The 288,358-nt window shown below is 37.8% G+C and overlaps 3 protein-coding genes, 1 long non-coding RNA gene and 3 pseudogenes across 8 annotated transcripts; 2 read left to right on the top strand and 5 right to left on the bottom strand.

Annotated features, from left to right (window-relative positions):
• Positions 1–59,745: 59,745 nt before the first annotated feature.
• LOC123607268 lies at positions 59,746–65,849 on the top strand (annotated as a pseudogene).
• A 16,940-nt stretch (positions 65,850–82,789) lies between these two features.
• STK31 (serine/threonine kinase 31) lies at positions 82,790–171,998 on the bottom strand. Of its 3 annotated transcripts, none has more exons than XM_045495092.1 (24): positions 171,888–171,998; positions 170,175–170,221; positions 170,034–170,086; positions 164,985–165,083; positions 159,403–159,477; positions 156,832–156,990; positions 151,878–152,236; positions 150,558–150,732; positions 144,562–144,677; positions 142,028–142,187; positions 138,880–139,002; positions 134,997–135,176; positions 132,833–132,949; positions 131,170–131,289; positions 128,471–128,602; positions 127,126–127,227; positions 119,585–119,665; positions 117,563–117,688; positions 116,821–116,946; positions 116,348–116,434; positions 115,543–115,692; positions 110,971–111,093; positions 93,956–94,024; positions 82,790–83,166 (listed from the first exon to the last, which is right to left on the bottom strand). In XM_045495092.1, the coding sequence occupies exons 1-24, from the start codon at positions 171,944–171,946 to the stop codon at positions 82,939–82,941; spliced, it is 3,066 nt and encodes a 1,021-aa protein (XP_045351048.1). In that variant the 5' UTR covers positions 171,947–171,998; the 3' UTR covers positions 82,790–82,938. The 3 variants fall into 3 exon arrangements, with proteins under 3 accessions (XP_045351048.1, XP_045351049.1, XP_045351050.1); XM_045495093.1 differs by lacking the exon at positions 171,888–171,998 and adding an exon at positions 171,760–171,862; XM_045495094.1 differs by lacking the exon at positions 171,888–171,998 and adding an exon at positions 171,760–171,840 and having other exon boundaries at positions 170,175–170,213.
• Positions 171,999–179,986: 7,988 nt separating this feature from the next.
• Positions 179,987–202,162, bottom strand: FAM221A (family with sequence similarity 221 member A). Of its 2 annotated transcripts, XM_045495090.1 has the most exons (8): positions 202,013–202,101; positions 201,377–201,566; positions 199,538–199,711; positions 196,073–196,263; positions 194,279–194,485; positions 187,562–187,669; positions 184,472–184,554; positions 180,642–180,741 (listed from the first exon to the last, which is right to left on the bottom strand). In XM_045495090.1, the coding sequence occupies exons 2-8, from the start codon at positions 201,442–201,444 to the stop codon at positions 180,673–180,675; spliced, it is 900 nt and encodes a 299-aa protein (XP_045351046.1). In that variant the 5' UTR covers positions 201,445–201,566; positions 202,013–202,101; the 3' UTR covers positions 180,642–180,672. The 2 variants fall into 2 exon arrangements, with proteins under 2 accessions (XP_045351047.1, XP_045351046.1); XM_045495091.1 differs by lacking the exon at positions 201,377–201,566 and having other exon boundaries at positions 179,987–180,741; positions 202,013–202,162.
• A 1,646-nt stretch (positions 202,163–203,808) lies between these two features.
• Positions 203,809–204,678, top strand: LOC123607655 (annotated as a pseudogene).
• Positions 204,679–223,583: 18,905 nt separating this feature from the next.
• Positions 223,584–225,023, bottom strand: LOC123607267 (annotated as a pseudogene).
• Positions 225,024–233,792: 8,769 nt separating this feature from the next.
• Positions 233,793–236,166, bottom strand: LOC123607654. Its single transcript, XR_006716837.1, has 2 exons — positions 236,090–236,166; positions 233,793–233,910 (listed from the first exon to the last, which is right to left on the bottom strand). It is a non-coding gene; the product is annotated as an uncharacterized LOC123607654 (long non-coding RNA).
• Positions 236,167–239,153: 2,987 nt separating this feature from the next.
• CCDC126 (coiled-coil domain containing 126) lies at positions 239,154–280,365 on the bottom strand. 2 transcript variants are annotated; one of them, XM_045495087.1, is made up of 4 exons: positions 280,251–280,364; positions 279,746–279,825; positions 262,973–263,360; positions 239,154–240,931 (listed from the first exon to the last, which is right to left on the bottom strand). In XM_045495087.1, the coding sequence occupies exons 3-4, from the start codon at positions 263,208–263,210 to the stop codon at positions 240,747–240,749; spliced, it is 423 nt and encodes a 140-aa protein (XP_045351043.1). In that variant the 5' UTR covers positions 263,211–263,360; positions 279,746–279,825; positions 280,251–280,364; the 3' UTR covers positions 239,154–240,746. The 2 variants fall into 2 exon arrangements, with proteins under 2 accessions (XP_045351043.1, XP_045351044.1); XM_045495088.1 differs by lacking the exon at positions 279,746–279,825 and having other exon boundaries at positions 280,251–280,365.
• Between the last annotated feature and the right edge of the window lie 7,993 nt (positions 280,366–288,358).

Genomic DNA, 288,358 nt, shown 5'->3' with positions numbered 1-288,358 from the left:
TGCTGAATTTATATATCAGTTCTAGCAGTTTTTTGGTGGAGTATTTCAGGTTTTCCATGTAGAGTATCATGTCATCTGCAAAAAGCGAAAGTTTGACTTGTTCTTTACCAATCTGAAGGTCTTTTATTTCATTTTGTTGTCTGATTGCTGAGGCTACTTCCAACACTATGTTAAACAACAGAGATGAAAGTGGATATCCCTGTCATGTTTCTGAGCTCAGGGGGAAAGCTCTCAGTTCTGCCCCATTGAGAATTATATTAGCTGTGGGCATTTCATATATGGCTTTTATGATGTTAAGGTATGTCTCTTCTATTCTGACTTTCTTGAGTGGGATGCTGCAAAGACTACAAAGGACCAGAGACATCACCACAAGCATGAAACCAACAGATAACACAATGACACCAAATCCATATCTTTCAATAATCACTCTGAATGTAAATGGACTAAATGGCCCAATCAAAAGACATAGGGTATCAGAATGGATAAAAAAAAAAAAAAAAAAAAAAAAAACAAGATCCATCTATATGCTGTCTACAAGAGACTGAGGACATCTTCAGATTGAAAGTGAGGGGATGGAGAACCATCTATCATGCTACTGGAAGTCAGAAGAAAGCTGGAGTAGCCATACTTATATCAGACAAACTAGATTTTAAACTAAAGACTGTAACAAGAAATGAAGAAGGACATTATATCATAATTAAGGGGTCTATCCATCAAGAAGGGCTAACAATTTAAATGTTTATGCCCCCAACTTGAAAGAACCCAAATATATAAATCAATTGATCATAAACATAAGCAATCTTATTGATAAGAATATGGAAATTGCAGGGGACTTTAATATCCACTTATAGCAATGGAAAGATCATATAGGTAGAAAATCAATAAAGAAACAATGGCTTTCAAAGTATGGAAAGAGTCTAAATGTCTATCGATGGATGAATAAAGAAAATTTGGTATATACATACAATGGAGTATTACTCAGCAATCAAAACGAATGAAATCTTGCCATTTGCAACTAGGTGGATGGAACTGGAGGGTATTATGCTAAGTGAAATGAGTCAGTCAGAGAAAGACAAAAGTCATATGACTTCACTCATATGAGGATTTTAAGAGACAAAACAGATGAACATAAGGGAAGGGAAACAAAACTAATATAAAAACAGGGAGGGGGACAAAACAGAAGAGACTCATAAATATGGAGAACAAACTGAGGGTGGCTGGAGGGGTTGTGGGAGGGGGGATGGGCTAAATGGGTAAGGGCCATTAAGGAATCTACTCCTGAAACCATTGTTTCACTATATGCTAACTAATTTGGATGTAAATTTTTAAAAATTAAAAATAAAATTAAAAAAAAAAAGATGAACAACAACAAAAAAAAAAAAGAAAAAAGAAAGAAAAAAACAATGGCTTTGTATGATACACTGGACCAGATGAACTTGACAGATATATTCAGAACTTTTCATCCAAAAGCAACAGAACACAAATTCTTGAGTGCACATGGAACATTCTCCAAAATAGATCACATACTAGGTCACAAAACAGCCTTCAACAAATATAAAAGAAATGAGATCATGCCATGCATATTTTCAGATCATAACACTATGAAACTTGAAATTAACCACAAGAAAAAATTTGGAAAGCCTCCAAATGCATGGAGATTAAAGAACATTCTACTAAAGAATGAATGGTTTAACCAAGCAATTAAAGTAGAAATTAAAAAACATATAGAAGCAAATGAAAATGAAAATATGACAGTCCAAACCCTTTGGGATGCAGCAAAAGCAGCCCTAAGAGGAAAATACATTGCAATCCAGACCTATCTCAGGAAACAAGAAAACTTCCAAATACAAAACCTAACTTCACCTAAAGTAACTAGAAGCAAAGCAAAAAGGAACTCCAAAGCCAGCTTAAGAAGAGAAATAATAAAGATTAGAGCAGAAATAAACAATATAGAATTCAAAAAAACAGTATAATACATCAATGAATCTAAGAGATGGTTTTTTAAAAGAATAAACAAAATTGATAAAACCCTAACCAGACTTCTCAAAAAGAAGAGAGAACCCAAATAGATAAAATTACAAATAAAAGAGGAGAGATCACAACCAACACCACAGAAATACAAACAATTATTAGAGAATACTACAAAAAATTACATGCCAATTAACTGAACAACAAGAAAGAAGAAATGGAAGAAGAAATGGACAAATTCCTAGACACTTACATACCTCCAAAACTTAAATAGGAAGAAATAGAAAATTTGAACAGACCCATAACCAACAAAGAAATTGAATCGGTTATCGAAAAATTTCCAAACAAATAAGAGTCCTGGGACAGATAGCTTCCCAAGGGAATTCTATCAGACCTTTAAAGCAGAGTTAGTAACTATTCTTCTCAAGCTGCTCCAAAAAACAGAAATGGAAAGAAAGCTTCTGGACTCATTCTATGAAGCCAGCATTAACTTGATTCCCAAACCAGACAGAGACTCCACTAAAAAGAATAATTACAGGCCAATATCCCTGATGAACATGCATGAAAAATTCTCTTTTTTTTTTTTTAATTTTTTTTTCAACGTTTATTTATTTTGGGGGCAGAGAGAGACAGAGCATGAATGGGGGAGGGTCAGAGAGAGAGGGAGACACAGAATCGGAAACAGGCTCCAGGCTCTGAGCCATGAGTCCAGAGCCTGACGCGGGGCTCGAACTCACGGACCGCGAGATCATGACCTGGCTGAAGTCCGACGCTTAACCGACTGCGCCACCCAGGCGCCCCCCCTTTTTTTTTTTTTTTTTAATTTCTGGATGCAAAAATTCTCAACAAGATACTAGCAAATCAAATCAACAGTATATTAAAAGAATTATTCACCATTATCAAGTGGGATTCATTTATGGACTGCAGAGCTGGTTCAATATTCACAGATCAGTCAATGTCATACATCACATTAATAGAAGAAAGGATAAGAACCATATGATCCTGTCAACAGATGCAGGAAAAGAATTTGACAAAATATAGCATCTTTCTTAATAAAAACCCTATGGACATTTACTTTAAACAGAAGTAAACTTCAGCTTACTTTAGCTTAAAACAGAAGTTTAGTATCTGGTTGTATTAAACCTTTCTACTCCAGAATAGGTTCTTGCCTTTATCTTATCTAACCAGAAGTCCCACTGAAGTGTTGCTTCTGTTGTTAATAGAACAATCTGCCCCCAAAGTCAAGTAAAACTTTAATCTCTAAGAGAACAGAAAAAATGCTGGAAATTTTTTAATAGCTATTGCCCACCTCCATCCCAGCCACTGATTCTAGCCCTCGAGGCTTAAAAAAATATATCAGGGGTTCCATCTAGTTCCATCACAAAAGTTCTATTCCTATCTCAAAGTAGAGAACAGACACAGATGTTTTCCTGTTTCCTTCTGACCTTAACAGAATCTTCATATTTTTAGAACTCTGTACACATTTTTTTCTGCCCCAATACACCCAAGGAAAATAATAAACTCTGTCAGTAACAGCACCTCACAGACCATGGCAAGGATTCTCATTGGAGGGGGGGGGGGGTGGAGTATACAAACTTTATAGAGACATAGCAACAATTTTGAGAAGAAAGTTGTTTGGTGTGAAAAGGTAATTACATTACCCCTCCACTCTCAATCCTCATTTTCCCCTCAAATAAAAATAAATTCTTTAAATGCCCTAACTCACCTATGTTTTTTTGTCCCCTCAACCATTATATAATTCAGTTGTAAGTGTTTATTGCAAACCTCACTATTCCCTCAAAAGTCAAATCCTGGGGTTACATTAATGTCTGCCTTCATTTTTCCTTCTCTGCCCAACAAGATGTTAATACCTACAAGGGACTCTACAGACATGCCTAATGTTCATGTCATTAGAACCAAATTTTACATTTGTGAAGAGGCAAAAACAACGCCTCAAACACCATGATCAGATTCATTCTACATTCTCCTCAGCTCTTCATATGTCCTAAAAGATGGCGTGCTTTGTTAAGAGCTTGGAAGAGTGCTGCCTTCCTGTAGGTTTTTACCTTTGGTTTTCAGAATGATACAGGTTTACCAAGAGTACTCCTCCTTTATGGGCACCTGGATAGGTCAGTTGGTTAAGTGTCTGACTCTTGATCTCGGCTCAGGTCTTGATCTCACAGTTTGTGAGATTGAGCCCCATGTCAGGCTTTGTGCTGACTGTGTGGAGCCTTCTTGGGATTCTCTTTCCCTTTCTCTCTGCCCCTACCCTGCTTACTCTCTCTCTTTTTCTGTTAAAATAAATAAATCAACTTAAAAAAAAAAAAAAAAAACAGTACTCCTCCCATAAGCAAGACCATTATATAAAAAGTATATTACCTAAAAGAAAAATGAATGTTATATTCACCTTGTAAAATCATTTACCCATTGAGTTTCCCTGGTACCTTTGAAAATGATTAAATTTATTTGAAGTTCTGATTTATACACACATGGGGGGGAGTAGTCTTATAATGTAAAGTAAGTGTACTGATACCCATAAAGAATTCTTCCCCACGAATTCACCAATCTTTCTCTATACATTCTGCATCTTTATTTATATATTCATTATCAAAGTCATGAATGTCCCAATAGATACAGAATACGAATAACTACATAAACATATAAATTAATAACTATTATTTGGGTATTTGCTGCAAGGAAGCCTGCTTTTCCATCACATCACAAAAAAATGAGCTGAAATGTCAGTTTCAGAATAAACACTTCTAAGTGGCTGATTAAGTGAGTAAGGAGTTAGGTATCTCAGGTGCCAAAAGGCTCTGACCTAACATTTACTCAGTCCTAGAGAAAACAGCTATGCTGAATCATAGGCAGAAAGATAAGAAAAACACTTTAAGTCTTCAAATTAAGTTAGTCGCTCATTTTGTAACTGTGTTCACTTCTGACAGCCCTTGATAGACAAATATTTCAGGGGAAACTGTATGTAAAGAAAATAAATTGCCATTTGGAACTTTTCATGCCTGGCACCCTTGAGGAAGAAAGAACCCCATCCTTATTCTGCACGTAGCACTTCCGGCTGTTTTGTTCTTTATTTAGTTCTCTTTAAAGTTCAGCAGCATTTTAATTATTTCTCAAATTCTCCAAAATTCTAAACCACTCTATACATGACAGAATTTTGAATAAATCCTCAAGTTCTCAAAATGTAAAGTGCTGAACCACAACTGAAAACAGCAGCCGGTGACTTTGTCAGGTATCTTTTCTCTTCTGGCCCAGCTTGGTGCCCTCAGCTAGCACCATCTCTCCCTCTTTACTGACCATAGCAGCCTGCTCCTTACACTCACTTGGAGTCTTCTGGCCCCATCACTTAGGTCTCTATTGCTTGTCTCATCACTGTATTCATAATAGCCTCATCACCCTCTCCTTCCCCACAGAATCCTGACTTTTTTTTTTCAAGGATCCACTCCTTCACACAAGCATGTGCTTCAAGGAAACTGGTCCCCTGCTTCAAGTGGTGGATCTGGTGGCCATCAGGAGATAGCAGATAAGGAGATAGCACTCTTCTGGTGACCATGATGACTTGAGTTGATCTAATCAGACTGAAGAGACAGACTTGTAGCTCATGGTTGGAAAAGAAGTTCTCTTACTCTCTCTTCTGTCTGCTGGACAGGGATAGGGAAGCATGAGGCCCCAGTTGTCAGTGGCAGCCTCCTTGTGGCCATAAGGAGAACCATCTTTGGCATGAAATTGTGAAAATATCTGGAATGGATTCTTGATATCATTATTGAGCCGCTACTACCTCTTCTGGAGACTACCTGTCTTCTGAGTTTTCTTGAAAGATTTCTAAGTGGCTTCAATATTCTAAAATACAGTATAAATTCTTTGAAGAGGAAAGTGTAATATACTGTCCTTTCCAAACATATTGGAACAAATAGCCCTACTACTGTCAAAGACTAGCATTCCATGGAACCCAGCTTAGGAAACATGCACTATGGTCATTTTAGGGTTCTCCGACACCAAAAATTTCTCCTGAGAAGAGCAATCAGCCACTAAAAAATTAGAGGTAAAGAACACACAACATTATCTGTTAAGCCCAAGATTCTCTGCTTGAGTTGCATACTATGTTTTGACAATTTGAACATAATCACGTACTAACTTCTTTTTCCAAATCAAGTCAATATGCATTTGTTAAATCATATATTTACTTCATCCACAAACATTTTATATGGGTTCATTCCTCTGCTCAAGAAATTAAAATGCCAACCATAGCAAGGCTTACTTCATCTGCTTGACTTTCAAAGCCATCCTGATCTGACACTTCCCTAGTTATCCATTTCTTACAACCCCCTAACCAGTCTACACTTTAGACTCATTACCCACTCCTATCCCTTGGGATTCATCTGAAATTCCAACCACAGCAGCCTCATCCTTCCCCTGCTCCTTTTCAGGTCTGGAATTTCAAATTCATTTTAATTATTCACTTAATTATATAACAATACCTTAATATATTCTCCTTACAAAAACTTAAGTAATTGACTAACATTTGTTTTGATAGGCTCAATTCTGGTTCTTCTCTTGCCTCTCCAGGGGTATCAACTTGATGTATAACCTTCCAGACCTTTTCCTAAGCATTTGTATACATATATATGAACCCACAAATATACGGGGCCATATTATCTTCTACTCCCACTCTCTGTCCTCACTGTGATTACTGACAGCTTCAAGATCCTGGAAGCCAGAGACCTATTAGTTTTAGGAAACTGAGAACAGGGCAAAGAAAAGTACAACTTAGCCTGTCAGGAAAAATTGGTGGTACACAGCACCCACAATTCCACAGAAAATGCCACATTCTCTAAAGAGCAAATACCAGACAACAGAGCCTTCTTACAAGCAGACATGGAAGAGAAGAGGAGATATGGGGTGTTAGAACAAGGCTGTAAGACTTCCTGAAGAAGACTTCCTACTTCCACCAGGTGTCAGCAGCAATGATTTGAGGTAAGCAACACTCCAACACTACGCAGTCCAAGTCCTCACTGGGATCCTCTTCTCAAAGTTGGGAGGCCTAAGCCACACTCTGCTCCACTAATTCCTTTCCTTTTCCTGATTCTTCTGTCTGGGAAACTGGAAGGAATGCCATTTTGGGTTTAGACAGCTACTTACCAAAAGTTCAAGCCAAGGGAGAGTAGGGCAAGAAAATGAAAGTGTGTTTAAATTGGATTTGCCCATTCTTAGCCAACCTTTCACCAGGATGGCCAAGACTGTTCTCTTCTGAGTTTGACAGAAACACACATAGGGCAAGCATATTAGTGGTGCATGTTTTTCTCCAGAATCTAAGAGAGAACATAATGGGCACCTGAGATGGCCAGAACCCCACAGACATACATCTACAGTCTCACTAGTTCCCATCACCTGCCTCCCTGCCCTCTCTACCTTATCCCTCATTTCCTAAACTGGACCTTTGGTTATGAAACCTCTTTTGTTAATGCCCACTATGTTCACTTGATAAAATAATAAAATAACCAACTATAATGATTCCTAATGATTCCACTGAAGATGACCTCCCTGGATTCATGATTCATCCAGAGCAGCAAACTCCTGTGCAAAGCCAGCAGAGGGGGGTGAGAGAGAGCATCACCTTGGTTCAGGCAATGTTTTCAGCTGATTTAAATCTTTACTCCTGGCTCATGCCCCAGAATAGAGGCAAGGCTCTCTCTTACGGGCATCTACAATCTCTGCTTTTTCTTTTTCTTTTTTTTCCTGCTTTTTCATATATAAAATCCCAGAGCAAAAACAATACATTATATATTTGGAATTATGCCCAACATAAACTCTGCATTCCTCCCTGACTTCATGTCATACTTCTCTCTCCTTACTCATTCTGCTCCTTCTCTGTTCCACTCACAGGCCATACTCCATCCCAGCTTAGGTGTTTGCACATGCTGTTCCTTCTGCTTAAAATGCTCTTGCCCCAAGATCTCTGCATGGTTGTCTCTCTCTTGTCATTCACCTTAAGTGTCTTGTTTTAGGGCTCCTGGGTAGCTCAGTCAGTTAAGTGTTTGACTCTTGGTTTCAGCTCAGGTCATGATCTCATGGTTTATGAGTTTGAGCCCTGCATGGGGCTCTTCCCTGACAGTGTAGAGCCTGCTTGAGATTCTCTCTCTCTCTCTCTCTCTCTCTCTCTCTGTCTCTCTGTCCTTCCCCCACTCTATCTTGCTCTCTCATTCTCCCCTGCCCCATCAAAATAAATAAACTTTAAAAAGAAAAATAAAGTGTCTTGTCCTAAATTCCATCTCCTAAGAGAGGTCTTCTTTAGACATTCTGTTACAAAAGATCTATCATAACCACTAACTGAGTAACCAAATGAGCAAGCCCTGGAGTGCTGCACTGGTCAACAGCTCTGCCCAGGTAATCCTAAGGGGGATGGACAAATCCAAAGCATAGCTCCTGGCTAGGTTTGCCAACACTGTTGCCAAAAAAACTCAGATAATCTTGTTACAAGAGAAGCCAGTAACACAAGAAATGAGGATTTGGAAAAGACAAAAGGAGAAATTTATTTTGGGTGTCAGCAGCCAGGGGAGGTTGCAGGCTCAGGCCTTAACAACCGACCTCTCTGCCTGCAAGATGGACACCTAGAGCATTATAAGGAGAGGGTGTGGGGATATATGCAAAAGAGCAGACAAGGAACACCTGACCATGGGTATAGGTCGGTATGTGTTCAGCCTATGATCAAAGGCAGGGAAAGGGATGTGTAGGTTGTGGTCTTCCAGATATTCCATTGTTATCAGGGCTTTTCTGGTCTGCTGGTTGGAATATTCCAGTCATTGCAAAACACCTTCATTAATGCCTCAAGAAAGTGCAATAAGAAATAAGCACAATAGGTTTTAGTGAGAACATGAGCTAAGTGGTCTTGCCTGTTTCTGATTTTAACTGTTGAGGTCTGTAGTTGAGCAAGAGAACTCACTAACAATCTGATCCAATGTAGTCCCTTCTTTCACATCTCCCTGTCTTAGTTTTCTGCGTAGCACTTACCATATTTGATGTTTTTCTTTTCTTTTTTTTTCCTATTGTTTTTAAATTATCTTCTAGACTAAAATGGGAATGGGGCACCATCTTGCTTACCCCAGCATCCCAGATACCTAAAAACAATGCCTAGCATATAGAAGGTACTTAATAAGTGAATAAATGAATCCTTGAAGCTGCAACTTCACAAGTAATACCCTGCATCTCTCCCATTCTCTCTCTCTCTCTCTCTCTCTCTCTCTCTCTCTCCCCCTCTCTCTCCTTCTCTCTCTCATTTCTCATCCTTCCTCCAACTCATGCTTTGCTTCAACCAGATTCATCTACTTCATTTTTTTTTGAAGTCTCTACTCATGCACACTGTTTCATCTCTCATTCTTTTGCACATATTATTCCCTCCCCTGTTGTTTCCACCCCTAGCCCCAAGTCCTACTTTCCCCACCTAGCAGAATCCTCCCTGACTTTCAACTGTTAAGTCAAGCACTACTTGTTTCAGGAAGAGTCCTCACCTACCTCTTTCCACCCTCATCAAGCCACAAGTTCCTCCTCTGTGCTGGGAATTCTGTGCTTGCATCTATCAAAAAATGTATCTCACTGTTCTAGTTCTGTGTCTTCTTACCCTCATTTACTCCCCTGGATGCTGAAGTCATGAACTGAGGCCATGTTAGTTACTATACATCTGCATCCCACTCACAGGTGGATATTCAATAACTAGTTGCTGAATAAATGAATAGGAAACATCCAAATATATTTGAAAGGAAGGAAAGAAAAACAATAGGAAGAAAGGAAGGAGAGAACTAGCTTAAATGATGGAGGACAGACTGCATTTATATCTTTAAGATTTAATGAGATTTAGAAGAAAACTCTGAATGAGACCTGAGAAAAACACTGTATCAAAGTTAAGGGGGTCAAAGTCTGCACTGACCCTCTTTCATCCATTCCACTGGCTTTGATGCAGTAATGTGGAAACATACTAGTTGTAGCCTTTTCAAATTATTTATTTTTATTATAAAGTTATTGAATGCAACAGAAGACATGAAACTACCTAATTTATCTGAACTAAGCCCTCCTATTAACACACATACCACACTTCTTTGAAATAGGAATAAAAGGCCACAGTAACAGTCTTTATGTGGGATCTATAATAATGCACTATCACCCTGTAGGTATGGATGTGCTCCCCAACATCCACAATTGCCTAAGCCCATCCTAGGGACTGGATCCAATAGCAGTACTTTCACTGGAGCAATGTCAAGAACCATTCTCCAAAGGCTCAACCTCCAGGATCAGAGAAGGGGAAGGAGAGCATGCACCCCCATAGCAGTATCATAGGGCTATGAAAATCTGAGACTCTTATAATTAGTGGAAATCAATATGTCACCCTACACTGTATGTGCTGTTTCTGTTACTCCAATCATATGGCTATAAATCTTATGTATGTATAAATTAAGCAACCCTAAGGTGTTGGTTTTAGCTTTAGTTTTTATGTATATACAAAATAGGCTATTCTGTATGTCAGTTATAAATGTGGTTAAGTATACTTCTGGAGGTAGACTCTTCTGATACTCCCATCTATCTAGCTGGAGTTTTACATATACATAAATTAGACAACCCTAACATGTTGCTCCTAATAAGATGTGGTGGTGTTTTCTTTCACTAGACACAGGCAGTTTTTATAGGTTAGTATGGTAAGATACTGAAATCAGAGCTGGGGCTGAGAATTATAATTTACACACACACACACACACACAAACACACACACACACACCACATTGGAAGCTATAACCTACATTGTGTAATTTCTTTCTCTTTTTTTCTAACTTTCATATTTTTTAAGTTTATTTATTTATTTTGAGAGAGAAAGGTCATGCAGAAGGGGCAGAGAGAGAGAAGGAGAGAGAGAATCCCAAAGAGGATCTGCACTGTTAGCATGGAGCCTGATGAGGGGCTTGAACCCATGAACTGTGAAATCATGATCTCAGCAAAATCAAAAGTCAAACACTGGATGGATATTAGCCATCCAGGTGCCCAGATAATTTCTTACTCTTAAAGAGAGAAGTATACATATGATTCATTTAATTCTGCTCATAAAACTAAAAAGGAAGCAAAAAGGATTCAAATCTCCTTCCCATGTCTGTGACACTTGACATAGTTTCTAACCAAAGCTGTTTCCTTTCCACCCTCTTTTTTTCCAGTGATAGCAAGGGTATGCAGTATGATAGAAAAAAAGCGTCCTGACTCTGTGACACACAGGCTCCCTGAATTTGACCCCCCAAAACTTATAGTTAGCCCAATTTTTCTTCTTGGTATCCTAAAAGAAAAAAGGAAATTCTAAAAAATTATAGGCCGGGGCACCTGGGTGGCAGAGTTGGTTAAGCATCTGACTTTGGCTCAGCTCGGGATCTCAGTTCATGAGTTCGAGCCCTGCATCGGGCTCTGTGCTTACAGCTCAGAGTCTGGAGCCTGCTTCAGATTCTGTGTCTCCTTTTCTCTCTGACTCTTCCCTGCTCCTGCTCTGTCTCTCTCTGTCTCTCAAAAAAAAAAAAAAATTTAAAAAAAGAAAGAAAGAAAAAATTATAGGTCAACAGGTTGATGGTTCCATAACAAACATTTCAAAGACCATTGAATGAATAATGATACAACACATAGCCACACAATAAGAACATAAAGTAAGGAGACAGATTTCTCAAGACTCATGTGGGCTTATTAGTTTCATTTCTGTAGTTGTACCTCATGTGTCAAGACTCCAGGACAGAGAACTGGTCACCTAGAGGCGTTATATCCTCACTCCTCAGATAATCAAAAACGTGCCTCAAAAAACTACAGCAGAGGGCGCCTGGGTGGCGCAGTCGGTTAAGCGTCCACTTCAGCCAGGTCACGATCTCGCGGTCCGTGAGTTCGAGCCCCGCGTCGGGCTCTGGGCTGATGGCTCAGAGCCTGGAGCCTGTTTCTGATTCTGTGTCTGCCTCTCTCTCTGCCCCTCCCCCGTTCATGCTCTGTCTCTCTCTGTCCCAAAAATAAATAAACGTTGAAAAAAAAAAAATTAAAAAAAAAAAAAAAAAAACTACAGCAGAAAAGTACACCGTTTACTGGACCATCCTTCTCCCCTAAGACTACCTGGTAGTAGGACACAGGGAGGCTGAGAAAAGTACCAAGTCAAGGCATAAATATGCCCCATCTTCCTAAAGTTCAATTTTACTGAGAAATTGAAAGGAGAAGTGATGTGAAAGAGGAGTGTTCCAAAGAAACAACAGGTCCAAAATGGAGTCACTTATGTTAAGCCCCACCAAGACTTAATACCTAACCTAACTGCAGCTTCAACCTCTCCCAAGAGTGGAATTTTAAACCAATCAGCCTAGAATTTCCTGATCAGTACTAATGAGGTCATCTGAATAAGACCCTCTGCAACTCCCCCTAAGAGAAGGTGAACTTGCCTGAAACAATCCTTTCTTTTCTTTTGCTAACCTCTTTGTCCTGCCCCAATTTCTGCCTATAAAAGCCTTCCCTTTTGTACAGCTCCTCAGAGCACCCTTCTATTTGTTAGACGGAATGCTGCCCAGTTCATGAATCAATGAGTAAAGCCAATTTGATCTTTAAATTAATTAGATTGAATTTTTGTTCTTTAACAGATGTGGTGATAGCGGTGGACTAAAGAATTTCTTCAGCTTCAGAGAGGATGAGAAACACAAGCATGATGCCCTTGAGGCTTTTGAGTTCTCTTTCTCATCATTCCTGAGGCTCTTTGCATTGAGCTCCCAACTTAATTTGCTTTCTAAAGTTTCCTATTTGTTTAGAAACCCCAGCCCTTGGTTCTACCCCTAGATTCCACATTGGGAACTACTGGTGGCTGGTATATTTCCCCATTTGTTTGGAATCAGTCCATAGTCCCCATTCTTTGGGATCCTCTGGTTCAATCCTTTCCCTAATCCCCAGATTTCATGTAGAAAACTACTGATAGTTAACAGCCAGAATTGGAATGGGTCCAACTTAAAAACCAGGATGAGCCCAGGACAGGAATGGGCCTAATTTGAGCTGGACTGGTTCCAATGAAAGACCTCAGGTGAATATTAAATAAGATCAAGTTGCTAATGGGAATCTTGAAAGACAAAAAGACCACAAACATTGATGAACATGGGTCAGGCATTTAGTGGTTGTTAGAGCATTTGCCACCTCAAGACAACTCCCACGATAGGCCCTCTTTGATATTAGTTTGGCTCCAGCAAACCGAAAGGCTTAGCTAAAAGAAATGGGATACTCTCTATACAAAGAGTTGAGCATGCCACCTTCTGGGACACTTAGTTATGTTATGTTTAAGAACTATAGTGCCAGAAGTTGCAGATATCTAGCAAAATGGAAAAGTTTTACTAAAAATAACCTAGAATTATAATAGCCATTATGGGGAACATTCCAATTAGACAAGATCAGTCACTTAAGAAATGCACTTGAGAGGAAGGGATCCCAAGTTAAACAGAATAGGATGTCTACTTTAATTGGTATGCAGAGCTTCCAAAATGCTTCAAGATTCTAAAATAGCTTCATTAAAGGGCTCCTCACAAAAGGCTAATAATAAATTAAAGACACAAGAAATACCTAAAACAAAAAGACTGCTGTGACTCCTACGGTTCCCCCTTATCCTTTTTTACCTGAGTACTCACATTTTACTAATCTCTGTCTGAACTGCCTTTCCACTCTGAGACTATTAGGTGGGTTTATTTTATTCTAATTTATTTTTATTTATTTTTAATTCCAGTATAGTTAACATACAGTATAATATTATTTTCAGGTGTACAATATAGTGACTCAACAATTCCTTACATCACCCAGTGGTCATCACAACAAGTGCACTCTTTAATTACATGTAGGCAGTTATGTTTTAAAATAAAACTACCCAAGGTTTCAGGCAAAATTCCTTAGGATCCTTCACCGTTTGGCCAAAAACTAAACTAAGGGCCATAGAGAAAGATTTCCTAAACCTACGGAGGAACCTCAAAAGTTTTTTTTTTTTTTTTTTTTCTGAAGAATTCAAAGTTATTATCAGGGCCTATGACCCCAGCTGCCAGATCTTTATCAGCCTGTACACATGGTGGTAGCACCTGCTGAGCTCAAAACAGGAGGCAAGAAGGAAGATGGCAAAAACCCAAGGATGATATTTGAGATCCTCTGTCTTCAACATCTTAGGGACTAGGAGAAGCTCACAAAATAGCAACTGAACAGACACTGAAAGAGAGATTGTCCTCAAAGGTCTTGTGCAAATTCCTCTCAAACACCCTCATACTTACCTCCAAAGGAAAGTCCCTATATGAGCCCCTCCTACAGTTGACAGGACACCGGGGAGTTCACTGATAAACTACTACCAGTAATTTCATAAACAGCCAAAAGGAAACTGAAAATAAAATTAATGGGAAACCTTGCCAAAGTTTACTTGATGCCAGAGCTACACTTTCTACTTTAAACTCTACCTTCATAGGACAACAAATCCTTCAGAGTAAGAAGGTTTCAACACTAGGGGTATCTAATAAAGTCTTTATCTCAACCAGTACACATGACTCTAGGACCCTCTACTGAAAAACATTCCTTTTTGCTATATGACAAAGCCCCAACCAATCTATCAGGCAATTAAAAGAGCTAATACATTGTGCCTCCAATGGAAATTTCACCTTAGCATTTCCCAAACAACTGAATCTGATTGTTTATGCTCCTTACAGTCTGTCCTTGACATAAAAGAAGAAGAATTCCAGCAAAAGTCCCAGAATTTAATTGAGGTGCCTCAAAACTGGGGGCTGCATCTAATACTGACATTAGAAGAATAAAAAGCATGGAACCTATAAAGATTCAGTTACATATAACTAAACCTCTCCCTAAATTACCTCAGTATCCATTAAAGCCTGAGGACACACAAGGACTCACACCATAGAAGAAGGTCTAATTGCCCAGGGGCTAAGTATTCTCTGCAACGCACTGATCTTGCTGGTCCAGACACCTAATATATAGGGATAGTGATTTGTCCAGGATTGGAGGGATGTTAAGAAAATAATTATTCACCATTTCCCAATTGCTCCAAACCAGAACACCCTCTGTCACAAGTGACACCAGACTCAAAGTAGTTCACTGTCACAGACCTTTGTTCAGCCCTTTTCAGCATCCCTGTAGACCCTAGCAGCCAATTTTTATTTGCCTTTACATGGAATAACTGACAATATACATGGACAGTTATGCCTCAAGAGTTCACTGAGGCCCCTTCTTATTACTCTCAAGTACTTCACCAAGATTTAAGCACCTTTCATCTCGTTCCCCTGGGAGATAGGCACTTTTTTATAATATTTAGATGATCTTTGTCATGCTCAGTTACCAAAGAGGCATCCATAACAGATTTCATTTATTTGCTGCCATGGCTAAAAAGGGACACAAAGTCTCTAGGAAAAAATTACAATTATCTCTAGATACTGTCCCTTACCTAGGTAAGGATTACCTAGGTAATCTAAGTGCTGAAGGAAAGGAATTCAGATGTCTCCAAAAAGAATTAAGCTAATCCAGGAACTTCCTAGACCTACAGCTAAGTGACAGCTTCATGGACTTTGAGGTTTATCTGGTTATTACAGACTAGGGGTTCCTAATTTTTCCCTATGAGCTTCCCCACTATATGAACTTACTAAAATATTAGTCCCTGAACCCTTTCCTTAGGAAGACAAACATAGGCAGGATTTTATGAGACTAAAACAAGCACTACAAGAACCACCTGCATTAAGGCCACCGAACTATTCAAAACCTTTTACGTTATTTGTACATGAAAGGGATAATCAAGCTCTGGGAACCCTCACACAAGTAATGGTAATAAACATAGGCCTATTGCCTTTTATAGCACAAGACTTGATTCAGTTGCTAGTGCCTATCCCTGCTGTCTTAAGGCTATAGCCGCAGCTGCAAAGTTAATGAAGCCTCAGTAGATCAGACCCTAGGAAATGACATTTACTCATAAATTCTACTTGCTGTCCCAAGTCTTAACTCTGAACTGACTCAACATTTCTCTGCAAGTAGACTAACTTCCTATGCGATCCTTCTGTTTTCACCACGTAATCTACAACTTAAACACTGTAATGTCTTTAAGCCTGCTATGTTACTACCTCTACCTGATGCAGGCAAGCCCCATTACTGTGTGGTAATAACGTCCCATTATGAAATACCCCTTTAACTAGTCCCAACCTAATCCTGTTTGTTGGTGAATCATACTGTAGAATAGGAGAATTTTCAAGCTGATTATGATATTTCTACTCAATGTGACCTACTCAAAAGGGAAAACTTCCCACAAGCTAAATCAACCCAATAAGTAGCACTCCATGCCTTTACTTGTGCACGCCAGTTATCAGAAGAACAAATGGTTAATATTTAATATATTACCCTGATAGTTGGTATGCCTTTGAGGTCATCCATGAGTTGGGGATGTTATGGAAACAAAGGGGTTTTCTTCCATCCCATGAGCAACAGGTAAATGATCTTAATGCTATTCTCTTACCTTCTGAAATTGCTGTCATTGAAACTGAGGCTCACACTGAAAGGACTAAACCTGAGTATCAGGGAAATGCCCTAGCTGACTTTATGCAAAGGCAACAGCACCAGAATCTATAAAGATTGTAGCACATGTGAATGAAGTCCATTCTGCTTCTTCAAAAAGTGGCCATATTTTTGCCATCCTGACAGTCTGCTCCTGAATCAGAGAAATTAGGATGGGTAAACAATGGCTGTAAATTAAACAAACAATTGGGGCTATGGGAAACCCAAAACAGCTGCTTGTTTCCTCCCAGTTCCCTGGAAAACCCCATTTTTTGGTTTTTGCATCCCTTTACGTATCATCCCTTTACATATGCACCCTTTACATAGTGCATAAGATGACTCAAACTATGAATCAACATTGGTAGGAAGACTTCTATAAAGTTGCAAAATCGGTCTACTAGCAATGTTTGATCTGCTAGGTCCACAATCCTGAAAAACCTATTTTTTGTCCACAAGGCATCAGGCCTCCTTCCTTTGAACACCTGCAGCTGGACTTCATTCAACCATCACTTAGTATGGACTATCCCTATATTTTTGTTATTGTATGTATGTTTTTTGTATCGGTTGAAGTTTCCTCTGCCACAAACCTGATGCCCTCACACTTGCAAAGAAACTGTTAGAATATATGTTTCCCATTTGAGGTACACCTTCCACAGTCTCTGGGGGTGAAGGCACCCACTTCACTGGGCAAATCATATGAGCCTTAATGAAAACCTTGCAAACTTTTTGGAACTATCACTGTCCCTAACACCCTGAATCATTGGACAGGGTTGAGAGAACTAATGGGATCCTCCAACTTAAAATTTCTAAACTGACTAAAATCAACCATGGATTCCCCTGACCAAAGGTCTTGCCTTTGGTCTTGCTGACTGTTAACAGTACCCACTTTGGGAAACATGAACTCACTCTACATGAGATAGTTATTGGCAGACCAATGTCTACTGGTATGCAACTTTCTGCTAATCCTTTGTCATCTCATATCAGTATGACCAGCTAGTATAAATCTTCAATGTCTCATGTTTGAGTGTATCATCAACAGATTACAGAAGTTTTCCCAGATCCTAATTCAAAGGATCCTGTTGGTCACAATCCATAGCCAGGTGATTAGGTATTCTGGAAGTGTCATGAGAGAAAGACAGCCCTTGAGTTCCATTGGAAGGGACCTAGGTAAGGTCCTGGTAAGTATTCATGACCACTGACACTGCTGTAAAACTAAAAGATACTGAGCCTTGGACACACATCTCACAGCTAAAGAAGGCTCCACCTAACATCTGGTCCTATAGAGACACTGGAGACCTACAAATCAAATTGATGAGGAAGAGAAGTAGCTGACATCAAAGTAGATGGCCTCCACCCAAAGTGCTGAAACCCTTTCTCCTTTTTAATTTTTTTTTCAATTTACTCTGGCACTAACCTGGAAAGATAATGCCTTTGTCCACATATCCCAGGCCATTGTTAAGGAGAGTAACCTTTCAGATGCTGAACTGATCATTATGTAAGACATCACCTTGTCCTCCTTGTGACCAACTTCTCTTCTATTGCCAGTGTCACTGCAAACTACAATTGACCCCCTTAGAAGTATGTGCCAAACTAGACACATTTACCTACATGAATCTTAGTACATTTGCACCCCTACATTCCCATGATTCTCTAGATCAGATTTCACCAGAAACACCCATCTTTGTAAATCATTTAAGATGACTTTTCATTTCAGGTGAGGATATTCTTTTCCCATATGTGCTAAAAACCTGACTGACCCCTGGTTTAGGAGTAAATACAAATGAGAATATGATCAGGAAGTTCTCCTTAACTCTTGGAGACACTGCAGATTTCCATTACTTAGGACACTAGGTACCCAGCAAAGATCCCTAGATTCTGATCAAAGCTGTTCTCACTAACAATATTATCTTTTAGCTGAGCAAGGAGGTATCTGTGTTATGACCAACACCACCTGTTGTACCTGGATTACTATTTCTGGGGAAGCTGAAACAAACTTACATAAGATCATTGAGCAAGCCAACTGGCATAAAGGGTGACTCCATCCATCGGAACTTTCTTTGATCGGTTTGGCGACCATGGCTCTGAAATACACTTCAAACATCAGGAATTATCTTGCTTATAGTTATCATAATAATCTCCTTCGTGCACTGTATTGCTCACAAACTTTAAATACATGTTGACAGCAGATAACCACCAAACAAATTATCTCCCTAAAGAAATGGAACATCAAAAAAGTAACAAAGAATATGACCAACTAAAAAATTATGAGCCTAAAGTTGTGATCTCTGAATAACACAGTGATTGAGAAAAAAAATAGGATCAATGTATTGAAAAGAAAACCATAGGCCCAAAATGGAGCCACTTATGCTAGGCCATGTCACCAAACTGAGACATAATACCTCACTTAATTGCAGTTTCAACCTCCCCCAGAAATGTTGTCTTAACCAGTCAGTCAAGAGTTTTCTAGTCAGCACCAGTTAAGGTAATCTGTTACATGGGCTCTCTCCATCCCACAAAGAAAGGTAAGTCAATTCACCTAACAAGACCCTTTTTTTCCCAAAGGAAGATGACCTTACGTGAAATAATCCTTTTTTTCTGTTTAAGACTTCCTTGGCCTACCTTTAAACATCTTTCCCTTTCTATAGCCCTTTAGAGATCTCTTCTACTTGCTAGATGGAATACTGCCCAATTTATGAATTGTTTAATAAAGCTAATTAGATCTTTAAAATGTACTCAGTTGAAGTTTTGTTATTTAACAAAAGGTTCAAGAACTACAGAGCAGTAACTGAGAGTATCACTAATGCCTTTAATTTTAACCACATCTCTGTTAGGTTGAAAGTTTAATTGAAAGGGAGGAACTGTTGAAAAGAAACAATGGGCCCAAAATGGAGTCACTATGTTAAGTACCACCAAGACTTAATACCTAACATAACTGCAGTTTTAGCCTCTCCCACAAGTAGAATTTTAAACCAGTCTGTAAAGAATTTATCAAACTCACCACCCAAAAAACAAACAACCCAGTTAAGAAATGGGCAGAAGACATGAATAGACATTTCTCCAAAGAAGACATCCACATGGCTAATAGACACATGAAAAGATGCTCTACATCACTCATCATCAGAGAAATACAAATCAAAATTATGATGAAATACCACCTCACACTTGTCAGAATGGCTAAAATTAACAACACAAGAAACACAGGTGTTGGCAAGGTTGCAGAGAAAGGGGAACCCTCTTGTGCTGTTGATGGGAATGCACACTGCAACAGTCACTCTGGAGAAGAGTATGGAGGTCCCTCAAAGAACTAAAAATAGAACTACCCTATGATCTGACAATTACACTACTAAGTATTTACCCAAAGGACACATAAATACAGATTTGAAGGGGTACATGCACTCTGTTGTTTATAGCAGCATTATCAATAATAGCCAAACTATGGGGGCGCCTGGGTGGCTCAGTCGGTTAAGCAGCCGACTTCGGCTCAGGTCATGATCTCGCGGTCCGTGGGTTTGAGCCCCGCATCGTGCTCTGTGCTGACAGCTCAGAGCCTGGAGCCTGTTTCAGATTCTGTGTCTCCCTCTCTCTGACCCTCCCCCGTTCATGCTCTGTCTCTCTCTGTCTCAAAAATAAATAAACGTTAAAAAAAAATTTTTTTAAATAATAGCCAAACTATGGAAAGAACCCCAAAGCCCATTGATTGATAAATGGGTAAAGAAGAATGTGATATAGATATAGACACACATAGACATAGACATAGACATAGACATAGATATGTAATTACTCAGCCATCAAAAAGAATGAAATCTTGCCACTTGAAATGACATGGACAGAGCTAGAATGTATTATGCTAAGCAAAATAAGTCAATCAGAGAAAGATAAATACCACATGATTTCACTCATGTGCAATTTAAGAAACTAAACAGATGAACATATGGGAAGGGATGGAGGGATGGGGGAAGAAGAGACGCAAACACACAAGAGACTCTTAAGGATAGAGAACAAGCTGAGGGCTGATGGAGGGAGGTGGGTGGGAGATGAGCTAGCTGGGTGATGGGTATTAAGGAGAGCACCTGTGATGGGCACTGGACATTGTATGTAAGAGATGAATCACTGAATTCTACTCCTGCAACCAGTATTGCACTGTATGTTAACTAAAATTTAAAAAATAAAAATAAAAAAGATAAACTAATCAGTCTGGAATTTCCTCATCAGCACTAGTGAGGTCATCTATAGGACAAGATTCCTTGCCCTTTGCCCCAAGAGAAGGTGGCTTTGCCTAAAACAATCCTTTCTTTTCCTTTGCTAATAACTTCTTTGTCCTGCCATGTTTCTGCCTATAAGTCTTTCTATTTTGTACAGCTCCTTGGAACACTACTATTTGTTAGACGGAATGCTGTCTGATTCATGAATCACTGAATAAATAAAGCCAATTAAATCTTCTCATTTACTTAGTTGAATTTTGCTCTTTTACAATGGGAAGTAGCTCAAAACATATTTTGGTATAAAAACAAGTTAGACATACTATAATACCTAATGCAAAATGTCCATTAACTTCAAATATTAAATGAAAAATGAGGGGCGCCTGGGTGGCGCAGTCGGTTAGGCGTCCGACTTCAGCCAGGTCACGATCTCGCGGTCCGTGAGTTCGAGCCCCGCGTCAGGCTCTGGGCTGATGGCTCAGAGCCTGGAGCCTGTTTCCGATTCTGTGTCTCCCTCTCTCTCTGCCCCTCCCCCGTTCATGCTCTGTCTCTCTCTGTCCCAAAAAATAAATAAACGTTGAAAAAAAAATTTTTTTTAAATAAAAAAAATAAATAAATGAAAAATGAAAAGACTGTGAGTTTGCTGCAAGCACTTTCAGGTTCTAACTCCAGTCCCCATTTTCTCCAACCCCAACTAGTCTAATAATCAATCCCCCTTGCCTTGGGGTATTTTGCAATGGAAAAGTTTAAGAAGCATTGAATCCCTGTAGATTTTCAGAAATATAGGATGAAAGTTGACACCAAAAAGGATATTTGTGTGTACTTTAAATATACAGAAAATTAATCAGGACATAGCATCTCTCCATTCTGAGTCTATCCATTTTTCTTTTGCACCACAGTATACCCCCCAACCCAATCCCTGCAAAAAAGAAACTCATGCACATATTCCCACTGTCCTCAAGAATTCTGAGTCAACAAAACTTTATTTGCACCAATGATAATGTGCATTCCACATGGATATGTCCATCCATCCCCCCACCTAACAATCACTAAGTTGGGCACCTAAGGATACAAAGATGAGTGTAGTGTTGTTCCTACCCTGGAGAAATTCACAGGCATGTGAGGAATCGAGTTATCAATTTTTAAATGACTTTATAATGTGATAAATCCATTAATAAAGCTACAAAGTGCTGCAGAGAGGGAGAAAGGATTCCTTCTTCCTCACGGGAAGAACTGTCAGGGAAGATTTCCCAGATGAAGCAGCTTTCAGGGCTTTGCAGCAGCAAAGTAAGCCTCCATCTGGATGGAATCCCAATGTACTCTGAAGACTCCTCTACCCAGCTGGCTGCTTCCTCACATCTCTCCCTCACTCCAGCCCTAAGTGCCTCCATTGCCTTCACTTCACTCAACAACCTCAAAACACTTCCCTACTTTTTAAATTATGTCAACATTGCACCATTTGTTGAACATTTGTCCTATGAAAGGCTGCCTTTGCAGTTTTTAGTGTAACATTTAATACTCCCAACAACCATATTTTATCATCCTTGCTCTAGTCTTGAGGAGATTGAGGCTCAAAGAGGTTAAGTTTCAAGCATAGATCAGTCTACATTATCCATTGTCCTCACTATCTCCCTTGGTTATAAAGCTGTGCTTGCCTGAAGGTATTTGACATGCTTATTTTTATGAATGAAATACCAATATCTAGACTAGCTAGTTAAAAGATTCAGAACTGACAGGATCATTATTTGATGATGGAATTATGCATTTTTTAAAAATTTTCTTTATACTTTTACATATTTCAAAAAAACTTTTTGTCTTAGTCTGAGTACATATTATTTATAAAATGGAAATTATGCTTGCTTGCTTACTCTATTTCTACTGAAATAAGCAGGGCCATGATGAAGAAGATAACAGAGAAACTCAAATTAGAAGTTGGGTAGGGAGGAGGAGACACATAACAAAAGAAAGAGTAATGAGCAGCCAGAGACATGGAGTGAGGTAGCTTAGAGAAAAAGGTCACACAGCCCAATCTCAATGTCCTTTGAAACTTTAAAGGCCCAGAAACAGTATCCAGAAAGTACTGATCTAAAACCAGGAGGCATCAGACTACAAACTGAGCCTGGGGAATGTCACAAAAGCAAGTCTCTCAGGCCTGTAGTACAAAAGGCTCAGCCAAGTACCCCCTGGTGAACAGAGCTCCAGCATTCACGATGCACAGTCATGCTCAAGAGGAAGGCCAGCAGGGTTTCCTTCTCCATAACCACATGTGGACAAAGAGCTTTCACCTGTGTCCATGCTGTCAGCTCCTCTAGCTTGGACGCAAAGCTGCAGCTGTCAATGTGATGTTCCCCCACCTCTGCCAGGTCCGGGGTGTGGTCAGGACAGCTTGCAGATCTAGGATCTGTGCCCAAGCCAAGGTGGGGTGCCAGAGTCAACAAGCCAAAAGATAAACATAAAAACACCCTCACCTTGTCAAATCTCTGCCTTCTATTGTGTGCCTTGAGAGTGATAAGGGGCAGCACTTCCACTGCCACTTTGTCAAGAAACATTTCCAGAGTGGGTTTTTCAAGAGGCTGAGACAGAGTTTTCTGACAGAATCCTCCTTCTACTGACCCAGGTGGCCTCAAGAAAGCATCTCAAGCTGGACACTCATCAACAAGGAAGCTAAATTTCAACCCCTCTTTGATTTCCACTCTGCTTCTGTAAGGTCCTTTTCAAAATCCATATGGTTTCACCAAATACTCACTTAGGCCTATTAGAAGTTGAAGAAGGAAAAATGAGTAACCCAAAACAGACCTCATCTATTCCTTTTTATGTGGTTGCCACATCAAAGGGCTGGTGGATTCAGTCATAGTTGCTTGCCATTTTCCAGGAGCTGGTTACCACAAAGGAAAAGGATTTTATTTAAGGTGGGGAAAAAAAAAAAAAAAAGGCCAGCAAGTAGACCAATTTAAGTTTCTTGGAAGCAGGGAATGCCAGGGGCTGGATGCAGATAAGATTATCTGAACTAAAAGTGTAACAGGGATAGCCTATCTCCAAGTCCATTTCTAATATTCTATCTACTGATAAAGAACTGTCAATTAAAGAAAACCTCAACCTTGTGTCAAAAGGGAGAGTCAGTAGTCAGACTGAAACATTCAGATAAGAGATATCAGCAACAAACTGGGAAGCAAATTGAGAGAAAAAGAGTTATACACATGCACATGCATGCCCGCACACACAAAAATGGCATATACACAAGGCATCAGCAGGGTAGTACTGCTGGTAAAAACAGGTGCAGAGCTCTGAGGTATAATTAATCACTGCTCCTGTAACCTCAGCAAAGCAAAACTGCTCTTCACCCAAACTCTGAACAGCCTGTCAAAATGAGTTAGGAAAAAAACTCCATTTTCTTTCTTGCTCAGGTGTTACAATGTGGATAAAGAAGAAAGACATGTCACACAGATTCAGAGTTCTCCTGACACTGAAAGGAGGTCCTCTACAGGTTGCAGCTTCTGATCTCCCCTCTAGTGGCAGTTACAGAGGAATGTTTTCATATTTCTAGGAATGCTTCTTGTTTGGAAGGTGAAATTTATCCTTCTCAATAGTCAAGGCCCTGGAAAAATGAGTCTGTGCTGTCAGATCCACCTGTGAACTACAGTGAATAGGAATTCTCTACAAGCTGTGGCTCTGCTCAAGGGTCCTGCATGAGGCCTGCATTTCTGCAGGTGGTGACAGTTTAAAGAAACCTTACTGCAACCCAGCATTTCCCCCAAGGAACAGTTATCTTAGAACACAACATAGGACCATCTTTGCCCATAACACGGTGGTAGTTGTGTGTGTGATATGATTTTAAGGCTGTAGCTGTGTTAACTCAAACTAGCCTATCGTGAAACTTAAACTCTACCATAATGAATAATTTCTATCATATTGCATAGTCAAATGTACCCTTATAAAATTCCATGAATAGAGAACACCTAAACATTATTAGTGTGCAGAAATTGAGTTTCTCAGCTCTGCTGGATAACTATGTGGGAATCTGGCAGAGGGAAGAGTAAGAAAACTCTTAGAATTTATACTGCAACCCAGTAAATCCCTCGTCCAGCCCAGGCCCTCACGACTGGTCTCTCATGGTATTCAGAGCTCCATGAGATAAAGCTGAAAGTATCTTCATACGCAAAACTAACTTTTTAAAAATTTTATCTTTAAATGTAATACTAAACTCTCTTCAGCTCTGCAATGCCAATTATTGTCCATTAATGGCCTTTAGCTCCTAGCCATTTCCTATCTAAAACCAACAGTGCCCCTCCTAGGAAGCTTCATTCTCCTTACAGCCACTCCCTTATAAATATTTGCTCTCTTCCCCTTTCTCTTCCTTTCTTCTTCCTACCACCCATTCCCTAAACTTCCTCTCCTTTATTTGACAAAATTCAGGTGAGTCACAATGACAAACATACCATGTGAAGCTTCATCCAAATGGATTTCCAGTGAATTAAGAGAAACTTGAAGTTAACATTGCTTGTGTTTACACTGAGCTGATTAAAGGCCAGATTTTTATGAGTTTGGAAACATGGCAGATAGTAAGATTGTAGGAATTTACTGACTACATAAGGATTGCATTGAACCCCACTGGTAAGGAGATATACAGTGGAAGGCATGAGCTTTGGAGGCTACTGGACTTGGGGGTCAGAAACATCTAGATTCAAGTCCTGGCTCTACCACTTAATAGCTATACAACTTTGGACAAATTGTTCAATCATTCTGAGTCTCATTTTTCTCATCTCTAAAATGGAAATAATAAAACCTGTTTTTCAGAGTTGTAGTAAATGAGGCAATAAATGTAAAGGAATGAAATAAATGTAAATGGAAAGGTTTTTTTTTTTTAAATTAATTCTCTTCTCTTCTTTCTGATCAAAGTATCAATGGTTTCTTTTGATTCTGTAAGCAGAGAGCTCAGCTTTCAATTCCATTTCTTGGTTCCTGGACTTCAGTATCTTACTATATGGCCATTGGGTATTGCATGTTGTAATCAGATAAAATCAATGTCAAATAAACAACATGAAATCAGATGAAAATTCCTGCTCAGATTCTGTATCTTTACTTTCAGGCAGGTCTACTTGAGTGATTAAAGCCAGTTAAAAATCACCTCTTCTCTGAAGCCATTTAGAAATAGTAATTGAATGCCCTCTTGTCCTTACTAGACAATGTGGATAAAATGGTGAGCAAAACAGCTTTGAGCCCTGCCCTGTAAGAGTAATTATATACTTATAGATATGCCTCTTCCATTAGACTCCAGAGTCATAGCCAAATATTCTTCATTTCAAGCTTGGCATATAGATGTTCAAAAAACAAAACAAAATAAAAAACTGTTGAATGAAATGAATGATTGGTTGAATTCAACACTTTATAAAACTTATGCTTTTTTTAAAAAAGAAGAAGTCAGGATAGTTTAACTAAGTTTTTTTAGTTTTAAAAATTATTGTGTTTACTCCTAATACGTATCTAGTTCATTGGCTACTGCCTTAGTCTGTTCAGGCTGCCACAGCAAAATACCATAGACCGAGAGGCTTAAACAACAGGAATTTATTTCTCACATTTCTGGAGGACCTTAGTCCAAGATTAAGGTGCCACTAAATTCAGTTCCCCAGTGAGGGATCTCTTCTTGGTTTGCAAACAGCTATCTCTAGCTCTGTCTTCACAAGGGAGGAGAGAGAGAAAAAGAATTCTTTCTTTTTCTTCTTATAAGGACACTAATCCCATCATGGAGGGCCCATTTTCATGACCTTACCTCAACCTCATTATCTCTCAAAGGCCCCACCTCCAAATATTATCACATTGGGGGTTAGGTTTTCAGCATATGAATTGGGGTTTGGAGGGCACAAATATTCCATCCAGAATAGCAACAATCCTTCATAATTTACCCAATAGAGGGCAAACAAAAAGTTTTCAGGAGATATTTTTCATTTTTTATTTTTCTTATAATTTTTTAAAATATTTATTTATATATTTTGAGAGAGCAAGGGAGGACAGAGAGAGAGGAAGAGACAGAGAATCCCAAGCAGGTTCCATGCTGTCAGTGTAAAAGCTGATGTGGGGATAGATCTCACAAACTGTGATATCACAACCTGAGCCAAAATCAAGAGTTGGATGCTCAACCAACTAAGCCACCCAGGTGCTACAGGAGATATTTTTTAAATGATTAGTCTGTTTTAAATAAGAAGAAGGGAAGAGAAGGAAAGGGGAGGGGAGGGGAGAAGAAGGGAGGAAGGGAGGAAGAGCGAGGTGGGTATGGGAGGGAAAGGAAGGGGGAAGGGAAGGAGGAAGAGAAGGAGGAAGAGAAGAGAGAAGGCAAGGGAAGGGACAGAAAGGGAAGAGAAGGGAAGGGAAGGATTGATTCCCAGGGGCAAAACTCACATTTCATGGAAAAATCCATCAGGAATAGTAGATCTTAATACCAGCTCTATAACAAACTATGATGGACTTTGATCAAGTCACTTCACCTCCTTTCTCCTAACAGGGAAGGAGCTGGACTGAGTGTTCCTCAGGTCCCTCTCCAGTTCTGCTATGCTGGGATTCTCATAGAAGTAGCCACCTTAAACATTATTTTTTAATTTGCAAGTCCCTATTGCCACCTTTCCTTACCAATCTCTGATACAGACTGAACAGAAACCCACAAATGAAAATGATACTTGTTTTCATTCAAGACTTCACCATCCACCAAGGAAGCAATTGCTCTCCACATCCCCTCCCCCACATATGTCGCCAGGTCTTTGATTAAAGCACCAAGAGTCCTACTAGAGGCAATTTGCACTCACCTTATTCAGTGAAAAGACAAAAACAGAAAGGAAATTGAAACTCTTTCAGAGGATACTTTGAACTTGAAAAAAATACCTAGTTCCACTTAAATAAAAAATTCTTCTTAAGATATGCTTAGGATTTGGTCCTTAGCAAATGCTTACATTTAAGCCTAGTATATTTAAAAACAAACAAACAAACCACCAAAACCATAAAACTTCTCAATTTTTAAAAAGACTACAGTTGGTATGCTACTGTTATTGATATGCACTGTATTTTCTATTTTGAATTCTACAAATGTATGATTGCAGTCAAAAAAGGATGTATCTGCAGATTCCTCAAAGAACAGAAAGCCCCAGGTGAAGACCTACTATACAGAATGTTCATATTGTTAGCTCAGGTTTCCTCTCTGTGTTTCTCCCAGATAACTTTAATCTCAATTGGGAACTTTAATAGAGGTACATTGGTAACAAAAATTAAAAGGACTTCTCTCTTTCCCCCTGCTGTTTTCTATTAGCAGTGCATTGCACTGTGTTATATTCCAATGTTTACTTAAACATCTCATAAATATTAGATAGAGAACTAGGCTAGCAAGAATGGTGACCACAAAAAAATGAAAAGTTGAAAATTAAACATTTGAACAGTAAAGGTTTACATAAGCCACACTCACGTGCATATAGGTAGTCCAGCCCCCCTTCAATGCAGTGTATTCTGTAAAATCACATGAAAAAGAAAAGCAAATTTATTCTTTTTGGCACTGAATCCTACAGTCATTCCCTTTTTCCTGGCAGATAGTGACCCTGTGGTCATAAGTGGAAACCATGAAATCAATGACAGAAAAAGAAATGACAAATCAGCAGATAAAGTATATACCACTATGCAAAAATATCCATTCCTGAGCACCCATTTGACCAAGGGCCAGAAGTCTCTACATACACTGTCTTAAATAATTCTCACAACATTGTGAAAATACAGTATTATCTTCATTTTACAGGTAAGAGAATTTAGAGAGATTAAGTAAATCAGTAACTTAAAGTCACTCAGTTGGTAAATGATAAACACCCAGTTATGGCTGATTCCTAAACTCATGTTTGTTCTTCTACATTGTGAACATGAAGAACAGGTGCCATCCTAGGCACTGAGGAATAAAAAGACACTCTATGCTGTGGACTGAATTGTGTTCCTCTAAAATTCCTGTGTTGAAATCTCAATCCTCATGTAACTATACTTGCAAATAGGACCTATATGGAGGTAAGAATAAATGAGGCCATGATGGTGGAGCTCTGATCCAAAAGAATTACTGTTCTTGTAAGTAGAGATACCAAGAGAGCTCCCCCCATTAAAGGTACACAAAAAAGAGGTCATGTGGGCACACAGTGACAAGGAGGCCATCTGCAAGCCAAGAAGTAGACACTAGCCAGAAACCCCATTGGCAAGAATTTTGATCATGGCCTACTACCAAAACTGTGAAAAAGTAAATTTCTGTCTGAGCCACCCAGTCTATGGCATTTTATTATGGCAACCTAAGCAGACTAAGACACCCTAAATATCCTGTGAATCCCCTCACCCTTCTCTAATCCTCCCATAATTTCTTCTCTCATCTGTCGCCACCTTTAGTCCACCGTCTACCCCACCGCCAACATCTTTCCAAAAGGCAATCCTGATCCTCACTCTACCTGAAACACCTCCATTGGCTTCTGAACTGTCAATAAGAAATACACTCTCCTAGAGTTTTCAACATCATGAAGGGAAATCATAACAGACATAAAACAGGAGCATAAACTCCAAACTCCTGAGCTTATAAATCTCATCACAAAACCCCAATCTGCTTTTCCATTCTTACCTCTCTGACCACTCATACCACTCCCCAACACACCCCCTAACCAAATATATCCTAAAATATATTTTTATACCATATTCTCTCCCCCAATAAATGTAGTTTCTCCTTATTTCATACTCTCCTTATCCTTCTGGATAATTCTTATTCATCCCCCAAGATCCACCTTACTTCCTCCTTGAAACTTCGGATTATTTGATCTTTTTGCTATTGAGTTGTAGGAGTTCTTCATAGATTTTGGATATTAACCCCTTATCAGATAATGATTTACAAATATTTTCTCCTGTTCTGTAGGTTGCCTTTGCATTTCACTCACTATTTCTTTTGCTGTGCAGAAGCTTTTTAGAGTGATATAGTCCTACTTGCTTATTTTTGTTTTTGTTGCTTATGTTTTAGGTGTCATACCCAAAAAACCATTACCAATTCCTAAGTCAAGGAGCTTTTCCCATGTTTTTTTCTATGACTTTTATAGTTTCAGGTTTGCATTTAAGTCTTTAATCCATTTTGAGTTAATTTTTGTGAGTAGTATAAGGGTCTAGTGTCATTCTTTTACAGGTGAATATCTAAGTTTCCCAGTACCATTTATTAGAGAGATTGTCTTTTTTCAGTTGAATATTCCTGGCTTCTTTGTGAAATATTAGTTGGCCATATATGCATGGGTTTACATCTGAGCTTTCAATTTTGTTCCATTCGTTTGTGTGTGTGTTTTTGTGCCAGTTCCATACTGTTTTGATTACTATAATTTTATGATATAGTTTGAAATCATGAAGTTTAATGCCTCCTGCTTAGTTTTTTCTTTCTCAGGATTGCTTGCCTATATGGGGTCTTCTGCAGTTCCATATAGATTTTAAGATTTTTTTTTCTAATTTCGTAAAAAATGCCATTTGGAATCTTGACAAGGATTGCACTGAATCTATAGGTGGCTTTAGGTAGTATGGACATTTTGACAATATTAATTCTTTCAATTCATGAACAAAGAATACCTTTCCATTTATTTGTGTCTTCTTCAATTTCCTTCATCCCTATATTATAGTTTTCAGTGTAGAGTTCTTTCATCTCCTTGGCTAAATTTATTCCTAAGTATTTTATTGTTTTTGATGCTGTTTTAAATGGGATCATTTTATTTCTTTTTCAGATAATTCATTGTTAGTATATAGAAACACAACTGATTTCTGTATGTTAATTGTGTATGCTGCAACTTTACTGAATTTATTGATTAGAACTAACAGTTTTTGGTAAAGCCTCTGGGATTTTCTATACATAATATCATGTCATCTGAAAATAAAAACAACATATTCTTCCTTTCCAATTGTGATGTCTTGTATTTCTTCTTCTGGCCTGATTGCTCTGATTAGGAGTTCCTGTACTATGTTGAATAGAAGTGGTGAGAGTGGACACCCTTGTCTTGTTTCTGATCTTAGAGTGAGTTTTCAAACTTTCACCATTGAGTATGATGTTAGCTGTGGGCTTGTCATATATGTCCTTTATTATGCTGAGGTATGTTCCTTCTATACCTAATTTTATCATGAACAAATGTTGAATTTTGTCAAATGCTTGTTCTTTTTTTTCTATTTTATTTATTTTTATTTTTTAATTTACATCCAAGTTAGTTAGCATATAGTGCAATAATGATTTCAGGATTAGAATCCAGTGATTCATCCCCTACATGCAACACCCACTGCTCATCCCAACAAGCTTCCTCCTTAATGCCCCTTGCCCACTTAGCCCATCTCCCTACCCAAAACCCCTCCAGCAACCCTCAGTTTGTTCTCTGTATTTAAGAGTCTCTTGTGTTTTGTCCCCCTCCCTGTTTTTACATTATTTTTGCTTCCCTTCCTTGTGTTCATCTGTTTTGTACCTTACATTCCACATATGTGTGAAGTCACATGATATTTGTCTTTCTCTGACTGCTCTTTCTGTGTCTTCTGAGATGATCACATCGCTTTTTTTCTTTCACTCTATTACTATGATGTATCACATTTATCAATTTACATACGTTTAACCTTCTTTGCATTCCAGGGATAAATCACACTTGATCATGGTTAATGATCCTTTTAATGTGCTGCTGAACTCAATTTGTTAGTTGTGTTTGTTTGTTTGTTTGTTTGTTTGTTTAAGAATCTCTGCATCAGGATATTGGCCTATGGTTTTCTTTTCTTGTAGTTGTCCTTGTCTGGCTTTGATATCAGGGTAATTCTATCCTCATAAAAGGAGATTGGGAGTATTCCCTCCTCTTTGATTTTTTGGAAAGATTTTGGGAGGACTGGTCTTGATTCTTTTTTAAATGTTTTGTAAAATTCATCTGTTGAGCCATCTTGTCCCAGGCTTTTCTTTGTTGTGATATTTTTTATTACTGAATCAAGCTCCTTATCAGCAACTGATCCATTCGGATTTTCTATTCTTTCTGATTCAGTCTTGGTAGGTTGTATATTTCTAATAACATTTCCATTTTTTCTGGGTTATTCTGCTTGCTGGCATATAGTTGTTCATAGTAGACTCTTATAAACCTTTGTATTTTTGCGATGTCAGATGTAATATTATAGATGTTCTTACAGAGATATTCTACACATTTAAAATAGTATATGTAAGTATATATTTTTTATTCTTTCCCTTACAGAAATGATAGTATACTATAAATGCTTTTCTGCTCTTTTAACTTAAACTGAAGCCATTCAATATCAATATGCAAACAATATGTATCCTCATTTGTTCAGATGTTCATAGTTTTCCATTGCAGGAATATATAATAATTATTTACCAACTCCCCTTTTGTTGTACAATTAGGTTGTTTGCAGGCTTTTTCTATTACAAACAAAGCTGCAGTGAATAGCCTCATACTAAGTCATTTTATACATGCAACACCTATCTTTTTTTTTTATTTAGTTTATTTATTTTGAGAGAGACAGAGAGCATAGGGAGGGGCAGAGAGAGAGAGGGAGAGAATCCCAAGCAGGCTCTATACTGTCAGCATGCAGCCAGACACAGGGCTCAATCCTACAAACCGTGAGATCATGACCTGAGCCGAAATCAAGAGTAACTGGTGCCCTCAGGAACAGTTTACTTATATAGGGCTATTTCTCCTACATTGAATGGTCTTAGAGTGTTATTTTACGTTTTTATCATTTAGATGCCTCACCTTCACTGTAAAGCATGACTTCTGGCTATTATTCTAGCTTTCTTATGTACTACTCTTAATCTTCTGGGGAGAGAACCCAGAGGACTTAATTCGTTAGAATTGCCTGTAAGCCAAATGTAGATAGGCTCTGAGGATTTAGAGGCCCTGTCATGAAGAATGCATGTTTTTTGTTATTGCTGTAGAAACTCCTTTACCCATAGTTTTACCCAAAGTTATGGATCAGGAACAAAGCTACATTCCAGAGCCAAAACATATCATCTCTGCCCTCCTTCAACAAAGATATGATAGCAACAATGGTTGTATGTAATCACAATATGACTTATCAGTTTTCTACATGTTTACTGTGTTTGCATCTAGTTTTGAGATTGTAAATGGACATTATTAACCTCACGTTTCTTAAGTGCAAAACAGAATTTTGACAGTGCTAGTTAAAATGCATGCGATTAGGATGGAAATGAAAGCAAAGAATAAAAATAATAGAATGTCGAGAAAATGGGCATGTGGGGAGAATTGTTTAACAGGATTAATTCTGAAGACCCAAGAGCAATTCTGCAAATGTTACACCTGTGCAATGGACAAAAATAGGTAAGTGTCGGAGTGCCTGGGTGGCTTAGTCAGTGGGTGTATGACTGGTGCCCTCAGGAACACAAATAGCTGATAAACCAGAGTCACTAAAATACTAAATTATGGTTACTCTGTGCTTTTTAAGAAAGCAGAAAAGGGGTGCCTGGGTGGCTCAGTCAGTTGAGCATCCAACTTTGGCTCAGATCATGATCTCACGCCTCGTGAGTTCAAGCCCCGCGTCAGGCTCTGTGCTGACAGCTCAGAGCCTGGAGCCTGCTTCCAATTCTGTGTCTCCCTCTCTCTCTACCCCTAACGCACTTGCATTCTGTCTCTGTCTCTCTCAAAAATAAATAAACATTAAAAAAAAAAAAAAGCAGAAAAAAAAAGGGAAGGGGATGGGCTTATTTACATATAAAAAGGTGAAGAATGTCTTGAGAAAGATTTTTGTATTACATTATTTCATTTAATTACCAATCACTTTGGGTAGATATGATCATTCTCATGTTACAAATGAGATTCAAAACACTTAAGTATGGCACAAAAACAGACACATAGACCAATGGAATAGAATAGAAACCCCAGAACTAGACCCACAAACGTATGGCCAACTCATCTTTGACAAAGCAGGAAAGAATATCCAATGGAAAAAAGACAGCCTCTTTAACAAATGGTGCTGGGAGAACTGGACAGCAACATGCAGAAGGTTGAAACTAGACCACTTTCTCACACCATTCACAAAAATAAACCCAAAATGGATAAAGGACCTGAATGTGAGACAGGAAACCATCAAAACCTTAGAGGAGAAAGCAGGAAAAGACCTCTCTGACCTCAGCCGTAGCAATCTCTTACTCGACACATCCCCAAAGGCAAGGGAATTAAAAGCAAAAATGAACTACTGGGACCTTATGAAGATAAAAAGCTTCTGCACAGCAAAGGAAACAACCAACAAAACTAAAAGGCAACCAACAGAATGGGAAAAGATATTTGCAAATGACATATCAGACAAAGGGCTAGTATCCAAAATCTATAAAGAGCTCACCAAACTCCACACCCGAAAAACAAATAACCCAGTGAAGAAATGGGCAGAAAACATGAAAAGACACTTCTCTAAAGAAGACATCCGGATGGCCAATAGGCACATGAAAAGATGTTCAATGTCTCTCCTTATCAGGGAAATACAAATCAAAACCACACTCAGATATCACCTCACGCCAGTCAGAGTGGCCAAAATGAACAAATCAGGAGACTCTAGATGCTGGAGAGGATGTGGAGAAACGGGAACCCTCTTGCACTGTTGGTGGGAATGCAAATTGGTGCAGCCGCTCTGGAAAGCAGTGTGGAGGTTCCTCAGAAAATTAAAAATAGACCTACCCTATGACCCAGCAGTAGCACTGCTAGGAATTTACCCAAGGGATACAGGAGTACTGATGCATAGGGGCACTTGTACCCCAATGTTTATAGCAGCACTCTCAACAATAGCCAAATTATGGAAAGAGCCTAAATGTCCATCAACTGATGAATGGATAAAGAAATTGTGGTTTATATACACAATGGAGTACTACGTGGCAATGAGAAAGAATGAAATATGGCCTTTTGTAGCAACGTGGATGGAACTGGAGAGTGTGATGCTAAGTGAAATAAGCCATACAGAGAAAGACAGATACCATATGTTTTCACTCTTATTTGGATCCTGAGAAACTTAACAGAAACCCATGGGGGAGGGGAAGGAAAAAAAAAATGAGGTTAGAGTGGGAGAGAGCCAAAGCATAAGAGACTGTTAAAAACTGAGAACAAACTGAGGGCTGATGGGGGGTGGGAGGGAGGGGAGGGTGGGTGATGGGTATTGAGGAGGGCACCTTTTGGGATGAGCACTGGGTGTTGTATGGAAACCAATTTGACAATAAATTTCATATATTAAAATAAATAAATAAAATAAAATAAAATGAACAAATATAAAAATAAAAAAAAACACTTAAGTAATTTACCCAGAGTTACCCAGTTACTCATATTCAGGTCTAACAGATTCCAAAGTTCTTGTTTTTAACACTATATCACACACTGCCTTTCTTGCCATGCTCACTGCTACATTGAGGATTAAAGTGCTGTGAGCCAACGCAGGAAAATAATCCCTGTTCATAACATCATTTCTATGGAAGGAAAGGGTGACCTGTGTCAAGCAACCTACACATGAATTTTAAAAACCCAATATAGTCTATCCTTGGGTTCTTCCTGCAGTATATTTGTTACCCCTTTTGTCCTACCTAGCACAATGCAGGAAAACACTCCACAACTTTCTGTTGGATTTTTAACCAGTTTTAACCAGTTGGATTTTTAACCAGTCTTTTTTTTTTTTTTTTTTAGCTTTGTTTTTTTTTAACACTTACTCATTTTTGAAAGACAGAGAAAACAGAGCACAAGCAGAGGAGGGGCAAAGAGAGAGGGAGACAGAGAATCCAAATTATGCTCCAGGTTCTGAGTTGTCAGCACAGAGCCTGACACAGGGTTTGAACCCTCTAAACACAAGATCATGACCTGAGCCAAAGTCAGATGCTTGACCGACTGAGCCACCCAGGCACCCCAACCAGTTTCCCATGTCTTAATATTGTGCATTTAGACTCCTATTTCAGGAGTCCTGCAATTTTTTAATATTTGGTAAAAATATTTTTTACAAAAATAAGACATCTTTGTCAATTATATACAGTATATATGCATTATATACAGTGGATGAAAGCATTTCTGTCCACAGCTTTATTGGCAGAAAGTTCTCTCCTAAAGTAGTGTCAGACACACAGTAGGTACTTAAGAAATTGCCAGTAAATCAATGCATAAGTTAATGAATATGGGGTGAGGCTTACAAAAGGTAGCTCAACTTTGGCAAACTCGTTTGCCTAAGGGATCAGAATCTGGAAGTAGACCAATTCAATGAAAATCAATTTTTTGAAGGAGCAATTTGCCAATGTTACAGCAAAACTGAAACAAATTGGTGAATTGATTATTTGAAAAATTAATCATTTGGTAAGTTGATGTTGGCAAACTACTTTATAGGTAAATTAGTCACTTGAAAAATTGGTCATTGTTTTTAAAGCACTTCTTGAGCAATGACTGAGCCTTGCATTTTAAAAGCAGGAATCTAGCCTGGACTGTCTCTGTGGCAGTATCCATGTGATCAAGTCATATGTCAAAGTCCATCTATTTAAGTTCTCCTGTCCTTCACCTAGGTGACCCTGACTTCCCTTTTATGTGTCCTTCTACTCCTGTAGCTACTGCCTCTTGTCACAATAAATTTCCCTTTCTCTTATCTCTGGTATATGCCTCCATCATTCCTGTCAGGTCTACTGCTCTGAGCACAAACTGTTGAATGTTTTTGTCCTTCCAACTCTTATTCCTTCTCACCCTAGTTCTACCCTAACCCTCCATCCACACTATGCCCTATTGGAAGTAAACATTTAGTGAGGAAAAAAAAAAAAATGTGCTTCAATAGACAACTATGCATTGTCTTGAGGATATTCCTCCAGGTCGTATGACTCTAGACTTTCATTTTTGAACACTTTTTTTTTTTTTTAAGTAGGCTTCATGGCAACATGGAATCCAACACAGAACTCGGACTCCTGACCCTGAGTTCAAGACCTGAACTGAGATAACAAGTTGGACACTTAACTAATTGAACCTCCCAGGGACCCCTCATTTTTTTAACACTTTCTACATACAGCACAATCTTCCAGGTTTTCTGATTCTGGGCCTGTTTATTGTCTTTGTTTTACAACTCTGTAAAAATATGTCTGTTTTTTAATTCTCTTTTGAAATGGTTATAACATCTGTCTAGTTCTCTCTCAATGAATGAATTAAATAAAATCTTTAACACATATTCATTTTTAAACTGCACAAGAACCATGATTTTACCTTTTTAAAAATATTATCTTTTAACACACTCCTTTTTCCTTTAGCTTACTTGCATTTGTACAGTATTAAGAGTATTGTCACTGAAATGGGACTGTGTGCTTATGTCTATGGTCTTCAATAGCCATTATAAGCCAGAGTACCTTGGTTCACTGGTAACCTTTGACCAATCAATCCTAATGCCTTTACTTCTTTGCCTTTACTTTTTATCATAATGAAAATATTTGCAAATAGGTGAACCATGAGTTACTTTTAACATCTTTATGTGACACCTGGGTGGCTCAGTTGGTTGAGTGTCTGACTTCAGCTCAGGTCATGATCTCACAGTTCATGAGTTCGAGCCTCATATCAGGCTCTGTGCTGAGAGCTCAGAGCCTGGAACCTGCCTCAAATTCTGTGTTTCCCTCTCTCTCCGCTCCTCCTCACTCATGCTCTGTCTCTCTCTCTTTCAAAAAATAGATAACTGTTTTAAAAAAATCTTTATTGACACACAATTTATATACCATAAAGCTCACCCATTTAAAGTATATAATTCATTTTTAGCATATTCACAGAGATGTGCAACCATCACCACGTTCAATTTTAAAACATTCCCGTCCAAAAAGTAATTCCATATGGATTATGCACATTGTCCCACAATTCCCCTTGCCCTTGGCAACCACTAATCTACTTTCTGTCTCTATGAATTTGTCTATTCCAGACATTTAATATTAGTGGAATCATGTAATATGTCTTTTGTAACTGGCTTCTTTCACTTAGCATGTTTTCAAGTTTAGTCCACATTGTGACATGTATCAGTACTTCATTTCTTTTTATAGACAAATTACCAAATTATATTTCATTTTATGGATATACCACAGTTTTTAAAGTGCTTATTTTTAAAATTTTTTTTAATGTTTTATTTTATTTTTTGAGAGACAGAAAGAGTGTGAGCAGGGGAGGGGCAGAGAGAAAGAGACACAGATTACAAAGCAGCCTCCAGGATCCAAGATGTTAGCAGAGATCCCAAAACAGGGATCGAACCCAGGAATGTGAGATCATGACCTGAGCCAAAGCCGGCCGCTCAACCAACTGAGCCACCCAGGTACCCCTTATTTATTTATTTTTTTAGAGAGAGAGAAAGAGAGATACAATCATGTGTGAGTGGGAGAGGAGCAGAGAGGGAGAAAGAGAGAATCCTAAGCAGACTCCATACTATCAGCACAGAACTCAAGGCCTGAACTCACAAACCATGAGATCATGATCTGAGCTGAAATCAAGAGTCAGATGCTTAACCAACTAAGCCACCCAGGCACCCCTGGATATACCACATTTTATTTATCCATTCATCACACATTTGGGGTGTTCTACTTTCTAGCTATCATGGATAATGCTGGTATAAATATTATGTACAAGTTTTTATGTGGACATAGGTTTTTATCTCTCTTGGGTATATACCTAGAGTGGGTCATATGGTAACTCTGTTGAGCCTTTTTAGAAACTACCAAATTATTTTCCAAGGTGGCTGCATCGTTTTACATTCCTACCAGCAATGTGTGAAGGTCCCAGTTTCTCTGCCAACCATCTCTGCCAATACTTGTGATTGTCTCTTTGATTATAACCATTCTGGTAGGTGTGCCATGACTTATATTTTATCATTTACATATTTGATTTCACTTTCTCATGACCATTCTTTTCATTGTGACCACAAAGTTTTAAATTCCCTTGGGAAAGTTGATTGGGGGAAGGGTAGAACATATGTCCTATGGTACTCATTCATTCCTACTCACCTGACAATCTTTTCTAGTCCTTTCCTGGCTATCCATGAAGATACTATCATTTCTCACTACCATTATCTATAGAGGTACCATGTTATCTAAGTTAATGAAAAAGGGTGAGAGAAGAGAGCTGGTCTCATGCTCATTCTTAACACCATTTTGGAACCATGTAACTGACACATATATCTGATCTCTTTGCATAGAAGCCATTCTTATATATTGTCCTCATAAAATCACTGCTGCTATTGCTTACCATGACATGGGAAATACTGTCAGTTGTCCTTCTGTAATCATTCTTTCCTACATCCTTTATTAACAGAGTACTCAGCTTTAGCTGGACACATAATCACTAGGAAAAGAACATAATCTTGGTTTCCATTGTAGCAAGGCATGGCCCTGTGACTAGTGGTTAAGTGTACAACTTTTAAAACATCCTCTTAAAAGGAAAAGATTTACCCTTCCCTTTTCTTTTTTTTCTTCTTCCTCAGATGTGGAAATGGGGGTAGCGAGCCATCTTTGAATGTATTGATGAACAAACTTGGCCCAGGGATAGCTAAGCAGCAAGAGAGGAGTTTGAGTCCCTAATGCCATGTAACTGCCATGCCACATCTCAGCTATTTATACTCAGACTGCTATGTAACAGAGAACAAACTTTGTCCTGTTTAAGTCATTGTGATTTTGGTCTATATTATGGCAATCAGAACTAGACCCCAAGTAATATATGCCATCCCCATAATTTCCCTGACCTACTATCTGGCCCACTTCCAAACTTCCGAGGAAATGGTTTGCTTACCATCTCATCCTTTATAGACATCTCTAGCAATCACACATCCTCCTCTGTTGCTAAGACCCTTTAATATTAAGACTTCTCAGAAGCCTCTCTTATTCAACAGACCCAGCACTTCCACTTCATAGCAGTACAGTACCAGTGCATGCCAAACTTAATCAGACTCTCACAACTTCTTACAGTGTTTTTATCTCTCTCTTCCTTAGCATATTCCTGAAAATAGCATTTTGTGATAGGTCTGTTTTTCCTTTTGTGATAGGTCTGTTTTTCTCTTTCCTTTCACTATGAAACTTCTCAAAAGAGCAAGCTACAAATGATATCCTCATTTCTCCTATGATGTATTAGCCATGGTTTTTCAGAGAAATAGAAGCAGAATAGATATTTACATATATCCACAAATATGTGTGTGTGCATGATATACATACAGAAAGAGAGAGAGCTCACATGATTATGGAGGTTGACATATCCAAAATCTGCAGGGTAGGCTGCCAGGTTGGAGACCCAGGGAAGAGTTGATGCTGAAGTTTGAGTCTGAAGGCAGTTGGCTAACAGAATTGTCTCTTCTGAGGATGGTTAGGGTTTTTCTTTTCTTTAATTAAAGCCTTCTACTAGTTAGATAAGGCCCACCAACACTGCAGAAAGTAATCTGCATTATGTAAAGTCTGTGGATTTATATGTTAATATTATCTAAATATACCTTCACAGAAACTTCTTGAATAATGTTTGACCAGAGATATAGGTACCATGGCCTAATGAAGTTGACATAAAATTAATCAGCACACTCTACCCCCTTATTTCCATGAAATCTCATTTCCGTTCCTTCAGCTCTACATAAATAGTGGCCCTAATCCTAGATTTAAGTGGGAGACTATGAAACCCTAACTGCATCTGAAGTTTTAAGTGTTTGGCATGGTGAGAGTTTATCAAATTTTCAAAAGATGAAAATCACCATCCTAATCACTAAATACAGTGGTCTTTCCCATCATCCTTGCCCTTGATCTATGTGACTTCTTGCCCTCCCCATAGTTGTTTAAGAACCAATAAAACTTCACTTTTTGCAGATGACACGATATTATACATGGAAAATCCAATAGACTCCACCAAAAGTCTGCTAGAACTGATACATGAATTCAGCAAAGTTGCAGGATACAAAATCAATGTACAGAAATCAGTTGCATTCTTATACACTAATAATGAAGCAACAGAAAGACAAATAAAGAAACTGATCCCATTCACAATTGCACCAAGAAGCATAAAATACCTAGGAATAAATGTAGCCAAAGATGTAAAAGATCTGTATGCTGAAAACTATAGAAAGCTTACGAAGGAAATTGAAGAAGATATAAAGAAATGGAAAAACATTCTGTGCTCATGGATTGGAAGAATAAATATTGTCAAAATGTCAATACTACCCAAAGCTATCTACACATTCAATGCAATCCCAATCAAAATTGCACCAGCATTCTTCTCAAAACTAGAACAAGCAATCCTAAAATTCATATGGAACCACAAAAGGCCCCGAATAGCCAAAGTAATTTTGAAGAAGAACACCAAAGCAGGAGGCATCACAATCCCGGACTTTAGCCTCTACTACAAAGCTGTCATCATCAAGACAGCATGGTATTGGCACAAAAACAGACACATAGACCAATGGAATAGAATAGAAACCCCAGAACTAGACCCACAAACGTATGGATAACTAACCTTTGACAAAGCAGGGAAGAACATCCAATGGAAAAAAGACAGTCTCTTTAACAAATGGTGCTGGGAAAACTGGACAGCAACATGCAGAAGGTTGAAACTAGACCACTTTCTCACATCATTCACAAAAATAAACTCAAAATGGATAAAGGACCTGAATGTGAGACAGAAACCATCAAAACCCTAGAAGAGAAAGCAGGAAAAGACCTCTCTGACCTCAGCCATAGCAATATCTTACTTGACACATCCCCAAAGGCAAGGGAATTAAAAGCAAAAATGAACTATTGGGACCTCATGAAGATAAAAAGGTTCTGCACAGCAAAGGAAACAGCCAACAAAACTAAAAGGCAACCAACAGAATGGGAAAAGATATTTGCAAATGACATATCAGACAAAGGGCTAGTATCCAAAATCTATAAAGAGCTCACCAAACTCCACACCCGAAAAACAAATAACCCAGTGAAGAAATGCGCAGAAAACATGAATAGACACTTCTCTAAAGAAGACATCCGGATGGCCAACAGGCACATGAAAAGATGCTCAATGTCCCTCCTCATCAGGGAAATACAAATCAAAACCACACTCAGGTATCACCTCATGCCAGTCAGAGTGGCCAAAATGAACAAATCAGGAGACTCTAGATGCTGGAGAGGATGTGGAGAAACGGGAACCCTCTTGCACTGTTGGTGGGAATGCAAATTGGTGCAGCCGCTCTGGAAAGCAGTGTGGAGGTTCCTCAGAAAATTAAAAATAGACCTACTCTATGACCCAGCAATAGCACTGCTAGGAATTTACCCAAGGGATACAGGAGTCCTGATGCATAGGGGCACTTGTACCCCAATGTTTATAGCAGCACTCTCAACAATAGCCAAATTATGGAAAGAGCCTAAATGTCCATCAACTGATGAATGGATAAAGAAATTGTGGTTTATATACACAATGGAGTACTACGTGGCAATGAGAAAGAATGAAATATGGCCTTTTGTAGCAACGTGGATGGAACTGGAGAGTGTGATGCTAAGTGAAATAAGCCATACAGAGAAAGACAGATACCATATGTTTTCACTCTTATTTGGATCCTGAGAAACTTAACAGAAACCCATGGGGGAGGGGAAGGAAAAAAAAAATGAGGTTAGAGTGGGAGAGAGCCAAAGCATAAGAGACTGTTAAAAACTGAGAACAAACTGAGGGCTGATGGGGGGTGGGAGGGAGGGGAGGGTGGGTGATGGGTATTGAGGAGGGCACCTTTTGGGATGAGCACTGGGTGTTGTATAGAAACCAATATGACAATAAATTTCATATATTGAAAAAAAAAAGAAACCATTAAAATATGCATATTCATGTATTCAGCGAAATAATTTATATTCCATGCTCGGAGAAAAAAAGTCATGGAAACTACTTTATATTCACTGAGATCTTGCTAATCTCCAAAATACTTAACCTCTACAGCATAAAAATTGAAATCTTTTTATTCTACTTATCAATGGCTCTTTCTCAATTAAACATTATAATTTAAGATGGAAACATAAATATAAGCATAAATATCCAAAAAAAAGAACCAATAAAACTTACTTAATTGTTCAAACTACTTCAATTTAGTTTCTGTAGCTTTCAACCAAAAGAGTCCTTGTTAACCCTCTATGAGTTAGTTTTAATCCACTGATCTTCTTGCTATACACTTTCTTTGAGAGATTTTATCTACTGTCATAGCTTTAATTCTATCTCTGATATACTATTTTAGAAATATGTTAGATATGGAAACTTTTGGACTTCAGTTTAAGCCCCAACTCTGATAATTAGCACCTGAGCAAATTTATTTGACCTGATACTGTAGTCTCCTCATCTATATAATGGGGCAATAAAATATACTTTACTAAGCAAGTCAATGATTTGAGCCTAGAACATGGTAAGCATGTAATAAATAATGTTTCTTGGGGTGCGTGGGTGGCTCAGTCAGTTAAGCATCCAACTTTAGCTCAGGTCATGATCTCGCCCTTCGTTGAGTTCAAGCCCCGCATCATGCTCTGTACTGACAGCTCAGAGCCTGGAGTATGCTTTGGATTCTCTGTCTCCCTCTCTCTCTGCCCCTCCCCTGCTCACTCTCTGTGTGTCTGCCTCTCTCTCTCTCTCTCAAAAATAAATAAACATTAAAAAAATTTTTTTGAAATAATAATATTTCTCTATCCGCCTTCCTTTTCTAAGTAGATGACCCCAGGACAAGCCCTTAAGCTCTCATTTCTCTATCTACACTCAAATTTAGCCTTTTTCTCTGCCTGCCAGTCATTTCCATTCAGGTGTTATGACCTGAATTACATTTATATATTTAACCTGCCTAAAAAACCTAAACATAAGACCATAGCCCTCTCAAAATCACTTTCTCATCATCTTACTGTTTCTCTCCATGGGATCACTCTTTTCCAAAGTGAACCTTCTTTGATTCCTCCTTCCCATCCACCAGGCACCATGATCTCTCATTCTGTCCTTTGGAATCTGTCCCTTCCATTTCATTTCCATGATATCGATATAATTTACATCTTAATTACCTCAAGTCTCAACTGTTCCCTCTGGAGTCTTTTCCTTACTCTAGAATATCTCCACTCTAATCAATCCAAGGCCAAGTTAAAGATCAGAAAATACTTTTTTTGACCATGTTGCTACTCTTTTTAAGTGGGACCTCAAAGACTGCAGGATAAAGAACAGACTTCCTGGCCTGGTATTCAAGGTCATGTATGATCTGATTCCAACTAGTAGCCTTCCTTCATAAGCCTCTTACTTTAATCAAAGTATATTTTTTTAAGTTGATTTATTTTTAAGAGAGAAAGAGCACAAGCGGGGGGAGGGGCATAGAGACAGAACGAGACAGAGAATCTGAAGCAGATTCCAGGCTCTGAGCTGTCAGTACAGAGCCCAACACAGGGCTTGAACTCACAAACGGTGAGATCATGACCTGAGCCAAAGTTGGATGCCCAACCAACTGAGCCACCCAGGTGCCCCTAATCAAAGTGGTTTTTAAACTACGCCCAAACATATTTGGTACTCTCCAACCCTTCATATTGTAACACTATTCCTGTCATTCCATCCTTCTGAACACTCTCCACTCCTATCTACCCTACTCCTTTCCGTGGAGACCCAACTAAAATACAAAATGGCGTGCCTGCGTGGCTCAGTCAGTTAAGCGTCTGACTTCAGCTCAGGTCATGATCTCCCAGTTTGTAAGTTCAAGCCCCACATTGGGCTCTGTGCTGACAGCTCAGAGCCTGGAGCCTGCTTCAGATTCTGTTTCTCCATCTCTCTCTCTGCCCCTCCCCCGCTCACACGCACACGCTCTCTCTCACACACATACACAAAAATAAATAAACATTAAAAAAATTAAAATACAATCTACTGGGGCGTCTGGGTGGCTCAGTCAGTTAAGCATCAGACTCTTGATTTTGGCTCAGGTCATGGTCTCGTGATTCATGAGTTCAAGCCTCATATCAGGCTCGGCACTCAGAGTGCGGAGTCTGCGTGGGATTCTCTCTCTCCCTCTTCTCCCTGCCAATTTGTTCTCCCCCTCCCTCAGAAAAAATAAGCTTTTAAAAATAATAATAATAAAATACAATACAATCTACTTGTGGAATCATCCTGGATGACCCAAACCAAAGTAAACTCTTAATCTAACTCTAAAGTCTCTTTGTTAAGGTCCCAGCAGGAAACAGATGAAACACTGGAATTAGGATAAATTGAGGAGAGTTTAATTAAAGAACTAGTTAGGAAGTCAAATCAACAGTCAAGAGTCAAGGCCTGCAGCCTGAAGAATATAGCCAGTTACCAGAAACCATACTGGGAGGGAGACTGGGAGATGAAATAATCCAACCTTACACTCCTTCCTTCCTCTGATTTCTACCAGCATTTTCCATAATCTGAACCCAACCAGAAACCTGAGGTTAGGGAAGCCCACAGATGTAGTCAACTTTCATGGCACAGAGTAAAGAGTAGATGGGTGGGGAGTTGATCTGAATTAATGAAGAGAAGATATTTAACACTGTAGACTAAAAATTCTCTATTCACTCCCATGAAATCATAGCAAAAGCATATTTAAGCAATTGCTTTGAAATGTATAAAAAAAATAAGATAGATTAAAAGGATGGATAGATAAAGCAAGTACGGTAACATGACAATTCCAAATTTATAGTTGTGTATATTGGTGTTTTCTGCAAAATGCAACTTGATTCCATGATTGAAACTTTTAATAATTAAATATTAAAGGTAAAAAGGGAAAAGGCATTTAAAAGAAGCAGTAAGACTTAACTACTATATGACAAACTCTTTTTCCTCCATACTCTTTATATTTTAAGTGTAGCTTCGTATTTCAGTTTGTCATAACCAGGCTACTGAAATCTCAGGAGTGAAATAATTTTCTAAGGGTCAGGAAACAAAATGTTCCACATGTTGTTGCTGTTTTCATTATTATTGCTTTTTAACACCATCTTTTAAATGTATAAATGCTTCTTCCACAACAAATACTCTGTTCCAATTGTATCATCTTTTCTCTAGCTTTCAGTAGAAACAGAGATAGATACAGAGAAAGAGAGGGGAGAGAGAAAAAAGAGAAGGGTAGGAAGGACAAGACAAGACAGACAGAAGGAAGAAAAAAAGACATTTAAAAAGAAGTGGTTTGAAGGTGAACCAGAATTCAGAATAGGCCTAAAATGGAACTTGGCATTATGATCAAAATTGAGCATAAATTGATCAAAAATCAATTATGAAATACTTTTATGCCCCCTAAAAATCCAGAGTCTAGAAAATACTGATAGTCTATCAAAGTCCAATGGCTATTTCCTACTGCACAGATGTTCATTTTACAATTCCAAGTAGTATTACAGCACAGATTGAAGGAGTGGAGGGGGAATGTGATGAATTAGGTGTGGAAAAAGATAATTTCCTGCCTTCCTCTCTCATCTCAGTGCAAATTAGGTATTACTTTTGCATAATACTGTGGTCACAATACGCTTACATACCTAATGAGTAAATAATCTTACCTGTTGCTACATCTATCCTCTCCAATGCACAGAGGAACTACATATAGTCTGTTCTATTCTGTGTCTCCAGTATCTGGTCTACTGCTATGCACATGATAGGGAGATGCCTTATAAATCTTTGGGTTATATTTTAAATACATAAAATGACAAAGACAAGGACAGGCAGCATGGTGCAATGGAGAATGGAGAAATTAAAGAAAAAAGTTCACAAGGCATGCATAGGGAATAGTGTGTCCCCCAAAAGGCCAACTGTTTCCAAGCCAGCAAACCAGGCAGGATTCTCTCCATACTTGCAGATTAAGCCCCTTTCCATGTCACACATCTGTTGTTGAGAGAGATTAAAGCAGTCTATCAAATTATAGTCAACCATTCCAGACCTAGGAGCAATCCTAGGGGTGTGTGTGTGTGTGTGTGCGCACGCGCATGTGTGTGTGTATCGCAATACATTTTTAACTGAAACTTTAATCTCAGAGGGCAATATTTTCCCTTATTACTAAGTTTTTGTGTTGAAATTAGTTTATCAATTATGTGGCCATGGGAGATACTCTTCTGAGTTTTATTTCTTCATTTGCAAAAGAGGATTATTATATTATGTCACTGGATCATTGTGTCAGCTTAATAGAGATAATGTATTTTTTTTTTAATTTTAGAGAGAAAGTGTGTGAGCAGGAGAGAGGGACAGAGGGAAAGAGAGAGAGAATCTCAAGCAGGCTCCATGCTCAGCATGGAGACTGACATAGGGCTCAATCCCACAACCCTGGGATAATGATCTGAGCCAAAATCAAGAGCCAGAGGCTCAGTCGACTGAGCCACCCAAGCACCCCTAGAGATAATATATTTAAAAGGTGCTCTATATATATCAGGAATTATTATCTATACTGACCTTCAGTTTTTTCACCCACTTCTGCTCCAAGGCCACTTCTTTAAATCCTGCAGGAAATATGAAGATATGTCTCTCCTTTTTGATGGTAGTGGCCATCTGCCCTGGAGGGCCTTAGTTCTCTGACACCCACTCATATTCATCTTTGCGATATCTATAATACAGACACATGTGCTACCATTAAGTCCAAATATCAGGAAATCCCATTAGTAATGGCCATAAGTGGATATCCCTAATTTCCCATGCAAAAGGAAGAATTTGTAACTATGAAAAACATGATAGGACTGTCAAAATTATAGTAACTCAACTACATTAATCGTGAGATATAACAAATTCTATCCATTCTAAGACTATGTAAAAATCAAAGGTTTTCCATCAATATAAGAGAAAAACAAAGACTGCAAATGCTGAAATTGCTCTATCTTTCAAAGACTTTCCAGGCTATTTCTAAGGAATATCCCCATTAGTTATTCAGCCTTGATAGTAGGGTAGGGAGCAGAGCACTGTAGATCACAAGAGATACCCAGGTCCTGGGATATGCAAGTAACTTTGACAGCACAAAACAGCCTTTTTGTTGGACTTACTAAATAAGCATTACCAACTCCTATAATAAACAAAGATAAATTTCTCTAAAATACAAAGACCTACTAAAAATCTCAGTGGGGGCACAGAATTAAAAACAATTTAAAGAGCAACTAGACTATAAGTGAAGGAAACCCATTTACTAATCCTAGAGCATTCACCAAATGGTAAGGGAACTGCTGGAACTCTCTCCAGAGTCATAGCTGCTGGCAACACCATGGTTTACATTACCCCTCCATCTTGATAGTACAAATAAGAACACAGTCAGGGTGCTCCAGTTGGCCTGCCATCTCAGTGAGCACCAGGTGCCTTGCCAAACCAGGTCCATAGTCCTCCCAAGGTGTCTCTCACCTACCAGCATCCACCCCAGCTCCTGCTATCCCACCAAGGCTGTCCCAGCACAGTGCACACCAGAAAACTTCCACCCTGCACCCACTACAGTAAATTCCATATCATCAAGGCAGCCCAGGTGCAAAGCACCCCACAACACCCCCAGCTGACCCACTTCAACTCCACCCATCCCACTAGGACACCACTTGCACAGAACACCTCAGCCCACACCCACCCTAGCTCCACCCAGCCAGCCAAAGTCACCGGCACACACAGTTTATACAGGAGGAGTTCCTACACAAGACCACTCCTTCAAGAATGGGAAAGGCAGATGTTTCACTTAACTCATAGAAACAAGCATAGAAAGTCAAATAAAAGGAGGGGACAGAGGAGTATACTCAAAATGAAAGAACAAGAAAAAACTTGAGACAAAAAACCAAACAAAAGGGGGATAAGCAATCTACCTGATAAAGAGCTCAAAGTAATGGTCATAAATCTGCTCACCAGACTTCAGAGAAGAGTGGATAATTTCAGTGAGAACTTCAACAAGGAAAATATTAAAAGAACCAATCAGAGGGGTACCTGGGTGACTCAGCCAGTTAAGCATCTGATTTCAGCTCAGGTCATGACCTCATGGTTCATGGGTTTGAGCCCCATATTAGACTCTGTGCTGACAGCTCAGAACCTGGAGCCTGCTTCAGATCTGTGTCTCCCTCTCTCTCTGCCCCTCTCAGCTTGTGCTCTCTCTCAAAAATAAATAAATAAACTTAAAAGATAAAGAGAGAGAGAAATTCAAAAGCAGCCAGAGAGAAGCAAATAGTTACATACAAGGGAAGTCCCATAAGGCTACAACCTGATTTTTCAGCAGAAACTTTGCAGGTCATGAGGGAATGGCATTATGTATTCAAAGAACTGAAAGGAGAAAAAACCTACAACCAAAAATATTCTACCCAGCAAGGATATTCAGATTTGAAAGAGAGAGAGAGAGAGTTTCCCAAATAAACAAGTTAAAGGAGTTCATCATCAATAAACTAACCTTAGAAAAAATTTTAAAAGGACTTCTCCAAGTAGAAAAGAAAGGCCATAATTAGCAGTAAGAAAATTATAAATAAAAGATGTAAGATATGACAACACACACATAAAAGGTGGAGGGGGAAGTAAAAGAAAAATCATTTTAAAATGTGTTCAAATTTAAGTGTTCATCAACTTAATATAGAGTGCTATATACTTAGGATGCTATAAATGAACTTCTTGGTAACCCAAACCAAAAACCTATAAAAGATACAAAAGAAATAAAGAGAAAGAAAACCATGCATAACCTCCCCCTCCCCACCACCAAAAAAGAGTCATAAATCTCCAAGAAAGAGTACAAAAGAAAGAACGGAAAAGACCTACAAAAACAATCATAAATCAAGCAACAAAAGTACATAACCAACAATAATTACTTTAAGTTGTAAGTGGTCTAAATGCTCGAATCAAAAGACACAGTGTGTGTACTAGTGGGGGTACCAGAAAGATGGTGGAGTAGGAGGACCCTAAACTCATCCCAACTCATGTTTAGATATCACTCCCATCCAACTCAACAAACTGGAGAGTGATTGGAAGACTAGTAGAACAAATCACAACTAAATGTAGAGAAGGAGCCACACCATACAAGTTGGGAAGGGCAGAATCTATGGTTGAGAGCTGCCCACAGGAGGGAGGGAGCTGCTCCTGCAGAGAGGGAAAAGCTCCAGGGAGCCCACACAGAGAAAACAAATCCCACATAACGTCTGGGCTTGAAAACAAGAGAGGCTGAATTCTGTGAGTTTGTACAACCAGTGAGACTTGGAACCTGGAGCTTTAAAAGTCTGCTGACTCAGGGTGCCTGGGTGGCTCAGTTGGTTTAGTGTTCAACTCTTGATTTTGGCTCAGGTCATGATCTGTGAGTATGAGCCCCAGAATGGGCTCTGTACTGACAGCATGGAGCCTGCTTGGAAATCTCTCTCTCCCTCTGTCTCTCTGTCTCTCTGTCTGTCTCTCTCTCTCTCTCTGACTTTCTCTCTCTCTCTCTCTTTCAAAATAAATAAACTTTTTTTTCTAAGTCTGCTGATTCAGCACTAGGCAAGCAAGGAGGGCAAGTGATAGCTGGGTTCCAGCCCTTAAGAGATAACAGCCCAGGGAGAGGCGGTTTGCACAGAGTTTAAAATCAACAGTTTGCACAAAGCCTGGGCAACACAGAAGAGAAATCTGTTTATAAGGATTTTAGAGGGTACTGGGGGACTTCTCTGGGAACAAAGAAGCTGGAAAAAAACATTTTCCACTCCTCCCCCTCAGCATAAACAATGAACCCACCCATGGGAGGTGGTGCTGCCCAAACACTTGCTACCTTCCCTGCTAGCAGTGTGTCCTGTCCATTAGTTCTCCTGAGGACTTGCCCACTCTAAGCCTGTGGGCCAGGACCCTAAGCTCAGTGCAAAATCAGTGAAACAGCTCCTGACTGTGTCTCCACCCTTCCTGCCTACTTTGATGTGGCCTCTTCTCTGCATTTAGCTGTGGAAAGTCTGTTCTGCCAATCTTTGGGCCATTTTTCTGGGTAATTTATATTGGTGTGGGTGTTGCCTGGTTGTATCTGTGGGACAACGTGAGCAAAGAATCTTCCTTCTCTACCAACTTCCTTGGAAGTCCTTTTTTTTTTTTTTTTTAAGTCTCTTTCATTTATTTCTGCTCTGATCTTATTATTTCCTTCCCTCTACTAACTTTAGGTTTTTGTCTGTGCTTCTTTTTCTAGTTCCTTTGGAAGCAAGTTTAGATTGTTTTGCTGTTGTTTGAGATTTTTCTTGTTTCTTGTGGTAAGTCTGTATTGCTATAAACTTCCCTCGTAGAACTGCTTTTGCTGTGTCTTAAAGATTTTGGACTGTTTTGTTTTCATTTTGTTTCTGGATAGAATATTCTGTATATATCTGTTAAGTTCATCTGGTCTAATGTTTTTTCAAAGACACTGTTTCCTTATTGATTTTCTCTGGATGATCTATCCATCAACTTAAGTGGGGTGTTAAATTCCCCTACTATTACTATATTACTGTCTATCTCTCCTTTTGTGTTTGCTAATATTTGCTTTATGTATTTATGAATGAATCAGCAATGGAATTGAATCAGTAATCAAAAAATTCTCAACAAACAAAAATCCAGGACCAGATGGCTTCACAGGTGAATTCTACCAAACATTTAAAGAATATTTAATACATGTTCTCAAACTATTCTAAAATACAGAAAAGGAAGGAAAATATTCAAATTCATTCTTTGAGGCTTGCATTACCTTGATACCAAAACCAGATAAAGAGACTATCAAAAAAGAGAACTATGGGCCAACATCTTTGATGAACATAGCAAAAATCTCAAGAAAATATTAGCATATTGAATTCAACAATAAAAATCATTCACCATGACCAGTTGGGATCATGGTGGTATTCCTGGGATGCAAGGGTGGTTTAATATTTGCAAATCAATCAACATGATACATCACATCAATAAGAGAAAGGATAAAAACCATCTGATCATTTTAATAGATGCAAAAAAAGCATTTGAGAAAGTATCAGATACATTCATGATGAAAACCCTCAACAAAATAGGTTTAGAAGGAACATACCTCAACATAATAAAGGCTATATATGAAAAACCCACAGCTAACATCATCTTTAATGGGGGCAAACTGAGAGCTTTTACCCTAAGGTCAGGAATAACACAAGGATATCCATTCTCACATAGTCAACATAGTACTGGAAGTCCTAGCCACAGCAGACAACAAAAAGAAATAAAAGGCATCCAAACTGGTAAGGAAGAAGTAAAACTGTCACTATTTGCAGATGACATGATAGTATATATAGAAAACTACAAATCCATTGCATTTCCATACACTAATAATGAAGAAGCAGAAAGAGAAATTAAGGAAACAATCCCACTTAACATTGCACCAAAGAGAATAAAATACCTAGGCATAAACCAAGGAGAAAAAAGAAGGGCTCAAACCTTGAGGTATGAACCTTTGATGCAGGGCTTGAACCCACAAACCATGAGATCATGAGCTGAGCCAAAAATCAAGAGTCAAATGCTTAACCAATTGAGCCACCAGGCACCCCCCCCCCATAGCATTTTTCACAAAACTGGGACAAATAATCCTAAAATGTGTATGAAACGCAAAAGGTCTCAAATAGCCAAAGCAATCTTGAGAAAGAACAACAAAGTATCACAATTTCAGATTTCAAGCTATACTACAAACCCACAGTAATTAGAACAATATGATACTGACATAAAAATAGACACTTAGATCAATGGAACAGAATAGAGAGCCCAGAAGTAAACCCACACATATGGTCAATTAATCTTCGACAAAGGAGGCAAGAATACACAATGGGGGAAAGATGGTCTTTTTAATAAATGGCTTGGGGGAAACTGGAAGCTACAATGCAAAAAAACTCTAAGACCACTTTCTTATACCATATACAAAAATGCACTCAAAATGGATAAATGACCTAAACATGAGAGCTGAAACCATAAAACTCTTTAAAGAAAACACAAGCATTAATCTCTTGGACATAAGCCTTAGCAACATATTTATGAATATGTCTCCTCAGGCAAGGAAAACAAAAGCAAAATTAAACTACTGGGACTACATCAAAATAAAAAACTTTTGCATAGTGAAGGAAAACATCAACAACAAAAAAAAGACAACCTAGCGAACGGGAGAAGACATTTGCTAATGATATATCTGATAAGGTTAAATCCAGAACATCTAAAGAACTTATACAAATCAACACCAAAAAAATCCCAAATAATCTAATTTTAAAATGTGCAGAGGACATGAACAGACATTTCTCCAAAGAAGACAGAGAAATAGTAGACACAAACATAAGAGACTCTTGAGTATAGAAAAAAACTGAGGGCTGCTAGAGGTAAGGCAAGGGAAGAATGGGCTTAATGGGTGATGGGTATTAAGGAGGGCACTTGTTGTGATGAGGAGTGGGTGTTACATGTAAGTTATAAATCACTAAATTCTACTCCTGAAGCCAATACTACACTATACGTTAACTAATTTGAATTTATATAAAATCTGGGGGAAAAAAATAAAATAAAATAAAATAAAATAAAATGAAGAAGCCAGAAAAGAAAACAGAAAAAAAAAGATGTTTAATGTCACAAATCATCAGGGAAATGCAAATCAAAACCATAATGAGCTATCACTCATGGCTAATACCAAAAAGATAAGAAATAACAAATGTGGCAGGGATGTGGAGAAAAAGGAGACTTCACACACTATTGGTAGAAATGTAAATTGGTTAGCCACTGTGGAAGACAGCATGGAAGTTCCTTGAAACATTAAATACAGAAATACCAGGGGCACCTGGATGGCTCAGTCAGTTAAGCATCCAACTTAAGCTCAGGTCATGATCTCACAGCTTGTGGGCTAGAGCCTCGTGTCAGGCTCTGTGCTGACAGCTCAGAGCCTGCAGCCTACTTTGGATTCTGTGTCTCGGGCTTTCTCTGCCCCTCCCCCACTTGGGTGCCCTCTCTCTCTCTCTCTCTCTCTCTCTCTCTCTCTCTCTCTCAAAAACAAACATTAAAAATTTTTTAAAAAAGAAATATCATATAATCCAGTAATTCCATTACTGGGTATTTATCTAAAGAAAATGAAAACACTAATCTGAAAAGACATACACACACTCCAAAGTTTCCTGCAGCGTCATGTACAATGGCCAAGATATGGAAGAAACCCAAGTGTCCATTGATAGAGCAATGGATAAAGATGTGGTGTGTGTGTACATGTTTGGATGTACCCCAAAATGGATGAATCTAGAAGATATTATGCTAAGTTAAGCAAATCAGACAGAAAGACAAATACCACATGATTTCACTTATACATGGAATCTAAAAAACAATAAAAACAAACAAAAATAAAGGAGAAACAGACCCATAATACAGAAAACAAACTCATGGAGCAGGTGGGGATGGGTAAAAGGGAGTGGAAGACACAGGCTTCCAGTTATGGAATGAATAAGTCATGGAGATGAAAGATATAGCATAGGGAATATAGTCAATTGTATTTAATAATAGCATTGTGTGATGACAGGTGGTAGCTACACTTGTGAATTAGCATAACATTATAGACTTGTCAAATCACTATGTTGTACACATGAAACTAACACATGCAACACTATGTCAACTATTTAATTTTTAAAAAGATTTTTAAATTTTACTCCATTGTCTCCTTGCATTCAGTAATGCTGTTAAGAAACCTAAAGTCAAAAAAAATAATAACCTAAAATTAATTTGATTTTTGTTAATTTTTAGGCAAGTTACTTCCTTTTCTCTAAAGGCTTTAAAATTTTTCTTTAATCTTGAATTTCTTAAATATTCTGGATGTCTAGATGTGAGCTTTTCTTTCTCCTGATTGGTGCTCCTTGTGCCTTTTTGATCTGAGGTAATTTTTTTTTTAATTCCAAGAAATATATTCCCACTGTGTTCCTCAATTGTTTCCTCCTCTCCATTTTCATTTCTGTTTCTGAAATTCTATTATTAATACTACCATTTTCATCTTCCATATCTCAAGTTTTCCTTCTAGAAACGTGCTTACAAATGTGTAAGGAGTGTTCCTTACAACTTACCAATTCACTCTTTAGCTATATCTTCATTATTTGCCTCATCTACTGTGTTATTCCAACTATTTAGATTTTTTTATACTTCCAGATACTTCTTTTAGGAAGAGGCAGCATTTAGAAAAAAAGCTGTTTTCCTTGATTATAACATTTAACTTTCATTTTGTATTTTTAAATATTTCTCAAAACTTGAAAGAACTTGCTTTTGTTTTATATCATTCTAAAATTTCCACAATAGCTTACATTTGTGAGGCATATTAGGAAGCACTTTCAAAGATATTATCATAATCTCTTCAATAGGCCCAAGAGGTAGATATTATTTTATCTCAATTTTACAGAAAAGAAAGTAGAAAACCAGATATAAAAGTGACTTGCAGGGTGTAACATTGTCACTTATAATAAGAATTATATACATTTGGTCTTTGTCCCTGTTGCTGTCCCAGAGCTCCTAAAGCCCTTATAATTCCGAAATGGTAAGTACCATGATGGGGCTTTGATATCACAACAAATCTTCTTTTAAACACACCAGGGTTTATGTTAATGTAGTGACTTTTTAAAAAGCCAGGTGAACCATGAAATTGGATGGTTGGAACTTTCAATCCCACCCACCCTGATCCCTCAGAAGGGAAGAGGAAATGGAGGTTGAATTGATAGTCAATGGCCAATGATTTAATCAATCATACCTAGGGATTGAGTTTGGAGAGCTTCCAGCTGGTGAACTTGTGGAGATTTGATGAGAGTCATACACCTAGAGAGAGCATGGAAGCTCTGTAGCCACATACTTTCCCACATACCTCATCCTATGCATCTCTTCCATCTGACCATTCCTGAGTTATATCCTTTTACAGCAAACTGGTATTCTATTAAGTAAACTAGATTCCTGAGTTCTTGAGGCACTCTAGCAAATTAATTAAACCTAAGGAAGGGGCCTTGGGAACCTCTAATTTACAGTCAGTTGGTCAGAAGCATAGATACCAATCTGAACTTATGACTGACATCTGAAGTAGGGGCAGTCTTGTGGAACTGAACCATTAACTTGTTGAATCTGACACTATCTCTAGGTAGACAGTATCAGAAATGAGTTGAATTGTAGGATACTGAGCTGGTGTCCAAGAACTGCTTGATGGTGTGGGGAAAAAATACACATCAGAATTGGAATAAAAAGCATATATAGTACTGGAGCAATTTGGCCTAAAACCCAATTCCTTTAACCCCCAAGTCCAGGGCTAATTCACACACAGGCATCTGAAACATGTATTATGTGCCATGAAATTTTTGGTTAAAATTCATTATTATAATTGATAGTCCTTAAATTATTTGAATACTTTTTAAATTATTTTAATTATAATAGTAAATATAATCATAACACAGAAAATTTAGAAACTTGAGAGAAAGAAAAAATTACTATTATTATTATTCTAACATATAACCTTATTATTTTCCCTTTAACACTATATCACAATGCAGAGACTTCTTGAAAACATTTAGAGAAACTGCATTTAGCAAATGAGTGTAAGACATTCGGTAGGAAAATTATCTTTACCCCCAGTTCAAATATCTATGTTCTGATTACTGATGTTACCTATGATTTTCTGCTCCTGTTTCCTGGATCTTTGTATATTCTCTTTGACAAATTAGACCTGGTTGTTGTAATCTCTAACTTCATATCCTTGGTTTTCACCTAAAAACTGATTATCTTAAATCTCTAGGCTATGATGGCAAAAGTACCTGGGTTCACGGGAAAGAATGCCATGATCTACTAAAGAATCAGAAAACATGAATAGACACTTCTCTAAAGAAGACATCCGGATGGCCAACAGGCACATGAAAAGATGTTCAACGTTGCTCCTTATCAGGGAAATACAAATCAAAACCACACTCAGATATCACCTCACGCCAGTCAGAGTGGCCAAAATGAACAAATCAGGAGACTCTAGATGCTGGAGAGGATGTGAAGAAACGGGAACCCTCTTGCACTGTTGGTGGGAATGCAAATTGGTGCAGCCGCTCTGGAAAGCAGTGTGGAGGTTCCTCAGAAAATTAAAAATAGACCTACCCTATGACCCAGCAGTAGCACTGCTAGGAATTTACCCAAGGGATACAGGAGTCCTGATGCATAGGGGCACTTGTACCCCAATGTTTATAGCAGCACTCTCAACAATAGCCAAATTATGGAAAGAGCCTAAATGTCCATCAACTGATGAATGGATAAAGAAATTGTGGTTTATATACACAATGGAATACTACGTGGCAATGAGAAAGAATGAAATATGGCCTTTTGTAGCAACGTGGATGGAAATGGAGAGTGTGATGCTAAGTGAAATAAGCCATACAGAGAAAGACAGATACCATATGGTTTCACTCTTATGTGGATCCTGAGAAACTTAACAGAAACCCATGGGGGAGGGGAAGGAAAAAAAAAAAAGAGGTTAGAGTGGGAGAGAGCCAAAGCATAAGAGACTGTTAAAAACTGAGAACAAACTGAGGGTTGATGGGGGGTGGGAGGGAGGGGAGAGTGGGTGATGGGTATTGAGGAGGGCACCTTTTGGGATGAGCACTGGGTGTTGTATAGAAACCAATTTGACAATAAATTTCATATATTGAAAAAAGAAAAAAAAAAAAAAAAAAGAATCAACCATGGAGCCAGAGGGTAGCATTTTAGTTTTTGTTAATCTTGTCCTGGACTTGATCTTTAAGTTGTTTCCAATTTGAGTAATTTTAATCATTAATTTAATAGTTCAGAATCCAGACTTTTTTTTTTTTAACACTTATTTATTGTTGAGAGACAGAGACAGAGCATGAGCAGGGGAGGGGCAGAGAGAGAAGGAGATACAGAATCTGAAGCAGGTTCCAGGCTCTGAGCTGTCAGCACAGAGCCTGACATGGGGCTCAAACCCACAAATCACGAGATCATGACCTGAGCCAAAGTCAGATGCTTAACCGACTAAGCCACCCACCCAGGTGCACCAGAATCCAGATTTCTGTTCCACCTTCTAAGCCCAGTCCACCTAACTAACTTAACCCTATCTCCTCCTACCTTCCAGAACAAACTGGAAAAAATAAAAATAAAAACAAAAATATGAAGTTAAGTGACCTATGATATATTTACTTAAAAGAATACATTTTTTAAAAAGAATTTATTTTTTTAAGTAATCTCTGCACCCAATGTGGGGCCTGAACTCACAACCTTGAGATCAAGAGTCACGTGTTCTTCTGACTGGGCCAGCCAATTACCCCAAAAGAATACTTTTTAAAGCCATTTTTTAAAAGTCTGTACAGACTTTATAATTATATGAAAAAGTTATAAGATTTAAACTGAAAAAAATTATTATATATATAACATTAAAATAACAGATTTTTTAAATCTGCAGAAAAAATGTAATGGAAACACTAAAATTAAAAAAAAATTTTAAGTGATTGAAATGTGGTATTTTATTTCCTCATATTTCTACTCTTCTGGGTTTTCCCATGTGTGTATACACATTTAGTAATAAAAAGTAAGCATTATGTGGCACAAAAACAGACACTCAGATCAATGGAACAGAATAGAGAACCCAGAAATGGACCCACAAACATAAGGCCAACTAATCTTTGACAAAGCAGGAAAGAATATCCAATGGAATAAAGACAGTCTCTTCAGCAAGTGGTGCTGGGAAAACTGGACAGCGACATGCAGAAGAATGAACATGGACCACTTTCTTACACCATACACAAAAATAAACTCAAAATGGATGAAAGACCTAAATGTAAGACAGGAAGCCATCAAAATCCTCAAGAAGAAAGCAGGCAAAAACTTCTTTGATCTTGCCCGCAGAAACTTCTTACTCAACATGTCTCTGGAGGCAAGGGAAACAAAAGCAAAAATGAACTATTGGGACCTCCTCAAAATAAAAAGCTTCTGCACAAAAAAGGAAACAATCAACAAAACTAAAAAGCAACCGACAGCATGGGAGAATATTTTTGCAAACGACATATCAGATAAAGTGTTTGTATCCAAAATCTAGAAAGAACTTATCAAACTCAACACCCAAAAAACAAATAATCCAGTGAAGAAATGGACAAAAGACATGAATAGACACTTCTCCAAAGAAGACATCCAGATGGCCAACCAACACATGAAAAAGTGCTCAAGATCACTCATCATCAGGGAAATACAAATCAAAACCACAATGAGATACCACCTCACACCTGTCAGAAAGGCTAACATGAACAACTCAGGCAACAACAGATGTTGGCAAGGATGCAGAGAAAGAGGATCTCTTTTGCATTGTTGGTAAGAACGCAAGCTGGTGCAGCCACTCTGGAAAACAGTATGGAGGTTTCTCAAAAAACTAAAAATAGAACTACCCTATGACCCAGCAATTGCACTACTAAGTATTTATCCAAGGAACGCAGGGTTGCTGTTTTGAAGGGACACATGCACCCCAATGTTTATAGCAGCACTATCAACAATAGCCAAAGTATGGAAAGAGCCCAAATGTCCAATGATGGATGAATGGATAAAGAAGATGTGGTATATATATATATACAATGGAGTATTACTCGGCAATCAAAAAGAATGAAATCTTGCCATTTGCAACTATGTGGATAGAACTGGAGGGTATTATGCTAAGTGAAATTAGTCAGAGAAAGACAAAAATCATATGACTTCACTCATATGAGGACTTTAACACTCTCCACTCTCTGCCCCTCCCCTGTTCATGCTCTCTCAATAATAAATAAATGTTAAAAATTTAAAAAAAAAGAAAGAAAAGAAAAGAAATTATCCTTCCATCTCATTTCAAAAAAATAATACGGGGAAATACATTTTAACTCTTAAGAATATAAGGGCAATAAATAGATTCATGAAAAAATAGTAGAGTTGCACTTCACTTTGGTCTCTAGAATAGTCTCAGATAATTTTTCCAACCCCAAAATTGACTCACTTCTCCCAGGAGATATTACTGTAAGATTTATGGCACTTGCCAAAAAATGAAAGGTCTTATCTCTCTCTCTCTTTTTTTTTTTTTTCTTCAGATATGCCTTGTCTCAATAACCCATACTGAAGATTTTCTAGAATAAAGACTCATACCTCTTAGTGTCTTCAGTATCTACCCTGGTTCCCCACACATAATTTCAACGATGATAAATGTGATCCTTGCTAAGAACCTAGCCTCTGTGTCTCATTTTCCTTCATCCTCTGTAAAAGAATACTACTACTATGGTAGGAAAAGATAGGATTCAGTAGGGAAAGATTAGAACCTGAGGTCCTTGGGTGGGGAAAAACACATATTTTGGAACAATGCTGGGAGTGTCTGACCACAGCAAACCCCCTCAGGCATAAGGTTCCTCTTAAGAATGTAACAGACACCACCAACTCCCCCTCAGTTTTCCCTCAGGAATTTGACAAAAAACCTGACTAAAAATAAGTAGACCATAAAACATATGACCCACAAGGAATGGTATGGTCATAGACTACCCCTCACACAATGGAAATGAGCCAATAAGAAATGGACAACACAGCACCTAGAGTTATCCAGCCAATGAGGGTAGAACCTGAGAAGGAATAAGGGGGAAGAGAAGAGGGGGCTGACCAAAACCGTATAAAACAAAGACCCTTGCCTATAGTTGCGGGTATTCACTTTCCAATGCCCCTTCTTTGTAAAGAGTACTTTCATACTATTCTTCCTTTCTGATCTTATACTCTAATAAACTTTTGTCTGCTGCTCAGTTTTGTTCATTTCTTTATTCTTTGAAGCAGCGAGCCAACGAATCCTGGGTATTGCAGTAAAAATCCTGCAACACTACTTGTACTTTATAGGGTTATGGTAAAGATTCCATGAGATAATGTAGACATAATGCCTAGCACCCACCTCATCTTGGGCACTGTGATAATTGTACATAGCCTTTAATTATGAAACAAAATAACATTTCCATATTCACCAATTTTTAAACACAAAAAGGAGGTGAAAATTGAAAGCAAGGAAATTAAACTAACAACCAATGTATATTTTAAAATCAATTGTTCTGTCAGGGTCTGAAGGTTTACTTAATTATATTGATGGGGTTCAGGACAAGCCACCCTAGAATGTGCCACTTTGGCATATGGATTATTTGACTGGAAGGCAATCAAGGCATCTCTCAGACTCAAGAAGAGCTTTTTACCTCCCCCTTAACTACCTAAAAAATTTTAGATATGGGACTTGTATCAGGAAGAGAGCAATTACCAGAGATAATTTTTAATCAGAAAGACTTAACTGCATAACATGGCAAACATTTGCTCTTCTCATCTTCCTATGAATTGTCTTCCTTCCCTTTGAGCCCAGATGCCTACCCTTTTCTCTTTAGCCTAAGATGGCATATATACTATCTTTGACCCTCTAATGCCTGTGTCAGGCTCCCATACATACAAAATTAAATTTGTTTTTTAGTCAATCTGTCTTATTTCAATGTAATATTAGTCCAGCCAAAGAGCCTAGAAGAAAAGAAGGGGAAAGTTTCCTTCCCCTAGAACATCAAAGTCTTCTATGGCTACTCTGGCTCTGATTGTTACTGTGAATGTGCTAAATTCACATGAGAACAAACCACACGCCTTCCCAACTTGCAAAATAAAATGATTTTGTCAAGTTCATTAACTAGTAAAAAATAAAATTTAAAATAACCTCTAAGAATTATGAAACAGAAAAAAAATTGTCATTTAGCAGGGCATAAAGTTTATTATTTAAAGAAAAAGCTGAAAATTCTTACAATAGCCCAGAAGAAATTATCCAGATTTTTCTACTAAAGCAAATTGTAATCGCATATTTATCTGCTATGACTGATGCTTATGTAGGGATTGAAAATATATAGTGGAAATAAAAGTTTCTGAATCATAAATCAGATTGCAGAAGATGATGCAACCCATGACTCAGGCAAGTACAATAATCATGATCAAAATTATGCATGCATTTTTCATATACACTTTGCAATAGGAATTGTAATTTGAAGTTATCTGCTGATTATCATAAGTGGAGCTGATGTTAGATAAAAATAAATCAAGATATTCAATTAAAAGCAAATAAATGTTAAAATATTAATCTGTATATTTGGGGGCAGTTATAAAGAACATGGTGATAATGACCTAAATCTGTACCTAGTATAACTTTGTTTAACAAGTATTTTATATTCCCCAAATATCTGTTGTAAAATTCTTTCAGCGGCAAATAATCTTTCTCTAAACAAACTAGTAATGGTTTAAAAAAAAAGCGTGGGTTAGAAAAGAGGGGAAAGAGGAGAGAAAAGACAAAGGAAGGGAGAGAAGGTATGCAAGACAGGTATGCAATATAGACATTACTTACTTTTCAAGGAAATGAAGAACAGTAAAGACCCTCAAAGTTCCAGCCCTTCAGGCTATATATGAAATGACTCTTCTTTGTCAAGTATAATTAAAAGAATACATGTAAAAGCAGAATACAGTGACAAAACATAAAGTTTGCCAGTAATTTAATTCTTGAGCTAAGTAATTTTGTGGTCCTATTTCTTAGAATATTTCTTTTTTCTATACAACAAAAATCCTTCTGAAAACAACTATAATGTTTTGGGTTGTTTTTTTTTTTTAATGTTTATTTATTTTTTAAACAGACAGAGGGTGAGCAGGGGAGGGGCAGAGAAAGAGGGAGACACAGAATTCCAGGCAGACTCCAGGCTCTGATCTGTCAACACAGCCCAGTGCAGGACTCGACCTCATGAAGCACAAGATCATGACCTGAGCCAAAGTAGGACACTCAACAAACTAAGCCACCCAAGTGCCCCAAAACAACTATAATGTTTATTCATGATGAATCTTTCCATCTTACTATAAAAAATTCTAAAACATGATATTAAATTCCTTGAGAAAGACATCTCTACTTACACTAAAATTCTCCCAACACCTTTTATTCTGAATAGCTTTATTTTATGAGAAAAAAAAAAAAAAAAAACTACTGTTTCATAGACAGCTTATCAAATATTCTCTCCTTTAAAAAAGGGGCTGGGGGGGAGACTTTAAAATGGAAAATCCTTCCCCCTGGTTATTCCAGTTGAGAGTTTATTTGACCATACCATTAGGTTCTTGCCTCCATGATTTTATCCTCTGGTGTGTAGAAACAAATTGATAGTCAATGGCATCTAACATAGAGAGAAATTGAGGATTCCTTTAAGGGGAAGAAAAGAAGAGACAGTATTTTTGTTTAAAATGGATTTCAACATAGTTAGGCTCTATTTTCCTTTAAAAATGACAATGTTCTTTTTTACAATTAAAAGCAGAAAAATATTTTTATCTGGGAGCTATTTTTAAACTATGAAGAATATTTAAAATTAATCATTTTCTCCTTTATTAAAAGAAAATAAAAAGGAACAATCATACTTCTTAAAGAATAGATTTTCCAATTCCTTCAAAACAGCCTTCAGAAAAATGTTTCAAATTATTCTTTTCGCGTACCTATTCAACAAATATTCACTGCATGCCTGTCATTGTGCTAGACATGGTTCCAAACCTTACAGAGTTTATGTTTAAAGAGATAAGGACATAAATCACACTAAAGAAAAATTATAGTTCAGATGAGTTTTCATTGTACAAAAAAATATGAACATTTGCATTTCCATAACTAATTTTAACCTTCTTAAAATAATCATTTCAAATAACATAACCCAAAACTTTTGACCTGGATGCTGTGGAGTCAGAAAGTCAAGTTCCAGGTAAAAGAAATTGTGGCAAAGACTTTATGAACAATAAAATAAATATGTAACCTAAATTACTTTAGATCTTAATGAAAAAGAGATTTACTGTACCCTTACTGAATGAACAAAACAAGTCTGATTGCATTTGGAAGTTACCTTTCTAAAACCTTCCTTGAAGATGCTTATCCCAGGATGCTATGGGTCCAGAGCTACACCTGGTGGCCAGTTTACAAACTTACAAGAAACTGTTCTAAATCTTTTAATGGAAACTTAGAAGTTATGTCTCTGTTAATCAAAAATATACATAACAGGGGGAATTTTAAATTTTTAATGAAAAATAAATATAAAAATATTACAGTATATAACTATATGATAAAGTATAACAACATGTTAGTGGCAGCATTTAAGTGGTGATATATGGATATTCACTGTACAATTCTTTTAACTTTGTTGTATGTTGGGAAATCTCCATAATAAAATGTTGAAAAAATTAAGGATTTTTAAAAACATTCCACCACAGTTATTTGTAGCACAAACACTTTTTTAGGTATTGTTTCCTTTATGTATGAGCATAATGCATGTCTTTATAATTCATGCTTGTGTAACAGTCTATTATATTGACATACAATGAATTATCAAACAATTTACTTGTTTCACATTTATTCAATTTCCAACTGAATATCTAAAAATTCACATTTTTGTTTCTGTTAAATCATGTTTCTAAGACAAATTTTCATGACTGATATCATTGGAATCAAAGGAGATAATTATTTTTATGGCTCATGAGACATGATCAAACTACTTTATACTAACTTCACACTGCTTTCCTAAATGGAAACCCACACCAATTTAACCACAACCATAGGACCTAACCATTTTAATAATTTGCTGCTTTATTAAGCATAAAAATATAATCCAGAAGTTAATTTGCACTTCTTTTATTTTTTAAAATTTTTTACATATTTATTTCTGCATTCATCTACTGGAATCTTAATAATTTTCTTATAAATTTGAATAATCACTTTGTTATAACTATTAACCCACTGTCTCCTACAGTCAGGCAAGTTTTTCTCATCAGCTACCATTTTTTACCATTTTCATTGTTTATTTTTATACATTCTAATCTGTCAGTATCATCTATTGTGATTTCTTCAATCCATTGAGAACTAAGAAATAGACTATTTCTCCAGAAATATAATAATAAATATTCTAAAATGTTTTGTTTTCTTTTTTTTCCAGTGGGAGCTGTAGGGTTGAGAAGAGCAGGGCTCTCTCCTGTCCCCGCCATTATATATGCTTATCCACTGATATCCATGTACTCTAAAAAGGGGCAGTCATTGAGCAAAAAATACTTTGCCTGCTGGGTTCAAGGCTCCCATTTGACCTGATATTGTGAACTTTGTTCACACCAACTTGCACAAAAACAACAGATAGTACCATGCTGTCAGTGAATTAGCCGGTCATCAAACCAGTGCTGAATCTTGGGGTACTAGCAGGGCAGTGGCTTGAATTCCCAGAGTTTGAGGTGGTGGGACTCACTCTTCTGGCCAGGGTGCTTCTAGAAATATGTGTCATGGGGGCCACATGTTTGTACCAACCACTGGCACCACAGAGTGAACACAACACAAGCAATACGTAATCTGCTCTGCCTTGGCTGCCTCCTCAGCCTTATCATCACTGCTCGTCTTAAAGATCATCGTATTGAGGAAGTTCCTGAACTTCCTCCGGTGGTTGAAGATAACGTTGAAGGCTACAAGAAGACCAAGGAGGCTGTTTTGCTTCTTAAGACACTTAAAGCCAAGAATGAGATCAAAAAGGTCTATGCCTCTCTGTACATGAGAAATGGCAAGGGCAAAATGTAAAAAAAAAAAAAAAAAAAAATTGTTGTATCCAATGCAGGGGATCCTGCATTATCTATAATGAGGACAAAAGTACCATCAAGGCCTGCAGAAACATCCCTGGAATTAATCTACTTAATGTAAGCCAACTGAACATTTTGAAACTTGTTCCTTGTGGGCATGTGGGATGTTTCTCCATTTGTACTGAAAGTGCTTTCTGCAGTTAGACGATCTGTATGGCACTTGGCATAAGGCTGCCTCTCTCAAGAGTGACTATAACCTTCCCATGCACAAGATGCTTAATACAGACCTTACCAGAATCCTGAAAAAGCCCAGAGATCCAAAGAACCCTCTGAGCACCATCCAAGAAGAGTCATCACAGAGTCCTAAAAAAGAATCCACTGAACAACCCGAGTATCATGCTGAACATAAATCCATATGCAAAGACCATGTGCTGGAACAACCATTCTTCACCAGGCCAGGAATCATAAACTCCAGATGGATAAGGCAGCAGTAGGCTTAGAGGCCAAATCAGATGAGAAGGGGTATCTAGGCAAGAAGCCTGTGGGAAGAAAGGAAAGAAGGCTGTTGGTGTGAAGAAGCAGAAGAACCTTTGGTGGGAAAAAGGCTGCAGCTACGAAGAAACCAGCAGCTGAGAAGAAGCCTGCAGAAAAGCAACCCACCACGGAAGAAGCGAAGCCTGCTGCATAAATGTTTACTCCGTAAATGTCAAACCATTATGGACAGCTAATTTTGAAAAAAGACCTGATCAAAGGCACTGAGAAACATGAAAAAAATAAAATAAAATGTTTTCAGGGCACCTAGGTGATTCAGTTGGTTGAGCTTTGGACTACTGATTTCCACTCAGGTCATGATCTCTAGGTTCGTGGGATGGAGCCCTGTGTGGGGCTCTGGGCTGACAGCTCAGAACTTGCTTGGGATTCTCTCTCTTCCTCTCTCTCTGCCCTTCCTCCCCTCGCACTCTGTCTCTCTCAAAATAAATAAATAAACTTTAAAAATAAAATGTTTTTATTTTAATCTATACACATTCAGTTCAGAAAGTAAAGTTCCTTTCCCCCGCATCAGGCTTCACACTGACAGCACAGATCCTGCTTTGGATTCTCTCTCTCTCTCCTTCTCTCTGTCTCTCTGCCCCTCCCCTGCTCATTCTCTCTCTCTCTCTCTCTCTCTCTCTCTCAAAATAAATAAACTTTAAAAAAGAAAAAGGAGGAGGAGAAGGAGGAGGAGGAGAAAATGTCCCTTTAAGAAGAGAAGAAAGAAATAAAAATGTAGCTGGTAAAACTGAGGCTTGATTCTCCCATATCACTGTTTTTATTTTTATTTTTTAAGTTTATTCATTTATTTTGAGAGACAGAGCGCACCTGTGCATGTGCGTGAGCAGGTGAGGGGCAGAGAACGAGTGAGAGAGGATCCCAAGCAGACTCCATACTGTCAGCATTGAGCCCCACCTGGGGCTCAATTTCACAAGCAGTGAGATCATGACCTGAGCCTAAATCAAAAGTTGGACACTTAACTGACTGAGCCACCCAGAAGCCCCCAGAGCACTGTTTTTAAATGTGGTCCTCCCAAGTAGCTACATCAGAGATACTTAAGGGCACTTGTTATAAACATACATTCTCAAATCCCATCTCTGTTATATTAAGGCTGAATCTCTGGGTATGGACACTGGGAAATTTCCATTTTTTAAAAAGATAACCAAGTGATTTTCATGCTGATTTAGGCCCAAAATCACAAACCAAGAGTAAGATTCTAGGTGAGTCACACAGTGGGGTTATTAAGATGCCTGACAATCAGGAGATACTCAAATATGTTCTGAATGAATAATACATGCATCTTTTTCTCACAGGATAGTTTTTTGAGGTATAATTCACACACCACAAAATTCACCCTTTTAAAAAAGTGAACAATTCAGTGGTTTTACTATATCCAGAATTGTGAAACCATCACCACTATCAACTAGAGAATATTTCCATCACACCAAAAAAGACATTTCATACCCATTAGTAGTCACACCTTCTCCCTACTACTCCCCATCCTCAGGCAATCCCTAATCTACTTTCTGTCTTGACAAATTTACCTATTCTGGACATTCCACAATACCCAAATATGAAATGTTCAGATAAATGAAATCACACAGTATATAGTCTTTTGTGATGATTTTCACTTAGTGTCATATTTTTAAGGTTCATCAATATTATGACATGTATTAGCATTTTATTCCTTTGCATTGCCCCATAACATTCCATTGTATGAATATACCATATTACATTTATCATCAGTAGATAAATGGATTTTTTCCATTTTCTGATAAATATGCTGCCATGAATGTTCATGTATGAGGTGTTTGTGTGAACATAAGTTTTCATGTTTGCCAGGCTATATGGTAACTCCATGTGTGACATTTAGGAGAATTGTCAAACTTTTTCAAAGCAGCTGCACCATTGTACGTTTCCACCAGCATTCCAGTTTCTACCAGTCCTCCCCAACATTGGTCATCTGACTTTTTGATTCTAACTGTCCTAGTAGGTATGAAGTATCTCATTGTAGTTTGGTTTGCATTTCCCTAATGACTAATGATATTGAGTATTTTCTCATGTGCTTATTGGCCATTTTTATCTCTTCTTTGGAGAAATGTCTATTCAGACCCTTTGCCCGTTTTTAAATAGTTTTTTTTTTTTTTCATTATTATTGAGTTGTAAGAGTTATTTAAACTAAATACAAGTCCTCTAGCAGATATAGGAGTTGAAAGTATTTCTCCCATTCTGTGGGTTGTTTTTTTACTTCCTTAATAGTGTCCTTTGAAGCACAAAATTTATAATTTAATAAATTCTAATATACCTAATTTTTCATCTCTTGTGCTTTTGGCATCATATCTCAGAAAACTTTGCCTAACCCAAGATCACAGAGATTTACATCTATGTTTTTTTCTTCTAAGAGTTTTATAGTATTAGCTCTACATTAGGTCTGTGAACCATTTTGACTTAATTTTTACATACAGTATGAGATAGGAGATCCAACTTCATTCCTTTACATATCCAGCTGTCTCAGCATCATTTGTTGAAAATACTTCTTTCCTTAGTGAATGTCCTGATACATTTGTTAAAAATCAACTGACCATAATGAAATTTATAAAAGAAACTGTCAATCTTAGGGGCGCCTGGGTGGCTCAGTCGGCTAAGCATCTGACTCTTGATATCAGCTCAGATCATGATCTCTCTGTCATGAGATGAAGCCCCACATTGGGCTGCACTGACAGTGTGGAGCCTGCTTGGGATGCCGTCTCTCTGCCTCTCCCCCGCTTGCTCTGTCTCTCTCAAAAATAAATAAACATTAGGGGCGCCTGGGTGGCGCAGTCGGTTAAGCGTCCGACTTCAGCCAGGTCACGATCTCGCGGTCCGTGGGTTTGAGCCCCGCATCAGGCTCTGGGCTGATGGCTCAGAGCCTGGAGCCTGTTTCTGATTCTGTGTCTCCCTCTCTCTCTGCCCCTCCCCCGTTCATGCTCTGTCTCTCTCTGTCCCAAAAATAAATAAGCGTTGAAAAAAAAATTTTTTTTTAATAAAAAAAAATAAAAAAAACATTAAAAAAAACCTCTCAATCCTATTTCATGGATCTATATGTCTATCCTTACACCAGCACCCACACCAACTTGATCACTGTTGCTTTATAGTAAGTTTTGAAAGTAGGAATATGTTCCTAGAAAAATTAAATTGTTCTCCTTTTTCACTATTGTTTTGGCTATTCTTAGTCTATTATATTTCCATATGAATTTTAGCATCAGCTTGTTAATTTCTATAAAAACAGAAGCACAGATTTTGATAGAGATTGTGTTGAATCTTTAGATGATTGGGGAGTATTACCAACTTGCCAATATTATCTTCGAATCCATTATTACTTTGAATTTATTTTGGTCTTCTTTACTTTCTTTTACCAACGTTTCATAGTTTTAGTGTACAAGTTTTACACTTCTTTTGTTAAATTTACTAATTATTCTTTCTGATGTTATTGTAAATGGAATTGTTTTCTTAATTTTGCTTTCAGTTATAGACATTTCTAGGGTATAGAAATGCAATTAATTTTTGTGTAATGATCTTGTGTCTGCAACCATGCTGAACATATTCTAAAAGATTTTTAATGGATTTGTTAAGATTATCTATGTACAAGATCATGTCATTTGCAAATAAGGACAGTTTTACATCTTCCATTTCAATCTAGATGTCTTTTATATCTTTTTCTTGTCTAATTGACCTGGCTAGAACAAAAATAGTCAAGTGTTGAGTAGAAGTAGCAGGAGTGGACATCTTTGTCTTGTTACTGGAAAGGATCCATAGCCTTTTACCATGAAGTATAATGTTAACTGTGGGTTATTTATAAATATTATCAGGTTGAGGATGTTCCTTATTATTCTTGGTTTGTAGAGTGTTTTTATAAAAGGGTGCTGGATTTTGTCAAATGCTCTTTCTGTATTTATTAACATGATCATGGAGTTTTGTCTTTATTCTGTTAATATAGTATAGTATATTGATTTTCAAATATTAATCAGCCTTGTATTGATATAAATCCCAGTTGTTCATAGGTATAATCCTTTTTTAAATTTTTTTTTTTCAACGTTTATTTATTTTTGGGACAGAGAGAGACAGAGCATGAACGGGGGAGGGGCAGAGAGAGAGGGAGACACAGAATCGGAAACAGGCTCCAGGCTCTGAGCCATCAGCCCAGAGCCCGACGCGGGGCTCGAACTCACAGACCGCGAGATCGTGACCTGGCTGAAGTCGGACGCTTAACCGACTGCGCCACCCAGGCGCCCCAGTATAATCCTTTTTAAATGTTACTAGGTATGGAAGAAGGAAAGATGGCAAAGGAGAAGAATCCTGAGTTTACCATGTCCCAAAGATACACCAAGGTAACAGCTAGCACTATGCAACTAACTCTGAAAATTACTTGCAGACTGGCAGAGCAGACCTACCATCGCTGGTTGCAGAGAAAATGCCACATCAAAAAGGGTAGGAGAGGCAGAGATACTGTTTGGAAACAGACCCCCTGAGTGACCAACCACAAATGGGAGGGACAACACAAACAAAGAGAAGCAAAGGGATCAGACTCCACACTAGGCACTCCCAGTACTGGGGAACTGCACTGGGAAGATGAGCCACCATAATGTCTGGTTTTGAAAACCAGCAGGGCTTAATTCAGAGATTTAAAACTTAGTGGGCTGGGGGCACCTAGGTGGCTCAGTCGGTTGAGTGTCCTCTTGATTTTGGCTCAGAATGTGGTACCAGAGTCAGAGGATCAAGCCCCGTGTCAGGCTCCATGCTCAGATTCTCTCTCTCCCTCTACCCCTCTCCCCAACTCATGCACTCTCTCTATATATAATTTAAAATTTATATAAATTTTATATATTATAAAACTCTCCTGGCTTAACTCCAGGAGAGCTGGAAGGAAATAGGAAACCAAGTTTCTGACCTTAATACCCAGCATACTAAATAACTCAGCCCAAGACAAAGCACAAAAGAAGCACCTGGGGTATACATAAAGGACATTTACTGACTAGTATTAGAATTTATGCCAGAGGGGCAAGGACCTGCAGATTTCTACAGGAATAAAAGTGCTAGTGGACACCATTTTTCCTCCTCTCCCCAAGCCTGGATAGCCAGACCTTTGCAGGAGCCAGTGCCAACATTCTTCATCTACCTTGCTAGCACCTCGTGCCCTGTTCCATTGTTCCTCTGTGGCCCCACCCCATCCAAACCACTTGCCTCAGAAGTATTCCTTCAAAGCAGCTACTACCCCACCACACCCAGCAGGAAGTCTCAGCCAGGATCAGTGCCACTCCAAAGTGACTCCCTCACTGAGGAGGCAGAGGGGATAACTACACACACCAATGCACCCAGTTCCTGCAGCCAAGCCTTTCAGCTGGCTGTGCAAAGAACAAGCCCGGTCTTTCTGTGGGCATGCAGCTATGATAGAAAGGCTAACTACAGATGGCTATGCTGACTGTTAACCTCACCTACCAATGAGCCTGTAGCAGCTTTCACCAAGCCATTCAACAATACAGAGAGCAAACGATGCCCGATGCACCTACAGCAGGCAAAGCAGGTCACTGAAGCAAGCTGGGCTAAAAACAATCATGGCTTAGATACAACAGGAGGGTGTAAAGAGCCCACACAGGGGACATCCAGTTCTGGTGACTGGCAGGTGTTGCACTATAGGGTTCCACAAGACCTCTTCTACATAAGACCACTACTTTCAAGACCAGGAAATGTAGCTTACCTACCTAATACATAAAACAAACAGAGAGTTAGATAAACCAAGGAGACAAAGAAATATGTCCTAAATGAAAGAACAAGACAAAATCAACAGTAAAAGAGCTAAATGAAATGGAAATACATATGCATGATATAAAATTCACAGTAATGGTCATAGAGATACACACTGGATTTAAGACTGGATGAACTCGATGAGAACTTCAACAAGGAGACAGAAAATTAAAAAGAAAAATAGAACTAGCCAGAACTGAAGAAGTCAATAACTGCAAAGAAAAATACACTAGAGGAGCATGTGGGTGGCTCATTCAGTTAAGTGTCGACTTCAGCTCAGGTCATGATCTCTCAGTCTGTGAGTTTGAGCCCTGCATCGGGCTCTGTACTGACAGCTCAGAGCCTGGAGCTGCTTCGGATTCTGCATCTCCCTCTCTCTCTGCCCCTCTCCTACTCACAGTCTCTCAAAAAAAAATGAATAAATGTTAAAAAATTTAAAAGAAAAAACACTAGAGGGATTCAAAAGCAGGGTAGAGGATGCAGAACAGATCAATGATGTGGAAGAGAGGATAATGGAAAGCAAGAAAGCTGAGCAGCAAAATGAAAAACAATAAAAGATGAGAAGGGTTTGAGAGAAATCTGTAGCATCATTGAGAATAATAACATTCACATTATAGGGATCTCAGAAGGAGAAGAGAAAAGGGAAGAAATAATAGCTGAAGACTTCTCTAGCTGGAGGGGGGGTTGGGGGTTGCCAGGGAGCACAGAGAATGCCAAACAAGATGAACTCAAAGAAATCCATATCAAGACACATAATAATTAAAATGGCAAAGATTAGGGGCGCCTGGGTGGCGCAGTCGGTTAAGCGTCCGACTTCAGCCAGGTCACGATCTCACGGTCCATGAGTTCGAGCCCCGCGTCAGGCTCTGGGCTGATGGCTCGGAGCCTGGAGCCTGTTTCCGATTCTGTGTCTCCCTCTCTCTCTGCCCCTCCCCCGTTCATGCTCTGTCTCTCTCTGTCCCAAAAATAAATAAAAACGTTGAAAAAAAAAATAAAAACAAAATTAAATGGCAAAGATTAAAGATAAAGAAAGAATTGTAAAAGTAGCAAGAGAAAAACAACTAGTTACATACAAAGGAAACCCCATAAGGCTATAACCTGATTTTTCAGCAGAAATTTTGCAGGCCAGAAGGGAGTGGCTTAATATATTCAAAGTGCTGAAAGAAAAGAACCTACAACGAAGAATACTCTATCCAGCAAGATTATCATTCAAATTAGGAAAGATAAAGAGTTTCTCAAATAAACAAGTGTTAAAGGAATTAATCACCACTGAAACAGCCTTATAAAAATGTTAAAGAGAATTTTTTTCTTTTTTTTTTTTAACTTGTACTGATAATGCTTTATTTTATTTTTTCAGTTGAGAGGTAAGTATACACATAATCATTATGTTTGGTTTTAGGGGTTTTTTTTTGCATCTTTGCATACTTGAAAAACAATTTTTTAACTGAAAACATTAAAAATCCAGCTGAACATCTATAATACAAAATATTCTTATAATAATTTTTTTAACATTTATTTAATTTTTAGGGAGACAGAGACAGCATGAGCAAGGGAGGGGCAGAGGGAGAGGGACAGAGCCTGATGTAGGGCTTGACTCACAGACCACAAGATCATGATCTGAGCTGAAGTCAGATGCTTAACCAACTGAGCCACTCAGGAACCCCCAGATAGATAATATTCTTAAGCTCTTTCTCTCCAGGAAGCACCCCCAGAGGCAGATAAGCTCCCTCCTTTGGACTGTGGTCCTTCTCCATATTATATGTTTAAAGTCACAAGAAGTCCTTCTCATGTTGCCATGTGGAACATATAAGGTTAAGTACCATATGTCACATTATTTTTCCTCATGTCATGAGGCACACTGCAGAACACAGATTCCTTTGATGTTTTGTTGGCTTGCACCCTGAAGCTTTCTTCACAACCCATGTAATCCAGGAGTACAGTGAAGATTCTACTATTTATTTGTCCCATGTTTAATTTCTCCTGGACCTCCCGTGAGATACCTCAGCTGTAGAGCAGACAATCAAACATTTAATCTATGAAGCAGGAAAACAAATGGTGTTTATCCCTCAAGTCAAATGACCAACTGAGCTACTGGGACTAAAGAGAATTCTTTAAATTAAAAGAAAAGGGTATAACTAGAAAAAATTATAAAAGGAATAAATGTCATGCATAAAAGCAAACATGGTAAAGCTAGGAGATCAATCACTTATAAAGCTACTATGAAGGTTAAAAGAAGTAGTAAAATCAATTATATTTATGAATTCACAAAATTTAAAAATGTAAAATATAACAATATATAAAACATGGAAGGAAAATTTAAAATGTAGTGCTTTTAGAATGTGTTCAAACTTAAGCAACCATCGATTTAACATAGACTGCTATAGGATGTTACATATGAACCTCACAGTAATCACAAAACCTATAATAGATACATAAAAAATAAAGAGTTAAAAAGCTAAGCATAACACTCAAGAAAGCCATCAAACTTTGGGGAAGAGAATAAGATAAGAAAGGAAGAAAGAACTACAAAACAACCAGAAAACAATTAACAAAATGGCAATAAGTACATATCCATGCATAATCACTTTAAATGTAAATGGTCTAAATGCTCTAATAAAAAAACCACAAGGTGGTAGAATGCTTTAAAAAACAAGACCCATCTATATGCTGCCTGCAAGAATCTTACTTCAGACCTAGGGACACATACAGACTGAAAGTGAAAGAATGAAAAAACATAAAACAGGATAGCAATACTTATCAGAGAAAATAGACTTTTTTTTAAAAAAAAGTGGGCTCCATGCCCAACATGGGGCCTGAACTCACAACCCTGAGATCAAGAGTCACATGCTCCAATGACTGGGCCAGCCAGGCACCCTGACAAAATAGACTTCAAAACAAAGACTGTAGCAAGAGACAAAGGATATTACATAATGATAAAGGGATCAATCCAATAAGAGGAGATAACAATTGTAAAGATTTACATACCCAACATAGAAGCACCTAAATACTTAAAAGTGAATATTAATAGACATAAAAGGAGAAATTGACAGTAATACAATAGTAGGAAACTTTAACACTCCACATACATCAATGGATAGATCACCCACACAGAAAATCAATAAGGAAAGAGTGTTTTTAAACAACACATTAGACCAAATAGACTAACAGATAAATTAAGAACATTCTATCCAAAAAAAGAATACATATTTGTTTCAAATGCACATGAAACATTCTCCAAGATAGGTCATGTTAGGTTGCAAAACAACCCTCAATAAATTTAAGAAAATTGAAATCATATCAAGCATCTTTCCAACCACAACACGATGAAACTGGAAATCAATTACAAGGAAAAAACTGAAACCTCTTCTTTAAATGTTTGGTCAATTCACCATGAAGTGATCTTAGCCTGACGTTTCCTTTGTAAGAATTTTATAATTACTAATTCTCTCTTTTTCCTCATTATCTATTCAGATTTTCTGCTTCTTCTAGTGTCAGTTTCACAGGTCTAGGAATTTGTCCATTTCAGTTATGTTATCTAATTTGTTGGCATACAGTTGTTAATAGTACTCCCTTATAATCCTTTTTAATTCTGTAAGGTCTATAGTGAAATTTTTTTCATTTCTGATTTTAATAACTGGAGTCTTCTTTTTCTCGGTCAGTTTAGTTGAAGTTTTGTCAATTTTGTTGACGTTTACTAAGTACCAACTTTTGGTTTCACGAATTTTCTTTATTGTTTTTCTATTCTTTATTTTGGTTCTCATTTCCTTTCTTCGGCTTGTTTTGGCTTTATTTTGCTCATCTCCTTCTAGTTGTTAACTAGATAGAAACTAAGATTAGATTAGGTTAGTTTTTGATTGACCTCTTACTTCTTTTTTAAGTAACCTGCTGTCCATTAGGTCTCAGGCCTCCATGGTGTTGCTCAGCAAGCAGATATCCCACTGCACTCTGGTCACATTGCCTCCTGGCATCAAGGCTGGATGGTTGTTGAAACTAGCTGGAAACCAATCTACAAACTGAACAGAGTTCCTTGACTTCATGGCTGTAATTGCAGCATTCACATCCTTTGGGACCATATCCCCTCTGTATAGTAAGCAGCAGGCCATATACTTGCCAAGTTGAAAATCACACTTGACTGGTTGGCTAGAGAACTTAAAGAAAATAGTGGTATGACTGACACAGAGATCTACTTGCAGTAGGTTTTGTCAGCAGAGATGATGAGGGCAAAGGCTGCCATGGGGAAATGTATTCTCAGATAAGGTACAGTGTTAGTCTGGAACTCAATTAGGTCTACATTCAAGGACCCTTCAAACCAGAGGGAAACAGTAATGGAAGATCTATCAGCCCATTTATGCAGTAATAAGACAGGTGTTCTACCCCAACTACATGATGGCACATGTCATAGATGGTCATGGGTGGTGAGGATAGAGCTGTAAGGCTCTACTGCAGCAGTGGGGATCCTGAGGGCTGGATACACAAAGAACTCCCAATTTAATCTTCCTGCTATATTCTATCAAAAGCCACACTATTAAGAGAGATGTGAATCCTAATTCAACACCTCCTCCAAAGCTTAAGAAAATTAAAAATCCCTTTCCCTTAAGTCCTCTAGTGTTCTGCCAGCTTTTGGATCATCTCTAGTTCAAAACTGACAATCTCTGACCCCACAGAGTTGTGAACCCAGGCGTGGCTGTTTGTAGCATCTTCCCTCCGTTATGCTAAGAAGCTGCTCTAGGTGGAAGAGTGAATGGTATTTCCCTGTAAGAATTCCATCTACAACAGTTGGTTCTTGATCTGGGAGGGGTTCCTTGGGCACACACTTCCCAGCTCTTGCCTCACAAAAAAAGGTATCAAAAGGCACTCATAGTCTCCATTTTAATTTTTCCAACTGATGCTTTTTATTGTCAAGAATGATGTCGCCTGGCTGGATTCCATATTCCAGGCAACTGTGTTCCCAGAAAGTGCCCCCAATGTGAATACCAACTTTGCCAATGTTAACAGAAGGGCATTTCCTCTTGTTGATCTGAAGGTGTCAACACTGCCCTGTGATAGTGATTCTAAATTGTCTCCTAAAGATAGCACATAATCTGATATTTTTACATATACTTTTCCAGTTTGTATCTTTTGATTAGAAAGCTTAATATACTTTATATACCATAAAATACATTTTATATATCATTTTATGTACAATAAAATATATTAAGCTTTCTCTTAATTTTTCTATTGTCTTCTTTAGTGTTAGATATTTCTAATATATCATTCCCTTGTTTCCCCTTTACATTTTTTATTTACTTAATGGTTTCCCCAGTTAAAACCTTACTTAAAGCAATCTAGTTTGCTAGCTTTAATTTCAATAGGAAACAGAAACTTTACCCCAATATATTTCCATTTGCTCCCCTCTCCTTTGTGCTATAATTGTCATACAATTTGTATCTTTACACATTTTAAGTCCCTTCAGTTTTATAATTAATGCTTTATGTAGTTTTCTTTTAAATCAGACAGAAGAACTACAAACAAAAATACATATTGTCATTTGTATTTACCTATGTAGTTACCTTTACCAGTGTCTGTATTTTTGTGTATGGATTGAAGTTACTATCTAGTGTGCCTTTACTTCGGCCTGTATTTTTTTTGTAGGGCAGGTATTCTCTCAATTTTTGTGTATGTAACAATGTCTTAATGTTATAATGTCTTAATAACACCTTCATTTTTGCTAGCTATAAAATTTTGGTTGAGAGGGTTCTCTTCTAACACTTTGAATATGTCATCCAAATGAATTCTAGCCTCTATTTTTTTTAAGGTTATTTGTTTTGAGTGAGAGAGAGAGAGAGTGCACATGTGTGCACACACAAGAGTGGGGCAGGGGCAGACAGAGAGGGAGAGAGAGAGAATCCCAAGCAGGCTCCACACTGTCAGCGCAGAGTCTGATGTGGGGCTCAAACCCACGAACCATGAGATCATGACCTGAGCTGAAATCAAGAGTGGGAGGTTTAACTGACTGAGCCACCCAGGCAGCCCTAGCCTCTGTTATTTCTGATGAAAAATCAGCTGTTACTCTTATTGAGGATACCTTGTACTCAAATAGTCATTTCTCTTGCTACTTTCAAGATTCCCACTTTAGCTTAGCTTTTAATAGCTTATGATATGTTTGGTGGTAGATCTCTTCAAGTTTATCTTACTTGGAGTTTTCTAAACTTGAATATGCAGATTCATAATTTTCATGAAATTTGGAAAATTTTCAGCCATTTCTTCAAATATTCTTTCCATCTCTTTCCCTCCTTTCTGGGACTCCCATTGTGCTGTTGGTATCCTTGAAGGTGGTCCCAAGCCTCAGTCTTTTTTTTTTTTTTTTTTTTTTGGTGTCTCAGTTTTTTTTATTTTTTAATTTTTTATTTTTTCAATATATGAAGTTTATTGTCAAATTGGTTTCCATACAACACCCAGTGCTCATCCCAAAAGGTGCCCTCCTCAATACCCATCACCCACCCTCTCCTCCCTCCTGCCCCCCCATCAACCCTCATTTTGTTCTCAGTTTTTAAGAGTCTCTTATGCTTTGGCTCTCTTCCACTCTAACCTCTTTTTTTTTTTCCTTCCCCTCCCTCATGGGTTTCTGTTAAGTTTCTCAGGATCCACATAAGAATGAAACCATATGGTATCTGTCTTTCTCTGTATGGCTTATTTCACTTAGCATTAACACTCTCCAGTTCCATCCATGTTGCTACAAAGGGCCATATTTCATTCTTTCTCATTGCCACGTAGTACTCCATTGTGTATATAAACCACAATTTCTTTATCCATTCATCAGTCGATGGACATTTAGGCTCTTTCCATAATTTGGCTGAGAGTGATGCTATAAACATTGGGGTACAAGTGCCCCTATGCATCAGTACTCCTGTATTCCTTGGGTAAATTCCTAGCAGTGCTATTGAAGCCTCAGTCTTTTCAGTTTTCTTCTTTTTCTTTCTGTTCCTCATTCAAGATAATCTCAACTGACTCATCTTTAAACTCACTTATCTTTTGTCAATCCAAATGTGCTCTTGAGCTTCTCTAATGAATTTTTCATTCCAGTTATTATACTTATCAGCTCCCTAATTTCTATTTGATTCTTTCTTATAATTTCTCTTTATTGATATTTGGGGAGATATTATTCTCATACCTTCCTTTAATTCTTTATATATGGTTTCCTGTAGTTCTTTGAACATATTTATAATAGATGATCTAAACTCTTTGTGTACTAAGTTCAACATCCAGGCTTGCTTTGGACAGTGTTTCTTGATTGCTTATTCTTTCTTGCACACAGACCATTCTTTCCTGTTTCTTTGCATCGCTCACTTTTGTTGTTTTCAAAACTGGACATTTTAAATATAGCAATTTCCAACTGTGGAATCAGATTTTTTCCCCTCTCAACCCAGAGTTTATTGTCACTACCAGTTTTTATTAACAATGATGATGATGTTTACTTAGTGACTTTCCTGGGCTAATTCTATGAAATGTGTACTCTTTTCATGTTGAGCTTTGTTTAGTGGTCAGTTAATAATTGGACAGACATTTCCTTAAAATGCCTGAAACCAATAAACCTCTGAACCTTTGCTTAGAGGCTGTATTTTAGAGCACATTTTCAACACCCTGGCAGTTTACAACTCTGCCTTAGCCTTCACATCCTGTTTTCCAGAACCTCAAGATCAGCCAGTGTGAAAGATCAAAGTCTTTGCAGGACATACACACAGCTTTGAACATGTCCACAGCCTTTAGAAATCCAGGAATTCATTACAGTTTTTCAAAGCAGCCTATTAACATCATTCCCAGATTTTCCTATTAAACTGTTTTCCCTCAACAGGTGTTGAGGTGTTACCATCTCAGGCAGCTGTGATGTTCAACAAATGCCATGACTTTTTTTTCAACAAATGCCCTGGGAAAAGAGTTTTTCCACTGAGCAAACTCTGACTCAGGTCAATAAAAACAAGCCCTGTGCATGGGGCTTTCCCAGAGAGCTGCCATATAGGTCAAATAGTGACAATTCCTGGCAATGGTGCTTTTCGAGAATATTGGTTATTAAGCCATTGGTTTTCACAGCTAACATGACTGTAAGGCTGCTGGTTTATGAGGCTACTGCAGAGCTGGGGGCAGGGGCATGGGAACAGGACAAGTTAAAACATGACAAAGCTTGCAATTCTTACCAAGATTCAGCTGTTTCTCCTTGAATAAATGTTCTTCAAATTGATGCAAGTCCTTGGTTAATTCTCAGAGTTCTGAAAAAGTTGATTTTGACAATATTCTGCCAGTGTTCTTATTGCTTTTATGGAGGATATTTTCAGAAGTCCTTACTCTGACCAATCCAGAACTGCTTCCACATGTAGTTTTAATAACAGAAGATATGTTATACCAACAACTAAGAAATGATAAAGCATGTCACTTGCTGAGTTAACAGATGTTGACATTTAAATACACCCTGAAATGACTTAGCATTGATACTATGAAATGAACCAGAAGCTTCCCATAAATTTCTTTTCAGAAAAAGTTCATATTCTTAATTCTCTCCTTTTCAGTACCTTGATCTAATACAGGACATTTTATTTGCCTCAATTACTTTAGTGAAATGTGCCATCCTTGACTCTTTCCTCACATCCATTATTTCCCTGCCCAAATCATCCTGATTAGCTACTTTATTCTAACATAAACTGGACTGTGCAATTCAGCTGCTCACAAGTTTCTAATAGTTTCATCTCTTATAGAACTCACAATCCTCTATGATCTATGTGCAAAATACTTTTCCAAGCCCATTCTCAGCTCCCCCATTAATGTCCTATACTCCAGCCAAATTCTTGCCTTTTCCCAAATCTACTCTTTGAGCTCTTTTAATTCCCTTGGCCTGAAATACCATCTCCATTTACAAACAAGTGAAATTCCATTGTTCCTCTAAAATGGTTCAAATGTCTATTCCTCAACCTTATCATTCTCTTCTTGCCTTTCTTTCTTGTAGTGACATACATTATTGCTTTTCTTATAGCTCATTATACTGCATCATTCTCAAACTGCCCACAGGACAGTGAACATATCTACTTGCCTTTGCATTGCCGTTAAACATATATACACATATTTCAAGAAACATGTAGCATTTGGGGTGCCTGGGTAGCTCAGTTGATTAGGCATCTGACTTCAGTTCAGGTCATGACCTCACGGTTTGTGAGTCTGAGCCCCGCGTCAGGCTCTGTGCTGACAGCTCAGAGCCTGGATCCTGCTTCGGATTCTGTGTCTCCTTTCTCTATCTGCCCCTCCCCTATTCTGCCTCTCTCAAAAATGAATAAACTTTTAAAAAATTTTTAAATAAACATGTGGCATTAAAGAGATACTTAAGAATTTGTCTCTTCATCACACATCATTTGTCATTTTAAAACAATAAATAAAAATAAATACTACCTTAGTATGCCACAAAATCTGATTGCCACCCCAGTTTCACAAGAGAAAAGTTGCTAGGCATTATGTGGAAAAAAAAGGATCTCACCAATTTTGGCATACACTGGGTTAAATAAAACTAAACAGTTTCTTTTCTAGACATTTTAGAAATGTTACCATCTAATGTGTATAATCAATCTCCAATTTAGCATTCATTATTTTCCAAACAACTAATCACAGAACTCTTTTTGTGCTGAACATCCCAAGGGACTAGTGTTCAGCAAAACACATTTGGAAAATGCCGGTCTAATTCTTTAAACACTGAGTATAAACAAAGTGATCTATTCTTTGTTCTTTTTAATTATCCAAGTTTACTTTAAACCTAACTACTGCATCTTTATAACTGAATCAGCTAAAATTAAGCTCTACTATAAAACAGGAAACCCAAAAAGTAGCAATGGCTTGAATGTGTGGCAATGGTTCTCTTTACTATGCATTAGAATATGACTTAAAGTGCTTGTTAAAACACAGATTTTCAGGCTCTACCCCTGGATTCTCATTTAGTAAGTCTAGAATGGAGCCAAGAATCTGCATTTCTAATAAGTTCTCGGGTGATGCTGAAGCTGCTAGTACAGGGACCACACTTTGACGTAAGGATTTATTCTCTCAAGTAATATGAAAGGTTGAGGCTGGTACAGAAGCTCCAGAATATTAAGGACATTAGCCCCTTCTAACTTGCTACTCCATCACTCCAGTCAGGGTTTCATCCTGACTTTCATCAAAGTCACTTCATGATCCAAGGAGGCTGCCTAAATTCTAACCACCATGTTCACTTCTAAGCAATAAAAAAGGGGTAAAGGCAAAAGAGCACATCTCCCAGCTAAGTCAGCTCCTTTTAAGGAGCCTTATTTGCAAGAACTTATGCAAAAGACCTCAACTAATGGTTAGGAAATGGTAAATGTAGTCTTTTAGGCAAATACATTACCATCCCAAATGAAACTGGGACCTATTATTAACAAAGAAAGGAAGGCTGGGTTTTAAATAGGCAACTAGATACTCTACCATACTACTTTAGTCCATATACACTTCAATCACCAAGTTCAACTGGTCTGCCTTCTAATTATTTCATAAATTTGTCCCATGACTTTCATCACTATCTCTATTTCTCTAGACCTTGTTTTCATCATTTCTCACCTACTTTATTTTAACAGCCTTCTAACCAGTCTCCCTACCTCCTACCCTGGTAGTAAGCAGAAGACGGATTTTGAAGAAGGTAAAGCTATTTAAAATTCTTCAACGACTCCACATTTTCTATAAAATGATTAGGTCTGAGTATTTTACTATTTTTACAAAGCCTTCACCCACCTACTATAGGACTATTCCCTGCCTATACTATTAAACACAACAAACTGTTTCTCCCTTCAGTGCTTTTATAATGTTTTCTCTGCCAATTAAGATACTCTTGCCCCTCCTTCAACTTTATTACTCATTCTTTAACATTTCACTAAGGTACTACCTCTTCCAGAATGCCTTCCATGACATCCCTCTTCCACAGTGTAAGTATCCCTCCTGTGCATTCCCATAAAGCTCTGTACAGAGCTATCACTGGATATTCCACATTGTATTATGAAGATTCATTTGTATCTCTGACTTTCTCAATAGACTGTGTGCTTTATAAGTGTACAGACAATGTTTTAATCACCTTTATATCTCCAGAACTGAGTACAAAACCAATTATCATTTGTTGAATGTATCACCTTTCACCATTAGCTGGCTCATATAACTGAAAATCTGCATATGATTTGTCCAAAAATCTAATAACTTTTCTACTGTAAGTATCATAGTCTAATTATGCAATTTCAAAAAGTAACCACAAACAAAAAATCCTTCCATAACAACTCCAGTTAAATGAAATTTCAAAGTATACAATTTTTTGTATAGCCAAACATCTTTTATTTTTCACAACTGGAATACTAGACACAACCTAACTAGCTCCAGAACACTTCCAGATTTTTTCTGTTTATTTAACTAAACAGTTTTAAAAGGAACATCTGCAACAACAAAAAAATACTAATCTATCAATCAAAGTTGGCTTCACCATTTCTTGTCTTTTCCTTATATTTATTCAAGTTCTCCGTCTTTAATTCTTCTTCCTCTTTATATTGGGTATATTCAGTATCTTTTTCTGGGTTTGGAGGTGATTTCCCCTTTGGCACCGAGAAACATTCAGCATTCCAAACCTGCTCAGCAGTCATTGAACTTCTACAATAGATCAAGCTATAGAGGAGGGATTTGACATTATCATCCTGCAAGGAAAAAGACAGGTTACAAAACAAAAGTAAAATCAAAACAAAAAGACAAACCTCTATAAGGAAGGAGGATCCAATTCAAAAATACTTTTAATCAATAACACAAAGCTAAAATCAATTTTTCCTATTTAGATTTTTTACAATTTCTACAAAATTCAATTAATTTTTATTGGAAAGGAATTATTATTCCTATAATAAAACAATGGCATTGAATTACAAGGAAAAACTGTAATAGGAAAGAGAATCACAGCTGAAATATCTCAAAAACAAGTGAAATTCCAAAAAAGAGTATTTTAAGACTATTCCTTTTTCCTTTTTTTAGGGCACTGGTCAGTTTGACACTATGAAATTATTACACTGAAGCTCTGTCTAGAAGGGTAATTTCCTTTACTGATCAACTGTCTCTGGTTTCAGTTTTGAGGTTATCACCTCTAGGAACTCTTCAACCACCACTACCATTGTCATCATTCTCATTTTTTTTTTCAATTTTTATATCATCATCATCATGGGAGCCAGAATTTATTAGGTATCACTATTTCAAAGTTATTTGTATTATCAATTTAAACAACACTATAAAACTGCTCTTCTATTATTTCCACCTGACAAAGCATCTGGGTATGTCTTTTTTTCCTCTCTATGATGACTCCTAACAGAACATATTTCACACTGAATAAAAATCACCTATTTACTGCTACTGTCCTCATTAGACTCTAAGATCCTCAAGATCAGAAATTTTAGTATATCACTTCTTCCCCAACACATCCCCTAGCACAGTGGTAGGGATATAGCAGATATTCAGTAAACACCTGCTAAATTTATGATTGACAATGCCCACATTGCACTCTACAGAATGTTTTTTAAAATATTTAAAGACAGAACCTTCAACAGATATAAACAACTAAAAATTACAAAATCTAAATGAGAAAAAATTAGCACATGCTTGTGAAAACCACAAAAGTAGATTTAAAATAAGTAGAAAATCATATCAGGATTTTGGAAAAAGACTCTCATCACAAATGTGTCAATTTTCCCTAAGTTAATTTATAAACCTTATACGATTCTAAAAAAATATAATCATTTTTTTTGGAACTAGATTTAGTTAACTGTAAAGATCTTTTAGAAAAACAATAAGCAAAAAGTGACATGAAAGCTCTAATAAAAAAATAGCAATGAGGAAGAAATTAGCCCTCCCAAGTATTAAAAGGTAAAAATCTGTTAATTAAAAGAATATAACACTGAAATATGAAAAAAACAAACCAATGAAACAAATTAGAAAAACTAAAAATAAACTCCAGCACAAATGAAATTTTAGTATGCAAAACAATGGCATTTAAAGGGAGGATATAACTTTTTAATAAAAGGCATTGGGACAAAGGGATACCCCATGGAAAAAGATCAGATCTATTCCTCACACCAAAGGATAATTCCAAATGTATCAAAAATCTAAATGTAAAAAATAAAATTATATAAGTACTAGGAAAAAACTACTCAACTCCCAAAAGTAATGACAAACAAAAAATTCTTCCTTAAGCTTTTCCCTCTCATAGATTACTAAATTTCACTAAATCTTAAAACACAATTAAAGAACAAATACAAACACCATCTCTCTAAAACTCAAACTTAGGGGCACCTGAGTAGCTCAGTCAGTTAAGCATCCAACTTCAGCTCAGGTCATGATCTCATGGTTTGGTTCACGAATTTGAGCCCACATCCGTCTCTCTGCTGTAAGCACAGAGCCCTCTTCAGATCCTCTGTCCCCCCTCTCTTTGCCCTTCCTCTGCTGGTTCTCTCTCTCCCTCTCAAAAATAAAATAAATAAATAAATAAATAAATAAATAAATAAATAAATAAATGTTTTAAAAAATCAAAACCAAAATTAACTATGTATCTGATGATATAATCATATAGAAAATAATTCAAGTAACTTTAAGACATGTATTTTGACTTTACGATCTTAGTGGGATAAAATTCTAATGAGATTTATCCTAAGAACAAATAAAAAACCTACCAAGAAATGTTAAAAACTATATTCAAGAACCTTAAGTATTTCTAATAATATCATTGTTATTACTAAACTATTACATTTGTTGTAGAATAAAGCTATTATGTAACTGCTAATATCATAAATATTAAGATAATTAGTGTAAAAGGAAGAGGAGATTTAAATTTAAGTAAAATGTCTATAATCTTGAATTTGACTTGGAAAAACTTATACAATGTATTCATTCTTACTTTTCTTTTTTTTTTTTTTAATTTTGTTGATGTGTATTTACTGGTGGGGAGGACAGAAGTGGATGAGACAGAGGATCCAAAGCAGGCTCTGGGCTGTCAGAGCCCAATGTGGGGTTCGAACTCACAAACTATGAGATCATGACCTGAAGCCAAAGTCAGACACTCAACCGAGTCAGGCGCCCCTCATTTTTATTTTTCTAAAAAAAAATATGCACTGCCTTTTGAAAAGATCCAATAACAATGAGCAACCTTTAAACCCATATCTTTGTCTCCAAATTTCCAACTAAAAGGATTCAGGATTCCTTGGAAAATTGACCGATCCAGTTATTAGATAAGGACTGTAGAAGATAATTAGGTACATAGTAGCATGCAAAAATCAATTTATAAAAGACAGATCTGTGACAAAAGTCACAGGATGCATCTTAAATAACATTCTCCAAAAAATGGGACGTGAGCAAAAAAATGACTTAAAATTAAATGAGACACATGAAACTATGTTTAAATCTATTACGATTTTAAAATATTTAAAACAAAATTTTGAAATCTGACTGATGTCTTCTGGAGGCTACAAAGACACCAACTCACTATTGTTAAAATTGCTTTCCCTGAAATTACTGAATGAAGTAAAATTTAGGGTAACCCAGTATCTGGTGAGACAAAGTTTATTTTTACAGAAGGATTCCAATTAATAAACACAGATGCAGTAACAAAACTGAAAAATCACCATTCTTCAATAAAACAAAATATCTATACTACAATCATCAATGCTAAAACTATTAGGCAGTAAATGGAAAAATTAATTAATGCATGGATTAGGCTGAACCCATTGATAACTCTTACTGTGACACCTGACACCTTATGACACCTCTCACATGATACAACAGATGTGGAAAGCACCACCTATAATACATACTTGGTGTAAAAACTGAATCTGAGGGGCGCCTGGGTGGCTCAATCAATTAAGCGTCCGAGTTCAGCTCAGGTCATGATCTCGCAGTCCCCCCTGTGTCAGGCCCTGTGCTGACAGCTCAGAGCCTGGAGCCTGCTACAGATTCTATGTCTCCCTCTCTCTCTGCCCCTCCCCCACTCATGCTCTGTCTCCCTCACTCTCAAAAAATGAATAAATGTTAAAAAAAAAATTTTAAAAACTGAATCTGAATTAACTACGTCTCCATATCTACCAGTTGTTTTTTTTTAACTGGAGAAAGGGGAAATATGAATACTATAAAGATGTAATCAATCAATTCCAAAATGTGAAATTAAAGTTTCTTCACCAAATAAATGGCATGTAGAAAAGGATGTGGGTGTGAGGAAACTTTACAGATCACAGGAAATTTAATAGATATATTAACCAAATACAAGTTGATCTTGCTGAGATCTTGATCAGAAAAAATACATATATATAAATATATTTGAGAAAATTAGGAAACCTTGATGAATTAGGAAACCATGAAGAATTATTTCTGGGTGGGGGGAACCTGGGTGTCTCAGTCGGTTGAGTGTCCAACTTCAGGTCAGGTCCATGATCTCACGGTTCATGGGTTTGAGTCCCACATCAGGCTCTGTGCTAACGACTCAGAGCCTGGAGCCTGTTTCAGATTCTGTGTCTCCCTCTCTCTCTGTCCCTCTCCTACTACCACTCTGACTCTGTCTCTCAAAAATAAATAAACATTAAAAGAAATTTTTCTAATAAAGAAAATAAAAAAACATTGCTGGGAAGGTAAGCTGGTACAGCCACTGTGGAAAACAGTATGGAGGTTCCAAAAAAATTTTTAAATAGAACTACTATATGATCCAGAAATTCCACTTCTGGGTATTTATTTGAAGAAAACAAAAACACTAACCCAAAAAGATATATGCTCCAGTATTATTTTATAATAGCCCAGAACTATAATAGCCCAAAACTAAAAACACTAACCCAAAAAGACGTTCACTGCAGTATTATTTTATAATAGCCAAGATATAGAAACAACCTAAGTGTACATCAACAGATGAAGAAAATGTGGTGTAAATTATGGAAGCAGCCCAAGTGTCTACCCATTGATCAATAGATATAGAAAATGTGGGTACGTACACAGACACACACACACACACACACACACACACACACACACACACACACACAATAACAATATGAATATTATTCAGCCATAAAAAAGAATGAAATCCTGTCATTTGCAACAACATGGTTGGACCTGGAGAGTATAATGCTAAGTGAAATAAGAAATGCTCAGTCAGAGAAAGACAAATACCATCTGATTTCACCCATGTGTGGAATTTAAGAAACAAAACAAACAAGCAGAAGAAAAAGACAAAACAAGAAACGGCCTCTTAACTGTTATTGTGTAACTGACAGAGGTATTAAAGGATAATTAATTCACTAGTTACCATGTAACTGCATAGTGTTGGCACAACGATCAATAAACAAGCCAAAGAACAGAAAAGAGCCCAGGATTCATGAGTACATGGAAATTTGGCACAGAACAGAGTGGCATCGTTCATCAGTGGGGACAGACTGACACTTGAATAAATGGTGCTGGGTCAATTATCTATCCACATATAAAAAGATACAATTAGGGGCGCCTGGGTGGCGCAGTCGGTTAAGCGTCCGACTTCAGCCAGGTCACGATCTCGCGGTCCGTGAGTTCGAGCCCCGCGTCGGGCTCTGTGCTGATGGCTCAGAGCCTGGAGCCTGTTTCCGATTCTGTGTCTCCCTCTCTCTCTGCCCCTCCCCCGTTCATGCTCTGTCTCTCTCTGTCCCAAAAATAAATAAACATTGAAAAAAAAAAAAAAAATTTAAAAAGATACAATTAGAACCTTACTGAATATATACAAAAATGGATTCCAGAGAGATTAAAAATACAGAGGGGAAACAGAGGAAAAAGTGAGTCCAAAAAATGGCAGATGAAGAACATTTACCACAATAGAAAAGATTCATTCATTCAAAAAATATTTAATAAGGTCTTACTATACCTCAAACACTGCTATGGACACTAGGGATACAATGATGCACAACACAAAGTCCCTGCCCTTACTGAGCTACAGATTAAATATAATTTTTTAAAAACTTAATGAAACAATAATCTATTTTTATTTTTTTAATGCTTATTTATCTTGAGAGAAAGTGAGCGAGTACAAACAGGAAAAGGGCAGAGAGACAGGGATAGAGAGAATCCCAAGCGGACTCTGTGCCATCAGCACAGAGCCCAACATGGGTCTCGAACTCACAAACTGTGTGCCAGAATCAACAGTCAGATGCTCAACTGACTGAACTACTGAGGCACCCCACAATAATCTATTTTTAAAAGGATAGATACATACATAGACTTTTCTGGGAAGATTCACAATAACAACGGTGCTTCTGGATGGCTGAGGTACATAATGATAGAGATGTGCTTCTTTTCGTAACTTTTGAATATTTTATCATACATACGATATATTAAGGAACTACCTTGAAATCAACATAAGAGCTATACAACAGAGAATGAACTGCTCTGAACTTAAGCAGAGGCTGAAGGCCATCTGTTGGATCTATTACTGAAGAAATTCTTCTGAGGGCTAGAAACTAGTGAATTAATTATCCTCTAATACCTCTGTCAGTTACATAATTCCATGATTTCTCTCCACTTGCGATATCGCCCCTGTAAGGTCTAGACTACAGTTCCCTCATTTGTTGATAACTGTGTGTGATTGCAAAACATAAATAAAGACAGCCCATTCCCAGCACTAACAGCTGCCTCAGATCACACAAGCAAATACTACACAAGCCAAGTATTCTTCTAATTTGATTTCCACAAGTAGCTACCCACATTAAATAAAGACTTCTATTTATTCACCTTCTTTATGTATACACCTAGCAGAGCGCCTAGCACACAGCTAATGGATTACAACCTGCGGTAGGCAAACTTCTAAGATGTTCCCCAATGATTTCTCCTTCCTGGTATTCATGTCCTTATACAATCCCTTCCTGCTGAGTGTAGGATTGACCTAGTGAGTTGGTTATGAAAAACTGTGACTTCAGTCTAGCTAACAGACCCTGTCTACTACTTTCTCTGCTCATACACTTTGATGAAACAAGCTGCCATGATGGAAATACGGCAAAAATTGAGGGCAACTGCTGGTCAACTAGAGGGGATCTGAAGTCTATCAACAATCATGTGAGCTTAAAAGTAGATCTTCCTCAGCTGAGCATTAAGATGACTACTACAGGGGTGCCTGGATGGCTCAGTCAGTTAAGCGACCGACTTCGGCTCAGGTCATGATCTCGCAGTCCGTGAGTTCGAGCCCTGCGTCAGGCTCTGTGCTGACAACTCAGAGCCTGGAGCCTGTTTCAGATTCTGTGCCTCCCTCTCTCTGAACCTCCCCTGTTCATGCTCTGTCTCTCCCTGTCTCAAAAATAAAACGTTAAAAAAAAATTTTTTTTTAAGAGATGACTACTACAGCCTAGCAGATAACTCGATTGCAGCCTGTGAAAGACCCTGAAGCAGAGAACCCAAAGAAGCCATGCTCAGATTCCTGACTCACAAACAATAGGACAGTAAATGTGTGTTAAATCACTAAATTTCAGGATAATTTGTTGCAGTGTAATTTTTATATTAAGCCTAAAAGAGGAGTTTCAAGTGTTCACTTTGGGGGAAGCTGTAACCTCTAACGTAGCAGTACTGGTATTTTTCTAATGGCAAGAAATTTGTATCATAGGTTTTTTAAAAGTGTAAGACATTATCAACTTTGTTATCCCATTTCTATACTATAGCCAGTAAGTGTAATAAAATATTTCATAGTCTCCCAAAAATTGTCTCCAATGTTTTTTACTACTATCCAAGAAGTGTGGAAAGCTCCTTAGTAATCATTTCTAATGATTGTTTTTTAAATGCTAACTTCATGGGATATTAGATGTTACAAAATACAATATTTCTGTCGCCAAATAAGTTAAAGGACTACAGAGTTAAATAAAACTGTATGCGTTCCTTCACTGCAGTCCACACGATCAAAATGGCATGAGATCATGTTATCTGGAAGGAAGAAATAAAACTGTTTTTGTTCATAGACAGATAACAACTGTCTGTATTAGAAAATCTGAAAGCACCAGAAAGACTCCTAGAACTAGTGACTATAGAAATGTTGTCACATATAAAGTTAACATACAAAGGTCAATCACTTTCCTATATACAGCAATGAATAAGTGGAATCTGAATTTAAAAACACAATGCACACAAAAAAAAATATTTACATATAAATCTAACAAAAAAGGTATAAGATCTATATGAGGAAAAGTACAAAACTCTGATGAAAGAAATTAAAGAACTAAATAAATGGAGAGATATTCCATGTTCATGGATAAGAAGACTCAATACTGTCAAGGTATCAATTCTCTCTCAATCTATAGATTCAATGCAATCTCAATCAAATTCCCAGAAAGTTATTTTGTGGATATGAACAACCTGATTCTGAAGCTTACATGGAGAGGCAATAAGACCCAGAACAGCTAACACAATATTGAAGAACAAAGTTGAAGGACTGACATTATCAACTTCAAGACTTACTATAAAGCTACACTAATCAAGAAGACTTTGTGGTATCAGCTAAAGAATAAACAAATAGATCAATGGATAAAAACAGACCTGTTAATTATAGTCAACTAATCTCTGACAAAATAGAAAAGGCAATACAATGAAGATAGTCTTTTCAACAAATGGCACTAAAACTAGACATCCACATGAATCAAGACACAGACCCTACACTCTTCACAAAAAATTAACCCAAAACGGATCACAGATCTAAATGTGAAAGGCAAAACTAAAAACTCCCAATACATAACATAGGAGAAAACCTTGATGAAGTTGGGTTTGGCGATGACTTCTAGACACAAGGCCAAATGCCATGAAAGAAGAAACTGATAAACTGGATTTCGTTAAAATTAAAATTAAAAATTTCTGCTCTGCAAAAGACACTGTCAAGAAAATTAGAAGACAAGCCACAGATTATGAGACAATATTTGCAAAAGACATTTCTGATAAAGGACTGTGTTTTAAAATATACAAAGATTTCTTAAAAGTCAACAATAAGAAAACAACATGACTTAAGATGAGCCAAAAACCTTGCCAGACACCTCACCAAAGAAGATATATACAGATGGCAAATTAGCATATGAAAAAAATGTTCCAGATCATGTCTCAGAAAAATGTAAAATAAAAACAAGATACCACTATATATCTAGAATACTAACAATACCAAATGCTAGCAAGGATGTGGAGCAGTAGGAATGGTAACGCAAAATGGTACAGCCACCTTAGAAGACAGTTTGGCACTAACAAAACTAAACATTCTTACCATACAATCCAGCAACTGTGCTCCTTGGTACTGACCCAAGGGAATGAAAATTTATGTCCACACAAAACCTGCACATGGATATTTATTCATAACTGTTAAAACCTACACAAAACCCAAATGATCTTCAGTAGATAAATAGGTAAATAAACTGTGGTACATTCAGAAAATGGAGTATCATTCAGCACTAACAAGAAATGAGCTATTAAGCCATGAAAAGACCTGGAAGAACCTTAAATGCATATTACTAAGTGGGAAAAAGCCAATCTGGAAAGGCTACATACTGTATGATTCCAACTACATGACATTTTAAAAAAAGCAAAACCCTGGAGACAGTAAAAAGATTGATGGTACCAGGGGTTTAGAGCAGGCAAAACACAGGGGATATTTAGGGCATTGTAAATACTTTGTAGGACACTATAATGGTGAATACATGTCATTATACACTTGTCCAAACCCATAGGGATACACAGTGCCAGAGGGAACCCTAATGTAAACTACAGACGTTAGGTGATAATGGTTTGTCAATGCAGGTTATCAACTATAACAAATGGACCACTCTGGTGGGGGATGTTAATGGACTATGTATACGTGGGAGGAGGGGGTATATGGGAAATCTGTGTACCTTCCTCTCAATTTTGCTGTGAACCTAAAACTTCTCTTTAATAAAATAAACTCATAAAAATAGTTGTAAAATATTTTAAATAAGTATTTTTTTGATTTTTTTTTTCAACGTTTATTTATTTTTGGGACAGAGAGAGAGCGTGAATGGGGGAGGGGCAGAGAGAGAGGGAGACACAGAATCAGAAACAGGCTCCAGGCTCCGAGCCATCAGCCCAGAGCCCGACGCGGGGCTCAAACTCACGGACCGCGAGATCGTGACCTGGCTGAAGTCGGACGCTTAACCGACTGCGCCACCCAGGCACCCCTAAATAAGTATTTTTTTAATGACATGAGAAGTGCACCTGGGTGGCTCAGTCAGTTGAGCGTCCAACTCTTGATTTTTTCAGCTCAGGTCATGATCTCACAGCTCATGAATTTGAGCCCCATATCAGGCTCTGTGCTGAGAGCATGGAGATTGCTTAGGATCCTCTTTCTCCCTTCTCTTTCTGCCCCTCCCCTGCTTGTGCTCATTCTGTTCTCTCTCTCAAAATAAATAAACTGTAAATTTTTTAAAAATGGCATAAGAACTTTTAGAGTTTGATTATCACACCTCCATAAACTCATTTACTGTCATATTATAACCTATTAATATCTAGTCATACTGGACTATTCCCTTTCAAAAGAATTTAATATTTTAATGTCTTAGTGCAGGTTATTATCTTTACCTAAGCTACCATCATCTCATTCTACCTCTTGTAAACACCTAATTCAATGTTGAAGATTCTCCTCAAATTACTTGGGTGGCATTTTCTACCTACCCCTTCCCTCTCCCTTTCTCAGCAGAATTAAAAATTATCTTTCTCCAAAGTACTTTCTTAGTACCCTTCTTAGGGATATTGGTTGTTCACTTGTTCACATTTCTAAATTATCCATTTATTCAAGGCTGCAATCCTGGTAATCTAGCATCTAGTTCAATTCCCAGGGTAAAATAGATACTCAAAATACTTTGGCTGAATACAGCATAAATGGCAAAGCAATATGAATGACAAACATATGACAAAGAAAAGATAAAGTTAGATACTTATAAAAAGTAGTAAAACATTAATTTTAATATAATATGATCTAGGGGCGCCTGGGTGGCTCCGTCGGTTAAGCGTCCGACTTCGTCTCAGGTCACGATCTCACGGTCCGTGAGTTCGAGCCCCGCATCGGGCTCTGGGCTGATGGCTCAGAGCCTGGAGCCTGCTTCTGATTCTGTGTCTCCTTCTCTCTCTGACCCTCCCCTGTTCATGCTCTGTCTCTGTCTCAAAAATAAATAAACGTTAAAAAAAAAATTAAAAAAATATAATATGATCTTGAAAGATACCATAAAGACTATTTTTAATTATTACTTATATTATTTGTATAATTTGTGTGGAAAATGGACAATCTAGCAGTATTTTCTAGCAATAATTCTCTGGCAGTGGTGTAAGCAAGGCATTTGAATTTTTTCAGTATTTCTTTATTGTGAATGCCGTTTTGCATTCTTACAAAAAAGTAGAGGGCATTTTCAAATATTTACATTTTACATTACTGCTACACCTACAGCATGTTTCCAACCAATAAATGACAAAAAGACCACATACCAAATGAAACTGATCCACTTTTGGGATTCCATCTTCATTTGTCTCAAATTTCTGATTTTGAACAAAAAGCTGTTAAAGAAAATGAGAACAAATAAATTCCCAATGTAACAAAACATTAATCCTTACAACCCAGTCAAACCTGGAACTCTTCAGATTCTGCAGAAAAAAGAAGGGCTCACTCAAAGGACACACATTAGCTTTTAAAGAATAAAAACACTTTCGGGAGGAGGGAAGATGATGGCGTAGGAGGACGCTGGGCTCACCGCGCATCCTGCTGATCACTTAGATTCCACCTACACCTGCCTAAATAACCCAGAAAACCGCCAGAGGATTAGCAGAACGGAGTCGCCGGAGCCAAGCGCAGACGAGAGGCCCACGGAAGAGGGTAGGAAGGGTGGCGAGGCGGTGCGCGCTCCACGGACTGGCAGGAGGGAGCCGGGGCGGAGGGGCGGCTCACCGGCCAAGCAGAGCTCCCGAGTCTGGCTGGCAAAAGCGGAGGGGCCTGACGGACTGTGTTCCCACAGCAAGCGCGACTTAGCGTCTGGGAGGTCATAAGTTAACAGCTCTGCTCGGAAAGCAGGAAGGCTGGAGGACAAAGGGAGGGAGAGCTGCTAAGCCCCCGGACGACAGAGCTCAGTTTGGTGGGGAACAAAGGCGCTCACCAGCGCCATCTCCCCCGCCCATCCCCCAGCCAAAATCCCAAAGAGAACCAGTTCCTGCCAGGGAACTTCCTCGCTCCGTGCAAACACCCAACTCTGTGCTTCTGCGGAGGAGCCAAACCTCCGGCAGCGGATCTGACTCCCTCCCGCTGCCACAGGGCCCCTCCCGAAGTGGATCACCTAAGGAGAAGCGAGCTAAGCCTGCCCCTCCTGCCCCTGTGCACCTTGCCTACCCACCCCAGCTAATACGCCAGATCCCCAGCATCACAAGCCTGGCAGTGTGCAAGTAGCCCAGACGGGCCACGCCACCCCACAGTGAATCCCGCCCCTAGGAGAGGGGAAGAGAAGGCACACACCAGTCTGACTGTGGCCCCAGCGGTGGGCCAGGGGCAGACATCAGGTCTGACTGCGACTCCGCCCACCAACTCCAGTTATACACCACAGCACAGGGGAAGTGCCCTGCAGGTCCTCACCACTCCAGGGACTATCCAAAATGACCAAGCGGAAGAATTCCCCTCAGAAGAATCTCCAGGAAATAACAACAGCTAATGAGCTGATCAAAAAGGATTTAAATAATATAACAGAAAGTGAATTCAGAATAATAGTCATAAAATAAATCGCTGGGCTTGAAAACAGTATAGAGGACAGCAGAGAATCTCTTGCTACAGAGATCAAGGGACTAAGGAACAGTCACGAGGAGCTGAAAAACGCTTTAAATGAAATGCAAAACAAAATGGAAACCACCACGGCTCGGATTGAAGAGGCAGAGGAGAGAATAGGTGAACTAGAAGATAAAGTTATGGAAAAAGAGGAAGCTGAGAAAAAGAGAGAGAAAAAAATCCAGGAGTATGACGGGAAAATTAGAGAACTAAGTGATACGCTAAAAAGAAATAATATACGCATAATTGGTATCCCAGAGGAGGAAGAGAGAGGGAAAGGTGCTGAAGGGGTACTTGAAGAAATAATAGCTGAGAACTTCCCTGAACTGGGGAAGGAAAAAGCCATTGAAATCCAAGAGGCACAGAGAACTCCCTTCAGACGTAACTTGAATCGATCTTCTGCACGACATATCATAGTGAAACTGGCAAAATACAAGGATAAAGAGAAAATTCTGAAAGCAGCAAGGGGTAAACGTGCCCTCACATATAAAGGGAGACCTATAAGACTCGTGACTGATCTCTCTTTTGAAACGTGGCAGGCCAGAAAGAATTGGCACGAGATTTTCAGTGTGCCAGACAGAAAAAATATGCAGCCGAGAATCCTTTATCCAGCAAGTCTGTCATTTAGAATAGAAGGAGAGATAAAGGTCTTCCCAAACAAACAAAAACTGAAGGAATTTGTCACCACTAAACCAGCCCTACAAGAGATCCTAAGGGGGACCCTGTGAGACAAAGTACCAGAGACAACACTACAAGCATAAAACATACAGACATCACAATGACTCTAAACCCGTATCTTTCTATAATAACACTGAATGTAAATGGATTAAATGCGCCAACCAAAAGACATAGGGTATCAGAATGGATAAAAAAACAAGACCCATCTATTTGCTGTCTACAAGAGACTCATTTTAGACCTGAGGACACCTTTAGATTGAGAGTGAGGGGATGGAGAACTATTTATCATGCTACTGGAAGCCAAAAGAAAGCTGGAGTAGCCATACTTATATCAGACAAACTAGACTTTAAATTAAAGGCTGTAACAAGAGATGAAGAAGGACATTATATAATAGTTACAGGGTCTATTCATCAGGAAGAGCTAACAATTATAAATGTCTATGCGCCGAATACCGGAGCCCCCAAATATATAAAACAACTACTCATAAACATAAGCAACCTTATGGATAAGAATGTGGTAATTGCAGGGGACTTTAACACCCCACTTACAGAAATGGATAGATCATCTAGACACACGGTCAATAAAGAAACAAGGGCCCTGAATGAGACATTGGATCAGATGGACTTGACAGATATATTTAGAACTCTGCATCCCAAAGCAACAGAATATACTTTCTTCTCGAGTGCACATGGAACATTCTCCAAGATAGATCATATACTGGGTCACAAAACAGCCCTTCATAAGTTTACCAGAATTGAAATTATACCATGCATACTTTCAGACCACAATGCTATGAAGCTTGAAATCAACCACAGAAAAAAGTCTGGAAAACCTCCAAAAGCATGGAGGTTAAAGAACACCCTACTACGAATGAGTGGGTCAACAGGGCAATTCGCTTTGGGACACAGCGAAGGCAGTCCTGAGAGGAAACTACATTGCAATCCAGGCCTATCTCAAGAAACAAGACAAATCCCAAATACAAAATCTAACAGCACACCTAAAGGAGATAGAAGCAGAACAGCAAAGGCAGCCTAAACCCAGCAGAAGAAGAGAAATAATAAAGATCAGAGCAAAAATAAACAATATAGAGTCTAAAAAAACTGTAGAGCAGATCAACGAAACCAAGAGTTGGTTTTTTGAAAAAATAAACAAAATTGACAAACCTCTAGCCAGGCTTCTCAAAAAGAAAAGGGAGATGACCCAAATAGATAAAATCATGAATGAAAATGGAATGATTACAACCAATCCCTCAGAGATACAAACAATTATCAGGGAATACTATGAAAAATTATATGCCAACAAATTGGACAACCTGGAAGAAATGGACAAATTCCTAAACACCCACACTCTTCCAAAACTCAATCAGGAGGAAATAGAAAGCTTGAACAGACCCATAACCAGAGAAGAAATTGAATCGGTTATCAAAAATCTCCCAACAAACAAGAGTCCAGGACCAGATGGCTTCCCAGGGGAGTTCTACCAGACGTTTAAAGCAGAGATAATACCTATCCTTCTCAAGCTATTCCAAGAAATAGAAAGGGAAGGAAAACTTCCAGACTCATTCTATGAAGCCAGTATTACTTTGATCCCTAAACCAGACAGAGACCCAGTAAAAAAAGAGAACTACCGGCCAATATCCCTGATGAATATGGATGCAAAAATTCTCAATAAGATACTAGCAAATCGAATTCAACGGCATATAAAAAGAATTATTCACCATGATCAAGTGGGATTCATTCCTGGGATGCAGGGCTGGTTCAACATTTGCAAATCAATCAACGTGATACATCACATTAACAAAAAAAAAGAGAAGAACCATATGATCCTGTCAATCGATGCAGAAAAGGCCTTTGACAAAATCCAGCACCCTTCCTTAATAAAAACCCTTGAGGGGCGCCTGGGTGGCGCAGTCGGTTAAGCGTCCGACTTCAGCCAGGTCACGATCTCGCGGTCCGTGAGTTCGAGCCCCGCGTCGGGCTCTGGGCTGATGGCTCAGAGCCTGGAGCCTGTTTCCAATTCTGTGTCTCCCTCTCTCTCTGCCCTTCCCCCATTCATGCTGTGTCTCTCTCTGTCCCAAAAATAAATAAACGTTGAAAAAAAAATTTTTTAAAAATAAATAAATAAATAAAAACCCTTGAGAAAGTCGGGATAGAAGGAACATACTTAAACATCATAAAAGCCATTTATGAAAAGCCCACAGCTAACATCATCCTCAACGGGGAAAAACTGAGAGCTTTTTCCCTGAGATCAGGAACACGACAGGGATGCCCACTCTCACCGCTGTTGTTTAACATAGTGCTGGAAGTTCTAGCATCAGCAATCAGACAACAAAAGGAAATCAAAGGCATCAAAATTGGCAAAGTTGAAATCAAGCTTTCGCTTTTTGCAGATGACATATTATACATGGAAAATCCGATAGACTCCACCAAAAGTCTGCTAGAATTGATATATGAATTCAGCAAAGTTGCAGGATACAAAATCAATGTACAGAAATCAGTTGCATTCTTTTTTTTTTTTTTTTTTTTTTTGGGACAGAGAGAGACAGAGCATGAACGGGGGAGGGGCAGAGAGAGAGGGAGACACAGAATCGGAAACAGGCTCCAGGCTCCGAGCCATCAGCCCAGAGCCCGACGCGGGGCTCAAACTCCCGGACCGCGAGATCGTGACCTGGCTGAAGTTGGACGCTTAACCGACTGCGCCACCCAGGCGCCCCGAAATCAGTTGCATTCTTATACACTAACAATGAAGCAACAGAAAGACAAATAAAGAAACTGATCCCATTCACAATTGCATAAAATACCTAGGAATAAATCTAACCAAAGATGTAAAGGATCTGCATGCTGAAAACTATAGAAAGCTTATGAAGGTAATTGAAGAAGATTTAAAGAAATGGAAAGACATTCCCTGCTCATGGATTGGAAAAATAAATATTGTCAAAATGTCAATACTACCCAAAGCTAACTACACATTCAATGCAATCCCAATCAAAATTGCACCAGCATTCTTCTCGAAACTAGAACAAGCAATCCTAAAATTCATATGGAACCACAAAAGGCCCCGAATAGCCAAAGGAATTTTGAAGAAGAAGACCAAAGCAGGAGGCATCACAATCCCAGACTTCAGCCTCTACTACAAAGCTGTCATCATCAAGACAGCATGGTATTGGCACAAAAACAGACACATAGACCAATGGAATAGAATAGAAACCCCAGAACTAGACCCACAAACGTATGGCCAACTCATCTTTGACAAAGCAGGAAAGAATATCCAATGGAAAAAAGACAGCCTCTTTAACAAATGGTGCTGGGAGAACTGGACAGCAACATGCAGAAGGTTGAAACTAGACCACTTTCTGACACCATTCACAAAAATAAACTCAAAATGGATAAAGGACCTGAATGTGAGACAGGAAACCATCAAAACCTTAGAGGAGAAAGCAGGAAAAGACCTCTCTGACCTCAGCCGTAGCAATCTCTTACTCGACACATCCCCAAAGGCAAGGGAATTAAAAGCAAAAGTGAATTACTGGGACCTTATGAAGATAAAAAGCTTCTGCACAGCAAAGGAAACAACCAACAAAACTAAAAGGCAACCAACGGAATGGGAAAAGATATTTGCAAATGACATATCGGACAAAGGGCTAGTATCCAAAATCTATAAAGAGCTCACCAAACTCCACACCCGAAAAACAAATAACCCAGTGAAGAAATGGGCAGAAAACATGAATAGACACTTCTCTAAAGAAGACATCCGGATGGCCAACAGGCACATGAAAAGATGTTCAGCGTCGCTCCTTATCAGGGAAATACAAATCAAAACCACACTCAGGTATCACCTCACGCCAGTCAGAGTGGCCAAAATGAACAAATCAGGAGACTCTAGATGCTGGCGAGGATGTGGAGAAATGGGAACCCTCTTGCACTGTTGGTGGGAATGCAAATTGGTGCAGCCGCTCTGGAAAGCAGTGTGGAGGTTCCTCAGAAAATTAAAAATAGACCTACCCTATGACCCAGCAATAGCACTGCTAGGAATTTATCCAAGGGATACAGGAGTACTGATGCATAGGGGCACTTGTACCCCAATGTTCATAGCAGCACTCTCAACAATAGCCAAATTATGGAAAGAGCCTAAATGTCCATCAACTGATGAATGGATAAAGAAATTGTGGTTTATATACACAATGGAATACTACGTGGCAATGAGAAAAAATGAAATATGGCCTTTTGTAGCAACGTGGATGGAACTGGAGAGTGTGATGCTAAGTGAAATAAGCCATACAGAGAAAGACAGATACCATATGGTTTCACTCTTATGTGGATCCTGAGAAACTTGGCAGGAACCCATGGGGGAGGGGGAGAAAAAAAGAAAAAAAGAGGTTAGAGTGGGAGAGAGCCAAAGCATAAGAGACTGTTAAAAACTGAGAACAAACTGAGGGTTGATTGGGGGTGGGAGGGAGGAGAGGGTGGGTGATGGGTATTGAGGAGGGCACCTTTTGGGATGAGCACTGGGTGTTGTATGGAAACCAATTTGACAATAAATTTCATATAATAAAAAAAAATAATAATAATAATAAATAAATAAATAAATAAAGAATAAAAACACCTTCATGTTAATAACTACTTGTTCACAGATAACTGAACAGTTCCTGGGGCTCCTCAAGTATCAATCAGATTTGATGAATATACTACATGCAATTTCAATACTTCATCACCTTTTGAGTAAATATATTAAAACTCAGCAGTTTATATCATGTTGGTTGTATACATTAAGTACAAATAAATTAAGCATGTTTCTTTCCTCCCTAATACTTAACCTATATAATTCAAGAAATATGTGTTAAACTTTTAAAACTCTTACATATGGAGAATTTCTTTCATACACAAAGTATTCCAAATCCTATGTATTTCACCCAGCACCAACAACCATCAACCAAAGATCACTTTTACCCTATGCACAAACCCATATATATTATTTTTGAGGTAAATCCTGTATGTCTCATAATTTCATCTGTGAATATTTTAGTACATATTTCTAAAAGATAAAGTCTTTTATTGTGACACAATATTATCACATTAAAAATCAGTAAATTTTTTTTAGTAATTCTCTAATACAGGCATACCTCAGAGATATTATGGGTTTGGATCTAGACCACTGCAATAAATCAAATATCACAATAAAGCAAGTCAAATGAATCTTTTGCTTTCCCAGTGCATATAAAAGTTACATTTATATCATACTGTAGTTTATTAAGTGTATAATAGCATTATGCCTAAAAGAAAAACCATATATATATATATATATATATATATATATATATAAATTAAAAAATACCTACTGTTAGAAAATGCTAACCATCATCTAAGCTTCAGTGAGTCATAATCACTGATCACAGATCACCATAATGAATTTAATAATAATCAAAAAGCCTGAAATGAAAGTCACCAAAATGTGACACAGACACTACGGAGACAAATGCTGTTGGAAAAACGGCACCAACAAATGCTTGACACAGGGTTGCCACAAACTTTCAATTTGTAAAAAATGCAGCATCTGCAAAATGCAATAAAGTAAAGCACAATGAAACTAGATATGCCTGTATAAAATATCATTTTCAATTTTTTTTAAGGTTTTATTTTTGAGTAATCTCTATACCCAACATGGGGCTCAAACTTAACAACCCCAATCAAGAGTTACATGTTCCACCCAATGAGCCAGCCAGGCACCCCTAGTTTTCAAATTTTTACTCATCTCATAAATATCATAAGTTACTTTACTTATATAAAGTTTATTTAAATCCATACCCAAATAAGTTCCACACACTGTAATTTAAAAATGAGCAAAAAGACAGGGTGCCTGGGTGGCTCAGTCAGTTAAGCATCCAACTTTGGCTCAGGTCATGATTTCACAGTTCACAGTTTGGGCCCCACACTGGGCTCTCTGCTGTAAGCATGGATCCTTTGTCCTCCTCTCTCTCTGCCCTTCCCCTGCTTGTTCTCTCGTTCTCTCTCTCTCTCTCTCTCTCTCTCCCTCCCTCCCTCCCTCCCTCCTCTCTCTCTCTCTCAAAAATAAATAAACATTTTTTTTAATGAGCAAAAGGACTTCTGGTTTATTCCTGCTTCTCTCCATTAAGTAAAACTATGTTTCAAATAACATAACAACCAAAGGCGATCTCCAAAAGGTCAAAAGAGGAAAATAAACTGATTAGAGACCCTGGGACAGGAGGAGTGAGAGTGACAGGGTGTCTTAAGGCCCCCACATAAAAAAAACAAAAACAAAAAAAATGTGACTCAAATAGGATAAACTCAAATTAATGAAACTTCTAAAAACTAAAAACAAAACAAAATAATCTTGAAAGCAACCAAAGAAAAACATTACCTACTGAGAAATATCAATTTGAATAACAGAGCATTTCTTATGTGAAACCATGGAAACCGGAAGGAAGTGGCACATCTTTCACCCAATAAAAGAACTTTCAACCACAAATTCTATATCCAGCAAAACTATCCATCAGGAAAAAGGGTGAAATCAAAATGCTCTCCGATGAAGGAAAACTAAAAGAATATGTCACCAGAAGACATACTTTTAAAGACTGGCTAAAGGAAGCACTTCAACCAAAAAGGAAATAAATTTTGAAAAGAGTACGGGGTGCAGCACCTGGGTGGCTCAGTTGGTTGAGCATCCAACTCTTGGTTTTGGCTCAGGTCATGATCTCACAGTTCATGGAACTGAGTCCTGCAACACGCTCTGCGATGCACAGCCTGCTTGGGATTCATTCATTCATTCTCTCTCTCTCTCTCTCTCTCTCTCTCTCTATCTCTCTCTCTCTCAATAAATTAAATAAACATTTAAAAGAAAAATGAATATTGGAGCATCAGGAAGGAATAACAATGGAAAGAACAGAAATATGAGGGAATACCAAAGACTTTCCCTCTCACCATAAGTTTCCTAAATCATATACAATGACTGATTGTATTACACTATCTCACATTCAAGACAATGCTGGTTAAAAGTAGGAGGGCAAAGGAACCTAAACAAAAGGCTTCTACACTTCACTCAAAGTGTTGAAACACTGGGGCGCCTGGGTGGTGCAGTCGGTTAAGTGTCCGACTTCGGCCAGGTCACGATCTCGCGGTCCGTGAGTTCGAGCCCTGCGTCAGGCTCTGGGCTGATGGCTCAGAGCCTGGAGCCTGTTTCCGATTCTGTGTCTCCCTCTCTGATTCTGTGTCTCCCTCTCTCTCTGCCCCTCCCCCGTTCATACTCTGTCTCTCTCTGTCCCAAAAATAAATAAACGTTGAAAAAAAAAATTTAAAAAAAAAAAGTGTTGAAACACTGATACCAGTAGAATGTAATAAGACACATACATATAATATCCATACTAACAACTAAGAAAACTATAGAAGGCAATACACTCAAAAACACCATAATAAATCAAGATCAACTCTTAAAAGATATTCAAGTAACCCAAAGGAAGGCAAGAAAAATCAATAAATAAGAAACAGAAGAAAAAAAACAAAACAAATAATAAAATGATAGATTTACCCCCAAAGTATCAATAATCACCTTAAGTGTTACAACAACATAAATTGACCTAGAGAGTATTATACTAAAGGAAAGTCAGACAGAGAAAGATAAATACCATATGATTTCACTTCTATGTGGAATCTAAAAAACAAACAAAATAGACGCATAGATACAGAGAATAATCTGGTGATTGTTAAAGGGGTGGAATTTGGGGGAGATGGACAAAAGATGAGAAAGGGATTAAAAGATAGAAACTTTCAGTTATAAAATAAACAAGACATTGGGATGCAATGGAAAACATAGGGCATATGGTTAGTAATAATTCAGCAACTTTATATGGTGACAGATGGCAAATAGATTCACTTCATAATGTGTATATATAAATGCTGAATCATTATATTGTGCACCTGAAACTAACATAATATTGTAAGTCAACTACATTTCAATTAAAAAAAAAAATAATAAAATTTCCTAGTGTTAACTAGAAAATTCCCATGTTAGGGGCGCCTGGGTGGCGCAGTCGGTTAAGCGTCCGACTTCAGCCAGGTCACGATCTCGCGGTCCGTGAGTTCGAGCCCTGCGTCGGGCTCTGGGCTGATGGCTCAGAGCCTGGAGCCTGTTTCCGATTCTCTGTCTCCCTCTCTCTCTGCCCCTCCCCCGTTCATGCTCTGTCTCTCTCTGTCCCAAAAATAAATAAATGTTGAAAAAAAAAAAAATTAAAAAAAAAAAAAAAAAGAAAATTCCCATGTTTTAAAAATATTTCTTAAATCACCATAAGTGTCTACTACTTCAATTAAAAAGCAAAGACTTAGCAAATATAAAACACAATGCAATAGTATGTACAACCATATTTACAAGAAATTGACTTCAAATTCAACACAGTTTTAAAATAAATGGATGGTAAAAAAAAAATACCACACAAAATTAATTTTAAAAACAAAGAGATGGTCATATTAATTATAAGATAAAGTAGATGTTAGAGTAGAGAAAATTAGTACAAAGAAGGATATTACATAATGATAAAAGGATCAATACACCAGAAAGACATTACAATCCTAATATGTACACACCAAACAATAAGATCTTAAGATATAGGAACCAGAAATGGTAAAGTTGAAAGGAGAAATACACAAATTCAAATTAGAGTTGCAGGCTTCAGCAGCTCTCTCAATAACTAATGAAACTACTAGATGGAAAAACAATAAGGATAAAAAGATATGAAGAACATAATTAACCAACAAGATGTAATTTACATGTATATGTATAGTAAATTCCACCCAATAACAGAATACATTTTTTTCAAGATCTCAAGAAATATTCACCAACATAGACCATATCCTAGCAATAAAACAAACCTCAACCAATGTTCAAGGATGGTATCACATAGATTACGCTCTTTGGCCACTATTAAATCAAAGTAGAAATAGAGAAATACAGTAAGAAAATGTCTGAACACACGAAAACTAAATACCACAGTTCTAAATAATTCACGGTCAAGAAGAAATCTCAAAGGAAGTTAAAACATACATAAAACAAAATGAAACGGCAGGTAAGGTTTGCTCACTGATTCCTGAGATTCCCAGCAGCGTCCAGACAAACTCTTAAGAACCATGTGGTTCAAGTGCTACACGCTGAAATAGATTACTATTTCCCTTACCTCTGTTATCCTACACCTTCCAACAAAAGCTTCAATTTCCTGTATTAAAACTCTTTAGAAGTAAAAAAAAGTGTGGCTTCCGTTTTCCTGACTGAACCCTAACTGAGTCCTCAAAACTACATTCTATCCAGCATCAAAGCAAAGAAAATTGCAGATTATAAGAAGTTAATAAAAAGAAAACTACAGGCCCAAAAATGGTATCACTCAAGTTAAGCTCCCAAGTCAGTAAACCAAGACTTATTAATATCTAACTTAACTTCAGTTTCAACCTCCCCCCAGGAATGTAACCTCTAGCCAATCAACATGGGAATTTCCTGGTCAGCACCCCTTTGTTCCCCTTAGGAGAATGATCTTGCCTAAAACAATGGATTTTTTGCAAATGATTTCTTTTATTCTACTTCCACTTTACCTTTAAAAACCTTTCCTTTTCTATAGTCCTTTGGAGCTCGCTTCTACTTACTAGATGGGATATTGCCAGATCCATGAATTGATTAATAAAGCTAACAGATCTTTAAAATTTATTCAGTTGACATTTTGTTATTTAACAAAGGCTTATCTTCTAACAAGCCTCTTACTAAGAAGCTAATTAGCCTCTTATTAGCATGAACTAGCACACTGATCTAAGAGATAATTAGAAAATTTTGAGAATTCATAACAGGTAAAAATGCCAAGGCATGATTAACTAGAAGGCAAGATGAGGGAGATGGAAGAATCAAAGAAGAACACAAGTTGTTGGCTCAGATGACTGGAAAAGGCTATTGGGGGAAAGTTGGGTGAAATGGGATAGTAGTAAAGAGTGCACATTCTGGAGACAGACTGGCTGGGTTTGAATCTTGGTTCCACCTCTCAGCAGCCATGGGATCCTAGACAAATCATCTAATTTCTCTTTGCCTCAGTTTCCTCACTTATAAGGCTGTGGGGAATAAGCTTAGGAATTCCCTGAGCTTGCACCGATGGGTCAACAAGCCATAAAGAAATAGAAAGACACAGGATGTACACATCCAAAATTAGATAAACAAGATTAGGTAAACAGGGCAAAGGCCCCCAATATAGGACAAAGGTATAGGAACAGGAAATCTCAGGATGAAAATACCCAAGACTGGGTAAACAAGATTAGGTATTCAGGGAGGAAGCACCCCCCAATTTAGCACAATAGCAGAAAGCTGCTTTCACAGGAAGGAAGGACCAAAATAGGTAAATAGTTAAACAGGGCTATAGACAGCAGCAGGGCAAAGTTGCCCAGAGTGGAGCTAATTAGCAAAAGATAGATGCCTTGTTGACCCTGATGTAGCATGCTCTGTCTTATCCCCTAGGCTAGCTAAGATAAACAGATGGGGTACTTCATGCCTGCTGTAAACAACCATCTGCCTGGCATCAGGACTTTGTTTTTTATTGACCCAAACCCCTAATACCACATATCTTCAAAACCCCCTTTCCCTCATACCTATGAGTTAATGTTCACAGTTTAATTGTCTCTTTGTGCATTCCCATCATGCTTATAAGTCTTCTGATCCTAGTAAAAATGGAGCAAGGACCCTTACTCAGGCTCTTGTCTCCTCCTGGATATTAGCCTCTCTCTCATTTCAATCCTGCATCCACTCTCTTGCTGGACAAGAGAGAACTCCAGACCCAGAGTCTACTACATAAGCCCACTGCAAGAATTAGGTTGGATAAATACATGCAAAGTAACTGATATATAGTAAGCACTCAATAAGTGTTACCTATTTTTGTTTTTTAAGTATCACGTAACTCGGGACATAGGGTTAGCAATGTAAAATGTTGTCTTTATAAGGGCCTCTAGTCTTATCCCTAAGAATAGCTTGGTAATTAAATGTTGACAATAGTTGAATCTGGTTGAAGAGTATAGAGTTTCATGATTCTTTGTTTCTGAGTAAAAATTTCCACAACAAAACAAAAACTAATAGTTGTGCTTGTCCTAACTGGCCCACTTTGATCTTAGGGATAATGGTTTGTATGACAGACTAGATTTCCTTTCTTATAATTGCTAGAAGAAAGATTAGAGCTATCATAGTGGCTTATCCATAGAAAATGTATTCATCAAGGATAGAAAAAAGGCTTGTTTTTCAATCAGTACTATTCCTTTTGAGTGCTATTTTCAGGTCATATCTGAGCCCAATGAACATGACCATGATCATTTTGCAGTGTCTGCTATAAGAAAAGAATGGCAAGACATGAGTTGTGTATCAGCAGTACTAAACAGGTTTCGTGGTGGATATTTGGTAGTACTCTCATTCATGGTTTGATTTTATGTTCACACCCTCTTTTTCTTTCTTATCTACTTTCAATTTATCATGTCTTGTTCTATTTTAAAGTACTTCTGTGAATGAATTGCCTTGTGTCCTTTCTGGAACAATATAAGGTATCTAGTAAATTAAGATGAAGTTATGCAGCAGGAATGTACACACTACTGGAAACTCTGGCCAGAGAACTGGGTTACTGTCATAAATGTGGGAGCTCTAACAAATAAGCGGTACCAGACACTATGAGAGTAAATAAGAAAACCCAAGGAAAGTCTATACAATGAAAATTTTAGTAGAATGTAAGGAAAAATGGTGGGGGCACTAACACTTAACACGCATTAAAGAAGAGTAAAAGAAATGCCCAGTCACAAAGGTAAAAGGAACTCAGAAGATGTGCCATAGAAAACAATGAGTAAAGAAATTACCGTGGGGGCACCTGGGTGGCTCAGTTGGTTAAGCTGCCGATTTCAGCTCAGGTCATATGATCTCACCATTTGGTAGTTCAAGCCCCATGTTGGGCTCTGTACTGACAGCTCAAAGCCTGGAGCCTGCTTCAGATTCAGTGTCTCCCTCTCTCTCTGCCACTCCCCCACACACATACTCCCTCCCTCCTCTCTCTCTCTCTCTCCCTCTCTCTCAAAAATAAACATTAGAAAAAAATAGAAAGAATTCACACACCCACACAACATTGAGTCTTCAGTCTATGACCATGATGGCTTCGTATCTGTCTTTCTTTGCCCCTGCCCTGCTTGCACTCTCTCCCTCTCTCTCAAAATAAACATTAAAATAAATAAATAAATAAATAAATAAATAAATAAATAAATAAATAACTGTGGATTGTTTGTTTTGAAATTTTTTAATGTTTATTTCTGAGAGAGAGAGAAAGAGCCTGGGAGGGGCAGAGAGAGGAGGAGACACAGAATCTGAAGCAGGCTCCAGGCTTTGAGCTGTCAGCACAGAGCCTGACATGGGGCTTCAACTCACAAAGTGCAAGTTCATCACCTGAGCTAAAGTCCAACACTTAACTGACTGAGCCACCCAGGCACCCGTTTTGTTTTTGTGATACACCAGACTTAACCATATTTTTAGGCTGATGGAGAAGTACAGAAGAAGAAGAAATACACTGAGGCAGTAATTGACATCCAGGTATAATTTATATAAAATACTTTATAAGTCAGTTAAGCACCAACTTTGGCTCAGGTCATGATCTCATGGTTTGTGAGTTTGAGTGCCACGCTGGGCTCTTTGCTGACAGCTCAGAGCCTGGAGCCTGCTTCAGATTCTGTGTCTCCCTCTCTCTGCCTCTCCCCTGCTCACACTCTGTCTCTCTTTCTCAAATATAAACATCAAAACAATTTTTCAAAAAAAAAAAAGGACTAGAAGCATTTTTGCTGAAATTGTATTGAATCCATAGACTTATTTAAGAATTCACATCCAGGGGTACCTGGGTGGCTCAGTCAGTTGAGTGTCTGACTTCGGCTCAGGTCATGATCTCACAGTCCATGAGTTCAAGCCCCACGTCAGGCTCTGTGCTAACAGCTCAGCCTGGAACCTGCTTCAGATTCTGTGTTTCCCTCTCTCTCTGCCCCTCTCCCACACACATACACTCTCTCTCTCTCTCAAAAATAAACATTAAAAAAAAAGAATTCACATCCACACAACATTGAGTCTTCAGTCCATGACCATGATGCAACTCTCCATTTATTTACATCTTATTTAATTTTGCTCAATAATATATCATAGTTTTCAGGGTATAGGTCTTACATATCTTTTGTCATGTTTATCCCTAAAATCTCTGTATTTTTGATACCTATATAAATGATTTTAATTTCAATTTCCTATTGTTGGTTGCTAGTATAGAGAAATGCAGTTAATTATTATGATGACTACATCCTGCAACCTTGCTAAACTTGTTAGTCGTAGTAGCTCTTAAGTACATTCCTCAAGACTGTACATAATTAATCATGTCATTTTTGAATAAAAACAGCTTTACTTCTTCATTTTTAAACTGTATGCATTTTATTTGTTTTTGTAGTCTTATTATACTGGCTAAAACTAGGATCAGCAAACTCTCACTTGCACACCAAACTTATGCCACTGCTTATTTCTTATACAGCCTACATGCCAAGAATGGTTTTCACATTTTTAAATGTTTAATAGAAAATTAGGAGTGTCTGGGTGGCTCAGTTAGTTAAGCACCCAACTCGATTTCAGCTCAGGTCATGAGCTCACAGTCATGAGATAAAAACCCACATTAGGCTCTGCACTGACAACACAGAGCCCGCTTGAGATTCTCTCTCTCCTCTCTCTCTCTGTCCCTCCCCTGCCTTCACGCTCTTTCCCTCTCAAAATAAATAAACATTTATTTTATTTTTTTAATATGAAATTTATTGTCAAATTGGTTTACATACAACACCCAGTGCTCATCCCAACAGGTGCCCTCCTCAGTGCCCATCATCCACCCTCCCTTCCCTCCCACCCCCATCAACCCTCAGTTTATTCTCAGTTTTTAAATAAACATTTAAAAAGTAAAATAAAGAAAAGAAAAGAATACTATTTCGAGGCACCTGGGTGGCTCAGTCAGTTAAGCATCCAACTCTTGATTTCAGCTCAGGTCATGATCTCCCGATTTGTGAGTTCAAGCCCCATGTCGGGCTCCAGGCTGGCAGTGCAGAGCCTGCTTGGGATTCTCTCTCTCTGTCTCTCTCTCTGCCCCAATCCCTGCTCACTCACTCTCTCTCTCAAAAATGAATAAATAAACTTGAAAAAAAAAGAATACTATTTCATGACACATTAAAATTATATGAAATTCAAACTTCAATTCCATATAAGGTTTTACTTATTTATTTATTGCAACAGAGCCATTCATTCATTTACATATTTTATGGCTACCTTATAGAGCAGCAGAGACTATATGACTCACATAGCCTAAAATATTTACCATCTGGCCCTTTATAGAAAATTTTGCTGACCCCTGGGCTAGAACCTCCAGAACAATGTTAAGCAAAAGAAATGAAAACAGAAAAATATACAAAAAGAAAAACAAAAAAAAGAAGTAAAAACAGATATTCCTCTCCCTTGTTAATACCAATCCCTCAAAATTCACAGGAAAGAATAGGTTTAAGCCATGGATTAAAAAACAGCTATTTGGTTTATAATGAAAACAGGAACACTTACTCAAGGCTCATTTAACATTTACTTTCCACATATGCAGGAACTGCTTACAGATTAATATAGGACAAAATTATCTTCACTGTTAATCTTGCCTTAAAGAAAGGTAAAACAATAGCATAATATGTAAAATATATATCAAGCAAATTGTAGAAAGTATACAATAGGTGACAGGAAGTATATGAATAGTTTTTGAAAAAACTATAAAAAAAAGAAAAAAACAATTTTCTACTAAATTTTTCTAATTTTTCTTCTAAAAAATCTACCACTGCTTTTCATCCAGAGCAATATGTTGAGCAAAACCACTATAAAATTATCACTTTACATACTTAAGTAGATACAAATGTGTATATATATATACACATATATATATATGAAACTAATCTATTACAATAAAAAATTACATACCCATAATAAAAGGCAGCCATAAGCATACAAGTCAGAACTTGGAGAAGCAGGCTTTCCCATTTTCAGTTCAGGTGATATCAAACTCAAGTCACCAACCATCATGTTCACTGAGGCTCGCTGATTCTACAAAAACAACAGGTTAAAAATTTTAGAGGCAACAGAGATGAGTTAAGTCCTCTGCATTTAATTAACACAAAAAAAAATTCATTTGAAATATTTCATTCTCTCTTGCTTTAAAATATTTTTATTCAATTTTTGCTATTATAAATTGCTCTTAAAATTAGTCTCATACAATTAATAGTGAGACTTTGGTTACATTTCACATTACAGATTGAAGTAGACTAAAAACCAAAAAACACCAATTATTTAAATATTTGGTACTTCTTGTAAAAATAAAGTTCATTAGGGCAAGAAGCAGTGCTATTTTCTAATTCTGAAAATTCTAAATAAAAAAAAAACTGGAAGTCGACAAAGTACTTTTCTTCCTTACTGATCATTATTTTTTAATTTGCTTTCTAATTTTTTCATGTTTGTTTGTTTGTTTGTTTGTTTATTTATTTATTTATTTATTTATTTTGAGAGACAGAGTGTGAGCGGGAGAGGAGCAGAGAGAGGGAGAGACACAGAATTCAAAGCAGGCTCCAGGCTCTGAGCTGTCAGCACAGAGCCCGACTCCAAGCTTGAACTCACAAACCATGAGATCATGACCTGAGCCGAAGTTGGACGCTTAACCGACTGAGCTACCCAGGCACCTCATTTTTTAAAATTGTTTTAATGTCTATTTTTGAGAGAGAACAGGAGCAAGGGAAGGGCAGACAGAGAGAGGGAGACATAGAATCCGACGCAGGCTCCAGGCTCTGAGCCTCTGAGCTGTCACCACAGAGCAGGAAGTGGGGCTCGAACCCGTGAACTTGTGACCTGATCCGAAGTTGGACACTTAACCGATTGAGTGACCCAGGCGCCGTGATCGTTTTGTTTTTTTTTTTAAATGTTTTTTTTTGTTGTTGTTTTTTTGGGTTTTTTTTTTTACTCTTGAGAGAAAGAGAGACAGAAAGTGACAGGGGAGGAGCAGAGAGAGAGGGAGACACAGAATCTGAAGCAGGTTCCAGGCTCAGAGCTGTCAGCACAGAGCCCAACACAGGTCTCAAACTAACAAACCGTGCAAGATCATGACATGAGCCGAAGTCAGACGCTTAACTGAGCCACCCAGGCACCCCTGTTTTTTGGGGTTTTTTTGAGGTACCAAACTATTTTACAAAGTGATTCCTCTATCTTTTCACATTCTCATCAGCAATGTTTGAGGATTTCAATTTCTCTGCATTCTTGCGAACGTTTTATTGTCTGACCAGTTTTTTTTTTAAGTTTGTTTATTTAGAAAGAGAGAGAAAATCCCAAGCAGGCACCCTGTCAGAGCCAAACCCAATGTGGGTCTTGAACTCAGGAACAGTGAGATAATGACCTGAGCCAAAATGAAGAATCAGATGCTTAACAGAGTGCAACACCCAGGTGCCCCAGAGCAATTCCCTTTTGACTAGTATAAGTCATAATGCTTTATACTTCAGTCTTCTGCAAATCACAGGGTAATGCCACCTGTGTATATGCAGTCTTAATGGTTTTCATATGGTAGCTCAAAAAGATGAGAAAATGAAAATGTAAAACTATAAGGAAATGCTGGATTATGAAGGATTTATACAATGTATATTTATTGAAATATTTATCATATTAGTTTATCTGAAAATTAAGATAATGTCCTAAGAAAAACAACTAAGTTAGGAGTTTAAAAAGGTTCTCAACTGGTAAGGGTCCTGGTTAACTCACCTTTTGAGCATATCATTTGCAATATTATACATATGATTACTCCAAGAATTATTCTTCCCCCTTTATACTGATTTGTCAACTGTCGTTATCCCCCAAAACATTGTTTTAATTTTCATTTAAAATTATTTACACTGAAATACTGATTAAACTCACCTTTGCTCAACTTTTTCACACTACTTTCAGATTGAAATATTAATCAGGAAGAAAACTTTGAAAGATAGTCTGTTGTCAAGATCACTGCTTTTCAGACTTTACAGTGCATGTGAATCACCTGGGATCTTGTTAATATGCAAATTTTTATTCAGCATTTTTGGGATGGAGATTGTGCATTTCTTCTTTTTTTTAAGAGGCTCTTTTTTTTTTTTTAAACGTTTATTTATTTTTGAGACAGAGAGACAGAGCATGAACGGGGGAGGGGAAGAGAAAGAGGGAGATACAGAATCTGAAGCAGGCTCCAGGCTCCGAGCCATCAGCCCAGAGCCTGACGCAGGGCTCGAACTCATGGACCACGAGATGATGACCTGAGTTAAGGACGCTTAACCGACTGAGCCACCCGGGCACCCCGTGCATTTCTTAACAAGCTCTCAGGTAATGCTGTAGCTGCTGGTCTTTTGGTTACACTGTGAGAAGCAAGGATAAACATACTGGGAGGAGAAGACATAATTAACAATCAGTGGTATGTGCTAAGTAATTATCGTGCTAATTACCTTTACCTTTACAATCACTCTTTAAGGTAGATATTATTCCCATTTTATAGTTGATTTAGCCTCAAAGAGTTTAAAACCCAAGGTCACACAGCAAGTAAGTGGGAGGGTAAGAATTGCAGCCAAGGTCTGTCTGAATCCAGGGTTCATGTTCTTGTTACTGATCATCCTTTGACATTAGAAATCATTGGAAATGGTATATTTGGAAAATGATGGAGAAGGGGGTAGTGGGAAGAGCCCAGATGGCTCAGTGGGTTAAGCATCCGACTTCAGCTCAGGTCATGATCTTGCGGTTTATGAGTTAGAGCCCCCTATCAGGCTCTGTGCTGACAACTCAGAGCCTGGAGCCTGCTTCAGACTCTGTCTCCCTCTCTCTCTGCCCCTCCCCTGCTTGCTCTCTCTCTCTCTCTCTCTCTCTCTGTTAAAAATAAACATTAAAAGAAAAAATTTTTTAAAAAGGTGGAAGAGTTACTATAGAGCACAACAAATATATACAGCAAAAAATTCCACTCCCAAGGGAAATGAAAATATATGTCCACACAAAAATTTGTATACTAATGTCCATAGCAGCATTATTCACAATAATCAAAAAGTGGAAACAACCCAAATGTCTATCAAATGATGACTATAAAAGCAAAATATGGTATACCCACAGAATAAAATATTACTTGGGCATTTTAAAAAAGGAATGATGTTCAGATGCATGCTATAAGACCCATAAACCTTGAAAACATTACACTAAATGAAATAAGCCAATCACAAAAGGCCACATATTGAATGATTCCATTTATAGGAAATGTCCGGAATAGTACATCCACAGAGATGAAATTGAATTAGCGGTTTCCAAAGGGCTGAGTAAAGGAGGAAATGAGGAGTGACTGCAAATTCGTATGGAGTTTCTTTTGGAGGGAGTGTCCTGAAATTAGAAAGGTGATCAATGCACCACTGTGTCAATATACTGAAAAACAGTACTGATTGTACACATTGTAATATGTGAATTATATCTCAATAAAGCTGTTGTTTTAAAAAAGAAACCTGGGGCGACTGGGACGCTCAGTCAGTTGAGTATCCAACTCTTGACTTCAGATGAGGGCATGATCCCAGGGTCATGGGATCAGGCCCTGCATCAGGCTCCATGCTGCACATGGAACCTGCTTAAGATCCTCTCTCTCTCCCTCTGCCACTCTCCCTTGCTCATGTGCACATGCACTCTATCTCTAAAAAAAATAAAATAAAATTTAAAAAACTGCTCCCTTGTGATCATATATATTTTGAGGCCACCCATTCTGCCAAAAAAAAAAAGACCACAATATGCTCTTTCATTGTCTGATATCTCCTATCTCTACAAACTGCTTGTTCTGAGGTTATAAGACACCAAATTAGCAACTAATGTAGTTGAACCAGCACTTAAACTAAATGGAAAAGTCCAGGGATGCCTGGGTGGCTCAGTCAGTTGAGCATCCAACTCTTGATTTCAACTCAGGTCATGATTTCACGGTGCATGGGATCAAGCCCCAGATTCTCTCTCTCCCTCTCTCTGCCCCTCCCCTGCTCACATGTTCTGTATCTGAAAATAAATAAACTTTAAAATAAATACTTTTACATAAACAAACAAAAAAAAACCCAGAAAAGTCCAAGGTTCCCAAGTTTCTAAAAATGCCCATTAATCAAAAAATAGCAAAGTACCTATAACTACATTCAATCTACATGGGGGAGGGCACAAGCAGAAGGGGACACAGGAGTTTTCCTTGTATATATCCAAGGAATTAAATATTTCTTGATGATGAAAAAATAATTAACAAGTAGTGTCGTCAATGCCAATGAATATAATGTTAGTTTTCTCCTAATACTTAGGTTTAAAAAACACAATACACAGACTTAGAAACTCTTGTTCTAGCACCTAGCTGGTAACAGTTAATTGTTTATATTACATGCTACATGTCTTAACCAAGGCAAAGATCTTATAATAAATTACCCTATTATGTAAAAGGCTGAACTAATGTCTAATAATATTAAATATTAACCTATTTGTAAAACCACTATATTTTACCACAGATTTGGTGAAGTCAAAATCTCCGACAATTCCTTGTTCACGATTTAAAGCAAATACATTGTTCTGATGAAGTGATCCATGAATTATGTCAGCCTTGTGCAATGTATGCAGGCCCTGGGCAACACCTCTCATGACTTTTAAAGCTTCCTACAGATAAGCACACAAAAAAGAAGTCAGGAAGTAGGCAAATCATTTTAACACTGAATCTTTTCTTTAATTAAAAGACTTTTCCAGGAGAGTACCTCCAAATGATCCTTTAATAAGAATATAGCATAGAGAAGGAATTAAAGACCCGAAGCCCTGATTATGTAACATCATACACATATAACTTAAGACACTATAGCCCCTAAGATTGAGATTACAAATAATGAACATATAAAGCACCTAGAAAGAGAGACTAAATAGTGTTACCAGATAAGAAGAATCAGGGCATCCTGTATTTTTATTACTAATTCAAATTTACAATACAAATTAAAGCTGTTACTTAAGCACTTATAATATCAAATACACTATACTATGTAATTTACATACAGCACAGCTTAAAGGTTATAAGCATGGACTTTGGTACCAAAAGACCTAATTTCAATTCTCATCTTTGCCTCTTGCTGAGGACCCTGTGCAAGTCACTGAATCTCTGTGACCCTCATTTTTCTCATCTGTATATAACAGCATCACAGGGTTGATGTGACAATGAAATAGCCTGATACCAGGCAAAATTTTACATAATATATAAAGCATGTAGTATTCCCTCTAACATTAGGTGTTATTTTCTCATTTATTAGAAATAGTGTTTTTTACTCACTTCTGAAGTTAAAGGCACACTGGCTTGAACAGCACTCAGGTTTGCCCGAGGATAGTACGGGACCATCAGATAAGCCATAGGATCAGACTAAAAGCAAAACAGAATGAAACTCAAAGTGAAAAATTCTTCAATGTATTTTCAGTATACAGTGATTATACAAAATAAATTTCTCTTTATGTTAAAAGGAATGAACTACCTTTTTAAAGCTTGGAGGTAAAACTGTAAATAAAATGTTTTCTGTAAGAGATTAGCATAAAAACTTTACCGGGGTACCTGGATGGCTCAGTTGGTTAAGTGTCCGACTTCAGCTCAGGCCATGATATCGCGGATTGTGAGTTTGAGCCCTGTGTCAGGCTCTGTGCTATCAGCGCAAAGCCTGCTTCAGATCCTCTGTCCCCCCGCCTCTCTCTCTGTCCACCCCCATTATGCTCTCTCTCTCAAAAATAAAATAAACATTAAAAAAAAAACTTTACCTTACACAAAAATAGGAATATCAGTGGTAGCAACCCAGAATCTTCTTTAGTTTCTCTCCAAGCTCTGTGATAGGCAGCTGTTCTCTGAATCACCCTGGCTTCTGTGTCCACATCTACAGAATAGCCCTGATACCAGAAAAAGAGGCAATGATAATCCCAACATTAAAAATCCTACTATAGTTATACATCATTCCAACTTAAACATAGTAATTATATATTAAATTACATCTAATTTTATTTTTTAATTGTATAAGTACCTTTTCTACCTGCTTTGAATATATAAATTTCCTTTATAATTTAGAAAGAACAATTCTACCTATACCTTAATAAATATTCTATAACACACTGCCACAATGGCCAAATTAATTATCCTACTATGATAAACAGTTTCCCAGATCAGTAAAGTAGCCAAAGAAAAGACTGTATTGGCAAAATAGCTGAGATTTCTAAGAGAAGCATAAGAAAATAAGAACTTTAAAAAAAGGCTAGAATTGGACAGAAAGTAATAAGTTCACCCAAAAAAGAAAACCAAGTATATCCAATTAAAGACGTGTTATTTAGGGAAATGAGGGAAACTCTGAATTCAAAATTAGGTCTGGCAGCCAAACTGGAAGCATAATCATCAGGCTAGTCAACTCATATAATTCAAAAAACAAGCAGTGGATTTTCACTTTCCTGAAAGTAATGCCACCACTCCCCTGTAATATGTCTGAATCTCCCATAAATCAAAACTTAAACTTACCTTTAAAAGAATTATCTGTCCATTTACCTCAGAACAAACCAAAGGGCGCTTGCCACTAAGTTCCTTCATGGGCTCAGCATCAAGAAGATCCCGTTCCAAACTCATAGTAAGAAGACCACCAGATTTCTAGGCACAAATTTTTGTTACAGTTGAAGAATCCAAACAATTCCACTACTTTTAAATCATCGACATAATTAACTACATGCTATGAGATGGTTTGAGCATCATCAACCCTACTAGAGAAACCAATAAAATAAAAATACTGAAAGCTTCCTAGTTTTTTTAGTTCCTAGCTCTTGAAATCCTCTCACCCAAAGTATAATCAACATACATGTAATGGCTGCTACAGTTCCAGAACAAATTCTAAATATAACTGGGTTAATCAGACATGCATCCAAAAAACCCTGATGTTTACTTGGAAAACTTCATGTGTTTCCTAAAAAATATTAAAATGATGACAAATACAAAGAAGGTATTGAAAGAAGGTATACAAAGGTATTGAAAGAAGGTATACAAAGAAGGTAATGAGAATGAGAACTCTAAAAATTATGACCCCTATGAAGTAATTCTAACACCTCTGCCTCTGAAGTGGAATCCTCAAAAGTGAAAATGGCTTTCAAATATTTTAATTCTATTAAATATTTCTGCCACTTTTAAAAGGAATAAAATTTTTGCACTAAAACCTGACTACCAACATTTTAGATCAAGGTAAATCTTATCGTGGTGTAGTTTTAGTAAGAAGGGTTGCAAAAGTGTTTTCTGGTTTTTATTTTTATGTGTTGTCAATATATTTAAGTAAACCACAAAATATAATCAACCAACAGGGGTTTCCTAGGCATACATCACAGTCAAACAACTTAAAATCAATAAAAGAGTCCATCAGCTATGATTAAAATGTTTTATAATGTTCCATAATGAAGAGATCAGCACATTTTTAAAAACTAATTTCCAAGTCCTACACAGCACCACATACTCACCCACCATGCATCCTACATGAGAGAGTGTCTAAGCTAGAATTAAATAATTATGAGGAAAACACCACATTATTTTAAAGTCTAGCCTGGAAAAATTTGATAGTAATTGCTGTAACAATTTAAGGAGACTTTAATTTTACATATTTATAGTTCATAAGTCTATGTGTACAACCCTTTCTGTACTACATTTAAGCTATTATCATGAGTTTAATGACAATCTTACAGACGAGATATTTCATCTAGTCCCTTATCCTTAGCAGACAATATAAAACACAGAGCTAATAGACTCTGCCCTAAGAGTCAGAGTTTACCAATCCTGCTCTATACTGCCCTTCTATCTAATACACTGATCTCCCAGGCTTTGAATCCTGTCTACCTAGAAAACTATACCCATGTCAACATCTCTACTTAACCAGTTCTCTAGAATTCTTTACTATCTGCTTTAACTTAAAAAATATATTCTGCTTAAATTCCTCATGAGTGGTACTGTCCTGCTTTTATTCTAACTCCTTTAAGTTTATTTATTTTGAGAAGGAGAGAGAGAGTGTGAGGGAAAGAGAGAGCATGTGAGTGGAGGAGGGTCAGAGAGAAAGGGAAAGAGAGAATCCCAAGAAGTCTCCAGTTGTCAGCACAGCTGACAGGGGCTCGATCTCACAAACTGTGACATCATGATCTGGGCTGGAATCAGTCACACACTGACTAACCGATTCAGCCAACCAGGCACCCCTATTCTAACTCTTGAAACAATAGCTAAAACTGTTTTATCATTTAAGAAAATAAACACCTGTCATTCAAACAAGTGCCATGCAATGTACTGAACAGACATGAAGAAAAGAGAAAACAGAAACAAACATGCAAATTAATATAAACATTAAAATACAATATGCCAATACTAAAGACAATCTTGAGGAAAAGTTCTAACATTACCCAAAAACTATTCATCAGGAACATTTTCATAGTAAGGATAAATTTAACACTAACACAGGATTGTACCATCACTTTTAACCCTCTCTGCAGAGTAGTAATTTTCAGGGGCAACAAAGCTTACCATGTACTTAAGTAATCCTATTTCAGGAAAAAGGAGAGGCAGCTCAGGAAACCATTTATGTACCAAGCTATTCAGCTTCTCCTAAATTTAAAAAATATTTTTATTAAGGATCTATATGTATGTGTATAGGTCATATATATTCAATTGTGACATGTTGGTCTTCAGGAAAAAAAAACATACCAGTAACTCCCTTATTGTATCTCTAACAAGATACATAATCTATTGTATATAGATAGCCTAATAAGATACGTAATCACTGACTTTGCCTGCTACCACAATAAATATCTTGGATCTCAATTACCGAGTCATCTTGGATCTCAATTACCATCTTACTAATAGAAGAAAAACTTAATTACCAATTTTACTCTTGGTATACATAAATAGGCACAATATCTTGCCTAAAATCAAAGTATATAATCACTTCCAAGCTAAAATGAAAATGTGTGTTGATAACATCAATTTGCATCATAGAATTGTCATCATTTCTCAAAATATTAAGAACACACTTAACATTTTAAAATAATAGCTATTTCATTTAGGAGAGAAAAAATCATAAAAGCCTTGAAAGAAGAAACAAATATGCAGTCCTACAAAAGCTACTGTGAACCAAATGTGAAAACTGAGGATCCTTAGAAAAGTCACTTGTCGGACTCTTGGGAAGATGGCGGCGTAGGAGGACGCTGGGCTCACCGCGCGTCCTGCTGATCACTTAGATTCCACCTACACCTGCCTAAATAACCCAGAAAACCGCCAGAGGATTAGCAGAACGGAGTCACCGGAGCCAAGCGCAGACGAGAGGCCCACGGAAGAGGGTAGGAAGGGTGGCGAGGCGGTGCGCGCTCCACGGACTGGCAGGAGGGAGCCGGGGCGGAGGGGCGGCTCACCGGCCAAGCAGAGCTCCCGAGTCTGGCTGGCAAAAGCGGAGGGGCCTGACGGACTGTGTTCCCACAGCAAGCGCGACTTAGCGTCTGGGAGGTCATAAGTTAACAGCTCTGCTCGGAAAGCAGGAAGGCTGGAGGACAAAGGGAGGGAGAGCTGCTGAGCCCCCAGACGACAGAGCTCAGTTTGGTGGGGAACAAAGGCGCTCACCAGCACCATCTCCCCCGCCCATCCCCCAGCCAAAATCCCAAAGAGAACCAGTTCCTGCCAGGGAACTTCCTCGCTCCGTGCAAACACCCAACTCTGTGCTTCTGCGGAGGAGCCAAACCTCCGGCAGCGGATCTGACTCCCTCCCGCTGCCACAGGGCCCCTCCCGAAGTGGATCACCTAAGGAGAAGCGAGCTAAGCCTGCCCCTCCTGCCCCTGTGCACCTTGCCTACCCACCCCAGCTAATACGCCAGATCCCCAGCATCACAAGCCTGGCAGTGTGCAAGTAGCCCAGACGGGCCACGCCACCCCACAGTGAATCCCGCCCCTAGGAGAGGGGAAGAGAAGGCACACACCAGTCTGACTGTGGCCCCAGCGGTGGGCCAGGGGCAGACATCAGGTCTGACTGCGACTCCGCCCACCAACTCCAGTTATACACCACAGCACAGGGGAAGTGCCCTGCAGGTCCTCACCACTCCAGGGACTATCCAAAATGACCAAGCGGAAGAATTCCCCTCAGAAGAATCTCCAGGAAATAACAACAGCTAATGAGCTGATCAAAAAGGATTTAAATAATATAACAGAAAGTGAATTCAGAATAATAGTCATAAAATAAATCGCTGGGCTTGAAAACAGTATAGAGGACAGCAGAGAATCTCTTGCTACAGAGATCAAGGGACTAAGGAACAGTCACGAGGAGCTGAAAAACGCTTTAAATGAAATGCAAAACAAAATGGAAACCACCACGGCTCGGATTGAAGAGGCAGAGGAGAGAATAGGTGAACTAGAAGATAAAGTTATGGAAAAAGAGGAAGCTGAGAAAAAGAGAGAGAAAAAAATCCAGGAGTATGACGGGAAAATTAGAGAACTAAGTGATACGCTAAAAAGAAATAATATACGCATAATTGGTATCCCAGAGGAGGAAGAGAGAGGGAAAGGTGCTGAAGGGGTACTTGAAGAAATAATAGCTGAGAACTTCCCTGAACTGGGGAAGGAAAAAGCCATTGAAATCCAAGAGGCACAGAGAACTCCCTTCAGACGTAACTTGAATCGATCTTCTGCACGACATATCATAGTGAAACTGGCAAAATACAAGGATAAAGAGAAAATTCTGAAAGCAGCAAGGGGTAAACGTGCCCTCACATATAAAGGGAGACCTATAAGACTCGTGACTGATCTCTCTTTTGAAACGTGGCAGGCCAGAAAGAATTGGCACGAGATTTTCAGTGTGCCAGACAGAAAAAATATGCAGCCGAGAATCCTTTATCCAGCAAGTCTGTCATTTAGAATAGAAGGAGAGATAAAGGTCTTCCCAAACAAACAAAAACTGAAGGAATTTGTCACCACTAAACCAGCCCTACAAGAGATCCTAAGGGGGACCCTGTGAGACAAAGTACCAGAGACAACACTACAAGCATAAAACATACAGACATCACAATGACTCTAAACCCGTATCTTTCTATAATAACACTGAATGTAAATGGATTAAATGCGCCAACCAAAAGACATAGGGTATCAGAATGGATAAAAAAACAAGACCCATCTATTTGCTGTCTACAAGAGACTCATTTTAGACCTGAGGACACCTTTAGATTGAGAGTGAGGGGATGGAGAACTATTTATCATGCTACTGGAAGCCAAAAGAAAGCTGGAGTAGCCATACTTATATCAGACAAACTAGACTTTAAATTAAAGGCTGTAACAAGAGATGAAGAAGGACATTATATAATAGTTACAGGGTCTATTCATCAGGAAGAGCTAACAATTATAAATGTCTATGCGCCGAATACCGGAGCCCCCAAATATATAAAACAACTACTCATAAACATAAGCAACCTTATGGATAAGAATGTGGTAATTGCAGGGGACTTTAACACCCCACTTACAGAAATGGATAGATCATCTAGACACACGGTCAATAAAGAAACAAGGGCCCTGAATGAGACATTGGATCAGATGGACTTGACAGATATATTTAGAACTCTGCATCCCAAAGCAACAGAATATACTTTCTTCTCGAGTGCACATGGAACATTCTCCAAGATAGATCATATACTGGGTCACAAAACAGCCCTTCATAAGTTTACCAGAATTGAAATTATACCATGCATACTTTCAGACCACAATGCTATGAAGCTTGAAATCAACCCAGAAAAAAGTCTGGAAAACCTCCAAAAGCATGGAGGTTAAAGAACACCCTACTAACGAATGAGTGGGTCAACCAGGCAATTAGAGAGGAAATTAAAAAATATATGGAAACAAACGAAAATGAAAATACAACAATCCAAACGCTTTGGGATGCAGCGAAGGCAGTCCTGAGAGGAAACTACCTTGCAATCCAGGCCTATCTCAAGAAACAAGACAAATCCCAAATACAAAATCTAACAGCACACCTAAAGGAAATAGAAGCAGAGCAGCAAAGACACCCCAAACCCATCAGAAGAAGAGAAATAATAAAGATCAGAGCAAAAATAAACAATATAGAGTCTAAAAAAACTGTAGAGCAGATCAACGAAACCAAGAGTTGGTTTTTTGAAAAAATAAACAAAATTGACAAACCTCTAGCCAGGCTTCTCAAAAAGAAAAGGGAGATGACCCAAATAGATAAAATCATGAATGAAAATGGAATTTTAACAACCAATCCCTCAGAAATACAAGCAATTACTAGGGAATACTATGAAAAATTATATGCCAACAAGCTGGACAACCTGGAAGAAATGGACAAATTCCTGAACACCCACACTCTTCCAAAACTCAATCAGGAGGAAATAGAAAGCTTGAACAGACCCATAACCAGAGAAGAAATTGAATCGGTTATCAAAAATCTCCCAACAAATAAGAGTCCAGGACCAGATGGCTTCCCAGGGGAGTTCTACCAGACGTTTAAAGCAGAGATAATACCTATCCTTCTCAAGCTATTCCAAGAAATAGAAAGGGAAGGAAAACTTCCAGACTCATTCTATGAAGCCAGTATTACTTTGATCCCTAAACCAGACAGAGACCCAGTAAAAAAAGAGAACTACCGGCCAATATCCCTGATGAATATGGATGCAAAAATTCTCCATAAGATACTAGCAAATCGAATTCAACGGCATATAAAAAGAATTATTCACCATGATCAAGTGGGATTCATTCCTGGGATGCAGGGCTGGTTCAACATTCGCAAATCAATCAACGTGATACATCACATTAACAAAAAAAAAGAGAAGAACCATATGATCCTGTCAATCGATGCAGAAAAGGCCTTTGACAAAATCCAGCACCCTTTCTTAATAAAAACCCTTGAGAAAGTCGGGATAGAAGGAACATACTTAAACATCATAAAAGCCATTTATGAAAAGCCCACAGCTAACATCATCCTCAACGGGGAAAAACTGAGAGCTTTTTCCCTGAGATCAGGAACATGACAGGGATGCCCACTCTCACCGCTGTTGTTTAATATAGTGCTGGAAGTTCTAGCATCAGCAATCAGACAACAAAAGGAAATCAAAGGCATCAAAATTGGCAAAGATGAAATCAAGCTTTCGCTTTTTGCAGATGACATGATATTATACATGGAAAATCCGACAGACTCCACCAAAAGTCTGCTAGAATTGATACATGAATTCAGCAAAGTTGCAGGATACAAAATCAATGTACAGAAATCAGTTGCATTCTTATACACTAACAATGAAGCAACAGAAAGACAAATAAAGAAACTGATCCCATTCACAATTGCACCAAGAAGCATAAAATACCTAGGAATAAATCTAACCAAAGATGTAAAGGATCTGTATGCTGAAAACTATAGAAAGCTTATGAAGGTAATTGAAGAAGATTTAAAGAAATGGAAAGACATTCCTGCTCATGGATTGGAAAAATAAATATTGTCAAAATGTCAATACTACCCAAAGCTATCTACACATTCAATGCAATCCCAATCAAAATTGCACCAGCATTCTTCTCGAAACTAGAACAAGCAATCCTAAAATTCATATGGAACCACAAAAGGCCCCGAATAGCCAAAGGAATTTTGAAGAAGAAGACCAAAGCAGGAGGCATCACAATCCCAGACTTCAGCCTCTACTACAAAGCTGTCATCATCAAGACAGCATGGTATTGGCACAAAAACAGACACATAGACCAATGGAATAGAATAGAAACCCCAGAACTAGACCCACAAACGTATGGCCAACTCATCTTTGACAAAGCAGGAAAGAATATCCAATGGAAAAAAGACAGCCTCTTTAACAAATGGTGCTGGGAGAACTGGACAGCAACATGCAGAAGGTTGAAACTAGACCACTTTCTGACACCATTCACAAAAATAAACTCAAAATGGATAAAGGACCTGAATGTGAGACAGGAAACCATCAAAACCTTAGAGGAGAAAGCAGGAAAAGACCTCTCTGACCTCAGCCGTAGCAATCTCTTACTCGACACATCCCCAAAGGCAAGGGAATTAAAAGCAAAAGTGAATTACTGGGACCTTATGAAGATAAAAAGCTTCTGCACAGCAAAGGAAACAACCAACAAAACTAAAAGGCAACCAACGGATTGGGAAAAGATATTTGCAAATGACATATCGGACAAAGGGCTAGTATCCAAAATCTATAAAGAGCTCACCAAACTCCACACCCGAAAAACAAATAACCCAGTGAAGAAATGGGCAGAAAACATGAATAGACACTTCTCTAAAGAAGACATCCGGATGGCCAACAGGCACATGAAAAGATGTTCAGCGTCGCTCCTTATCAGGGAAATACAAATCAAAACCACACTCAGGTATCACCTCACGCCAGTCAGAGTGGCCAAAATGAACAAATCAGGAGACTCTAGATGCTGGCGAGGATGTGGAGAAACGGGAACCCTCTTGCACTGTTGGTGGGAATGCAAATTGGTGCAGCCGCTCTGGAAAGCAGTGTGGAGGTTCCTCAGAAAATTAAAAATGACCTACCCTATGACCCAGCAATAGCACTGCTAGGAATTTATCCAAGGGATACAGGAGTACTGATGCATAGGGGCACTTGTACCCCAATGTTCATAGCAGCACTCTCAACAATAGCCAAATTATGGAAAGAGCCTAAATGTCCATCAACTGATGAATGGATAAGGAAATTGTGGTTTATATACACAATGGAATACTACGTGGCAATGAGAAAAAATGAAATATGGCCTTTTGTAGCAACGTGGATGGAACTGGAGAGTGTGATGCTAAGTGAAATAAGCCATACAGAGAAAGACAGATACCATATGGTTTCACTCTTATGTGGATCCTGAGAAACTTGGCAGGAACCCATGGGGGAGGGGGAGGAAAAAAGAAAAAAAAGAAAAGGAAAAGAAAAAGAAGAAAAAAAAAAAAAGAGGTTAGAGTGGGAGAGAGCCAAAGCATGGGAGACTGTTAAAAACTGAGAACAAACTGACGGTTGATGGGGGGTGGGAGGGAGGAGAGGGTGGGTGATGGGTATTGAGGAGGGCACCTTTTGGGATGAGCACTCGGTGTTGTATGGAAACCAATTTGACAATAAATTTCATATAATAAAAAATAAAATAAATAAATAAATAAATAAATAAAGTTTTGCGAACCATGAAAAAAAAAAAAAAAGAAAAGTCACTTGTCACATTTATTAAGTAAAACTTTTGGATACTTGTCAAGTCACTGGGAGACAGCTATTTATCCAAGGTTCATAAGGCAAATAATTAAATACACATAAGGAAAATAATTAAATACACAGTCAGATGAGATTACTATAAACTATAATACTTTAAATGTGTATTATTTTCATTGTATTTTTAATGTTCAAAGCAGTGTCTACCTTACTTGTTCCCCATAACATCCATGAAACATAAAATAGTCTTTCCATTTTAAAATGGAAAAGATCCTTCCATTTTAAAAAGAAAATACACTCACAAACTCTCCTAAATATTAGCATAAGAATAGAGACTTAAAGAGGTAATTTCCCCCCAAAAATCAGGTAGTTGCATTCTGTTATATTCTTCAACTAAATTATGCTGCCCCATTAGTGTTTTCATTGCAGCATTACGTTAAAACAGTGTTCATTTAGATTTTAATAAAGGAAAAAATCTTTAGCTTTGTGTGAAACAGAAAGCATGCAGTATGCAAAAGTATGTTTGTGTTATAATCTTGATTCTTGCAAAAACAGGCAGAAAGTAGACTAACAGGAAGTTAAGTAAAAAGTTAACAGTGATTACTACTGTTATAACTGTATGGAAAAGTTACAGGTGATTTTTTTCCTCTTTATAATTTTCTGTGATTTCCACATTTGGTACAATGGTCATGAATTATTTTCTCATCAGAAATTAATTTCTAAAGTCACATAAACATTACTATGCAAACATAACTATGCCAATATAATCTCCAGCCTTGTCATTATAGTCTACTTCATAAAATGGATACATGAATTCAATTTCTAGAGTAAAAACTAATTCAAAACTTCAAAGAATTAAATACTTACATATTCCTCCTGCTCACGATAAACTTCCTGAAAGACACTATTGCGCAAGTCAGTTATTTCTTGTTTTATTTTCTCAATTTCAGATCCATCATGGTCATCAGACTTTAACCAGAAAGAAAAAAATGACCTTACAGGTTTATTAAAGTAGACTCAAAACAAGTCTTCCTAGTATACTAGAATATAACTTCTATAACAAATTGCTCTGATTTCTATGTATCCTTCTGTACCTAGCTCATAACAGACCCTCATAACACCCGCTGAATTAATATTTATTACTTTATTCTAACACTGATTTTTCCCAAACCTACAAAAAGGATTAAAAACTAAAGACATAAATCAACACAGATTTTTCTGGTCTCTTAATTTGCTATACATTTTCTCCAAGAAGATGACCAACTGCCATCACAAAGTAAATGTCAAGAATAGGAACAAGAATACAATTACATTCCCTGGAATTGTTTTCTACATGAGATTTGGTTTAAAAAAAAAATGAGTAAATGTATGGTATGTCTATTAAAGGAAAGACAATGTAGGACTCACAAAGACTCCACAAAACTCCAATAATAAATTAGCCACCTTAAAAAGTACGTATGTTTTCAACATTGTATTTCTCCAAAAGTTAAAAAATTTCAACTAAAAAAGACCCCATTCCCCACAGCCCAAAATAGAATAAGAAGCTAGAAAAATCTTTAAACCATTAAATTAGTTTCACTTCAAGCCCAATTAAGTGCTCCAAAGAGGAAGAGAGACAGTTCAAGTTGGATTAAGATATAATGAGGATTCCTTTTGTCTGTAAATCAAATCCTCAAGGGAACCCAAGGAATTACAAATTTATTCAATTTCAAACCTAAAGCAGAAGGTTAGTCCAGATTAGAGTGTCTTAATTCTTCCAGTTCTATTATCATATGAAAACAACTTAGTATATTCACAAGAAATAGTTTGTCCAGCCATTAAAAAGAGAGGTAACAAAAAACATCATGATCTTAAAAATACTTTAGGACAAAATTCTACCTTTAGAGGAGTACCTTGCTTTAATAGGTGTATATTATAACAGGTATTGTAACAGTCTAAACCAAAAGAATTTTTAAATTATTCTCAAGGATTTACAGTTACTAAAAACCAAGGCAGCAATATAAAATGTTTCTAAAGAATATTTAATGACATGGTAAAATGTTTACACTATTAATGTAATAATTTTACTTACATACAAAAAAAAATGAAATATATAAAACAAAATGTAAATAATGGTTCTCCTATTTTAAAGAATGTATTTACACATTACTTTGACGAACCAGAGTAAAATGAGGTACACACAGAATTCAGCAAGAACCAAGAGTTTCCTTACTTCTTCCAAATTATTCTTTTCAACCAATTTCCATCTCAGTCGAGCTTTTAAATTTTTCAGTGTCTTTTTAATGGACAGCAAGTGATCCACATTGGGGCTTTTATTTAAATATTCGATAATCTGCCTCTTAAACTAAGTAAGAAAAAAAGTTATTGTATTTTCAAAACATAGACAACAATATTTATTGAAGTCACTTACTGACCATTTATTATATTTCTATTAAAATTCAACTAGTATTGAACGGAGTTCAGAATGAAATAAGAAATTCTACAATTTTCAACAAGACAATTCTACTAACTGATTTCTTGGTTACCACATTTCTTTTCAGAAGAATATCAGTCCCAGCAATCAAAGTAGCAAAGGGCAAAGAAATATTTCACGCTGAGACCCACAATGAGACACATTTTGCTAGAGATGATGCAAACTGGGATTTCTAGTGAGGATGTAAACTGAAATTACCTTTCCCCAAAGTAGTTTGACAATATGTATCAAGTTTTTCTTTTTTTTTTTTTAATTTTTTTTAACGTTTATTTATTTTTGAGACAGAGAAAGACAGAGCATGAACAGGGGAGGGGCAGAGAGAGAGGAAGACACAGAATCTGAAACGGGCTCCAGGCTCTGAGCTGTCAGCACAGAGCCCGACGTGGGGCTTGAACTCACGGATCATGAGATCATGACCTGAGCCCAAGACAGACACTTGACCGACTGAGCCACCCAGGCGCCCCAGTATGTATCAAGTTTTAAGAGCGTTCATTCCTTTTGGGACACCTGGGTGGCTTAGTAGACTAAGTGTACGCTCTTGATTTCAGCTGAGGTCATGATCTCCGATTTCGTGAGATACAGCCTCACATCAGGCTCCTTGACAGCACAGAGCCTGCTTGGGATTCTTTCTTTTTCCCTCTCTCCGTCCCTCCCTCTCCCTCTCTCTCTCTCTCTCATAATAAGCTCTAAAGACAAATGTTCACTCCTTTTCACTTAGTAATTAACAATTTTTGGGAATCTATCTTAAAAACACACAAAATTATGCAAAAGAGTATGTACAGTGTTATTCATGGTTAAAAAAAATTAGAAGTAACCTGAACATCTAACACAGATGAAAGGTTAAATCATGTTATACATCTATGCAAATGATGATGTTATAGTTGCTCAAAATGACAGTATAGAAGAATCATTAATCACATAGGCAATATTCATAATACACCATTAAATGAAGAAACATCTTCAAAACAACTTACAACACAGTGCAATCAATGCACGAGACATATATATATATATATAATATATATATATATATATATATATTTCAGTGTGTGTGTGTATAAGTCACCATCCAAAAAGAAAATACTCTGAAACTGGCACTGATCATTAGGCAAGGGGATTATAATTGATATTTTTACTTCTCCTTATCTTTCTGTTTTTAGCAAATTTTCTACTGTAAACTTGTATAGGCATAAAGATAACAATGGTTTTTTTTGTTTTGTCTCCATTATACTTAATTTATTTTTTTATTCTTGATTATTTATTCTACACAGACATTTAGAATAGAGCAAGGACTCATCAAGTTTAGTTGAATATTACATACACCTCTAATTTAGTCCCACAGATGAAACCACACTAAATTTAAACATAAGTAACATTACCACAAGTAACATTATCCATGTTCTGGACACCCATCACCAGGGAAATGTTAAACCCCAATGATACAGATTTAAACCTCAAAAGTATCATTCTAACTATAAGGTTTTTTGGTTTTGGTTTTGTTTTTTGATCTACCAAATTGGGATCTTCACAGATCCTGACTCACAGATTTCTTTCTTTTTTGTTTTTAAAAATTTCAAGTTTTTATTTTAATTCTACTTAGTTAACACAGAGTTGTAATATTAGTTTCAGAAATAGAATTTAGTGATTTATCACTTACATAGAACACTCAGGGCTCATCACAGTAAGTGCTCTCCCAATACCCATCACCCATTTAGCGCATCACCCATCCACCTCCTCTCCAGCAATCCTCAATTTGCTCTCCATAGTTAAGAGTCTCTTATGGTTTGTCTCCCTCTCTTCTTTTTTCTTCCTTTCCCCTACGTTCATCTGTTTTGTTTCTTAAATTCCACATGAGTGAAATCGTATGGTATTTGTCTTTCTCTGACTTATTTCACTTAGCATAATACACTGTAGCTCCATCCACACATCCATGTCATTGCAAATGGCAAAATTTCATTATTTTTGATGACTAATATTCCATTGTGTGTCTATGCATATATACACCCCCCACATCTTTACCCAGCAATTGCACTACTAGGTATTTATACAAAGGATAGAAAAATAGGGATTCAAAGGGACACATGTACCCTGATGTTTACAGTGGCATTATCAACAATAGTCAAATTATGGAAAGAACCCAAATGTCCAACAACTAACGAATTAATAAAGAAGATGTGGTAAAGGTTAGGTTTTAAACAATACAAGGAAATCAAAGATTTATAACAATCAAAAAATTCAACATTTTTTATCAACTAAATTGTTGTTTCCACTGTAGGATGAATTTAATTACAAATCAGCTAACAATGGCTACACTGTTTTCCTAGCAATAATAAATAATTACCTACACACTGGATATTAAACTATTTGAAAAAAAACTTAAGTCCTAAAAAATTCAAAGCATCAATATATAAGACCAAAAAAATGAAGCATAATCCAACCTCAATACTGTCCTTGTACTTGGATTGTACTGTAGCGATAAGCCTTTCCTCTAAACGGATCTTTTGTAGTACTTGACTATATGTATTTAAAATGATCTCCTTGTCTGCATCACCTTGCTCCTAAGTGAAATAAATCATACATATGGAATTAATGACAAAAGAGTATCCAAAATAATTTAAACCTACAATAACAATGAATAAACTTTAAAATGTTGCCTTTAAGAAATTTCTATTTCAAAGTATTTCTTAAACATGTATCTTTTTCTAAGCAAAAGAGAGACTGATGTCAAAGATGTTCATATAGGAAATTTTGCTCCCATTACACTATTATTCCTATACCTTTCTAGAGTAGTATTAAAGGAAATCAGGGATACCACTCCATTAAATGTAGGAACTAAACAGAACTTCAACACTTTAAATTATTTTCAGAAATCATCTATTAAACACTTCTAAAATCAAGTCTGACAAAGAAGTAAGAACTTCCAGTTATAAAATAAATATGTCATGGAGATGAAAAGTACAGCACAGAAAACATAGTCAATAATACTGCAATAATGTTACAAAATAAACATACAGTGACTAAGCTTATCCTGGTGAGCACTGTGTGATGTACAGAATTGTCAAATTACTATGTTGTACACCTGAAACTAATATAATGCTATATATTAATCATACTTCAACAATAAAATAATAAAATAATAAAAGTAAAGTTTGACTAAACCTTCTAAATACAGACTATTTGAAAATAGGGAAATACAGTAACAGAGATGTATTTTTTAACGCTAATCTGAATAAGGTCGCAAGAGGTAAAAAAGAAATAAGTAAAATGAACAACATAACCAATTAAACTTTTGTAAGCAGCCTGAAAAACTGGGAAGGAGTCCCAGTAAGCAATAATAACATAAGGAGTTATACTAATTTCTAACTTGGCACAGCAATAGAGAACATACACAGTATCTAAAGGAAGATACTAATCAGTCTTGTGTATATACTTCGAAAGCTCTCCCAGATTTTATTTCAATTTTTCACAAATTCTAAAGAGTCTTTCTCTTTGAGTATGATAAACCCAAGAATCAAATGACACAGAAAGCTGATACACTCAGATTAAGAAGAATTTTCCTAGAATTTTTCCTAGAATTAATTTCCTAGGAGTTTTCCTAGAATTAAACATTAGGCTTTATTTTTAATGTGAAAAGTCCTATTAAATGAAAATATTACTCTGTGGTAGAATAAGAGTTTGCATTGTTCTTGGACTAGAACTTGGATTAGAACTTGACAGGGTTAAAAAAAAAAAAAGAGAACTTGACAGTGTTACTATTTAAAAAAATTTTTTTTTCAACGTTTATTTATTTTTGGGACAGAGAGAGACAGAGCATGAACGGGGGAGGGGCAGAGAGAGAGGGAGACACAGAATCGGAAACAGGCTCCAGGCTCTGAGCCATCAGCCCAGAGCCCGACGCGGGGCTCGAACTCACTGACCGCGAGATCGTGACCTGGCTGAAGTCGGACGCTTAACCGACTGCGCCACCCAGGCGCCCCAACAGTGTTACTATTTTAAATAGGTCTATAAGAAGAAAACTAAGATCAGTCTTCATACTTTCTAAATAGCAAGAGAAACTATATTGCTTCAAAGGAAGCAATAATAAAGACTAACATTACTCACAATCAGAGAGAGCTCCAGCTCTTTGCAGACACTTGACTCAGTCTTCTCTAGGATTTCATCAATAACACCAATTGTGTCTTCAGAAGTTAGTGGTTCTTCCACAGAGAGATCGAAAGCCTCATTTGCAAAAAATTAAAACATGAAATATCTCATTTAATTATTTCAATTAGTATTGTGTCCTTATACCTAGAACAGAGCATTAGCCTATGCACTGGGCAATGTGGCAGAAATAAGGATACACAAGAAAGATAAACTACCCTCACAAAACTTACACATCAAAGAAGAAAAGGTAAGGGGCACCAGGGTGGCTCAGTCAGTTAAGCATCTAACTCTTGATTTTGGGTCAGGTCATGATCTCACAGTTCGTGAGACTGAGCCCCCACGCTGGGCTGTGCAGACTGCTTGGGATTCTCTCTCTCCCTGTGTCTCTGCCCCTCCCCTGCTCACATGCACATTCTCACTCTCAAAATAAATAGACATTAAAAAAAAAGTACACACATATTACACACTAAATACAGATTTTTTTTTAACATAATCTGTGGTTAAGAGACAGAAGAGGACAATACAGAGGAAAAGTATGAAAAAAAACAAACAAACAGAAATAAGACCAAGATTTGGGGGGAGGGGAGGAAGTAAAAGAAGCAGTCTGACTAAAAGCTGGTAGGAATCTTGGGGCACCTGGGTGGCTCAGTCAGTTAAGTGACCAACTCTCAATTTCAGCTCAGGTCATGATCTTACAGTCCATCTCATGAGATGGAGCCCATCAGGCTCCATGCTGAAGGTGGAGCCTGCTTAAGATTCTCGCTTCCTCTGCCCCTCCCCCAACTGCATGTACACACACGCATGCACACACATGCTTTCACACTATCTAAAACAAAAAACAAAAAACTGGTAGGAACCTTAAGTGCTCAGGTGAAAAGTTAAAAGCTGATAAACAGTAAGCAGACAATGTCAGGCCTTTCAAATAAAAAAGGCCTTTAATTATACCTGCTATTTGGTGGTGACCTGCTAAGTATTTAGCAATCTGGAGATTAAAAATTAAAGATTAAACCCAGATGACTTCCATCTCATTAGGAAAACAAAGGTATTTTCTATCAGGAAATAGACTTTATTAAAATAAAGTGTTAAACAGAATAAAATCAAGGGCCCAAATTATAGAATATAAAGGTCATAAGTAGTCACTTTGATTTCAGAAATTCAGATATGTGATTATGGAGATATGGATTTGGGATATGGAAATGAAAGAAAAGGGTAAGTGAGAGTTAACCTAAGCAGAGACACAATTCTGATCAATAATATAAGAAGATAAAGAAATAACTTAGTTATACTAATATATCTACTAAGAAGTGCCAAAAATGAAGAGTTCTGGAAGTAGCTGGAGATTAAAGACTTTTTTTTCCAAAACAAAGCTAGAAATGCATGTTTGTAAATCATTCACACAGATAAATGCCACCACGGATATCCCTGCCCTTGCTGAGAAGGTTGTAAAGCAGACAGAAGAACAGAAAAAACAGAGAATCAGTATCAAAATGAGGCTGAAATTTAACTAGGTTTCTGAGTTCATCATACAAAACCATATGCCCCCATAGCTTTTAGAAAATTACATGGTGTTTTTACAGTAATAAATAAGAACTAAAAAGAATGATACACAAAACACCTTTTCTAATATCTAGTATCAACTAAGACTAGTGTTCTTGACTTATTTCAGATATCTTTAAGATATTTAAGATCTCTAGAACGGAAAAGATTTAAACACTGCCAAACAATTCACATATTTTAAGCATGACTAGTCAGTCAACTAATGTTAAAACACGTCTTGCTAAAAAGGAAACTAAACGAAGAGAAAGCTCTACTACCCTCTAAAACACATGTATATACAGTTACACTACAGCTATAGAATATACACTACAACTTGTAATAAATTCCAATAATACTGTCTTATACCCACAACAGCTTACTGAAGCTGTTTTCATATATACTCCTAGAGAATAGAAATATGTAGGTCCCTCACTCCTTCACCCCAGCCCTGTTCTCCTCAATCCCTTTCCTCCTTTTTCCCTCAGAAAAGTAGTAAATTATATTTGAAAAATTATTCCTAAAAAGCCCACATTCCCTGGTTTATGCTGCAACACCAACACCACCACTGGGCAGGAGCTCTTATTACCTTCACAGTGTTCTGGAACCATCCTACAAGACGTTGTAGAGAAACCTCTGTTTCACTTCTAACACTGGTGAACTCCTCTCTTTTACCACACTTCCAGTCATAAAATTTCTTAAGTATTTCTTCACAGTTCACCCCTTCTTTGGCCTTTCCATATACTGCCTCTAAAGAGGTTGACAAATCCTACAGAAAGATATTTCTGTTTATTAAAGTTTAATAACTTCATATTAGGATTCAAACACTATATTATAATCTATGAGACATAAAAGTAGTATGTTGAATCCCTATCCTTGAGAATCTTATAAATAAAACTTAGAAAAGTTAGGTATGAAAGCATAAAACTACGTAGAAGGTGATTTACTTGGACTATAATAGTGTAAGTTAGACAATTCTATTAAGGAAGACACTGAACATATACATGTACTTAAAAAGCATTTTTAAAAGGACTAGATGAGACTTTAGAGCCTAGTTGCTCTCTCTAGGAATCAAACTCTAAAAATGTTGCTGAGGGGCACCTGGGTGACTCAGTTAGTTGAGCATCCAACTCTTGATTTCGGCTCAGGTCATGATCTCAGGATCATGAGATTGAGCCCCACATTGGGCTCCATGCTCAGTGTGGAGCCTGCTTTGGGATTTTCTCTCTCTCTCCCTCTGCCCCTTTCCCCACTCATGCTCTGTCTCTTTCTCTCTCTCTCAATTTTTTTAAAAATTTTTTTTTAAAAATTAGAAATGTTCACTGAAGCAAGAGAAAAACTTAAAAGGTCCCAGAAATTTTTATCACAAAACTCTTAAGAAACCTTTGGAAAGACAGAAGACAGTTGGTGCTTAGCAAATAATGAATATAATCACTGCAAAGTGGGAAAAAGCCTGCACTGCAACAGAAAATAGCATGTAGGAAAAGAAAACCTTCTTCATATGCCCTTCTCTCTCACACTGGAAAGCAGAAGTACAAAGCAAGAAGCAATGGGTTTACACAAGTACAGTATAGGAACCTAGATGAGGCAAAAACTGATAACCAGTACAGAAAAGTTGCCCACTCCTAAACACTTTTCTTCTCTTTTCCCATGAATACCTGGTAGCATTTACACCCAAGGGTAGTAGCCCTGGAAAACAGTAGTTAGTGGCTAAGGCAGAGGGACTGGGAGGTCCACTGAACAGTAAGATCCTCTACAAGAAAAGCCAACAGGAAGTATCTGAACCCAGATTGTAACCCTAGAAGCTCTGACAAGCTATCCCATCCTATTCCCTAAACCACCCGAAGTCTTTTAAGTTATGGTCCAAACTTTCACCCCTTCCTAGGACCCCTCTACCACCCTATCCCATACCTACAAAACAGCACAAAACTAAGACAGCTTATAGTTTTCAAAGGGAATATAAGATCTTTGAAGGGAGGTTCAGAGGAGGGTGAAATGTGTGAATAAAACAAGAACTCTGAAAGAAACATAACAAATTAAGTCATCTTATAAAAAGGAAAGTCACGAACTCAAAACAAGCATAACAAATACTCTCAACAAAAAGAAATATTGAAAATACAAAGCGAAACCAATTATTTACAAACAAAAACCAACTGAAGTTATTAAGAATAAAAAAAATAATCTTTGAAATAAATAGCACAATGGGTTGGCTAAGCTGCAAAAAGGATACAGCTAGAGAACCAATTAATGAGCTAGATGGTTAAGTCAAGGATTCCTCAGATACCTCCAAAAAGACACAGAAAAGGATAAAAAAAAAAAAAAAAAAAAAACAGAAAAAAATGGATTAACAATTAAAATATGTAGAGAACATTCTGTTAGATCTCCATTTAACAGAAGTCTCAGAATGAGAAAAAGTAAATGGGGGGAAAGGAGGAATAGTTATCAAATATTTATCAAATATTTCCTAGAGTTAAAGAAAGATATAAAACCTCAGACTAAACTGACTCAGATTAAATCTAAACTTAAATATGTTTAGTGCAATTTAAGGAACAAAGTCAAGGGCAAATGTTAAAGTTTCCAGTGAGGGAAAAGGTCACAGAACAAAAGGCAGACTGATACCAACAACAACGGAAATAAGAAAACAACGGATTACTGTTGTCAAAAGCTTGAAGGAAAAATGGGCTTTGGACCTAATATTTTATAGCCAACTAAACAAATGTTTAAAGTGCTTAAATGTAAGCAATTATTTTAGTGTTTAAATAAGATATCCTGAGACATTTAATACCTCACAAAAATCAACCACACAAAGACATCTTTGAAAGCACTCTTAGAGAAAATACTTTCATACACAGAGAAAAATCAAAAGATACCAACAATTTATAAAACAAGAATGAGGCAATAACTCTAAAGTTTTTTATCTGAGTTATCCTATACAATACCCATAACACTCTGTGCCTAAAATCCTAAACAACTGTGGTTGTTCGGTTACCCGATCTGGGAAAGGGAAATTCAGAGGAGGAAGACACACCACAGGCAAGTGAGAATGTTCTAAGATATAGGGGGAGAAGGTAGAAAAGGAGGGAAAAAAAAGAATCCATGATAAAAATACAAAATAATTACAGAAATAAGTTCTATTAAAACAGTAATTACAAATACATAAATCAAGTTACCCATCAAAAGATAATTTTATACATTAGATTCTTTTAAAAAATGATCCATTAGTTGGGGCACCTACGTGGCTTAGTCAGTTAAGCCTCCGACCTTTGATTTCAGCTCAGGTCATGACACAGCTCATGAGTTTGAGCCCCACATCAGGCTCTGCACTAACAGTGTGCAGCCTGCTTGGGATTCTCTCTCTCTCCCTCTTTCTCTGCCCCTCCCCGGCTCAAGCGCTCTCTCTCTCTCTCTCTCAAAATCAGTAAACTTCAAAAAAAAAAAAAAATGAGCCATTAGCATGTTGTCTAAGAAAGACATTTAATTTAAAACAAAGGATGGGAAAAAGGAAAGATCTACAAAGCAATTATTAACCAAAAAAAACAGGTGGAATAGGAATTTTTAAAGGAAACTATTTTAACACCACAAGGGAAAAACAAAGTTATATAGTGGTTAAAAAGAAAACCAAGTTTAAGGGCATCTGGGTGGCTCAGTTGGCTAAGCATTTGAGTCTGGCTCAGGTCACAATCTCATGGTTCATGGGTTTGAGCCCAGTGTCAGGCTCTGTGCTGACAGCTTGGAGCCTGGAGCCTGCTTCAGATTCTGTGTCTCCCTCTCTCTCTCTGCCTCTCTCTCTCTGTCTCTCTCAAAAACCAATAAGCATTAAAAAAAAATTTTTTAATAAATAAATAAACATCCTGGAGTTAAATGAAGAAATGCTGAGGACTTTCAGAGAAAAATTTTAAACATCATTAAAGGAGACAATTAAAAAAAAAAAAAAGATCTGAATAAGTGAGGAGAAAAATTATGTTAAGAGGTAGAATGATAATACTGTCATGCCCATTCACTCCAAATTAAAGTCATTGCTAGGATGGAGGGAAAGGGCTGAAGACAAAGTTCCATAACATCCTATAGCTATTATACTCTAGCTCCTAATCCTGGATCTTAAAAGCCCTAAAACTCAAGGATCAGGACTCTTGTAACTCTTGACGTGACCCTACCAGATTTTCTGCTAAAAACAGGGATTCACATGCCTGCTACTGCTTCTGTCTCTATGAGCTTTCCCAGGGAATGCTGCTCTAGCAAGCATGATGTGTCTGCCCATTTTACCTTATTTGCAAGATAGACACACGCACATATATATAAATATTAAATAGATAAATGTAAAATTTTAATTCTATTAAAAAAATCAGAATTCATCAAAGAAGACAAGAGAAAATTTAGCAGCCATCAGAACTATCTGAGGTCTCTCGGCTCATTTCACCTCTCAAATGATAAACATATTTTAATGTATATATAATATATTTTTGAATTCTAACCTGCAATGTTTTCAAGCGTTTATTAAGAGGTAACTCATCTACTTCCAGAATAAAAACTTCTACTGCCATGTTCAGCTTCTGTTGCACTTCATTTCTTTTGGCAATCAAAATACTCACTTCATTCTGGAAAAAGAAAACAAAGAATAACCGTCATTAATACATCAGGTTTTTGTTTTTTTTTTTACATACTGACCTATATTAAAAAAAAAATGATCTCTTAAAGTGAATAAAATTTAACATTATAGGAGCGCCTGGATGGCTCAGTCGATTAAGCATCCCACTCTTGGTTTTGGCTCAGATCATGATCTCACAGTTTCATGAGTTCAAGCCCCAGGTTGCACTCTGCACTGACAATGCAGAGCCTGCTTGGGATTCTGTCTCCCTCTCTCTCTGCCCATCCTTACTTGCACTGTCTCTGTCTCTCTCAAAATAAATTAATTTTAAAAAATTTAACATTACATTCTTCAAACACAGTAGCCTTTAAGACAACTCTCTCAAAAACAAACAAAAAAAGACAAATATATCTCTCCTGAGATCGCCAAACTCACAGTTCTTTCCCTTAATTAGAAATAAGACATTTAACAATCCTAATTTTTCCTGTTATTTGTGCAACAATGAAATTTTTGTTTTTCTTAAGAAAATTATACAAGTTCTATTATTAATTACAACTACCTCCCTCCTACTCCCATTCCACCCTCAATTCCTTCATCTACTTATCCTTCAAGATTCACTTAATCTCCACCATAGTAAAACCTCCAATTTGCCTAGGTTTATAGAGATATCCAAGAACCCCATACATGATTTCTATTATAGTACTTATCGAACTATATTGAAACTATTTGTATATCTATCCCATACCCAAGAAGGATAGAGAAGATCATGTCTTAAACAAATCTGTATCTTTGCTACCTGTAACAATATCTGGCATGAACACTTAAAAGCTTTAGTTTTAGGGGTGCCTGGGTGGTTCAGTCAGTTAAGCATCTGACTTTGGCTCAGGTCATGATCTCATGGTTCATGGGTTCAAACCCCATATTGGTCTCTGTGCTGACAGCTCAGAACCTGGAGCCTGCTTCAGATCTGTGTCTCCCTCTCTCTCTGCCCCTCCCCCACTCGTGCTGTGTTCTCTTTCTCTCTCTCAAAAATAAATAAACATTAAAAAAATTTTTTAAAGCTTGAATTTTAGAATATTTTTTGTGTCCACCCAATCAGACCATTTTATAGCTTTATAGACTAAAGAAAAGAATCTCTTCATCAAAAATACAAATACATAAATGAAAATAACAATACTAAGACCCAAATTAAGTTCAATAAGGGAAATAAAATGGCAACTTTGAGTGGCAGCTATGACTGTATTTATCCAATAATCCACTCTTCAGCCTATCAAATGAGCTTTAGGGCAATGAAGCCTAAAAGTAAGTCCTGAAAATATTAGCAATAAGTAGAAACAAATATCACTTTAAAAAAAAAATCACATTTGGGGCGCCTGGGTGGCGCAGTCGGTTAAGCGTCCGACTTCAGCCAGGTCACGATCTCGCGGTCCGTGAGTTCAAGCCCCGCGTCAGGCTCTGGGCTCATGGCTCAGAGCCTGGAGCCTGTTTCCGATTCTGTGTCTCCCTCTCTCTCTGCCCTCCCCCGTTCATGCTCTGTCTCTCTCTGTCCCAAAAATAAATAAACGTTGAAAAAAAAAAAAATCACATTTGTTCTACTAAAATACTAAGTCCTGGAGCTACATTAAGCCCTCTTCCTTTCTGTCTTGAATCACTGTCCTATGCTCAAACCAGAAAAACAAAAGTTAAAAAACAATTCTTATTCATCTTATTACATGAAAATACATTATGAAATATTTTAATATTGATGGTACAGTTTAAATGGGGAGAGAATAAATATACTCTGCAATCAGACATACCTGGGTTGAAATTCCATATTAACACTTAGAGCTAAGTAATCTTCAGCAACTTCCTTAAGCTACGTGGGCCTCAATTTCCTCATTTATAAATAAGAGCAAAAATGTCCTTTCAAAAGTAAGTGTAAGAAAAAGTTTATAAAGTACCTATTAACATTACCTGTGTTTCATAGAGATTCAAAACTTCTTGCTTCTGTCACTTTTTTTTCTTCTATCATCAGAATTACTCAGTTAGGGTCAAATATGTAAAATGACACAAATATAATCGCTTCTCCAAATTAAACATCCCCGACATTTCCAAAGGCCTAGTGATTCTGTTCACTTCTCAACTGAGAGCCAGCTAAGTTGCCAACTGGGCAGCCCAGGTATGAACTGGGAAGACGACTTTCAGAGTATAATCCCCAGAGGCAGAAATCACCAACACTTACAACAAGGCAACTCCAAACACAAGTATAGAGCTTACAGGTACTTTGGAAAGCTACGACTGTGGTGAATTATCTTTACATGAAAAACAAGGGTTCTGTTCAGCTCAATATGATAAACTAAAGAAAACTGTGAGAGGAAATAAATATACCTGTACCTATGCTAATAAAGAATTCATAGGAAATAATCCATTCTCCATACCCCTCCCCTACCCACAAATAATCACCTCTAAACAAGGGGTGCTTTAATAGCATTTAATAGTAAGGCAGAGTTGAATACTGAAGCTTAAAACACACCAATCAGACCCAAAAACAAGATACATTAGCAAGTGTCAAAGTCACCCTGGCTTACAAGCTTCACTCCCCTCAAAAGCCACCATCTTTTATAGGCATAGCTTCCAAGATCCCTCAAGGATGGTATGCCCAGTTGCAAAAGCCTCCACCAATTCTTTGTACTTTATAGCTCCTCAAGTCCAGATATAAATTACCAACTAGGAAGTTTTATTTATCTAAACTAGTAACATGACTGAATTATCATTTTATCAAATTACCAAGGGAACAGAAAGAGAATTATCCAAAGGTCAAATTCTCATGCAAAAGGGGAAAAGATTTTGTTGACGCTTTATCCGCAGTCACCATTATCTATCCTACTTTTTTTTAATAAGGCAATAAAAGATATCAAATTATTAACATGAAGATGCTATAAAAATTAAAGATTTCATACAAAGTAGCACTACAGTATCTACAATCCTTCTTTTTCAAAAGATATCTCCTTATGTTCAACAAATAAAACCATAACAGAAAAAAATTCTTGACCTACCACATTTTCACAAATTTGTATGTTCTCCTGAGCAAGACTGTATTCTGCCCAAATTCTCTCTAATTCAGTCAAAGAAGCTGGGTTAGTAAAGCACTCTTCCTCTAACACTTGCAAAGCATCTGAAAGGTCATTTCCAAAACGAACATTGATGTTGACACGTCTATTCAAAAACAAAAGTAAAAAGGAAAAGATCAAAACATTTTTAAGTTCAGGACACCTGGGCGGCTCAATCAGTTAAGCATCTGACTTCAGGTCAGGTCATGATCTCGCCATTGGTTGAGTTCGAGCCCCAGATGAGGCTCCAAGCCTAGAGTCTGCTTCAGATTCTGTGTCTCCCTCTTTCTCCTCCCCTCCCCTGCTCATGCTCTGTCTCTCTCTCAAAAATAAACATTAAAAAAAAAAAATCTTTTAAATGGATGTGGGAAGAAGTTACACTTAAATTATAATGGTCCAAAGTAACTACGTACAACATTAACATGAAGAGGTACTTTTTAAAACCTTACGTAAAATCATAAATAATTGGTATAACTTATAATTAAACATACATTTGATTGAGGGGCATGTGGGTAGTTCAGTCAGTTAAGCATATGACTCTTGATTCTGGCTCAGGTCATGACATCACTGTTCAGTTCATGAGATCAAGCCCCACATCAGGCTCTGTGCTGACAGCGTGGAGCCTGCTTGGGATTCTCTCTCTCACCCTCTCTCTCCCCCCCTCCTCTGTTCACACGCATGTGCTCTCTCTCTCAAAATAAACAAACATTAAAAACTTAAAAATATCTGATTGAGAAAAAGAGCAAATAAAACTTGTTAAAAAACCTTTACATAAAGGACAACTTTGGAAGTCTGCAGAACTTTAAATGATATCAAACAGACCTTAAATTTTGGTCTACAATTAGATTTCTGAATACTTCCTTAAAAATGTTAGACTTGGCCAATCTTGCTTACCAAGACTACAGCCACATAGTCTTTGTACCTTAATAAGCAGATTAGCATTTGAAAGCAAAAGAAAAAACAAAAAAACATTTGGAGAAGCAGGCCAGTTAGCAAAACCAATGAGGACCATCCATATTCTTTTCTCTAGTTTCCAACTAGACTGCCACCATTCTAACAGCACATTATTTCCTCAAAGATGGATTAAAATTATTGAGTTATTTTGGTCCTAAGTCTGACTCACAGCTGTGCCAGTGTAGCCACTTAATTTTTGGTAGTGCATCAAAAGTTGATTAGGTTCTAGAAGGACAAAATTACTCAAACTACCTAAAGGCTTATAAACCAGATGACAACTGATGGATTTATACTGGAGTATATAAATTTCTACTGGACAAAACACCAACACACAGTATTAATTCAGGTCACCAACTTCTTAGTGTTTGAAAGTACATGAGAAAATGAATTACTGATTTAAGTTCTTTGTGTAGATTGGAAAGGGAACTAAGTTGTCTTGAGAACTATTTTTTTCCACATTCCAGAACAGGGTGACAAATTATCACTAACCAACAATAAAGCTATTCTCTATTAATATAAAATACCTACATAAATCATATATGGAGTCTAAGAAAAGCCAAATAAACTGTGTACAAGACTTGCTTACCAATTTCTTCTTCTTTTGACTCTAGGAAGACTACTTTTCTGACTGTATGAAAACCACTTTTTTCTTTCTTTAGATAGAGTACTATTAAGTATTTAAATTACCGAAATCTATGGGGTACCTGGGTGGCTCAGTCAGTTAAGTGCCCAACTTCAGCTTGGGTCATGATCTCGCAGTCCATGAGTTCAAGCCCTACATCAGGCTCTGAGCTGTCAGCACCTGGTGAGTCTGGAGCCTGGTTCAGATTCTATGTTTCCCTCTCTCTGTGCCCCGCCCCCACTTGTAGTCTGTCTGTCTCTCTCTCTCTCTCTCTCTCTCTCTCTCTCTCTCTCGAAAATAAATAAAACATTAAAAAATAAAATGAAATAAATTACTGAAATCTTTAGTTTCAGTATAAGCCTGAAAATAACACTAAGAACTCCAACTGGACTTAGTAGTTTCCCATCAAACTACCACTTAGAACTTGTGTTAATTTTTACATTTCACTCTCATAGATGACTTTAGAATATAACTCCATGTGGGGGCGCCAAGGTGGCTCAGTTGGTTAAGGGTCTGACTTCGGCTCGGGTCATGATCTCATGGTTGGTGATTTCGAGATCCGCGTCGAACTCTGTGCTCACAGCTCCAAGCCTGGAGCCTCCTTCGGATTCTCTCTGCCTCTCTCTGCCCCTTCCCTGCTCGTGCTCTGTCTCTCTCTCTCTCCCTCTCAAAAAATATATAATAAACATTCAAAAAAAAATTTTTTTTAAGAATATAACTACATGTAATGACAAAGGAATGCTGACAAAAATACTATAAAATTTATCTCAGGAGTTTTAGTTTTTCTCTTTGAGGCATAAAAATATAAAGATTAAGTCTCAAAGCAAAAATGGTGGGCATACAAGTTAAATAAAGTACTAACAAATTAGCAATTATTTTAAATTGTCCTTCTTAAAAAACCTACCTAATTTCTTTCAGTATTTCAACCTTAGCTGCCAGATTTTTCATTCTGGTACCTACACGGGTCTTCAGAGTGCTTTCTAAATGTTTAGTCAAATCCATGGTAGTTGCTTTCTCTTGCTGCAACAAAAAATAAGCACATCTTAGTGAGTCTCAAACAGGAAACTGTATTTCTACTGTCACTTACATGATTTTAAGGCATAACTAAAATTTTAAAGGTTAAAAAATTTGGGGGCACCTGGCTGGCTCAGTCAGTGGAGCATGCAACTCTTCATCTTGGGGTCATGGGTTTGAGCCCCACTTTGGGCACTGAAATTACTTTAAAAAAATTTTTTTAATGGTAAGCCAGAGGACAACTGACTTCCCTATAAATTGGGATCTGAAAAAGATAATATATTCCAGGCTTCTGCCTTCACACAGATTAGGGACTCATTCATTGAGTCAGATTAGGATTCATCCTAATAAGCCAAACAGAAACAAATTTCATATAATACATGTCTTAATACTTAAATTTTAAAAAGATAAGTAAAAGATCCCCATAGAAACCCAATGATTCTCAATGACAATTTATTTTCTGACAAAGTCTTATGTCATTCTACATTTCAAAAGAATCAAAAACATTATTTACTTGACCCAAACTAGATTAAACTCCCTGATTTACAAAGACTACATTAAAACAAATCTTTAACACAAGCTGCTAATGAATTATATGTGGAAGAGAACTATAAAATATGAGGGAAAGGATCATTTAGATCTAAAAAAACTGTGAAATTAAACTCAAATATCTTGAATTTATTATTAATCCACTTATAAAAAATAGAACTCAGATAAAAACAGTATGGTTTTTAAGACAAAGAACAAGTAAGACAAACAGAAAATATGTCAAATTTAAACCCAACCACATCAATAATCACATTAAATGAAAATTAGCTAAACATTCCAATTAAAAGATAGGAGATTATCAATCTGGATAAAAAAGTTTACATTCCACTATATGCTAAGACACACTAATCAGACACAAAAAGATAAAAATTAAAGGATGGAAAGGATATACCATGCAAACATGGCTATATTAATATCAGGCAATGTGGACTTTAACACAGGAAACATTCCCAAGGATACTGCATAAAGAAGAGTCAATTCATCAGGAGGACACAGTAATCCTAAATGTGTATGCAATTAATAACAAAGTTTCAAATTCACACAGTAAAACTTAACAAAAAAGGAGAAAACAGACAAAACCACAATAATATTTGGAGATTTCAACACTCCTCCCTGGATATGGATCAGACAAATAGACAGAAAATCAGTCAGGATACAAAAGACTTCAACAACACTATCAACTGATTCGAACTACCTAACATTTATAAAACACTCTACCCAACAACTATAGAATACACACAACTTTTTAAAGTACAAGGAGCATTTCCAAAGACAAACCATATGCTGGGTAATAAAGCAAATACAATAAATTTTAAAGAACTGAAATCATAGAGTATGCTCTCTGATACCAAAAAATTAACTATTTCCCCCAAATTAATTGAGGGGAAATCTCCAAATATGTTAAAATTAGGCAACATTAATTCATAATTCAAAAAAATCACAAAATAATTTTAAAAACATGTTTAGGGGAACCTGGGTGGCTCAGTTGGTTGAGTGTCAAACTTCAGCTCACGTCATGATCTTACAGCTTGTGAGTTCAAACACTGGGTCAGGCTCTGTGCTGACAGTTCAGAGTATAGAGCCTGCTTTGGATTCTGTGTCTCCCTCTCTCTCTGCCCCTCCCCCACTCAGACACTGTCTCTCTGTCTCTCAAGTAAATAAACACTGAAAAATTTTTTTTTAATCACACAGCTAGTAAAATAAATTAAATAAATTAAAAAATAAAAATGTTTAATTAATAAAAAACAAAATATCAAAATCTGTGGGCTACAAATAAAGTGATGATTAAAAGGAAGTATCTTTCGGGGCACCTGGGTGGCTGAGTCAATTAAATGTCCGACTTTGGTTCAGGTCATGATCTCGCTCAGGTCGTGATCTCGCAGTTCACAAGTTCAAGCCCAGCATCAGACTCTGTGCTGACAGCTCAGAGCCTGGAGCCTGCTTCGGATTCTGTGTCTCCCTCTCTCTCTCTGTTCCTCCCCTACTTGCACTCTATGTATCTCAAAAATAAAGATGAAAAAAAATTTTTTTAATTTTTTTAAAAGTACTTTAAATGTCATAAAAGAACAAAAGATTTTAAAAAATGATATCAATTTCCATCTAAAGAAACTAGAGGGGCAAATTAAAGAGGAAGAAAGGTAATCATAAAGCAAAGAAATCAATACAAAAGAAACAATAAATTAAAAAACCAAGAGATCTAGGATGCCTGGGTAGCTCAGTCAGTTAAGTGTCCAACTTCAGCTCAGGTCATGATCTCGTCGTTCATGGGTTCAAGCCCCACATAGGACTCTGTACTGACAGCTCAGAGCCTGGAGCCTGCTTCAGATTCTATGTCTCCCTCTCTCTGTCTGCCCCTCCTCTGCTTGCACTGTCTCTCTCTCAAAAATAAAAATAAACATTAAAAAAATGTTTTTAACCAAGAGATCCAAAAATCAGTTCTTTGAAAACATTAAAAACTTCACATTTCTGGTCCAGCATGTAAAAAGCCTAGAAATCACCACACCATCTTAACAAGTAAAAAAACTAAATAAACTGAAACAGCAACAAGTCTTGAAACTTTACATGAGGTGAGGTCACAGGGCAAAACTGCTACCCCCAAAACTAGAGAGACAGGCAAATAAAAGCCATCCACAACTTAACTAGAGCAGAAACTTCTGAGGGAAGCAGTCTGGTATAGGTACACCTCAACTTTAACTGACAAATGCTGAAGGCTCAAGGTGAACAACTTGGAGTTAGAAACTCCAGGCAGACTGTCATCAGGACGTCCATCTGTTTTGTGAATCTCTACCTGGTTCTCATAATATAAATATAAAAAAGTCCCCTCAAGCTCCCAGGGAAAGGGGAAAAGGAACCATTCTGAAATATGCCAGAGTATTCTATTCTTAACAAGATCTGCCCTCATGGAAACTATTTAAACCAAGCCTAACTTGCTGGGGTTTTATCAGAGACTAACCTGAGGGAAGGAAAATACCCAACTCTAGCCCACTCTAGCCACCCTGTCCTACCTAAAAGGGGTGGGCGGTGGGGGGAAGCTTGTGTGAAATTCAAAGTCCAGAGACAGAGGACTATAAAATGCTCCTTCCTCCCCCACACCTTATCACCACATTACTAAAGGCTTGATTACAGCAAATCCCTTTACCCAGGACATTATGCCCAACTACCAATAAAAAATTACAATATATAGGAAAAGACAAAAAAACACAGTTGGAAAAAATAAAGCAAGAATCAGAATCAGACTCAGACATGGCATGGGTAGATACTCAAACTGTCAGGCCAGAAATTTTAAACATGGTATTATTAATATGCTATGGGCTCTAACACATAAAGTAGACAGCATGCAAGAACAGACAGCCACTATAAACAGAGAGACGGAAATTCTAAGAAACATACAAAAAGAAATGCTAGAGATCAAAAACACTATAGCAGAAATGAACCATTTTGATGCACTTATCAGTAGACTGGACACGGCTGAGGAAAGAATCTTTGTAATCCAAAACATGTGAATTCATATGTCCACAAAAAGAGGTGTACAAAAGTAAGTACACAGTGGTTTCATTCATAACAACTAAAACCAGAAACAACCTAAATACAAACTGTGGTATATTGCTACAATGGAATACTACTCTGCAATAAAAAATGAACAAACTTCTAATACACACGACATAGATAAATCTCACAAACAATATGTTGAGTTAATGAAACCAGATGCAACAGAGTATGTATCAGAAGATTCCATTTATATAAAGTACAAGACTAAAACTAAACTATGGTGATATAAATCAGAATAGTGGTTGCCTTGGGTAGGAGGAAGAGAACAGACTATAAGGAGGCACCAAGGAACTTTATTAAGTTGAACTAAACATTTTTAATGTTGAGTAGGTAAAGTAAATGGCCTTTAATCCATTTACAGTCTTCATGGAAAAGGACAGAGGAACACACTCAGAGAAAAGAAATAAAAGGCAGGTGATTAATCTCCTTGTCAATTAGACTTCTAAAGAAAACAGACTATTTTCTAAGAGGAAGAGTTCTTATCTCTGAAATGCCCTTAGGAGGATGTCCCTAGATAAATGAATAGTATTTATAATAGTTAGAACCCAAGATTTATGGATTTATGAGGCAGAGCTCCCTAGGGATATGGGTTTATGGATTTAACGGCTGAAAATTCAGTTCAGTTACCAATCCTGACCATTGATTTATTGAGCCTAATGAAACCCTGATTAAAACAAAAAAACAAACAAAAAAAAATCCAGGGATGCCTGGTGGCTCACTCAGTTGGTTAAGCGTCTGACTCTTGGTTTCAGCTCAGGTCACAATCTCACGGTTCATGGGATCAAGCCCCACTCTGTTCAGAATCCCAAGGATTCTCTTTCCCACTCTCTCTCTGCCCCTCTCCCCTCAATAAATAAACTTTAAAATAATAATAATTAGATTTTAGGGAACTTCCAGATTAGTGAACAAACCAATGTGCTGGGAGAGTGGCAAGCTAAAATAAAATACCCTTGCTCCCCTACCCCACCTCCACCCTCATCATAACATCCTCGGTGCATCTCTTCCTTTTATTTGGTTGTTCCTGCATTATATTCTTTATAATAAAACTGTAATCATAACTATAGCACCTTCCTGAATTCTGTGATTTGTTTCAGTGAATTATTGAACAAAGAGAGTAGGGATCATAGGAACCCTCAATTTATAGGCAGAAGTGGGGTAGCTGGGGGACATGATTATGGCTGGTATCTGAAACAGAAGTCTTATGGGACTGAGTCCTTAACTTGTGGGTCTGTGCCAACTCCTGGTATTTAGTGTCACAAACGAAATGCAGGACATCCCGGTGGTGATATGAACTGTAGAAACAGTGTTGGAATAGTACATTTAGTGTACATTTATTCTAATGTACATTAGAAAAAGTGTACACATTTAAAAAATACACAGTATTCTTAGGGGAAAAAATGTCCCGAATCTAAGCAAACCTTGAGACCTAACTACCATAAAAGGAAATAGATGGAGATAAAGGAGCCTCTTAAGCACCGCAAGGATGCAGATTAAGCAATTTAAAGAGACTTATCATCCAAAATGCAATGCATAGACCTGACTGAGATACTGAGTGGAAGAAACTAAAGAGCATTCATAGAAATCCAAGAAATCTGAACATTGGATATTAAAAGATATTACAGAATGACGGTTAATTTGTAAGTGTGAACAGTATAATGGTTGTCTTTTTTGAAATTATTTTCAACTAGACATACACACTAAAACATATACAGTAGAATATTATGAATGGGATTTGTTTTAAAATAACTCAGGAGGAAGTAACTAGGTGGCTCAGGCCCAACAGTGCAGAGCCTGCTTGGGATTTTCTCTCTCTCCCTCTATCGCTGCTCGTTCCCTGCTTGTGCTTTCTCTCTCTCTCTCAAAGGAAATAAACTTAAAAAAATAAAATAACTCAGGAAGTACAGATTTTTTTTTAAAAGATTGCCCATGTGTTTAATAATTGTAAAATTAAGTGATGAGTACACAGGATCAATTATTCAATTCTCTCTCTCCTTCTGGAATGTTTGAAATATCTCATAGTTAAGTTTTTTTAAAAAAACATAAAAGGAAATGTAAATGAGAAATTATTAATTAGTCCTTCAAACATTCAATGAAATCCAAAGATGATTAGTTTGGAGTATAAGACAAAATTTCATCTGTAAACAAATATAAAGAAAGGACAGAGTGAGAGAAGGGAGAGAGAAAAGGAAGACGACACAAAGTAACAGAAAATTAAACAAAGAAGAGCAGAGGAGTACACAGATTTCCTAGCTGTTCATTCTTTACCTTATACCAGTGAACATACCATACCTGCAGCTCCTGGATGGTCTGTTCTACTTTGGATTCTAAAGTTTTATAACTTTCAAGAAGAACCTCTTTTTCTGCTTTAAGCCTTTCATTTTCTTCAATCAGTTTCTGGTCCTGCTTAATTTTTGCCAGGCTGACATTAGACCCTAGATTCAAGTCTCCAACAGCCAAACTGTCCCTATTAAAAGCAAATTCACTCATTTTAAAAACCAAATTGTGTAAGGCTGACAGAGATCACAAACTAAATCATCCTAGAATTTTTATACCACACTATACCTTAAGTTAATTTTGAAAACTAATTTAAAACCTTTATCTAGTTTGGGGCACATAAGTGGCTCAGTCAGTCAAGCATCTGACTTCAGCCCAGGTCATGATCCTCTGCTTTGTGGGTTCAAGCCCTGCGTGGGGCTCAGTGCTGACAGCTCGGAGCCTGGAGCCTGCTTCAGATTCTGTGTCTCCCTCTCTCTGTGCCCCTCCCCTGCTTGCACTCTGTCTCTCTGTCTTCCCAAAATAAATAAACATTAAAAAAAATTTTTTAACCTTTATCTAGTTCAACATTATAAAATATTTTAATGCAAACTAGGTTTTACAACTAAGGTCACACTTCAAAAACAATGCTACCAACACTCAAATATATTCCAACTGCCTTGTTGCAATATCAACTCAGGCAAATACAGTAAAGTGCATTCTGTATCAGTTTCTTCCAATTCCTCCTCCCCATCAACCCCACTCCAGTTGTTGGATCATTACACAGAAGTATACAAATGGTGTGATACTTACAAACATTAAACCTGGCTTTCTGCTTCAAGTTTATAATTCAAAAAGTTTAAAATTCACTAAAAAGTGAATTCCCCTTATAATAATCAAATTTTACCACAGTAAGTTATCACAGGAAGAACAAAGAGTTTCTCTTTTGTTAAAAAGGAAAGGCAATTCCCTGAAATCCTTTAAAATATTCTTAAAGCCATAGGAAAACTTCAAAGTTTAACTGAAATTCTGGCCCTGCCCAAATAATTCAGATTTAGGGACAGATTTTTATTTTTGATAAACATATTCAAAAGAATTAGTATGAGGAGTTGGTATGTGAACTTTAAATAACTGAGAAATGACTTTTCTTTCAAAGTGGCTTTTAACGAAAATATTCCTGCTAAAACAGAGAGGAATACAAATTCTATTTGAGAAAAATAGAAATGAGTATCATCCCTCAAAATCACTGACATGTAGATAAGGACTCCAAAACATAAGCCTTCCTTCTACTATGACAAGAGCTTCTACCATGAATTAGAAACTAGGTTAAGACTAAAATCCCCACAACAGTCTTACTTTGGAAATGTCACATGATTTCCTGCATCATTTTCATTCTTCGAGTCCAGAATCATCCTCCCACTTAAACGCCCCTTTGGTCGGCTAAAGGCTGACTGGTTTGATCTGTGTCCCCATGTAGGAATGGGGCTTTTGAGGTTCCTGAGGACAAGCTGACCAGGATCTGATTTTTTTTCCTCACAGATGTTAGTGCTGGAAGTAAGTCTGCATTTTTCCGCAAATCCTTTCTTAGCCACCTCTTCCCCTATATCCACACTGCCATACTCAGCCTGAGCAATAACTGTTCCATCTTGATAAGTTGCTTTAATTCTCATTTTTATTTCCTTTTCAAAAATCAAGCTCCCCAGAAAGGTTCTTCCCTAAGAAAGATGAGGAGGAAAAAAAGAGGTAAACCAACTACACCAACACGTTTATTTTGTTTCTACCCAGTTTTTCAAACAACCATACTTCTTTCATGCTGAAATCTCTATAAAAGTAGTCTTACCTTGTTGTTGACTGTACACAAATATATTTCTGTATGTGTATGCATATATTCCAATTACACACTTAATAAAATCTTCCTTTCCAGAAGTAGAACTAGCACCTGTATACGCAGCCATATTTATAAATTTTAAATTTTTAAATGTGTACCAATTAAATATCCTAGAATAGTTGTTTTAAAGCAAGCAGACAGACTGTGTTGACCATTTTGGCCCCAATGAAATGAAATGGTGTCCTGAGGAGTACAGCACATAAAAATGAATTCTGGTATCTAGTTAAGGGGCTCAAATTCAACAAAACTTTAAAAATAGTTTTAGAATCAGAATTAGGTACTCTGGTTAGGGGTGCATGGCTAGCTCAGTGGGTGGAGCGTGTGTCTCTTGATCTTGGGATAGTGGGTTTGAGCCCCACCTTGGGTGTAGAGATTACTTAAAAATTAAATCTAAAAAAAAAAAAAAAAAAAAAAGAATTAGGTACTCTGGTTTTAAAGTAAGACAACAGGAGAGAAAAAAAAAAAAGGAAATCATACCAGTGATAATCCAGGTAACAAGAGCATAAAGACCAAACTAAAAACTAGAAAATATGAGCTGGCTACATTTAAATAAAAAAGGAGGGGGCAGCAGAGGGGGAGGAGGGAGGGAAAAGAAAAAATTTCAAGGTCCAAGGAGGAAGAGGAGCTACAGAAAGAAAAAAAATGTCAAGAAACTAAATAACATTGGTAGGAAGTAACTATCTTCTCTTTTTCAACTATACAATATTACTGAAGAGTAGAAAAGTGTATGTAAAGAGTAAAAGTGAAACCTGTGTAGAAGTTCTTAACCTTTTCTGTGCCATGGGCTCCTTTATCAGGCTGGTGGAACTTTTGGAATACCCCTCAGAAAAATGTTTTTAAATGCAGAGAAAACTATTTCACCCCCAGTTAACATTTTAACCCCCAGTTAAGAAACCCTGTACCTAGAATATATCTGAAAGGGCACAGGAAGGCAAACTATGTATGCTCAAGGATCATCAAGCATCCACAAACCAAATTACAAAGTATATTAAGTTTATAAAAACACAGTTTTTATCAATTTTTCAAACCACAAAATGTTTAAATACACACATCCTGAGAGGCTTGAATTTACCAAGAATACCAATACAGATAGCAAAGGTGGTTCAGTAGGCATCCCCAACAAATGAGGGATACCTAGGTGGCTCAGTTGGTTGGGTGTCCGACTCTTGATTTCTGCTCCAGTCATGATCTCACAGTTCATGGGATCAAGCCCCAAGTCTGGCCCTGTGCTGACAGTGCAGAGCCTGCTTGGGATTCTCTCTCTGCCCCTCCCCTGCTCTCTCTCTCTTTCAAAATAAACATTAAAAAAAAAAAAAAGCCATCACCAATAAATGAGATGAAGCAAGCAAAGCTAACAAACTCAAAATACAACTCATAGAAACATATTAGATTAAGATTTTGATCAATCAGAACACAGTTTTGGATTAACCTCTTTCATACAAAACCCCTTGGTTTCAACCCTTTATGCTGAAAGTTTATCTAAAATCAAGTACAACTGAGGCACCTGCATGGCTCAGTCAGTTAAGCATCTGACTTCAGCTCAGGTCATGATCTTGCAATTTGTGAGTTCAAGCCCTGAATCAGGCTCTGTGCTGACAGCTCAGAGCCTGGAGCCTGCTTCAGATTCTCTGTCTCCATCTTTCTCTGCCCCTCCCCAACTTGTGCTCTGTCTCTCTCAAAAATAAACATTGAAAAAAGATTTTAATAAAAACAAAATCAAGTACAACTTCCACTCCCAACCAATATTAATGGAAGTGACAGTGTCTGAAAATTATTACTGGAATATGTAGAATTCTTAATATCAAGTAACTCTGTCTTTGGGCAACATATGGATTTAAATGGAAATAATCTACTTTGTACAAAAGTTCCAATTACCTGAAGCTGAATGCTCCAAAGGTATACTACTCCTTGCTTAGAATATTTTATGCAAAAATCTGATTTTAGACTTTTCTCTGAAGTCAAATTCCTTTTAGTTATGGCCACCAATAACAATTAGTTGTTCAACAAAATTCTCCCTGAATCATTTATAATCACAAAGAAAGAACCCTAAATTTGGAAAAATATCTAAGTTCTCCTAAATTCTAACTAACAGAAAGAATGACCCAGTAGATGATACATGGGTATTTTAATATTATAACTTACCATAAATATATTTTCTACATATTCTTTTTTAAATGTCAAATATTTAATTTTTATAGTGAGAAATGTGTTACAGTTCTCATTAAATCTTGCATGCTGGAAAGAGATATATTTATTTTCAAAACATATTTAGGCATTTAAAAGGCATAAGATTTACGTGTTAAATAAATCTGGTCATTGTTTTAGAACACAGAGCTTTCAATGATTAAAAAGATGATGTCATTTTTCTAAGACATATTTCATTCTGTTTCCCAAACTGGTAAGCTTTATTCAGAAACAAGAAAGCATAACTTTCTTTCTACTTTAGCCTACCTAATCTTGTCTGGATATATTAGAAAACAGGCAAAAAGGCCTTTAAGCTGTTATACCCAAATTCTAATCTCTACCTCTCATTCCCTGATACTATGTAAATTTTTTAAAACAAGGGAGGCATTTAGGGCATAAATCTTCTGAGCGTCAGCATTTGTAACCACCATTCTGAGTATCAATTTCAACTGTGTTATAACATGGGTATAAAAGTACTGGTTTAAAATGTATTGAAGTTATTTTAGGGCCAAGGTCACCCTCTGGAAGTCTCTCTCTTTTTAACTAAATCTCTACTATTCATTTGTTCAAATGTTAGATAAATTGGATGGTGATCTAACACGTAACAGGCAAGAGCAGGGAGATCAGGCATACAAAAATAAATAAAATACTTTTCTCTACTAAGACAGTCTTATCTCTACAAGCTCACTATCTTGTGGAGCAAGAAAAAGACCACAACTCTGTATGCCTTATACACTGAGTGACTAAAACAGCTGCAGGGGAATGGATCGTGGGTATTAGCAAAGACATTATACAGGAAATTTTATTTGAGCCTTAAACTGAAAATTAATGGCTAGACATGGGATTCTTGAGCAGAGACACTCAAGAATAACTATTTTTTTCCAGAAAACATTCAGTTTGCTAATTAGCTGAACTCCAATCAACAGTCTTTTTATTGAACTTAAACATACAAACACAAATAGTACCACCTGTAAAGAACCTATGAAGCATACAAAACATTACCAATAACTAATGTTTATTCCTCAGTTCCAAAACCAACTTTTAAAAATGACCTTTTATTCTTATTCATGTTTGTTTCAATTAACATAAAGTTTATATCATCTTACTATGAGAACAGAACAGACTTGAGTTCCAGCCTTAGCTCAGCCATAATTAGCCTATGACTTTAAATAAGTCATCTAATTGTTCTAGAGCCAATTTCTTTATTTGTAAAGTAATGAGGTGAGAGCAGATGAATTCTAAGGTCAATAAATTTCTAGGCTTGCAAGAAATTCAAGACGAGCCTCTACCTTGGTCAAAACATCTACATTAAAGGGAAACATAATAAACTTCAGATTTTAAACCAGAAACTTAGGGCTATCAATTTATAATAATATCTATGCCTTACTCTGTATTTCTGAAAGTCTTAAGTTCCAAGTACAGAAATGTTTCTTCGAAGTAACTATAGTGCAGACAAAATTACACCCAACAACCTACAAGGTTCTCAAATTAAAGAAAAAAGGAGGCAAATAGGTTTCTGAATTTTACTATTCCTCATGGTATTGATTAAATCATTTTTAACATGTTATTTGAGCTACTAAATTAAAAAATATAAATCTGATTACTTAGCAGTATAGTATCTCCTCAACAACAGTAACACCCACCAAAAGAACATCATTACTGCACAGAAGATTTAAAAAGAGGTAGAATTTAAGACTACCCCTGAAACTATGAAATATCGGCCAGAATTAGGCTACTAATCCAAAATTTAATGGAATGAATACAAACTAGAATCTAGATAGTAGAACATCACTGCCAACTGCTATACCAAACAGAATGAACCCTTGCCAAAATGATAAAATCTGATTAATTCACAACTCCACTTTTTGTGGTATTTATGGCCAGGGCTAGGTTAAAGATCACTCTTATTTAATACTCTCTCAAAAGCAAAAGATAACAATAATTATATTATCATTTTCTCCATCATAAGAGACTCTTAAATTTTCACATGAGAAGAAACTATTTACACTTATTATGTAAATATATATACACATACATATCACTCTGATCATCACAAATGTTTACATGGCAAAGATGAGCACAAATAGTTGTTTTTGAATCGTTCTATAATTCATATTTTTCACTAATTTATACAGGCTTTTATATTAAAGAATTAGAAGAATTTAACTACATTTATATTTTGTTTCAAGCACACAGCTTTACCTCTATTAACAAAAATATTAAAAATCTGTGACTTGCCTGATCAAACTGGGTAACTTCTTGGCCAGAAGGAATCTGTAGTCCCCAAAGTCTATACTTTTTGGCAACACTAGAAAACTGCAGATCCAAAGGAATCTCAACTATATCAGATCGATTTAGAATTTCAGTATTTCCATAGTCAATGTATCTCACCAGACACTGAGAAAAAATTAGACAAATACTAACACAAGGGAACTTAGATTAAACATCTCCAAAGAAACCACCAATTTGCTGCTTTCTGTTAATTACCTGTAAATCAAGACAGCCTTTCACCTCAAATTGACAAAATGTATTCAGAAACAAGAGCTCAAACAATACCCCCAAAGTAAAGAAAATCCATCCATAGTTCATGAGATTCCAGTGATTTCTGTTTGGTTGTAAGTTAACTAGCTATACTAGTATCAACCAGTACTATCAAACTAGTTATACTAGTATCAAACAGTACTACTATCAGACAGTACCCCTGATTTCAGTTTAGGTCTTAATCCCAGGATTGTGAGATTGAGCCCCGCATGAGGCTCCATGCTGAGTGTGGAACCTGCTTAAGATATTCTCTCTCTCCCTTTCTCTCTCTCTATCTCTTCCTCCCTCTCTCCTCCTCTGCCCCTCTCCCCCACTCATGCTCTCTTTCTCTAAAAATAAAAAATAATAATAATAAATAAAAAGGTAAAGAAACAGCTAATATTTAAAAATTTTTTTTTCAACGTTTATTTATTTTTGGGACAGAGAGAGACAGAGCATGAACGGGGGAGGGGCAGAGAGAGAGGGAGACACAGAATCGGAAACAGGCTCCAGGCTCTCAGCCATCAGCCCAGAGCCCGACGCGGGGCTCGAACTCACGGACCGCGAGATCGTGACCTGGCTGAAGTCAGACGCTTAACCGACTGCGCCACCCAGGCACCCCAAGAAACAGCTAATATTTAAATAAACAAATCTATGAAGCTTATGGCCTCCCCTATCTCAAATCTTAAAATCGATCAACACTTCTAAATCCAAGTTGGGGGGCGCCTGGGTGGCGCAGTCGGTTAAGCGTCCGACTTCAGCCAGGTCACGATCTCGCGGTCCGTGAGTTCGAGCCCCGCGTCGGGCTCTGGGCTGATGGCTGAGAGCCTGGAGCCTGTTTCCGATTCTGTGTCTCCCTCTCTCTCTGCCCTTCCCCCGTTCATGCTGTGTCTCTCTCTGTCCCAAAAATAAATAAACGTTGAAAAAAAAAATTTTTTTAAATCCAAGTTGGAAACAGTAACACCTGAAAAGAAAAGCAAAATTCTCAAACTTCCTTTGGTAAAATTAAGCTCATCCCAGGTGTCAGACGTAGGATATGAATTAAATTTACCCTCCCATCCAGCTCTATTTAGAAAGTAAAAAAGAAAATGAGTTTATCATGAGGTCAAAGCCATCTTGCCCCTTAATTTTAAAAAGTTACAGCCAAAGCAAAAGCAAACACAATATATCATCTCCAGGTGTCAAATTGTGGGGAAAACACCTAATTAGAAAGATCTATTTCACCAAGATAAACCATTACCTGTGATGGTAATAAATCATGAGATTTTTTTTTTTAAGTTACTCTGAGCATTACTTGTTTTATCTTATCATATCCTTTTACACCAAGAAAAATATTTTATAAAACATATACATTTAAGAAAATATTTTAGGGGCGCCTGGGTGGTTCAGTCGGTTAAGCGGTCGACTTCGGCTCAGGTCATGATCTCGCGGTCCGTGAGTTGGAGCCCCGCATCGGGCTCTGTACTGACAGCTCGGAGCCTGGAGCCTGCTTCAGATTCTGTGTCTCCCTCTCTCTGACCCTCCCCCGTTCATGCTCTGTCTCTGTCTCAAAAATAAATAAACTTTAAAAAAAAAAAAAAAGAAAATATTTTAACTCCAGTAAAGCAGATACAGGAAAAAAACAGTAAAGGAAAGCCTACAGAGATGCTTTTACACAGCCTGTAATGTGTAACTGCCATCAAACAGCCATTCAGAATCTCATCTCCACAAATCCCCTTAAAATCTCCCTCAAGTTCAGTTTAAAAAAATCAAATAGCTAAACACAAAGAAAATTCATCACATTTAACCAAAGCATGAAAAAGCAGTAAGCCAATCTTCATTAACAATATGCAAATCAACTAAGCAAAAGATAAAGAGAACTTCTTTTGGGTAGATCAAATGTTCTTTTCCTACTCAATCTTAATAGAATGAACTTTTAAAGTTACTTAGCAAGAACCAAACATGACGATTAAGAACCGAGACACAAAGAGCCCACTGGTCAGCAAAATTCATTCACAAATTATGTAATCTATCCTAGGACAATGTGCAATGATTATATGACAACTTAAATTCAGAAGGATATTCCTGAATCTAACCTGGATTTTTTTTAAGCAATTCACTCCTTTGTGTTCACTAGGTAAAAAAAAAAAAAAAAAAAAATGTTTTAATCAATTTATAAGTTCATTTGAACCAGATCTTCAGACCTTATTACTACTATGTATAAGGAATGAAGGGCTAAATAAGCATCGAATTTTGGAACCAAAATAATTGTCACTTGGGGCAAAAAAAAACCGAAACACTTGCTCCTGCCTTTTCATCACTGATGATTTTCAGTACTTTGCATCTGTACCAACATTTATCTTCAGAAAATAGTCCACCATAAATCTATAAAGAGAAAAAGAAAGTAAAATTATTTGGCACTTTAATGATTCAAAGCATGCTACGTAGATCAGAATGGCTAGCATTTATTAAGCACTTACTAAATGGCAATAAGCACCTTATATATAATAACTTATTTTATTCTCACAATAACTGTAAAAGGCAGATACTTTCTGTTCACCATTATATCCCCAAACTCATAAGCTACAATTCAAAGTCAGGCAATCTGATTTCAGAGTCCATAATTCAATTTTGCTTCTCAAAAAAAAAAAAAAAAGACATAAAAAACAAAATTCAAAAAAAAGCATATGCATCAAAGACTTAAAATCATGCTATTTTAATGTCTGAAGACATAACTGGTACAATTAAATGTTCTTAAAATATAAAGATGCCAAATACATACCATAAATCTCAACCATGTGGGATCCATACATCCTACCAGCCAAGAAAGATTCTTATACTTTTTACTTTATATGTAAGGACTCTAGTGTTATTAAATGGATAAAATTAAATTAGATAATATTCTTAATACTGAATTTTATTTTAAATTTATATTTTAATTTAATTATGTTAAATATAAAAACAAAGGAGGGGCGCCTGGGTGGCTCAGTCGGTTGAGCATCTGACTTCAGCTCAGGTCATGATCTCGCGTTCATGAGTTTGAGCCCCACATCAGGCTCTGTGCTACCAGCTCAGAGCCTGAAGCCTGCTTCTTATTCTGTGTCTCCCTCTCTCTCTGCACCTCCCTTGCTCACTCACACTCTGTCTCTCTCACTTGCTCACTCTCAAAAATAGACATTTAAAAAAATTTTTAAAAAAACAAAGGAAAATTTACATACTTTATGTCAATTTTTCAACCTTAGCACTACTGACATTTTCAAACAGGATAATTCCTTGGCAGGAAGATGGGGCAGGGGCTCATTCCCGTCCTGTGCACTGTAGGATAGTTAGCAGCATCCTCCTTAGCCTCCACCTACAATGCCAAGAAGCACCGTCTCCGGTGTGGCAACCAAAAATGTCTCGAGACACTGCCAAATTATCACCTGGGGGTGAGGATGGGGGATACAAAATCACCCTAGGTTGATAATGACTTTTTTTCTGTTTTTTTAGTTTATTTGAAATCAAGAGAAAGACAGCGAAAGAGCACACATGAGCGGGGGAGAGGCAGAGACAGAGGGAGAGAAAGAATCCCAAACAGGCTCCATGCTGTCAGTGCAGAGCCCAACATGGGCTTCATTCAATGAACCATGAGATTGTGACCTGAGAAAAAACCAAGAGTGGGATGCTCAACCGACTGAGCCACACAGCCATTTTAAATCATTCATTTTAATCATACATTCTCAACAGGGTAAATACTATTCTCAAGGGAGTGAAAACTGGTTTGGAAGAGAGGGGTGTCTTCAATATTACAATTGTTTGTAGCCCTCCAAAGTTCAAACCTATCTGACAGCATAAACAGATAAATATTGTATCTATGGTGTTAATATGTCTTGAGGTGAGGAGACTCATTAGAGAAAAAATACCTTAAAAGGGCATATGAAAGGTTGGAACACTGCCTTAAGTGAAGTGTAAAATTAATTTTAAGGGTGCCTGGGTGGCTCAGTCAGTTAAGCATCCGACTTTGGCTCAGGTCATGATTTTGCAGTTTGTGAGTTCAAGCCCTGCATTGGGCTCTCTGCTGTCAACACAAAGCCCACTTCATGGGACAGATCCTCTGTCTCCCTCTCTCTCTGCCCCTCCCCTGCTCAGGCATGCGCGTGCTCTCTCTCTCTCTCTCTCTCAAAAATAAACATTTAAATAAAAAATATTAATTTTAAGTGTATCACTCTGAAGTAAGACAAATTGACAGATTTTGAAACAAAGATATATACAGTATGAAATACAAAAATCCTCAACTTCCCAAAGCAACAAAGTACAAATCAATTCAGAAACACAATGGATATCTAACAAAGCAAATATTACAAAGGATAGGTATGAAATTAGCACTTAACTCTGGTTCCCTCAGCTAACATTCAAAAACTGGAGAGCAACAGAGAGCACAAATGGCAGGGTACATTCTCCCAACCATCTTACTTCATTTTTCAGCAAGCAAAAAGGTTTAGTAGCAAAAATAGCTCCTATCCAATTTCAAACTCTGCAAAAGGTCACATTAACCTTTAGTTAAGACTTTGTAATAATATGCTAATATAATTAAAAATTCAATATTAAGTAAGTGACATAAATGGAGCATCACTGCAACCCAGTGTACATAGAGGTGGGGATACTTGTATCCAAGAATAGAGCTGGGACCCAACAAAGCTGAGGAATCTGAAGTTTTTGACTCTGTTAGTGTGAATAATCACAAAAACCAGCACAAATACAACTCTATCTTGAGGAAATTTCAACACTTTCATAACTTTCAAACACTATCATAACTACACATGCACTCCCATTGTGCCGGGTACCAATCTTCTCCTCTCACAGCTCCACTATTTATAGCCCATGACCCATCTACAGGATGAGAGGCAGATACTCATTCACTTCGGAAAATTTACAAAGTATAATCCATTCATAAGTAACCAGAGTGGCTGAGTAATCATTTATAATAGGAAATCTATTATTGAAACTAGTTTGAGTATTTTGTAAAGCAAGTAATTTATTTTGCATTCAACAGAGGAAAAGTGGGCATATTTTAATTTATAACACTAGTAAACACAGTCCTAGGCTACAAGGATGCTTAAAAAAAACCTAGAAGTTCACAAATTCTAGTTAACCATTCTAATGTTCAGCTCCAACCTACATTCTTTCCTTCTAATCTCTTCTTTTTACACATTTTTATATATGCCATTGGGGTTGTAATTATTTTAAAATAAAAGTAATAGAGGCACATTATTAAAAGACAATCAAAGCACATCAAAAAAAGTAAGACTTCCTTACCAACACTCTTCAACATACAACTCCTAAAAATAATTTTACACTTACACTAATTTTACATATATGCTAGGATATGTTTATTTACACAAATGTGCTCATTTTACATCCACTATTTTATATACCTAATTCCATATTAAAATATAGAGATCTTAAATAAGAGATCTTATTTACAAACAGAGCTTAGAGCTGGGTGAGGCAAACAAGGCACCCATGGCCAAAATTTAAAGAGGCACTCACTCTGAGGTGTACGTTAGAGTGCCTCCTTAAATTTTAATTTAAATGTAAGTGCCTCCTTAAAATTTCCATTTACTTTACCATAGTATCAGCATCTGAAATAACTAAGTATTCCAAAATAAGGATCTACCACAATTCATTAATTATTCCAGTATCAGATTAACATCTAAGGGGGTGGGCTCTCTGAGTTTGAATACTTGATCCATTATAAATTAGTGGGTGACTTTCATAAAGTTATCATAGCCATGCTTCAATTTTCAAAAACACATATAAAATAACAGCATCTGCTTCATAGGGATGCTATGAGGACTAAATGAGCTAATACGTGCAAAGTGCTTAGAACACTGTTTCACAAAGGATAAGATTCAATAAATGCCAGCTACCATTATTACTACTACTACTACTACTACTACTAGTAGTAGATATTTAGTTAATCTCCATTTTACCTATTACAAATAATACTGCAATTAATCATAAAACACCTTTCTTTGTGTACTTATAAATATGTCCAAAGGGTAAATTTTTGACAGAGAAATTGATGTATCCAAGAATATAAGCATTTATTATTTCAAAAACACTCATTTACAATCACCTGGTTGAAAACAAAAACTCCAGTACAACTCAATAAAGAAAGGATGACTGTTTTGATAAGTGATGCTGGCATAACTGGATAACCATATGCGAAAAAAAATAAATTTGACTTCTACTTCACATCATAACCAAAATTTTCCTGGAGGTAAACCACAGCCCCAAATGCAAAAGATAAAAGCTTGAGGGGTTGGGAGGAAACATAGAATATATTCATGACCTTGGGTTAAGTAAAGGGGTCTTAGATAGGAAACAAAAAGTATATACCAAAAAAAAAAAAAATTATAAATTAGACTACAAATGACATAAAGAAAGTGAGTAGGGAAGACACAGATAAGGAGCACATACTAACAATACACATGTAAGACAAAGGACTCATATCCAAATTATGTAATGAATATATATAGAACTTCCTACATATCAATTAAGACAACCTTGAAAATGGGGAAAAGATGTAAAAAGGCACTTCACAAAAGAGGATATTCAAAAGGCTAATAAAACTATGAAAATAGTGGGGCGCCTGGGTGGCTCAGTTGGTTAAGCGTCCGACTCTTGATTTCAGCTCAGGTCATGACCTCAGGGTCAGCTGTAAGATAGAGTCCCACATCAGGCTCTGTGCTGGGCATGGGGGCCTGCTTGAGATTCATTCTCTCTCTCCCTCTGCCACACCCCTATGCGCACTTTCTCTCTCAAAAAAAAAGAAAAAAAAACCTATGAAAAACTACAACTATGAAAATATGGTGAAGCTCTGTACTCAGGAAAATAAAAACAGAACACCACACTACACCCACCAAATGGCTAAAATTTAAAAGAATGACAATGCAAAGGATTGATGAGGACAGTGAGGAACTAGAATCCTCATACTTTGCTGGTAAGAATAAAAATTGGTTCAATACTTTTGCCAAACTGTGGCCAGTACCTACCAAAGTGAAACATGCCTACCCCATGATTTAGCAATTCTACTCCTAGGTATGCAATCAAAATAAAAAAGTTAATACATCCAACAAAAAACTGTGTAAGTATTTCATAGTAGCATAATTCACAGTAGCCAAAAACTGCAAACAATCCAAACGGCCATCAAAGGAGAACAAACATATCAACTGTGGTGTATTTATACAAGTACTGCATAGCTTGAAAAAGAACAACTACCAACACCAATACACACAATAATATGTAAGAATCTCAGAAATTCTGCTGAATGAAAGAAGCCAGACATACACAAAAGAGTACACACTGTATGATTTAAGAACAGGTAAGTGAATTTTCAGTGACAGAAATCAGAATAATTACATCTTGTTAGAAGGACTACTGACGAAGAATTGACTGAGAAAGGGTCTGTAGGAATTTTCCAGGAAGAGGGAACCATATCTTGATCTGAGTGATTACTATATCTTGATCTGCATAAAAATTCTTTAAGCTGTACAGCTATGACTTGTATGCATTACTGTATGTAAATTACACCTCAATTTTTAAAAAAAAAGAAAAAAAATCATCAAAATTTTCTCCATAAAGATAACTTTTACAGATTTTTTTTGTCAATCAGTGTCGAAGACAAGGATTATTTTGTTCACCATTGTATACTCAATGCTTACCACCGTAAGAGCACACAGTCCACAGTATTTTTGAAAGAATAAATTTATTATGACTATAGTTTATATCACTTCTAAAAATTTGCCTCTCTTTTTCAAATACATCAAAACTTCCAACAATTATAAAATCTAAGACATAAGAAAGCCATCAGGAGAGAGGGAATAATTATACCCGAGAATATGGCTCACCTTCTTTGGATCAAGATTCCCAAAAATTGAATTGGCATGGGGACAAACTTCAGACAGTGAGCAACCAATCTTCATAATATCCTTATTTCTACTGATACTCTAGAAGGAAGAATAGCTATAGTGTAAAATTCAATAAATTATTTGACAGTGCTATACAACTGAGAGTTCTACTAAGCATTACTTAAAAGATTTTGGAGCATTCAAGGTGCATCTACATCGCTCAGTTGGCTAAGCGTTGGGACTCTTGATTTCGGCTCAGGGCATGATCTCTCGGTTCAGGACATCAAGCCCCACGCTAACAGCACAGATGCTGCTTGGAATTCTCGCTCCCTCTCTCTCTGCCCCTCCCTCACTCATGCACTCTCTCAAAACATAATAAACATTAAAAAAAGATTCTGGAGCATTAGAGATTAAATCAAATTCTTACAGTAACATTTTTTCATAATTCAAATGAGTTCTTTATTAAGAAGTGGTACTACGCTTTAGAAAATCTTTACTTTGGGGGCGCCTGGGTGGCGCAGTCGGTTAAGCGTCCGACTTCAGCCAGGTCACGATCTCACGGTCCGTGAGTTCGAGCCCCGTGTCAGGCTCTGGGCTGATGGCTCATGATGGCTCAGAGCCTGGAGCCTGTCTCCGATTCCGTGTCTCCCTCTCTCTCTCTCTGACCCTCCCCCGTTCATGCTCTGTCTCTCTCTGTCCCAAAAATAAATAAACGTTGAAAAAAAAATTTAAAAAAAAAAAAAAGAAAATCTTTACTTTGCAGTGAGTTCAAATTACTTGGAATTCAAACTAAGAAAGCAAAAACTATTAAATCCTAAAATGTAATATAAACAATTGTGTCTGGATTTTACTATACATCTAATGGCTCAAAACGGATAGCATAATGGCTCAAATGGATAGCATCAAATGATGAGTCTTCTCATATATTTGTTGTTGGATAAAACAGATGTAAAAAAAAAAGTTAAATGTATATAATCCTCTATACACAAATACTGCAATCTAGTTAGTAAATTCATTTGTCATGGGTATGGGCTAACAATTTTGAAGTGTATACTAGGATCGAACAAGTAAGTAAATATACCACAGACAATGAGAGCAGGAAAGAAGTTACAAAAAAAAGAAAGAAGGCTAAAATGAACCTGCACTGTAGAATTGGAAGATATTCATATGAACTCATAGTATGTATGTGTATATATACACATTTGTGTGCATATACATGCATATGTGAAAGATACAAAAATGTAGATATGTACATGTGTACGTTTTTATACACATATTTTTTCCAGCTCTGTCTGCTGACAGGGCCTAAAAGCAATGACACCATCAGCAAAAAGCACACCTAGTGCCCAGATCTTGATATCTAAACACCATTCTCCAATAAAAGGAACCAGGGTTCTGGAGAGTGGTGGATTCCAGGATGAAGATAGGGAAAAAAAGATGATCCTGGAATTTTTGGTCATGCCAGAAAGTAAAGAAATGCTCAAAAAAGAAATGGGGATATGTTTTAAAAGGCACAACAGCCTATGTGAATAATCTCCTGATGCCCAAAGCTGCAACAATGTAAACAACAAAGTAAGTAGTGATAGTGCTGTATTACAGCCCATGGAATAAATACCCATGAGTCCATATTAACCTAAATAATTGAGTAAATAAATGACTGGAGAAGATACAGCGCTTCCTCACAGAAGAATTCCAATTAATACATGCAGAAAGCATACGAAAAATTAAAAAAATCATCATTAGACAATGACTACGGTAATAAATAATAAAATTTGTGGGTGAAAAGTTGAAGAGAAACACAACTAGACAATCTTAATGTATCTCCCTCTAAAATATTTATTTATTTATTTATTTTCGGGGGGGGGAGAGAGGGCACAAGTGGGGGAGGGGCAGAGCGGGGGGGGGGGGAGAGAATCTCAAGCAGGCTCCACACTGTCAGTGCAGAGCCCAATACAGTGCTCAAACTCATAAACCATAAGATCATGATCTGAGCCAAAGCTGGACGTTTAACTGACTGAGCCACCCAGGCACCCCTAAAACACTTATTAATTACAAAAGGAAAAACAGTAACCTTAAAGTGAAGAAACCCAGCAGATAGCACCTTAACCAAGTGGATAAAGGTTAACATTATCAATAATGATTTATCAATATCATGAATCCCCAAGATAATGCACTAGAAAGGACAAAGTATCATTTCTGTAGTATTACAGCCAATCTATTTATGAAAAACCATCAAACAAACCTAAACTGAGAGATGTTGTATAAAATAAGTGACCAGTACTCATCAAAACTTTAAACTGAGAAATAGTCTATAAGTGACCAGTACTCATCAAAAATGTCAAAATCAGTAAAGACAAGGATAAATAAAAGAACAAACCAAAGTTAGAAGAAACTAAAAAACATGACAACTAAATACAATGAGGGATCCTAGACTAGAAAAAAAGATGGGAGCACCTGGGTAGCTCAATTGGTTAGGCATCCGATTCTTGATTTTGGCTCAGGTCATGATCTCACAACGTTCATGAGATCCAGCCCTGAGTCAAGCTCCTTGCTCACAGTGCAGAGCCTGCTTGGGATTCTCTCTCTTCCTCTCTCTCTCTGCCCCTCTCCCACTCACGCATGCATGCGCTCTCAAAATAAATAAACATTTTTTTAATTTAAAAAAAATGGAAAAAAGACAATGAAAAAACTGTTGAAAGCTGAATACAGGCTGCAGCTAATTATCTGGCTTTGTTTAACTGTATTATGGTTATATAAAATGTTAGCAGTACTGGAAACTACATGAAGGGTATAAAGAAAGACTGTACTAATTTTATGACCTTCCCATAAATCTAAAGTTATTTCAAAATAAATAATTAAATGTACATATATGTTCTTAATATATCAACAAAATATTTTGTAGCTATATGACTAAAATAAGGAAATATCTTTCTTTCAAAAAAAGGTGAAGGCCACTTATGATTCCTTCAGCTGCTACTCATTCCACTTGGCCTACCAAAAATTCTCATACAAGTGGCCTATATGGCAGAAATCCATGGAGTCAGAAAAACAGAGAGTATAGGTGAGAAGGACTTCATCTTGATCAGCCTCCACATATTTGTGAATATTTATTCTTTATTTATATCCCATTCCAACTCCAGTCAAATTTTATAACTTGCTTCTTGAAATAATCATTCAATTCATATGAATGCCATTAGTAGCTTTAACTCTTAATCTTTTCATACATTTATGACATGTTTCATAACTTCTTAAAATGTTTAAATTTCTACAAGGCCTCCACTTCATGGTTGGTATCAGAGGTTGGCAAATTTTGGCCTCCACCACTTGCTTTGGTAAATAAAGTTTTAATGGATCACAGCCACATCTACGTACTGTCTTCGTAAGCCTTTGCACTACAACAGCAGAGCTGACAGAGTTGAATAGTTACTACAGACTATATGGCCCACTATCCCTAAAATATTTACAATCTAATCTTTTACAGGAATAGTTGGCTGACTCCTGGTTTAAATAATAACTCCAAATTCGGATGCCTGGTTGGCTCAATCGGTTAAGCATTCAACTTCGGCTCAGGTCATGATCTCACAGTTCGTGGTTTCAAGCTCCGCATCAGGCTCTCCACTGTCAGCGTGGAGCCTGCTTCGGATCCTCTGTCTCCCTCTCTCTCTGCCCCCCCCCCCTTGTTGGTTCTCTCTCTCAAAATAAATAAATAAATTTTAAAAATTAAAAAATAATAACTCCAAATTCAATCAACAGCTTCACAAAAAGGTCAGTTGAAATCAAAGTCTACAGCTGCACTGATCAATAGGCAATACCCTCCTGAAATGTAGCTAGTCTGATTTGAGATAGAGTATACTGTAAATCTAAAATACACATCAGATTTCAAAACTTAATATGAAAAGGAAAATAAAATACTTGTAAATATATCTGTGTTAACTGCATTTTGAAATATTTTGGATATATTGAGTATATTAAAATTTATTTCACCCTTTCTTTCTAGGTTTTCATGAGTCTGCTAAATTTTAAATTACTTATGTGGCTCACACATTTCTACTGGACAGTGCTGGTCTAGAAAATCTTATTTAAGCTATGAGCTTAAACATATCTATCATCTAATCTGGGACATTGTTGAGTGACACAGTTGCTATTAATACAGAGACAACATGCATAAAACATTTGGGTAGAATATATTTGCATAAGCAGAAAATATTTGCATAAGCAGAAATACAAATTTACCACAAGTTTTCTAGGAATATCACCCTTCCACAATGTTTTCTATATAGATATAAGAACAGTGGTTAATCGAATTCTTCTACAACTTTTCTTCTTGTAAATTCTATTTCCCATATTGCCAATTCGCTCCACCATCACAAAAGAGTTCTCATACTGCAGTTCTTACAGAAAAATGCCATACCTTTCCCTCCCATATTATGTGTAGTTCACAAAATTAAAAACTAGTGAGTAATTGTGTAATTAGAGGAATTCACCTTTTTAAATTCTAGAACACAAGCACTTTGGTACTTTGCTTTATATTTAAACCTAAGGAAACTTATCTGACTTGAAGTCCGTAGAAAACTATAAATGTTCCACTAGTGCTTCCAACTTCATGATGAAAAAGAGATTATATGTCAAATTCAAAGTTAAAGTATTAAAAAAAATTACATTAAAAAGGTAATATCTTTCAAGAAACAATCTTATAAAAGACCCCTAGATGGGGCTATAACTTCACAAACATAAGTTTCTTAGCGCATTCAGTAATTTATGCAGCCTAGATTGTTGGTGTTAAATTGAGTGTAATTCTGAAACCACAACTATAATCTTGCTGCTTTCTTTCTTTTTTAACTCAGTGCATTATAAGCATACTACTCATAACTCAGGTAGTAAGTCCCAGCTGTAACCAGTGCGCTTCCAAAAATGGCTTGTGTTAAATGTTCAATAATTAGGCACTGAGAATGACAAAGATATCTATTTTCTGGGGTTTTTGTTTCTGTTGAGCAGGATCTGGGTTGGTGGAGGAAAGGGATGGGGAAAGAAATCAACCAGGCTATTTACCTGGGCCCAAAATGTTACTGCATCTTCCACATGACTTCCAACCACATCTTCAACTAAAACCAAAGCAAAATGCAAAGAAAATTAGAAATTAATCAAGATTATCTAGCTCTTACATCCAAAAATAATTTTTAGTGTCAGTACCTTTATTGTAATGTGTATCTTCATCCATCTGGGCAATTCCTGAAAAACTAAAACAATTCAATACCTTAAATTAAGTTCTAATAATCTGTCCATTCACAGTGAATCAAGAAAGCCTAAACTATATAATGTTCAAATTCCTGCAAGTATGTTTTGTTCCTAAATAAAGTTATCAAAATTCAACCTCTATATCAAACATGACCTGAGAGATTTTCTCCAATAATTCTTGTCTTGAATATACTGTACTCTGCAATTTCATCATATACAATCTCTATCTTTTGAAATTATCTCTTTTAGCCAAGATTTTACAAATTTACACTGAAGTAGATATCTAGACATATTCTAGTCAGTTACATAAATCAATACTTCAGAACAATATGCATATTCTTTCAAAAAAATTGATGCCCTCCCAAAAGGAGAGCAGGACTTCTACAATTCAAACAAACAAAAAGAAACACTACAAATATATAGAGACCAAACGCTTCAGACTGGTAATCAATTTTATTTAAAAGGTACAGTGATTTCTATTTTTGAAGAGATATTTCAATTAAAGACTGCAAAATCAAATCAAATTTTGCCTATTACTTCAAAACTAATTTTCATTACATAGTATTATACTTTCTAACTCCAAAATATTTCAAAATAAATGTCTACTCGTTTATAACTTTATCATTAATATACTAGAATACTGCCCTTTACATAAATGTTAGTTCTTGGAAGGAAACAGAAAACAGACTTTTTAAGAGCTTTAAAAGTTACCGAAGAACTGTGTTACACCAGAGTTTCAAAGGCTCCCTCAAGTACTTACAGAAAGAGAAAAATTGTCCCAGGTTAAAAAAAAAAAAAGTCAAAAATTTTAAACTTTTATTCTTCCAGTTTTTGTTATACCTTATATAGTTTTTTCACATACATTAAGCTGCATGAAAAGGTGTTCAAAATACGTATCCTACCTCCACTACTGGTCAAAAATTTTTTTTTATTTAATTGAGCAAAAAGTCGTAAAACCAAGATGAAATGTTTAGAGAGACTGTATTTCTCTGTAAGCCATTGGCTTAGATTTAGTAAAACTGAAAATATCTGGAAATGCCGAGAAGCTGTATGGTTCATCATAAAATCTGATTTTAAAAGGGGTCAAAAAGACTTTCCCGCGATGATTATGAAGAAACCGACGCTGTACCCGCTTCCAGCAAAAGTGGATTACCAGATGGCACTTCCAAATCTCCAATTCGTGGCAAAATTCGGAATAAGTGAGTCCAGGTTGCCCCTTGACACCTACTTTATGAGGGATTTTGAAGTTTAAATGGCACAGAATTTGAGGGAAAAGAGAACTCCACCGCACAACAGGCCTGCAAGACCCCATCTCCACCGAGACTACGTAGGCCCAAGTTATTTGTAAACAGGTTTCGCCTCGCAGCCCTGCACTCAAAACCGGGGGTGCCCGGCACCCTCAGAAATAGGTGGGCGGCTCCAAGGCGAAGGCAGGCCAGGAAATGGGCCTTACCCTTGGGAGACCTAAAAGGCAAGCAGAGGTGAAAAGACGGTCCTTGCGGCGGCTACAACCGCACCTACCAAAAAGACTACCACTGACCTCACACTTTCCACCACAGAAGCTCCAGAAAAGTGCCCCTGACCCCACATGCTGGGCCCTCGGCCCTCCACCGCCCGCCACCGCGGCTTGCCGTCAGCCCGCCGTCGCGCACGTGCAGAGAGACTTACCACGCGTGCCTAGGTCGCTCAGGCCCCGCACTGCGCTTGCGCCCGCGTTGCTGCGCCATCACCGTGGCTTTTCGGGAGCCGCTGCTTGGTTCACGTGGCCGCCAAAGCCTGGGGCCTGGGGCACGGCGTACTGGGCGGGGCCACGCACGGGGAAAGCTGCGCACAGAGGCTGCAAGTGCGGGGATTTCTGAGCTTCCGGGCTCCACGCGCGATGGCAGGTGGGAGGTTAATTTTACAAGGCTTCAGATAATGACGGAAGAGAGTGGTTTGGATTCCACAGTCTACTAATTTGCTCATATTGATTTAAATTTTAAAACAACCGAAATAGAAGAATCCCAACATTTGTTATACAAGTTGGAAAATAAGTAAATGAAATGTGACTTTTAAATCAGTAGCTTTACAAGCACTTCCCAGCCAAACCTTGGCATCAGATCTTTCTCTTGTTGCGGCCTTTTTTCAGAACAGTAAGGAACAAAAATTAGTAGAGCTTAGCTGTTATATGCACCTATTTGTGGCAAACTTTGCACAACAGTTGAAAGTTATCTCTGTTGGGCGCCTAGGTGGCTCAGCGGGTTGAGCTGGGTTGAGCCCTGGTCTCTTGATTTCGGCTCATGTCACGTGAATTTAGCATGAGCTCATTTAACATTCTCATTCTCTCTCTCTCTCTCTCTCTCTCTTCCTCTCTCTTCCTCTCTCTTCCTCTCTCTTCCTCTCAGAATGGAGCCCATCTCTGGGCTTGATCTCACAAACTGTGAGATCATGACCTGAGCCAAAATCAAGAGTTGGAGGCTTAATCCATTGAACCACCCAAACACCCCATCCCTGTTAATTTTTAACAGCTTTACTGAGGTATGATTAACATCCAGTAAACTGCAGTTATTAAAAGTATGCAATTTTATAGGTGAACATATGTATACAACTGTTGAAATCATCCTCACAATCAAGGTAACAAACATTTCCTTCACCACCTTCAAAAGTATCCTCATGCCCCAGAAAAATACTTGGCTCCCCCCCACACACACACACACTCAAAGTGACAGGTTCTGCTTTCTGTCACCATACATTAGTTTGCATTTTCTGGAATTTGATGTTAATGAAATCATGCACTATGTATATTCTGTCTGGTTTCTTTCACTCAGCATAATTATTTTCAGATTCATCCATTTTGTCATGTGTATAAACAGTTTATTGCCCATTATTGCTGAGTACTATTCCATTACATGAACATAACACAATTTATCTACCTTTTAATATTTAGATTGTTTCCAGTTTGGGATTGTTTCAAATAAAGTTGCTATGAACATTCATGTGCAAGTTTTTGTATGGGCATATGCCTTCATTTCTCCCAGGTTAATACCTAGGAGTAGAATGTTTGGGTCATATTATTGCATGTGTTTAAATTTTTAAGAAACTCCTGGACTATTTTCACAAAATAGTTTTACTATTTTATATTCCCACACCAGTGTTTAAGAGTTCTAGTTGCCCCGTATCCTCATCATCATCTTATATGGTCTGTGTTGTTGTTGTTATTTTTAATGTTTATTTTTGAAAGAGAGAGAGAGAGCATGGAGGAGGGGCAGAGAAAGAGTGAGACACAGAATCTGAAGCAGGCCCCAGGCTCTGAGCTGTCAGCACAGAGCCTGACTCAGGGCTCGAACTCATGAACCATGAAATCATGACCTGAGCTGAAGCTGGACACATGACCGACTGAGCCACTCACGTGCCCCATATATAGATTTATTTTTCTTTTTCTGTATTTTTATTTTTATTTTTTTAAGTTTACTTATTTTGAGAGGGGGGGGAGAAAGCAGGGGAGGGGCAGAGAGAGAGAGGGAAAGAGAGAATCCCAAGCAGGGTCCACACCAGCAAGGCAGAGCCCCAGTCAGGGCTCAAACTCACAAAGGATGAGATCATGACCTGAGCCAAAATCAAGAGTAAGTTGCAAAAAAAAAAAAAAAAAAGAGTCAGGATGTTTAACCGACTATATATGGTCCATGTTTTTAAGTTTAGACATTTATGTACAATAGCATCTCCTTGTAGTTTTAATTTCCATTTCTCTATTGACTAAAAATGTTGAGCAACTTTTCATGTTTATTTCCCAACCATACAACTTCTTAGGTAAAGTATCTGTTCAGACTTGTTCCCATTTTTTAACTGAATTCTTTCCTTATTGAGCTTTGCAGTTTGTTACATACTGCGGATATAACTCCTTCAAATTTGCAAATATTTTCTCGCAGTTTGTGGCTTATTTTTTCATTCTCTAAAAAGAGTATTTCAAACAGCAGAAGTTCTTGATTTTGATGAAGTCCAATTTATAAGTTTTGTCTTTTATGGATCATGCTTTTGTGTTGTATCTAAGAAATCAGTGGCTAACCCAGTTCACAAAAGCTTCCTATATTTTCTACTAGAAATTTTACATGTTTAGGCTTTGTTTAGATCTATAATTCTTTTTGAGTTCATTTTTGTAGAAGATGCAAAGCATGAATCAAAGTTTATACTTTTGCATTTGGATGTCCAGTTTTTCCACCACCATTTGTTGAAAATGCTATTATTTTTTCCATTGAAGTGCCTTAACATCACTGTCAACAATCAACTGACCAGGGGTCCCTGGCTGGCTCAGTCAGTTGTCTGACTTTGGTTTTGGCTCAGGTCACAATTTCACGGTTTATGGTTTTAAGCCCCGTATTGGGCTCTGGGCTAATGGCGTGGAGCCTGTTTGGGATTCTCTCTCGTGCACGTTCTCTCCCCCTCGTCCCCCCGCCCTGCTCACTCTCTATCTCAAAAATAAATAAACAGGGGCGCCTGGGTGGCGCAGTCGGTTAAGCGTCCGACTTCAGCCAGGTCACGATCTCGCGGTCCGTGAGTTCGAGCCCCGCGTCAGGCTCTGGGTTGATGGCTGAGAGCCTGGAGCCTGTTTCCGATTCTGTGTCTCCCTCTCTCTCTGACCCTCCCCTGTTCATGCTCTGTCTCTCTCTGTCCCAAAAATAAAATAAACATTGAAAAAAAAATTTTTAAAAAAAATAAATAAACATTTAAAAAAAATCAATTGACCATATATGTGTAGGACTATTTCTGAATTCTCTATTCTGTTACACTAATATATTTGCTTTAGTCTAAAAACACACCATCTTGATTATTGTAGTTTTATAGTAAGTCTTTAAGACTTATTATAGACAGATACTTATTATAAGGCAGGTACTGTAAGCCTTCCAATATTGTTCTCTTTCAAAATTGTTTTAGCATTGCAGTTCTGTGTGAATTTTAGAATTAACTTGTCAATGTCTACACACACAACACATACACAAAGTCTGCTGAGATTTTTATTGGAATTACATTTAATCTATACACTGAGAATTGACATCTTAACAATATTGAGTCTTCTGATCTATGAACACTGTGTATATATCCCCATTTTTTATATATTACTTTATTTCTCTGAGCAATATTTTGTATTTTTCAATGTTTTTTGAATGAACAAATTTTTCAATGTACAAAAGGTTTTGTACATCTTTGTCTAATTTATCCCTAAGAATTCTTTATGCTATTGTAAATGTTATTATTTTCTTGACTCCAATTTCTAGTTGTTTCGTTGATAGTATATAGAAATATAATTTTTGTATATTGATCTTATTTTCTGCATCCTTGCTAAATTCACTTATTTCCGGTGAGTTTTTTTTAGTATATTTAATAGAATTATCTGCATATAAGTCACATGCAAATGAAGACTTTTACTTTTTCCTTTCCAATCTGGGTATCTTTTCTTTTATCTTTCCTTATAGCAATGGCTAGAACCTCCAGTATGTTGAATGCAAGTGCCAAGAGCAGCCATCCTTGCCATGTTCCTCATCTGAGGAGGAAAGCGTTTGCCTTTCAGCATTAACTATGATGTTAGCAGTGGCTTTTTAGTAAATACCCATTATCAGATTGAAGAAATTACCTTAATTCTTAGTTTGCTGAGAGTTTTTGTCTTGAATGTGTGTTGAATTTTGTCAAGTACTCCTACATCTATTAAGATGGTCATGTGGTTCTTTTTTAGTTTGTTAATATGATGAATTATATTATTTTTCATGTTAAGCCAACCTTCCATTCCTTGGAAAACACCCAATCATGAAATATTATCCATTTTACATATTCTTAGATTTGCCAAAATTGTTAAGAATTTTTGTATCTATGTTTGAGAGGAATTAGTCTGAAACTTTCTTTTCTTGTGATGTCTTTGTCTGGTTTTCATATCGGAGTAATGCTGGCCATATAGATTAAATTGTAAAGAATTCCCAACTTTAATTTGCTGGAAAAGGCTATATAGAATTAGTCATCTTTGCTCCTTAAATGTTTGGTAAAATTCACAGTACAGCCATCTGGGCCTGGAATTTTCTTTGTGGGAAGATTTTTAAGTATAAATCAGTTCTTTAATTGATATATGAGCTAACAGCATACAATAAAGGGCTAAACAGGTTATCTATTATTGAATGAGCTTCAGTTTTTGTATTTCAAGGAATTTATCTATTTCAGTCTAAGTTGTCAAATTCACTGGCATAAAGTTGTTTATCACATTCCCTTATTATCCTTCTAATAGAACATATAGTGATGTCATAACTCTCATTCCTAATATTGGTGATTTGTGTGTTCTCTTTCTTTCTAGCCTTTGCTGATCAGTCTGGTTATAGAGGGTTATCAATTTTATTGGTCTTCTCAAACAAACTGTTTTGTTTTATTCATTTTCTCTATTGCATTCTGTTTTATATTTCTGCTTTGGTCTTTATTATTTCCTTTTTGTTAGTTTAGTTTTCATTTTCTATTCTTTCTCCAGTTCCTTAAGTTGAAACTGATTTGAAATCTTTCTTCTTTTCTGATATAGGCATTTGATGCTATAAATTTTCCTCTAAATACTGTTTTAGCTAAATCCCATAAATAGTTTTCATTTTCATTAAAAGTACTTTGATTCCTTTTTTTACTTTTTTCCTCTACCCATGGATTATTTAGATATTATATAACTTAGAAATTTTTGGAGATTTCCCAGATATATTTGTTACTGATTTCTAATTTAATTCCATTATGATCAGAAGACATCATGACCTGAATTATCTTAAAAGTATTGAGACTTGTTTTGTGACCTAGAGTGTGGTCAATCTTAGTAAATGTTTCATGTGCATTAAAAAAAAATGTGGGTTGAGTGTTCTGTAAATGTCAATTACATAAAGTTGGTTAATAGTTGTTCAAGTCTTCTATATCCTTACTGACTTTGTGCCTTTATAATGCTTTGGTCAAGGGAGGCCCCTGGGTCATTAACTCTGACCCAAACCTACAGCATCTGAACAGTATCTGGGGCATGAAGCAAGTGTTATCAATGTAGGCTCAAGGACTCTACCAGCTTCTAAGTAGAGTATATCTGTCCCAATTATATATATTTAGGTACTTTAGAAATAAACAAAAAGTGGGGCCAGATACATTATACTCACTGGGACAGACTTTGGTTAGGACTCCATTTATCACTGGGTTGCATACAACCAGAGGACCACAATGGTGTTTTGGGTTCTTTGGGATCCATATGAGCTCAGATGCTATATCCAAAAGTCCTTGGTTGAAAAATCTGAGTATTCCTCTTTCTCCACTGCATAGTTACACTAATGGGTGCCCCTCTGGGGCAAGTATATACATGATGTTTATCATATATACTGGAGGACCCCTCCTCAAGGGAATCTGGACTCTCCCTTCTATGAGTGGGCTCTAGATCTGACCTACCTGAAGTCTGAAAACTAGGTGAAGAATCCAGTAGTTACACAAGTGGATTTACAAATCAAGTAACAACCTAATCAGCTGTCCTTCTATCTTGCCCCTTGGAACACCACGATTTTAAACTCCTTCACAGATCCATGCCTTGGTATCCATTAATTATGTCCACTGGGCATCTGACAGTTCAGTTCCACAACCTGGCCTTCAACTGCATCCCATCATCTACATTGATATCAAGGAGCCCAAGATCATGGCAGCATCTTCTACCATCAATTCTAGCCTGTAGATGTTAGCCACAGCCAATCTTCTCAAAATTGCCAGTATACTCTTCACCATTACATTTTTTATTGCCTTAATTGTGAGTGTCATCTGAGCCTTCACAGGGAAAACGCTCAAGTGGTAGCTTCTGAAGTTTCAAACAACACATCCATTCTAACATTGTGACTTCGTTGAGTTTTGTGACCCCTTCCTCAATACCATGCCAGATAAATTCTAGCATTTCCACCATATCTTCCAGATGCCACCCTAGCAGTGTTAGGACCAACTCCAGATATCTAAGGCATTAAAACCCAAGTTAGGAGTTTAAGTGATACCATGTTACTCTCTCCTATCAAGCCATATATTCCATCCCCCTCCAACACCTTCGAGACCTACTCCCAGGCATATTTCCCAGGTTCCTGCCAATACATTTTAATTTTTTTTTTAACGTTTATTTATTTTTGAGACAGAAAGAGACAGAGCATGAACGGGGGAGGGTCAGAGAGAGGGAGACACAGAATCGGAAACAGGCTCCAGGCTCTGAGCTGTCGGCACAGAGCCCGACGCGGGGCTCGAACTCACGGACCGCGAGATCATGACCTGAGCCGAAGTCGGACGCTTAACCGACTGAGCCACCCAGGCGCCCCTGCCAATACATTTTAAGAAGAACCTGCAGTTCATTCAGTTGTAACTTATCCTCCTATAGGAAGGACTGTATTTCCCCACTTAGGGTATGCTGAGACCTGATCCTAGTTATCAGTTTGGAGTAAGGAGAGGTAGCAGGGGTGGGTCTTGAGGAGGGCAAGTATCATCTTACAATGCAAGTGCCCCCGCTAAATTCTATGCAGGATCTCCAAACAAGTGTACACTGATCTCCATCAGCAAAGTGGAGGAGAAGAGTCTGCTTCTGTGGCTCAGAGAACCAAGGGAACATCAGAGTTCAAGTTTCTCAGGCTCACCAACACAAATATTCCCATTCTATGATCCAAGGTTCTAATCTTTTCCTGTCAGCATGCTGACTTTGCTGGAGGAGACGATTGAGGCTGTGCATTCAGTTTCCTTTGTGGCCTTGCCACCTTTACTATTTGGGCTGGATCATCAGCACAGATTGCCAGCGTCTGCAGATGAGATTTTTCCTTAAAGGGTGCTATGGAGGCAGCACTCTGGCTTTCACAGCATCCCTTGACTTAAATAGCTAACATGAACCTATGCCATTTTCTTTTTTCAAGCTTGTTAAAGCAGTTAACAATAGCTAACCAACATCTCCAGCTTTATAATTTCCATTAGTCTCATTTCACTGTAATGCCACAGCTACTGTGGAACCTAACACTTCACCTTCCACCTACACCCTACCCAAATCCAATTCAGAAACTGTGACGCATCCACGTGACAGAAGTTATCATTACACCACTTACCACTAGCTATTGGGTCTTTGTTATCATCAGACCAGTGAATGATCCAGTCACAGAATCCAAACCAGAGGGTTTGCTTTTTAAGGCCATTCCTGGTACCCATCTTGGCCTGGGTTTACCAGCCACCCAAAAGCAAAGCCTAAGACAAATACTCACATACAGGTATTTATTTGAGAAGTAATCTGAGGGAACCAGAGAGAAGGATCAGAAAGGGAGAAGTTAGAGAAAGCTAACATAACAATATATTATGGAGTTGGTCACAGCTATGGGTGACTGGTGCTCAATCCCACAGGATTTTCTGAGGAAGCTTATAAAAGGCATCTCAGAACTATCTTCCTAGGAGATGGAAGAGAGCATTTACCCATTAGTCAAGGGTGGTCCTGAGGTCATTAATTCCCCCATATATTTCATACATCTATGATGCATCCCAAGTCACAGTGTCAGAAGATCCCTGGAGAAAAAAGCGAGAGAGTCATGAAATGCTCCCAAGATGAAATGCCATCAAATGAAATTTGTACTTTTGTCCATAAGAAGCTGTCAGAGTCTGCCTCAAACTGTTTCACAGCAGTAATGGAGTAAGAGGTGGGGCCAAGAGGATTTGAAGTAGCACACGAGAAGTGTCAGTACAGTTATATACAACCCATAGTTAACAAAACAACTTAAAAAATCAGTAAACACCACTAGAAAATGATTATATAATTTTAAAATATAGCTTTTTATTTAAAAACATAAATCAAGATTACAAAGCTTGAAAAATAAAAAATCAAGATTTTAACTTACTCATTTTAAGCAGTGGTCAAAACCCTCAATAACATATTTAATTTTCTAAATAGCCTTAAAAAGATAATGTATGACAGACTAAAAACAGTTACTGTATTTTCTCATTTTGACTAATATGAAAATAACCTCATTTGTTAGGAGAGACAAAAAGTATATACAAGATATGAAATCATGACTTTTGACAGAAGTAATATAAAGTATTCTCACTTGTTTAAATAAATTAAGAAAACAACAATGGGGCACCTGGGTGGCTCAGTCAGTTGAGCGTCCGACTTCGGCTCAGGTCATGATCTCATGGTTCGTGGGTTCGAGCCCCGCGTCAGGCTCTGTGCTGACGGCTCAGAGTCTGGAGCCCGCTTCAAGTTCTGTGTCTCCCTCTCTCTCTGCCCCTCCTCCACTCACACTCTGTCTCTCTCTCTCTCTCTCTCTTGATCTCTCAAAAATAAATATTTAAAAAATTTTTTAAAAAAATTAAGGAAACAACCAAAATGACATTTTTACATAGTAAAAGAAGTAAATAATTTGGGAGAAAATAAACTATTATTGTATTTAAATAAACACAAACAAAACCTATTTGGATGATGGTTTTAATTTGATAGTCTTCATGAAGGTTTTGTACTTGATGGCAATGGTGCTTTTCCTTTCTGCTTAGCAACCTTTTCCATTTTTATCTGTAAAATTAAAATATTTGTTGATACAATAATGTGTAAAACATCCTAAAGAAAAAAAGGTTGTACACACCTTATTTGGATTCATGTCTCATTTATCACAGCCATTTCACACAGTTACTTAGCAATTCTTAAGCTGCTAAATTCTAAAGCCAAAATCTAATAGTTAAAGGGACCTAACTGCATTTTTAAACTGTGGTTTGATTTCAACTTTACAGAAGCATTTTAATAAAAATAACATAGTGAATATTGCTTTGGAGAAAATTACTAAGTGTATTTTAACTTCCACTTAAAAACTGTCTTACAAAAGCTTAAAAAGCTAACCATACATCCAGCCTATGCATATCCCCTACAGAATATACCTAATGCAGCTGAATTATCTCTGGCACATGGGCTACTGTAAGGACAGTTTCCTCTAATTCTGGTTTTCACATTTCCACAGTTACATCCCTGAAGGCTCCACTATAACTGAAGCAAAGAAGCAGCTTGCATTCCCTACTAGTGGCTTTCTGACCTTTTGGAAACATTTAAACCCCTTCCATGGGAAAAAAGGTCCCAGAGAACAGAGAGCCCACTTGCCTCTTATAATTCCCAAAGGCAACACCACTGCCTTCTCTCTGCAAGAGAAAAGGGGACAAAATATGGGGTATGATAGGTGGAGGCAGGGCCTCCTACCTTCTAAGGTGATAGGAATAATATCAAGAAACCAGAAGGGACCTAGTACCCAATCTTATCAAATTGTAAATCATAACATCCCAATAATAAAATGTTTATATCTTACATTTGTCTCATCCCCATTTTTTCCCCTCTCTCCTCTCTGAGTTGGTTAGGACCTGATTCAGAAATCATACATTCAGGGGTGCCTGGGTGGCTCAGTTGGTTAAGCATCTGACTTTGGCTCAGGTCACAAACTCATGGTTCATGGGTTCGAGCCACGCATTGGGCTCTGTGCTGACAGTACAGAGCCTGCCTGGGATTCCCTCCCTCCCTCTCTCCCTCTCTCTCTCTCTCTCTCTCTCTCTGCCCCTCCCCCACTTCCTCTCCCTCCCTCTGTCTCAAAAATAAATAAATAAGCTTTAAAGGAAAAAAAAAAGAAATCATACATTCATATCACTCTTATACACTGGATCAGTCAGCAGGTCATCTGAAGGACCTCCAAAAAATACCTTATATTAAGGCAAAGATTATAAAAGCATATTTGAATCCTTACCATTTATTAACTATTTGAGACAAGCTACATAACCAATAATTTTCTCATTTGTAAAAAAAAAAAAAAAAAGGTCATAATAATAGGTGGTTCTCAGGGTTGTTCTAAAGGTGTAAATAAGATCGTATATATAAAGATCTAGGTACTTAATAAGCAGTCAACAAATCCTTTCTCCTCATTTAGGGCCAAGTGTTAGCTTTATGTAATATCAAAAAAGAGAGAAAATGCTAAACAACCAAACAAAGCTAAAGCAGGGTTTCCTCACTTAAAATAGTACTTAGCAAATACATCCACCTAGTCTAGTGTCTGAAGAGCAAAGATATCTCCCCTTCCTTTTTTCTTTTTCAGTTTCCTGGCACTAATAGCAATAGCACCTTGCACCTAGTTGGCCTTCGATAACTGTTTCCTTAATAAAATTCTCCTTTCTTGGGGATAGGAGACCAAGGGTCATCCACAATGGAAGAAAATAACTTGACCTAAGATATAAAAGCAATGAAGCAACTCTTCAATAATATCTAAAAGTAGTTAGTAAACCATGTTACCACAAAGGCATCAACTATCAAAGCCAACTCATATTTATCATAGATCCTTCCCCACACTAAATGTTACCAATGATTAGCAAAGGATACAAGCAAAAACCAGATACAGACATCGCATTGCTTTCTAAAGGGGCCCTGACCTATCAGATTGAGCTTCCTAGTTATCCCTTTTCCCTCAACAGTGCATGGAGTAAAATGCAAGTACTAATAATGTGTATAGTACATGTCAGCTCAGAAGAAGTTGTTTAGCTTTGAATTTCTTAGTTTTTATACTCCATTAATCACACAGGCTGGTGAGTTTATAAGCTGTGTCTCATAAATCCACAAATCACACAAGCTGGAGAGTTATAAACTACATCTCATAAATCCATAAATTCTAGGTCTATTTATAATAAGTAGCCTGGATTGGCCAGGTATATCCTCTAAAACAATCATAGATAAGAACTCCCCCCATTATCTTCCCACAAGCAAACACCAACTGGCATGTTTTCAAGGTAGTCAATACTACCCAGGCTTCTGGAGGAAGGAAGGAAGGAGTTCTAGAACACTGTTCCTCATGAGCCTAGGACGAAAAACTAAAATTCAGCTGTGCACCTGTGTATTCCAAGAATGGAGACTGACTTAATTCAAAAAGTCTATCCTTAATGATACTGTAAAAATAGCCTCTTCTTTCTTCACTCTGGCCATTTAATCTCCCTTCCAGAGATCCTACCACCACCTTTTACCTTTAGATGAGTACTTTCTAGTTAAGGTAGCCACTAGCCATACGTGGCCTACTGAGCAATTGAAATGTGGCTGGTGTGACTGAGGAAAAAAATTTTAAGTTTCAGTTGATTTAAATTTAGATTTATAGAGCTACATATAATGAATAGCTACAGCACAGGTATAGAACATTTGCATCACTGCAAAAAGTTCTAGTTCTTTCTCTGCCTTAAATCATATCTAGGACACTCCCCCTCTGCTTCAAAATTCTTCATCAGGAAAACCAAGCTGATCTCTGCCCCCTACACCCTTCCTCTCCTCTTGGAAGGTGAATTTATTTAATGGTCTCCTTTTACCACCCTTCAGTTACCCAATAAGCTACAACAAAAAGTGACAAGAGTGTCTTTACTTTCTTATCACTTATTACCCAGTTGGAGAGATAATAAATAGCCACTGAACAACTATAAAATAATCCTAAGAAAAGCACTTTGGGTAATGTACCATATGGATGGATACCATTCCCCATACCTCATCAAACCAACACACTTTCATCTGGCAATAACCAAAAATAAAGCTATCAAATATGAACACTGCCAGGAAACGCATCAAATGTGTAACTTTATGAGATGTATGAAAGTGATGATCAATCAATAAGTGTTTACTTTTTCAATTTTCCATAAATATTTATTGAAAAGTTATTATGTGCAATGCACTGTAGTTAATTCTGAAGAAAATATAAAAAGGAACGAAATACTGTTTATCCCTAAGGAGTTTATAGTGTGGTGGAGAACTGATGAAAATTATCACTAGTGAAAGCTGGGAAAACATCAATACTACAGTTGCTGAGCTCTCAGGATCGCTAACATACATTTAGGTTTTGTGTTCTGTTTCTTAAAGACTAATGGGTAATTTTAATTTGAGTCTAGATATACCTTGAATGCACTGAGAAGAAGAAATATTACATATTAAAATTTCAGGATTAAAAAAAAGAATTCAAGATACACGTAATTTACAAATCTGCTGATGGTTGGTGTTTATTATTGATGATTTTATTTGTATATTTAATCAATATTTATGACCTTCATAAATTAGCATATTAGATATCATATTATTCATTCATCCTGTTTCTCTCTGAATCATTCTAAATAAGCCTCAAGTCCTAATACAGCTATAAGTAGAGACTTTATAAATTATTTTCAATGATGATCCACAATCAATATGTAATTCTACTGTGTCTTTGTTACAAGTAAATGCTTAAAGTAAGCAGATTTCCCCACAGACTTACCCTTTCTTGGTATCGTCTTTCAAAGAAAGCCATATCATCCTCTTCAGGTCTCTTTAAGGAAGAAACTTGACCACTTGTACCTACTAATAAAGAAAAAAAATTCTATGTGATATATTTACATCATTATAAATTCTCCTGAAATTAAAAAAAAAAAGAAAGAAAACTTTACTGTTACCAATGATGAATTCTTATTTTTCAAACCAGAATGGTCTAAATGGTAATTAATCCTACCACCTAATTATTTTTTAGAGTTCAGAGCATTGTAAGACAAAGTAATTTTTATTGGCAAACATTCTGCTAATGTCCAACTGGTTCATATTAAATAATACCATATAGCTACTTCACATAAGAGCACACTTTGCTTTCTTCAACGACATTTTAAATTTTATAGTGAAACTAGAAATTCATGTAACACCATAACCAATAACACACAGAAGTAATTACAGAAGGTCTATGCTATGGTCTGAATGTTTGTGTTCCCCTCTAATTCATCTGTTGAAATCATAATGCCTAGTGAGATGGTCTTAAGAGGTGGGGTCTTTGGGAGGTGTTAGGTCATGAGTGTGGAATCCTCACAAATGGGACTGGTGCTCTTACAGAGATCCCTCAACTCTTCCACTATATGAGGACACAATGAGAAGGGACCAGCTATGAACCAAGAAGAGGACCTTCACCGGAACACAACCATGCTGGTGCCCTGATCTTGGATTTCCCTACCTCCAGAACCATGAGAAATAAATTTTTGTTTATAAGCTACACAGTCTATGGTATTTTGTTATAGCCACCCAAATGGACTATGGCAGTGTGTATAAGCAACCAAGATACTACCTGCTTTGAAACTTTTCAAAACTAAAATAATTTTAACCATTTTCCATGGTATTCCTTTTTTTTTTTTTTTTTTGAGAGAGAAAGAGAGCAGGGGAGAGGGGCAGAGGGAGAGACAGAATCTTAAGTGGGCTCCATGCTCAGCACAGAGCCCGATGCAGGGCTAGATCCCACAATCCTGGATCATGACCTGAGCCAAAATCAAGAGTCAGATGCTCAACCAAGTGAGCCACCCAGGCTCCCCTTTGGTATTCACTTTTTAAAGCTAAACAAGCAATAGTTTATGTTGTAAAAGGAATTTAAAATTGCTTCAGGAAGGAAAATCAGGATTTCATGAAGAAAACACTAAGGGCACTAAGAGCCTTGTTCCATGAAAAGTTCACCTTCATTTCAGGTGAATGTGCTGCTTGGGTCCTTTCATATCCAAAAAAGAATATCAACGTGAATACATGTTCTAGTTTTCAAAGCATATAAATTCACCACAACCAGCAACACAAAAATCACCTAACTACAGACAATCAGCACAGAGTATAACCACACTCTGTCAACTATCTAACAAAAGCCTATTGAGAAAAGTAAGAAAAAATGCTTAGAATATGTGCTGCCTATCCATTCATCTCAAAACTATGGGTCTTTCTCTGGATCATGTTGGACCATTTGAGCTAAGTCACTTGTAGAATCACCTTCATTGAGTTGCATTTTAATGATATGTTACCATTTATCCGGTAAAACAGTATTTCACCACTTTTATCAAGGTGACTATCAGAAATGAGCAACCACATGCTGCATTTGCTGAAAAAAGTTATCAAGGACCTTGGGCCACTGCATCATTGAGGTTCACACTATAGACACATCTTTAAAATCTACCACTGGTGGGGTGCCTGGGTGGCTAATTCAGTTGAGCATCCGACTTCAGCTCAGGTTGTGGTCTCGCAGTTAGTGAGTTCGAGCCCTGCATTGGGCTCTGTGCTAACAAACAGCTCAGAACCTAGAACCTGCTTCAGATTCTGTATCTCTCTCCCCCTCCCCCGCTCATGCTCTGCCTCTCTCTCTCGAGAAATAAATAAATGTTAAAAAACAATAATAATAATAAACTAAAATAGAACAGAATAGAACAGAATAGAATAGAATAAAATAATAAAATAAAATAAAATAAAATAAAATAAAATAAAATCCAGCACCAGTATACCTTTCATTAACACTGTGGAACTCACAATAATATGATGAGTCTTTCTAATAATGAAAAGTATTTGGCTGATCACACCTTTCTCTGTGCCTTGGATGCCACTACACTCAGTCAAAACTAAAGCTTAATTACATCATCAGCAATTACATCAACCTGGAAAGTTGATATAATTGTATCCTTTTTCTTGGTTTACATTTCTTACTTCTATCTATATTTTATCATTACTTTGTTGTGTGTTGTTTTTGTAAGTATGTAAGTAGCCCTAAAATCCCTTGTGGAGAAAGTCAGGATACATGAAAAGATTATATGAAATTATTAAAAAAAATTCTCATTTAAAAATACTTGCAAATATTAAATACCTAATGCACCATAAAAATTCCTTCTTCAGGGGCACCTAGGTGGCTCAGTCGGTTAAAGCGTCCGACTTCGGCTCAGGTCATGATCTCATGGTCTGTGAGTTCAAACCCCGTATTGGGCTTTGTGCTGACAGTTCGAGCCTGGAAACTACTTCAGATTCTGTATCTTTATCTTTCTTTCTGCCCTCCCCTGCTCGTGCCCTGTCTGTCTGTCTGTCTCTCTCTCTCTCTCTCAAAAATAAACACTAAAAAAAAAATTCCTTCTTCAATGTTTTGTCTTAATAAAGGAAATAGAATACAAGTGCTTAAAAATTAATAAAACTCATGTATATGTATAATGTATAATTTATATGTATATGCATAATTTATAAATGACAAAACCTTGCTAATTTATACTTACCACTGGATTACAACCTGATTGGGAGAGCCTGAAGGATCAAGGCAGTCCACTAGAGGGCTCTCTTACTCAGACATCAAAACAATCACATGCAAAAATAAGGTTTTAAAACTTTAAATTATTGAATTATTAGAATACTCATAATGCTCCTGTTTAGAAATTTTGCCCACCAAAAGAAGTTTCTTGCTTTTTTCTCAGTGCATCGTTAAAAAGTAAAATGATAACCAAATTGTGGTAATACTGAAGAAAAAAAGATCTAAAAAATGAAATCAATCTACATTCTTATTTACCACATCCAAAAATATTTGTCAATTTATTTTCATTACCATCTGTTAGTGTTTCTGGAGAAGAACTAGATGATGCTTGAAATGCTTTCAGAAATGGGTGGTCCATGGCTGTAACTGGAGAGTCTAAAAATTCCATTGAAGGTGCACCTGATAACAAAATGCATGAAGAATGAAAATTAAATCTCTCTGTTAAAATACAAAAAATTTATTTCCATGCAAAATAAATTAGAACCTCAGCAGAATAATTAGAAAAATCCTTTCTATAAAAAAGAAATTTTTAGTTAAATTTTTATCTGCCATGTAAAGGGAATTAGGTAAAAGTATTTTTTTATTTCTCAGAGATCTTCTTCACAGAAAAAAAATTATGCATGAATAAAACCTTAATATAGTCACAAAAACACTATCAAAAGCAAGTCATTCATGGGGCCTGGGTGGCTTAGTCAGTTAAGCATCCAACTTCAGCTCAGGCCATGATCTTGGAATTCATGGGTTCGAGCCCCACATCAGGCTCTGTACTGACAGCTCAGAGCCTGGAGCCTGCTTCAGATTCTGTGTCTCCCTCTCTCTCTGCCCCTCCCCTGCTTATGTGCATGCTCTCTCTCTCAAAAATATGTAAACATTTTTTTAAAAATTTAAAAAGCAAGACATTCGTGACAAAGAACCTCTAATTGAAGAGGGCAGAATAGTGTGTTTTTACTCTGTTCCTCTCTAGGAAACCATCTCAAAACGAAGTATGAAAAATAAAGAAAAATTCAATTAAATAAAGATTCATCCACAAATTATGAATACCCATTGCTAACTACACTGACTTTTAAATCAAAAGTAAGGAAGCTGGGGGCACAGTCGGTTAAGTGTCCGACTCTTGATTTTGGCTCAGGTCATGATCTCACAGTCCGTTAAGATCAAACCCCGCATGGGGCTCTGAATTGACAGTACAGAGACTGCTTGGGATTCACTCTCTCTCCCTCTCTCTCTGCCCCTCCCCCTTTCATGCTCATTTGCATGCACTCTCTCTCTCTCTCTCTCAAAATAAATAAACCTAAAAAACAATCTTAAAAAAAAAATAAAATAAAATTGAGTACTTCCTTATAACCTAAACCTAAACAATTGCTCATTTTTTCAGATTCCTGTCTGTTCCTTCCCTAGCTCCTGTCTCATGTGGCTTGTAGGAATATAAGACAAGGGACTCAGGTCCACTCAGGTCCTTGTGCTGTCCTCTGGCTGCTGAATGCACTACTTATCTCAAATGCTCAAGGCTGGTAAGTGGTAATTTAGACCCACAGCTTGGTAGGTCCTAACGCGTGTTCTCACTAAAAGTCAGACTCCTCAATGCCTAAACTTCCTCTATTGAATCCCCCAGAGCTCAGGGGACCCACCTTTAGCTCTGCTCGGTGTCCCTTTGCTATGATAAATGTCAGAGCATGTCCACGGCCTAACAGCTCAACTGCCTACCAACCACCCACTAGGAGTTGGAAATGATGGACTCCTTCTGCGTCATAAAGGAACCAAATTCCAGCAAGATACCATCTCTGTCCAGGACTCTACATAGCTAACAGAGCAGATGTCCCTCTGCCCCAGGCTCCCCTACATCTGATATCAAGACAAAAACAACTTATTTCCTCTCTTCACTCTCACCTTTCTTCACCCCACCTTCCCCTGGGGGCAAAAAAGGGAGAGATTTTCTTTCCTTACATTATAAAGATGCTTAAGTGATAAAATACCAGAAGTCACAAGAAGGCAAATATGCCAGCTCTTCCCACTATTCCCTAGCACTGTTCTGCAAGTACCAGCCATTGTAACTAGTCAAGAGTAAGATCCAGAAATATTGGAAAAGGCAAAAATACCATTATTTACAACATCAACCAAACATTTATTTTAAACTCTTAAGATTAAGTAATAATGACTGGTAACAGAAGCAATCTTTTTTTTTTTTTTAATTTTAAGTAGGCTTCAACAACCAATGTGTGACTTGAACCCATAACCCCCAAGATCAAGAGTCGCATGCCCTACTGAGTGAGCCAGCCAACATTTGCTTTTTTATAAACAAATAATAACCCGCTAGAAAATTTAAAGGAAGGAAAAAAAAAAAAAAACCCACGTATGATAGCTATTTAAAAAAAAAGAAATACCTAGAAATAGAATTAAGAAAATTAAGAAATAGAGGACCTTCATGAAGATAACTTCAGAATTCCACCCTACATAGAAAAAGACAAATGAAGATACTCAATATTTTAAAATATCAATTCTTCCTGGGGCACCTGGGTGGCTCAGTCAGTTGAACGGCTGACTCTTGATTCCAGCTCAGGTCATGATCCCAGGGTTGTTGAGCTCCATGCTGAGCGTGGTGGAGCCTGCTTAAGACTGACTCTCTGTCCCTCTTTCTCTCTCTCTCTCTCAATCAGGGCACCTGGGTGGTTCAGTTTGTTAAGCACCTGACTCTTGGTTTTGCCAGGTCATGATCTCATGGTTTGTGGGTTCAAGCCCCACCTCAGGCTCTGTGCTGACAGTGCAGAGCCTGCTTGGGGTTCTCTCCCTCTCTCTCTGACCCTCCCCTGCTCGCTTTCCCTCTCTCAAAATAAATAAATAAACTTTAAAAATTCAGGGCGCCTGGGTGGCTCAGTCAGTTCAGCATCTGACTTCAGCTCAGGTCATGATCTCGCGGTCTGTGAGTCCGAGCCCCGTGTCAGGCTCTGTGCTGACAGCTCAGAGCCTGGAGCCTGCTTCAGATTCTGTGTCTCCCTCTCTCTCTGCCCCTCCCCTGCTCATGCTCTGTCTCTCTCTCTGTCAGAAATAAACATTAAAAAAAATTAAAAAAAAAAAAAAAAAGATTCTCTAACTCTGCCCTTCTCCCCTGCTTATGCTCTCTCTCTTAAAAAAAATAACAATCAATATAAAAAAATAAAAAATAAAATATCAATTCTTCCTACATTAATGTATACATTCAATGTGTTATCAACTAAATAATAGAATATTTTGTAATAATAGAATATTTTCAAAAATAATGCCAAAGTTCTGAAAAAATTAGAGAATAAGAATAGTCAGGAAAATTCTTTTTTTTTAATGTTTTTACTTATTTTTGAGAGAGAGAGAGAGAGATACAGCACGAGCAGGGGAGGGGCAAAGAGAGAAGGAGACAGAATTTGAAGCATGCTCCAGGTTCTGAGCTGTCAGCACAGAGCCCGACATGGGGCTCAAACTTGTGAACCACGAGATCATGACCTGAACCAAAGTCAGATGCTCAACCAACTGAGCCACCCAGATGCCACAAGAAAATTTTTAAGTAACAAAATGAAATCATAAACATTAATTTATTATAAAGTTATAGTATTGAAAACAGTATGGTTGTTGCACAGAAAGAGGCAACAATGAGGCACACTAACAAGCCCAGAACAATTTCTGAGTTGGAGCCAAACCTACCGCTTACTAGCCGAATAACAAAAAACAAGATATTGCACTTTTCTGTGCTGAGTTTCCTTATCTGCAAAATAAAAGTAATAATAGTACCTAACTCAAAGTTATAGGGAGGACTAAATGAGTTAATAGATGTAAAGAGGCTAGAAAGACTCCTGGCAGTACAAAGCTGCAATCATCATCAACAACATCATTATTTTTTCTGTCACTTATAACTGGATCTTCTGTAACTATTTCATGAGTTTAATACGATCATGCACCCAAGAAAACTGAAAAATGATTTACTTATGGAATTTAACAAGCTAGTTGTAAAATTACCTAGAAGAGAAAATGCAAAGATATATCAAGGAATCTTGAAACACACACACACACACACACACACACACACACACACAGACATATACACACACAAACAGGAGGAATTTACCATACCAAACATCAAAACACTCTATGAGGAATAATAATTAAATGTATGTAATATTGGCACTAGATAGACAAATAGTCCAATGCCACAAAACAGTGAGTATGACAGAATGTGAGAAAGATAAACTTTCAAATAACTAGGGAAAGAACTGTGTTTGGATAACTTGCCACCAATTTGGACAAAACCTGAAGTTATACATAACTCACTCTTTCCCAAAAAATATATTCCAAATACATGAAAAAACAAAAAAATTAAGTATTAAAGTAAAATGAAGGTGAACATAATTATAAAATTGCCTCCAAAATTTAAAAACTGTATTAAACAAACACAAACCAAGGGGCACCTGAGTGGCTCAGTCGGTTAAGTATCCGACTTCGGCTCAGGTCATGATCCCGACTTCGGCTCAGGTTCATGAGTTCAAGCCCTGCATCAGGCTCTGTGCTGACAGCTTGGAGCCTGGAGCTTGGAGCCTGCCTTGGATTCTGTGTCTCCCTCTCTCTCTGCCTCTCCCCTGCTTGTCCTCTCTCTCTTTCAAAAATAAATATGTAAACATTAAAAAAAAAAAAAAAAGCCAAGACAACAAATGACAGATTGAAAGAAAATATCTGCAAAGTAAATGACAAAAGATCAGTAGACAGAATATAGAAGACTTCCAATAAATAAATGAGAAAAGTTAAAAGCATAAAAGTGAGCAAAGTATATGAACAGATAAGTATAGAAAGTAAAATGGCCAATAACTACGAGAAGACTCTTATCCCACTAATAACTAGGGAAATCAAACTGAAACAATAACATTTCACAGGTCAGACTGGAAAAAAATTGGGTTTAATGATATCAATGATCAGCATAAATGTGAGAAACAGGGAAGCTAAAAAATCATTAGAGGAAGCATAAACAAGTGAGGCATTGTTGGAAGGCAATTTGACAGCATGTATTAAATCTCACACACTTCAACCCAACAATTATTCTACTTCTCTGTATCTACCTTAGGCTCAAATTTATGTAGTATACAAGGAAGCAAGTTCAAGGATGTTTTTGGCAGGACTGTATGTAAAGGCAAAAAACAAAAAGGAAACCATCTAAATTTCATGAACAAGGTTTAGAAAATCCCACAAAGCACCATGATCAAAGGGGGCCTGGCCAGTGGGCAGGGCTGAGAAGGCAAGATCAGACCCATGCACTTGCATTTTACAAGGAAACGCTCCCAAGAACTGTAAATATGTACATTTGTCTGACTGTGCGCCTTTAGTGCAGCATTGTTGATTTATTAAAAGCAAAAAGTCTCAGGGAAAAAAAAGAAAAAAAATCACAGAAATGGTTTAGAAAACCTGATAAATCTATAGTGTGAAATATTATGCAGCAGTTTAAAAGAATTAAATAGATTTGTGTGTCCTGATATGACAGGCCTTCAAATTTTTTCCAAGATAAAAACTATAAAAATATATGCTAAAAAGAAAAATAAATATCAATTGTTGACAGCAAATTACTCTCTGAAAAGAATCTCGGGTAAAGAGAAGTGTTTAAGGGGTCCTTGTAGTACTTCATTTTTCTTTTTTTTCAGTTTATTTATTTATTTGGGGTGGAAGGAGAGGTGCAGAGAGAGAGGGACAAAAAGAATCCCAAGCAGGCTCTGTGCTTTTAGCATGGAGCCCTACAGGGAACTCAAACTCACAAACCATGAAATCATGACCTGAGCTGAAATTAAGAGTCCAGCACTTAGCCAACTGAGCCACCAGTTGGCTTCATTTCTATTGTTTGAATCTTTATAACAAGAAAATGTTTGTTCATCTTTATATAATTTTTGTAATGAAAAAATGAAAGAAAAAAAAAAAAATACAAAAAAGTCCCTACACAAAGTATTTAAAGTAGATAGGAACCTGGGCCCCTAGGTGGCTCAGTTGGTTAAGCCACCAACTCTGGATTTCAGCTCAGGTCATGATCTCATGGTTGGTAAGTTCAAGCCCTGCATGGGGCTCCACACTGTGAGCATGGAACCTGCTCGGGATTCTCTCTTTCTCTCCACCCTTCCCTTTCCTTACTCCACTCGCGCTCTCACATGTGCAGTTTCTCTGTCTCAAAATAAATAAACTTTAAGAAATTAAAAAAAAAATAGGGGCACCTGGATGGATCAGTTAGGCAACCCACTCTGGGTCAGGTCTTTGGCTCAGGTCATGATCTCACAGTTCATGGGTTTGAGCCCCGCATCAGGCTCTATGCTGATAGCTCGGAGCCTGGAGCCGGCTTGGGATTCTGTGTCTCCCTCTCTCTCTGCCCCTCTCCCGCTCATGCTCTGTCTCTCCTTCAAAAATAAATAAACATTAAAAATAAATAAATAAATAAATAAATAAATAAATAAATAAATACACGGGAACCATATTCTCCCCAATCCTAGTCAACTCAGAAGGATCAAAAAAAGAAGAATCCAGCTACCTTCAATAGTTCAAGACACATCCAACAGAACTTTTCCCTATATTACTTAACTCTCATGTATGCAAGCAGTGTGTGCATACATTATCATGTGATAACATGTACACACGTGCATAGACATACGCACACATAGACATAAGGCTGTTTCCAAAATGAGATGGCTATAATGGCAAAAACATGCATACAACAGGGTAACAGTTAGGTAAACTCTATCATATCAAATAAAAGAAATATTCAGCTATTACAAACAGGGTTGGGTTGGGATTTGGGTATTGGGGTAGGCGTGATCTTTTATTCTTGTGTTTTCTAAATTTTCTGTAATAACCATATATTTTATAGTGGCAATAAAACCTTTATAAAAAATAAAAATAAAATGAGAGACTTTTTCTGGAAAAAAACAAAGAATGTAAAGTATAAAGCAAATATAGGGCTTCACTACTGTCAGCACACATAAAACAGTATGACAAACTCACATTCCATAGATTGTCACTTACCAAACCCACTGTCATCTAATCGCATGTAGCCTTCTGCCAGTGAGCTGAAGCCAGTCAAACCTCCCATTGCTGCATAAGGGACATCCTGTCCCACTGGTTTTCCCTGAGCAAGTCTTTCTTGCTTAGTTTCCACTACTGTGTCATGAGCATATGCAGGCTGACCACAAGCACAAGTGAAGCAACTATGGAATCCTGAACACTTGGAACCTGAATCAAGATGTAAAGGGAGTTAAATGTCTTTAAATACAGGTACTAAGCTGTGTGCCCTCAAAATGCTTAGCTTGGCCACAATCACCTGAATCCAGATCCCTCTATGCTGTCCTCTGGCCTCTGTAACTCTAATCTCCAGCCCTAGAATTCCCTCCCGGCCACTGCTCTTACTTCTGTAAGGTACTGACGTGAATAAGGCAAGGTAAGGCATGTAGCAGAAAAATAAAATAAAATAAAATACTGGAAAAACCAGCTAGGACCAAAAGAAATTGGGCTAACACCGGAGAGCTAGGAAATGTCTGCCCAGTGGTAGGATCAGGTGAAGAGATAATGTGGAAACCTCCCTATGGAATAATGCCCCATAAAAGACACATAGGAAAGCCAACCCACAGACATAAAAAGGACACAATGGAATACTGTTTAACAATAAAAAGGAAAGAAGTACTGATACATGCTACAAAATGGATGACTCACACAAACATCATGCTAAGTGAAAGAAGCCAGTTACAAAAGGCTACATATTCTATGATTCCATTTATATGAAATGTCTACAATATGCAAGTCCATACAGACAGTAGGTAATTATTGGTTGCCTAGGGGTGAGGGAGAAGAAGGAATAAGAAATGACTACTAATGGATATGGAGTTTCTTTTGGGGGTGATGAAAATGTTCTAAAATCGACTGTGGTGATGGTCACACAACTCTATGAGTATGTTAAAAACCATTAAACTATACTCTTGAAATGGATCAGTTATATAGTATTTGAATTATATCTTAATAAAATTGCTATATATTAAAAAAAAAAAACCCAAGCCATACTGAAATGGAAGCCAAAATACACCATTAACAAAATTTTACATGCTCACACTTCCAAAAAGTGTGTACATAATAAACAATAAATAAGTTTTATTTGACTACTTCCATAGCCAGTGAAACATTTATTCCTGCCACTGTCATTAAAAATGTTTTATAACATATTTCAATTCCAACTGCTATGAAAACTGGAATAACTCCCTCCTGAATAAATTACTGAACTAATGTCCTACCTATTTCAAGGGGTTTTTAAAAGGATGATCAAGTAAAAGGGCCTAAAGGATCGGGGCTGGGATTTGGGTACAGCTATTGAGGTAAGAGTGCTATCACAAATAAAGTGTTAAAATTATTATGTTACATTTTGCTTTTCCCATCAGCCTACGCTTTAGGCAATAATGTAATAATCTACCAGCAAAGCATAACATTTTTTTCAACTTACCAAATCCTTTTTAAAGGCCTGTAAATACAATTTAGTTGATAAAATCCCCACTCAAAAATTTAAATCACATCACATCTAGGTATTCTTTAAAATCTATCACTATCATTTAACTTATTTTAATTACATGAGGTTAAGGCTTAAGATTGCAAAGCATACAAATAACTCCAAGTTTTTCCACAAAAATAACATGTTAGAGTAGCTGTCCATCAAATTTTTCTGTGTTGTTTAATACTGACAACACAGCTGAATAAAACTGCCACAAAGACACATTAAATATTCAATAAAGAAGTACAAACATTCTGTTGGGTGTGTTTGTAATAACGTTAACTCACAGGCATTGCACATAAAGCCAGGCGCAGCCCTGTGCTGATCGGCAAAGTGCTTGCACCTGCAGCGAATGGGCTGCGCACCATTGAGAGGGACATAAAGGTAAGCCCTGCACTGGCAGCCAGTCACTCGGCAAGGGAGACTAATGGGGCGCTGCTGTGGAATCGTTTCAAAGTCAGTTTTATGTTGTTTATACCTAAAAAAATAAAAGGGAAGAAGTAAAAAATACAAGTATTGCTGGAAATTAGAATTGGTCTATTCTGTTAAATGCACAACTATTCTTTTTTATTTTGCTTTTCTTGCTAGTAAGGTAAAAATCAACTCCCTTGCAGTATCTCTGTCAACTATGTCAGAAATTGGTCAGAAAAATGTTTCACTCTTTTATATTTTTATTTTTAGTTATTTAAGAACAATTTTCACAGCAATATACAAAGAAATAGAATCCCCTTAAAATACTTACCACTACAGATTCTTTAATATGGACAACCTAAGAGTGTGAAAAAGGTTCTTTATAAAAATTATTTTTATCAAAGTGCATTACTTAAATTTATTTTCACAGGTGTGCTACTTAAAACTGATATGAGTTCAATAATGTAATTTATTTTAATATAATTTAATTTTTAACTTTTAATTTCAAAATAAATTGTCAACATTTTTAAAAGCAAAAGCTCTTTGTTAATTAAAACACTGTAATTTTCTTAAATAGGCTAGTCACTTCCTGCTCTTAAGGTGACACTCAATAAAAAAATATTAAATTTATTATTCTCAATATTAAGCTAAGTAGTACAAGTTAAAATAGCAATGAGATACCATTTTTCACTTATACATAATTCACAATACTGTCAGGAGTGTTACAAAAGAACCAATCTCATTTACTGTTTCAAGAAACTTAAAAAGATCCATCATTTCCATAGTGTATATAATTTCAAATATAGCATTTCCTAATAAATATAATTGTTGAATCACTGTTATACACCTGAAACATAATATAGCAACTACACTTCAATAAAAATAAAAATAAAATCATCAAATTTAATAGAAAAAAAATCCTTTAACCTGACAGTTAATTTTTTAAAAATATACCCTAACAAAATAATTCTGTGTATAAAGAGTTTTGTGCATAGATAATATCAGCAATAGTACTTACAATAGCAACACACACACATAAATACATACACAACACATTAATAAAGGAATGAATAAGTAAACTACTAGACAACAGTTTTTAAAATTTTTAGCAGTGAAACCCCTTTTTCAAATAAAAACTTTTACAGAACCATAATATATAAAGTAGATAAAAGCAGAATTGGTTAAAGCAAGGGAAAGAGCCAGAACTAGAGTCTGTCCTTCCCCTAACCTCCCCTTCTACCTGGTACACCCCTGAGACTTCCTCCAAGGCTCTGGGGAACATACAATGAACACCACTGGACTAGCTAGAATATTGAGCAGGTATTAAAAACTTTGTTTAAGGGGAGCCTGGCTGGCTTAGTCAGGTGAGCATCCAACTCTCAATTTCAGCGCAGATCATGATCCCAGGGTTGTGGGATTGAGCTCACTTGGGATTAATTCTCTTTCTCCCTCTGCCCCCCTCCCTGGCTCACACTCTCCCTCTCTCTCTAAAGTTAAAAACAAAAAATTTTTTTCAATTAAAAAAAAAAAAAATCTTGTTTGTGATTACTACATAACAATGGGGAAACATTTCTCTGAATCTGTCATTAAAAACTTAATATTTGTGAGCACACATAATTAACAACTAAATGAACTGTGAAGAAAAAATACATGAATATAGTAAAATGTATTGATAGCAGCTGGCTTTGGGTGATGAGTCTTCTTTCTACTTTTCTGGATATTCTTCATTTACCTTAATAATTATTATAGTATTTATAGGGGCGCCTGGTGGCTCAGTCAGTTAAGCATCTGACTTTTATTTCAGCTCTGGTCATGATATCATGGTTTGTGGGATCGAATCCCACATGAGCCTCTGCACTGAAAATGCACAGCCTGCTTGGGATTCTCGCTCTTCCTCTCTCTCTGTTCCCCCCCCCCCCAACTTTATACTCTCTCTAAACTTTAAAAAATAATAATAATAAATAGGGATGCCTGACTGGCTCAGTCAGTTAAGCATCCGACTTCGGCTCAGGTCATGATCTCATGGTTTGTGAGTTTGAGCCCCACGCAGGGCTCTGCACTGATAGTGCAGAGACCTGCCTGGGTTTCTCCCTCTCTGCCCCTCCCCCACTTGCTCACACACCCTCAATCAAAAATAATAAATAAACTTAAAATATAGAAACAAAAATCTTTTAAAAATAATAACTATAATATTTATAATAGGGAAAAATAATAGTTTAGACAGAAATCTCACTGAGTGCTCAACTGGTACTAAAGAACTTAATGATGAAAGTTGGGTTGGGTCAATTTTGAAGGTTAATTCCATGCTACGTAATTACACATATATGAGACTAGCAGTAAATTTATACAAGGATAAATGATAAAACCAACACAAATTTACCAAACTCCTCTTCAATTCTGAAAGATATCAACATAACCCTCATCCTCCATTCCTCCATGGCGTTTTTCATCGGGGTTGCTAAATACGTTTCAAGTAGATCTATACACAACATTACTCATCCTAGCAACCGCTTAACAACCTTTGGCAGACAGCAAGTCTGTAAATAGCAACTCTACAAAGAGTCTCTCACGAGAGCGCCCCAGAAACTATCAGAACAGGACAGTTCTCCTTCCACAGTTTCTTTGAACAGAAAGTTGAAAGTTGTTACCTGAAAACACATAATAGGTTCAGTGACTTTTTTTTTCATGATGCAGCTTTGTCCTTTTGAGTTTTACAACTGTGACCTGTGACAGTAGTAAAATTTAAAGTAGGACACAACAAACACAGCTAAATGCAAACCTCAGGTATTGGCAATACGCATCAATGACTGGAGCCTCCTGTATTTTCTTTCCTCCCTGTGCTTTACTTGGAAAAAGACCATTTGCAATAAAAAGCTGTGTGCTTGTATTTTTGTTTGTTTAAAGAAAGGTATCAACACAACATGTTTCTTAAAATACAAAGGGAGATTAGTAAATTTGAGGAGAAAAGCTTCTATTTGTAGGTTGTAACCTGTTCACTATGGGTCAACTCAAGCAACTCTTAAGTCAGTTTTGCATTCTGATGACCTGTCCTCTGGTACCTCATCCAATAGTGGGTGAAGTAGACCCCTGGCAACACTGCAGGGGTACCAATCTTGTTTAACCAACCGCAAGAGAAAAGATACTTAGGGTGATGGACTCCATAATGAGTTCTAATAAGATATACTGGAAATTTTTTAATTATAGCAAAAAAAAAAAAAAAACTTTTGACAGTGTCTGGGTTATTATATAAACCCTATTTTTAATGTTTCTCAATTATCACAAGTAATGTTATTTATCAAAGGAAGTACACTCTTCTATAGTTTTATATTTTCTAATCTTACCTATGTGTACAAAAACACAGTGTCTCTGGACCCACAAGTTTACAATCCATTCCAGTTGGTGATCTCCAGCTCACAAATAATCTGTTTTGTAAGCGCATCGGTAATACTTTTTTTTTGTATTCTTCATATTCTTCAGGAGTAAAATGTTTCCCTCCATCGTCCTCACCAACAATTCTACAAGAACAAAAAAGTCTCTTAAGCCTTGAATATTTATTTTCCAGATTATAAATAGCAAACTCTAAAACTAAACTATACTTGTACAGTCAAAGGAAATGCAGCTTCAGCTTTGATTTTTTACTTTAGGCTTATGTTAATAGCAAAATTAGACACAATGGTAATAAAACGTTTGCTTCCCATGTAAAAAAGGATTATAAATAAAGAAGACAATGAACTCATAACATCTGACTTTACCGATCCAGGTTTATCACTGGAGAATTACCACAAATCCATCACAATTTTTCCTTTGATCCTGAAGCAAACATGCTCATTCTTTTCATTAAACGCTGGAGCCTAATCTCCTAAAAATTCTAATATTTTCCTCCTTTAAAAACAGTACTCCCCTCAAAAAAAAATCAGTGCAGAAGACAACATGGGTAATGGAAACCCAAATCCTGGCTGGGAGTTTAAACCCACAAATACCCTTGGATCTGCACAAGCTCAAACCCACATCTGTATTGGGTAATCATTGTTGAATTCCAAAACTACAACTTCAAAATCTTATGGAAAAAATCAAGCCGCCACTATTTCAAACGGTAGTTACATAATAACCAAGGGATCTAGTTCAAATGCATATTCAGATTAATAGGTTTGGAATGGGCCTGAGAGTGTGCATTTCCAACAAGTTCCCAGGTGATGCCCATACCACTGGTCCATGACTGTTACACCTTGAGTAGCAAGGCTCTAACTTTTACAGCGAACTGTTCCAGGTTATTCATGTTTACAAAAATAATTTTCCACCAGGCCTTAATATCTGAACCAGGCAAAAGACCATATATGAAGGCACACAATCCACACATCTAAATATCTAAATCTCTAATAAGTTATCAATCAACAGCAAGGCCCACAACTCCCTCACAGGGAAAAGCCCTGAAGACTTGGAGGCTAAAGGAGCCGGCTCTGCCCGCGGTGAGGGTTGGATGCAAGCTGTTCTGGGCACAGGACTCATGGCCTTACCTGGACCCACCTGAACTGGAGATAAGGCCTGACCCATCGAGCTACTCATTCTTACTTGTCTGACTCAGAATTACCATTTCTACTTGTTATCAAAAACTATACCACCTAGGGGCGCCTGGGTGGCGCAGTCGGTTAAGCGTCCGACTTCAGCCAGGTCACGATCTCACGGTCCGTGAGTTGGAGCCCCGCGTCGGGCTCTGGGCTGATGGCTCAGAACCTGGAGCCTGTTTCCGATTCTGTGTCTCCCTCTCTCTCTGCCCCTCCCCCGTTCATGCTCTGTCTCTCTCTGTCCCAAAAATAAATAAACGTTGAAAAAAAAAAATTAAAAAAAAAAAAAAAAAAAAAAAAAACTATACCACCTAGACAGCCAGAAGGAGTGAAGATCAGCTAAGGAATCCGTTTCCCCCAACGCCCCTGGGTGATTTGGAGCGACCACCTTTAAGCAGGGCAGCCCCTCTCGCTCAGGTTTCCCAAGCCGCTCAGATTTCCAGGCGGAGCGGGAAAGTGCCTCACGCCGTTTACACACACACATTCTCCTCCCCGCAACCCCCCACCCCCGCCCCGGGGCCAATCCGCCCCCCCTTTCCACACCCCCACCACCCACCCCCGCCGCCGCTCTCAACCGCACATCCTCCAGCCTGACCCTGTCCAGGAATTCCCACTCACCCAGTCTCCCAACTACCAAAAATGTTTCTTGAGAGACCGGAAAAAATAACACGTCTCCGCAGGTGCATCAGCTTTCCTCAGGGCCCAGGGCAGTGAGTCCTGTCCTCAAGCCAAAGCGGTGGCTCTGTTTCCATTTCCTTGATAGGAGTTTCTCCAGAACCACCGGAACTACACCAGTAGTGTCTTTCTCCTAAAAACAGCACCTCGGGGTTGGGAGCACGTTTGGAAGTTCACGACATACCCTATTAACTAAACTAACATGCAAACGATGTCTGTTATTCCTTATAACGCCCGAGCACTCGATGTGTAACTCTTCAGTGGCCATTTAGATAAAAACACTTGGACCTCGGCATAAATAGAAGAGTTAAAAATTCTTCCTGGAAAGGGTCAAATAGGGAGACCTCTTAAACACTCTTGGAAGAGACTTATTAGAATAGAACTGCATGTCATTACAATATTTAATTACAAAAAGACGAAACTTATATCAATGTAAGTGAGCCTCCCCAACAACCCGGGAACAGATTCCCGAAGCCCCGGCGGGCGGCGCCCCGCCCCTGTCCGCGCCACCAGTGCTCCTCCGGCGACGGGGACGCGGCCCGCCCGGGTTTTCCTCGCCCCGCCAAACCGCAGCCTCACCTTCGGTACTCCAAGTACTCGTCCACGACCGCCTTGCCGCCGGAAGGCAACGTCAGCCTCTCCATGGCCGGGGGAATCGAGAGACGCCCAGCCGCGCGCTCGGAGCCGGAGCAGCTAGGAAGCCGGCCTCTGAGTAGCCGGGCCGGCTCCGCCCCCACCGGCCGCGCCCCCTCCCGCCCGAGTCCTGATTGGCCGGACCGAAGACCGCAGCGAAGGCCCATGGGCGTGCGCTTCCACCTGGCGGCAGCTCCTGGCGCAGGAAACCTTCCGTCTCCAAGCGCAGCCCTTCCGGCTTGGAATGCTGTTTACTGCAAGCACAAACCTGGTGCCTGTTGCCTCTCCCTAACCCCTGGTCTTGCAGGTCTCCTTGTAAGATAACAAGTGACAAGGGAGTGCAGTGCTTTGCATATAACGGATGCCCAGAACATGGCTTATTTCTTCGTACAGAGCTTCCCGCTGATTTTGAAAAGGTTCTGGGTCGTTGGAGGCCCAGCTCCCCAGATTCCCCCAGTCGTGTTTTCAAAATTGGCGTTTAAAAACCTATGATATAGGGAGGGGCCTGGGTAGCTCACTGGGTTAAGCATCAGACTCTTGATATTGGCTCAGGTCTTGAGTTCACAGTTTGGTTTGTGAGATGGGCCCCGGTCAGACTCTATGCTGAGAGTAAGGAGTCTGCTTAGGAGTCTCTCTCTATCTCTCTCTATCTCTCTCTCTCTCTCTCTCTCTCTTTCTCTCTCTCTCTCTCTCCCCTCTCCCCCCAGCTTGCATGTGTGCTTGCTCTTTCTCTCTCAAAATAAATATTTAAAAATTTTTAAAGTAAATAAAAATAAAATTTAAAACTGTGATGTAGGGACACCTGGGTGGCTCCTTTAAGCATCTGATTGTTTTTTTTTATGTTATTTTTATTTATTTATTTATTTTATTTATTTATTATTTATATATTTATTTATTTTATTTATTTATTTTTGAGAGAGAGAGAGCTTGGGGGAGGGGGGGAGGGCAGAGAGAGAGGAAGACATGGAATCCGAAGCAGGCTCCAGGCTGGGAGAACTGTCAGCACAGAGACTGACTCAGAGTTCCAGCTCATGAATCGTGAGATCATGGGTCAGAGGCTTAACAGACTGAGCCACGCAGGCGCCCCTAAGTATCTGATTCTTGATCCCAGCTCAGGTCTTGATCTCAGGTTTCTGAGTTTAAGCACCATATTTGGCTCCCCGCTGAGCATGCAGCCTACTTAAAAAAAAAACAAAACAAAACACAAACACCCTGTGGTGTTAAATCAATAGTCCTGGGTGTCTGTGTCCAGTTTGGGTGTCACTAAACCACCGTGTTCTTCCAAGGTAGTGAAAGGTGGTTTAAGAGAAAACAAATAAAAACAATATAGTCAAGATTTTTTTACACCTTTGAAAATATTCTCCACAAAAAATTTTTTTAAGATTCTGTTTTTAAGTAATCTCTACACCCAGTGTGGAGCTCAAACTCACAACCCAGAGAACAAGAGTCCTAAGCTCCACCAACTGAGCCAGCCAGGTGCTCCTGCACAAAGTCTTTTTTAAAGCTGAATTACAATGCAGAACATTTAGCAGCCCAGAAAAAGAATAGGAAATCAATCATTACTCAAGGAGTCCTTAAACTCTGAGGCTCCCTACAGATCACCTTTAGCGCCCTCTATAAATTATCTGGGAGGAATAATTGGCAAACAGAAAAATAATTGGCTGAACTGCAATACTTTATTTCAAAAGTACTTTCCTGACTCTTTCCCATCTTGCAAGTTGGCGGACGAAAAAGCTGAGAAGCCGATACTAAGGAGAAGACACCTGAAGCCAAGAAGGCTGATGCTGGTGGCAAGGTTAAGAAGGATAACCTCAAGGCTAAAGAAGAAGAAGCCCCACTGCAGCCGAAACCCTGTCCTAGTCAGAGGAATTGGCAGATATTCCCAATCAGCTATGTATTGGAGAAAGGCTATGTACAGGAGGAAGTATTCAGCGGCTAAATCCAGGACTGAAAAGAAAAAGGAGAAGGTACTTGCTACTGTCACAAAACCAGTTGGTGTGACAAGAATGGTGGTACCCGAGTGTTAAACTTTACAAAATGCCTAGGTATTATCCTACTGAAGATGTGCCTCGAAAGCTGTTGAGCCACAGCAAAAAACCTTTCAGTCAACATGTGAGGAAACTGCTAGCTATCATCGCCCCTAGGACCATTTCCATCATCCTCACTGGGCGCCACAGAGGCAAGAGGGTGGTTTTCTTGAAGCAACTGAGCAGTGGCTTGCTACTTGTGACCAGACCTCTTTCCTCAATCGAGTTCCTCTGCATAGAACACACCAGAAATTTGTCTTTGCCACCTCCACCAAAATTGATATCAATAGTGTGAAAATCCCCAAACACCTCAAAGATGCTTACTTTAAGAATAAGCTGCGTAAACCTAGACACCAGGAAGATGAGATCTTCAACAGGGAGAAAGAGAAATATGAGATTACACAGCAGTGCAAGGTTGATCAGAAAGCTGTGGACTCGCAAATTCCACCAAAAATCAAAGCTGTTCCTCAGCTACAGGGCTACCTCCCTCCACTCTGTGCTTTCTCTCACGAATGGAGTTTACCCTCACAAATTGGTGTTCTAAATTTCTTACAAAAACCTAATTAAATAACTGATCTATAAAAAAAAAAAAAAAAAAAAGTACTTTCCTGAACACTGTATTTCGGGTCCCAAAGACAAGATGTTATGTAGAAATATTGTTTAGATGCCCCTCCCTCTTTCCTTTTCGGTGCCCCTTTTCTCCTTTCCAAAGGCTGTCTGCCTGCTCAGGCAGGTCCCAGTCCCACTTTGACATCCTCACTACTTTTTGTTAATTACTCTCCACCAGAATCTTATCTCATAACTCGGCTTAGCCAATGAACTTCAGAGACTCCCAAATACATTAGAATTTTATAGAGACAGTTTAAGGTTAAAAACTTTTCAACAGCCAGATAGAAGAGTAATCCCAAAATGGGATTTTAGGAGAAAGAACACTGCTCTCCAATCACACCTGGTGGGCTGCTTGCTGTTGCCCGTTTTATCTCTTTATGAGCACCAACCCCTGCTTTTAGGCAGCAGCTAAACTAGCAAATATAAATGGCAGGAAGTGCCAGGCTATGTGACCTTATAGAAAGTGGCAGGGGAGTGTCTATGTAGGCAGGTACAAGTTAATGAGTCCAGAAAGAAATAATTAAAATAGACTTAGTGCAATTGTAGACTCTTCTAGGAAGATGCTGGAGCAATAAACTCTGACCAAAAAAGTCAATAAAAATATAAAGCATGACAAATAAGACAATGGAACAAAATTGAAAATGTTATTCTAACCTTTTATGAAACTGACACCTTTGCTAATTAAAATACTATATATGGTTTTGACCTCTGCTTTAAAAAAAAAAGTATCGTGGGACTATAATTTCCTCTAAAAGTTGTCTTAAATGATCTAGGAAATAGATGGACAGATGGAAATGAAAAAGGGACACTTGCCTTGGTAAGTGTTAGATATTTTACATATACAGTCTTGTGTTTTTTTCTGCAAATAACAGAATAAATCAACTAACAGTGGCTTAAGTAAACATAGGGTTTTCCTCATCTTTGTTGTTATTCTAAAATGTTGGGAGGTACCTGGATGGCTCAGTCAGTCAAGCTCTGAGACTTCGGCTCAGGTCATGATCTCACAGTTCATGAGTTCGAGTCCAGTCAGGCTCTGTGCTGACAGCTCAGAGCCTGGAACCTGCTTCAGATTCTCTGTCTCCCTCTCCTTTGCTCAGCCTCTGTTTCTCTCTCTCAAAAATAAATAAGCATTAAAAAAAATGTTTTAAAGAAATGTTGGTGTAGACAGTTGCTGGCATTGGTTCAGGGCATTTTCCCCATGGCTGCAAGATTTCTTGAAATGCTTTCCAAATTCAAGAAAGAAAGAAGGGAGACAACCAATGTCAGCTATTCCTCTTTATCAAGTAAGAAAGTTTTCCCAGAAGCCACTCCAAAACCTTTTCATTTACATGTGATTGACCCAAACTATGTCATATGGCCACCCCTAGTTGCATAAAGGAGACTTGGAAAAGAAGCATAGTACTTACATTTCCCAGGCTTTGTGAGAGGTCAAAGAGAGGGTTAAAAACATGGACTTGCTTAGTCAGACCATAAGGTCAGCCACAGCTCACCCCTTGAGTTGCTTAATACCCATGCACACCTTTCTTCGCATGCAGACATTTTACACTGCATGCATTCATCAGACCCCTAAGGAAAGCAACCCCAGAGTTTCTATTGCATTCACCTGGAAGACTGGAATCTCGGCAGTCTGCTCTGCCATCTACTCTTAATGGTTTGGCAGTTGATAGCTAAAAGACAAGACAGTTGTTTACCCCCCTCACCTTCCCCAAATACCCAATATTACAGTGATGAGGGTAGAATAGGATAATTACAATAAAAAATTCTCATTAAGGGGGCACCTGGGTAGCTCAGACAGTTAAGCATACGACTGTGGCTCAGGTCATGATCTCATGGTTCATCCAGCTCTCCGCTCTCAGCACTAAGTCTGCTTGAGATCCTCTGTCTTCCTCTCTCTCTCTGCCTTTCCCTTGCTCTCTCTCTCTCTCTCTCTCTCTCTCTCAAAAATAAATAAAACATTTAAAAAGATTCTCATTCAGGAAAAGGGAGAATGGGAAATACACAGAAAACACTAGTCCATGGCAAATACCAAATTCTGCCAGGCAGGAATAATGATGACTCCAAATTCCAACAGTGGAGAAAGTTCCTTGAATGACCCATCAGACCAGGCAGACTCTGATTTGGCTCTCTAGAAGGATGTCCCTTATTCATCCCCTCCCAATTCCTGGTATGCCTCCTTGGAAGATATTCTAAAGCCATCTATGGCAGCATCTGATGTGGGCACTGGGGAAAGTGACGTTTCTGGGGGAAATGCACAACTTTCACAATCCATGCAAATGCAGGATCCAGGGGATGGTGAGGGTGGAAGAATCTTTAGTTATCCAAGCAAGCTTGAGATTTTGAGGGCAGTATAGTTTCCTCAAAAATTTAGCAGGCTTCAAGTGTTTTTCTTTTTTCTGATCAACTATATGTATGGGTGACCACAGCCAAACACCCGTTTAAACAAAATCAATTTTTCTTATTTTTATTTCAACTCTATTATACTTACAAAAGCACATATATAATATATATGCACAGTTAAGTTTTTTTAATATAGTATGAACATCCAAGTAGTAGCTTCAGCTTAAGAAATAACCAATACCAGTAATTTTTTTTTTGCTAATATTTCCTTTTTTTCTTATAGAAAATCCATCACTAAGTCATGGTTAATTTTGCATGCTTTTGAACTTTATACGATTTGTTCTTTTGAAAATTGTTGAGGTTCACAACGCTGATGTCTGCATTAAATATCCTGTTTGTTTCTGAACAGTAATCAAGTAATTATGTAAAATTTACTTATCCATTCTACTGTAATGGACATTAGATTGTTTCCAGTTTTTGTTATTATAAACATTGCTATTATGAATGTCCAATGTACATCTCTCTTGGTGCAAGTGTTTTTCTAGGGCATGTTTGAAACAATTTTATGATATGTAATTATATCCCCATAAACCTGTAAAAAGTATACATGACTTTGAACAAGTTTCTCTAGGACAACTGTTCTTGAAATTTAATGTATGTTAAAGTCATTTAGAGAGCTTGTTAAAACATATTGTTGGCCACATCCTCAGAGCTTCTGATTTAGAAGGTCTGGGGTGATACTGAGAATTTTTATTCCTAATGCTTCTTCTGGTGGCTGGAGACTCTTCTAGGGAACGTACAAAGGTGTAGAATTGCTCAGTTGTATGATAAATGAATGTTCTCCTTTCTATAGAAAGTCAGATTGTTTTCCAAAGTATGCACCCAGCATCAGTGTAAAACATATCATCACCAACATTTGAAATTGCCCACCTTTTTAAAAAAGATTTTATTTTTGAGTAATGTCTGCACCCAACATGTGTCTTGAACCCACAACCCCAAGATCAAGAGTCACAAGCTCCACCAACTGAGCCAGCCACAGACCATCTGGAATTGTCCACTTTTCATGCTTACCAACATTGCTGTTCAATTTGTATCTCTCTAACAATTAATGACACTGAACACCTCTTCATTTTTATTGAGCATCCCTATTCTCTCTTCTGTGAAATGCCTGTTCACAAATTTCTCCCATTTTGAGTGCTTCATTCATTGATTTATGGGAGTTCTTTACATGTTTCGTATAATACTTTTTTGTTGTTGGTTCTATGTGCTATAAGTATCTTCTCCAGATGGCAGCATAAGTTAACAAAAATTATTTAATGTTGTCAGACTAATCTATCTGTTTCCGGTTTGTGCTTTCTTTTTTTTTTTTTATTTTTTTAATGTTTATTTATTTTGGAGAGAGAGAGAGAGAGAGAGACAGCACAAGCAGGGGAGGGGCATAGAGAGGGAGACACAGAATATGAAACAGGACCCAGGCTCCAAGCTGTCAGCACAGAGCCCAACACGGGGCTTGAACTCCAGAACCATGAGACCATGACATAAGCCAAATCCGGATGCCCAACCAAATGAGCCACCCAGGTGCCCCTGTGCTTTCTATGTCCTCTTTCAGAAATCATTTCCTAACCAAAGGTAATAAGTATATATACTATATATTTTGTTTTCTGCCATTTGTTTCTGCAATCTGTATCTATATTGTTTTGAATTTACATTTAGAATGTTAATCTGGCTAGAGTTGACTTTTGTGTATGGCCTAAAGTTAAGGACCTAATTTATGTGTTTTCAGTTTTAATATTCAACTGCCCTGGCACTAGTCATCAAAAACTTTCCTTTTTCTACTGATATATCAAGTGTCCAAATATGTATGTACCCCATTATAGACGCCTTATTATGTACCATGGTCTATTTGTCTATACTTTACCAAAATCCCTCTGTATTACTGCAGCTTCAAAGTAAGTATTAATATATGGTAGTCTAAATACCACAAATTTTTTAATTTGATATTCCATAATTTAGGAATTACTGTTAATTGAGCTCTTATAATGGTACTGTGGTTACACAAAACAATGTTCTAATTCTCAGGAGACGCATGCTAAAGTATGCTTAGGGTCAGGTGTCATAATGTCAAGCAATTTACTTTTAAATGACTCAACTGCCATTGAATCTAACTTGTGAGTATTCAGGTCTTCATTTTGCTATAAAGCCTCTGTGTGTTTGAAATGATATGATCATGATATGGTAATATGTTCCAGGAAAATATTGTTAGGATGGTAATATCCTTCAACCTGACAACTGCTTACTGCTTTTAGGATGATGGTTTTGTTTCTTTGAAAATATTTCAGGGGTGCCTGGATGGCTCAGTTGGTTAAGCGTCCGACTCTTGAGTTCAGCTCAGGTCATCATTTCATGGTTCATAAGTTTAAGCCCCACATAGGGCTCCATGCTGACAGTGAGGAGCCTGCTTGGGATCTTCTCTCTCCTCCCTCTCTCTCTGCCTTTCCTCCTCCTCCTCTCTCTTTCTCCCTAAAACATAAACAGAAAGAAAGAATGAAAGAATGAAAGAAAGAAAGAGGAGGAAGGAAGGAAGGGGGGAGGGAGGAAGGGAGGGAAGGAAAGAGGAAGGAAGGAAAGAAAAAAGGAAGAAAAAAAGAAAAAAGAATACATGTTCTTCAATTGTTTGGAGAAGTATTTTTATATGTCCTTTAAAATAAGCTTATTAATTGTTCAGATCTTCCGTGTTACTGATTGTGTGATACAGCAGTTGTTGAAAGAGTGGTTGTTAAAATCTTTCATTCTGATGATTTTGGCAATTTCTCCTTTTAGTTACATAATTTTTTCCATTAATATTTAATATTCATGGTTTTGATAATATTTCAGTATGTACCTCTAAAAAATAAAGATACTTCTTTAAAATACCACTATACCACTATAACATCTTAAAAACTAATAATGCTTAATGTCCTCAAATACCCAGTGTTAAGTTTCCCCATTGTCTCAAATACGTTATTTCATAATTGGTTAGAATCAGAATCCAAACAAGGTACACACATTACATTTTTGTACAAGTCCCTGTTTGGGATGCCTCTTTTGTATCACTTCAGATCTTGTCATTTTAGACACTGCTTCACTGGTCAGTTCCGTGGGGCCTTCAGCCAGCCCCACACAAGTACAACCTGACCCTGCCAGGCTCTCAGTCCATGCTTCATGCCTTTCTCTCCCTGTCCCTGGGGTTCTCTGTTCACAGTGCAGGAAACTGCTTGCTCTTCAAACCCAGAAGTGCATGGGAGCACCCTGGATCAAACCCTGGGAGCACACTTTGACCAATGGGGAATGTGAGCCAATAAATATGTCCCTCTTTCTCCCCTGTGGATGTTTCTGAGATGCATCTCATATGGCTCCTCAGAGAGTCCCACAGGAGGGAGCAGTTTCCTGATTCATAACCTGTCCTTGCACTGACTCTTTTTCCTTCTCTGTTTTACTTCCTGTATCTCTGGATTCACACTCTCACATAAAATGTTTGCACTTTCAGGATAACAGAGGGTAAGACAGTGTCCTCAGTCTATTTTAATCTATAGGTTTATCCTCTCCCAATCCCACTTTATTTTTTTTAATATTTATTTATTTTGGGGAGAGTGCAAGCAGGGAGGGGCAGGGAGAGGGGGACAGAGGACCCAAAGCAAGCTCTGAGCTGACAGGCTGACAGCAGCAAGGCAGATGTGGGGCTCGAACTCACAAACTCAGAGATCATGACCTGAGCCGAAGTCAAGCTCAACCGATTGAGCCACCAGGTGCCCTGCCCCACGCCCATTTGAAATGTATTTGTTGAGGACACTAGGCCCATTTTTCTGTACAGTTTTCCTCTTTCTTTCCTTTTTTCTTTCTTTCTTTCTTTCTTTCTTTCTTTCTTTCTTTCTTAATGAGAGAGTGAGTGCAAGTGAGCAAGCAGAGAAAGAGAATCCCACAAGGGGCAGAGAGAGAGAGAGAGAAACCTGGTTTTACCTGAACCAGGGCTTGTGCTCACCTGATGGGAGCACAAGCTCACCCAAAGCGGGGCTCAAGCTCCCCCGATGTGGGATTTGAACTCACAAACCATGAGATCATGACCTGAGCTGAAGTCAGATGCTTAAAGACTGAGCCACCCAGGCGCCCAAGTTTTCCACATTAAGTTTCATTGAATATTAATCCTTGGGTTATGCTTTATCTATTCCTCTGTACTCTACATTTCCTATGAACTCTCTAGAGCCTTGATTAGATTGAGGTCCAAATTCAGGGCAAGAATACCTCGTAGGTGGTGTCAACATTTCCATCTGAAATACATATATGAGGTTTGCTTCTTTCTTTTTCATAATGTTAAGATTGATCACTGGGTTAAGTTGTTGACAGCCTGATCTATACTGTGCCCTTTCCACTTTCATCAAATCACTTCCTTCACTTTTTGTTTTATATATATATATATATATATATATATATATATATATATTAATATTTATTTACATATTTTGAGAGAGAGTGTGTGTGCGTGTGAGTGGGGAGGGACAGAAGGAAAGAGGGAGAGAGAATCCCAAGCAGGCTCCAAACTGTCAGCACAGAGCCTGATGCAGGGCTCGAATTCATGAACCGCGAGATCATGACCTGAGCCCAAATCAAGAGTGGGTGGCTCCATTAGTTGAGCCCTGTTTTATATATTTTGAATACTAAGCTTATAATAGGCAAAATAAGTTTAGAATTTAAATTGTTATAATTGTTACATATTCCTGTTGCACTGAACTACACATGAGTATGAAATAAATCCATTTCTAATGTTTTTAATTTAAAATCTACTTTAGTTGGTACAAAAACAGACACTCAGATCAACGGAATAGAATAGAGAACCCAGAAATGGACCCACAAACATATGGCCAACTAATCTTTGACAAAGCAGGAAAGAATATCCAGTGGAATAAAGACAGTCTCTTCAGCAAGTGGTGCTGGGAAAACTGGACAGCGACATGCAGAAGAATGAACCTGGACCACTTTTTACACCATACACAAAAATAAACTCAAACTGGATAAAAGACCTAAATGTAAGACAGGAAGCCATCAAAATCCTCGAAGAGAAAGCAGGCAAAAACCTGCTTGATCTTGGCCGCAACAACTTCTTACTCAACACGTCTCTGGAGGCAAGGGAAACAAAAGCAAAAATGAACTATTGGGACCTCATCAAAATAAAAAGCTTCTGCACAGCGAAGGAAACAATCAGCAAAACTAAAAGGCAACTGACAGAATGGAAGAAGATATTTGCAAATGACATATCAGATAAAGGGTTAGTATCCAAAATCTATAAAGAACTTATCAAACTCAACACCCAAAAAACAAATAATCCAGTGAAGAAGTGGGCAAAAGACATGAATAGACACTTCTCCAAGGAAGACATCCAGATGGCCAACTGACACATGAAAAAATGCTCAATATCACTCATCATCAGGGAAATACAAATCAAAACCACAATGACATGCCACCCTACACCTGTCAGAATGGCTAACATTAACAACTCAGGCAACAACGGATGTTGGCAAGTATGTGGAGAAAGAGGATCTCTTTTGCATTGTTGGTGGGAATGCAAGCTGGTGCAGCCACTCTGGAAAACAGTATGGAGGTTCCTCAAAAAACTAAAAATAGAACTACCCTATGACCCAGCAATTGCACTACTAGGTATTTATCCAAGAGATACAGGTATGCTGCTTCAACCTGACAACTGCTTACTGCTTTTAAGATGATGGTTTTGTTTTTTTGAAAATATTTTAGGGGTGCCTGGATGGCTCAGTTGGTTAAGCGTCCAACTCTTGATTTCGGCTCAGGTCATCATTTCATGGTTCATAAGTTTAAGCCCCACATAGGGCTCCATGCTGACAGTGAGGAGTCTGCTTGGGATCTTCTCTCTCCTCCCTCTCTCTCTGCCTTTCCTCCTCCTCCTCTCTCTCTATCCCTAAAAAATAAACTGAATGAAAGAAAGAAAGAAAGAAAGAAAGAAAGAAAGAAAGAGGAAGGAAGGAAGGGGGGAGGGAGGAAGGGAGGGAGGGAAGGAGGAAGGAAGGAAAGAAAAAAGGAAGAAAAAAAGAAAAAAAGAATACAGGTATGCACCCCAATGTTTATAGTAGCACTACCAACAATAGCCAAAGGATGGAAAGAGCTCAAATGTCCATCGATGGGTGAATGGATAAAGAAGATGTGGTAATACTCCACACAATGGAGTATTACTCAGCAATCAAAAAGAATGAAATCTTGTCATTTGCAACTACGTGCATAGAACTGGAGGGTATTATGCTAAATGAAATTAGTCAGTCAGAGAAAGACGAATATCATATGATTTCACTCATATGAGGACTTTAAGACACAGAACAGATGAACATAAGGGAAGGGAAGCAAAAATAATATAAAAACAGGGAGGAGGACAAAACCTAAGGGACTCTTAAATAGGGATTAAAAACAGAGGATTACTGGAGGGGTTGTGGGAGGGGGGATGGGCTAAATGGGTAAGGGGCATTAAGGAATCTACTCCTGAAATCATTGTTGCACTACATGCTAACTAATTTGGATGTAAATTTCAAAAATAAAATAAAATAAAATAAAATAAAATAAAATAAAATAAAATAAATAAAATTTAAAAATAAATAAATAAAATAAAGAGTACTATACATAATACATATATGAAAAAATAAATTTTATTTTTATATTTAAAATTTATTTAAAAAATTATTTTTTATAAAAAATAAAAAAATAAAATAAAATCTACTTCAGTTGATATTAATAAAACCATGCCAACTTTATGTTGATTGTATATCTTTCTGGTCCTCTTATTTTCAACAGTAACAAGCAGCCAACACACATCAAAAGCCTGAGATTTTTCCAAACATTTCTCCTTAAACCAAAGCCAAGTTATTGTTACATATTCTTGGTCCCAAAACATAGCTGATAATAATTTGACCAGCCCTCCCACTGTTACCACCAGCCTAGGTCCCCAGTGCCTGCTATCCTAACCCCTCTACTCAGCCAATTCCATATTTTAGATTCTCTTACTTTAAGCATCCCACTTATGGAACTGAATTCTCTAGAGTTAGGAATGCATTCTGCTCAAAATCATAGAAAACTTAAGTGGCATAAATAAAATCTAGCTGATTCAGCAGCTAAATGGCATCATGACTGATGTCTGCCATTTTCTGCAGTGAAATTGGACTTTTATTCATTATCATAAAATGGCTAATGCAGCATCCGCCCTCCTCCCTGACATTTCTGGTTATCAAACTCCTGTCCCCAAAACACAGCTCAAATGTCCTCAGCTCTGGAAAGGAAGGAACTCTATTTCCCAGCCCGGCAGTTTTAGGCCCTTTAAAAACACTGAAATAGCTAATAGTATGAAATTTTTTTCATGAATATTCAGATAATTTCTGATTTCTGGGCTTTATTGCTTATGCTGGCAATATTTCTGGAACATCTGTCTCTTCCCTTGTCTGCTATGCAAACTCTTCACCTTTAAAATTTAGGACAAGCATCCCGTCTTCTATAGGGTCTTCTTTGATTCCCACTTTCCAAAGACTGTCCTTTCCCTGAACCTTCTGTTATAAAACTTAGCACTTAAACTGCATGACTTGTCTCTCCCCTGTAGGAGATAAAGTCCTTCAAAATCTCACAAGTAGCCCCAATATTCTTCAGGAAGACAAAAGAAGGTGAGCTTTCTATCTATGGCCACGTTAGAAGTCTCAGACTGGTCTACCCATGAGTTATTGGATCACATTGACCTCAGATCTTCTGAGCCAGCTCCCTGGAGCTAGGAGTCTTCACTAATTAAGAACTCCAGGCTGCCTATAATTTTGCCTTCATTCTGGAAGGAGGTGAGTGGAAAACTGCCTCCAGACAAGCCTCAATCAATATGAACATATTGAAATGTTATTTGAGTTGTAGAGTACCTTCACTTCTAGCCTGCGTTTTGGAGGACTTCAGACTGACAAGATGATTGAGTACCTGAACACTACAATCTTTTCAACCTGATATGATGTGAGTCTCTGATGGCCTATGACAATATCACCTCCAAGCCAAACCTGGAGAAACATGTCTTTGAGAGCTCCAAGTTAAGTTCCTGAGCCACTTCTACTTAGCTGAGAGTTCTAAAGCACATATCAAGAGTTCTGTAGGAAAGCCTTCCCTGTCTCTAGTCTATCACAGATACTGATCATTTCCTGTAATTCCTTGACTATCATAAAGTCCTTCCAAGTTAGGGAAACCTCAGCCACATTCCACCCAGAGGAGGTAGTAGAATAGAGAGGAATGCCTCAAAGAGGTCATCATGGGTGTCTTATCAAAAAGACCCCTGCTTGAGGCGCCTGGCTGCCTCAGTCAGTGGAGCATGCAACTCTTGATCTCAGAGTTGTGAGTTTGAGCCCCACATTGGGCATAGAGATTACTTAAAAAAATCAAAAAGATCCTGCTTAACATCTAGATCTGGGGATTCCTTCCAAGTTCTATCTCCATTTCCCTCTGTACTTCACTCTATTTCCAACCCACTAGCTATATCTGGCTGGGCAGACAGAAACACAGGAGTAAGATAACGATTCTGGGAGACAGAAGAAATCCAATGAATAGAGAATTTTTTTTGTTATGATGTAGGGATATCTCACTGGCCTTTACCAGTGCCTAGGATAAATATTCTATGCCGGTTCCCACCAAACAACTTTCTGATTCAAAATTTAGCTTCTCAAGTATCTTAACACTGAAAAAGTAGGAGCTAGGAGACTCTAGCACCATTAGACAGGAACAAAGTTTATTCTAAAAGAACAAAGTGGCATTTCTGTTTAAATACCTGACTCAAGGGGCGCCTGGATGGCTCAGTCGGTTGAGCGTCTGACTTTGGCTCAGGTCATGACCTCGCAGTTTGTGAGTTCAAGCCCTGCATTGGGCTCTGTGCTGACAGCTCAGAGACTGGAGCCTGCTTCAGATTCTGTGTCTCCCTCTGTCTGCCCTTCCCCGCTCATGCTCTGTCTCTATCTCTCAAAAATGAATAGATGTTAAAAAAAATTTTTTTAAATACCTGACTCAAGTACTGCTAGTATAATACAAAAGTATACACAAGTATACAAAAGTATAATACTTTTGCAGAGCTTCCTGTGTGCCAGACACTCTTCTCAGACCTTTATATATATTAACTCCTTTTATCCTAATAACAATCCTATGATGAAGTAGGTTTAATTGTCGTGGTTCTCATTTTCTGAATGAAGATACCAAGGTATAAAGATGTTAGATAATTTATCCAAGGTCATATCTGTTGCTAAGAAGTGGTAGAGTGGAGATTTGAACCCAGATAATCTGGCACAGAATTCATTCTCTCAGCCACTCTGCTGTTCAGTGTGGAATCTACCTGCAAAGGTAAGGCCCAAGCCTAGAATTCTAACCACCATGCTGATCCTAACAAAGGCGGGCCAACACTCCCACACCTTCCTAACAACTCAAATGATCATTCATTGTCCAAGCCAGATCATTGTTTAAATAGAGAAATACAGAATGTGTGGTATATAATGAATATATCAAAGGCTTATTAGAAGAGTTTTCACTAATGCTCAAATCATTTCAGATTTCAGTGTCTTTCAATATGCCCGCAATATTTTCCACTCTTCATCACGCATGCTCCTCCCTGCCTTTCAGATTCAGAACAAGCATCCTGTTCTCTGGAAGGCCTTCCACATTGCATCCCCCAAAGGCAATCCTTTGGCCCTGACTGCTGCAGCAGTTAGCACTTCATATTATAACCACTCTTGTTCTCATCTCTCTAGATGTGAACTCTTTGAAAGCAGAACTCTTTGGAAAGCCTCTGTTTCCCATTTGTATATGGAGAATAATAAAATTAACCACCCCCTCATGAGAATTAACTAAAATAATGTCTGTAAAGCACTTACTTGACATTCAGGTAGTTCTCAGTAAAGGACAGCCACTATGAAAATACAGTTTTGTAACCTTGGGAAGCTGGTACAGTGTTGACACACAATATACACTTAATAAATGTTTGTTAAATGAGTATAAAACAATGTTCCAAAAAAGCACTAAGGATATACTTTTAAAGTCTTAGTTGAAGGTCTTTAATATAGTGCTAGCCCTGATTTGCTAGTTTTGCCCATCAAAATTTCACAATCCGAATTGTCATATACCTTACTGGTGTCATTTCATTTTTTCAGTTATAGTTGAAGGGATGCTGTGACCAAAACTGTTTGAAAATTAAAATAATGAAGGAAATATATTGAAGTAAGGGAAAAATCTCTTGCTTTTAAATTATTTCATTACTACATTTAGTCATCTTACATTTTAAGATAAAGACAATAGGCTAAAAATAGTCCTTTTGCATTTTTCCTTTTTTGGTTCCTTTCCGTGCTTCATAGTTTTAGCTTTAAATAAAGAACAATGACTGCCTTCAATTTATTTTCTAAACAGATCAAGTTCTGTTCTAATTACCAGCACAACAAAAATTTCAGTATATCAAAAAAAATTTCTAAGCTCCTTGATGTGACCTACTTTACCGGATTACCATTAATACAATAAAAATTCCAGACTAATAAGAGAATTTGGAAAATGCCCTTGAGAAATGGGTTATCTATTGGGTACAAAACATTTCCAACACTTAAGTAAGTTTTGGTCTATATTTTATTTAATTAATTGAATTCATCATAAGTATCTCTAAAATGCCTATGTTACTCATCACTCAAATATATAAAAATTGATTAGTATTAGGTCATAGAACAAACTGGTGATTGACAGAGGGGAGGGGGTTGGGGGTGGGTGGATTAGGTAAAGGGGAATAAGAGGTACAAACTTCCAGTTATAAAATAAATAAGTCATGGGGATGAAAAGTACAACATAGAAAATGTAGTCCATAACATTGTAATAACGTTATATGGTGACAGATGGTAACTACACTTATGCTGGTGAGTATTTAGCAATGTATATAATTATCCAATCATTATGTTGTATACCTGAAATTAATATAGTATTATATGTCCACATTTAAAAACATTAGTTAGTGGGGCACCTGGGTGGCTCAGTTGGTTAAGCATCCAATTTCGGCTCAGGTCATGATCTCACAGTCCGTGAGTTCGAGCTCCATGTCAGGCTCTGTGCTGACAGCTCAGAGCCTGGAGCCTGCTTCAGATTCTGTGTCTCCCTCTCTCTCTCTCTGACCCTTCCCGTTCATGCTCTGTCTCTCTCTGTCTCAAAAATAAATAAACATTTAAAAAAAATTTTTTAAATGAATTAGTATAAGGTTATTTATTGTACCTTAATGCTTTTGAAAGGACTAAAACAGCCATCTTATACCATTTTATAAAGCAACTGCTTTCTTATGCAAGGAATTTCTTGTTACAATTAAAGTTAATAATTTTTACTCTTTATATATTTATGAAACCTGAACCATATTTTTGCAGAATTGCAGAAGTCAGTATCAAACTTGACATAATTATTTGCATAATCCATAGACATTCTTTCCACATATTGTTACCAAACACCTATGCTGTATAAGCACTATGCTGGATTCTCCGGATGTTGGAAGACAAATGAACAAAACCCAAAAAGTAAGTAATGATAAATATTATAAAGAAAAATAAAGCAGGTCAAGAGGAACAGAGTGGAGGGGATGAGGTGTTATGAGATCAAATAAATATCTCTGAAAACTTAGGTGACTTGAGCAGAATCCTGAAGGGAACAAGAGGGTGAGCCACATAGACACTGAGAAAGAGCTTTAGGCAGATTAGCAAGTGCAAAGTTCCCTTGGCAGAAGTGTATTGTGCTTGTTGCTAGCAAAGAGATTGGTGTCGGTGGAGGGAGCTAAGCCAGGGAGAGGAAAAAGCAGGCGCTGAGACCAGAGAGAAAACAGAACCTAGATCGTAAAGGTCTTATGGATCTGATGGAAAGATGACATGAGCCACAAATATAATTTTAAACTTTTTAGTAATTACATTTTAAAAAGTAAAAAGAAACAAGTAAAATTAATTTTAATAATATGTTTTATTCTATCCAATATATCCATAACATTATTATCTAACATGTAATCAATATAACAAAATACTCAAGAGTTACTTTACATTTTTTTCTTTCTTGCTAAGACTTTAAAATCTAGTGTAGGGGTACCTGGGTGGCTCAGTCAGTTGTGCAACCAACTCTTGATTTTAGTTAAGGTCATTATCTCTCGCTTCATGGGATTGAGCCCCAGGTGGGGCCCCACTCTATCAGCAGAGTCTGCTTTGGATTCTCTCTCTCCCTCTGTCTCTGCCCTTCCTCTCTCTCTCTCTCTCTCTCTCTCTCTCTCTCTCTCTCTCTCCATCTTTCTCTCTCTCATAATAAATAAACTTAAAAAAATCCAGTGTGTATTTTAGATTCATAGCACATCTAAATTCAGACTAGCATATTTCAGGTGCTTGATAGTCAAACGTGGCTAGTGGCTACCATATAAGTGCAGTTATACACAATTGTAAAGCCTTTGAAGAGTTTTGTTTTTGTTTTATTTATCAAATATATACAGAAATAAAGAGAAGAGTATAATGAATTTAGTGTCATTATCACCCACTTTCAATAATTAGCAATACATGGCCAGCTTTGTTTCACCTACCTCCATCTACTCTCTCCAAACCCAAATATTTTTGAAGGAATATACTGGGGAGTTGTGAACACAGAAATGACTTTGAACAGCTCTATCTGCCAAGTTGAGAATAGTTCATGAAGTAGAAGCATGGGTGGAGACAGGAAGACCTTGTTATGAGAGTATTATAAAAATCCTGGTGAATTTATAGCACCTTAGTCGGGGGCGGTGCTGGCAGTGGAGATGGTAAGAAATGGAGGCTTGATTGAATCCTTAATATATTTCAAAGGGAGAAGCTGACAGGATATACTGATGGAACAGTTATGGAATATGAGAGAGAAAAGTCAGGATGACTTCCAGATATTTGTCCTGCGCAATATGATAGAGTTGCCATTTACTGAAACACGGAAGCTGCGAAAACAGCTGGATGGAAATCACAAGTTCACTTTGGGGGGTACGCTTGGGTGACTCAGTCGGTTAAGTGTCTGACTCTTAATTTCAGCTCAGGTCACGACCTCACGGTTGGTTTGTGAGTTCCAGCCCGCTTGGGATTCTCTCTCCCTCTCTCTGCCCCTCCCCTGCTCATGTGCATGCTTGCTCTCTCTCACTGTCTCTCTCAAAATGAATGAATAAACTTAAAAAAGAGATCATTTTTGGACATGTTAAGTTTAAACTATTAGTCATCCAAGTACAGATAGTGAATGAAAAGTTGGATATCTAGATCTGCAAGTCAGGAACAAAGTCCAGGTAGGAGATATAAATTTGAGAGTGATCAGAAAACAGGTGGTGTATGAGGTTCCTGGGTGGCTCAGTCAGTTAAGCATCTGACTTCAGCTCAGGTCATGATCTCACAGTCCATGAGTTTGACCCCACGTGGCACTCTGCAATAACAGCCCAGAGCCTGGAGCCTGCTTCGGATTCTGTGTGTATCTCTCTCTCTGCTCCTCCCTCACTCATGTTTTGTCTCTCTCTCTCACTCTCTCTCTCTCTCTCAAAAATAAATAAACATCAACAAAAAATTTTAAAGAAAACAAGTGGTGTTAAAACCGTGAGACAAGATGTGTTCACTAGGACGTGAACTTAAATAGAGGAGAGGTCCAAAGTTTGAAACAGGAAGGGAAGGAGGAACCAGCAAAGGAGACTGAATAGAAGCCCACATAAGCCATAAAAAAAAAAATAAATGAATAAAACACAAGAAAAGGTATTGTCCTGGAAGACAAGTAAAAGAAATATTTCAAGAAGGAGATAGCAAGCAAAATACAAAACTAAATTTAAAAAGAAAATAAAAACCAATATCTAGAATTTGAAAACAAACTGAAACAAATGAGCCTACCTGGTATATCAGTTTGGTGAAAAAACCAGAGAAAAGAATTATTCCAACTGACCTTTGAACAAAATATTTTGACTATACAGTTTTGTTTTTTGTTTTTTTTTTTTTGTTTTGAGAGACACAGCCAGCACGAGTTGGAGACTGGCAGAGAACGGGAGAGAGAGGATTCCAACCAGACTCCACACCGCCAGTGCAGAGCCGGATATGTGGCTCAAACCCTCAAACCCTGAGACCATGACCATAGCCAAAACCAAGAATCTGCCACTTAACCGACTGAGCCACCCAGGCACCCCTTGACTATACAGTTCTGACTGGGATATATTTTTAGGACAAAAAAATTTAAAAAGGCAAACAATCTTAAATTATCTAGTTTCATTTAGTAGTTTCATTGTTAATAGCAACAATTATTATTTTGAAACCAACAAATGTATATTTTAATATACTACTACTAAGAAACTATGTTAAAGCTGTCAGGGACTTAATGTTCAGCATAAAAAGCTCAGTTAAAAAAAAAAAAAAAAAAACGTGGTGGGGCGCCTGGGTGGCTTAGTCGGTTAAGCATCCGACTTTGGCTCAGGTCATGATCACACGGTTCACGGGTTGGAGGCCTGCGTCGGACTTTGTGCTGACAGCTCAGAGCCTGGAGCCTGAGAATCTGTGTCTCCCTCTCTCTCTGCTCCTTCCCTGCTCATGCTCTCTCTCTCAAAAAATAAATAAACATCAAAATTACTTATTTTCTAGCTCTGTCCACTGAAAAGGCCAAGAAGCAATAATAATAATTCAGTAACAACAAGAATCCCATACTGTGGCCTCAAAACATCATTTCACACTAAAAGGGCTTGGCATTTTCTGTACAGTCAATCCAAGAAATATATCAGTTGAGCTTGGGATATCTTATTGTGCCAGAAAACAAAGAGGCAATCAAAAGATAATACTATCATATCAAACAAATACAGAAGCCTCAAAAGCTTCCCACTTACACTCAAAATGAATAATTTGAGTGTCAAACAACTGCAACCAATAGAAACACATTTAATGTGTAAAGCTATGAGTTCATAGTGCTCTTCAAAAAAGGTAAAAGAGGGGCACCTGGGTGGCTCAGTCGGTTAAGCATCCAACTTTGGCTCAGGTCATGATCTCATACTTGGTGAGTTCGAGCCCCACGTCAGGCTCTGTGCTGACAGCTCAGACCCTGGAGGCTGCCTTGGATTCTGTGTCTCCCTCTCTCCGCCCCTCCCCTGCTCGCTCTCTCTCTCTCTCTCTCTCAAAAATAAATAAACATTAAAAAAATTTTTTTAAGAAAAAGAAAAAAGGAAAAAGAAAAAGACCCTGGACACCATGGAGGTTGCTAAGTAATGAACACATTACTGTAAAATTGGATAGTTGAAAGGAAATAATTAAAGATCTGTCCTGTTTTTCTGGTATGAACAGTATTTCAAGGTAACCAAATAATCCTTATGGATGTAAGAAAGTTCTCTACAGAAGACTTCTAGCTAATAAATGAAAACAGAATGATTAAATCATGAAATCACCATCTTGCAACCCATAATTGTTTTCAAATGAATCAGACAGTGGTCAACAAAAGATACCAAAATCATTAAGTAAAAGATAGTTGGGAAACTTTACAATCAGACAGGAATCAGCGTCACCACATGAACACCTTAAGCATACTAAAAGTGAGGCCATCTGACACTATGTGGCTCTTGAGGTGATAAAATAATATGAAGTCTGTAACATCACCTATAGTATATTCTCGTCAAGAACCTAAAACTGGAGTGCCTGAGTGTCTCAGTCAGTTAAGCGTCCAACTTCGGCTCAGATCATGATCTCACTGTTCATGAGTTCGAGCCCCGCATGGGGCTCTCTGCTGTCAGCACAGAGCCCACTTTGGACCCTCTGTTCCCCTCTCTCTCTGCCCCTCCCCTGCTTGTGCTCTACCTATAAATAAATAAATAGGTAAATAACTAAATAAACACACAAACATGCATTTTAAAAAAAGGAATCTAAAATAGAATTTAATCAAGTCTTTAGCGCTAACTTGTAGACTGCAGGAAATACAGAGGATAGAAAAGCAAATTAAACACAAGATGCAACTGCAACATTCTACAAGACCACCGACCCAGTTTCTTCAAGAAGTAACTCAAATAAAGGAGGGGAAGTGGAGCACTTATGCGAATGAAAAGGGATCCTAGAGACTATAATCACCAAAGGTGGACCCTGTGCGGACTCTGGCTTGCAAAAGTAATAATTGTAAAAAGACATTCTTTGAGATGATAGGGAAATTTGAATAGTTTGTATTACAACTTAAGAAATGTTTATTTCGGGGCGCCTGGGTGGCGCAGTCGGTTAAGCGTCCGACTTCAGCCAGGTCACGATCTCGCGGTCCGGGAGTTCGAGCCCCGCGTCAGGCTCTGGGCTGATGGCTCAGAGCCTGGAGCCTGTTTCCGATTCTGTGTCTCCCTCTCTGTCTGCCCCTCCCCCGTTCATGCTCTGTCTCTCTCTGTCCCAAAAATAAATAAACGTTAAAAAAAAAAAAAAGAAAGAAATGTTTATTTCATGTTGTTAGATGTAAATGTGGCCTTGGGTTATATAAGGAAAAAAGTTGTCTTTTAAAGCATGATGAAGTGGTTAGAATAAAATATCAGGCCTTTTAAGGTTTGCTTTTAAATACTCCAAAAAACCCCACAAAAACAAATAAAATAGAAATAGCTCTGGTTCATCAAGATACCCCCTTATACCAGCAAAGGGCCACTTGTTCTTCAGTAGCCACAGGAGCATACTGTCCTTGCTTCAGATACTCAGGATGCACATCACGACCCAAGAGCTGTTGAGTGGCAGCAGGGAGGTCAGAACCGAATCAGGCAAAAGCAGCAACCTCATGATTAAGAGCCAATTCCAGCTTCATGGTACCTGCCACTTGCTTCCTGACCCTGGTTTGGGCAGCAGATCTGACACAGGATACAGACAAGCCAACAGACACCTTTGTAAAACACTTCTGTTTCCAAGATCTGCCCGTCACTGATGGAGGTGACATTCATTGGAATATAAGCACACACATAACCAGCCGTGTTTCTCCGACTGGAAAAGCAGACAAGAAGCCACTACCAAAAGAATCATTCATTTTGTTCTCTCCAGCAGACAGGAGTGTAGTTAAAACATATCGCTAGAATAGGCCTCATGAGCAGCAGAAGTGTGGCAGTAAGCAACAGAGCATTTGGATAACTCTTGATAGATGATCGAAGCATGTTTTCCATTATCCTTAAAATATTCTCCTATAGAACAGCCGGAATAAGGAGTCAGGCACTGATGTGGGGCAGAATCAGCAGTAGCTGAAACCACAATGGTGTACTTCATGGCATTTGCATCTGTAAGTCTCTTCACCAACTAGGCAATGTAGATATGATACAGCTTCTTCTTTTCATCAGATGCATCATTGAAACATTTCTGGTTAATGGTTACGTCAATCATTGACATTTTGCCAGCCTATTGGCCACCAATAACCAGCTCATGTTGACCATCTATCCACAGACTTAATGCCAGTCTGCACAGAGATTGGAGGAACGATCCCAGGGGCTTTCAGCCAACTTGCCTACAGTTCTTGCAACCATTACCAATGGCACCTACTATATGACCCAACAGCTTCTTGCCACCTAGAATGCCCACAATGTCTCCTGTCCTCTTCAGGATATCTTCTTCCTTAATTAGTTTTCATTTCCAAACACAGTAACACCAACATTATCAGGTTCCAAGTTCAGAGACATACCCTTTAAGCTTGTAAGAAAACTCTACCATTTCTTCTGCTTGAACATCCTTTAGCCCATGTACTTGAGCAATCACCAACACTTAAGACATACCTAGTCTCTTCAAGGTCAGCAGAGAGTAAAGCTCCAAGAATAGGCTCTTCAAAAACAGAAGACACCCCAGCAGTTCTAGTCTTCTGAGGACAAATGTTAGGCATGGAGTTTCCTTGTGGCAATTAAGGATGATCACAAAATGTTTTTGGAGACCAGCCAAGCCTGCTAAGGGAGGATAAAAGCCACAGCCCAAGGTCACATGCACAGACAGCATCTTTTTTTTTTTAAGTTTATTTATTTATTTTTAGTAAATTCTACACCCAACATGGGACTCAAACTAGACCTCAAAATCAAGAGGCACGTGCTCTTCTAACTGAGCCAGCCAGGCACCCCCAGACAGGATCTTTAGAGCTCTCCTTAGGTCATTCCTCTCCCGCTGCAGCCTCTGTACTGACACCCAAACAAATATTAACCAAAAGAAATTACACTAGTATTCTGAAATAGTACATTAGTATTATGAGATAATTACATTAGTATCAGACAAAATATACTTTTAAGAAAATTTCTTTTTATGGATAAAGAAAGTTACAACATAAGAATAAAAAGAATACTTCACTAGAAAGATAAAACAATTTTACATAATTTTTAAAATTTTAACTTTTTATTATAAAGTTTTCAAACATATACAAAAATAGGAAAAATGGTACAATGAAGACCTATAAATCCACTATTTAGATTCAACCATTGTTAACATTTACATTTTGTCATACCAGCTTTATTGTTTTATCAATGTATCTATATTTTTTTATTATTGTGGTTGATCTGTTTCAAAGTGTCACACAGACTATGACATTTCTTTTTTTTTTTTTTTTTTTTAATTTTTTTTTTTTTCAACGTTTATTTATTTTTGGGACAGAGAGAGAGAGACAGAGCATGAACGGGGGAGGGGCAGAGAGAGAGGGAGACACAGAATCGGAAACAGGCTCCAGGCTCTGAGCCATCAGCCCAGAGCCCGACGCGGGGCTCGAACTCACGGACCGCGAGATCGTGACCTGGCTGAAGTCGGACGCTTAACCGACTGCGCCACCCAGGCGCCCCCAGACTATGACATTTCTTGACAAAATATTTTATACATCTAAAAAAAAAAAAAAAGGACATTCTCCTATCTAGATACAATGGTATTGTCACCCCCAACAACATAAAAATAACTCCCTAATTTCATCTCATACCTATTCTATATTTAAATTTACCTCTGTCCTCAAAATGTTATGCATAGCTCATTTTTTTCATACCACGATTCAATCAAGAATCATTATATTTGAGGGGCGCCTGGGTGGCGCAGTCGGTTAAGCGTCCGACTTCAGCCAGGTCACGATCTCGCGGTCCGTGAGTTCCAGCCCCGCGTCGGGCTCTGGGCTGATGGCTCAGAGCCTGGAGCCTGTTTCTGATTCTGTGTCTCCCTCTCTCTCTGCCCCTCCCCCGTTCATGCTCTGTCTCTCTCTGTCCTAAAAATAAATAAACGTTGAAAAAAAAATTAAAAAAAAAAAGAATTATATTTGATTGCTATGTCTTTTTTTAATGTTTATTTATTTTTTGAGAAAGAAAGCAAGCCGAGGAGAGGCAAAGAGAGAAGGAGAGAGAAATCCCAAGCAGGCTCCATGCTGTCAGCACAGAGCCTGACATGTGGCTCGAACCCATAAACCATGAGATCATGACCTGAGCCAAAATCAAGAGTTGGATGTTTTACTGACTAAGCCACCCAGGCGCCCTTGATTTTTATATCTCTTAAATTTCTATTTAATGTGTAGCTATTACCTCTCCCCTATTTTTAGGAAATCCCATTTCTAAGAATCTACACCAAAGATAACACCAGCAAAAATGTTCAATTTATTTTTTTATTGATGTATAATTGACACACATTATACTAGTTTCAGGTATACAACATAATGATTCCATATTTGTATATATTGTGAAATGATCACCACAATAAGTCTAGTTAATATCCATCACCATACATAGTTACAGAATTTTTGTGTGTGATGTGAACTTTTATGATTTACTCTTTTAGCAACTTTCATATATGCAATATAGTATTACTAACTGTAGTCGCCATGCTGCAAATTCCATTCTCATGACTTATAGCTGGAAGTTTGGTTTTCTTAAATATTTTTTTAAGTTTATTTATTTATTTTGAGGGGGATTGGAGGGGCAGAGAGAGAGGGAGAATTTCAAGAAGGCTCCATGCTCAGCGGGGAGCTGGATCTCAGGATGGAGAGATCACAACCTGAGCCCATATCAAGAATATTGGATGCTTAACCAACTGAGCCACCCAGGTGCCCCTTATAACTGGAAGTTTGTACCTTTTGATTCCCTTTATCCATTTTGCCCATCCCCTAAAACCTGCCTCTGGCAACAACCAGTCTGTTCTCTATATTTATAAGCTTGGTTTTATTTTATTTTTCCTTTGTTTGTTTTGCTTTTTAGATTACACATGTACATGAGATCATTACCAACAAACAACAAAAAAATTAAGTACATATGTAGAAAGTTATTCCCTTCAGCACTATTTGTTCCAGCAAAAAGACTGGAAACAAACCAAACATCCATTAATAGGGAGCTAGTTGCATGAACAGCCATATAATGAAGTCCTACGTAGCAGTAAAAATAAATAAATAAATAAATAAATAAATAAATAAATAAGGAAAATCTCTTGAATAACTGCTATGAAATCATCTTCAGAATATATTATAAAATGCAAAAATCATGTCGCAGACAATGTATATAGAACCCTACCTTTTAACTAAGAAATAACCAAGAGCAAAGCAAAAATAAATAAAAAATAAAAAGCAACATCATTACAGAACATACTGTAGATATTAAAAAATACTGCTATTAACAACAACTTTATACCAATAAACCTGAAGATTTAAATGAACAAAAAAAATTTAGGGAAAGACCAACTTACTAAAACTAATACAAAAATAAAATCTAAATAAGGGTACCTGGCTGGCTCATTTGGTAGAGCCCCTAGTTGGGTGCAGAGATTACTTACAAATAAAATCTTCAAAAAAAAAAAAATTAAATTAAAAAAAATCTAAATAGCCGTATACCTATCAAAGAAGATGAGCCCATATTTAAAGACACTCCCCAGGGGCGCCTGGGTGGCTCAGTCAGTTGAGCAGCCGACTTCGGCTCAGGTCATGATCTCGCGGTCCGTGAGTTCGAGCCCCGCGTCGGGCTCTGTGCTGACAGCTCAGAGCCTGGAGCCTGTTTCAGATTCTGTGTCTCCCTCTCTCTAACCCTCCCCTGTTCATGCTCTGTCTCTCCCTGTCTCAAAAATAAACAAAATGTTAAAAAAAAAAAAAATTTTAAAGACACTCCCCAGAAGAAATCTCAAGGCCACATCCTTCACTAGCAACTTCTTCTAAATTAACAAAGAAATAACATCAGTCTTTTAGAGAATATTTCTCAATTTATTTCATGACACCAGAATAAACTCAATACCAAAACTAAAGAAGGGTTTATAAGGAAAGAAAATTACAGACCAATTTTGCTCATAAATCTCATAAATCTATTGTTTTAAACATCCCTAATACAAAACAGTAGCAAATTGAATCTAATAACACGTAAAAAAGAATATGTTATAACCTTAAAAGCAAGATTGCTTTCATATTTGAAAATGAGCCAATGCAATTCACCACATTAATGGAATAAAGAGGGGCATCTAGATGGCTCAGTCAGTTAAGCATCCAACTCTTGGTTTCAGTTCAGGTCATAATCTCATGGTTCATAGGTTCGAGCCCCACATCTGGCTCCAAACTGACAGTGCAAAGCCTGCTTGGGATTCTCATTCTCTCTCTCTCTCTCTCTCTCTCTCTCTCTCTCTCTCTCTCTCTCTCTCTCTCCCTCCCTCCCTTTCTCTCAAAATAAATAAATAAACTTCTTTTAGGAAAAAAACTGAATAAAGAAACCCATACAAACTGACAGAAATATGAAATAGAAATTAAAAACCAATTCTAACCAGGTGCCTGAGGGTTGTATAATAAATCTATAATACAAGCAAAAAAAAATACACAATTATTTCCAGGGAACCAGTTAACAGCTTGGTTTAGGATAGTGCCAAGAAATGACTCTCTCCTCCGGGCTAGGCTTTACTTCCTTTAGAAGTAGCAATGAAACAAGTTTTGGGACATCAAAAGACAGAAATCAGTCAAGGGTTTCCTATTACTCCCTCTATTCTCTGTCTTAAAGACAATGTTTTTTTCATCCATCTGCTGATGGAATAAATTTTTTTCCCAGTATACACACGAGCAGTTCAGGACTCCCACTCACATGATTTCACAAGTTCGTTCACAATCTACAGTTACGTTCTATAAGCATGATGGGGTGAAAGCTTCAAAGGAATGAGGTATTATGACCTTTTATTACCTATTACCTATCCTGAGCATGAGGGAATGTGGAGACATCCAGTCAAAACTCTATCACCAGAAAGAATGTGAAACGGCACAACCACTTCAGGAAAAAAAAAAAGGGGGGGGGGGTGTATTTCTTAATATACTTAGCATACGACCAGTAATTTCACTTATTTATCCAAAAGAAATGAAAATTTATGTTCACAAAAACACTTCTATAATTATAGCAGCTTTATATTTTTAAATTTTTTACAGTTTATTTATTTTTTCTGAGAGAAAGAGAGAGATGCTCAAGTGGGGTCAGGGCAGACAGAGGGACAGAAAATCCCAAGTAGCTTCACACTCACTGCCAGCGCAGAGCCCAACGCAGGGCTTGAACTCACAAACCGTGAAATTATGACCTGAGCCGAGATCAAGAGTGTCGCTTAACCGACTGAGCCCCCCAGGTGCCCCTATAACAGCTTTATGTTTAACAGCCAAAACCTAAAAACAGTTCAGGTATGCATCAACAGGAAAAAGAATATACAAACTGGGCTACATTCATATGATGAACTACTACTACTCAACAATAAAGAAATTACTGATGCGTGCAACAATATAAATGAAAATCAAAAACATTATGATGAGCGGAAACAGCCAAATACAAAAGTACATAGTGTATGATTCCATTTACATGAAATTCTCAAATAGGTGACATTAATCTATGGTGGAAAAAATTGAGATGAGGGTTGGGGTAAGATGTGACTAGAAGATGGTATGACAGAAGTTTGGTGTGACAATAATGCTCCTTATAAGAGGAGTCTGGGTAGCAGGTTAATGTATTTGTCAAAACTTAGCTAACCTACACTTAAAATTTGTGCATTTTATTATAATAAATTTCACATTCAACAAAAAAAACCTTTAAATGTTGAACGCTAGTTAGTGACATGCATGCTAAAGTTCCTCAGGGGAAGTGTGCTGATAACTGTAATTTGCTTCAAAAAGCATCAACAAATAAAATGGATTCATAGATGTGATAAAGTACAATAAAAGATGGTAAAATCTAGATGCTAGACATATTATTTCAACCTTGCTGCAGGTTTGAAATGTTCATAATAAAATGTTAAAGACAAATTTAAAACTCTGTTGCCTTGTTTGAAACAGGTTCAGTGAGGAAGTTTTCTCCAAGCAGATATATTAAGTAGCAAGTACGCATAATTTGAAGAAATAAAGGGACTTGTCACAAGAAATTGAAAAACATTATAAATTTTCATTCCTTTCAAGCAATGTATAGTCTTCAGGAGGGACACCTGGGTGGCTCAGGTAGTTAAATGTCTGACTTTGGCTCAGGTCATGATTTCATGGTTCATGGGTTCACGTCAGGCTCTGTGCTCACAGCTCAGATCCTGGAGCCTGCTTCAGGTTCTGTGTCTCCCTCTTTCTCTCTGCCCCTCCCCTGCTCACACACTCTCTCTCTCTCTCTCTCAAAAATAAAATAAAACATTAAAAAAAAAAATCAGTCTTCAGGATAGGATGTGCACAGTTCTCAGTGTCACTTAGAAATATTAGTTGATAGTCATAATTTGATAGTGCCATTTGTTTTCTATAAAAAAATGAGAAAATCATTAGTTTCATAGTAACTCTATAAAGAGAAATTTGACCAAGGATCTCCCAGAACATGACTTGAATTTATTAGTAAAGCAGTTATATTTTATATTTTAGTTTCTTCTAATTATCGCCCTAAACTGGAAAAAAAAGGGGAAAAAAAGTCCTATGTATCTTTTCCAGTATACAATTTTTTCTCCTTGTAGGTAACGGCAAACAAGACATCTGTTCCAATTATTTTTCTTCTTAAATCAAGCAAAATGAGAACAGCACCATTTAAATTATAATCTGTATAATCATACTATATTGGAGGCTTTAAAACGTTTTTTAAACCTCAACTTACCTAAGAAACATTTTACATCTTGACTCAGAAAACACACACTCACATAGATCCGAATCAAAAGTTTCAGGGAACACTTACCCTTATTACTGATGATGGAATCGGATATTTCAATTTTATTCCATTACTTCAAAATGCTGGTCACAAACCACTAAATTGATTTCATATCTTCCTGATGGACCACAACCTGTCATATGAAATATTGCACTACCTAGTCCCTAAGGTTTTTCAGAAAAGAAGTCCTGGGTATAGACTGCACTGTGAAACAGTCTAAGAACTGTAGGAATATCAAATATCTTTCTATTGCTTTGTGTGGGCTAATCCACAGTCTCCGTTTCTCATGTTACATTACATTAACAAATAAATATCGAACACCTACTTTGTACAAGGCCTCCTCCTAGGAACTTGAGATGAACAATCTGATTATTCTTTTTTATATTTTCTTTTTAAGACCTCACAGGACCTTATGGGGTGCCTGGGTGGCACAGTCGGTTAACCGTCCGACTTCAGCCAGGTCACGATCTCGCGGTCCGTGAGTTTGAGCCCCGCGTCAGGCTCTGGGCTGATGGCTCGGAGCCTGGAGCCTGTTTCCGATTCTGTGTCTCCCTCTCTCTCTGCCCCTCCCCCGCTCATGCTCTGTCTCTCTCTGTCCCAAAAATAAATAAAAACGTTAAAAAAAAAAAAAATTAAAAAAAAAGACCTCACAGGACCTTAGACACACTCCATCTATTGTACCAAACCCCACAGGGTCACACAGGATAGCATCATCAGTGTTTTGGAGATAGAGGCACTGAGTCAGAAATTACATATTTCCAAAAGTCATACTGATAAAACATGGAAGTTAAGAGTCAAATTTTCTCAACTTCAATTTAAAAAATCTAAAGTATTTTAAAACAATCAACTTCAAAATAATATTTATTTTCTATATTAGAATACATAATAAGGGGCACCTGGGTGGCTTGGTCAGTTAAGGGTCCAACTTTTGATCCCAGCTCAGGTCTTGATCTCAGGATTGAGTTCAAGCCTTGCACTGGGCTCTGTGCTGAGCACGAAGTCTACTTAAAAACAAAACAAAACAAAACAAACAAACACAAACAGCACATAATGACTTTATACACACACACACACACACACACACACACACACACACACACAGAAATAACAAGCGAGGCACCTGGGTGACTCAGTCGGTTAAGTGAAGTGTCCCACTCACTTTTGGCTCAGGTCATGGGATTGAGCCTCATATCAGGCTCCCTGTGGAGCCTGCTTGGGATTCTCTCTCTCTCTCTCTCTCTCTCTCTCTCTCTCTCTCTCCCCCCCCCCCGCCTCTCTCCCCTGCTCTCATGTACTCTCTCTCTCAAATTAAAAAGAAAGAAAGAAAGAAAGAAAGAAAGAAAGAAAGAAAGAAAGAAAGAAAGAACTAGGATAAAAGGTTTGATAACGTCCTTCTTAAATTATATCCACCTATCACAATATATTCAGTATCTACTATGTGCCAGATATTGTCCACTCAATACTTTTGGACTGACTCTCTGAGTTCAGATTTGAAGAAAAGAGTAAATGGGGAGGTTTTCCTCCTTTTCAAACTCATGAAGAAGAAAACTTGATCATTCTAGAAAGAGGGCAGAGCAGCCACTTCTGCAGGCACCAGGGACCTGACCGTCTCTGAACATACTAGAAAAGCCTCTGGCTTTGGAACAGGTAGCGAGGGAAGGCTGCTGTAGAAGTGATGCTTCAGCAGAGACCTGAAGAATGAGAAGAAGCCACTCATGCAAAGTGCTGAGAGAAGAGCATTCCAGACAGAGGCAAGAGCGTGAAGGAATGACAGAATGCATGAAATAGAGACCACAAGTGATAGGAGATTCCAGAGAAAAGGGATCAGTCCTTTAAGGTTGGGAATCGGAAACTTGGGAGTCCTAAGTATGTAAAACTAGAGAGCATATCAGAAAAGGAGCAGGCATTCCAGGCAAGGAAATGGAAAAGAGTAAATCTGAACTATATGATGTAAAACAGGGCAGGCAAAACCTGACAAACAGGAAACAATAATCGGATTGTTTCCTAGTTGTGACCAGTTCTGGGCTTGGCTTCATCTGTTTGGAATTCCAACAGAACATTCTCAGATGGCCAAAGGGCTCCAGCTGTGACTAGAGTTGGAACACTGTTTCCATGTGGCCAGCACTCACGCCTTATTTGCAAGCCCAAATTCACAAGCAAGAAATACTAGTTATTTTGGTTTTGCAGGAGCAAAGGAAAATACTTTCCATCTGGCCTGAGTTGTGAAGAAACCAATTCTTCCTACTCTGAAGCCAGTATATGTAAAGTATAGACTCCCTGAAAAAGAAACGTATGGAAGATATAGCTTAAATCTTCCTGAGGGTAAAAGAAGGACCCGAGGTCATCATTTTCCTGGTAAAGCTAACTGAGCCCTAATCAACAATAAGAAAAATTTCCTCCTTTTAGAGTTGTGGCCTTGGCTTCCTTTTTAGCCTCAGGAAAACTTTATCATTCGAGAAACACAGGGCAGAGCAGCCACTTGTGTGGTCAGTCTCTCAGCCCCTGAGATGAGGCTCTGGGTCAGAAAAGCCACTTGTTCTAATCAGAAAAAGAGTTACCTCTCTTCTGCTGTTGACCATGGTTATTTGGTACTATATTAAAACCCAATAATACATGATAGGGAAGAAGATAAAAGGAAGAATTGAGCCATGCAGAGAGATAGAAAGTGATTTTAACTTAAAATTCTCAATAGTCATACCACTTTCCCCGGGAGAGTTTAATTCCAAGTGCCACTTGGTTATTTTCCAAGGCAGAAAATGACAGCAGACTATCTGAGGAGAAAAAGAGAACAAACTACATTAATATATCAAAACCACCCCCCACCCCAGCTTCTGCCTGCCTTCCTCCTACAAGTGTGTCTTTGCCAGGAAGCTAAAAGGAGAAGGGTATTTGCAGCTAAAAGACACTTTTAGAGTTTGCAATAAGCAATCTTTACATTCTTTACATTTTTAAATACATCAAGTTCAGGGGGGAAGACCAAAGAGCTGCCCTTTTATTATATAGGGCAAGTAATAATTGACAATGCTTAAAATAAGGATTTCCATGTCACTTTTTACCTCACTTCTCTATAGAGATGTCAATTCCAGTCTCATGACCAGTGTGTGGACCATGTGCAGTGGGCAAGCTTTGGAGAAATGGCTAGGTTTTTGTTTGTTTTTTTTAATGTTTATTTATTTATTTTGAGAGAGACAGAGGGAGAGAAAGAGAGCATGGATGCAGGGAAGGGGCAGAGAGAGAGTCCCAAGCAGGCTCCACGCTGTCAGTGCAGAACCCCACACAGGACAGGACTCAAACTCAAGAACCATGAGATCATGACCTGAGGCAAAATCAAGAGTGGGAGGCTTAACCGACTGAGCCACTCAGGCACCCCAAGAGAAATGGCTGGAAGTTTTTAAGCCTCTGAATATATATACATATATACACACACACATATATATATATATATATACATGTATATGTGTGTGTGTATATGTATATATACATATACATATATATACATGTTTTTTTAAAGACAGAGGACACAAGTGAACAAAGAGCAGAGAGGGAGAGACAGAGGGAGAGAAAGAAGTGGTGCTCATCTCAAGCAGGGCTCAAACTTACCCAATGCAGGGCTCGTGCTCAGGAACCGTGAGATCACGACCTAAGCCAAAGTCCAATGCTTTACTGAGTCACCCAGGCACCCCAAGGCTCTGTTAGTATTTCAGAAAACTCAAGAGATACTATGTGAAACTCTTAAATCAAGTCATTATGAGACAATTTCAGTCTCCTTTAAAAGTCATCAAATGGTTCATCTGAAAAACCTAGAGAGATTAAAAGGAGAAAAATAGACCAAGAGAGTGGTGTTGAATCCCACTCTGTCTAGCCTCTAGGAAGTGGAAAATTATAAGAAATATTTTGGCCCCAGAAAAATCCCTAACCTAAACGTTGAAAATAAAGTGTTAGTATTAGATTTTACAGTGACAGAGAACTGCTGTAGGTGAATTGATAGTGCCCCGAATCCCACGGTGAGTACAAAAAATGGCCCTGACACCTGTTAGGATGAGCACTGGGTGTTGTATGGAAACCAATTTGACAATACATTTCATAATAAAAAAAAATTAAAATTAAATTAAAAAATGGCCCTGAGGGCAGACTGAGAAGATACTGTTCACCCTGGAAGAAATCTGCACAAAGCCAACCCCTCCCTTCCCTTCATTCTAAGATTGGATGTAAGAGACAGTACGATAGCAGGCTCATTTTTAAACTCCCAAATACAATAGCTTGGTGCTCCCAAACAATTCTGCAGGAATGGGTTCATCTCCTATGATCCCCATACCCTGGCCATCCTGGGCGTCAGGATCCTGGGTGGTGGGCTACCATCAATGCCTGGGCACCAAATGCATATTGGGTGATGCCCTGCAGACTCTGTGCTTGCTGCTGACCCAGGCCTTTAAGAGCAGAGTAAGGAGTGAAGAGAGAAGCAGATCTTTCTTTTGGATCAAAGGAGAGAAATTCCTATGTCCTAGGAGCAACATGGACTATACTTAAGCCAAGATTAGTAGAATAGACGGTAAGCCATGGTGCTAAGAGTACAAACTCTGGAGATAGACCTTTCTGGGTTTGAGTCTCTACTGTATGGTCTAGAAGACCTGTGACCAGAGCTCCCCCATCCAGTTTTTCTGCACCAGAGTCCCTTATTTAGAAAATGGGGGTAATAGAACCTCATAAAGTTGTTTTGGAGATTAAACAAGATACTGTACATGAAGAGCACAGCACAGGGCACAGCCCTTTGTAGATACTCAATAACTGTTATTACCACAGAGATCCCACTGAATGAGAGGCATGCTTAAAAACAAATTCTCCAAATCCTTCCTGCTCTAAATCTTTCCCCCTGGAGCACATTCCAGTTTTGAATAGTTTTAATATAGGATGTGTAGAGATTCTGCCAGGAGGCAGGCCAGTGGCCCTTACCTAGCAGAGGTCCTTTTTCTGTGTCTTCCTGTTTCAATCATCCACTCGAAGCTTTTGAAATGAAACTCCCAATTCAGACTCAAAGAAAAAGAATAAAAGGGAATTTTTTCTCTCCTTTTCAAACTCATGAAGACGAGAAACAAATAAGCAAATAAAAAAACCCATATTTATCTCAAAACTGAAGATAACCTAATGCTATGCGGAAATTCCCAAACACCAGTGGCTCAAAAATGTTTTGTTCCCTTGGGCCTTGATACCATATCTACCATGACACCCTCTCACCTAAAAAGACTCCTCCGAACCAGTTTGTTTCTTTGAGTGAAAAATTGGTAAACATTAAAGAACGTGTGGGTGGGTGGATGAATTAATCACCTGAGAAAGTTAAATGAAAAATGATTTATTCAAATAAATGATGCTGCTAATCAACAATTAGAAGCAATGTGAAGTTACCTTTGACCTAAGGACTCAAAGGAGGTCCTAAATTCATTCTGGAAATATGTTTGAAAAATACTGACATTGGTGAAATCGAAAAAGACATTAAAAAAAAATCGGAGGGGGAAAGTGGGTGATGGGCATTGAGGAGGGCACCTGTTGAGATGAGCACTGGGTGTTGTATGGAAACCAATTTGACAATAAATTACATAAATAAATAAATAAATAAATAAATAATAAAAAAAAAAATCTTTAGAGCCTAACTTCCTTACTTAAACAGACTAATATTATTGATCCATTTTAAGCCAAAAGGTGCAAAATGACAGACTCGATCTGATTAAGCACAACTCTGACCACTAACCAGCTCTCTAACTCAATTAATGGATTAGCCATTCTACATTTTATTCCGTCTTTCTCCTACCCTGCAAAATGCTTCTACCCTCGTTTATAACATAAAACAAGGTCTGAGGATGGTCACCCATTTTAGATTTTTGTCATTATAATTCTATGCAAATGGAGATATTTCACCACTTTGTCTCCCCCAAATTGCTAATCACACTTTACTGGGTTACCCATTACCACCCAAAATAATGACAGCATGGAGTAATGCAAAGAGGACAAGCTTTAAACTTGTCCCATACCTAGGTCTAAATCTTTTATCTGCAAACAAAATGTCTAATAATTGACTGAAAGATGTATCAATGGTGATATAGCCACAAAGTAGAATAGCCATGAAAGTTATATACTTACTGACTTGGAAAGAAGTTCATACATTATACAAAAAGAATACAATGTATGGTATAATCTTTAAAAATATAAATAAAGGTATCGATACACAAAGCAAAAGGCATAGAATGGCTTAGTAACTAGTTTTAACAAATATTTATCAGGCACCTATTATGTGTCAGACACAGTCGCATGTGCCCAGATTATATCAGTGAACAGAAGGAAGTCCTTGCCTTCACAGAGCCTAGATTCTAAGGAGCAACAGAAAAAAACACAATACATTAATATACAATTTAATGTTAGGTATATCACAATTATGACAAAAAATAAAAAGGGAAAAAAGAGTGCTAGAGGCATGTTAATTAGGTAGGTGGTCAGAGACACATTTGAGCCAACACCTGAGAATATTGTGGAAGGGGATGGGAGGGGAAGCATGAAGATATCTGGGAATAGAGGAATATCACATTGAAGTCGCTGAGGCAAAAGCATGGAAGAGAAAGTCCCAGGAAGAGAAAGTCAATATAGTTGAAGAGGAATTAAGAAGGAAAAGGGTAGTTAAAGATGAAGTGAGGAGGCAGATAGGAACAAATTAGGGCTTGTGAGGCCACAGCGAGAACACTGGATTTTAAGTAGAAACAATACAGAGTGTGGGCAGGGGAGATCAGATTCACATTTATATGCTAAAATGTCAATAGCAGTTGTCTGTAGGTAGAAAAATTTCAGATTTGTCCTCCCATTTTGTTTTTCTATATTTATTCTTATTTTCATATTTTCTTTCTCTCCTCTCTAGCTCTTGAGCTCTCTCAAAAGATGACTCTACCATGCCCCCAACCAAAACTTAAGAATCATTCTGGGTTTTCAATTATTTAAAAATTGGTTTCAATTAACTCATCGATTCATTCATGCATTCATTCATTGTCTCTTTCATTATATCATATCCTCTTTTCAGGTAAACATTTCTCTTAAAAAAAAAAAAAAGGATAACAATTTAACTACATCGATAGCTATTCAGCAGAAAGTGGTTAAAAACAGAAGTGTTTGCAATTAAACCAAATGTACAAGTCAGAGGTTCTTATGTACGCTGTTAACACTTTAGTCTTCTGAGACAGAATTAAATAAGATGAGGCAGATTCTATACATTTAAAATAAAGAACATGGTGTCACTAAAAAGGCAGACCTGAGCCTCTATAGTCTACCTAACTCCACACTCAAGGTCCTAAGTATTTCTTGAAGACAAATGGGACCCAAGTTATCATCAACTATGTAAAATAATGTTTAAATTACTTTTTTGCCAGTATACTGCTTAAAGATATTCTGAAATAACCCAAAATTACTCTGAAATAAATATGAAAGTTTTAATATGTTTCGTGACACCCTTTGTGTTAATGTCCTGATTAAGATTAATTGAAGATATAAATACTACAGTATGACCTTTAAAAACTCAATAGTAAACTTCAACTTGAGGGTACAAACCTAGGAACCACCTCCGATCATAATCCTCAGACTTACTCCCATCAAATCCTGAACTCAAACTCTCCTACCATGAACAAAGCAATTTTCCACTGTTTTCTTTTGATAAAACAAAACCCCCAGTTATCTAAGATTCCCTTCAATCACTTACCACTTTTAAAAAAATTTTTTTTTCAACGTTTATTTATTTTTGGGACAGAGAGAGACAGAGCATGAACGGGGGAGGGGCAGAGAAAGAGGGAGACACAGAATCGGAAACAGGCTCCAGGCTCTGAGCCATCAGCCCAGAGCCGGACGCGGGGCTCGAACTCAGGAACCGCGAGATCGTGACCTGGCTGAAGTCGGACGCTTAACCGACTGCGCCACCCAGGCGCCCCAACACTTACCACTTTTTAAATGCACAACCACCATTAAAAAAAAAACTTATCACACCTTGTAAGTACAAATAATATATTTTATTTCATCCCTGAAAACAAAAACAAAAATGTCTACATCTAATAAGACTGAACAATTATTCCAAACTTCAACTGGCAATGGTATGTAATTAATTTCTTCACATAGAGTATAGGGAAAAGAGTTTAGAAAGCTACCTTTCATGAAACAATATTTTCTCATACTTATTTTAATAAAGCATTATAATTATTGCTACTATGTGTGGTAACATATTATAATAATAAACAATACAATATCCAAAACTAAATTCAATATAGCCTAAATCTAAAAGCTAGCTGCACTTAAGCAGTTATTATAGAGAATAAATACTATGAAATACAGGGCACCATATGGCAATTAAATTTGCTACAAGGGAAATTTAAATAAAGTTGTACGTTGCTCTATACTAGAATTATCCAAGATTAGGATCTCTTGTGCTATATACAATAACTGTTTTCCTGAAAAGAGAGTCAATCTTCATAGCTTAAATTAAATGCTCTTGTTTTTAAGTGGTCATTATATAAAATGAATACCTAATATATCTTTTACACAAATCCACAATTTCATGAAGCCAGATACTCTTACATAATGTTAACATTTTCCAAGCAATTTAATGCAGCACAAAATACCTTTAGTATACACACCTGGCTAAAGACCTTAAGCATCCCAGTCTCACAACTGTCTCCCCTTCCACTGCCAACATAACAAAAGCAAAACTTACCCAAATACGGAAATAATGTGCTTTCAATAGCACAGACACTCAAAAGGTTAAACTTTTAAATTAATATTCATGTATGTGAAAAATCATGAATTAATACTTTACTTAATTTTAATCTCATCATAAAAATATCTTTTATTCTTCAAGGTATATATAAGAAAATGTTTTTATGAGATTAGAGATTCCTATTTTTACATTATTTTTCTCAATGTTTAGAATAGGTTATGGACAGTGGCTACTAACCATCTCAAGATTATAACCTTACAAATGTAATTTTTCAAAATATACAATAATTAACCTCCAGTTATTCTGAAGGCTAGTGCAAATGAAGACATTCTTTGGGTCATGATTTCAAAACATTATTTTCAACATTATACTTCCTTTCTCTGCTTATAATCTGAGTAACAAAATATAGTACTGGAAGTAAACACATTTTCTAATAGTATTAGTCTAACAGTTAAACCTATTGAGAACAAATGACAAAATGATTCAATAACAATATTCTCTAAAAAACATGTTACATATTTAAATAAATATTTTATAGAAATGAACCCATGTCTTTCAGTGTTTTTGTTTCACCTCCATCCCAAACACAAAAGATTTATACAAAGATCACCTACCTGCTTACTACATCAACCATGTTACCAAATTCCCTTTAAGGATATAGTAGTACAGCATTGAAGAGACTTGCCTGAAAGCAAACTAATAACTTTTAAAATTTATATACAGAATTAGAGCTCTGTGAATCCAGCATATTCCTCAGAAATGCGTAGGGCTTTTATTGTACAGTATTATTCTATCCTAGCCAGCAACTTAAAAGCTTTCTGCCATAGGATATGATCCACGGTGGATGTAGCAGCACAAGGTGATCTTCAACTGCTATCTAATGCTGCCCGATGCATTGATCCTTTTATTTGTGGTTACCGGCACCAGGTTTCCACTTGTGCCATTGGTAATGTTGGTTGCCGAGCCGTTCACAACAATATAGTCCACTTTGTTCTCCAGCTTTACCAAGCGTTGTAAAATGTCATCTAAGAGGACAGCAATTGTTCTCTTTAGATCCGCTACAGGGGAAAAAATCAGAATAAACTGTATTAAACATTGATAGAACACTTAATATTTGTATTTTCCTAGTTTGAGAGGGGGGATAATGAAACATTACTGAGTCATCAGAGAGAAAATATACTAGAGAGAAAGCTCTCATACCACAAATAGGAAAAACCCAATTGTGTAAATCAATAGCACCATATACAGACCTTCCTAAAGGAATTTCAGAGTTATAAATGTGAGGGCAACTCTCACCTTCTAGTGCAATAAAACACATTTGAAGTATGGTTCAAAACTGTATTCCCTTTGTAAGCAGTTTGTAAAGATGACTGTGGACTAGGCAGGTCAGGTAAAACAAACTAGGTAAGTAAGTAAGAAGTTCAATGAAATGCAGAAACACGAAACCTGGATTCTCCAGAGGCTGAAATGTGTGTATGAGTGGGGGAGCCTAGGATCAGGGCAGATGCCAGGAAACTGATTAGTGCAGTAGAGATAATAACAATAGTTCCAAGTTAAATTTCTTCCAGAATGACAGGGAAGTTTATATGTCTTTGGGAGATTAAGGGGTTTCAATAGAATCTACCTAGAAAGAATGAAATTAGGACTTTTCCTTAGAATTATTTTTTCAAGTTTCCCAAAGGCCCCTGTACATATGAGGTATTCAGTAAGTGGCAACTAATATTGTTATTTTTTGCTGATTTCGAACTAAAAAGCAACTCAAGCCCTAATATGTGACCAGGGAAACAATCATCTAACCACAATTGATAAATTTGCTGATGGTTCTGTCACTAAGAGATCAGAAAAAGCAAAAGCAAAATAAAAAAGATACATTGGACTTCATCAAAATTTAAAACTTTTGGGTATCAAAGACTATTATCCAGAAAGTGAAAATAACAGGCAGAATGGAAGACAATATTTGCAAATCATGTATCCGACAAGGGTTTCATTTCAAAAACATATAAAGAGCCCTTAAACAACAAAAGGATAACAACTCAATTTTTTAAATGAGCAAAGGACTTGAATAGACATTTACCCAAATAAGATACGCAAATGGATAATAAACACAAGAAAAGATACCCAACATCACAATGAGATATCACTTCAGGATGGCTATAATCAAAGAAAGGGAAAAACAATGTGATACTGGCACAAAAATAAACATATGGCTCAGTGGAACAGAATAGACACTCCAGAAATAAACCTGTGCTTATATGGTCAATTAATCCATGACAAAGGAGGCAAGAATACATAATAGGAAAAAAGTGTCTTCAACAAATGGTGCTGGGAACACCGGACAGCTTCAAGCAAAAGAATGAAACTGGACCACTTTCTTAGATCAGACACAAAAATAAATTCAACATGGATTAAAGACCTAAATGTGAGACCTAAAATCATAAAATTCCTACAAGAAAACATAAGAAGTAATTTCTTTGACATTGGCTATAGAAACAGTTTTCTACGGGTGCCTGGTTGGCTCATTCGGTTGAGCGTCCGACTTTGGCTGAAGTCATACTCTCACATCCGTGGGTTTGAGCCCCGCATCGGGCTGCTGACAGCTCAGAGCCTGGAGCCTGCTTTGGATTCTGTGTCTCCCTCTCTCTCTGCCTCTACCCTGCTCACACTCTGTCTCTGTCTCTCAAAAAACAAAATGTTAAAAAAATTTTTTTTAAACAAACAGTTTTCTAGATATGTCTTCTCTGGCAAGGGAAACAAAAGCAAGTATTTGGGGACTATATCAAGATAAAAAGCTCCTGCACAGTGAGGGAATCAACCAACAAAACGAAAAGGCAACCTACTGGATGGGAGAAGTGATCTGCAAATGATATAACTGATAAGGGGTGAATATACAAAATACATAACTTACACAACTCAACACCAAAAAAACAAATAATACAACTAAAAATGGGCAGAGGACCTTTGTAAATATTTTTCCAAAGAAGACATAACAGATGGCCAACAGATATGTGAAAAGATGCTCAACATCACTCATCATCAGGGAAATCCAAATCAAAACTATGAGATATCACCTTACACCTGTCAGAATAACTAAAATCAAAATAAGAAATGACAAGTGTTGGCAAGGATGTGGGAAAAAAGGAACCCTCGTATACTGTTGGTGGGAACTCAAATTGGCACAGTCACTGTGGAAAACAGTATGGAGGTTCCTCAAAACATTAAAAATAGAATTACCATATAATCCAGTAATTCTATTACTGGGTATTTACCCAAAGAAAACAAAAAACACTGATTTGAAAAGATATATGCCCATCTATGTTTACTGAAGCATTATTTACAACAGCCAAGACATGAAAGCAACTCAAATGTCCAGTGGTAGATGAATGGATGAAGAAGAAGAGGTACATAAATACATAAGGGAAAATTACTCGGCCATAAAAAAGAATGAAATATTGCCATCTGCAATGACATGGATGGAGCCAGAGCATATAATGCTAATTGAAATAAGTCAGACAGAAAAAGACAAATACTGTATGACTTCACTCATACGTGTAATTTAAGAAACAAAACAATTTATATTGTGCACCTGAAACTAACATAACACTGTATGTTAATAATAATTCAATAAAAAACATTTTTTTAAAGAAACAAAATAAGCATGGGTGAGCATATGGAGAAACTGGAATCCTCATACACTGCTGGTAGAAATATAAAATGGTCAGCCACTATAGAAAGTAGTTTGGCAATTCCTCAAAAAGCTAAATATAAAATTACCACATGACCCAGGAATTCCACTCCTAGGTATGTATGTACCCCATAAATTGAAAAGAGACTCAGAGATACTTGTACACCAATACTCACAACAGCCAAAAGGTGGAAACAATCCAAGTGTCCATCAATAGATGAAGAGATTGACAAAATGTGGTATATACATGCAATGGAATATTATTTAGCCATAAAGGATGATGTTCTGATACATGCTAAAACATGGATGAATTTAAAGACATTATGCAAAGTGAAATAAGCCAGACAAAGAAAGGGACAAATATTGTATGGATCCACTAATGTGAACTACCTAGAATAGACAAAATCATAAAGACAGAAAGTAGATTAGAGACTACCAAGGGCCAGTGAAATGGGGAAACAGCAAGTTCTTGCTTAATGGTTACAGTTTCTTGCTTAGAGTGATGCAAGTTTTAGAAAGTTAATAGTGATGGTTGTACGACACTATGCATTAATGACGCTAAACAGTATACTTTAAAATTATTAAAACAGCAAATTTTATGCTACATACATTTTACCATAATGTTTAAAAGTGAAAACAATGAAAAAAATCAGAATGGAGTAGTGAGAATAGTGGTTGTGGGTGGTAGCAGAAGGTGATGAGAAAATGCTTATCAAAAAAACAAAACAAAAAAATCAATGTACTATAAAGTTAGGGGAAAACTTTATTTGGAAGAATGAGACTCTACAAAAAGTATATCTTCTGGCATCGTTCATCATGAGAACTTACATATTCTAGTATGGCAGAAATGTACAAGAAAAAAAAAGTGTGAAAAAAATCCTGTGACAAGTATTTAGGGATGAAATGTCATGGTACATAAAACTTTCAAATGGTGCCCCAAAAAACAAATACATTTGTATACAGAAGGAAAGATAAAAACAAATGCAGAAAAGTTTTCAGCAAATGGTGAGTATGGACAAAAGATATAGGATGTTTATTATACAATTTTCCCTAATTTTCGATAGACTCAAATTTTTCAAAATAAAAAACTGCAGAGAGGAGACCTTTCTTTATTAAGATCTTCCAATCAAGAGTTATAATAGTATTGGTAAATAGGACAGAATTAAATAATTTTTTTAAAAAATCCTTCAGCAACAAGACTAAAGGGTTTTTCTCTGGAGGTTATCTCCAGGACAGTATTTGAAGAGGTAGCAACATAGGCCAGAGAGGTCTAGAAAGAATAGAATGGGGTGGAGGTAGGGGGTGAAGGGGTCTACCAGCATGTTAACATAAAATGAAGCTAAAGCTGGGGTGCCTGGGTGGCTCAGTCGGTTAAGCATCCGAATTCAGCTCAGTTCACGATCTCGCGGTCCATGAGCTCGAGCCCCGCGTCGGGCTCTGGGCTGATGGCTCAGAGCCTGGAGCCTGCTTCCGATTCTGTGTCTCCCTCTCTCTCTGCCCCTCCCCCATTCATGCTCTGTCTCTCTCTGTCTCAAAAATAAATAAAAGTTAAAAAAAAAAAATTAAAAAAAAAAAAGAAGCTAAAGCCCTAGGATGTTTGACACCAAGCTGAGGTGTGACATGAATTATAAAGGTAAGCCTAATTATTGATCAGAATTAAGTTACATAGCAATTAAAGGAAAAGGCGGGACTAATGAGAAACAGCTATATGATAATTTTATTTTAACAATGTCCTAAGCTGTTAAATGTATCCTTTCAAATATTCTAAAATCAAGTGTTTTAATAAAACATTACATGGGGCGCCTGGGTGGCTTAGTCAGTAAAGTGTCCGGCTCTTGGTTTCGGCTCAGGTCATGATCTCACAGTATGCCAGAGAGAGCCCCACCTGTGCTGGACTCTACACTGACAGCTCTCAGGACCTGCTTGGGATTCTTTCTCCCTCTCTCTCTCTGCCTCTCTCCTGCTCATGCTCACTCGTTCCCTCTCTCTCTCTCTCCCTGCCCCCACCTCAAAATAAATAAACTTTAAAAAAAATTACAAAAAACTCAGATTTGGGGGGCACCTGGGTGGCTCAGTCCATTAAGCACCCAACTTCGGCTCAGGTCATGATCTCACAGTTTGTGGGTTTGAGCCCCACGTTGGGTTCTGTGGTGACAGCTCAGAGCCTAAGGCCTGCTTCAGATTCCATGTCTCCCTCTCTCTGCCCCTCCCCGCTCACATTCTCTCTCTCAAAAATAAACATTAAAAAAAAAAAAAAAACTGTTAAAAAAAAAAAACAACTCAGATTTTTAACTACTTTGCTCCATGATATAAAATTAGTTAGTTGACAAAGAAGAATAAAATTAATGTTTCCTGAACTTGGGATTCTTTCGAATATACCAAAACTCCCTTTCTCTAAATTCACAATATAATTTTATGTTTACATCTCAAGGGATTGCATATTTAAAGAAATTTATATTATATGGGAGTTCACAGTACTCCATAAACCCTATTAACTAAAGGTGCTGGTAATAAGAACTCTTTCCATAACTATGAGCCCTGTTCAGAAACCCTAAAAGCAACTTGAAAGCAACCATATCATATCCAACCTTTTACCCTCAGTTCACCATTTTGACATTTTATCACACAGTAGACACTGAACAAATGTTTGAAATAAACATTTGCTGAATGTCCAATTCATGTGTTTGGTAGGTGGTATTGTTGAGATTGACATGAAGGATCAGATTTAGGAAAAGAGCCTTTTAAGGTTGTTCTATTTCTGCTTTAAGCTTCCCTATTCTGGAAGAAAAAATCAAATAGTTTATGGGGGGCAGGGGGAAGGAAAGAAAGAAAAAAATGAGCTGTAACAAAGGCACATAATAGATACTATCAAAATAGTACCTAGCCCAATTATTTCACTGTACACAAAAACCAAACGGAGGATATAATGCTACTAAATATACTAAAGATATTGGATATTGGATATAAACAGATTTTAACTCTACTAAACATAATCAGGGACAGTGAGACATAGCAGAAAGCCACTCTCATACCAAGGAACAGAGGGAGAAAGAAAGTAGTGATGTAACCAGAACCCAAGTCCAAGGAAAACCACCAGTGGAAAACAAAGCCAAGGCAGGCAGTCTGGGAGAAGCTGGTGCTACAAAAGAGACACCACCTCCGGCAGACAGGGAGGAAGAAAAGTACCCTAGCCTTTCCTTTGGCTTACTTTCCAAACCCCTGCCAACGCCCCCCACTGACTCAACCCAGGCAGAAGCTAGCTGATCTGGGAACTTGGAAAACACTACCTACTCAAATCACCCTCCTTTGAGATACAAAACAGAAGAGAGAAAGGTAAGTGAAGGACACCAGGAACAGGACCAGCACAAACAGCAAGTATACATGCCTTTGTGAACCCCATACTTAGGTCTGCCTTGATTTATCTCTTATTTACATCTCAATAGGTTTTACTGTTTTTATTATTATGAGCTGCCTCAAATCTGATAACTAGGTGTGTCTAGTCAAGGATTTTCATATCTATATTCATGAGAGATATTGGTCCATAGTTTTTATTTCTTATATAACCTTTGTCTGATTTTGGTATTAAGCTAAAGCTATTTTCACAAAATGAACCTGAGAAATGTTCTCACCTATTTTCTGGAAGACTGTGTGGAATTCATATTCCTATTTAAACTTCTGATAGAATTCTCCAGTGAAATCATCAGGGCCTGGAGATTTCTTTTTGGGGAGTTCTTAAACTATAAATTAAACTTCCCTAATAGGTATAGGGTCCCCATGATTTTTATATTGTACTTTCATTTTCATTTAGTTCAAACTATTTTTTAAATTTCCCTTCAGACTTCCTCTTTGATCCATAGATTATTTAGAAGTGTGTTTAGTTTCCAGTTACTTGGAGATTTTGTTACTGATTTCTAGTTTGAGTTCATTGTGGTTAGAGAACACACTCTGTATGATTTTAATTCTTTTATATGGATTGAGGTTTGTTTTACAGCCTTGGATATGATCTATTTTGGTAACTATTCCATGGACTGAAAAAACATGTATATCCTGCTGTTGTTGATAGAATTTCTATACATGTAAATAAGATCCTATTGGTTAGATTGCGTTCTAATGATCTTCTGTATCTTTGCAGATTTTCTAAATGGTTCTATCAGTTCCTGAGAGGGGGATGTTTCAGGTCTCAATTATAATTGTGGATTTACCTATTTCTCCTTTTAATTCCACCACTTTGTACATACAAATTTAGGATTGTTTTTTCTTCTGAGTGGTTTGACCCTTCTATGATTACATAATGTCCTTCTCTGACTTTGCTAGTTTTCTTTGCTCTGAATTCTACTTTATCTGATATTAATGGAGCCACTCCTGCTTTCCTTAATGTTTGCATGACAAATCTTTTTCTATCCTTTTACTTTTAGGCAGCTGATATTATTAAATTTGAAATAAGTTTCTTGCAGGGAGCACATATTTGGGTCATGTTTCCTAATGCAGTCTGTCAATCTCTTTTAACTGGTATACTTAAAACAGATTTATATTTAATGTAATTGTTATATATTAGTACTTAAATCTGCCATTTAATTCTTTGTTTTGTTTGTTCTGTTTTTCACTTCCCTGTTTAATTTTTCCTGCTCTCTTATAGGTTATTTGGAATATTTTTTAGAATTCTTTTTTTGGTTCATCTGAATGTATCTTTTTGTACAGTTTTAGTGGCTACTCTAGATACTGTATCATGTATATAACTTACCAGTCATTTTACCAATCTGAATGAAATACATAAGCTTTACCTCTCTTTACCATCTATGATGGTTCATTATATGTGTCAACTTGGCTAGGCTATAGTGCCTAGACAAACAAATACACCATTCTGGATGTGGTTTTGAAGGTAGTTTTTAGATGTCATTAGCATTTAAACCAGTAGCCTTTCAGTAAAGCAGATTACTCAATATAATGTAAGTGGACCTCAATCAGCTGAAAAAAGACTGAGGTTCCAGGAAAAGGAAGGAACTCTGCCTCCAGACTGACTGGCTTTGGACTCAGGACTATCATGTTAACTCTTGCCAGAATTTCCGGCCTGCCAGCCTACCCTGAAGATTTTGACTTTCCAGTCCTCACAATTGTATAAACCAATTTCTTAAAGTCCATCAATCTCTCTGTTCTATTTCTCTGGAAAACCCTAATACACCATCCTTTTATCCTACTTCCATTTATATTGTCTTAAATATTTCCTCTACACACATTTAAAATCACCTCAGCACTATAATTTTTGCTTCAACCATCATAGTTTAGAAAACTCCAGAAAAGGAAACCTACTGAATTACCCTTATTTTTATTTACTATTTTTTTTTTTTAATTTTTTTTTTCAACGTTTATTTATTTTTGGGACAGAGAGAGACAGAGCATGAACGGGGGAGGGGCAGAGAGAGAGGGAGACACAGAATCGGAAACAGGCTCCAGGCTCTGAGCCATCAGCCCAGAGCCCGACGCGGGGCTCGAACTCACGGACCGCGAGATCGTGACCTGGCTGAAGTCGGACGCTTAACCGACTGCGCCACCCAGGCGCCCCTTTATTTACTATATTCTGTCTTCCCTCCTTCCTGATAGTACCAAGGTCCCTCCTTTTACCATGTTTTTATTTACACTTCCTTCAGCCATCTCTTAGATTAGGTCTGCTATTCTTTTCCTTCATCTGAGAAGGTCTTTGACTTCCCCTTTCATTCCTGAAGGATATTTTCACTGGATATAGAATTCTGTATTGATAGTTCTTTCCTTTTAGCACCTGAAAACATATTTTATCACTTCCTTCAGGCCTCAGTGGTTTCTGATGAGAAATGCACTGTTATTTGAGTTGTTTTTCCACTATAAGTAAGATGTCATTTTTTTTCTCCAGGTGCATTTAAGATTTGACGAACTGTTATTTGAATTATTTTTCCACCATAAGATGTCATTTTTCTCCCCAGTTGCATTTAAGATTTTTTTTTCCAGTTGCTCTTTAAGTTTCAGAAGTTTAATTATGATTTATCTTGACATGGATTTTAGGGGGCTTAGCCTGCTTGGGGTTCACTCAGCTTTTTTTTTAAATAAGTTTACTTTTTTTAATGTTTATCTATTTTTGAGAGAGAGAGAGAGAGAGTAAGCAGGGGAGGGACAGAGAGAGAGAGAGAGAGAGAGGATCCAAAACAGGCTCTGTGCTGACAGCAGAAAGAGTGACATGGGGCCTGAACCCATGATCACAACCTAGGATCATGACCTGAGTCAAAGTCACGGGCTTAATTGACTGAGCCAAATAGGTCCCCTTAAGCTTCTTGAATCTGAGGTCAATGTCTTGTCAAATTTAGGAAGTTTGCAGCCATTATTTATTTATTTTTTTTAGTACTTTTCCAGCCCTGCCCTCATTCTCCTCTCCTTCCAAAACTCCAATGACACAAATGTTACATCTTTTGTTATAGTCTCACAGGTTTCTAAATCTCTGGGTTTTTTTTTTTTTTTTCTCCCAGTCTATTTTTTTCTCTTGTTCAGATTGTGTAATTATATTGTTCTATATTCCAGTTCACTGATTCTTTCATCTTCATTCTGTTAAGTCAATCTGCTGAGCTTTTTATTTCAATTACTGTACTTTTCAGTTCAAAAATGTCCATTTGGTTATTCTTTATATGTTCTATTTATGTGCTGAGACTTTCTATTTCTTTGTTGAGGCTATTTTTTCACTTGCTTTGTGTAAATTCCTCATCGAAGCACTTTTAATAATAACTGCTTTAAAATCTTTTTCAGATAATTCTAATATCTATCATTGGTTGTCTTTTTTCATTCAGTCAGATATTCCCAATTCTTGGTATGAGAAGTGATTTATATTTGAAACCTAGACACTTACATATTAGTTTATGAGATCTTGGATCTTATTTAAACCTCCTATTTTAGGGTCACCTGAATGGCTTAGTCAGTTGGGCATGTGACTCTTGGTTGCAACTCAGGTCATGACCTCAGTTTGTGATTTCAAGCTCCACATTAGGCCCTGCGCTGGCAGTGGGGAGCCTGCATGGGATCCTCTCTCTCCCTCTCTCTCTGCCCCTTCCATGCTTGCTCTCTCTCAAAATAAATAAATAAACTTAAAAAATATATGTATATGTATGTATACATACATACACACACACATATATCTACATATATGTATATATAGATATGTTTTACATGACTTTCTCCGATGCCACTGTGGCAGGACAGAGGGGTACCCCTTACTATTGCCAGGTGGAAGAAGTCTAGGTTCCCCATTTAGCCTCCACTGTCACCTGAGGGTGGTAAGCTCCCCATCACTGCTGAATGGAGGTGGAAGTTCCAGGTCCCCATGTACTCTGCATTGATAATGTGGTGGGGATGGCCTCCTTACCCCTGGGCAATAGTGAAAGTCCTGACTGTCCACTAAGACTCCTCTGACAACACCTCAGAGGGAAGGGGATGGGCACCTCATTACTGCATGTAATGAGGTATGGAAGTCCTGGCTCCCCATGTAGTCTCCACAGGTACCATGGGGGGAGGGAGGTATTGGATACCTTATTACAGTCTCACAAGGGTGAAGTGTAGGCTCCCCGTTTGGCCTTTGATCATGCAGGTGGTGGTGCAGCCACAATATTTTTATGTGATCTTTGGCTGAAGGAGAATAGTTATTGTCCAAAAGTTTTCTGTCTTGCCATACTGCCCCTTTCTTGGCTACAAGAGCAGGTGTCTGTTGGGGAGATTACTGACTTCTTCAGCTCCAAGTCTGGAATATATAAGGTTGAACACAACAAAACAAAACAGGGATCATACCACTGTGTCCTGAGGTCCCTAGCCAGTATTTTTCTCTTTCAGATTCTTATGTTTGTTTTATATAAAATGTCCAGGACTTTCAGTTGTACTTAAATGGGAATAGGGAAAGATGGATAGCATAGGAACAGGAAAAGGAGGGATCTCCATCTTCCCAAATTCCCCAGTTTAGGGACTTTTATTTAAATTGCTTTTCTTCAACTATAAAAGATATTCTCTAGAAGCTTATTATAGCACTGTTTTCATTCATTACTTACATGATAATTTACATATTTGAAAAACTGATTAAAGTTAAGAAATTTTAGGGGCGCCTAGGTGGCTCAGTTGGTGAAGCGTCCAACTTCGGCTCCAGTCATGATCTCACAGTTCATGAGTTTGAGCCCCGTGTCAGGCTCTGTGCTGACAAGCTTGGAGCCTGGAGCCTGGAGCCTGCTTTGGAGTCTGTGCTCCCTCTCTCTCTCTGTTCCTCCCCTGCTCATACTCTATCTCTCTTTCTCTCTCAAAAATAAATAAACATTAAAAAAAAATTTTAAATAGTTAAGAAATTTTAACTTGTGTTTCTAAAGGTTATTTTTTATAGACTTATATGGAAAAACAACTATTTGTTAACTTATTTTCAGAAAAGTATTTATTATTTATTTATTTGAGAGAGAGAGAAATAGAGAGAGAGAGCATGCAGGGGAGAGTGGGAGAGAGAAAGAGAGAGAGAGAGAGAGAGAGAGAGAGAGAGAGAGAGAGAGAGAGAAAATCCCAAGCAGGCTCCACACTTAGTGTAGAGCCCAACACAGGACTTGATCCCTTGACCCTGGGACCACTACCCAGCCAAAAAAAAGAGTCAGATGCTCAACCAACTGGGTCACCCAGGCACCCCTGCAGAAGAGCATTTAAATATCAACATTAAATTGTTCTCCAGTTCTTCCAAAATATTTTTGAAATCTAGTTTTTAAAAGTGTTCAACCACATTAGTAGACAGTAAAACCAAAACTCTTAAAAGAAAGCAGGGTTCATCTTTGGAAGGAAAAGTCTGTAGTGATAAAACAATAGTATTGCTATAGATTCAGAAACAGTTTAGGAAACAAAACAATGCCTCAAGTGCAAAGTGTTCTATGAACAGTCACTGGGAAGCTCAGACCAAGTATCCCCAATTCACTGTTCTAGGCAAACCTCAGAATCCAAAACATGTTACATGGGAAGAAAAAAAATTATATCAGAGAAGACTAAGAATATTGAGAAAAAGATCTAAAGCAGAGGAAATGGTTTTTTACAGGGAAAGCACAAATTACTGTTCAAAATTTACAGACAATGACCTATAAAGGTGAACTGATCTGCCTATGACCTTTGTGATAGTAACAATTCATTGGTGACTGGGATTAAAAAAAAAGCTTATGCTTATTTTCCCAACTGGGAAAAACAGGTTAAACAGTTCAAGGGGAGACTATTCAATAAATAAATAAAAAGTCTTCTAGCTTTTTTGTATAGCAATGAGAAGCTAAATGGTTTCTATAGATGGTTAAAGGTTCAAGTTCTCCAGAACTTGTAAAATTCTGATTTTATTTTAACTTAAATAAATATTTATATATTACTGCCATGTCAAATGAGTGGAGCAAAAGATGGAATTCAAATAATAAATCTGGAATAACTGGAATAATAAATCTGGAATAATGTGGAAAAAAGAATCTGCATCTCTTACTGCTTACACCAGAAATCTCAACTATATTATAGATGTAAATGTAAAAACAAAAACAAAACCCACCATAGTATATTAGAGTGTAAGCTTTGGGGCAAATATTTTAAGCATAAACCTAAACCATAAAAAAATGATTGACACAGGGCGCCTGGGTGGCGCAGTCAGTTGAGAATCTGACTCTTGTTTTCACCTCAGGTCATGATCCCAGGATTGTGGGACTGAGCCCAGCATCCTCTGTGCTGAACATGGAGCCTCCTTAAGATTCTCTCTCTCTCTCCCTCTGTATCTCTGTATCTCTTTAAAATTCACTGTATCTCTTTAAAATTAAAAAAAAAATTGTTTAATAAAAAATGACACACACTTTCTGCTACCCAAATTTTTAAACAATAATACCAAGTTATTAGGCAACTGAAAAACCAGAAGAAAAACATTTGCAACACATAATAACGGCATTAATGCCTTTACAAAGAATCAGTCACTTAAGAAATTTCCCAGCAGAAAAACTGGCAAAGGATATAAATGACTCACTCACACATACAAGAATTACAAATAGCCAACAATCCTTTACGCTCTACTGTAAACAAAGAAATGCAAAAGCAAACAACTAGAGATCATATAAAATTAAATAGAATTGGTAGAGAAACTGGCACTTTCACACTGTTGTGAAGGTCGCAGTAAGAATGTATACTGGTAGAGCCATTCTGAAGGACAATCTGACAAATGTCTATTAAATTTAACTTGCATATCCTTGACCAAAAAATTCCACATGTAAGGAATCTATTCTTCAGAAACATTTACACAAACATGAAATACACATTTATACTCACTACATATATGTCATACACATACAAACACACATACATTGTAGCATTGAATCAAACACAAAATAGGTTAGCAACAAATTATCCATCATTACAGAATAAGTGGGCAAGGAGTGAGGGCGGGCAGGTTAAGGAATATTTATAAAATGAAACAATATTAAGTCATTGTAAAGGATGAGACAGACCTATATGTAATAATATGGAAAGATATCCACAGTAATTAAGTGAAAACAGGTAAGCTGCAAACCAGTATCCACAGTACAATCCCATTTTTGCTCGAAATAAAATAATGTGCTAGATCATGTGTAAGCAAACTACAGCTGGTTGGCTGCCTGTCTTGGTAAATAGTTTCACCAGAACATAGCCATGCTCTGGAAATATTTACTATTTAGCCCTTTAAAGAAAAGTACACTTACCCCAATACGGAACAAATTAAATGACATTCTTTCTGCCCTTTTAACTTATCTATCTTGTATATTTCTGCACTATTTGAATGTTTATAATAAACATATATTTAGAATCAGAAATAAGTAAAAAAATATATCAGGGATTGGTTAAATATCACGTGGCCATTAATGACGTAGGTATATATTCATTGACATAAGTATTTCCACCATACATTAAATTTTAAAAGTTTATCAAATATCATGTGTAGCTAGGTCTGAACGTTGCTTTTAAAACTGAGTCGTGGGGCACGTGAGTGGCTCAGTCAGTTCAGTGTCCAACTCTTGATTTCTGCTCAGATCATGATCCCATGGGATTGAGCCCTGTGTTTAGTTCTGTGCTGAGCATACAGCCTATTTAAGATTCTCTCTCCCTCTCTCTCTCTCTCTCTCTCTCTCTCTTTCTCTCTCTCTCTCTCCCCCTCTCCCCAGCGTGTACTCACTTTTTCTCTCTAAAAAAAAAAATAATAAAATGGAAAAATAAATAAATACAATGAAAAAAAATATTTTTTGAAAACTCAAGTCATTACACACAGCTGGGCAGCATACCACAGATGGCTGCTACCTTTTAAAATATCACAGTTAGGGGCACCTGGGTGGCTCAGTTGGTGGGGCACCCAAAATTTTTTAGTATTTATTTATTTTTGAGAAAGAGAGAGAGAGAGAGAGAATACAGGGGAGGAGCAGAGAGAAGGGGTACAGAGGATCTGAAGTGGGCTCTGAGCTGACAGCAGTGAGCTGGATGTGGGGTTCGAACTAATGAAGCAAGAGACCATGAACTGAGCCGAAGTTGAATGCTCAACCGACTGAGCCACCCAGGTGCCCCAGGCATCCAACTCTTAATTTTGGCTCAGGCCACAATCTCATGGTTAATGGGTTCGAGCCCGTGTCGGGCTCCACACTGGCAGTGCAGAGCCTGCTTAGGATTCTCTCTCCCCACCCCTCTCTGCCTCTTCACAGCTCAGGCTCACATGTGCTCTTACTCTCTCTCAAAAATAATTTATATAGAGAGAGATCTATATATATATATAGAGAGAGAGAGAGAGAGATCAGTTATTTTGCTCAAGTACAAAAACTTTATTTTCAAGTATTTTTCTTCTTATTAAAAGATTTACTTTCTATCAGTGTCCTTGGACTAAGCAGTATGCAAAACAATGTAATTTTTGCATCTCTATCTGCCACAAGAACCTCCATCTCAGTATATACCAGCTCCTTCATCTCTAAGTCATCTAAATTTGATCCTCAAGAGCAAATGCAGGCTAACCTTCATCAACTCATAAGAACCATCATAAAGGTGTTTCTATAAAAATAGAAAGTGCCTAGGGCATTTCCAGATAAAGAAGGTAAACTGAAAAAAGGCAATTAACCTCTGCTGACTTTGGATGAAAGAGGACTTCAACCACCTCCGTTTTGACCTCAGTCTGGACTTGCTAATTGATTAAGTTCTTATTTCCAGCTTTTCTTAACTCAGGCTAACAATCTTGTGGGAAAAGCACCCTGTGATGGGAACCAAAACTACCCCCTCAAGTATAAGGACTGCCCTGAGCCAGCAAGATTCTGTGTGACTGACCCAAGACACTGATCAAGTAGACCTTTACTGCCCAACTGTACTACCCACCAACCCCTGTCCCACATTTTCCTTATAAAAACATGAGGCATTTTCAGCACTACGGAGACATTTGGGACACTAGTGCACTGGCTTCTCGATGTTGGCCTCACTAAAACAAATTCCTTTCTTATCTCACCACCACCCTTTTCTCTGCCTTTGGATTCTGTTAGCGGGGAGCCAAACTTGGTCTGTTGGGGACCCCTGGAACCAGGTGCTCTTGCACCCATGGGTCCTGGCTACATGGACACTCCACCAAAACAGTAACGGTGCTTTTTGCTCTCTTTTTCTTTCTTTCCTTCTTTAAGCATAAATCCACAAGGCCAAGGATAACAGAAGAGACCATAGCAACACAACTCCAGAAGCTAGAAAGCAAAGGGACAAGTGTTAACTGACTTAGAAGCTCTGAAAACTTTGATCTTAGAAGAAAAACTAAGAAACAATTCAATGTTGTCCACGGAACTCCACCCTTAAAATGTCCAGGAACTGTTGTTATAGTGGGTACCAGTGAAAATAGGGGTTAAAAAAGGGACTAAAACAGAAGAATTGGGTGAAAATTTATCTATGGAGACATTTGATTCCTAAATTATCTAGAACACTCCCCAACTGGGCAATAGCCCCTCACTCCCTGCAGAAAAGCTGAGGTTCATTTTCTGAAGCCAGTGAAACAGCTAAGGGCCTGAGTGCCACAGTGAAAACTGGGGGAGTAAATGAAAATTTACACAGTGAGTGCTGAGACTACCTGTCCTCCTCCAGGCTCTTCCTCTCATTCGGATCCCAGAACAGTTGAAGGCCTATACTCTCCAGCAAGATTGGAAGTCCTTCTCTAGGGAATCTGATCAGCTCAAGAAGAAAGACCTAAATACACCCATATTTGGGATACCGCAAAGAAACAGACAGTGATAATGTGTAATAGAGTTTGGCCGGACTTTGTCCCTAGTTCCTGGGAGGTAGCCTCTAAATGTTTGGAATTTTCTGAGCGATAAGACTGTCTTTGTTATTCATGATGTGCCCCTGGGACCCCACTGATAGTTTATATTAACAAAGTGACTCAGACTGGGCCCCTAGACAGTTTGTGCTAATGACATGACTCAGGATGGGGACTGGGCATGCCAGAAAGACCAAACTATGTAATTAGAGAGTCGTGGCTTTTCAGTAATGTCAGATGAGAGAGAGGGGCTGGAAAGTGAATTCAACCATCTGGCTAAATCCAATCAATCGTGTTTGCACAATAAAATCCCAATAAAAATCCTGGACACAAAGTTCAGGTGAATTTCCCTAGGTAACAATACTCTTAATATGATCATACACGAATGTGTCAAGAGAGTAATGCGGCCTGATTCCATGGGAAGAAGACAACAGAAACTTCGCCTCTGGAACCCTCTCAGACTTGCCCTATGTGTGTATCCCTTTTGCTGGTTCTGAGTTTCTTTTTGCTATAATAAAACTGTAAGTACAGTCCTTTCAGGGAGTTCCTTGGGCCAATCTAGTGAATTACCAAACCTGAAGGGGCAGTAGAACTGGTCAAAAATGAGTGTGGCCTGGGACATCCAAACTTGTGGCTAATATCTGAAGTGAAGGCAGTATTTTGGAGGATATGCCCTTAACCTGTGAAATTTGGCTTAATTCCAGGTAGTTCGTATCAGAAATCATTACAAATATTAAGGATGCTCCCAAGGAAATGTCCCAGCCAGATCATGCTATAGTGAATACCAACCAACAACTCAACACTTCCCATCAAACTTTAAGTGTCTCATTCTTTAAAAAAGCCTCAGGGGCACCTGATTGGCTCAGTTGGTAGAGCATGCAACTGGATCTCAGAGTTGTGAGTTCAAGTCCCGCATTAAGTATAGAGATTACTTAAAAAGCACAAAATCTTTAAAATAAATGAATGAATGGATAAATAAATAAATATTAAAAAGCCTTCATAGGCTAAAGATCACCAGACATGTTTGGATGAGACGTAAAAATATTTCAGAAAATGTATCATTGACAACATTTGAGAAATAAAAAAAGAGCTCTTAGAAATTAAAAATATGATGGGGCACCTGGGTAGCTCAGTTGGTTAAGTGTCCCACTCTTGGTTTCAGCTCAGGTCATGATCTCACAGTTCATGAGTTCGACCTCCACATCAGGCTCTTTGATGACGGCATGGAGCCTGCTTGGGATTCAGTCTCTCCCTTTTTCTGCCCCACCCCAGCTCACCCTCTCTCTCTAAATAAATAAACATTTAAAAAAAATTTTTTTAAGAAATTAAAAATATGAAAGAAAATAAAAAAGTCCATAAAGAGTTGAAAATAAAGATGAGTAAATATCTCAAAAAATAAAACAAAAAGACAAAGAGATGGAAAGTAGGACAGTAAATAAAGGAAAATTTGAGAACCAGTTCATAGGGCCCAAATGCTGAACAACAGAATTTCAGGAAGAATGAAAACAATGGGGAGGATGAAGTCAAATAGATAATTTAGGAAAAAATATCCCTAAACCGAAGGATGTAAGTTTCAGGATTTAAAGTGCCCACTGAAGCTTCCTTTTCCCTGTCTCCAAAATCATGGCAGGCAGAAATGAGGATGTTCTGAAGATTTTCATCTTCACTACTACCCAGAATTACTTTAGTAATTACTTCAGCGTTAGAACCCTGGGACCAGCCACTCATGTACAGCTGTCCTGAAATCAACAATTTTTTGGATGACAGGAACCAAACGTTCTTAGGGTGCCGCAATCCAACATCTAATGTCCTTTTCCAACACAACTGAGTTTGCTGACACAAAAGATAAAATGCTGGTTGTTTTCAAGCTGCAACCTAAAATAATTACCAGTCAGAATTTACAAAACAACATTCTTGTTTTATCTGTTAGAATCACCTATAAATTCCCTTTACCAAGCAAGCAGCAAGGCCAGTATTTGCACCAATGTTGTTAAAGGATCAGGAATGGAGAATTTTGATCCCAAATTTCAGAATCTTTTGTGTGATCTAGAAGCTAGGTTGGATATAGTTCTACGAAAATTAGACACTAATTTACCAAATTGAAATTTAAAAAGATGACACATTAAGTATCGTTACACAAACTGATGAGTTCCAGTTTGGGATAGAACAAGCACGTCATGGAAATAAGCAGATTATTGCAGAAAGAGCCAGTTACTTTAAAGAATTATTTGAAACAACTGCAAGAGTTGTGATTCATAAATAGATATATATCAAGCTTTTGATTAAAGCACTTTAGAATTTAAGTTTCACTAGATTTAGCTCCATCTTAAAATCATTACTTGATGGTTGTAAACAAAATATATCCTTCTTAAGTAGCAGGGTTTACTTAAGGTATATATTTAACATAGATACATCTTAGAAAACCAAACTTTAAAGAAAGTTAAATTCTGATCTCTAGTAAATGTTTTTCTCAAAACATAGTTACTCTTCTGCAAGTAGAGAAAAACAAAAGCCTAATACACTAACAGAAGTTTATCCATGTAAAGGCAGTATGTTCTTTTGAAAGAATGTTCATTTTATTCAAATTAGCATGTTGAAGTAATCCGAGATATAAAGTCTTAGTTTTATACTTGATTGATTATTCTTTGCTATATCTACAGAGAAGTTAAATAAGTGACCGTTTTTAGCAGTTACAAAAAAGTCTATTCTTTTCAAAATAAATATACACAAATTTTCTATTTGCTCCCAATATTATTTCAATAATACCATTTTTAATGAAGTGTTTGAAATGGTTTTAAACTTTTTTTGCAGCAATGATAAAATGTAAAATAAACCTTGTACTCTGACGGCATCAGTGGTAACTTGAATCAACACAGTAAATGAATGGATATGTAAACTATAACGGGTGATATCTATGTGGCATTAAGGTAACCTCCGTTGGGTAAAGAAATGAATCCACATTTAAAGGAAATTAGGCCGGGGTGCCTGGGTGGCTCAGTCGGTTGAGCGTCCAACTTCAGCTCAGGTAATGATCTCACACTCCATGAGTTCTAGCCCCACGTTGGGCTCTGTGCTGACAGCTCAGAGCCTGGAGCCTCCTTCAGATTCTGTGTCTCCCTCTCTCTGCCCCTCCCCTGCTCATGCTCTGTCTCTCTCTGTCTCAAAAAAAAAAAAAATTAATTAAAAAAAATAATAAAGGAAATTAGGCCAAGAGTAAAAATAAATGAAAGACTTTCTGTAACTTTTATTTTTAATTCTGACATTTATGAAATTTATATTTGTGAAGGAACTTGCAGGGTATCTGCATAAAGAAGTAATATATCATTTGGTAGAAAAAGGAAAAAATGGTACGGTAGGTATTAGAGTTATAGCAGTTGAAAAGTCTGAAAACATTTTGACTATATTGCTTAGGTACAATTATGATTACTTTAAGAACAAATGTATTTGTGGGGTCACCTAGGTGGCTCAGTCAGTTGAGTGTCCAACTTCAGCTCAGGTCATGATCTCACGGTTCGTGAGTTCAAGCCCTGCACTGGGCTCTGTGCTCACAGGTAAGAGCGTGGAGCCTGCTTTGAATTCTATGTCTCCCTCTCTCTCTGCACCCCACCCCCCACTCATGCTCTGGCTGTCTCTCTCTCTCTCACAAAAATTTAAAAATTTAAAAAAAAATTTTTAGAACCATGTATTTTGGTTTTAGGACTTTCATACCTTGGACAGTATATCCTTATTGGAAGTGGCTGACTTGGTGGAGACCTCTTGAGATGTTGTAGATGATGTGTAGCGACAAACAGAGCATGATCATTATCCTGAGTCACAAATGTTCCATCTCTTAGATATAGGTACTAGTAAAAAATAAACACGAAATTTGGGGGGAAAATAAATCAAGTCCAGCACATATGTGAAAGAAATCCAGACCCAGGGACGTCATTCTGAAAAATCTCAGAACAGCATTATGGGACTGTGATAGAGATCTCACAAACTTCCAAAAATAAGTCACATATAAAGGGTGAAGAATCAGGGGCACCTGGGTGGCTCAGTGGGTTAAGCGTCTGACTCTTGGTTTCAGCTCAGGTCATGACCTCACCATTCATGAGATCATGTCTCATGTCGGGCTCCACACTGGCAATGTGGGGACTGCTTGGTATTCTCTCTCTCCCTGTTTCTGTCCCTCCCCTGCTCATGTACACTCTCCCTCTCTAAAAATAAATAAATTTTAAAAGGTAAAAAAATCGGAGGGGCACCTGGGTGGCTCAGTGGTTAAGCATCAGACTTTAGCTCAGGTCATGATCTCACGGTTTGTCGGTTTGAGCCCCAAGTTGGGCTCTCTGCTGTCAGCTCAGAGCCTGGAGGCTGCTTTGGATTCTGTGTCTCCCTCTCTCTCTGTCCCTCCCCTCTCACACTCTGTCGTATCTCTCTCTGTCTCAAAAATAAATATTAAAAATAAAATAAATTAAAAAAAATTTTTTTTTAATTTTAAAGGATAAAGAATCAGAATAGCATTAAATTCTCAAAAAGAACACTGGAAGCTAAGGGGGCAGCGGGGGGAAGCCTTTAAAATCCAACAGAAAACTATTTCCAAACTAGGACTCTATACTTAGTCAAATTTTCAATTAAACATGAGAGTAGGGGGATAAAAAGACCTTTTCAGATATGCAAGGAATCAAAAACTTTGACCTTCCTCGTATCTTTCTGAGGAAACTACAAGAATCAGTTCCCCTAAAATGAGGGAGAAACAATAAAGAGGAAGCCACAGGATTCTAGGCAACAGGAGATCCAACACAAGAGAGAGGTAAAGGGATAATTATGTAGGAAGATCCTAGAATAATTTACCACCACACGCCTAGAGAAGAAATAGTCCAAACCAGAAATCAGAAGGCTCTAGGAAAGATTTCTTCAAGATAAATAATGTGATAAAATACCTTATGTGTCTGAATATACTGGGGGGAGACTTAACAACTGTGGGAGAGTTAGGGTAGAAAACTAGGCAAAGAAACAAAAATCAGTACTTACTAATTAATTCTAGAAGGGGGAAATACAGTTATATGTGAAAGGAAAAGTAATAATGTACTACATGGCTCAGTAATGAATACCACTAACACAGTCATAATAATGCAAACATTGAATATTGTTCTAACCAAAATTATGATGGGAAAATGGCAGGACTATAAGAACACGTGTGTGTGAAAACAGCCTGGGGTGGGTGGGATGCAATTTGGGTTGAAAAAGAAAGCTGAACCCTCACCCTGCACAGTGGGAAGTTAACAGATAATTTCTATAATTGAAAAGTCAAGAAGCAGCTCATAGAGCATGTTATTTAGAGGTATGGAGGTAATCACCAAATAAATCAGAAAAAATAACTTAAGATGGCTGGCTGTAAGGAATGGGAAGTTTGAGTACTGTTGGGGGTGGGAAAAACTGCCCTTTTTTATTACCAGACTCATAACACATTTTGATTCTTTAAATACATACATGTATAACTAAAAAAAACCCCACTGAAATAGAGAAAATGCCCACACACTCATATACAAAGTGTTCTATCTCTTCTCTCTCTCTTAAGTCTTAAAGGCAAGTGAGACTACGGCAGGCATACAAAACTTAAAACACAGCAGGAAAAAAACAAAACAAAACAAAACAAAACAAAACACACCACAGCAGGAAACCAGGATGTGAACAGGTGAATGGCAATAAACCATATTGAAGATACGGGCAAATGCTGCTTCTTAGGAGTTAATAGATGTTATACAATTGACGGTCTATACTGGCACAATCAAGAAAATGTAAATATGAACTAAGTGTTATAATAGTATTACAATTATGTACAAGATTTTTTTAGAGATACACATGGAAATATCTAGCAGTGGAATGTCACAATTTCTATAATTTAAGTGGTCTTCAAAAATTAGACAAAACAAATTGGTAAAATGTTAATAATTGTTAAATATAGGCAACAGATATATAGTATTTATCATAGTTTCTATTTGTCAGTATATCTGAAATTTTTCATAGTAAAAAGTCAAGAAAAATTTACTCTGTAAAGACCTATGCATGAAGTGATGAGTTAGATTTCCTTCCATAACTATCTTTAAATGGGAAGAAGTTGAAGAGGAGAAAACGAGGAATAGTCCATGGTTATCTTACCATATCCTGCCATAGAAGCGCCATTCTCAACATCCACTGCGTTCTTATTTTCCTCTGCTAGAGCTTTAACATATCTTTTGCTTAAATCTAGTATTTGTTCACGTAACTTGACACTGCTTTGATGTCTTGGTTGTTGAAAAGTATAGTGCAGTAACATCAATCCCCAAATGAGTCCGAATACAAGCAACAGTAAACTCAATTTCTGGGACATAGTTTTTCTTGAAATTGTAAAAATCATTTCTGATGAAGAAAACAGACTCAAATGAAGAGTGGTAACTGGACGTAAGCCACCAAACAATCAAGACTTTTGAAAGAAAAAAAAAATCTCCTCCTCTAATACTGTGTATTCTTCATCTTCAGCAAGGTTGCCTCCAACTCTCAATTAACTCTGTAAAATTGAAAAGAGAAAAGTTGATTAGTCTTAACCTATACCAGCAACAGAATAGACAATGATAGATTTAAGAGATTCTAAAAGGGGCGTCTAGGTAGCTCAGTCGGTTTAAGTGTCCAACTTCGGCTCAGATCATGATCTCCCAGTTTGTGGGTTGGAGCCCTGCATCAGGCTGACAGCTCAGACAGCCTGCTTCAGATTCTGAGTCTCCCTCTCTCTCTCTGCCCCTCCCCCAACTTGTACGCATGCTCTCTCACTCCCTCTCTCTCAAAAATAAACATTAAGAAAGGAAAAAGAAAATACTCCCTTAAAAAAAAAAAGGGAGATTCTATAAATCATCGTGATTTGAAACTACATCATTTCTCTGACAACTTTCTCCACCATTATGCAAGCTTTCAAGGCTTTTATCAGTTTCATTTACATTGCTCTTCAAAAATAGAAATAAATGTCCATTAATTGAAATGTCACCATGGTCACAAAATTCTCTGAATGACTTGTCATTTGTAACTAGAACTATGGACATATAATAAGATTTACAGTAGCCTATTCAAATATAGATTACCCAACTGTATAAAAGCTATTCCTCCTCCTCCTCCTCTTCCTTAAAAAAAAAAAAAAAAAGGCAGATACCAAAGTCAAAGTTAGAAAATGTGGAAAGGTGAGGGGCGCCTGGGTGGCTCAGTGGGTTGAGTGTCTGACTGCAGCTCAGGTCATAATCTCGCAGTTTGTGAGTTCCAGCCCTGCATCAGGCTCTGTGCTGACAGCTAAGAGCCTGGAGCCTGCTTCGGATTCTGTGTCCCACTTTCTCTGCCCCTTCCCCACTCATGCTCTGTCTCTCTCTGTCTCTCAAAGATGAATAGACGTTTAAAAAAAAAAAAAAAAGAATTAAAAAAAAAGAAAAAGAAAATGAGGAAAGGTGAAACCCACAAGAATATGACAATATTTGGAAATGTCACTAGAAAATATTACTAATGGCAAGGAGATCATCCTGAGCATCCAACCTAAGATGAAAAATAAGTTACCATTTCTAAGTTTCTACTTCTAAATTAATGCCAGGCATAATGACAAGTGCTAAAACAGGTTCGAAAATTTACCTATGTTTCCAAATCTGCAATTTTAAATTTTAAATGCTGCAGGAATATACTTTTATAATTTAAAGAAAAATTGAAAGGTTATATATACTTCAATTTTTTTTTTCAAGAGAGAAAATCCCAAGCAGACTCCACACCATCAGCGTGGAGCTCTACGTGGAGCTCAAACTCACAAACTAGGAGAATGTGCCCTGACCCAAAATCAAGAGTTGGACACTTAAAGGACTGAGCCACCCAAGTGCCCTTGTACTTCAATTAAAAAAAAAAAAAAAAAAAAGGTGACAATCATGGAATGTAGAAAGACCTGGAGAGTAATAATGTGTATGAATCACCAAAGTGTCCAGCAAAGAAAACTCTTCAATTATAGCTAATGGAATAAAATTCTTTACATAGAAATACATCTGGAGTCACAGCTTAATGAAAATAATCCTTAAGAACTTTTTTAACTTTCAGCAGTATGGGCAAATAAAACCTACCTACTTTAATCCACTTAAATAGGGTCTACTCACATAGGTGAACTAATAAAATCTAGTTTGAGGGTAAGACTAGAATTCAGTAGGGGCGCCTGGGTGGCGCAGTCGGTTAAGCGTCCGACTTCAGCCAGGTCACGATCTCGCAGTCCGTGAGTTCGAGCCCCGCGTCAGGCTCTGGGCTGATGGCTCAGAGCCTGGAGCCTGTTTCCGATTCTGTGTCTCCCTCTCTCTCTGCCCCTCCCCCGTTCATGCTCTGTCTCTCTCTGTCCCAAAAATAAATAAACGTTGAAAAAAAAATTAAAAAAAAAAAGAAAAAAAAGACTAGAATTCAGTAAAGGTAAACTCTGCAGAGCATTTAATTACTTTTGACAGATGTTTACTGAGCCAACACACATCTTAGGCACTATGGCTCTGCCCTAAAATCTTGCTTTCCAGCACAGGTGCTTTCAAAACTTTTTTTAAATAATAAAAATAAAGAATATCTTTTAATCTTATGTAAAAAATACAAATACAAAACTCTGTCTCTAGATGTGAGTGTGTTCAGATATGTGTAAAGAGGGGTCTTCTACCCTGGCAATCAACCTGTCCAGTTCAGAAAACTTCCACTGTTTCTTCCTCCTACCCTGCCACCCAGTCCCTGATATACGTCTAATAAATTCTGGGCCTCCAAAGTTTGCCGAACACCCATCTACTCTTGTTGAAATGTGCCCATCCTGCCAAACCTCACTACAAGCATCACTACACCACTCACTGGGCATACTAATTACTATAAGAAAGTAAAAACCGCATTAAAAATTAGAAATTGATTCCTTTTCAAATTTTCTTCTATTTCTGCCTATTTCTTTAGTTATCATACAAAGAATAAATAAATCTCTTCAGATCTTACTGAAACATCACTATTAATATCAATACTGGATTACTAAACATTGCTTAGCAAAGTCAAGTAAATGTAACCCTATGTTTTTTCTACAGAAATTTTACATTTGAGATTAGAAAGTGGAAGTTCTGGATTCCCCAGCAAAATTTTAAAAGAATATTCTTCACACGTCTATTAAATATATTATTCCTTAGAGATTTTTCTTCACTGGTTCGGATGTCCTTTTTAAGTCTGATCTGTGTGCCACGTTATCTGACCCACCACCAGCAGAGGACCAAGCAGGTCCTTCTGAAGCAGTCACAATAGGGTTCTAAAGATGGCATGGTAACAAAATCAGAAAAGTGACATCACTGGAGAATTAAGAGCATAGACTCCTACGTATTTTGGCAAATGAAGGTTAAAATGACAGCCTGGAAAGTTTCAGGTCACTATACATCTCTAAGGCCAAAACGGAAGATACCCAAATCCAGAGGCAAAGAGGGTACTTCAGTTAAATAACAGCAACAGCCTTGCTACAATCACTTACTTTGTACCAGATTCTGCTCTAACTAAATTTTCACAACTCCTACACTAAGAATGTTTTCACTTAGCAGGTGAAAAAAACTGAGGCAAAGAGAAGTTAAATAATTTGTCCAAGGTCATACAACTGGATAGAGATAAGATGGTAGAGATAAGATTCAAAGCTCAGGCTCTGAACCTCTGCCCCTCTTTTGCAGGAATGGCAATAAAATAGTAACAGCAGAAACTGCAGCCATGAACAACTACTGAGTTCTTATAAAATAAATACTTCACAAGGGCTATTTCATTCATTATCTGCAATAACCTCAAAAGAAAGTTGTTATTCTCCCATTAAAGATGATCACATTAAAGCTTAGAGAGGTGGTTAACCTAAGATTTTTACACAGGCAACTCACCTTGCCTGAACTTTGGCAAGAGCTCCAAGGTCAGAATGTATACCTCCATTCGGGGTCTGTCCTTTCCTTTAAAAGAGGTCCTTAAACTCAGCCCTATTAGAACTCCTAAGTTTTACGGAACTCCAGTAAAATGACAAATCACAGGACTGTAAAAACATTAGGCAGAGAACAGGAGATTGGCAGAGGAAGGAGGGGTTGAAAGTCAAACACAGGGAGCCTAATCTCTAAGAGATAAAGTCCTTCCGATTAGGTACAAGCTGAACAATGAAAGCTGCACACCACCACGAACTTTGACTAAAGGATGAGTGGCAGTACCAACACCAGACACAGAGAGAAAACACACTGATGGTGGACAAGACAGAACATTAGCTAAGGAGAATATGCCCCCAAAGTAATAAATCCCAAAGAAAAAGAAAACCTAGTCTAAACCTAGTGTTTCTCAGTGTGGCAGGCCCAAAGACAAATAAAGAGCCCCTTATTCCTCCATATTAACTGTATACCATCTGACTATTAAATTCAGAGAAGCCTACTAGGAAGGTCTTCATAGCCTTGACTCTCCTTAGAAGGTGTCTGGCTCATTACTGCCCTCAACAAAATTAAAGCACACCATCTCAGAGGGAAGTCAAGAAGCTGTATAGGGACTACTATACTAAATTCTTCATATGCTTTATAACTTGCTTGTGTTTGTTACGTGTTTTTCTTTCTTTAAGTTTATTTATTTATTTGAGAGAATGAGAGTGAAGGAGAGGCAGAGGGAGAGGGAGAGAGAGAATCCCTAGCAGGCTCTGCACTGTCAGCACAGAGCCCGATATGGGGCTCAAACCCAAGAACCGTGAGATCATGACCTGAGCCAAAGTCAGATGCATAACATGCATAACTGACTTGGCCACTGAAGCGCCCCTGTTACACATTTCTCTATCTTGATAAGAAGTTAAACATTTAACATAAAAAGGGTTTGTTTTTGAGAACCGCAAAGAGGTGAGAAGTTAGGAACTGTTAATCCCACTGGACACTAGGGAACTAAAGAAGGACACCAAGGAGTGTGGGAGCTACTAGGGAAAAAAGACACCCTGGAGCCTTCTCCAAGTAAAAAAGATGGCTGGGAGCCAGCTTATACCTGACAAACTGACAAATGGCTGAGTAGTTCAAAGGCACAAGAGGATTCTCTGAAACTAGCCAAGAAGGCCTGAAAGCTATTCTAAGAGTTCATTTCCATAAGTAATTCCAAGCAAGCCCAGCAGAGGTGACTAAGATTCCCAAAAGGATACAATTATGCCTTTGGTCTCTCCTCAGTATGCTATACATTAAAAGCACCTGGAGAGTTTTAAAAATATCCCCATGCCAGGTCACACCCCACACCAATTAAATTAGAATGTCTAGGAGGTGGGAACCACACATCCATTTTTGTTTTTTAAAGAGCCCTAAATTATTCCAATGTGCATCAAAGTCTGGGAACCACTCTCCAAATCTCAAGTTTCTTCATGAAGCAGCAATGAGAGCTACACTCATTGTAGCTCTAGGACCACTCATTGTAGGACCACTAAATTCAATGTTACAAGTCAGTTCATCAGGTGTAACAGAGGCTGCTTACTTGGACCTACCTATAATGATCCTAAAGAGGAAGGGGTAAGGGGGAGAAAAAACAGGTATCTTTGTTGTAACCCAAGTCACTCCTGCCAGGGCAAGCTAAGTCCTATATTTACTAGGCGAGGCAGAGGTGGACTGAAGAGAAAATAACTTCTATCAGTACCACTTTAGTCCCTATGATCAACAGGAATATACTGTTCTGTTCTCTGAAAGATATTTTTTGTGATGCCATATAGAAAGAAAAAAGCAGACAAGAAGACTTTAGTTGTTTCGCAACTAAAGGTAATTTACTTTAGTAGTTCTAAAGAGAAATTATTCTTAGACTCAATCTTCAGGAAAGAAAAAGGAAAAAAAGGGAAGGGTTTAAGATCTCCTGTCTGGGCAATGTTCAAAGCTGCAAGTGACTAAGGAACTTGCATTCTGAACATCCCCTATGTTTCTCTAGGTTTCACATAAGGATCCAGCTCCTGGAAGGCCACCTAAGTCACGATGGAGATAATTACTAGACCTAAAAGGCCTACATTGTCACTAAGAACCTATGGCTACCATCTAGCACAGTATTTATTAGAGTCCTTTCTCAACCAAAATAGTATATACTCTAAAAACTTTGAATCCCAAATTCTAGGCCACCATATTAACTGTCTACCAATGACTAAAAAGTCAAATGTCATATTTGGCCCAAATAGTTTTTAAAGGAAAAAAAAAAAAAAAATCATCACCTTCATCATTATTTTGACCTAAGACAGACTCAATATTTTTAGTATTCCCAGGGGAAAGTTCTTGCCCCACTGCAGAAATTACAAAAGGCCCAAAAGCAGAAGAATGAAGGAGAGGAGACATATTTAAAATGAAATCTCTGTAGAGCACTGTATATGAAGAGGAAGCACAGTGTGGTCCAGATATCACCTCTCCAACTAGATTCCTGCAGCTCTTTCTCGAGTGGGTTCCCAGATTCCTCTCCAACCCCACTTCAGGCCACTGTCCTCAGAGCAGCCAAAATGTTCTTTTAAAAACAAGTCATGACTTGAATAGTCACAATTTGAATGGTTCTCAAAGGAGATATGCAAATGAACAATAAGCACATGGAAAGATGCCCAAATCTCTAATCACTAAGGAAATGCAAATTAAAACCACAATCAGAGGGGCGCCTGGGTGGCGCAGTCGGTTAAGCGTCCGACTTCAGCCAGGTCACGATCTCGCGGTCCGTGAGTTCGAGCCCCGCGTCGGGCTCTGGGCTGATGGCTCAGAGCCTGGAGCCTGTTTCCGATTCTGTGTCTCCCTCTCTCTCTGCCCCTCCCCCGTTCATGCTCTGTCTCTCTCTGTCCCAAAAATAAATAAACGTTAAAAAAAAATTAAAAAAAATAAAATAAAATAAAAAAATAAAAAAAAATAAAACCACAATCAGATACCACTTCATACCCATTATTAAGATTATATGAAAGGCATCAGAGTATACCACCCCAAAATATGCCACATTGGTTTAAGGATTATTTTGAAGTGAAGATGACTAAGAAACAGCAGATGCAGGAAGGGTTCCATGCCCTTCACTCCCCCTTTCTTCCTAAAAGCAAGACATGGATTTCCCACCAGAAATGTGAGAACATTCTTACCAAGGGAGACAGGGAGTTGAGGCTGAGATGAATCTGTACACACACATCTTAGGCAACCCTTGTCTTCAGTTAGTTTCCCCCATATATTTACCTTCTCACAATTTACTACTTCTAGAAACTAAAACTCCTTTTCCTTTGTCTTGTCAGATCTCCACAATTTATGGTTCTTTGGCTAAATGATACATAAGCTCTCTCAGGCCTAACCGCTTCTTTAGAGTTTTCATTTCATTTCTGTGATGCTCTCATTTGCATATGAAATAAACCTTTTCTTCCTGTTAATCTGTCTTTTGTCAGTTTAATTTGCAGAGCCCTGGATACTGAACCTAAGAAGGTAGGGTAAAAAGAGTTTTCTTTCCCTATAACTATTACTAAAACACACACACACACACACACACACACACACACACACACACACACAAACGTTAGTAGCTGTGGAGAAATTGGAACCCTTGTGCACTGCTAGCGGGAATGAAAAATGGTGCAGCCACTGTGGGAAACAGTGTGTCAGTTCCTCAAAAAAATTAAACACAAAATTACCATATAAGCCAGCAATACCACTTCTGGGGATAATCACAAAAGATTTGAAAGCAGGGACTCATAGATACCCGTGCACCTATGTTCACTGTAGCATTATTCGACAATAGCCAAGAGGTGGAAATAACGCAAGTATTCAACAAATGAACAAATAAACAAAATGTGGTATATACAATGGAATAGTACTCAGATTTAAATGGGAATAAAATTCTGATACAAGCTTCAACATGGATGAACCTTCAAGACATCATAGGAAGGGGCACCTGGCTGGCTCAGTGGGTGGAGCATACGACTCTTGGTCATGAGTTCAAGCCCTGCATTGGGCATGGAGCCTACTTTTAAAAAATAATAATAATAAAAATTAAAAAATAAGTTAATAAACCAGACACAAAGGACAAATATTGCATGATTTCACTTATGATAGGTACTTAGAACAGTTAGATACATAGAAACAGAAAGTAGAATGGTAGTTAACAGAGGCTGAGGGAAAGGAGGAGGGTGGATAGGAGAATGGAGAGTTATGGTTTAAAGTTTAAGGTATAGGGGCGCCTGGGTGGTTCAGTCGGTTAGCGTCAGACTTCAGCTGGGATCATGATCTTGCGGTTTGTGAGTTCGAGCCCCGCATCGGGCTCTGTGCTGTCAGTTCGGAGCCTGGATCCTGCTTCGGATTCTGTGTCTCTCCCTCTCTCTGCCCCTCCCATGCTCGTGCTCTGTTTCTTGCTCTTTCAATAATAAATAAACATTAAAAAAATCTTTTTTAAATAAATAAAGTTTAAAGTATAGAGTTTTACTTTGGGATGATGAAAAAGTTCTGGAGATGTATAATGGTGATGGTTGCACAACAGTGTGAATGCATTCGATGCCCCCGAACTGTACACCTAAAAACGGTACATTTCATGTTACATATTTTTTAACACACACACACACACACACACACACACACACAAAATCGTATCACATCACTCCCGTTTAAAACCCCTTCAACAATTTCCCACTGCACTTAGAATAAAATTAAAACTCTTTACATCAGGCCACAAGGCCCTGCAAAATCTGACTTCTGCCCTTATCTCTTGTGTACTAATCGCACACCACTTCCACCTTGCCCACTGTGCTACAGTCACACTAGGCAAGACTAACCAAATTCTTTCTAACCTCAGGGTCTATATACAACTACTCTTCACCTGCTTGGAATGCTCTCCCAGCCAGCTTGTTCCTTTTCATCTTTCAGTATTTAGCTCAAATGTCGCCTCTTCAAAAAGTAACACTCCCACTCCTGCCCCACCTCCAGCCTCAAGGTACGCCATATGAAACTACATATTCTATCTTTAAAACCTTGAGCAAGTTATTTTATCTCCCTAGACCCTGATGTCCTCATTTATGTAATGGGGACAACAGTAATTACCTAATATTAATAAAGATAAATGGCACCCCATACTACTCAATATACACTAACATTTATTAGAGTCAGGCACTACTGCAGCAATGCCACTAATTCTTGATAATCTGAGGAATGTGAGTTAATACAGGAGATGTTTTACTAAACCCAAATAAAACTCCTCTGATTAGCTCTCATGGCCCTCCATAATCCAGTCCCCAAAGGCAAATTTATTTCCCATTAGATATTTCCCCCAATCAAGCCACTATTCTCACTGTCTCATACAACAATAATACCTTACATTTATATGTATTTTTATTTATGAAACATGCTTCCTTATATCCTCTCATTCAGTAAGTTAGCAGCTATCAGAGAGGCTGCAGGCTTGAACAAGTTTCCACTCAGAATTTGTGGACACCATGAAATACTTCATTGATACTAGTCCCTGAAGAACTATCCAGTCCTAAAAGATGGCATAATGGCATACTGTTGGTGGCAAGAGTTCATCTTCTAAATAGCCTAAAATGAGACTAGAGTATCTGTTTAAATGCTTAGCCAGAAGGATTTCAAATCCTCATCACCTTATTGTAGTCCATGCTGATCTTTTTTCTTTTTTTAAGTAGGCTCCACAGCCAGTGTGGAGCCCAACGCAAGGCTTGAACTCAGAACCCTAAGACCTGAACTGAGATCAAAAGTCAGTCACTTAACTGAGCAACCCAGGTGGCCCTAAGCTGATCTTCTTCTAACTCTCACAGCATATTACTTTATATCAGCTGATTTTACACATCACATCTTCTCGTCCAGTCATGAGCCTTGTCCCATCAATCCCAGGTTCCTAAGGACAAGAGTAACAGGTCCTCCACTGCTGCCACAACTCCCAGAGTCCAAGGAACAATCAGTAGAACTACTCTATAATTTACTTTAAGCCCATCCCTGAGCCCAACCCCACCTTCTCCCAAGCAGCAATGTGACCTCCCTGCAGTGTTTTTGGTGGGTATAGGGGCAGAAAAGATGGAAGTTTTGAGATAAAATTGAAGTATCTTCAATTATCCATTTGGGCGCTGGAAGGACTTGAGAAGAAATCTAACCTAATCCCCTGATATTTCACGTGAAATAAAACCCAGGGATGTGAAGTATCTTACCTAAAATGAGACAATTAGTGGCAGAAACTGTATTGGTCTATAACACAGGTCCTGACTTACTATTTAGGTTTTCTCTATACCACACCACTTTCTTTACCTCCACTAGGAAGGCTAGGTTTGTAAATACCGAATGAATTGTAACATTAAATGAAAGCCTGTTCTCTGTTCTCATGGTATTTAGGGCAATGATCCTAAAATTCTGAAATTTTACTTAAATCTGAAATAACTACTCATTAAATTATCAAGTAGGCACATTAAAGTTTCAAATACACCTCATTCCCATAACTCAAAGTATTACAAAGTTGCTACAAGACGAATTTAGGAGGGGCACCTGGGTGGCTCAGTTGGTTAAACCTAACTCTTGATTCTGGCTCAGGTCATGATCTCATGGTTTGTGAGATGGAGCCCCGCAACAGTTAGTCTCTTTCATCTCTGTCCCTCCCCCAACTAATGCCATGTGTGCTGTCTCTCAAAATAAATACATAAACATTAAAAAAAAAAAAAAAGGATTTAAGAAGTCTTAAAGCTTAGGTTTTTTTACATAAGCAAACAACAATGGAAAAATATACGAAATAAAGCACAGATAAATATAAGGTCTTCTGGATGGAGACACCTTCACAATGACCAGCCAAGCACTGATAGGAAAAAACATTTTTCCAGAAAAAAGAATTTGGGGGAGAGGAAGGCTGCATAAAGGTGTAGGCTCAAACACAACTTTTGCTATATGAAGTTTCATTTAAAGCATGAAAGAACTGGGGTACCTGGGTAGCTCATCAGCTAGGCATCTGACTTCGGCTCAGGTCATGATCTCACGGCTCGGCTTGTGAATTTGAGCCCCTGTCGGGCTGGGCTCTGCACTGACATCTCAGAGCCTAGAGTCAGCTTAGGATTCTGTGTCTCCCTCTCTCTCTCTCTCTGCCCCTTCCCCGCTCACACTCTGTCTCTCCTTCAAAAATAAATAAACATTTAAAAAAATGTTTTTAATAAAATAAAGCATGAAAGAACTTGCTTGGTTTATTCATTCATTTGCTCACTTATTTATTCACATTTATTGAAGTACCTACTATGTGCCAGAAACTGGAGATGTGAAAGGTGAAACAAGACGGGATTCTTTTTCTTCTGGAGATTACGTTTTAGTTGGAGTGAGACAATAAACAAACACAGAAACAAGTTAAATTCAGCTTGTCACAAACTGCTATGGAGAAAACAAACAGGGTGATGTGAGGATATATGAGGAGTCTATGTGAAGTATCAGGTCAAGAAAGCCCCATTAAGGAGGTCTCATCTGAGACAGAAGAGGAAGTAGAGTCTGGTTCCAATTTCCTTCCAACGAAAACCTTTAGAATTCTTTTCTGACCAGAATCTTGGGAGCAGGCAGTAAATTCCTTAATCTTAGTCTCCTCAGTACAAACAAATGAGAATGGGAGGGATCCTAGTCCCCAGCATGGAATGGTTTGGTTTGGAGAAATCGTCCAAAGTGAACAGAAGGAAACCCACAAGCAAAGAAAGTTCAGTGTTCTCCTTTCTTATAAGAATGGCAGTTCCACTGTTTGGTAATATACAGTAATAGTAATAATCTGATATGGCGATCTTTGCACAAAAAAATATATCCCCATTGGCATTTTCTAATATATGAAGGGGGCAATGTGGTAAGATGGGGTACGGAATACAGTCTAGGTAGCAATCTACCAGTGTATTAAGTTACAATTGTTATTAAGCATTTTAAATACAAATTTTCAAACTCTAAAATATTCCTTGTTAAAGGGCATAAAGGTAGAAAAAGAAAAACATAGGGAAACTTTTTTCTTAGTTTTCACATTTATTACAGGCCTTGATGTCTCTACTCCAATGTACAAGATCTTTGGAGATTTGGAGATCTGTAAGTCTCCAAAGATCTGTTCAAAGTTCTATTATTCCATTTACCAAATAACAAACATGCAAACAAGTAGATATTTAAGCAATTTTTTAGTGGTTTCTCCCTAGCCAGGGACCTAAAGACAAATATATTAGTCCAAATTATTACTATGGTAAAGACAGAGGATCAATGAGTATTTAAACTATAACACTCTCATTTTAAGGAAAAGGAAAGTGAAGCACAAACAGGACTGATGATTACCCAATGGCAAACAAATGGGGGGAAATTAGACAAACTCTCAACCCAGGACCCCCGTGTTTTTCAAAAGCAAGGAACAAAACTCAACAGTTTGCAAATGGCACTTCAAAAAAAAAAAAAAAAAAAGATAAAATAGAAGCCATCAAAGTAGACTGTATCCACTGCAGATTTTTGTTTTACATCAGTTTTCTTTCAGTTATATACCTATTTTTTTTTCATACACAGACACACGCATGCACACACACACAGTTTATGGAGTCTTGACATAAAAAAGATCTCTTGCTATGGGCTGCAGTCAAAAATTTTCAAAACACTTTATTTCACACTACCTGTCTTAAATACTTCTATTTCTTATATAAACACTGCAATAGCAACATTAAAAACCATTAATGGATGGTAATCCTACCTAAAAAAAAATCTGCCCTTCAGGGGCGCCTGGGTGGCGCAGTCGGTTAAGGGTCCGACTTCAGCCAGGTCACGATCTCGCGGTCCGTGAGTTCGAGCCCCGCGTCAGGCTCTGGGCTGATGGCTCAGAGCCTGGAGCCTGTTTCCGATTCTGTGTCTCCCTCTCTCTCTGACCCTCCCCCGTTCATGCTCTGTCTCTCTCTGTCCCAAAAATAAATAAACGTTGAAAAAAAAAATTAAAAAAAAAAAAAAATCTGCCCTTCAAATACGGTTTTTGCATTTACTCAGTGCTCTTGCTTTTTGCACTCTTTATGACTAGAGCTCAAGTAACCATCAACAGCAATAGTAGCAACTAGCAAGCAGAGAAGCTCTCACTCAGCTAAAGGTGCTATGAGAGGAAAAGAGAGGATAAAATAGGCAGAGAGAGAAAAAATAGGACCTGAAGTCCCTGGGTGGGGAAAAACACATATTTTGGAACAATGCTGGGAGTGTCTGACCAGAGCAAGCCACCCCCCCAACCCGCTTAACATCTCTCTTAAGAATGTAACAGACACCACCTACTCCCCCTCAGGTTTCCCTCAAGAATTTGACAAAAGACCTGGCTGAAAATAAGTAGACCATAAAACCTACGACCCACAAGGAAAGATTTGGCCACAGACCACCCCTCATACAATGGAAACAAGGCAATCAGGAATGGACAACCCAGCACCTAGAATTGTTCAGCCAATAAGGGTAGAGCTTGAGAGGATAAAGCGGGAAGAGCGTGGGGAGCGGCGACCAGAACCTTATAAAACAAGGACCCTTGCCTATTGTCGGTGGACATTCACTTCATTTTTTTTTTTTTAATATATGAAATTTATTGTCAAATTGGTTTCCATACAACACCCAGTGCTCATCCCAAAAGGTGCCCTCCTCAATACCCATCACCCACCCTCTCCTCCCTCCCACCCCCCATCAACCCTCAGTTTGTTCTCAGTTTTTAACAGTCTCTTATGCTTTGGCTCTCTCGGTGGGCATTCACTTCAAATGCCCCTCTCTGTAAGAGAGCTTTCCTACTACTCTTACTTTCTAATTTTATACTCTAATAAACTTTTGCCCGCTGCTCATTTTGTGTCCACCTCTTCTTTCTTCAAAGTGGTGAGACAATGAACCCCGGGTAGTTAGGTAAAAAATCCTGCGACGGTGCCACAAGAATCAGTGCCTATTAGTCTCCTAAGGAATTTACAGTTAGGGAAGCACATATTCTTTACAAAAAGACATGGTGTGTTTACCAGAACTCAGAGGTTCAGACAATTCCCTCCAAAAAAAACTCAGAAATAAGTCCTCCATAGACTTGACCTCAGAATATAACTTTAGGGGGAAAGGCCCATTCTTAAAATATTTTTTCTACATAATATTGCCAGAGGCTAATATCTAGGGAAAAACATTAACATAGGACACAGCCATCCACTACTAATTAGGTCTAAAATTTAAAATGAGAACTGCCTTGGGGCACCTGGCTGGCTCAGAGGAGCATGCAACTTTTGATCTTGGGATCTTGAGTTTGAGCCCCACATTGGGTGTAGAGATTAGTTTAAAAAAATAAATTATTTTTAAAAATAATAAAATAAAATAAAATAAAATGTGGACTGCCTTGAGAGAAGCTACACTAAAATTCCAGGTGAGATATAGAAACATATCTCAAGATATGATTGTTTTTAGATGGCATATTTGGGAGAAAAGAGAGAAGACAATAGCTCTGAAGAGTACAAAGATAAAAGAAAATGGGTAAAGTAATTCAAGGTTAAGAAGAGCAAACGTGGGGCGCCTGGGTGGCGCAGTGGGTTGAGCGTCCGACTTCAGCCAGGTCACGATCTCGCGGTCTGGGAGTTCGAGCTCCGCGTCAGGCTCTGGGCTGATGGCTCAGAGCCTGGAGCCTGTTTCCGATTCTGTGTCTCCCTCTCTCTCTGCCCCTCCCCCGTTCATGCTCTGTCTCTCTCTGTCCCAAAAATAAATAAACGTTGAAAAAAAAAAATTTTTTTTTAAATAAATAAAAAAATAAAAAAAAGAAGAGCAAACGTTAGGGCAAAAGGGAAACTACTCAATCACTATGCCACAGCAAAAGTTTAATCTAAAATATATTAGGCAGTGCCATATATTTCAGTCACCTGCCCACAGCCTCAGCAAATCATGCTTTGTGCCACATGAGCCCACATCCCCTTCCACAGCTAACTAGACTACCACTGGGCACCTTTGCTTGAGGTTTTGGGGAAAAAAGAACCCCTAGGAAAACAAGGATGTTGGGAATAGAAGCAAAAAGGGAAAGAATTCACAAAAAGAAACAATGATGTTGGATCAGAATTGACAAACTAGAGTTAAAAAGAAATAGGCATAATAAGTAAACAGGCAATGAGTAAAATAAAAGATACACAGTAGAGTGGAAGAGAACTAAGCATGTCAAAAGTGTAAACAACACATGGGCAGTTCATGAAAGAATGAACTCGTCAATAGAGATTCTTATTTGTGGCAGCTTTCTAGTTCCTACATGTGTATTCCTCAAGCTGGGGCAGGGAGGTGGGGGGAAGGCAGGGAGTGGACCCTAAGACACAAATATACGACTAAAAGAGCTTATACTAATTTGTTCCATGCTAAAAAGAACATCTAGAAATCTTTTTCATTTAAAGTCTGGAATCAGAACAATTCACTATGTTGGGCATGAGGAAAATGAGGAACACAAAGGAATATAAGGTTATACAGATCGTGACAGAGCTAGGACAAAAAATAAGGTCTCCTATTTCCTTAGTCCATTACTCTCTGTCCTACACTGCACTAACACCAACATAAACACTTTTTTTTTTCAAAATGAGTATTTTTGCCACATATTTTTAAATGACTCAGAAATCTTTATATACATATGTCCTGTCCCACAGTTTAAGTCCTTTTACTTACTCTCTAGCTCTCTGTTATCCTTATGAAGTACATTCATTAGATTTCTCCTTCTTGAATTTTTTAAAATGCATCAGTCGCTAAAGACATGACACAGAAAATTTATCAGGCCCTACTAGCTTTTCTCTCGCTATAACTGTACATTCAAAAACAGCATTCCTCGAGGCATATTACTTCACATATCACACAAAAGTGTTTGAACCCAAACTAGTACAGAACATTTTCTTTTCTTTTTTTAATGTTTATTCATTTATTTTTGAATCAGAGTGAGCAAACAGGGAAGGGGCAGAAAGCGAGAGGGAAAGACAGAATCCCACGCAGGCTCTGCGCTCGAACTCACAAACTACAGGATCATGACCTGAGCTGAAATTCAGAGTTGGCCTCTTAACCCACTGTACCATCCAGATGCCCCAAAATAGACATTTTCGATGAAAAAAAAAAAAAATCAACTAAGGACCATAAACATTTCCTTAAAGAAAAACTCATCGCCAATATTAGTAAGTAGCAGGAGAGAACAGTGCAAGAACCAAATCTATAGAGGGACTAATGTGAAACGTTTCAAATCCCTCCTTATGAATTTTACTGCACTCATTCAAGATGTTCTGCGAAGGAAACTGCCACTTGCAAACAAAATTCCCTAAGGGGGAAAATTACTAACCAGTGGGAAAGTGTAGAGAGAGAGGTGGAAAAAAGTTGACGTAGGGTAAAGGTGGTGAAGCCCCACGTCAGGACTGCAGAACACCTAGATGCTTACCCTGCTGAAACAAACGCTTAAGCTCCTCTAAAGAGTCTCCCAAAGGACACAGCTGGGGGGCGGGGGGGGGGGGGGGGGCGGGGATGGTGAATAAGTCCTTGTATCTCCAGAGCTGATCCACAGAAAAGCAGAGTCATCAATTTCCTAAGAACATTCTCAGCCATCTTAAAACAGTGGAAATGAACAAGACAGCGTATTTTAAAGAATACCTTGCTTAGGTTTAAGGTGAACAAAGTATAAAGTGAAGAACACACAATCTAGGGTACAAATGATTAAACAAAGAAAAGCACAAAACTCATAAATCCAGAGGCCACTTCAGTGTAACTAATGCAAGTATCATATTCAAAGGGCTTTTTCGTCATATGAATTAATGGCGTTGTAAGCATTATTATTTTTTTATTCCAACAACTTAAAGGTGTGTTTTGTTATCTCCATTTGACTGCCGAGAAACCTTTAATTAACCAAGGTCACAAAGCCAGGCAGTGACTCGATCAGGATGGAAATCCGGGTTGTCTGAGCCACTATTAGAACCGCTTTCGAGTACAAGTCACAGTCAACACGGCAGTTTAAGTTCATCCTTACCAGTCACCCAGCTGCTGAGTTTGAAGAGGGGGTAAAAAAGGGGCATTTGACTTTCTCCCTCAAAGTAGAACACAGCTGAGCTGTCAAAAGCAGAAAAAGAAGTAAGTGCGGCTGCCCCGCGGACGCTCCATCCCTGCACCAGGTCCATCGCTCCCCCGCGCCAGTGGCCACGGGACCGAGCCCGCCCCGCTCAGATCAAGCAGCCTGAGCCCCGCTCGGTTCTGCGCCCGGGGCCGACGGGGCCACAGCTGTCAGACCCGGAGGGACAGGGACAAAGAGCCTCCACAGCCGCGGGCTACCGGCCGATCCCGAGCCTGGTCTCTGCGGACACCTGGGGCAGCGGCCCGGGTGGGGCGGGGGGTGGGGGGGCTGGGGGGGTAAGGACGGGACAAGGCGAAGGAGGAGCGGCCGCCAGGCCTGAAGGGAATACCGTAAAGGCGCGCGCCGGGCGAACGGAGACGTCTCCACACACCCCCCACCTTCTCTCTCGCCCCTTCCCCATTACCTTGCCAGTGGGCTTCTTGTCAGTGTCGCCGGCCGCCAACAGGCTCCCGAGCCGGGGCGGCGCAGCGAAAGTCGATTAGCAGGCGTCAGCTGCGTCCCGTGCTCACGAAGCAGCCTAGAGGTCGGGATGGAGAAAGGCCGAGATTGAGAATCAGGGACAAGGTGGTTCCCAGCTTGTGGAGATTCTACTCTTCTCGTCCCTCGCAGTCCGCTTCCGCTCCGCCTCCCGGCCCGTCCTGGCCCTTCCCCCACTTCGGAGACCAGCCGATTGCGGCGCGCTGTATTATGGGGGATGTAGTCCCGGAACGCGGAAGAGGCGGCACGTGCTTGTAGCCCAACTGCACCTACTCCTGGGGCAGGACGACGCCGTTGCGCGGCAACCAGAGGAAGCGGCCGGCTTCTTCTCCAGGATTGGAAGATGAGCTTACGAGAGGCAGACGCTCTGCCTTAACTCACTGCAGGAGATGAAACGAGAGTGTGGGCGTCTTAACGCCCGACCCTCCCCAGGAGACTAATGATTCCAACGCTGTGAGCTGGAGGCAAAGGGGCTTACTAGTGATTTAAAGGGTGCTGCAGACAAGAATGCCTGTTTTTGCCCCTGAATGTCCTTAGTGGTGTAAGGCAAGAAAAACGAAAAGACTAACCATTAAATAAAAAGAAACAAATTGTTATTATTCACAGATGATGTAATTATTATGTATGTGGTAAATCCAAAAGAATCCACAGATAAATTGTTACAATTAATGAGTTAAACAGATTAATTTAAAAATCATATTTTAAAAAAAATCAATATTTCTATAGGCCAAGGAAAAAGAGAATTTTTTTTTTTTTTTTTTAAGATACTGCTTATAATAGAGCACCTGGGTGGCTCAGTAGTAGATTAAGCATGGGGCTCTTGATTTTGGCTCTGGTCATGATCTCATGGTGGTGAGCTCCAGCCCCACATAGAGCTTCCGTGCTGGGCGTGGAGCCTGCTTAAGAGTCTCTCTTTCCCTCTCCCCCACCTCCCACTCACTCACTCTTTCTCTGTTTTTCTCAAAAAAAAAAAAAAAAAAGATACTACTTGTAATAGTTTCAAATTAAATATCAAGCACCTAGGAATAAATCAAAGAAGTGCAAGATCTATATGAAGAAAACAGTTTTAAAAAACATAGAAGAAGGGGTACTCGGCTCAGTTGGTAGAGTATGCAACTCTTGAGCTCAGCGTTGTGAGTTCCAGCCCCATTTTGGGCTTGGAGTCTACTTAAAAAAAATAATAATAAAATAACATTGAAGAAGACCTAAACAAGAGATAATATGTTCATAGAAATTGCAATGCTGAAAAATGTCAAGGGATGCAATGCAACTCCCAATAGGTATTTGTGTGTGTGTGTGAAACTTTAGCCAATTAAAAATTTTATGAAAGATCAAAGGCAAGCACTCATGAGGAAGAGAAGAAAGTAAAAGAGGAAGAAGAGGAAGACTTGTATTATCAGATATCAAGTTTTATTATAAAGCCATAGTAATTAAGGCAGTGTGATATTGGATCAAGAAGAGACAAATACGCCAATGGAACAGAATAAAGAGCCTGGAAAGTCTCACCCATACATGGGAATTTACATTGTCATGGTGGTGATGCACAGCAATGCCTAAAAAATGGTTTCAATAATTGGTGCTAGGACAAATAGATCCCCATTTGGAAGAAAAACAGTGAAATGATACCCTTCACATCACATACAAAAATCAATTCCAGTTGGGGCACCTGGGTGGCTCAGTCAGTTAAGGGTCTGACTCTTGGTTTCAGCTCAAGTCATGATCTCACAATTTGTGAGTCTGAGCTCCACAACGGGCTCCACACTGACAGTGCAGAGCCTGCTTAGGATTCTCTCTCTTTCTGCCCCTCCCCTGCTTGCGTGCTCTCTCTCTCTCTCTCAAAATAAATAAACTTAAAAAAATCGGGCACCTGGGTGGCTCAGTTGGTTGAGTGTCCAACTCTTGATTCCAGCTCAGGTCATGATCCTAGGGTCATGGGATCGAGCCCCACATCAGGCTTCCCTCTGAGCATGTAGCCAGCTTAGGATTCTTCCTCCCTCCCTCTCTCTCTCTCTCTCTCCCCTTCTCTGCCTTTCTCCCCCACTTGTGCTCTCTTCTCTCTCTCTCTAAAATTAAAAAAAAAAAAAAGTATATGTTGAAAAAAATCAATTCAAAAAAAAAAAAAAATCAATTCCAGGTGGGTAATAGACATACATTTGAATGGCAAAACAACAAAGCTTTTAGAATATAAAATAGAAGCATATATCCATGACCTCAAGAGTAGGGGACACACCTGGGGTGCCTGGCTGACCCAGTCAGTAGAGCATGCAACTCTTGATCTTGGGGTTGTGAGGTTAAGCCCCACATTGGGGCAGAGTTTAGTTTAAAAAAAGGGTGTGGGGGAGCCTGGGTGGCTCAATTGGTTAAGCATCCAACTTCGGCTCAGGTCATGATCTCACAGTGAGTTCGAGCCCCACATTGCTTCTCGGCCTTTTGGCTAAGATCAAGTGTGGAGTTCAAGCCCCACGTCAGGCTCTGTGCTGACAGCTCAGATCCTGGAACCTGCTACAGATTCTGTGTGTGTGTCTCTCTCTCTGCCTCTCCCCTGCTTGTGCTCTGTCTCTCTCTCAAAAGTAAATAAACATTAAAAAATTTTTTTAAAAATAGGAGACAGCTATTTTAAACTAATCAAAAAATACTAACTATAATAGAAAACCTGATCACTTTGACTACATTAATATTTAAGACTCAGTTTCATCAAATGACATCATTAAAGAGTTAAAAAGCAATCCTCAGAGTCTAATAAGAGATTTACAACATTATACTGTACATCTTAAACTTATACAGAGATGAATGTCAATTATATCTCAATAAAACCAAAAAAAAATTTATAACACGTATGACCAAGAAAAGTCTTATATCCGGAATATATAAAGAACTACAATCATAAGAAAAAGATTTGAACAGGCAAATCACTAAGAAATCCAAATAATCAGTAAACGTGAAAAAATATCAACTTCATATGAAAACAGGGCAATTGAAACCACAGTAAGAGAATACTACACCACCCACAAGAATGGCTAAAATTGAAAAAGACTGAAGGGACACATGGGTGGGTGGCTCAGTCAGTTGCGCATCTGACTCTTGATTTCGGTTCAAGTCATGATCTGAGGGTCATGGGATCAAGCCCCAAGTCAGGCTCTATGCTGAACATGGTACTGCTTGAGATTCTCTCTCTCTCTCTCTCTCTCTCTCTCTCTCTCTCTCTCTCTCTCTCTCTTTCCCTTTGCCTCTCTCCCCCGCTCACACTCTCTCCCTACCTCTCTAAAATAAAAAAAAATAAAAAATAAAAAAGACTGAAAATGACAACTGCTGACTAGGAGTGGAGGAATGGGAATTTTCACTTCACTCTAGGGAGAGTAAATTAATAGACCAGTGTGGAAAAAGCATTTGGCCTTATCTACTAAAGTTGAACACAGGCCCATACATGAGCCAGCATGTCACTTCCAGGTATAAACTCTTAGAAAGGCACTCTCATGGGCACCAGGATGCATGCCAAAGAATGTTAATAGCAGTACTATTGGTATAGCTAAAAATGATAAACAGTCCAATGTCCTCTATCAGTAACATTATAGATAAATTGTGGTATCATTGTATAATGGAATGTAATATGACACAAAAATGAACCAACTATATGCAATGATATATATGAATCTTAAAAAATACAATGCTAAAAAGAAACCACTCACAAAAGAATATATACTGGGGCGCCTGGGTGGCGCAGTCGGTTAAGCGTCCGACTTCAGCCAGGTCACGATCTCGCGGTCTGTGAGTTCGAGCCCCGCGTCGGGCTCTGGGCTGATGGCTCAGAGCCTGGAGCCTGTTTCCGATTCTGTGTCTCCCTCTCTCTGACCCTCCCCCGTTCATGCTCTGTCTCTCTCTGTCCCAAAAAAATAAATAAACGTTGAAAAAAAAATTTTTTTTTTAAAAATAAAAAAAAAAAGAATATATACTGTATCACTCCATTTTTATAAAGTTAAAAAATATGAATAAATAATGCATACTTAGGTGTTAAAACTGTAGAGAAGAGTAAGGAAATAGTTAAGTTAATGACTGTCTCTAAGACAAAAGGAACTTTATGGAGAAGAGTTGAGACTGGGAAGAAACAATAGGTTCGAATTCTACAAATCTTCTGTTTCTTGATGTAGATAGTGGTTACACTGTTGTGGGCTTTATGATAATTAGACTACATATTTCTTTTTATTATTTATGCATTTTTCCACATATGTGGTACATTTACCTATTTAAAAATAAAAGAGCGTAAATCTGGAGTCAGATTACATTCTTTCGATTCTAGGCCCTACAGCCTAATGACCCTAGGCAAGCTTCATAATTTCTCTAAGTTTCAGTTTCTCCATCTGCAAAATGGCAGTAGTAAGGGTACATCATGAGGCATTATGAGATTAAAATGAGAAAATGGGTTAATGTGTGTAAAGCAGATTGCATAGTGCTTGGCATATGGCAAGACCTCTGGAAATATTGTTATCGTGATCACGTTAAAGTATTGAAGACACTGAGACCAGTAAAATCATGAGATGGTCCCTTGTGGCAGGGGGTAGGGAGGAGAAGATAAATATACGAGCAGCCACAGTGGAATATATCTGCTATACGGACAGTTTTCTCTATATATCACTGCTGTCTAAATGGGAAAAGTGTGCGTGGTAGCCTGGCATAAAGGAAAAGAGAATACAGATCATGTGCACAAAACATGGGATAATCTAGGTAGCGATTACCTCAGCTGTCCCATACAGTAGCCACTAGACATATGTGGCTTTTTAGAACTTGCCATGTGGCTAGTCTGAATTGAGATGAACTGTTAAGTATAATCTACACACCAAATTTTGAAGATTTAATACAAAAGAATGTAAAATATCTCTAATAGTTATAAAATACTGATTATATGTTAGCATGATAATATTTTGGATATATTCAGTTAAATAAAATATATTATTCAAACTAATTCACTCGCTACATTTTACTTTTCAAATAAGACTACAGGGTGCCTGGGTGGCTCAGTCGTTAAGCATCTGACTTTGACTAAGGTCATGATCTCACATTTGGTGAGTTGAAGTCTCACATTCAGTGAGCAGGAGCCCCGCTTTCGGTGAGCTCAAGCCCTGTTTTGGGTGAGCATGAACCCTGCTTCAGGTAAAAACACGATGATCCCCGGATGAGCCCTGCTTTTCTCTCTCTCTCTCCCTCCCTCCCTCTCTCTCTGCCCCTCGCTCACTTATGCCCTCTCTCTCTCTCTCTCTAAAAAATAAAATAAAATTGCATTTGTGGTTTGCAGTATACTTCTATTGGACAGTATTGCTAAGGAGATATATGGGGAAGAGAAAAAAAAAAAAAAAGGTAGTACAGAGCAAGAACTTAGAGGGCCTCAAATGCCAAACTAAGGAACTTTTACTTACTTTGAAAAGTTCTAAGATGAAGAGATGGTTATGAATTTGTCTATGAGACTCTATCTTGTCATGTAGTATTTATGTATGTTAAACCAATCTCCTATATTAGATTGATAATAATAAATAAGAACAGATAGATTATTATCCACTGTTAGCAGACACTGGTAGAAGGCACTCAGTAAATATATGGTGAATGAATGAATCCTCCTGCTGACCTCATATGCAAAATCTCTGGACATAATTTATATTTAATAAATGCTGTTTGACAGAGATTTCCTTGGCCAAGATTCATTCAATGCTGTTTTCAAGATTTCTTACCACCTCTATTCTATCCCACATCTTGGTGGACAAAGAGAAAATTAATTTGGAAGATTTGAGGGATTATAATAATGATCATTATCTTTTCTAGCACCTTACAACTTAGAAACAATTTTCTTAGATGGAATGAGATGTATTGCCAAACTCCTCACATTCATTTATCAAAGCAAGAAGTGGAATCCAAAGAATGTAATCAGCTTCTCAAATAAATTTAATCAGAATTGAAGTCTCAGATAGGAAAGTGCCATGTTAGCAATATAAGAGTGAAAAGGTAGTCTATTCCTAAAAGACAAGACTAGTAATATTATGCTAATAAGAAAAATAGCCTTTCCAGGGGCTAATCACGTTGTCTCTCAAGAAAAGAGAAACTGAACTGGGAGAAAGAATTGGAATTGGAGGACCTTTTTCTACTCTTATTAATGAGACAGCAGGACACAGCTCAGACCTGACGTATTGCTCAGATTTGCCGAGGCCATACAAAGAATTCTGGACTAAACCTGTAGGGAGATGCGGCTCTTTCCTGAGAGTTTGAAAAGGGGAGAACAGGAGGAAGGAGAGACAGATGAGAAATGAAGGGAACCTCCCTGAAAGACATAACCATTGTTGGTAAGGACTAAAGAGCACGTTCAAGTTAATGGAATCTTTGTTCTTCCTCCATCATGATGTTTCTGTGATTTGCCTGACCCTTCATGGACAGTTCTATTTTCCAATATAGTATATCAAAGTGTTTATTTCATCTGAGGAAGCTTCACATGCTAGGGGAGGGATCACCCTGGAATGCCTTTCTTCTTTGGGGTTTGAGGATGTGAGAGGAGCCTGGCAACCACAGGAAAAGCTTCTAATCAAAAGTATAAGAAGATGGCCAACAGACACATGAAAAGATGCTCAACACCACTCATCATCAGGGAAATGCAAATCAAAACCACAATGAGATATCACCTTATACCTGTCAGATGGCTAAAATCAAAAACACAAGAAACAACAAGAGTTGACAAAGACATGGAGAAAAAGGAACACTCCTGCACAGTTGGTGGGAATGCAAATGGGTGCAGCCACTGTGGAAAACATTATGGAGTCTCCTCAAAAACTTAAAAATAGAACTATCCTATGATCTAGTAATCCTACTACTAGGTATTTACTAAAGAGGTTTTTTTTTAATGAAACGCTAATTTGAAAGGATATATGCACCCACCCACCCCTATGTTTATTGCCACATTATTTACAACAGCCAAATTAGGGAAGCAGCCTAAGCATTCACTGATGGATGAATGAAGAAAATGTAGTATACACACACACACACACACACACACACACACACACACACACACAGAGGAATATTATTCAACCATAAAAAAGAATGAAATCTTGCCATTTGCAATAGCATGAATGGAGCTAGAGAGTATAACGCTTAAGCAAAATAAGTCACTCAAAGAAAGACAAATACCATATGTTTTCACTCATATGTGGAATTTAAGAAACAAAACAAATCAACAAAGGAAAGAGAGAGAGAGAGAGAGACAAACCAAGAAACAGACTCTTCACTATAGAGAATAAACTGATGGTTACCAGAAGGGAGGTTGGGGGGGGAGGGGAATGAGTGAAATAGGTGATGGAGATTAAAGAGTGCACTTGTTTTTTTGTTTGTTTGTTTTTGTTTTTGTTTTATTTATTAAATGCCTGCAGGCTGCAGGCTCCAAGCTGTCAGCACAGAGACCTACGTGGGCCGAAACTCACAAACCGTGAGATCATGACCTAAGCCGAAGTCAGATGCCCAAATGATCAGGCCACCAAGGCGCCCCAAGAGTGCACTTGTCATGATGAGAACTGAGTAATGTATAGAATTGTTGAATCTCTATACTGTACACCTGAAATTAATATAAAACTTTATGTTAGCTAACTGCAGTTAAAACTTAATAAAATTAACAAAAAAAAAAGTGTAAACAAGAGTTTGGGCTGAGATACATATGCCCCTTATACTAGGAATTCATCATATCTCACACAATTGAAATGTAGCCTACTTTACAGAAAACAGATCTTATTCATTTAACTCCCAGATATAAATTGCAAAAAAAGTCAGAGATGCTGCATTCCAAAGCAACAGAATATACTTTCTTCTCCAGTGCCCATGGAACATTCTCCAAGATAGATCACATACTGGGTCAAGCAATAAGTATAAAAGAATTAAGACCATACCATGCACACAGACCACAATGCTATGAAACTTGAAATCAACCACAGGAAAAAGTCTGGAAAACCTCAATGTAAAGAACACCCTACTAAAGAATGAATGGGTCAGGGGTGCCTGGGTGGCGCAGTC

The sequence above is a fragment of the Leopardus geoffroyi genome, chromosome A2 (assembly GCF_018350155.1).
Source record: "Leopardus geoffroyi isolate Oge1 chromosome A2, O.geoffroyi_Oge1_pat1.0, whole genome shotgun sequence".
Classification (NCBI taxonomy): Eukaryota; Metazoa; Chordata; class Mammalia; order Carnivora; family Felidae; genus Leopardus; species Leopardus geoffroyi.
The sequence above is the reverse complement of the archived record's forward strand: the minus strand, read 5'-3'. Positions and strand labels throughout refer to the sequence as shown.

Excerpts from the sequence above, each read along its gene's own strand:
- FAM221A (XM_045495090.1), bottom strand. The coding sequence starts at position 201,444 with ATGCACCTGCGGAGACGTGTTATTTTTTCCGGTCTCTCAAGAAACATT. Across the intron at positions 196,264-199,537 it reads CTGTGTTTTTGTACACATAG|GTATAAACAACATAAAACTG; the intron begins GTAAGATTAGAA and ends TTATTTTTTTAG. Across the intron at positions 180,742-184,471 it reads AAAGACGATACCAAGAAAGG|ATAAAAATGGAAAAGGTTGC; the intron begins GTAAGTCTGTGG and ends TTAATTTTACAG.
- STK31 (XM_045495092.1), bottom strand. The coding sequence starts at position 171,946 with ATGGCGCAGCAACGCGGGCGCAAGCGCAGTGCGGGGCCTGAGCGACCT. Across the intron at positions 135,177-138,879 it reads AACGCTTGAAAACATTGCAG|GATTTGTCAACCTCTTTAGA; the intron begins GTTAGAATTCAA and ends ATCTTTCTGTAG. Across the intron at positions 132,950-134,996 it reads GGTTCCAGAACACTGTGAAG|GCTTTCGATCTCTCTGTGGA; the intron begins GTAATAAGAGCT and ends TTTGCAAATGAG.
- CCDC126 (XM_045495088.1), bottom strand. The coding sequence starts at position 263,210 with ATGATTTTTACAATTTCAAGAAAAACTATGTCCCAGAAATTGAGTTTA. Across the intron at positions 240,932-262,972 it reads CGCTTCTATGGCAGGATATG|CGGATCTAAAGAGAACAATT; the intron begins GTAAGATAACCA and ends TTTCCCCTGTAG.